General features: G+C 43.1%; 2 protein-coding genes across 4 annotated transcripts; both read right to left on the bottom strand.

The window, feature by feature from the left end:
* Window positions 1-68,064: 68,064 nt before the first annotated feature.
* Window positions 68,065-159,428, bottom strand: LOC121536690 (receptor activity-modifying protein 1-like). Its single transcript, XM_041844130.2, has 3 exons — window positions 158,874-159,428; window positions 93,403-93,538; window positions 68,065-69,067 (listed from the first exon to the last, which is right to left on the bottom strand). The coding sequence occupies exons 1-3, from the start codon at window positions 158,929-158,931 to the stop codon at window positions 68,812-68,814; spliced, it is 450 nt and encodes a 149-aa protein (XP_041700064.1). The 5' UTR covers window positions 158,932-159,428; the 3' UTR covers window positions 68,065-68,811.
* Window positions 159,429-160,064: 636 nt separating this feature from the next.
* Window positions 160,065-221,585, bottom strand: LOC121536691 (band 4.1-like protein 5). Of its 3 annotated transcripts, XM_041844131.2 has the most exons (26): window positions 221,315-221,585; window positions 220,692-220,894; window positions 216,441-216,545; window positions 215,689-215,731; window positions 215,382-215,460; window positions 215,197-215,241; window positions 214,667-214,719; window positions 212,438-212,558; window positions 203,741-203,828; window positions 203,454-203,542; window positions 203,239-203,329; window positions 198,781-198,950; window positions 197,328-197,434; window positions 195,484-195,502; window positions 192,715-192,751; window positions 192,370-192,497; window positions 183,477-183,637; window positions 183,063-183,154; window positions 181,979-182,113; window positions 181,671-181,735; window positions 180,787-180,900; window positions 163,637-163,718; window positions 163,410-163,502; window positions 163,137-163,205; window positions 162,790-162,929; window positions 160,065-162,106 (listed from the first exon to the last, which is right to left on the bottom strand). In XM_041844131.2, exons 2-26 carry the CDS (start codon window positions 220,869-220,871, stop codon window positions 162,040-162,042), a joined length of 2,373 nt encoding a protein of 790 aa, XP_041700065.1. In that variant the 5' UTR covers window positions 220,872-220,894; window positions 221,315-221,585; the 3' UTR covers window positions 160,065-162,039. The 3 variants fall into 3 exon arrangements, with proteins under 3 accessions (XP_041700065.1, XP_041700067.1, XP_041700066.1); XM_041844133.2 differs by lacking the exon at window positions 162,790-162,929; XM_041844132.1 differs by lacking the exon at window positions 160,065-162,106 and having other exon boundaries at window positions 162,786-162,929.
* Window positions 221,586-224,545: the final 2,960 nt, after the last annotated feature.

Here is a 224,545-nt window from a genome sequence, read left to right as displayed (position 1 = left end):
GAGAGACTGTAGACTGCAGTACCTATGGAGCCAGATGCTCGTGGTCAAAAGTTTTGAGAATGACACAAATACTAATTTTCACAAAGTCTGCTGCCTCAGTTTTGATGATGGCAATTTGCATATACTCCAGAATGTCATGAAGAGTGATCAGATGAATTGCTACTAATTGCAAAGTCCCTCTGTGCCATGAAAATGAACTTAATCCCAAAAACCATTTCCACTGCATTTCAGCCCTGCCACAAAAGGACCAGCTGACATCATGTCAGTGATTCTCTCATTAACACAGGTGAGAGTGTTGACGAGGACAAGGCTGGAGATCACTCTGTCATGCTGATTGAGTTAGAATAACAGACTGGAAGCTTTAAAAGGAGGGTGGTGCTTGAAATCATTGTTTGTCCTCTGTTAACCATGGTTACCTGCAAGGAAACACGTGCCGTCATCATTGCTTTGCACAAAAATTGCTTCACAGGCAAGGATATTGCTGCAATAAGATTGCACCTAAATCAACCATTTATCGGATCATCAAGAACTTCAATTGTTGTGAAGAAGGCATCAGGGTGCCCAAGAAAGTCCAGCAAGCGCCAGGACCGTCTCCTTAAGTTGATTCAGCTGCGGAATCGGGGCACCACCAGTGCAGCGCTTGCTCAGGAATGGCAGCAGGCAAGTGTGAGTGCATCTGCACGCACAGTGAGGTGAATACTTTTGGAGGACAGCCTGGTGTCAAGAAGTGCAGCAAAGAAGCCACTTCTCTCCAGGAAAAACATCAGGGACAGACTGATATTCTGCAAAAGGTACAGGGTTTGGACTGCTGAGGACTGGGGTAAAGTCATTTTCTCTGATGAATCCCCTTTCCGATTGTTTGGGGCATCCGGAAAAGCACCTTGTCCGGAGAAGACAAGGTGAGCGCTACCATCAGTCCTGTGTCATGCCAACAGTAAAGCATCCTGAGACCATTCATGTGTGGGGTTGCTTCTCAGCCAAGGGAGTGGGCTCACTCACAATTTTGCCTAAGAACACAGCCATGAATAAAGAATGGTACCAACACATCCCCCGAGAGCAACTTCTCCCAACCATCCAAGAACAATGCCTTTTCCAGCATGATGGAGCACCTTGCCATAAGGCAAAAGTGATAACTAAGTGGCTTGGGGAACAAAACATAGACATTTTGGGTCCATGGCCAGGAAACTCCCCAGACCTTAATCCTGCAAATATTGACTCTTTGCATAAACTTAATGTAATTGTCAATAAAAGCCTTTGACACTTATGGAATGCTTGTAATTATACTTCAGTATACAATAGTAACATCTGACAAAAATATCTCTTAACACTGAAGCAGCGAACTTTGTGAAGACTCAAAACTTTTGACCACGACTGTAGTCTTTGCCACCCAAAATATTTCTTTTTTATAGAATATTTTTATATTTATTTAATCACTCAAAATCTTGCCAAAGCCTATTCTGTAGGAGGGGTTAATATGAATTTAAAATAATTTCATGCGATTTATATGAATTGAGTCATTAATATATGGACTTTGAAATGAACAAGGGAGAGGTTAAACATAGGCTAAATCTGGCATAAGCTTATTCCCACACTTCACAATAACTCTGTTGCAGTGGTCTTAGGTAGTCTCCGTATAGGCTATTCCCTCCATTGCGACACTGCTGCCCAGTTGAAGAGCTTGTGATCTCCATGCAGCACCACAGCACCATGCGCCTTCGGAAAAGCACCCCTCAGCCTCAGAAGATGCCCTTCTGGAGGTATGCAGTCATAGTCATTATACCCCTGCTAGACAAATAAAGTGCAGAGCAAAGTATTTGAACCATTCATTAATCCTTCATTCAGTTCAGTCAGTCAGTATGTCATCCATTCAGTCATTTGTCTGAGTTGCAATAGGAGCTAAATCAAAGAGAACATAAGTCTTATCCATTTGTTTATTGAAATCTATGTGTATTCAAAATGATCTAAGTTCTCCAAAATTCTAAAGCCTATCATTTTAATAATTCAATGTTTAATTTAGGCCTTTCCAAATAAGAAATAGGCCTTCAACCTGTATGCATTGCATGTTGGGTACTGGTGTCTTGTGGAATAATTTTAGAACTCTGTGTGTGTTTTATAACTGTTTTTATTATAGCGCTCCCTTTGAAAAGAGACCCTAGCTCACAGGCCTCTAAATATAGCCTCTAAATAATTTTTTTACTAAATAGTTGAAGAAGCACGTGCAGTGGCTGATGGGGAAAACATATCTGGCAATAAGAATAGGCTATAGATAGTCTTGACCATTTGAGACCCCTTGGCTATTTCGCTCAGGACAGGTTATAGTCAAGACTTAATCAATATTTTGTTCTGTCTCATTTATTGATATGGCTATAACCTCTGTGTGATGGGGTTGTGCAACGCAAATGGCTATAACAAGCCTTCATACAACCTCTGTGTGATGGGGTTGTGCAACGCAAATGGCTATAACAAGCCTTCATACAACCTCTGTGTGATGGGGTTGTGCAACGCAAATGGCTATAACAAGCCTTCATACGGAGTGGAATTCAGTAACACAACAGTCAAAATTCCTAATATAAGGCCTACAGTCCATGTTCCCAAATACTGGAAAAAGTGTGATTCATTAGGTTACATGATCACCACAATAGCCCCACACGGCTATAAAAAATATCAATTATGCAATTATATGGCCATTAAATAACACACAACAGCATGGCATATTTAGATAGTGGAATAGGCCTAGCCTAAATCATATTTACTTTCTATTTTGCAGCTCAAGCGGTTATTCTAGACAAGGCTCTTCTGTGTCTTTGTCATTCTCACACAAGTCATTTACTGAAGGCCCAAGCCTATACTACGTCATCTACTGGTATAACGTCGATATTGAATGCAGTTCTAAAACCAGCACTAGACTTTTATTTTGGAAATGAAACTGGAAGCTGCAAAGCAACTCTAACGTCTGGGCTAGAGTTGCTTGATTGACTAGCTACGTTCGGTTAATGTCCTTTGCAGATGACAAAAGTTTGTACGCATAAAAAAGATCTGTAACCGAGTAAAGGGAGACGTAAAGTAAGAATTGAACATGTAAATGTTAATTCATAGTCGTAACATAGGGTTTTTATGTTTACAGATCTATTTTAATGTTTACGTTTCATGTTTCACACATGGCTTTTTTTACGATCCTAACATTTTACATATGGATTTTCTTACGATCCTAATGATACGTACGTTCAACCTTTTGGCAGGTATCTGGCTCCATAAGTACCGCCCCACACTTTCTTCTAAAAAGGGGGAGAAGGCTGTGCTGAGGCAGGAGGCATGCAGGTACAGAGCAGTCAGGAAGAAGGCCATCTTACCTTATTCTGTCACACCCTGCTGTACTGTCTTATACAGTGGATCGAAGCTTCTTCCTCTCCCTATGAAAGATTCCTCTCATTGCTACTGCCTTCCTAACGGGTATACACCCAGAACTATTCACCCACACACTTTTGCTTCCTCTGCACGTAGCCTGTACCTTCTTTAGCACACTCTACAACCTTGAGGACAGTTTTAATTTAGGAAAAGTGCTGATTCCGTCAAATTTTTCTGGCCCCTTTGTTCACGGCCATCTGAAAGAGATGTTATAAATTTTGTGTAGAACAGAGCCAAAATGTTTGTGTCTCCAAATCTTTGTCTCCGGACTGTCTCCACACTCACTGACGGACTTGCTTACTGACTGACGTTTGGCAACATGCCTCCCTACCTGTCTGTGTAGAGGGCCTGAATGAAGGTTCCTCTGGACTGCTGACAGTGGGTAGTCTCAGGGGACCCACTGTGACTGTCATGGTCGGTAGATTAGGTTTGCTAGTTGTTACTCCCACACACACCCAACTGCCTTAAGGCTTCCACATGCTTTGATTCGGCTGGCGCTTAGCCAAACTTGGCTAGGCGAACCGAACGAGTGTGTTCACATACACCCTTAAAAGACCATCACTTGAAAAATGAGAAATATCATCAATAGTACTGTTTGTCCATCTTGAGACGCTGTAGAATTAATTCTGTCATTAATTCTGCAATTTTTTCAAAAGAGGTCTTAGTCTTGCAATTTTACATCTAACTAAGATGTTTGGTGCAGAATTTCTCAAGTGAAAGATTTGCATGAAAACGACTCGTCTATCGTTGAATGATAAACACTTAATTGAAGAATCCCTACTGTTGACCCGTCACTGACATAGGGGCGTAGATTTCGGTTTCCGAACTTCGGCTTGCCTCAACCAGTGATGCCAATTTAGCAATTTTGTTGCTAGATTTAACAACTTTTCAGACTACCCTGGCAACTTTTTTTTTAAACACCACCTAGCAACAAATGTAGCTACTTTTAAAAATGTATTTGGAACTTTTAGCAACCTTTGAAAAGTGACTCAAACGCTAAAATACACGCATTTTCCCTCTAAATGACACAAAACCGATTTTCTCTGTCACACACTCAGTCACAACACACGTGCCTGGCTGCAAAAGTGCATTGTGAGTGACGTCAGCAGCAGGCGCTCAGCTCGTGCACAGGCAGCAGCAGGCCAGCCAAGCAGCACAACAACCTGGAGAGAGATGCCTAGCGCACACATCATTATTTTAGTTATGTTGCTTGTTCAATAAGATAGCATATACAGTTGAAGTCGGAAGTTTACATACACCTTAGCCAAACACATTTAAACTCAGTTTTTCACAATTCCTGACATTTAATCCTAGTAAAAATGTGCCTGTCTTAGGTCAGTTAGGATCACCACTTGATTTTAAGAATGTGCAATGTCAGAATAAAAGTAGAGAGTATGATTTATTTCAGCTTTTTTTTCTTTCATCACATTCCCAGTGGGTCAGAAGTTTACATACACTCAATTAGTATTTGGTAGCATTGCCTTTAAATTGTTTAACTTGGGTCAAACGTTTCGGGTAGCCTCCCACAAGCTTCCCACAATAAGTTGGGTGAATTTTGGCCCATTCCTCCTAACAGAGATGGTGTAACTGAGTCAGGTTTGTAGACCTCCTTACTCGCACACACTTTTCAGTTCTGCCCACAAATGTTCTATAGGATTGAGGTCAGGGCTTTGTGATGGCCACTCCAATACCTTGACTTTGTTGTCCTTTAGCCATTTTGTCACAACTTTGGAAGTATGCTTGGAGTTATTGTCCATTTGGAAGACCCATTTGCGGCCAAGCTTTAACTTCCTGACTGATGTCTTGAGATGTTGCTTCAATATATCCACATAATTTTCCTTCCTCATGATGCCATCTATTTTGTGAAGTGCACCAGTCCCTCCTGCAGCAAAGCACCCACACAGCATGATGCTGCCACCCCCATGCTTCAATGTTGGGATGGTGTTCTTCGGCTTGCAAGACACCCCCTTTTTCCTCCAAACATAACGATGGGCAAACAGTTCTATTTTTGTTTCATCAGACCAGAGGAAATTTCTCCAGAAAGTACGATCTTTGTCCCCATGTGCAGTTGCAAACCGTAGTCTGGCTTTTTTATGGCGGTTTTGGAGCAGTGGCTTCTTCCTTGCTGAGCGGCCTTTCAGGTTATGTCGATATAGGACTAGTTTTACTGTGGATATAGATACTTTTGTACCTGTTTCCTCCATTATCTTCACAAGGTCCTTTGCTGTTGTTCTGGGATTGATTTGCACATTTCGCACCGAAGTACGTTATTCTCTAGGAGACAGAACACGTCTCCTTCCTGAGCGGTATGATGGCTGCGTGGTCCCATGGTGTTTATACTTGCGTACTATTGTTTGTACAGATGGACGTGGTACCGTCAGGCATTTGGAAATTGCTCCCAAGGATGAACCAGACTTGTGGAGATCTACAATTTGTTTTCTGAGGTCTTGGCTGATTTCTTTTGATTTTCCCATGATGTCAAGCAAAGAGGCACTGAGTTTGAAGGTAGGCCTTGAAATACATCCACAGGTACACCTCCAATTGACTCAAATGATGTCAATTAGCCTATCAGAAGCTTCTAGAGCCATGACATCATTTTCTGGAATTTTCCAAGCTGTTTAAAGGCTCAGTCAACTTAGTGTATGTAAACTTCTGACCCACTGGAATTGTGATACAGTGAATTATAAGTGAAATAATCTGTCTGTAAACAATTGTTGGAAAAATTACTTGTGTCATGCACAAAGTAGATGTCCTAACCGACTTGCCAAAACTATAGTTTGTTAACAAGAAATGTGTGCAGTGGTTGAAAAACGAGTTTTAAGTGTATGTAATCTTCCGACTTCAACTGTAGATACTTTTGTACCTGTGACCTCCAGCATCCTTACAAGGTCCTTTGCTGCTCTCCTGGGATTCATATGCACTTTTCGCACCAAAATACGTTCTTCTCTAGGAGACAGAACGTGTCTCCTTCCTGCGCGGTTGTCACGACTTCCTCCGAAGCTGCCGCCTCTCCTGGTTCGGGCAGGCTTCAGCGTTCGTCGTCACCGGCCTTCTAGCCACTGCCGCTCCTCATCTCATCATTCCATTTGTTTTGTCTTGTTTATTATACACACCTGGTTCATATCCCCTCATTAGTACTTGTATAATTATCCCTCTGCCCTCTTGTCCTGGTGTGTGATTCTGTGATGGGTGTTTTGAAGGAGTCAGGCGCAGGAGGGTAAATCACAGAATACAGAATTGATTCCGGAACACAGAATCACACACCCGCCATGGAGTCAGCAGGAGAGGAGCGCATGCCTGGAGTCGTGGCACTGGTCCAGGAGTATTCGACGATGCTAGCCAGCTTGGGAGAAGCGATGGATCAGGTTCTCCAGGTCGTCCAACGCCTGGAGAGGAGAGGACCCGATCTGTCGGGACTAGCTGGGCGACCGGATCCAGCCACCCACACCCCAGCACCCAGAGTGATCCATATATCCCGACCACGGGATTTCGACGGGACAGCTGCTCTCTGCCAGGGATTCCTCCTCCAACTGGAGCTTTACTATTCCAGCATCAGCCCGGCCCCATCGTAGAATGAGAAGGTGGAGGCGGCAGGCAGGGCACTCTCGCGTCACCCCAGGTATCGACCACCAACACTTGTTCAGAGCCCTCTGCTGTGCACTCTACCCTACCCATCCACTTTCCTGATTACATTGTAGTTCCCCAGAGTAAGGCGCTGGTCGATTCAGGCGCAGCTGGGAACTTTATGGACAGGTCATTTTCACACAGTCTAGGCATTACATTGGTTCCCCTATCCATTCCACTCCCCATCAGAGCACTTGACAGTCGACCATTAGGGTCTGGGTTCGTTAGGGAGGTTACAGCACCAGTCACTATGGTTACACACAAGACTCATCGCGAGCAAGTCACTTTTTTTTTATGATTGAGTCTCCTGCTTCCATGTTGTGTTAGGTATTCCCTGGTTAGCACTCCACAACCCCACCTTTTCATGGCCGCAGAGGGTTCTCACGGGGTGGTCGCAGGAGTGTCAGGGTAGGTGTCTCGGTGTTTCCATTGGTGCAACCACGGTGGAAAGTCCAGACAGTACCTCCACCGTGCGCATTCCCCCGAATACCTCGATTTGGCGCATGCGTGGTACTCCCACACACAGAGGTGTCCTGAAAGAAACCGTCAGGAGGATGCCTCTCAAAAATGTATCAACCCACTTACTGTACAAGTCCTCATTTAAATAATCCATGTTCCATATTCATAGTACTGCCTTTGGGTCCTTGAAAAGCACTGATATAAATTCTATGTAGCATTAGTCTATTTCCATAATATGCTTTTATATCAAAATATGAATCTCTAGTAAAGTAATAGGCATTACAAAGCAGAGTGGAGAGATTCGATTTATTCGATTTTTATTCTGATTCCCCTAATAAATGTATTCTCTTTTAGCTTGTGATTCAAATCCAGGCTCTTAGCACTGAGAATTAAAGGTCCAATGCAGCTGTTTTTATCTCAATATCAAATCATTTCTGGGTAACAATTAAGTAACTTAAAGTGATTGTTTTAAATGTAAATTGTCAAAAAGAAACAAAATGTATTTAGTTATTGTCAGAGAGGTTTGGAACTCTGTCTTATTGTTCTATTAACTAATGTACCGCCTGGTGATGTCACCAGGCAGTCCAAAACTTGATCCCACCAAAACAGGCTGAAATTTCAGGCGGTCCTTTCAAATAGCTCTTACACTAAAAGGGCATTTCCATAATTTCACTGTATTATTCCAACCTCGCAGGAAAATCATGTTTTTGGCTGCACTGAGCCTTTAAAGATGTGCTCATATACACAATTATGTTGTTTATTGATTGGGCCAGTTCACTTCGGTGGGTGTTAAATTGCTGTACAGCAATTGTGATGATAATGAAAAGTGAAGGTCTTATGCAAACAAAGCAAAAAACGTTTGTGTTAAACTGGGAGAGCATGGTATCTGAACAGTCAGTCAGTCATGCCTATACCCATACAAACCTAACTCCCTCACTCAGTCACCCACTCTCCCGTTTCTAAAAACAGTACCATGAAGAGTGTAGTATGATGAGTCATCAGTCAAATCTAAGGGTGGCCATCATCATCAACCACCACATCCAAACCCAGCACTAATGACCAACCACAGTCTGTCTGCAGTGCAGTGCACAGTGTGTTTTGTCACATTATCTGCTTTCAAAATAGATTTTCACCCATTTCACAAAGTGGAAGCCATGAAAGCAATGATGTCCCCACTCACACCCGTGGGCACATATTTGACCTGGTCATCACTGACTCCACCCTCATCAAAAGCATTCAGGTCTATGACCTCGATGTGTCTGACCACACTGGACTTGACATTCTTTCCCCTTCTAACCAAGTCCAAGCATCGCATGTGTTTCCGGAACTGGAAAAACAGACCCAGCCTGTCAGAGGACATATTGAACCTGTCTCCTACAGCTTGTTTTGTCAGTGGATGAAACTGTGAAGTTTTACAACCAATACCTGAGCAGTGCGCCTGACCTCCATGCCATAAGAACACAGGACGTCGCATTCGCTCGCTCAGCTCCCTGGTTTACTCCCGAACTAAGAAATGAAATCCACTGACGCATCCTGGACCGGCGTCTACAAACGGACCTTTCAAGAGCACCAAAGGGCCTATTCCAAGGCCCTGAACGAGGCACGGTAGACATTCCGGGAAACTCAAAGCACCTGTTTTCCACCATAAACCATCTTTTGAAACCACAGTCCCAGTTGCCCATCGAGACAACGGAAGAGCAGTTTAACAGCTTCATTTACTTTTTTTAAACAAAGGTCAGCAACATAAGGTCTCTCATCTCCAGCTCTACTACTCTCTCCTCCCACCCTTGACCCTCCACCAACGCCACCTCGGTCTCTCGCCTGCTTCCTTGAAGTCACCCAGGGAGGTATTGAGAAAACTATCTCCATAATGAAAACCTCCTGTACCTTGGATCCTATTCCAACAGCCCTGCTCAAATTATGCACCCCTGCATAACCCATATTGTTAACCACTCCCTCCAATCTGGCAGTGTCCCACCTGCATTTAAGACCGCTGTCATCAGCCCCCTTCTGAAGAAGCCCACCCTGTACCTGGAAGTGCTGGCCAATTACAGGCCAATATCCAACCTCTCCTTCCTCTCCAAGGTGTTGGAAAAAGTGGTTGCTGTACAGCTCCAGGCCTATCTCAATCATAACAACCTATTACATTTTGAGAAGTTCCAGTCAGGTTTCTGGCCGGCCCACAGCACTGAAATGGTCCTAATCAGGGTCACCAACAACCTGCTGATGGCGGCTGATGCAGGCGCCCCCTGTCTCCTGATCAGCGTTTGACACAGTTGACCACCCCATCCTCCTGGAACGCCTCCAGGACACCATCGGACTGTCAGGACCAGCTCTGAGCTGGTTCCACTCCTACCTCTCTGACAGGACTGAGTATTTGTCGCTAGGTGTTTCCAGGTACTGGACCCACCATGTCACCTGCGGTGTCCCACAAGGATCTGTTCTTGGACCCATCCTGTTCGTCCTGTACATGCTCCCTCTCGGTCGTGTCATCAGCTGGCATGGAATGTCATTCCACTGCTATACTGATGACACACAACTGTATGTAGAAACTGCCCCAAGTCCCTCTGATGCATGTGCCTGTCTGAACTGCATGTGCCTGCCTTGAGGAGATAAGGGCATGGATGAAGCATAACTTCCTTCAACTGAACCTCAGCTTAACTGAGTCCCTAAGCCCCCACCAGGTCCAGCACTCACCAATAATAACACACCTCACCATTGCAGGACAGAACATCCCTCTCTCCCACTCAGTTTCCAATCTGCGTGTAAAGCTTGATTCCTCCCTGACCTTTGACAGCCACGTCAAACAACTGTGTAAAGCGTCATTCTATCACCTCAAGAACATTGCCAAACTCCGTCCCACTTTATCTCCTCGAGGCTGGACTACTGCAACGCACTCTTCATCGGGATCCCTGGCAGCAGTCTCCAGAAGCTCCGGTACATCCAGAACAGCTGCTGCAGGACCCTGATGAGAGTGCGGCAACACCATCACATCACCCACATCCTGGCATCGCTGCACTGGATCCCCGTCTCATTCCGGATTGAATTCAAAACCCTCCTACTGACTTTCCAGCCCCTCCTTATCTCAAAGAACTGCTCTCCCGCCATAACCCCACCCACACCCTCAGGTCAAGCCTGCTCCTTCACCACCCCTGGACCAAGCGCCGCTCCTTGGGGGATCGGGCTTTAAGCTCGACCGCCCCCCAGCCTCCGGAATGCCCTCCCGGACCACCTGAAGGCACCACAGACTCTGGGCTCCTTTAAATCGGACTTTTCTCTTTAGGAAGGCTTTCTGTTGATAGCTGTGCTCTGTGGTGTCATTGTCCCTTGTAGCGTCAGTTGGGTTCTTTGTGTCAGTTGCCCTGTCTAGTTGTGTCAATTTTATTTCTATTTGGTTTTTGTTTATTTTATGCACTTTGAGATTATTGTAAATAATTATGTAATTGTCCCTTTAAACATCCTAAGATCAACATCCCCATAGTGTTCACATTTCTCTCATGTAAATGTTGTAGCTACATAGAAAGATTCAACAATTTATTTGGGAAATATCCAGTGTTTTCTTCATTACCATGCTGATTTCAAGATGTATTGGATTTATTTGTATCTGTTAAATTCATTGAATACATGTTGTTTAGTATATTTACTACATTTAGTATGTTTTTTTTTTCTTTCTCTGTGAAGTAATTTCATTTCAAGTTGTGATTTGGTTTATGTAGATACAACATTTCAATGTTGTTAACAAACAGTAACCAGAAATCTGATCTAATTTGGATATTTATACTGAGTTTGCAGCAAACAGAAGGTTCGCCACAAGTTTCCCAGAATTGTTTGCCAGAAGTTCACAGCTTGCCGCAAATTTGCTGCAAATTGGCCAAAGGTTTGCCACAACTGCTTGCCCAGAAGCCTGTTTTTTTGGTAAGGGTATGTTATGAAATGTTCTGTATGCCTCTGTAAAAACACACTCAATTATTCCCAGTCACGCAGTAGCCATGGTTTTACAGGGAACACAGATCTTCAGGAGCTAGCTGTGTAAACTGTTTTTACTGAGAACACTCAGGTCATGAGTGGAGACAGTATGCTATACAATGTCAAGGGCAAACAAGGAACTTTTTATGAGGCACACACAATGCCTTATAGGTGCATTTATAATGTTGAATGATGCACTTATAATGCATTAGAACACTTAGTATAAGCTGTTCGCCGGAGACACTGTACCATGTCAAGGGCAAACAAGGAGCTTCCATAATCCATCTACCCTTATTTTACCTAATGATCATCATAGACTTTTATAGCCATTGAAGGACATATAGTAACAACAGGACTCAGGCCAGGAGGTGGACTTCACACCTGAGTCTTTTGACGTCCATCCTGACCAAATGGAGGAAAGAGTTCTCCCTCCCAGCATCACAGATTGACCTGGAGATCCCAGCATCATTCATAGCGCAGGGAAAGGAAAGGAGACACTGTTCCTCTCACATCACCGCCTGGACCGCCACCACTGGGAAGTGCTGAGCAGGTGTAGTGTGATAGGGTGAGACGGCAGAGATCGGTACGTCCCTCCGTGACCTCCCCTGACCCCCAGTCATCCGACAGCAGTCAGGAAACACAGCCTATAAATCACTGTGGGATTATGTAGTGAAGTGTGTGTGGATAGTGAGAAAAGTTTAGTAAGACCTATGATTGAGTGTAGTCTGGCACAGGGGTGCGAAGGTGAATGGAAAGGCGCTGGAGCAACAAACCGCCCTTGCTGTCTCTGCCTGGACAGTTCCCGTCTCTCCATTGGGATTCTCTGCCTCTGACCCTATTATGGGGGCTGAGTCACTGGCTTACTGGTGCTTTCCATGCCGTCCCTAGGAGGGGTGCGTCACTTGAGTGGGTTGTAGGGGTGTAACGATCCATCTACTACATCGATGTATCGATTTATATTCCTATGATCCAACTACATCGATCTGTGCTCGGCGAGTTGGCCTTTTGGACAACATATATCAATCTAACATCGTTTTAAAATGTAATAAATCGATTGTATCGATACTAGGAAATAACCCATTGGATTTAAGCACGTCAGACTTTATATGGATGTTTTTTCTTAGCACTTTTAATGATAAAGGCTTTAAACATTACTCGATTCAGTCTGCCTATCCGTGACGTCATCGCCCGCGCCAGCAGCAGCGCAAAGGCGCAAAGACAACAAAACATAGCATGGCGGACGACAGAGGAGAAGCCGACGAGCGAGAAATTATCAAGCCACCATTGCGGTCCTTACAAGAAACAGTAATCTAGGAAACTTCACCTGCACTGTCCAGTATCCAGGTATTTATTTCAGTCACACTGGTTGAATTTTTGGCTAAAAGGTTACTGAATCGATTTCAAGTCACTGAATCGTTTCGGATCGTATCGTTCTAAATGAACCAATATCGTCCTTGAATCGTATCGACAACCACGAATCATGATACAAATCGAATCGTTGTTAAAACGAATCGTTACACCCCTAGTGGGTTGAGTCACTGATGTGATCTTCCTGTCCGGTTTGTCGCCCCCTCGGGCTCGTGCAGTGGAGGAGATCTTCGTGGACTATACTCAGCCTTGTCTCAGGGTAGTAGGTTGGTGGTCTGTTGATATCCCTCTGGTGGTGTGGGGGCTGTGCTTTGGCAAAGTGGGTGGGGTTATATCCTGCCTGGTTGGCCTTGTCCGGGGGTATCGTCGGACAGGGCTACAGTGTCTCCCGACCCCCCCCTGTCTCAGCCTCCAGTATCTATGCTGCAATAGTCTATGTGCCGGGGGGCTAGGGTCAGTCTGTTATATCTGGTGTTATTCTCCTGTCTTATCCGGTGTCCTGTGTGAATTTAAGTATGCTCCCTCTAATTATCTCTCTCTCCCTCTCCCCTCTTGGAGGACCTGAGCCCTAGGACCATGCCTCAGGACTACCTGGCCTGATGACTCCTTGCTGTCCCCAGTCCACCTGGTCGTGCTGCTGCTCCAGTTTCAACTCTTCTGCCTGCGGCTATGGAACCCTGACCTGTTCACCAGACGTGCTACCTTGTCCCAGATCTGCTGTTTTCAACTCTCTCTCTCTACCGCACCTGCTATTTCAACCTCTAAATGCCCGGCTATGAAAAGCCAAGTGACATTTACTCCTGATGTACTGACCTGTTGCAACCTCTACAACCACTGTGATTATTATTTGACCCTGCTGGTCATTCTATGAACGTTTGAACATCTTGGAGAAAAATCTGTCCTTAATGGCCATGTACTGTTATAATCTCCACCCGGCACAGACAGAAGGGGACTGGACACCCCTCAGAGCCTGGTTCCTCTCTAGGTTTCTTCCTAGGTTCCTGCCTTTCTAGGGAGTTTTTCCTAGCCACCGTGCTTCTCCATCTGCATTGTTTTGGGTTTTAGGCTGGGTTTCTGTATAGCACTTTGTGACATCTGCTGATGTAAAAAGGGCTTTATAAATACATTTGATTGATTGATTGATTTAGCGAGAGCTCCTGCTGGCTATTTCTGTTCGTGTTCTAACCCCTGTTACAGCCTCACCCCGGATAAAATAACCCTTGGAACACTTTACTAGTCTGTACTGAGCTACTGTATGGGTCAGTGTCCAACTCTACAATGAAGGAAAAAAGTATTTGATCCCCTGCTGATTTTGTACGTTTGCCCACTGACAAAGACATGATCAGTCTATAATGTTAATGGTAGGTTTATTTGAACAGTGAGAGACAGAATAACAACAACAAAATCCAGAAAAACGCATGTAAAAAATGTTATAAATTGATTTGCATTTTAATGAGGGAAATAAGTATTTGACCCCTCTGCAAAACATGACTTAGTACTTGGTGGCAAAACCCTTGTTGGCAATCACAGAGGTCAGACGTTTTTTGTAGTTGACCACCAGGTTTGCACACATCTCAGGAGGGATTTTGTCCCACTCCTCTTTGCAGATCTTCTCCAAGTCATTAAGGTTTCGAGGCTGACGTTTGGCAACTCGAACCTTCAGCTCCCTCCACAGATTTTCTATGGGATTAAGGTCTGGAGACTGGCTAGGCCACTCCAGGACCTTAATGTGCTTCTTCTTGAGCCACTCCTTTGTTGCCTTGGCCGTGTGTTTTGGGTCATTGTCATGCTGGAATACCCATCCACGACCCATTTTCAATGCCCTGGCTGAGGGAAGGAAGTTCTCACCCAAGATTTGACGGTACATGGCCCCGTCCATCGTCCCTTTGATGCGGTGAAGTTGTCCTCTCCCCTTAGCAGTTCATTGGCAAACTTCAGACGGGCCTGTATATGTGCTTTCTTGAGCAGGAGGACCTTGCGGGCGCTGCAGGATTTCAGTCCTTCACGGCGTAGTGTGCTACCAATTGTTTTCTTGGTGACTATGGTCCCAGCTGCCTTGAGATCATTGACAAGATCCTCCCGTGTAGTTCTGGGCTGATTCCTCACCGTTCTCATGATCATTGCAACTCCACGAGGTGAGATCTTGCATGGAGCCCCAGGCCGAGGGAGATTGACAGTTCTTTTGTGTTTCTTCCATTTGCGAATAATCGCACCAACTGTTGTCACCTTCTCACCAAGCTGCTTGGCGATGGTCTTGTAGCCCATTCCAGCCTTGTGTAAGTCTACAATCTTGTCCCTGACATCCTTGGAGAGCTCTTTGGTCTTGGCCATGGTGGAGAGTTTGGAATCTGATTGATTGATTGCTTCTGTGGACAGGTGTCTTTTATACAGGTAACAAGCTGATATTAGGAGCACTCCCTTTAAGAGTGTGCTTCTAATCTCGGCTCGTTACCTGTATAAAAGACACCTGGGAGCCAGAAATCTTTCTGATTGAGAGGTGGTCAAATACTTATTTCCCTCAAATGCAAATCAATGTATAACATTTTTTACATGCGTGTTTCTGGATTTTTTTGTTGTTATTCTGTCTCTCACTGTTCAAATAAACCTACCATTAAAATTATAGACTTATCATTTCTTTGTCAGTGGGAAAACGTACAAAATCAGCAAGGGATCAAATACTTTTTTCCCTCACTGTATATGAGTTCCTGTTACTTTACCCTTTGATATCAATGCTTAGCTGTCTTTGGATATGGGTCACTGAAGCAATTTGCAGTGAATGTTTTTTTATTTATTTCATGGTTAATCTGTGCATGAAAGTATAAGTAATGACTGGGCAATAGGGCTCAGTTTCTAAAAACAGTACAGTGAAGTGTAGTATGATGACTCATCATCAGTCAAATCTGTGGATAACCATCATCATCAACCACCACATCCAATCCCAGAACTAACGACCAACCACAGTCTGTCTGCAGTGCGCAATGTGTTATGTCACATCATTATATACTTAAAAAATTAGATTTTCACTAATTTCACATAGTTGAAGCCATGTAAAACAGGGATAATTGTCTTTACTGCAGTGGAGGCTCCTCAGAGTAGGAAGTGGAGGACCATCCTCCTCAGTAAAAATTGTGAAACACTAAAAAAGTGATCATTTTTTGATAAAACTATTCTAAATATATTCATATGTCACCAAATAATTGATTAAAACACACTGTTTTGCAATGACGGTCTATAGTAACTTCAACAGCACTCTCTGGGGCAGCACCATGGTGTAGCCGGAGGACAGCTAGCTTCTGTCCTCTGGGTACATTGACTTCAATACAAAACCTAGGAGGCTCGTAGGCCTCACCCCCTTCCATAAACCTACATGGTAAGTATGACCACTTGACATAGATTAAGTAGATTAATCAAATCTGACATTGTTGTCAATTTCTGATCAATCTTGCATGCTTTCTCAATCAGCTGTAACTGTATGTGCACTCGTAAATCAGGTCCTTTCTTGAGTTGGGCTCTGGGATATAACAACCGTTGAGTATCTGATTTTATGGTGGATTGTGGAGGAGGGGGGGTGAGTGTGTTGGAGTATGTGAGTATATGCGTGTGTGTTTGTCCGGCATCTGTTGTGGGGGGTGGGGATGTTGGGGGGTGGTATGGGATGGACCACGGTAATTATTTGCTAGGATAATAATTGCTTGTCAATAAATTAAATGTAATACAATGGCAATCCGGGTTATATGTTAAAATCCTACGTATGAACTGCCGACATTATTACACATATTCATTGATAATGATAGAAAATAAGATATGCAAGATATTTGAATAGATACAGTGGGGGAAAAAAGTATTTAGTCAGCCACCAATTGTGCAAGTTCTCCCACTTAAAAAGATGAGAGAGGCCTGTAATTTTCATCATAGGTACACGTCAACTATGACAGACAAAATGAGAAAAAAAATTCTCCATAAAATCACATTGTAGGATTTGTAATGAATTTATTTGCAAATTATGGTGGAAAATAAGTATTTCGTCAATAACAAAAGTTTCTCAATACTTTGTTATATACCCTTTGTTGGCAATGACACAGGTCAAATGTTTTCTGTAAGTCTTCACAAGGTTTTCACACACTGTTGCTGGAATTTTGGCCCATTCCTCCATGCAAATCTCCTCTAGAGTAGTGATGTTTTGGGGCTGTCGCTGGGCAACACGGACTTTCAACTCCCTCCAAAGATTTTCTATGGGGTTGAGATCTGGAGACTGGCTAGGCCACTCCAGGACCTTGAAATGCTTCTTACGAAGCCACTCCTTCGTTGCCCGGGCGGTGTGTTTGGGATCATTGTCATGCTGAAAGACCCAGCCACGTTTCATCTTCAATGCCCTTGCTGATGGAAGGAGGTTTTCACTCAAAATCTCACGATACATGGCCCCATTCGTTCTTTCCTTTACACGGATCAGTCGTCCTGGTCCCTTTGCAGAAAAACAGCCCCAAAGCATGATGTTTCCACCCCCATGCTTCACATTAGGTATGCTGTTCTTTGGATGCAATTCAGCATTCTTTGTCCTCCAAACACGACGAGTTGAGTTTTTACCAAAAAGTTCTATTTTGGTTTCATCTGACCATATGACATTCTCCCAATCCTCTTCTGGATCATCCAAATGCACTCTAGCAAACTTCAGACGGGCCTGGACATGTACTGGCTTAAGCAGGGGGACACGTCTGGCACTGCAGGATTTGAGTCCCTGGCGGCGTAGTGTGTTACTGATGGTAGGCTTTGTTACTTTGGTCCCAGATCTCTGCAGGTCATTCACTAGGTCCCCCCGTGTGGTTCTGGGATTTTTGCTCACCGTTCTTGTGATCATTTTGACCCCACGGGGTGAGATCTTGCGTGGAGCCCCAGATCGAGGGAGATTATCAGTGGTCTTGTATGTCTTCCATTTCCTAATAATTGCTCCCACAGTTGATTTCGTCAAACCAAGCTGGTTACCTATTGCAGATTCAGTCTTCCCAGCCTGGTGCAGGTCTACAATTTTGTTTCTGGTGTCCTTTGACAGCTCTTTGGTCTTGGCCATAGTGGAGTTTGGAGTGTGACTGTTTGAGGTTGTGGACAGGTGTCTTTTATACTGATAACAAGTTCAAACAGGTGCCATTAATACAGGTAACGAGTGGAGGACAGAGGAGCCTCTTAAAGAAGAAGTTACAGGTCTGTGAGAGCCAGAAATCTTGCTTGTTTGTAGGTGACCAAATACTTATTTTCCACCATAATTTGCAAATAAATTCATAAAAAATCCTACAATGTGATTTTCTGGATTTTTTTTCCTCAATTTGTCTGTCATAGTTGACGTGTACCTATGAGGAAAATTACAGGCCTCTCTCATCTTTTTAAGTGGGAGAACTTGCACAATTGGTGGCTGGCTAAATACTTTTTTCCCCCACTGTATATATTTTTAAATAGTTATATATAGAGGTGACAGCATTGGAAATGCTTTCGGTGGCTAATCTGCTTCTGTTTTGTGCGTGGCACTGTGTGCTGTTTTCGATGGATGGGTCCTGGCCTCTCGGGGCCCTAGGGATCCGGAGGGATGTGGGTGGGATGCCGATCACTGGGATGACGGCTCAACTTGGGATGGGGAGGGGCTTTAGTGGAGAACAATTGAAGGGATACTTAGTAGCAATGCAAATATCATGGTACAGCTATATGGACACTCAATCATTTTTATGGTAAATTTACAAACATATATAATGATAAATAGACTTGAAACTTGTATCTCATTATGGTGTATGATGAAATTAGCCAGTTATAATTGTAATGGCTTAGCTGATAATAACAAAAGAAGAACAATATTTACATGGCTCAAAGAGAAGGAATATAATATATATTGTTTACAGGAAACTCATTCAACAATTCTAGATGAAGTTGTGTGGAAAAAGGAATGGGGGAGTGAAATATACTTCTCCCATGGGCAATTTCGATCCGAATGTGCAAATTGTCCAAATAGATACGCAAGGTAGATGGATTATTTTAAATATGTTATTGGACAATAAACAGATATGGCTCATTAACATTTACGGACCAAATAATGATGATCCACACTTCTTTGACAATATATATAATAAATTATCAACCCTGCAAGCAATTCAAGACAATATTATTATGGTGGGGGATTATAATACTGTTTTAAATAGCTCAATGGACCGTAAAGGAAATCACACCACAAACAATCACCCACATGCTCTTAAGGAAATCGTGAATGTCATGGATACATTAGAACTAGTAGATATATGGAGGCTTAAATATCCTGATCTAGTGAGATATACATGGCGGAGACTCAATCAAGCTAGTCATCTTGACTTCTTTCTTATCTCATTCTCGTTGGCACCAAAAGTTTAAAAAGTGTTGATAGGGGACAGAATGCGGTCAGACCATCATATAATTGGCATATACATTACTCTTACTGAATTTCCACGTGGGCAAGGATATTGGAAATTTAATCAAAGCCTATTGGATGATAATTTATTTTTAACTAGGACAAAGGAATTTATAACTGACTTTTTCCGACATAACATAGGTACAGCAAATCCCCTTATTGTATGGGACACCTTTAAATGTGCCTTTAGAGGCCATGCAATTCAGTACTCATCTCGAAAACAAAAGAAATTTAGGTCAAAAGAGTTTATACTAACAAAGGAAATAGAAAGTCTAACAGAACAGATAGATGGCAATAAAAACTGTAACATAGAGGCTCAGAATAAATTAGAGGAAAAACAAAAAGAAATGGAGAAACTTACTCAAGAAAGATCAAGTGTAATATATTATAGAAATAAAGCAAACAGGATGGAATATGGGGAAAAATGCACCAAATTCTTTTTTAATCTTCAACATAGGAATGCTACCAAAAATAATTGAATGAAATTGGTTACAATTGACGGAGTAACCCACGATTCATCAAATGATATTCTGAAGAAGGAAATAAGGTACTTTAAGCATATGTTTTCGTTTCAGTCGCCTCCATCTCCTCTAACTGAAGCTAATTGTAGAGATTTTTTTCTATTGATAATGTAAAATTAACAGCCAAACAGAAAGACTCATGTGAAGGTGAAATTACAGAGGAGGAACTTCTGGATGCAATTAAAGACTTTAAGTCTGGAAAAACTCCAGGGTTGGATGGCATACCAGTCGAAGTATACCAAACCTATTTTGATAAACTAAGAGGACCGCTATTAGCATGTTTTAACCACTCCTATGTAAATGGTAGATTATCTGACACTCAAGAAGAAGGTCTGATCTCATTATTACTGAAACAGGATACAAGTGGAAAATATAAAGATCCAGTCCATTTTAAAAATTGGAGGCCCCTTACACTTCAGTGTTGTGATGCAAAAATTCTAGCAAAATGTATAGCGCATAGAATTAAAAAGGTATTGTCGGATATTATTCATTCTAATCAGACAGGTTTTTTACAAGGAAGATACATTGGAGATAATAAAAGGCAAGTATTGGAAACAATAGAACATTATGGAAAATCGGAGAATCCAGGCCTGCTATTCATAGCAGACTTCGAAAAGGCATTTGATAAAGTACGACTGGGGTTTATATATAAATGCCTGGAGCATTTCAATTTTGGTGAATCTCTTATAAATTGGGTCAAAATCATGTATAGTAACCCTAGATGTAAAATAGTAAATAATGGCTATTTCTCAGAAAGTTTTAAACTGTCAAGAGGAGTGAAACAAGGTTGTCCACTATCGGCATATCTATTTATTGTGGCCATCGAGATATTAGCTATTAAAATCAGATCCAACAATAATATCAGAGGATTAGAAATCCAGGGCTTAAAAACAAAGGTGTCATTGTACGCTGATGATTCATGTTTTCTTTTAAATCCACAACTAGAATCACTCCACAGCCTCATAGAGGATCTAGATACATTTTCTAACCTCTCTGGATTACAACCAAATTATGACAAATGTACTATATTACGTATTGGATCAATAGAAAATACAATTTTTACATTGCCATGTAGTTTACCAATAAAATGGTCTGATGGTGATGTGGATATACTCAGAATACATATCCCAAAGGAAATAAATGATCTCACTTCAATAAATTATAATAGAAAGTTAACAAAAATAGATAAGATCTTGCAACCATGGAAAGGTGGGTGCCTGTCAATTTGTGGAAAAATCACCCTGATTAACTCTTTAGTATTATCCCAGTTTACCTATTTGCTTATGGTCTTGCCTACGCCTAGCGAACAGTTTTTTAAATTATATGAGAAAAAAATATTCCATTTTATTTGGAACGGCAAGCCAGACAAAATTAAACGGGCCTATTTATATAATGAATATGAATTCGGAGGACAGAAATGATTAAATATTAAAGCATTAGACCTATCACTAAAAGCTTCAGTCATACAAAAGTTATACTTAAATCCAAACTGGTTCTCTAGCAAATTAGTAAGATTGTCTCACCCAATGTTCAAGAATGGCCTTTTCCCCTTTATTCAGATTACAACCACTCACTTTCAGTTATTTGAAAAGGAAATCATCTCCCAGATATCACTATTTCTAAAACAAGCCATAGAAAGTTGGTTGCAATTTCAATTTAATCCTCCAGAAACGACAGAACAAATAATGCAACAAATATTGTGGTTACAATTTTTGTGGTGGCAAATTTTGTTGACTTTTTGTTGAAGAACCCTCTCTGGGGTACATGCGAATTAAAACCGAGGTTCGACCTCTGCCTGAGATCAGTTTCATGAAAAAGGATGAAAAACTGAGGGCGTTCAATACCAATTGGTATCAAAAGTATAGCTGGTTAACAGGGAGCCTTTCATCAAGCCGCCTGTATTGCTGGCCTTGCCTGCTTTTTTGGAAAGTCTGAGCCTTGGGCGAAAGAGGGGTACAGTGACCTGAAGAACATCGATCGTTCAGCTAAACGACAAAACAAAAGCAGGGAGCATATAAATGCCCACATCAGATTCAAGCTTCTGGGAAAAAGCCGCATTGATCATGACGAAGGTCTGCAAATTCAAACTGCGCATCACAACGAAAGGGAAAGCTCCTCTAACAAGTGCAACGACAAGGAGCTTGCAGCGGTATTTGCACGTTACGATGCTTGCTGAATTTATGGAACTTTCTACTGTCTTTTCTGGGATGTCGAAATCAATTCAGAATGATTTGATAGCTTCCAACGCATCATCCATTAAAAGTTTGATTAAAGAGAGTTTGACGCAGCGCTTTTTTTCGTGCGCGCTCAAGTAGGCTTTCCACTTTCCTTCGGTATTTATTTAGCAAAGATGATAACACATAATCACTCCGGACAGACACAAGTTAAAACTCATTACATAAATGTTGCAGAAGCCTAGGCTACACCTAAACATTCGAGATTTGACATGTTGTATGGGATGAAAACGAGACTATTTTTCAGTCTCATCAACTGTAGGCTACTAATAAGAGCATATGCATACAGCCTATGTGCGCTGTCCATTTGGTCAGGGTAACTAATTGGTAACGTTATGTATTTATAGTCCATTTTTGTGTCAGGAGAAAATGTGAATGTGATCAAATTTGGTTTATATTCAAAATTGGGCTGACTAGGCTGTCTATACGTTTTCAATCCAAAATAATTAACTGGAAATAATCAACATAATAGTGATGACACATTTTTTATAAGGCCTACAGTTGCATAGGCCTGCATGATGCAAACATGCATAAAGCAAGCTCAGCCCTGTGAGTTCTATTGTCTATCAGTTGTTTTCTCTGTGTCTGGGTAGAGGAAATCCCCCTTCTAATCTAGTCTAAATATAATTCATATGAACAAGTATAAGGTTGCTGCAGTTTGACAGGGTTCTCAGTTTTTGTGACCTGATTAGGAACAACTGGTCCCATCATAGCCCTTATAAAACCTTTTTGCAACTGATTAATCACTGTCATACCTTATAGGCTCCAGAGTTTTCCTGGTTAGGTTAACAGATAAGGAAAAACTCTGGTCCCCAGGGGGAAAAAGTTGCCCCCCCCCCCCCACTCTGGGACCTATGGTGCCACCAGTCTGTTCAGTTATCGTCAGGTATGTGGATGATCAGGGCTTTATTCAGATAGTCCAGGTAGCGATGATTAGCTGTTCAGGAGTCTTTAATCCAAAGAGACATGGACAAACGTGATGTTCAAACCTACGATGGTGCAGCTGTAATGGAATGTATCTGCTATTTGTATTTCCAGCTAAGTCCTCTCCTGTTCCCTGATTTAAGAAGTGACCACTCCACTACCATTGTCAACTCTCTCCTGACATGGACTGAAGCCACGTCTCATGTGCCCGCTCATCCACTGGCACATTGAATGTTTCCTCTCCAAGCACTGTGAGTACCGCTATCAATTTTCTCTCATTACTGTATGTAGAGTCAATCACATACACAAACACATTCACATTATTACACATCAATGATTTTACTCCTTGCTTGGACTAACTCATTCTTAGCTCTTTTGTCTAACTGAGTAGTGTGTTGTGTTATTGTTTGTCTTCCCAGTCAAATCCTGTCCTGCACTGAAGTCAAACCTCTGAAAACCTCAACTCATGCCTCATACCCTCATTCAATCACTGCTGTGATCCCTTCCCAACACTGTAAGTAGCCCTCTCATTCCCATTCCCCATAATATTGTACTATAAATGTCTTTATTAAATGCTTTAGGTTAAAATAATTACTCTTTGACGATTTTTGAAATACACTTTGACGTCTCCATGTGTTCCGCGCCTCAATTTTTCAAGTCTCCAGCCTCAACTGCTTGACTGATAATCTACCCACAAACACAGATACTGGAACGTCACATATAGTCATTTTTTCACAGCAGGAGCAGAACAACGATTCCCTTCTTTCAAATACGGATGTGATGATATGTGTCAAATCGTATTGTTTCAGTTAGAGGTGTTTTGAATGATTGATTTGTTTACACTTCTTGGTGGTTGAGTTAACTGCCTCAGCAATCACAGGAGTTTGTTTTCTTTCTGTGAGAGGTGGGAGGTCGGGTAGGTGGCGAGGGTGTGTGTGTCAGGAGCGGAGAAAGTGTGCCTGCCATACCATGTCAAGGGCAAACAAGGAGCTTTCTATGAGGCACACACATAATGCCTTATAGGTGCATTTATAATGCCAAATGCTATAAGCTGTCCACCGGAGACACTGTACCATGTCAAGGGCAGACACGGAGCTTCCATAATTAATCTCACGTTATGTTACCTATGTTCATCATAGACTCTTATTATTCTGATTCCACTAATAAATGTAATCCCTTTTAGCTTGTGATTCAAATGCAGGCTCTTAGCATTGAGTATTAAAGAGGTGCTCATATATGCCATTATGTTGTTGTTTATTGATTGTGTCAGTTCACTTCGGTGGGTGTTAAATTGCTGTACAGCAATTGTGATGAAAATGAGAAGTGAAGGTCTTATGCAAACAAAGCAAAACACTCTCCACGTTGTGTTAAACTGGGAGAGCATGGTATCTGATCAGTCAGTCAGCCTGCCAGAAAGTGTTTTTCATTGTGCCTAATGCCTATACCCATAATAATATATACCATTTAGCAGACGCTTTTATCCAAAGAGACTTAGTCATGTGTGCATACATTTTACATATGAGTGGTCCTGGGAATCAAACCCACTACCCTGGCGTTACAAGTGCCATGCTCTACCAACTGAGCTACAAAGGACGGTAGAAACCCATCTCCCTCACTCACTCCCTCACTGTCCCGTTTCTAAAAACCGTACAGTGAAGAGTGTAGTATGATCAGTCAAATATGTGGGTGCACTCTTAGAATAAAAAGTGCTGTCTAGAACCTTAAAGGGTTCTTCGGCTGTCCCCATAGGAGAACCCTTTGAAGAACCCTTTTTGGCTGCAGGTAGAACCTATTTGGGTTCCATGTACACTGTAAAACCATGAAACGTGACACGTTTATAACCTTAAAGTCAGTGTTTAAAACTTAAACATTAGCCATTTAGATTTGTCATTAAGTGTTCTCATCCTAAACACAAGCGTTTAGAATGCAAGATTAAACATGATAGTCAGCTTTTTCCAGTCCAACCAGGAGAACACCTATATCTCCTAAGTGTTCAGATTTTAAACACTATTGTTTACTTCCCCATTGTCCTGTTTAGAATGCATTTAGTCTTTAGAAATTGATGTGACTTTCCATGCCTTTTATTAAGATCAGTGTTAGGAATGTCTTTCACCTTACCTACGTTTCAGCACAATTGAACAGGTCATTTGATTAAATAAATATTTTAAATCGGCTGGTGTTGTTGTTACTCGACTGTGTTGAGTTCATTTCCGTTACCTCTCTGAGTGAAAAAGATGTGGGAGCGGCCTCATCATATTTCCCAGCATGCTGTGTGCATGTTGATTTTTAGAATAGTTTGTTTTGATATATAAATATGCAAATACTGCTTTACACCCTACAGTGTTAAAACAACACCCCCAGTGTTTAGTGTTTAAAACCTAAACGCCTTGTGCTGAATAAACATGTTCATGTGTTTAAAAGGTTTTACAGTGAGTAAACATGTTCTGGTATTTATAATCTAAACATTGTGATGCATTTTCATTGAAATTCTAAATGCCTTGACACGTTTAAAAAGTGTTACAGAAAAGTGTTTAGTTATGTGTTCTGATCTTAAACACTTGGATTTACCCTTTTTGGTTCCAGGAAGAACCCTTTGGGGTTCCATGTAGAACCCAGCCTGGAGCCAAAACGGTTTCTACCTGGAACCAAAAAGGGTTCTCCTATGGGGACAGCCGAAGAACTGCTTTGTAGCCATCATCAACCACCACATCCAAACCCAGCACTAACAAACAACCACAGTCTGTCTGCAGTGCAGTACAAATGGATTATCACCCATTTCACAAAGTGGAAGCCATGAAAAACATAGGCTGACGTTTATTGTCATGAGTCTTGTCCTAGAGGCAGGACTGAGTGATTTCCCCTTAGTAAAAATTAGCTATATTGTAAAAATTTATGAAAACAAAAATTAGCTTGTTGGTCTTCATTTAGGGTTAGGCATTAATGTTAGCAGTGTGGTTAAGGTTAGGTTTAGGTTTAAAATCAGATTTTATGACTGTGGCTGTGCCAGCTAGTGACCACTCTGCAGAGCTGCCTCCAGGGCAAGATTCATGACAGAAAATGCTAACTTGCATGAAAAACTGAAGAATCGTCTTTTATGATAATCTACCCGCACACACAAACCCAGATACGGGATGGCAGAGGTAGTCAGTAATTTTTTCAGAGCAGGAGCAGAACAACGATTCCCTCCTTTAAAATATGGCTATAAGGTGAATGCACCAATTTGTAAGTCGCTCTGGATAAGAGCGTCTGCTAAATGACGTAAATGTAAATGTAAATATACTTCTACTCTAATGGGTTCTTGTTCCAAGGGCCTGGCAGATTGTATTGTTTCAGTTAGAGGCGTTTTGAATGATTGATTGATTTGTTTACACTTCTTGGCGGTTGAGTTAAGTACTTCACCAATCACAGGGTTTTGTTTTGTTTATGTGAGAGGTGGGGGGTCGGGTAGGGGGCCAGGGTGTTTGTGTGTGAGGGGGGGGGGGTGGGGGCATTCAGATATGAGAATGCTAAATCTGTTTGTGTTTTTAGGTATGCTCTCCAGTAGGAGAGGTTAGGGGCGTTGTGAGCATACCATCCAGCTAGACAAAGGTATGGTAGAACGATTAGTTACCGGAGTGTAACTCCAGTTCTATGAGTGGAGCGGGGCCCCATAGGGGAGCTCTGCTCCTAATGGTTTACCCTCTGCCCTAAGGCAGCAGCAGCCTGAGACAAAATTATGCACACACCTACAGCCAATAGGAGTACAGGTGTCCCTATAAGAGGGGGTGCCTCCCCTCAATCAGCCTCCCGATATATTTTTCTTCAGCGAGACTAGAGAGGGTCGGCAGGGCCTTAAGTCCTATGGGGCTCCGCTCCACTCATAGAACTGGAGTTACACTCCGGTAACTAATCGTTCTATATCGTGGAGCTCCGCCCCATAGCGTAGCGCTCCAAAATGTACTCCCTGCCGAGCCTAACACTTCCCATCGAAACGAGAAAGTCAAGCCTAGCAATGGCTGCAACCGAGTCCCGCAGTACTGCAACTAAAAACCCCTACGGGCGTCACAATATACCGCGTCATCGGTTAAAAAACCCGCCCCACCTAGTCCAATGGCAATGCCAATGACTAGTGGGCAGATCACCAGAATAGAAGCCATACTAATCTGTACTAGCAGATAGATGTGCCTCAATATCCTGTGAAAACACTACCGACCACTAATGGAATGACATCAAGTGTCACTCTACATTATGAACGCGGTAGACCGCCTCACTCACTCGATGGAATCCCAGAGATTAGTGGGCAGGAACAAAAACATGAGTCATACTAACTGAACAAGCAGATAGATGACCTCATATTCTGTTAATCAACGCATGCCTCTACTGTACTGATCCTGTCAGTCAGGATTCATGTCACAAAATATGTTTTCTTATCCAAAGCGGACCTGATGGAAACCCAGTCCATAGTCCTGCTTTTCCCTCTCTTCCTAGCTCCAGATCTCCCTTCAGCTATGCTGAGTACAGACCGAGCCAAAGAGTTAGAAAACACATCTGTCAAAAACACGTCTTCCTAACCAAAGCGGACCTGATGGAAACCTGTGTCCACAGTCCTGCTTCTTCTCTCTTTCTTGCTCAAGATCTCCCTTCAGCCACGGTGAGTACAGATCGAGCCAGAGAATTAGAAGACATATCTAAGAGATAGAAACGGATAAATGGAGACGGCGTCGACCAGGATGCTGCTCTACAGATATCCTCTACTCCTGTTCCTCTAAAAAGGGCAGTAGAAGCCGCTACTCCACGAGTGGAGTGAGCTCTGATACCCTGAGGCAATTGCCGCCCTGCTACCTCATAAGCTGTCTCAATGCCTTCACAAAGCCAGTGAGACAGCCTCTGTTTTGAAAGTGGTCTACCTAGTGCAGCCGCACCGTGACACACAAACAACTGAGGCGATGACCTAATCGCTGCTGTGCGCTCGACGTAACACGCCAAAGCGCGTACCGGGCACAGGCGATGGAGCTTCTCACTCCTCTCTCTATGAGGAGGAGGAGAAAAAGCCCACAGCTCCACGGTCTGTGACCTATATGAACTCTTAATAACCTTAGGCACAAATGCCGGGTTAGGACGTAACACTGCTCTGCTCAGGTCACCATTGATGGCCAGGCAGTCAGGTCTCGTCGAAAGAGCACACAAATCACTGACCCGCTTAGCTGTAGTCAAAGCGAGCAACAGTGCTGTCTTTATAGACAGCATCTTGAGGGGTATTTGATTCAATGGCTCGAACGGCGACTTACATAGCGCTTCGAGTACCAAAGCCAAATCCCACTGAGGAAGCGTGACTCTAGGTGTTGGCCTAAGTCGCCGCGTTCCTAATAGGAAGCATTTCACTAGAGGGTGACTAAAGACATTGTCTCTGCCAAAACCCTCATGACAAGCTGAAATCGCTGCTGCAAACACTCTAATCGTGGCAGGCGATTTTTGCTTATCAAACATGAGCTGCAGAAAAGAGAGAATACTCTCCACCTGACAGCTCATGGGGTCCACACCTTGTGTGACACACCATCGTGAAAACACGTTCCGTCTACTGGCATACATCTTAGAATTGGAACTGGCACGTGAACCCTGTATGGTCCTGATCACTGCATCAGATAACCCACGGCGCTCTAGCCTGTCCCTCTCAGCAGCCAGGCCTTCAGTGGTTGGCCGATTATGGGCAATTTCCCTATCGTGCCAGCCGCCTGAGACAACGCGTCCCGTCGATGTGGAATTGGCCAAGGTGGCGCAATCAACATCTGACTCATCTCCGCAAACCACGGAGCCCCCGGGCGATCGGGCGCTATCAGTATCACTGACAGCCCCCTGACCTCACCCTGGCTAGCAGTGGGAGAATGCAGGACAGCGGAGGGAATGCATACAGGAGAACTCTCGGCCACGGTTGGTGCGCAAAGGCGTCCCTTCCCAGTGGCGGTTCGTCCTGTTCCCTCAGAGAGAACCACAGAGGACATTGCGCGTTCACGCGTGACGCGAATAGGTCCACCTCGGCTCTCCCGAATTGTTCCCAAATCTGGAGAACAATGTCTGGATGCAGACACCACTCGTCGTCTCGAGGACCCCCTCTTGACATGAGGTCTGCTCCTACGTTCAAGTAGCCCGGAATGTGTGCTGCTCTCAATGAGTGAAGGTGCTCGTGAGCCCACAGCCACAATTCCTCTGCTGCCCGATGGAGAGCAGGAGACCTGACTCCACCCTGGCGATTTATGTGGGCTACTGTGGTCCGGTTGTCTGACCAGACCAGCACATCGCGACCCCGAAGGGTAGACGCGAAGTGGGTCAGAACCAGTCGAACCGTTTCCAACTCTAGGAGGTTGATGTGACGACCTGATTGAGGCCACACACCTCCTATCGCTTGTGTCTGACATGTCCCTCCCCATCCCGTCAGGGACGCATCCGTGAATACTGGGATGTGAGAGGACACCTTTCCTATCGGGACTCCGTGCGTGAGAACGCGCGAGTTTCTCCAATAGTTTAGGTCTGCACTGAGCGAGAAGGGAACCACCACCAACCGATGACGTTGACGCAATGGGTCTAGTCTTAGTTGGGCGAACCATCGCTGCGTCCTGCGCATGTGCAGGAGTCCAAGCGGAACCACAGAGTGGGCTGACGACATGAGACCCAAAAGTGACATGATCGACAGCGCCGTCACCGTGTGATTCGGACGACACTTCCTTAGGGCTAGCAACAAGGCTACCCTTCGGGGGTCCGAAATTCGAGCCCTCATCCTCACAGCGTCTAGCTGTATCCCCAGGTAGACAATCTGATGAGTGGGCCAGGGCGCGCTCTTTTTCCAATTCACAGCGAACCCCAGACTTGTGAGATGCATCACTGTCTGTGTTGTGTGAGTGATCGCCAGCTCTGCTGACGGGCGAGAACCAGTAGGTCGTCCAGGTAGGCTAGTAGCCGTATTCCCTGACGACGCAACAGTTCCAATGCCGCCTCCACACACTTGGAAAATGTGCGAGGTGCCAGGGCGTACCCAAATGGCATCCTCGTGTATTCGTACGCCACCCCTTGAAAGGCGAACCGCAGAAACTTCCTGTGACGCGGCTGAACCGGCACATGAAAGTACGCGTCCTTTAGGTCTATGCTCGTACAAAAGTCCCCTCTCTGGACACATTCCAGCAGACGTTTTGTCGTTAGCATTCGGAAGGGCCGTTTGGTTATGCTCTCGTTGAGAATGCGTAAATCCAAAATCGGCCTCACTCCCCGTCTTTTTGGGCACTAGGAAATAAGGCGAATATAGCCCTTTGTTCCTTTGCTCCCCGGGAACTACTGTCACCGCCTCCTTCGCCAAAAGTTCCGTAATCTCTGTCATCAGAGCGGCCACTTTGTCTGGCGTTTTCATCACCGTCTCCACCACTCCCCTGAACGGGGGTGGGGTCCGGTGGAATTGGAGAGCATAACCCTTCTGCAATGTCTGTTCTAGCCAGCGTGAGAGGGTGCAGCTTCTTCGCCACTGCCAGCAATGCAGAGAAAGTGGCTGGGCGCGAAGCTGTGGTGCATCCAGTAGGAAGGACCTGTATTCCTCTATGGCCCTTACCGCCACTGTTCCCCAACATTGAAGTGGTGGAACAGCCCAAGGTGGGCCTCCCGTGAAAGGGAGAGGAAATGCGTTCTGAGAAAGAAAGAGGAGTAGGGACATCGGTTAAACCCGTAACCGTCGTATTCCTGCCCTCCTTGAACGCATCGCGGGTCTGAATTGCGCTGACCGAGGCCACAGCCTGCGGCAGGGCACCATCCCCAGCAAGCGATTGCGTCATCTTAGGTGACTGCAATTCGCTATCAGAGCCTCTTCACTACAGTACTCCTAGAAGTCTGTAGTATGAGGTCTCTATGAGGTAAAACAAGGCGGCGCCTTGATACCTTCTTAACTTTCACCTTCTGTGTGTGTTCAACTCTGCACCCCTGGTGGGTTGATTCACGCTCAGTGTGGTGAGTACTGGCTCGTTCTGTCAGGGGAGCTGATACTTTGGTTATACCCATAACGCTAGTAATCCTGCCCTCCGTGAACGTAGCATGGGTCTGAATCGCATTAACAGAGACCTTGGACTGCGATAATGCGCCGTCCCCAGATAGCTGCTGTGTTACAATGCCTGTGGGCGCCGATACTCTGGGCACCTTGGTGACCGCGGTAATCGGGCCCTCCGTGAACGCAGCATGGGTCTGGCTCGTACTAGTGGAGACCTTAGTCTGTGCTAGTGCGCCATCCCCAAATAGCGGCTGCATCCTCATGTCAGAATCTGACCGGGACTGCTGCCTTCTATGTAAAGCACTTCTTATACGTGAAGTGTGATGTGACGACCTGATTGAGGTCTTCTGGATACCTACTCTTAGTGCCTGTTCAGCAACGCACCCTCGGTTGGCTGAACGGCTCTTAGAGAGGTAAGGAAGAGAGGGTGAGATTTGAACGCTCTCGGACGTATTATGGAAAAGAGGCTCTTTTTTGACAAAGTCAGGTGGAGCCAACTCTTTATTAAACACATCAACAAAAGCATTTACATCAGCACCCGTCCCTTCAACCGAAGGGTGGGGGGGAACAGTGGGCACGTTCGACACCATCGATGCGTCCTCCATCCTCTCCCCCGCGTCCCGTCACGTACGCCTCCTCTTGCCTCCCTTGGAGGGCCAGGTCGGCGTCCTCGTCACCTCCCTCGCTGGCTGTAGTGGGGCTACCGTAGCTGCTGGGAGGGCCGAGCCCGCTCCCTTGCTGCTCGTGGCCGCCGGATGACGCCGATTACGCCGCCTCGTCGTAGACCCCGGTCTACTTAGAGGGGCGGAGGTAGATGGCCTTTGGGGAGGAGGGGGGCCGAGTCGTCCTGCCAATGGCAGGTGCTTGGCCAACTGCTTCTTCTCCTCCTCCAACTTCGAAAAACGCTCCGTCGCCTCTTTGACTGCGACCCCAAAGAGGCCGCGCCAGAGAGGGGGGCGTTCAAGAGAGACGTCCTGTCTGCCTCTTTCATGGAAGTCAAAGACAACCAGAGGTGTCGTTCCCCGACCACCGAAGTGGCCATGGATCTCCCCGCGCAGACTGCGGACGCCTGTGTAAGGTGGAGTATGGCGCCAGAAATTCTGGACGCCTCCTCCACCTCCTCCGGTGCCATCTCTGTCTTACCCGTGGTTAAACGGGACAGAGAGGCCGCCAAGAGGGCAATGTTGTTAGCTGCTGCTACAGCTTGGGCTCCCAACCCAAAAGACTTCTCTAACAGCGACGCTGTGAGTCGGTCCTTCTGGGATGGCAACGTGGCCTTCTTGGAAGAGGGCCAAGGGCTCGAACCCGGTACGAGATACGCCGCCATGGCGCTCTCTAACCTGGGGATTCCCTGACCCTGAAGTCTTCCTTCCACTCTCGTGAATGGGAGATACGCTTTTACAGGCGAACGCGCCGCTAAAGGTGCCTCCCACGAGCCTCCAACGTACCTAGCCAAAGAAGGCATGGCAGGAGCCACTGGCTCTGCCGCCTTCCTTGGCCTGGAATAAGGACCGCCCTCCATCATATCAACCTCCGGTGCGGAGGGAAGAGGGGGCAGCTTTATTGCCGTTGAGCAGCTCTCTCAATGAGACCCGGAAAATCCGCTCTCAGAGAGGCTGCAGCGAAAGAGAGAGCTTCTGATCTCTCAGAGCTCGTATCCCCTTCGCTATAGGGACTACAAGCCCTCTCGCTCTCCAAAGGAAAGGGGGGCATGAAAGTATGAGGGACGGGGTCCGACTGTTCCATTGGAATGCCAGACCCCTCCTCAAAATCCCTATCTTCCCCCGAGTCTGCGCCGTCGGACGACGCCTGTGAAGCAGAGGCTAGTATCGACAACACATCCTCAAGGGGGATGTCCTCCCTGAAAAACGCCCAACGCTGCTTCCTCTCCTTTAAAGAAAGGAGGGCGCAGGAGGCGCAATTCGGGGGACTACAGACGCCTTCCTTGGCATGCTGGGATCCCAAACACACGAAACATAAGTCGTGGTGGTCACCGGCCGCCATGGAAGTGCATCTGCACTGAGCTCTGAAAAGAGCTTTTGGGGGTGGAAAATCTCCCGGTGTGCTCATTTAGACGACGTTGATGACTGGAATATCAACGGCGTTTTCGTCCTGAGTCTTCGTGCTTCGTCTCTTCTTGGCTCTTCAGTCTAGTCATCCAGTCGCTGAAGAAAAAGGGAGGCTGATTGAGGGGAGGCACCCCCTCTTATAGGGACACCTGTACTCCTATTGGCTGTAGGTGTGTGCATAATTTTGTCTCAGGCTGCTGCTGCCTTAGGGCAGAGGGTAAACCATTAGGAGCAGAGCTCCCCTATGGGGCGGAGCTCCACGATATAGAACAGCTTCTGACTCCCTCTCTAATCTTCTCTTTATTCTGTTGGTGTTTGGTCTCTATCTCTGTCTGTTTGGTGTGTAATGACCCAGTAGGCGTATGGGCCAGCTTCTAGTTGCACAGCTGTCTCCCTGCCTTAACGCCTCCATCACTCAACACTGGTGTCTGCTTCAATCATGGATCTGTTCTGTTTGGAGCTTAAACAGCATTGCTTTGTTTTTAACCAAATGATTTACCTATTTAAGGCAGTGGTAATTGAAAGTGGTAATGTTCAAGTCTTTATGTAGCATTGTCTCTGTAGTCTTTGATTCTCTTTTTCTCTTTTCATGTTCCTAATTTTCTTAGAGCAGAGTTTTTGGGTAGGGCAAGGTTATGATCACAGGTTAACCTTTCAGCCAGAAAATGCCTCAATAAAAGGTGATGCATTTACCCCCTGTAAGTTTAAGCCCTTGGTTCTCGATATCTACTAAGCTAACATATGGAATTGTTCTAAGATAGTCATACCATGGATCATTTAGCTATTAAATATGGCATTTTTGGACCCTTGTAGTTATAAAAAAATAAAAAAGATTTAATAACATATTGCATTTGGCTTTTACTGCTATAGCCCATAGAAACGCATTGAATAACATATTCATGAATGGCAAAACAGACGGTCAAAAAATAAATAATAAGGAATAAGGTTTTGAAGTGTCTGTCCTATATCTAGGAGATATAAAAAACTCAGGGATGATACATTTTTCAGACCCAGATTTAGTCACTTTGGTTATGGCACTTTTCACATCCTATTCACTTTTGTGCCAAAAGTTTCTCAATCCTTTTTATATACCCTTTGTTGGCAATGACACAGGTCAAACGTTTTCTGTAAGTCTTCACAAGGTTTTCACACACTGTTGCTGGTATTTTGGCACATTCCTCCATGCAGATCTCCTCTAGAGCAGTGATGTTTTGGGGCTGTCGCTGAGCAACACGGACCTTCAACTCCCTCCAAAGATTTTCTATGGGGTTGAGATCTGGAGACTGGCTAGGCCACTCCAGGACCTTGAAATGCTTCTTACGAAGCCACTCCTTCGTTGCCCGGGCGGTGTGTTTGGGATCATTGTCATGCTGAAAGACCCAGCCACGTTTCATCTTCAATGCCCTTGCTGATGGAAGGAGGTTTTCACTCAAAATCTCACGATACATGGCCCCATTCATTCTTTCCTTTACACGGATCAGTCGTCCTGGTCCCTTTGCAGAAAAACAGCCCCAAAGCATGATGTTTCCACCCCCATGCTTCACATTAGGTATGCTGTTCTTTGGATGCAACTCAGCATTCTTTGTCCTCCAAACACGACGAGTTGAGTTTTTACCAAAAAGTTCTATTTTGGTTTCATCTGACCATATGACATTCTCCCAATCCTCTTCTGGATCATCCAAATGTACTCTAGCAAACTTCAGACGGGCCTGGACATGTACTGGCTTAAGCAGGGGGACACGTCTGGCACTGCAGGATTTGAGTCCCTGGCGGCGTAGTGTGTTACTGATGGTAGGCTTTGTTACTTTGGTCCCAGATCTCTGCAGGTCATTCACTAGGTCCCCCCGTGTGGTTCTGGGATTTTTGCTCACCGTTCTTGTGATCATTTTGACCCCACGGGGTGAGATCTTGCGTGGAGCCCCAGATCGAGGGAGATTATCAGTGGTCTTGTATCTCTTCCATTTCCTAATAATTGCTCCCACAGTTGATTTCTTCAAACCAAGCTGGTTACCTATTGCAGATTCAGTCTTCCCAGCCTGGTGCAGGTCTACAATTTTGTTTCTGGTGTCCTTTGACAGCTCTTTGGTCTTGGCCATAGTGGAGTTTGGAGTGTGACTGTTTGAGGTTGTGGACAGGTGTCTTTTATACTGATAACAAGTTCAAACAGGTGCCATTAATACAGGTAACGAGTGGAGGACAGAGGAGCCTCTTAAAGAAGAAGTTACAGGTCTGTGAGAGCCAGAAATCTTGCTTGTTTGTAGGTGACCAAATACTTATTTTCCACCATAATTTGCAAATAAATTCATTAAAAATCCTACAATGTGATTTTCTGGATTTTTTTTCCTCATTTTGTCTGTCATAGTTGACGTGTACCTATGATGAAAATTACAGGCCTCTCTCATCTTTTTAAGTGGGAGAACTTGCACAATTGGTGGCTGACTAAATACTTTTTTCCCCCAACATGAGCTGGTTAAAAATATCTGGTTAAAAAAGGAGGAGGGGGGGGGGGTTGTAATTCCTTATATTAAGCAAATCAAACAGCTGCTTTTTTTATTTATTTTTTCACAGATAGCCAGGGGCACACTCCAACACATTACAAATTAAGCATAAGTGTGTGAATTTGACAATTTCCCTGTCCTAAGCATTCAAAATGTAATTAGTATTTTTGGGTGTCAGGGAAAATGTATGGAGTAAAAAGTACATTATTTTCTTTAGGAATGTAGTCAAGTCAAAGTAAAAGTTGTCAAAATATATAAATAGTAAAGTAAAGTACAGATACCCCCAAAAACAACTTCAGTAGTACTTTTACACCAGAGGCTCATATCCAGAGCAACTTATAGGAGCAATTAGGGTTAAGTGCCTTGCTCACGTAGTCAGCTCGGGGATTCAAACCAGCAAGGTAGCTTAGTGGGTAAGAGCGTTGTGCCAGTAACCGAAAGGTCGCTGGTTCTAATCCCCGAGCCGACTAGGTGAAAAATCTGTCGATGTGCCCTTAAGCAAGGCACTTAACCCTAATTGCTCCTGTAAGTCGCTCTAGATAAGAGCGTCTGCTAAATGACTAGTAGTAGGTTTCAGTTACTGGCCTAACGCTCTTAACCGCTAGGCTACCTGCCGCCCATTGGGGAATTATGTAGTGAAGTGTTTGTGTGTGTGCAAGCGTGTGTGCAAGCGTGGGTGCGTGCGTGGATAGTGAGAAAAGGTTAGCGAGAGCTCCTGCTGGCTATTTCTGTTCGTGTTCTAACCCCTGTTACAGCCTCACCCCGGATAAAATAACCCTTGGAACACTTTACTAGTCTGTACTGAGCTGCTGTATGGGTCAGTGTCCAACTCTATAGGAGTTCCTGTTACTTTACCCTTTGATATCAATGCTTAGCTGTCTTTGGAAATGGGTCACTGAAGCAATTTGCAGTGAATGTTATATTTTGTTCATGGTTAATCTGTGCATGAAAGTATAAGTAATGACTAGGCAATAGGGCTAGTACATGTTGTACATGGTTCATGATGCAGGGGTTATGTTCCTTATAGAGAACTTAACCTACTACAGTCTAGACAGACATAAAGGCATTTACATGTTATTGCATGCCGTGTATCATGCACTGCTGCCTGCTGTGTACAATGTGTTATTGCTCAGCCAAACTTTACTGGCATTGAATGTTGACATTGTGATTTGCTAGCTCGTGCAGCAACCGACCGGACGCTTCGCTTCACCCAATCTCCAGTCAGGCAGTCACTTAGATTATCTCTCTTCATCTCATCAAAACCACCCACATGTAGGGAAAGGGAGAGAGAGAGTTGTGTAGAGCGGTCCTCTCGTTGGGAAAATAAACCCACACATGTATTCCACATGTGGGAGGTATTGTGGAGAGATTAGACTTCCTACAAACAAACAGCTCCTGGCGATGCCAATTTAAACTGAAGAAATAGAGCAAGGGATTGGGTAGAGGAAACAATGTGGCGGTTAAATGGACACTGAAACACTTGAATGGCATCTTTCTCCCTGTACCGAGGAGGTGTTGTAGAGTGCTGGGCTTAATTAGGTGTAGGTTACAATGGCAAGGCCCCAAGGTTACATAGCGTGACACTAGCCACTAGGATATCCGTGAGATAAGAGAAGGGACTTACAGTTTGAAAGGATCATATTAGGAAAGATGAGAGGAGCTCTGTTGGTCTGAGGAATTGTTGGAGTCTGGATGTAGCAGTATACAAGAGCATTTGGATGTGTGGGGTCACTAGAACTAGATAGATCAAAGAGAATACCTGAGTGTGCTTTAGGTACTCCAGAAGCAGCCCACTGACCGTGTATGTGCGTGTATGTGAGAGATACTATGTATGCTTTGTACTGACAGAGAACAGAGGGTGATGGACACCTCTGGCCTACAGGATCAGGGTTAGACATAGAGGTTAATACTGTTGTAGTCTGTAGAGAGCACCACTGACTTCTCTTCCATGTCTAACATTATATTACTATATTACTCTTCCTTCTGCCTCCGTACTCCTGCTGATTTGTCTTGAAAGCACGCACACACACACACACACACACACACACACACACACGCATGCATGCACACACACAAGTCTAGAAGTAATATCCACTCTTCAGTGTCTGTCATTGTCCTGGTGCCAACGACAAGGTAATTCCTCAAGGGTTGATTAGGGTGAACACACACAGAAACACACACACAGAAACACACACACACACACAAACAAACACACGCACACACACACCTCAAGATCACTCCTCAGAGGGTTAGTTGGGATGAAGTCTGTCTCATAGAGAGGGTCATTATGGACTCCACATTCCACTTAGAACTGATGAAGAGGCAACTTGTAGTCTCTCCCCCACTCAACACTGTGGTAGCGGATAAAGAAGGAGACGCATGCATGCACTCACAGCACACATACAGTTGCGACCCAAATTATTAGCACCCTTGATAAAGAATATATACAATAAAGAATAGAAATACTGAGCTATATTATATTGTATGCTGAAATTTAAAAAATAGATATATTATTTTAGACTTATACAAAACATCTAAAAAAAGATAGGTGTCAAAATAATTGGCACCCCTAACGATTCTTATAAATACAATTAAACAAAATTGAATCTGCAATAACATTCTACTTTTTAAGTTAATCTCAGTTTAAGGAACTGTATTGTGGCCTTTCATGGCTTCCTGTTTCACTAGGGTATAAAAATGAGGTAATCCATTTTTCATCCATCACCATTGGGAAAGGCAAAGACCTCATGGTCACACTTTATTTGGATAGTCCGGATTGTCCATTCGTAGATGCTCTACAGATGGTCATACTATCCACAAACTATCTGTTGATAAGCAGCTGCTTGCTAAGGTTACGGTTAGGGTTATGTTTAAAATAAGGGTTCGAGACAATTTATGCTTGATCCCAAAATGTGGTCGGAGATTCCGTATGGAGGGTGTGATGCAATTACTGAGCCTCCGAAGGCACGCAGAGGCCAAATTGAGCTCCGTACCACATCACTGTGCGCCTACAAAATGTGTTTGGACTGAGCGGAGTGGGAGCTGCCCTCCCGTAGGTGTGGGAGCTGCCCTCCCGTAGGTGTGGGAGGGCCAAGAGACTAGAGGTGGCAGAACGGAGTGCTGGGGTTGGAGTGTAGAGTTCTTTTGCACTCTGGGAGGGGGACACCGTGGAGTTGTCAACCTTGATGGAGAGTTGTCAACCGTGATGGAGTGGGCAGCTCCGTCTTGTTGAGGCTGAGCGTGAGGTGGTGGGCCAACATCCAAGCTGAGATATCTGCCAGGCACGCAGAGATGCGTGTCGCCACCTGGGTGTCAGAAGGGGGAAGGAGAAAAGTAGTTGAGTGTCATCCACATAGCAATGATAGGACCATGTGAGGATATGACAGAGCCGAGTGACTTGGTGTACAGAGAGAAGCCCTCGGGGATACCAGTAGTGAGAGTACTTGGTGCTGACACAGATTCTCTCCATGTCACCTTGTAGGAGCGCCCTGCCAGGTAGGATGCAATCCAAGAGTGTGCAGAGCCTGAGACGCCCAACCCTGAGAGGGTGGAGAGGAGGATCTGATGATTCACGATGTCAAAGGCAGCGGATAGATCTAGGAGGATGAGAACAGAGGAGAGCGAGTCGGCTTTGGCAGTGCAGAGTGCCACCGTGACACAGAGAAGAGCAGTCTCAGTTAAGTGACCCGTCTTCAAGCCTGACTGGTTAGGGTCAAGAAGATCATTCTGAGAGAGATAGCGAAAGAGTTGGTCAGAGACAGCACGCTCAAGTGTTTTGGAAAGAAAAGAAAGAAGGGATACCGGTCTGTAGTTTTAGACTTCAGAGGAGTCAAGTGTTGGTTTCTGGAGGAGGGGAGCAACCTCAGGCCGTTTTGAAGTCAAAGGGGACTCAGCCAGTGGTCAGGGATGAGTTGATGAGGGATGTGAGGAATGGGAGAAGGTCTCCAGAGATGGTCTGGAGAAGAGAGGAGGAGATGGGGTCGAGCGGGCAGGTTGTCGGGCGGCCAGACCTCACTAGTTCCAGGATTTCATCTGGAGTGAGAGGGGAGAAAGAGGTCAAGGCGTAGGGTAGTTCTGTGTGAGTGGACCAGTGGACTCAATAGGTGAATGAGAAGCGGATGTCGTCAACCTTCTTTTCAAAGTGGTTGACAAAGTCGTCCACAGAGAGGGAGGGGTGGAGGATTAAGGAGGGAGGAGAAGGTGGAAAATAGATTCCTAGGGTTAGAGGCAGAAGCTTGAAATTTAGAGTGAATGAAAGTGGCTTTAGCAGCGGATAGAGGAAGAGAAGGAGGGAGTGAACAGATGATAGGTCCTCCGGAAGTTTAGTTTTCCTCAATTTTCATTCAGCTGCCCGCAGCCCTGTTCTGTAAGCTCGCAGTGAGTCACTCAGCCACTGAGCAGGAGGGGGAGGGCGAAAACGTAGTCAGATGAAGAGTGAGCAGCTGGAGTAGTAGTGTTCTCTGGGGTGATCCATGTCTCCGTCAGGGCCAAAAAGTCAAGGGACTGAATGGCAGCATAGGCTGAGATGAGCTCGGCGTTCTTGACTGCAGATCGGCCGTTCCGAACGCTGCCAGAGACCAGGAATTCCACATGGGTTGTGCGTGCAGGGTACACTATATCAGAAGGGTTGCAGCCAAGGTGTCTGTAAAGCCTACATGGAGAGGAGCAAACAGGTATAGAAAACACACACATAGTTGCCAAATCTACAAAAGAGCAAAATGAGATCATCTGAAAATAACTAGGTAAGATACTAAAGTGAGAGAGTGGTGTGGAGCCTTCCTCTCTTTCCTTCCTCGAATAACTCGGCAGAACAACTCGGCAGAACTGTCTTTGTTTTGGTGACGGTCTTAGTTTTGCAACGAAACCGCCGCTGACACGTCCACCGCTTACAGCTGCCATTGAGAAAACGGGACACTGAGGTAATTGCTAATTGCCTTGCAAAGGTGAATAGCACACCTCCCGGTACCAATTGCTGATTGCCTAGGAGAGGAGAAACCACTCCCCCTCCAATACAGCCACTGATTACAAAAACAACAACAGTCACAAATTGCCCTGCCCCTTAATCCTGGTTGATGTGTAAACAATAATCTGCAAGTTATGAGCAGTCAGCAGTTCACACACTAAGTAGGCTACTGGGAAGACAGGCAGCACTTAAAGTAGATGGCCCTATCCAGCAAAAAGACAGTTCTAGACAACAACAGATAAATACGAAAATTATACTTATCACTCCTGGAGATATCAGGCGTCCTCTACCTATCGAATGAAGCACACTGAGATGGAGCCTGAGAAGCTGGTTATATACTCAGAAAAGAGGTGAAACCATCAATACACCCAGTCACTACAAAGATACAGGCGTCCTTCCTAACTCAGTTGCACTAGTGGAAGGAAACCGTTCAGATATTTCACCATGAGGCCACTGCAAAAAAATTGGCTAAGAAATTAACTTTACGTCCTGAATACAAAGCATTATGTTTGGGGCAAGTCCAACACAACACATCACCGAGTACCACTCTTCATATTTTCAAGCATGGTGCTGGCTACATCATGTTATGGGTATGCTTGTCATTGGCAAGGACTAGGGAGTTTTTTAGGATAAAAATAAACGGAATAGAGCTAAGCACGGGCAAAGTCCTAGAGGAAAACCTTGTTCAGTCTGCTTTCCAACAGACACTGGGGAGACAAATTCACCTTTCAGCAGAACAATAACCTGAAACACAAGGACAAATATACACTGGAGTTGCTTACCAAGAAGACACTGAATGTTCCTGAGTGGCCTAGATACAGTGTTGACTTAAATTGGCTTGACAATGTATGGCTGTCTAGTAATGATCAACAACCAACTTGACAGAGCTTGAATACTTTTTTAAAGAATAATGTGCAAATGTTGTACAATCCAGGTGTGCAAAGCTCTTAGAGACTTACTCAGAAATACTCACAGTTGCTGCCAAAGGTGATTCTAACATGTATTGACTCAGAGATGTGAATACTTATGTTAATGAGATATTTCTGTATTTAATTTTCAATAAATGTGCTAAAATTTCTAAAAACATGTTTTCACTTTGTCATTATGGGGTATTCTGTAGAGATGGGTGAGAAAAAAAATCGATTTCATATATTTTTAATTCAGACTGTAACACATCAAAATGTGGAATAAGTCAAGGTTTATGAATACTTTCTGAAGGCACTGTATAGAATGAAGCACTGAACAGTGGTAAACTTGCCTGGAAGAGGACCCATGTGTATCTTGTCCCCATGCACAGTGAGGAAGATGGTTCGGGAGGCAAAGAAAAGACCAAGGCCCACAGTTGGAGAATTACAGAACTTACAGGTCGCATCCTGGGGTCACCAAGTCTCCAAATCTACAATTAGACGACACCTCCATGCCAATGGGCTATTTGGAAGGGTTGCCATAAAAAAGCCTTTATTGAGAGCAACCAACAAATGTGAACTCCTGGAGTTTGCTAAACGGCATTGGCACTTGGATTGGAACTGGGTGCTATGGTCAGATGACATGAAAATAGAGCTCTGGCCACGCACACCAGTGGTGGTTTTGGCCTCGAACGAAGGATGCATAAGCAGAAAAGAACCTCGTACTTATTGTAAAATATGGTGGTGGATCTTTGCTATTATGGGGCTGTTTGGCTTCCACTGGTACTGGGGCCATTGTTAAGGTCAATGGCATCAGAAACTAGGATATTTAGTCACAAACCTGGTTGCCTCTGCCAGGAGGCTGAAACTTGGCCATAAGTGGATCTTCCAGCAAGACAATGACTCAAAGCACACATAACAAATAAACAAAGAAATGGTTTATTGACCACAAAAACAACATTTTGCAATAGCCATCTCAGTCTCCGGACTTGAACCCCATTGAAAAAGGCGCAGACCGAAGGATATCAAGGATCTGGAAAGATTCTGTATTAAGGAATCCCCTTCAATGTGTTCTTCAGTCTCATAAACCATTTTAGAAAGTGTCGTTATCCGGTGCAAATAATTTTGACACTTACCTTTTATTTATTTGTTTGTATTACTTGTTAAACAAAATATTTTTCCCTTGAGCAATTGTATTAATATAAAATTCAAATTTTTTTAGCATACAATATAGCTCAGTATTTGTATTATTTATTTTATACAGTATTTTTTGCTAATCTTTATCAAGGGTGCCAATAACTTTGTTGTGACTGTACATTTACAGTGCCTTCAGAAAGTATTCACACCCCTTGACTCTTTCCACATTTTGTTGTCTTACAGCCTGAATTTAAAATTGATTACATTTTGATTTTTTTTGTCACTGGCCTACACACAACACCCCATAATGTCAAAGTAGAATTATGTTTATAGAAATGTTTATAAATTAATGAAAAATGAAAAGTTGAAATGTCTTGAGTCAATAAGTATTCAGCCACTTTGTTATGGCAAGCCAAACTAAATACGTTCAGGAGTAAACAGTTGCTTAACAAGTCACATAATAAGTTGCATGGACTGCAGTAATAGTGTTTAACATGATTTTTGAATGACTACCTCATCTCTGTACCCCACACATACAATTATCTGTAAGGTCCCTCAGTCGAGCAGTACATTTCAAACACTGATTTAACCACCAAGACCAGGGAGGTTTTACAATACCTCGCAAAGAAGGTAGCTAAAAAAAGAAAAAGCAGATATTGAATATCCCTTTGAGCATGGTGAACTTATTCATTACACTTTGGGTGGTGTATCAATACACCCAGTCACTACAACGATACAGGTGTCCTTCCTAACTCAGTTGCCGGAGAGGAAGGAAACCGCTCAGGGATTTCACCATGAGGCCAATGTTGACTTTAAAACAGTTATAGAGTTGAATGGCTGTGACAGGAGAAAACTGAGGATGGATCAACAACATTGTACAGTTGAAGTCGAAAGTTTACATACACTTAGGTTGGAGTCATTAAAACTCATTTTTCAATCCACAAATGTCTTGTTAACGAACTATAGTTTTGGCAAGTCGGTTAGGACATCTACTTTGTGCATGACACAAGTCATTTTTCCAAAGATTGTTTACAGACAGATTATTCCAGAAAATGATGTCATGGCTTTAGAAGCTTCTGATAGGCTAATTGACATAATTTGAGTCAATTGGAGGTGTACCTGTGGATGTATTTCAAGGCCTACCTTCAAACTCAGTGCCTCTATGCTTGACATCATGGGAAAATCTAAAGAAATGAGCCAAGACCTACAAGTCTGGTTCATCCTTGGGAGCAATTTCCAAATGCCTGAAGGTACCCCGTTCATCTGTACAAACAATAGCACGCAAGTATAAACACCATGGGACGACGCAGCCGTCATATCGCTCAGGAAGGAGACGCGTTCTGTGGTCTGATGAAACAAAAATAGAACTGTTTGACCATAATGACCATCGTTATGTTTGGAGGAAAAAGGGGAAAGCTTGCAAGCCGAAGAACACCATCCCAACCGTGAAGCACGTTGGTGGCAGTATCATGCTGTGGGGGTGCTTTGCTGCAGGAGGGACTGGTGCACTTCACAAAATAGATGGCATCATGAGGAAGGAAAATTATGTGGATATATTGAAGCAACATCTCAAGACATCAGTCAGGAAGTTAAAGCTTGGTCGCAAATGGGTCTTCCAAATGGACAATGACCCCAAGCATACTTCCAAAGTTATGGCAAAATGGCTTAAGAACAACAAAGTCAAGGTATTGGAGTGGCCATCACAAAGCCCTGACCTCAATCCTATAGAACATTTGTGGGCAGAACTGAAAAAGCGTGTGCGAGCAAGGAGGCCTACAAACCTGACTCAGTTACACCAGCTCTGTCAGAAGGCTACCCGAAACGTTTAACCCAAGTTAAACAATTTAAAGGCAATGCTACCAAATACTAATTGAGTGCATGTAAACTTCTGACCCACTGGGAATGTGATGAAAGAAATAAAAGCTGAAATAAATAATTCTCTCTACTATTATTCTGACATTTCACATTCTTAAAATAAAGTGGTGATCCTAACTGACCTACGACAGGGAATATTTACTAGGATTAAATGTCAGGAATTGTGAAAAACTGAGTTTAAATGTATTTGGCTAAGGTGTATGCAAACTTCCGACTTCAACTGTAGTTACTCCACAATACTAAACTAATTGAAAGAGTGAAAAGATAGAAGCCTGTACAGAATAAAAATATTCCAAAACTTGCATCTTGTTTGCAACAAGGCACTAAAGTTCAGCCTGCTTTCCACCAGACACTGGGAGATGAATTCACCTTTCAGAAGGACAATAACCTAAAACACGAGGCCAAATCTACACTGGAGTTGCTTACCAAGAAGACAGTGATTGTTCCTGAGTTACAGTTTGGACTTACATCTACTTGAAAATCTATGGCAAGACATGAAAATGGTTGTCTTGCAATGATCAACAACCAATTTGACAGAGCTTGAATAATTTTGAAAAGAATAATGGACAAATGTTGCACAATCCAGGTGTGGAAAGCTCTTAAAGACACCCAGAAAGACTCACAGCTGTAATTGCTGCCAAAGGTGTTTCTACAAAGTATTGACTCAGGGGTGTGAATACTTATGTAAAATATACTTCTGTATTTCATTTTCAAAAATGTCTAAAAACATGTTTTCACTTTGTCATTATGGGTTATTGCGTGTACATGGGAGAAAAAATTAATATTTAATCCATTTTGAATTCACGCTGTAACAAAATGTGGAATAAGTCACGGGGTATAAATACTTTCTGAAGGCACTGTACATACACTTCAATATTCTCTTTCTTTCTTTTTTTCCCTTTCCCTCTCGCTCTCTTTCTTTCGCTCTCTCTCATTCACACTCACTTTGAAAAGTATCAAAGGTATTATTTCAAACAAAAATCATAATTTAATCATTAATATTCATATACTGTACCTTCCCTCAGTTTGTCTTTATCACCCCATTGTTTTCTATATCAGACAATCCCCATTCACAAAGAAACGATGGAATGCTGAAATTATTATAACTGCTCTGAAACAACAGGTGATTCAGAAGTGAAATGTGACAATGAATATGCCTACAGTAGTACTTTGAAAGTACATCCTCTTCAATGAATATGAATGTCTATGACTGTCTGCATCCCAAATGGTACGCTATTCCCTAAATAGTGCACTACTTGTTTGCACTACTTTTGATCCCTGGTTAAAGTACTGCACTGTAAAAGGAATAGGGTGCCATTTGGGATGCAAAATTGAGTGTCTTGTGATATCAGCAGTCTCAGCCTCTGCCTTGTGAATCTGGGCCACTGAACATAGCTGCAAGGCCTGATCCAAATGTGCTCAATTGAAAAATGTAATTTGTGCTCATCCTCTGCTAGCTAATCTGAGCTGTCTGTGTGAGGGATAGATTATATTACTGGAGACAAAGATGATGCTCCTCGCTTCCTCCAGGGCTTTGATCCATGCACTCTTTTATCCAAAGGGTTTACTTTAATTTTATTGACCCGTTTCAGTTTTTTTTATCACTTTTTAATATGCTAGTTATTATTGGATATTGTTATAGATATTAATATTGAAGATATTAGAATGAATTCAGGTCAAACTACATCTTTCACCATTTTATATTTATGTTTTCTGACAACATTCATCCCATGATGATGAGATATGTTGTGGACTATGAGTGTTATGTCAAATATTCAGACTAACTGACCTTTTCCTTTGGTTGCAAGTCTGATTATTAAACAGCTGCATTTCCAGTCTGCAATTACCCTTTTGAAGTCATCAGCTAAGGTCAGGTCTTGGTTCAGTTCTTACTGATTTCTAATGCATCAAAGTGATTAATTACACTGTCATTGTGAGTTCTGCTCTCCTCCACTCCTCATCTTTCTCTCTCTGTCTCTCGCTATTTTTCTCTCTCTCTCTCTCTCTCTCTCTCTCTCTCTCTCTCTCTCTCTCTCTCTCTCTCTCTCTCTCTCTCTCTCTCTCTCTCTCTCTCTCTCTCTCTCTCTCTCTCTCTCTCTCTCTCTCTCTCTCTCTGTCTCTCTCTCTCTCTCTGTCTCTCTCTCTCTGTCTCTCTGTGGAACTGGCTCTTTGGCAATTAATACGTTGCTGGGTCCCCTCCAGAATCTCTCATGTCAGTCTACCCCAAAAATAACACAACTGCTGTGTGATTGCAATTAGGCCTGTGCCACTTCACTGACTAACGACTCCTTGAATCATTAGCAAGGAGATTAGGGATTATATTTTCTGTCCTTTTATTAATGATTCTGAATGTGTCTTTCATCTTTGTGATGTCTCTGACTGTAGTGTGTTTTGACTATTGAATACATGTTGTTTCTCACCATAGGCCAGTTACAGAGCGGTCGACATTTACGCAATTGTTACCCGGAGGAAAATGGGGGAGGGTCATGTTTTTTCAATTTCAGTCAGGGGGAGGGTTTAGTATTTTTTATTTAGTCCATGGGGAAGGTCATGTAATTTGTAATCTATTAAAGTGTATGAGAATTAGTTGTATTATATCTCTATGTGCGCCCGGTGCTGCCCCTCATCCCTGATTCTCTGCTGGGCGTGCAATATGAAGTGTGCCTAGTGTGGTCTCAATCAAATGATCCATAGCCTATACCTTCCCGAGTTTTTGTGCTGCTAGGATGGTGTACATAAAACTAGGCTACACTGCATTACACACTGCAATGGATAGGCTATCCCAATCATGAGCCCTGCCCTGCCTTTGCTGATGTAAACCCTTCTGTGCTGCATCAGCAATGGCTGTGCTGTGTACAAAACATTTTTTTTATTTGTCCAAAAAAGTATATATCTGTGCCTACTGATGTCCTGTTCAGTTTGAGAGGGAGAGCACGAAGATGAGAAGGGGAACCGGAGGTAAGCTTGCTACTGCTATAATTGATTTTAATAAAAACAATATGTTTCCTTGCCCATAATGAAGCTATTTATCAGAGTTATTGACCTCACAATAAGCCATATTTGAGTAATTTACATAACTTACATTACTATGAAGTGGCAGCCGCGAAGATGGACAGCACATGGGTGCTGAAAGTAGGCTAATTCAAGAAGGCCTAATTCATTTAAACAGTCTTCCTTTTAATTTGACTTTAGGCTACTTACAACGAGGGCTTTGTGTTTGAGCCTATTTCTTCATATTCAAGAAATAAGAATTAGGCCTACATGTTTGACAAATAAATATTTCAGTGTCAGTGAAGGACTTGGTGTGTTAAGTTAAAACCAGGGCTCGAATTAAGGGGGTGTGTGAGGGTATTTTGGCTTTTGTTAAAGAAAATGGCTAAAAGCATAGGCCCTTGTTGGCAAAGATTTTGAAAACAACAGCACTTGAACAACATGCCTATAAATTTCACATTTAGGCTGTATGAAATGAAATGTAAAAAAAAAGGATTACTTAGAATGAAAGAAAAATGAAAGAAAAATGCCTTGTTAGGCTATACAGTCATTCTAAAGTTCCTTTGAATTCACTTTTAGAAACATGAGCTTGGCCAGTCTTTGCAGTGAGCTATGCATTTCTAGTTTGTTAATTTAGCCTAGCAGATTCTCTGACATTCCCATGCCCTAATCACAGTCAACACAAATCCAATTTTTTAAATATAGAAGATGGACAACCATCTCTGCAGCACTCCACCAATCAGGCCTTTATGGTAGTGGCCAGACTGAAGCCACTTCTCAGTAAAATGCACATGACAGCCCGCTTGGAGTTTGCCAAAAGGCACCTAAAGGACTCTCAGACCATGAGAAAAAAGATTATCTGGTCTGATGAAACCAAGATTGAACTCTTTGGCCTGGATGCCAAGCGTCACGTCTGGAGGAAACTTAGCACCATCCCTACTGTGAAGCATGGTGGTGGCAGCATCATGCTGTGGGGATGTTTTTCATCGGCAGGGACAGGGAGACTAGTCAGGATTGAGGGAAAGATGAACAGAGCAAAGTACAGAGAGATCCTTTATGAAAACCTGCTCCAGAGTGCTCAGAACCTCATACTGGGGGTGAAGGTTCACCTTCCAACAGGACAACGACCCTAATCACACAGCCAAGACAACGCAGGAGTGGCTTCGGGACAAGTCTCCAAATGTCCTTGAGTGGCCCAGCCAGAGCCCGGACTTGAACCTGATCGAACATCTCTGGAGAGACCTGAAAATAGCTGTGCAGCGACGCTCCCCATCCAACCTGATAGAGCATTGAGAGAATGGGAGAAACTCCCCAAATACAGGTGTGCCAAGCTTGTAGAGTCATACCCAAGAAGACTCTAGGCTGTAATCGCTGCCAAAGGTGCTTCAACAAAGTACAGAGTAAAGGGTCTGAATACTTATGTAAATGTGGTATTTCAGTGGGGTTTTTTTTTTTATACATTTGCAAAAATGTCTAAAAACCTATTTTGGCTTTGTCATTATGGGGCATTGTGTGTAGATTGATGGGGAGAAAAAAACTAATTAATGCATTTTAGAATACGGCTGTAATGTAACAAAGTGGAAAAGGTCAAGGGGTCTGAATACTTTCCAAATGCACTGTATGTGTATCGCTGTTGCTAAAACAACAAGATCAGTTTTACACTGCTACATAGTGTGTTTATACAGTAGCAGATATGGCCATTATAGATCCAACATGCTTGGGCCTCCTGGTATAAGAGAAGTCAGCCTTGGATCTGCCATACTGTACCAGTCCTGATAAGTCCAACAGGAGTTACTATAGATAACCAACTGGACGTCTGATACAGAGAGCATGTTGAAGCGTGAATGGTCAAACACTGTCTCCCCTGAGGTGTGTATTGACACAGAATCATGCAGTTGTGATTAGCATGGGCAATATTGTCCATTAATTATAAGGTTTTGTATTGTGGTAGTGTGGACATGGGCAGGGTTGGGGAATAATGGATTACATAAGGATTACAAAAAAAGAACTGTAATTAGCAGCAAAAATATTGTAATCAGATTACAGATACTTTTGAAAAACTAGATAATTAGGCCTACTTCTAGCATTACTTTTAAATTCATAAATGATGTTTGTGAAAATAATATTTGACACATTTCTGAAAAAAGGTCAAAGTTTTAGTGAGCAAGTCTGACCACATGTCAGAGACCACTATGATGACAGAGACACCAAATGTATTAATGTGTCACAGGAAAAGAGCATGAATAGGCTTTTGTAGGCTACAGTCCATGCTATGTTTTACAATGGTGCGACTGCTGTCGGCATCCAAATATTATCCAACTTGAATAAATGCTTGGAGGTAGAGGGCTGCATTCGCATCCCGCTGGACCTGCTGGTCCGACAGAGATAATTGTGGTGCGGTCAGCATTTCAATGCTGCAGTTGGGAGGCAGCGGTCAGATCAGACAACTTTGGGATGCAAATATTTTTGTTGTCCTACAGATTATTTGGAAATGTCTTTGTATGCGTTAGCCTACCTATTGTATTAAAAGCACATCTTTGTCACATTATTCACACACTCAGAATTCGCTACTTCAAGTTAAGTAGACTACCTCTTCTCTCCTAGTTGGGCGTGCTAGATCAAGCACACCGAATAGGCCTATATTGTGGTCTCAATGAAATAGACTAGGCTGCCTATGCATGTGCGGAGAAGCACAGGGCAGTTATCTTTACAAGGAAATGCACTTCCTAAATGATTAGGCTATTTCTACAGTCGTGGTCAAAAGTTTTGAGAATGACACAAATACTAATTTTCACAAAGTCTGCTGCCTCAGTTTTGATGATGGCAATTTGCATATACTCCAGAATGTCATGAAGAGTGATCAGATAAATTGCAATTAATTGCAAAGTCCCTCTTTGCCATGAAAATGAACTTAATCCCCCAAAAACATTTCCACTGCATTTCAGCCCTGCCACAAAAGGACCAGCTACCATCATGTCAGTGATTCTCTCGTTAACACAAGTGAGAGTGTTGACGAGGACAAGGCTGGAGATCACTCTGTCATGCTGATTGAGTTAGAATAACAGACTGGAAGCTTTAAAAGGAGGGCGGTGCTTGAAATCATTGTTCTTCCTCTGTTAACCATGGTTACCTGCAAGGAAACATGTGCCGTCATCATTGCTTTGCACAAAAAGGGCTTCACAGGCAAGGATATTGCTGCTAGTAAGATTGCACCTAAATCAACCATTTATCGGATCATCAAGAACTTCAAGGAGAGAGGTTTGATTGTTTTGAAGAAGGCGTCAGGGCGCCCAAGAAAGTCCAGCAAGCGCCAAGACCGTCTCCTAAAGTTGATTCAGCTGCGGGATCGGGGCACCACCAGCGCAGAGCTTGCTCAGGAATAGCAGCAGGCAGGTGTGAGTGCATCTGCACGCACAGTGAGGCGAAGACTTTTGGAGGATGGCCTGGTGTCAAGAAGGGCAGCAAAGAAGCCACTTCTCTCCAGGAAAAACATCAGGGACAGACTGATATTCTGAAAATGTACAGGGATTGGACTGCTGAGGACTGGGGTAAAGTCATTTTCTCTGATGAATCCCCTTTCCGATTGTTTGGGGCATCCGGAAAACACCTTGTCCGGAGAAGACAAGGTGAGCGCTACCATCAGTCCTGTGTCATGCCAACAGTAAAGCATCCTGAGACCATTCATGTGTGGGGTTGCTTCTCAGCCAAGGGAGTGGGCTCACTCACAATTTTGCCTAAGAACGCAAAAGCTTTTTGGTCTAAACTTCTCCCAACCATCCAAGAACAGTTTGGTGACGACCAATGCCTTTTCCAGCATGATGGAGCACCTTGTCATAAGGCAAAAGTGATAACTAAGTGGCCCGGGTAACAAAACATCAACATTTTGGGTCCATGGCCAGGAAACTCCCCAGACCTTAATCCCATTGAGAACTTGTGGTCGATCCTCAAGAGGCGAGTGGACAAACAAAAACCCACAAATTCTGACAAACTCCAAGCATTGATTATGCAAGAATGGGCTGCCATCAGTCAGGATGTGGCCCAGAAGTTAATTGACAGCATGCCAGGGCAGATTGCAGAGGTCTTGAAAAAGAAGAGTCAATACTGCAAATATTGACTCTTTGCATAAACTTAATGTAATTGTCAATAAAAGCCTTTGACACTTATGGAATGCTTGTAATTATACTTCAGTATACCATAGTAACATCTGACAAAAATATCTCATAACACTGAAGCAGCAAACTTTGTGAAGACCAATATTTGTGTCATTCTCAAAACCTTTGACCACGACTGTACATTGCCTAGAATAAGTAAATATTGATCACCCATATTTGTCTCCATCTGAAAATCGTCCCACTACTAACAACCAATTTATGCCTAATCCGAAAATGTGGTCGAAGGTGCCTTATGGATGGTGTGACGCAATTGCAGTGCCTCTGGAGGCACGCAGAGGCCAAATTGAGCTCCATACCGCATCACTGTGCGCCTCTCAAATTCCTCTCAAATTTTGTAGTGCGGAGTGCTCTGTATAGCTCCACATTGACATGATTTGTTGTCGGTAGGTGAGGGTAGGATGTCCCTATATAAACGCAAACACACTTCCTTGACAACTTCCTTCACAACAGCTCTGCGCTGTTCGGCAAAGCGCAAGAAGTATGAATGCTCTGACTTCTGCAGAGGCCATAACACTGTAAATGCTGCAAGGCCAATGCAGATGTCGGATTGACCATGAAGCGCCGTTAAAAGGTAGGCTACAAAACATAGCTCAAGAGTCTATCCAACTCAGCTGTCTTCAAACTATGTCTAGCCTATTCGCTGATATAGCCCAGTAATACCTATCAATACCTTGCAAAAGTATTCATCCCCCTTGGTATTTTTCCTATTTTGTTGCATTACAACCTGTAATTTAAATAGATTTTTATTTGGATTTCATGTAATGGACATACACAAAATAGTCCAAATTGGTGAAGTGAAATAAAAAAAATAACTTGTTTCAAATAATTCTACAAAATAAATAACGGAAAATTGGTGCGTGCATATGTATTCACCCCCTTTGCGATGAAGCCCCTAAATAAGATCTGGTGCAAGTCCACCTGTGTGCAATCTAAGTGTCACATGATCTGTCACATGATCTCAGTACACAGTGGGGAGAACAAGTATTTGATACACTGCCGATTTTGCAGGTTTTCCTACTTACAAAGCATGTAGAGGTCTGTAATTTTTTATCATAGGTACACTTCAACCGTGAGAGACGGAATCTAAAACAAAAATCCAGAAAATCACATTGTATGATTTTTAAGTAATTAATTTGCATTTTATTGCATTACATAAGTATTTGATACATCAGAAAAGCAGAACTTAATATTTGGTACAGAAACCTTTATTTGCAATTACAGAGATCATACGTTTCCTGTAGGTCTTGGCCAGGTTTGCACACACTGCAGCAGGGATGTTGGCCCACTCCTCCATACAGACCTTCTCCAGATCCTTCAGGTTTCGGGGCTGTCGCTGGGCAATACGGACTTTCAGCTCCCTCCAAAGATTTTCTATTGAGTTCAGGTCTGGAGACTGGCTAGGCCACTCCAGGACCTTGAGATGCTCTTACGGAGCCACTCCTTAGTTGCCCTGGCTGTGTGTTTCGGGTCGTTGTCATGCTGGAAGACCCAGCCACGACCCATCTTCAATGCTCTTACTGAGGGAAGGAGGTTGTTGGCCAAGATCTCGCGATACATGGCCCCATCCATCCTCCCCTCAATACGGTGCAGTCGTCCTGTCCCCTTTGCAGAAAAGCATCCCCAAAGAATTATGTTTCCACCTCCATGCTTCACAGTTGGGATGGTGTTCTTGGGGTTGTACTCATCCTTCTTCTTCCTCCAAACACGGCGAGTGGAGTTTAGACCAAAAAGCTATATTTTTGTCTCATCAGACCACATGACCTTCTCCCATTCCTCCTCTGGATCATCCAGATGGTCATTGGCAAACTTCAGATGGGCCTGGACATGCGCTGGCTTGAGCAGGGGGACCTTGCGTGCGCTGCAGGATTTTAATCCATGACGGCGTAGTGTGTTACTAATGGTTTTCTTTGAGACTGTGGTCCCAGCTCTCTTCAGGTCATTGACCAGGTCCTGCCGTGTAGTTCTGGGCTGATCCCTCACCTTCCTCATGATCATTGATGCCCCATGAGGTGAGATCTTGCATGGAGCCCCAGACCGAGGGTGATTGACCGTCATCTTGAACTTCTTCCATTTTCTAATAATTGCACCAGCAGTTGTTGCCTTCTCACCAAGCTGCTTGCCTATTGTCCTGTAGCCCATCCCAGCCTTGTGCATGTCTACAATTTTATCCCTGATGTCCTTACACAGCTCTCTGGTCTTGGCCATTGTGGAGAGGTTGGAGTCTGTTTGATTGAGTGTGTGGACAGGTGTCTTTTATACAGGTAACGAGTTCAAACAGGTGCAGTTAATACAGGTAATGAGTGGAGAACAGGAGGGCTTCTTAAAGAAAACTAACAGGTCTGTGAGAGCCAGAATTCTTACTGGTTGGTAGGTGATCAAATACTTATGTCATGCAATAAAATGCAAATAAATTACTTAAAATTCATACAATGTGATTTTCTGGATTTTTGTTTTAGATTCCGTCTCTCACAGTTGAAGTGTACCTATGATAAAAATTACAGACCTCTACATGCTATGTAAGTAGGAAAACCTGCAAAATTCAAATCAAATCAAATCAAATTTTATTGGTCACATGCGCCGAATACAACAGGTGCAGACATTACAGTGAAATGCTTACTTACAGCCCTTAACCAACAGTGCATTTATTTTAAACAAAAAAAGTAAGAATAAAACAACAACAAAAAAAGTGTTGAGAAAAAAAGAGCAGAAGTAAAATAAAGTGACAGTAGGGAGGCTATATATACAGTAAAATAAAGTGACAGTAGGGAGGCTATATATACAGGGGGGTACCGTTGCAGAGTCAATGTGCGGGGGCACCGGCTAGTTGAGGTAGTTGAGGTAATATGTACATGTGGGTAGAGTTAAAGTGACTATGCATAAATACTTAACAGAGTAGCAGCAGCGTAAAAAGGATGGGGTGGGGGGCAGTGCAAATAGTCCGGGTAGCCATGATTAGCTGTTCAGGAGTCTTATGGCTTGGGGGTAGAAGCTGTTGAGAAGTCTTTTGGACCTAGACTTGGCACTCCGGTACCGCTTGCCGTGCGGTAGCAGAGAGAACAGTCTATGACTAGGGTGGCTGGAGTCTTTGACAATTTTGAGGGCCTTCCTCTGACACCGCCTGGTATAGAGGTCCTGAATGGCAGGGAGCTTTGCCCCAGTGATGTACTGGGCCGTACGCACTACCCTCTGTAGTGCCTTGCGGTCAGAGGCCAAGCAGTTGCCATACCAGGCGGTGATGCAACCAGTCAGGATGCTCTCGATGGTGCAGCTGTAGAATTTTTTGAGGATCTGAGGACCCATGCCAAATCTTTTTAGTCTCCTGAGGGGGAATAGGCTTTGTCGTGCCCTCTTCACGACTGTCTTGGTGTGTTTGGACCATGATAGTTCGTTGGTGATGTGGACACCAAGGAACTTGAAGTTCTCAACCTGTTCCACTACAGCCCCGTCGATGAGAATGGGGGCGTGCTCAGTCCTCTTTTTTTTCCTGTAGTCCACAATCATCTCCTTTGTCTTGGTCACGTTGAGGGAGAGCACCACACGGCCAGATCTCTGACCTCCTCCCTATAGGCTGTCTCATCGTTGTCGGTGATCAGGCCTACCACTGTTGTGTCGTCGGCAAACTTAATGATGGTGTTGGAGTCGTGCCTGGCCATGCAGTCATGGGTGAACAGAGAGTACAGGAGGGGGACTGAGCACGCACCCCTGAGGGGGCCCCCGTGTTGAGGATCAGTGTGGCAGATGTGTTGTTACCTACCCTTACCACCTGGGGCGGCCCGTCAGGAAGTCCAGGATCCATTTGCAGAGGGAGGTGTTTAGTCCCAGGATCCTTAGCTTAGTGATGAGCTTAGAGGGCACTATGGTGTTGAATGCTGAGCTGTAGTCAATGAATAGCATTCTCACGTAGGTGTTCCTCTTGTCCAGGTGGGAAAGGGCAGTGTGGAGTGCGATAGAGATTGCATCATCTGTGGATCTGTTGGGGCGGTATGCAAATTGGAGTGGGTCTAGGGTTTCTGGGATTATGCTGTTGATGTGAGCCATGACCAGTCTTTCAAAGCACTTCATGGCTACAGACGTCAGTGCTACGGGTCGGTAGTCATTTAGGCAGGTTATCTTAGAGTTCTTGGGCACGGGGACTATGGTGGTCTGCTTGAAACATGTTGGTATTACAGACTCAGTCAGGGACATGTTGAAAATGTCAGTGAAGACACTTGCCAGTTGGTCAGCACATGCTCGGAGTACACGTCCTGGTAATCCGTCTGGCCCTGCGGCCTTGTGAATGTTGACCTGCTTAAAAGTCTTACTCACATCGGCTACGGAGACCGTGATCACATAGTCATCCGGAACAGCTGGTGCTCTCATGCATGCTTCAGTGTTGCTTGCCTCGAGCGAGCATAGAATTGGTTTAGCTCGTCTGGTAGGCTTGTGTCACTGGGCAGCTGCGGCTGTGCTTCCCTTTGTAGTCTGTAATAGTTTTCAAGCCCTGCCACATCCGACGAGCGTCAGAGCCAGTGTAGTATGATTCAATCTTAGACCTGTATTGACTCTTTGCCTGTTTGATGGTTCGTCGGAGGTCATAGCGGGATTTCTTATAAGCGTCCGGGTTAGAGTCCCGTTCCTTGAAAGCGGCAGCTCTACCCTTTAGCTCAGTGTGGATGTTTCCTGTAATCCATGGCTTCTGGTTGGGGTATGTACGTACGGTCATTGTGGGGACGACATCATCGATGCACTTATTGATGAAGCCAGTGACTGATGTGGTGTACTCCTCAATGCTGTCTGAAGAATCGGCAGTGTATCAAATACTTGTTCTCCCCACTGTATATACACCTGTTCTGAAAGGCCTGCAACACCACTAAGCAAGGGGCACCACCAAGCAAGCAGCACCATGAAGACCAAGGAGCTCTCCAAACAGGTCAGGGACAAAGTTGTGGAGAAGTACAGATCAGGGTTGGGTTATAAAAAAATATCTGAAACTTTGAACATCCCACGGAGCTTGGTATCTGTCCATACGACCACTTTAAGCCTTACACTCCATAGAGCTGGGCTTTACGGAAGAGTGGCAAGAAAAAAGCCATTGCTTTAAGAAAAAAATAAGCAAACACGTTTGGTGTTCGCCAAAAGCCATGTGGGAGACTCCCCAAACGTATGGAAGAAGGTACTCTGGTCAGATGAGACTAAAATGGAGCTATTTGGCCATCAAGGAAAACGCTATGTCTGGCGCAAACCAGAAACGGATCCTTTGTTCGTACCCACCAGGGCAATTGAACTTTTCCCAGAGGCTATTCCAAGACGCCGCCGGCAGAAAATAGGTATTCGGAGGGACTTCTTGTCCGACTTAGGAGGTGTGCACACCATCCACCGCTTCCGAGTATTTTACTCGCTAATGTTCAGTTCCTGGACAATAATGTAAACGAGCTCAGGGCGAGGATCTCCTTCCAGAGAGACATCAGGGACTGTAACATACTCTGTTTCACGGAGTCATGGCTCTCTCCGAATATACTGTTCCCGTCCATACAGCCAGCTAGGTTCTCAGTACATCGCGCAGACAGGAATAAAGAACTCTCCGGGAAGAAGAAAGGCGTTGGTGTATGTTTCATGATTAACTACTCATGGTGTGATTGTGATAATGTACAGGAACTCAGGTCCTTTTGTTCACCCAACCTAGAATATCTCACAATCAAATGTCGACCGTATTACCTCCCAAGAGAATTCTCTTCAGTTATAGTCACAGCCATGTATATTCCCCCTCAAGCCGATACCACAACGGCCCTCAAGGAACTACACAGGACTTTGTGGAAACTAGAAACCATATATCCTGAGGTCGCATTTTCATTTTAGCTGGGGATTTTAATAAAGCAAATTTGAGGAAAACGCTACCGAAGTTCTATCAACACATTACTCGTGCTACAAAAACTCTCGACCATTGTTACTCTCCCTTCTGGGATGGCTACAAGCCCCTTCCCCGCCCTCCCTTCGGTAAATCAGATCATGACTCCATTCTGCTCCTCCCTCCCAATAGGCAGAAGCTCAAACAGGAAGTACCCGTGCTAAGGTCTATTGAACGCTGGTCTGAGAATAACATTGACGTGTACACAGACACGGTGACTGAGTTAATCGGGAAGTGTATAGAAGATATTGTTCCCACTGTGACTATTAAAACCTACCCAAACCAAAAACCGTGGATAGATGACTGCATTTGCACAAAACTGAAAGCGCGAACCATTTACATTACAGTCATTTAGCAGACGCTCTTATCCAGAGCGACTTACAGTTAGTGAATACATATATATATATTTTTTCATATTGATCCCCCGTGGGAATTGAACCCACAACCCTGGCGTTGCAAACGCCATGCTCTATCAACTGAGCTACATCCCTGCCGGCCATTCCCTCCCCTACCCTGGACAACGCTAGGCCAGTTGTGCGCTGCCCATGAGTCTCCCGGTCACGGCCGGCTGCGACAGAGCCTGGGTTCAAACCAGGATCTCTAGTGGCACAGCTAGCACTGCGATGCAGTGCCTTAGACCACTGCGCCACTCAGGAGACTGAGAACCAACGCATTTATCCATAGCAAGGTGACTGGGAATATGGTTGAATACAAACAATGTAATTATTCCCTCCGTAAGGCAATCAAACAGGCAAAACGTCAGTACAGAGACGCAATTCAACGGCTCAGACGCGAGACGTATGTGGCAGGGTCTACAGACAATCACGGATTACAAAGGGAAAACCAGCCACGTCGCAGACACTGACGTCTTGCTCCCTGAGAAGCTAAACACCTTTGCCCGCTTTGAGGATAACACAGTGCCACCGACGCGGTCCGCTTCAAAGGCCTGTGGGCTCTTGTTCTCCGTGGCCGACGTGAGTAAAACATTTAAGCGTGTTATCCCTCGCAAGGCTGCCGGCTCAGACGATATCCCTAGCCGCGTCCTCAGCGCATGCGCAGACCAGCTGGCTGGAGTGTTTACAGACATATTAAATCTCTCCCTATTCCAGTCTGCTGTCCCCACATGCTTCAAGATGGCCACCATTGTTCCTGTACCCAAGAAAGCAAAGGTAACTGAACTAAATGACTATCGCCCCGTAGCACTCACTTCTGTCATCATGAAGTGCTTTGAGAAACTAGTTAAAGATCATATCACCTCCACCTTACCTGACACTCTAGAGAAGGTGAAAAGCTTCAAGTTCCTCGGCGTACACATTTCTGACAATCTGAAATAGTCCACCCACACAGAAAGTGTGGTGAAGAAGGCGCAACAGCAGCTTGGCCCCTAAGACCCCCCTGTATATATAGCCTCCCTACAGTTATTTTATTTTACTTCTGCTCTTTTTTTCTCAACACTTTTTTTGTTGTTGTTTTATTTAAAAAAATAAATGCACTGTTGGTTAAGGGCTGTAAGTAAGCATTTCACTGTAATGTCTGCACCTGTTGTATTCGGCGCATGTGACCAATACAATTTGATTTGATTTGATTTGAAGACCCTCACAAACTTTTACAGATGTACAATTGAGAGCATCCTGTCAGGCTGTATCAGCGCCTGGTACGGCAACTGCACCGCCCGCAATCTCAGCGCTCTGCAGAGGGTGGCACACTGCCTGCCCTCCAGGATACCTACAGCACCCAATGTCACAAGAAGGCCAAAAAGATCATCAAGGACACCCGAGCCACGGCCTGTTCACCCCGCTATCATCCAGAAGGCAAGGTCAGTACAGGTGTATCAAAGCTGGGACCGAGAGACTGAAAAGCAGCTTCTATCTCAAGGCCATCAGACTGTTAAATAGCCATCACTAGTCGGCTACCACTCAACCTTGCACCTTAGAGGCTGCTGCCCTATGTACATAGACATGGAATCACTGGTCACTTTAAATGGAACACAACTCACTTTAATAATGTTTACATACTGTTTTACTCATTTCATATGTATATACTGTATTCTACTGTATTTTAGTCAATGCCACTCAGACATTGCTTGTCGTAATATATATATATTTCTTAATTCCATTATTTTACTTTTAGATTTGTGTGTATTAATAATAATAATAATATGCCATTTAACAGATGCTTTTATCCAAAGCGACTTACAGTCATGCGTGCATACATTTTTTTTTTGTGTGTATGGGTGGTCCCGGGGATCGAACCCACTACCTTAGCGTTACAAGCGCTAGGAACACAAGCATTTCGCTACACCTGCAATAACATCTGCTAAATATGTGTATGTGACCAATAAAGTTTGATTGATTGATTGAGTTTAATTTAAGAGGGGCTTTTATTGGTCAATCTAATTCGTGCCAATCCATAGGCCTAACGGGCACGTGCTCAAACACGCGCACTTTAGATAGATTTAAACAGCTGCAAATTATCGAAGTCCCTAACAAAAGCGTAAACAATGGGCCTATAGCAAATGCAGCAAATGGAATACATTTTTTACATGCAAATAGCACTTTTCGGTAGTGCTCAAAACATGACATTCCGAAAGCAGCATTTATTTTTCAATTAGAAGCAATGAGCCCAATCAGTCCTCCATGACAACAAAATCATAAACAACAGAGTAGGCTAATTAGTCCTTAGTTTTTGGGTTATACTCAAGTAAAACTATTTGGTTAATCTATATGTCCATATTTCTGAGTACTATTCTTTAAGATCAAGGGGTATTAAATTAATTGGAATCTGACAGACTCAGTTTTTTTTTTAATGTAAAGATATCCTAGTAGAAAGCAATGGGTTAGAATAATCCTACATAACCAACCCATAAAGTAAAATGCAACATCCATTTATGACCAGCTATGTCAATTCTAACATTGATTTATCCTGCAATAGATGTTGTTCAATTGGTCATATTTATTTTTGTCTGCTTCTAATGCCTCTTAAGCAGATTGACGTATTTTGGGATGAGTCTTGTCCTTGAGGCAGAACTGAGCGATTTCCGCTAGATGGGCCAGCTGCAAAGTCAAAATTGAAAATCCCCAAAATATTTTTGGTGTTAATTTAAGGTTTGGGTTAGGTTTAGGTTTCAAATCTGATTTTATGACTTTGTGGCTGTGCCAGCCACTAACCTGCACCTCTTAAGGGGAAAGTAATCTAAAAGTAACTGAAAGTCATCTGATTACGTTACTGAGTTTGGGTAATCCAAAAGTTACGTTACTGATTACATTGTTGGACAGGTAACTAGTAACTGTAACGGATTACATTTAGAAAGTAACTTACCCAACCCTGGACATAGGCTACCATCATATGTTCCATTGTCCACCTATCCTTTCATAATGATTTCGTAATCGGTTCAGTGTGAGCGCTCTAACGACAGTAGCTGGTGTGTGGCGTTATGATATTATGACTTTATCCCTCTGGCTAACACAACAAGGAAGACCTGTCAAGTTGTGATGTTTCTTTAGAGAGTAGGGCACTAGGCCGTGGCAAAGTGGATAACATGTCTGTAATATCATTTACAGATGTCTGTCTTTCATCACATTATATCAGTTTATTCTCAGTGTTAAGTCTGTGTGGCAAAATCCAATTTATCTCCGTCTCCCGTTGGGGCTGTGGCATATTTCTGTCATGAACAAACTTTCACTGAGTTGTTCCTGTGAGGGAACAGAAATGTCATACAAAAAATATCCAAAAAAGTTTATCAAAACACAGCAAACTAGTTTTTTCTATTTAACCCACAATGGTATATTGTGTATGTGTGTGTGTTTATTTTGTGTCTACAGTATGCATTGGAGCATGCATGAAAGTGTGTGTGTCAGTGCCATCTCAGCTTTTACAGCCACAGTGAGCAGCACTTTCATTAGGATTGTCTCACGGTCTCTACGGCTGTTCTGCTCTGTTCTGTCCCATAGTGCCCTCTCTTCCTCTCTGGGGGTGGTGTCTGTTCTGCCCCGAGCACAGTCAGGCTCTGCCTGATGAAACTCTAAGGGAGAGATTAAGAGAGAGACAAGGGAGAGGAGAGAAATAGAGAGAGAGAGAGAGAAATAGAGAGAGAGAGAGAGAGAGAGAGAGAGAGAGAGAGAGAGAGAGAGAGAGAGAGAGAGAGAGACATTCTGCCTACATTCTGCCTACATTCTGTAAATGTAATTACATGTACACTACCAACCTCAATCCCAACCCACAGGCTTTCCCATAGTCCTTTCCTCAAGATTTCTTTGTTTTATTGATTTGCTGGTAATTATCATGTCATCACATCAGTTGTAAATTACATAAAATATGCATGAGAATCTGCAACTTTTAATACAGCTAAGGTATGACCCTAACAAGCCCTATCCTTATCTACAACACATGTCGAAGCGCAGAGCATTGCAGAATGGAGAACCAATGCTTGTGCATCTGACTAAGAGAAGATAGGGCCTTTTATTTGTATGGAGATACTTAAGTCATATTGGCTTATTTTCTATTTACTATATTGTGCTGAATGCAACTGTTTTAAAGAGTGAGAAGTAAACTTTTATCTGCAGATTATGCTCTAGGATTTTAATAGTGTTCCTCTGTAGCTCAGCTGGTAGAGCACGGCGCTTGTAACACCAGGGTAGTGGGTTCAATCCCCGGGACCACCCATACGTTTAAAAAAAATTATGCGCACATGACTGTAAGTTGCTTTGGATAAAAGCGTCTGCTAAATGGCATATTATTATATTATTAATAGCCTGTCTCAGATATTTATCTATTTTTAAAAGGTGCTGATGTCTTCAGCCCCAAACAAAGACAGAAATATGTAGGAAACGTTTTGTTCTCAATTCAGTAAGACGGTTTATAATTGGGAGAGTGACCTCATTAAAACACCATTAAATTATAATTAGATAAACATTCCCTCCATATTTTATGCCTTAAAGACTGAATTGACCAGTAGTCTCATTGGACTAAGATTCCCAGTACCAGGCAGTTATCCTTCAGGTGGTCTTTTACCCCGTTTCCCGGAGTACACTATGTTCTACATGCGAGCCTGACAAGACTCATAATGAAGGGGAGGGTTTTGAATACGGGAGCTGAGCAGAGGACCAAAAAGGTTATTAAATCTCTTAAAGCAATCAAGGTGCTTTGAAGTCTGTGTGGAAAGGTCGCTGAGATCAGAGAGAGAGTATTGCCCTGTGAAGAGGAGTAAACTGGTAGCTTTGGGGGCTTTGGGAGCCCAGGTCTTGTAGACGGCAAAACCAGGTCTCAGCCATAGTAATATAAAGGCAATTTGAAAAGCAGCCGGACACATAGACGCTTTGCCTCTCAGTACTAATAAGATAAAGAGTCCATCAGAAAATTCCATAAGCAGGATGCTCTGCTCTTAAAGGCAATGTCTCTATCGGGTGATGACGCCATTAGCCTTGCTTAGGACCCAATAAAGGGACCAATCTTCAACACTACTGTTACACAGACATGACAGTGTGTCAGTAACTTACTAAACAATCTTCTAACCTTATGCCTTGTGTGACTACGCAGACAAGAGTCATCACACCAAACCACTGTTAAGAGATTCTCCGATACTTTTGTATACTTTTTAGCCAGTAATTCTGAAAATATCACTCATGAGCCAAAATTGCATACTGCGTCACCTATGTGCAGATATGTGGACCACATCATTGCTTTCTCTATCGCTCTGCTGTGTGTGCATCTTGCGAGCTGTCACTCAAATGGCGAGGAGCTGAAGCTCATTGGCTAGAACTGGAATTGCTAGGGGGCTGGCCCACGTGGAGGAGGAAAATGTAGGCAAAATGGCTCCGCACAGCTTCCATAAAACCGTTGCCTTCAAACTAGGGATTTCATGGCTAATTGAGGTAAAAAAGTAATTCTGCTCACAGATTATGCATGTACAGTGCATTCGGAAAGTATTCAGACCCCTTGACTTTTTCCACATTTTGTTACGTTACAGCCTTATTCTAAAATGGATAAATAAAAATAAATCCTCATCAATCTACACACAATACCCCATAATGACAAAGCAAAAACTGGTTTTTAGAAAATGTTATTCAATATTAAACAAATAAATACCTTATTTACATAAGCATTCAGACCCTTTGACCCTTTGCTGTGCGACTCGAAATTGAGCTCAGGTGCATCCTGTTTCCATTGATCATCCTTGAGATGTATCTACAACTAGATTGGAGTCCACCTGTGGTAAATTCAATGAGGTAAAAAATTCACCTGTGGTAAAAAAATGTCTGCAGCATTGAAAGTCCCCAAGAACACAGTGGCCTCCATCATTGTTAAGTGGAAGAAGTTTGGAACCACCAAGACTCTTCCTAGAGCTGGCCGCCTGGCCAAACTGAGCAATCGGGGGAGAAGGGCCTTGGTCAGGGAGGTAACCAAGAACCCAATAGTCGCTCTGAGAGAGCTTCAGAGTTCCTCTGTGGAGATGGGACAACCATCTCTGCAGTACTCCACCAATCAGGCCTTTATGGTAGAGTGGCCAGACAGAAGCCACTCCTCAGTAAAAGGCACATGACAGCCCACTTGTAGTTTGCCAAAAGGCACCTAAAGACTCTCAGACCATGTGAAACAAGATTCTCTGGTCTGATGAAACCGAGATTGAACTCTTTGGCCTGAATGCCAAGCGTCATTTCTGGAGGAAAGCTGGCACCATCCCTACAGTGAAGCATGTTGGTGGCAGCACCATGCTGTGGGGATGTTTTTCAGCGGCAGGGACTGGGAGACTAGTCAGGATTGAGGGAAAGATGAACAGAGCAAAGTACAGAGAGATCCTTTATGAAAACCTGCTCCAGGGCGCTCAGGACCTCAAACTGGAGCGAAGGTTCACCTTCCACCAGGACAATGACCCTAAGCACACAGCCAAGACAACGCAGGAGTGGCTTCAGGACAAGTCTCTGAATGTCCTTGAGTGGCCCAGCCAGAGCCCGGACTTGAACCTGATCGAACATCTCTGGAGAGACCTGAAAATAGCTGTGCAGCGACGGTCATCTCCAACCTGACAGAGCTTGAAAGGATCTGCAGAGAAGAATGGGGGAAACGCTCCAAATACAGATGTGCCAAGCTTGTGGCGTCATACCCAAGAAGACTCGAGGCTGTAATCGTAGCCAAAGGTGCTTCAACAAAGTACTGAGTAGAAGGTCTGAATACTTATGTAAATGTGATATGTCCATTTTTTTATTTGTATACATTTGCAAAAATGTCTAAAAACCTGGTTAAGGAAAACTGTGATAAATAAAAAAGTATATCAGTTTCACTTAAGGACCAAAGGATTGACAGCAGTCTCATATACAGTGGGGAAAAAAAGTATTTAGTCAGCCACCAATTGTGCAAGTTCTCCCACTTAAAAAGATGAGAGAGGCCTGTAATTTTCATCATAGGTACACGTCAACTATGACAGACAAATTGAGATTTTTTTTCTCCAGAAAATCACATTGTAGGATTTTTTATGAATTTATTGCAAATTATGGTGGAAAATAAGTATTTGGTCACCTACAAACAAGCAAGATTTCTGGCTCTCACAGACCTGTAACTTCTTCTTTAAGAGGCTCCTCTGTCCTCCACTCGTTACCTGTATTAATGGCACCTGTTTGAACTTGTTATCAGTATAAAAGACACCTGTCCACAACCTCAAACAGTCACACTCCAAACTCCACTATGGCCAAGACCAAAGAGCTGTCAAAGGACACCAGAAACAAAATTGTAGACCTGCACCAGGCTGGGAAGACTGAATCTGCAATAGGTAAGCAGCTTGGTTTGAAGAAATCAACTGTGGGAGCAATTATTAGGAAATGGAAGACATACAAGACCACTGATAATCTCCCTCGATCTGGGGCTCCACACAAGATCTCACCCTGTGGGGTCAAAATGATCACAAGAACGGTGAGCAAAAATGCCAGAACCACACGGGGGGACCTAGTGAATGACCTGCATAGAGCTGGGACCAAAGTAACAAAGCCTACCATCAGTAACACACTACGCCGCCAGGGACTCAAATCCTGCAGTGCAAGACGTGTCCCCCTGCTTAAGCCAGTACATGTCCAGGCCCGTCTGAAGTTTGCTAGAGTGCATTTGGATGATCCAGAAGAGGATTGGGAGAATGTCATATGGTCAGATGAAACCAAAATAGAACCTTTTGGTAAAAACTCAACTCGTCGTGTTTGGAGGACAAAGAATGCTGAGTTGCTTCCAAAGAACACCATACCTACTGTGAAGCATGGGGGTGGAAACATCATGCTTTGGGGCTGTTTTTCTGCAAAGGGACCAGGACGACTGATCCGTGTAAAGGAAAGAATGAATGGGGCCATGTATCGTGAGATTTTGAGTGAAAACCTCCTTCCATCAGCAAGGGCATTGAAGATGAAACGTGGCTGGGTCTTTCAGCATGACAATGATCCCAAACACACCGCCCGGGCAACGAAGAAGTGGCTTCGTAAGAAGCATTTCAAGGTCCTGGAGTGGCCTAGCCAGTCTCCAGATCTCAACCCCATAGAACATCTTTGGAGGGAGTTGAAAGTCCGTGTTGCCCAGCGACAGCCCCAAAACATCACTGCTCTAGAGGAGATCTGCATGGGGGAATGGGCCAAAATACCAGCAACAGTGTGTGAAAACCTTGTGAAGACTTACAGAAAACGTTTGACCTGTGTCATTGCCAACAAAGGGTATATAACAAAGTATTGAGAAACTTTTGTTATTGACCAAATACTTATTTTCCACCATAATTTGCAAATAAATTCATTAAAAATCCTACAATGTGATTTTCTGGATTTCTTTTTCTCATTTTGTCTGTCATAGTTGACGTGTACCTATGATGAAAATTACAGGCCTCTCTCATATTTTTAAGTGGGAGAACTTGCACAATTGGTGGCTGACTAAATACTTTTTTTCCCCACTGTAGATTGCAAAATAGTTGGGAAGAGATCTTTGACGTACCGATCCCATGGCATAGTGTTTATGAACTGACACGCAAAACAACACCGGATTCAAAAATTAGAATCTTTCAATTAAAATTATTATATAAAATTCTTGCTACCAATAGAATGTTATTTATATGGGGGATACAATCTTCCCAGCTCTGCAGATTTTGCTGTGAAGAGATAGAATCATTAGATCATTTGTTTTGGTTCTGTCCATTTGTAGCTTGTTTTTGGACACAGGTCCAGGAATGGCTAAAGGATTGCAATATTTACCTGGAACTAACCTTGCAGATAGCATTACTGGGTGATCTGAAAAGTCATAGTCAATCAATCAATAATATAATAATACTTTTAGCAAAAATGTTTATTTTTAATTCACAATCTGTAGAAGCAATGAGAATAGAAAGGTTCAGAACTTTTGTAAAACATCACAGTATGGTTGAAATATATATGGCAAATAGAAATCCTATATGGATGGTGTTAAGAGATAGATGGGAGGTATTGAATAGAGTTGAAGGATGGGACTAATAACAAATAACAACAAATAATAACAAAGATAGCTAATAATGTAAGCATACTGTGTCCATAATAAGTATATAGGTTGTATGTTGGGAGCTTTTGGGAAAGAGCACAGTTAGAAAGATATGGCATTTAGAAGCAAACCGGATGGACATCATGAAAATGATCGGAGAGGTTGAGAGTAGAAGAAGTTCAGGAGCAAAAAAATAAATAAATATGTATATATATATATATATATATATATGTGTGTGTATATATGTATATATAGATATATATATAGATATAGAATTATTGTAAAATTAACTCTGTCCATAAGGTGTAGATAGTAAGTATAGACCGGAAGTAGAGGCCTGGGCGTTGTTGTTCACTAATTTACTCCAAGTAGGGAAAGGATGGTGGGGTTGAAAAGTAATAAAGGGGAATATATATATATAAAAAATATAAAAAAACATGGGGGATTGGAAGTGATGCAGACAATTACATTGATAGAAGATACAATCTATCTGCAATATTAAGCTGATCCATCCCCCCGAAAAAATAAAAATAATAATAAAAATTAAAAAAATTAAATAAAAAAATAATAAAAAAAACCTGTTTTTGCTTTTTCATTATGGGGTATTGTGTGTAGATCGATGAGGAAAAAAAATATTTAATACATTTTAGAATAAGGCTGTAACGCTACAAAATGTGGAAAAGGTAAAGGGGTCTGAATACTTTCTGAATGCACTGTATGAACTACACATTGACACAACCAGCCCAAAGCGAGAGCTTGAAAAAATACTTACTAGTCGCCAAAGTTCCGGAGCATGTCCTTACAAAGCAACTGATTCACAATGTCACGTCTTTGTTTTTAATCCAAGTTTGTTGTACACAGTCAACATTTACATGGGGGAGGTGGGGGTGGGGGGTGGGGGGGGTGATATTTCCTGCCCTGTATCAACCAATCATAGTGACAATAGTGGTAGGTGGATCGTTTGTCCAGATCTGCAATAGGCTAACTAGCAATCATACCACACATAAAATAATTCTTTTTTTATTATCTTTTTTTTATGACACCAAAGTTGGGGTTTAACCCCACCCCCAATCATCATTTGCACAGTATGCTGTACCTCAGTCTCACATACATCAGTCATTTTTTATCACCTCTTTTTCATATTCACTTTCGATTCATGGCTCATTTTATTTTTTATATTCTTTTGATAACTGACAGCATTTTGGCACAATGCCAAAGTAAGGACTTGAAGGGTGAGTGTAGAAATGTCTTGGCAGTTATGAACAGGAACAGGGACAGGGACAGGTGCAGGGACAGGGACAGGGACAGGGACAGGTGCAGGGACAGGGGATATTGGATCCAGACAGTGTTTATGAGGTGAGTACAGAGTGCACAGACATCATCCATAAAGCAGAGAGATGATAGGAAGATGCTATTTATCAACCAATCGGTGACTGACTGTCAAAAGTCCACTTCAGGAGCTGTGCCAAAGTGTCCCAACTCACTGCACAGGAAATGACCTCATGCCCAGGAAGTCCTTCAAACCAATCAGACACCATCTGTCCTTCATGGAAAACAGCTTGTGATGCTCCACCTAGATTGGATTTGCAGATAAAAGGTAATGAAAGCAGGCACTCCATTTTTAAACCAGTCCTCCTGCAGGGTATAATCAGTGTAGTTCTATGAATCCTCATCTTGTAGTCTGTGTCCTTTCCTATATCCTGTGGCTGTAGCTCAGTGTCATCTCCAACAGAGTGACAGTACCATAGATGGTCTATAATGTTGACCTTGATACAGGCTTTGATAGTCCTCCCAGTCCCTTGCCTGGTCCATGATGTCTGTTCTGTAGAAGCAGCAGCGTTATGTATACCTGTCTCTGTCATGGGTGGAGGGGGCCTCTAGACCTCTTCTGCCCTGGCTGGGGGCCTGGAGGTTGGGGCTGGCCCCGGTTACACAATGCCTTCGCTGCGTTTGCTCCTCCACACCACTAGGGCAGTCATGAGCAGCGTGACAAGGATGGGCACCACAATGAATGGCCCAAGGATACGGTTGGGTGGATCACGCAGCTGCCGTCCCGACAGAGAGCAGTCGTGGAAGTACTGCTTGTGGATGCGGATGAAGAACTCGTCCACCTGCCGGTTGGGCCAGAAACAGTCCATCTTCAGGGCGATCAGGTAGGTGCAGTTGGTGAGCTCACCGTAAGGTCTGTATGGAGAGACAAAGAGAGAGAAGGAGGTCAAATCAAACAAATGGGGACAAGGTTCATACTGTTGGGCGGCAGGTAGCCTAGCAGTTAAGAGTGTTGGGCCGGTAACCAAAAGGTTGCTGGTTTGAATCCCTGAGCCGACTAGGTGAAAAATCTGTTGATGTGCCCTTGAGCAAGGCACTTATAATAATAGCTCCTGTAAGTCGCTCTGGATAAGAGCATCTGCTAAAATGTAAAAAAAATATATGTATATCATAATGAGGGTAAATAATAGCCTACATATTTGAATAGACATGTAGGAAGGTTAGGGGCTCCAAAGTGTGTGTTCTAAATGCACATGATGTAGGGTTAGGGTTACGGGTTAGGGAAAATAAGATTTTGAATGGAAATTCATTTTTGGTCCCCACGAGGATGGAAGAACATAACGTGTGTGTGTGCCCCTTCACCCAATCTGTATAGCCCTGCCATGATTGAGAGTAATGATCCATGGTAATGACAGAGGGTCCACCCCATACATAAAAAAAACTCTCAAAAATGCACACACACGCTCCCCTCCTCCTGACAGGTCTCTGATTGAAGGGCCCCCTCTCCCCCCTCTCCTCGGAACATGCCCTCCACATGCCCTATTATTTATACCCACATCCTCCCTGGCATGGAATGTCTGGCATAGTTAGGACCTTTTTATAATCCCCAGGTTTCCTTACACAACCAATGGGTCCTACTATGCTCCCTCCAACCCACTTTAGCCCCCTGCCTTGCTCCCACCAACCACCCAGTCCCAGCTAGCACTTTCCCCCAGTGGGAGAGTGATACATGGGGTAAAAGGCAGACTATTTATATCCATGCTATCCTACTACATTATATCCATGCATGCTAATCATCTTCAGATGCACAGCTGGTGGAAACACTATCATCAATATCATATGACCTCTATTTAACCAGGTAGGTTATTGAGATGAGAATACTTTATATTTTGCAATAATGACTTGGCAAAAAGTGTACAACAGTACAGTGGCAGCAGACATATGGACAGGAATAAACAATATCTAGGCACAAATGAATTCATTAATTTAATAAAATTGGAACAGCATGACAAAAGTAGAGAGGGGCAGCGGGGAGACGAGAGCGAGAGAGAGAGAGGTACATAGACAGTGAAGGAACGTGGGGGAGAGAGAGGTATGGTTGAGAGACAGGAAGGAGTGTAAAATTAGATCCCCTACAGGGAATAGAAATATGAGCAAGCCCCTATTCTCTCCTCTGACATTTATCCATGACAAGCGTACGACCATGGCCAATGTTATTACTCCAGATTAACCATTATTTACGTGACAGAATTGATTACCTTTATATTACCGCTGCTTTATTGAAATGGGATGCTTACCAAAGTCCCGTCATCTGCAACATTTAATCATCGGAGGAAATGGATCGTTCCTAGACAGTCCCTTTTCTCTCCCTGTACGTTCTCCCAAAACATCTCTGGTACAGTATATTTCCTCCTAAGGGCCTGCTGACTGGAATCTATTCAGTACTGAGAACTAAGAACTGTATAGCAGCCAATATATGGCACAATGTCAAGAGCTCCACTACAGTGCCGACAGAAAGTATTCATACCCCTTGACTTATTCCACATTTTGTTGTGTTACAGCCTGAATTCAAAATGGATAAAACAAATGTCACACCCATCTACACATAATATCCCACAATGGCAAAGTGAAAACGTGTTTTTAGAAATGTTGGCAAATAATTTACAAATGAAATACAGAAATATCTTATCTACATAAGTATTCACACCCGTGAGTCAATACTTTGTAGAAGCACCTTTGGCAGCGATTACAGCTTTGAGTCATCTTGGGTATTTCTGTATTAGCTTTGCACATCTGGATTTGGGGATTTTCTCAAGCTTTGTTAAGTTAGATGGAGAGCGGCGGTGAACAGCAATCTTCAAGTATTTCTACTGATTCAAGTCTGGGCTTTGGATGGGCCACTCAAGGACTTTCACATTCTTCTTCTGAAGCCATTCCAGTGTTGCTTTGGCTGTATGGTTGGGGTCATTGTCCTATTGGAACATAAATCTTGGCCCCGGTCTAAGGCCGTTTGCACTCTGAAGCAGGTTCTCATCAAGGATTTACCTGTATTTGGCTCCATTTGTTGTTTGTTCTATCCTTACCAGTCTCCCAGTCCCTGCCGCTGAAAAGCATCCCCAAAGCATGATGCTGCCACCACCATGTTTCACGGTAGGGATGGTGTTAGACTGGTGATGAGCTGTACCTGGTTTTCTCAATTTTTGTCTCATCAGACCACAGAATCTTTTATCTCAGAATCGTTCATGTGCCTTTTGGCAAACTCTAGGCGTGCTGTCATGTGCCTTTTACTCAGGAGTGGCTTCCGTCTGGCCACTCTCCCATAAAGCCCAGATTGGTAAAATGCTGTAGAGCAGGGTTCCCGAGGGTGGTTTTATTTGTCACCCCAAGTTTTCTGAGCAATATATATATATATATATATATATATATATATATATATACACTGCTCAAAAAAATAAAGGGAACACTAAAATAACACAACCTAGATCTCAATGAATGAAATAATCTTATTAAATACTTTTTTCTTTACATAGTTGAATGTGCTGACAACAAAATCACACAAAAATTATCAATGGAAATCAAATGTATCAACCCATGGAGGTCTGGATTTGGAGTCACCCTCAAAATTAACGTGGAAAACCACACTACAGGCTGATCCAACTTAGATGTAATGTCCTTAAAACAAGTCAAAATTAGGCTCAGTAGTGTGTGTGGCCTCCACGTGCCTGTATGACCTCCCTACAATGCCTGGGCATGCTCCTGATGAGGTGGCAGATGGTCTCCTGAGGGATCTCCTCCCAGACCTGGACTAAAGCATCCGCCAACTCCTGGACAGTCTGTGGTGCAACGTGGCGTTGGTGGATGGAGCGAGACATGATACGTAAAAATGTATGCACACATGACTGTAAGTCGCTTTGGATAAAAGCGTCTGCTAAATGGCTTATTATATTATATTATATGTCCCAGATGTGCTCAATTGGATTCAGGTCTGGGGAACGGGCGGGCCAGTCCATAGCATCAATGCCTTCCTCTTGCAGGAACTGCTGACACACTCCAGCCACATGAGGTCTAGCATTGTCTTGCATTAGGAGGAACCCAGGGCCAACCGCACCAGCATATGGTCTCACAAGGGGTCTGAGGATCTCATCTCGGTACCTAATGGCAGTCAGGCTACCTCTGGCGAGCACATGGAGGGCTGTGCGGCCCCCCAAAGAAATGCCACCCCACACCATGACTGACCCACCGCCAAACCGGTCATGCTGGAGGATGTTGCAGGCAGCAGAACGTTCTCCACGGCGTCTCCAGACTCTGTCACGTCTGTCACATGTGCTCAGTGTGAACCTGCTTTCATCTGTGAAGAGCATAGGGCGCCAGTGGCGAATTTGCCAATCTTGGTGTTCTCTGGCAAATGCCAAACGTCCTGCACGGTGTTGGGCTGTAAGCACACCCCCACCTGTGGACGTCGGGCCCTCATACCACCCTCATGGAGTCTGTTTCTGACCGTTTGAGCAGACACATGCACATTTGTGGCCTGCTGGAGGTCATTTTGCAGGGCTCTGGCAGTGCTCCTCCTGCTCCTCCTTGCACAAAGGCGGAGGTAGCGGTCCTGCTGCTGGGTTGTTGCCCTCCTACGGCCTCCTCCACGTCTCCTGATGTACTGACCTGTCTCCTGGTAGCGCCTCCATGCTCTGGACACTACGCTGACAGACACAGCAAACCTTCTTGCCACAGCTCGCATTGATGTGCCATCCTGGATGAGCAACACTACCTGAGCCACTTGTGTGGGTTGTAGACTCCGTCTCATGCTACCACTAGAGTGAAAGCACCGCCAGCATTCAAAAGTGACCAAAACATCAGCCAGGAAGCATAGGAACTGAGAAGTGGTCTGTGGTCACCACCTGCAGAACCACTCCTTTATTGGGGGTGTCTTGCTAATTGCCTATAATTTCCACCTGTTGTCTATTCCATTTGCACAACAGCATATGAAATGTATTGTCAATCAGTGTTGCTTCCTAAGTGGACAGTTTGATTTCACAGAAGTGTGATTGACTTGGAGTTACATTGTGTTGTTTAAGTGTTCCCTTAATTTTTTTGAGAAGTGTATATATATATATATAGTACCAGTCAAATGTTTGGACACACCTACTCATCCAAGGGTTTTTCTTTATTTGTACTATTTTTTTTTACATTGTAGAATAATAGTGAAGACATCAAAACTATGAAATAACACATATGGAATCATGTAGTAACCAAAAAAGTGTTAAACGAATCAAAATATATTTTATATTTGAGATTCTTCAAATAGCCACCCTTTGCCATGATGACAGCTTTGCACACTTTTGACATTCTCTCAACCAGCTTCACCTGGAATGCTTTTCCAACAGTCTTGCTGTGGTAGCCATGCTGGTTAAGTGTGCCTTGAATTCTAAATAAATCACAGACAGTGTCACCAGCAAAGCACCCCCACACCATAACACCTCCTCCTCCATGCTTTACAGTTGGAAATAACATGCAGAGATCATCCGTTCACCCACACCACGTCTCACAAAGACATGGCGGTTGGAACCAAAAATCTCAAATTTGGACTCCAGAACAAAGGACACATTTCCACCGGTCTAATGTAAATTGCTCGTGTTTCTTGGCCCAAGCAAGTCTCTTCTTATTATTGGTGTCCTTTAGTAGTGGTTTCTTTGCAGCAATTCGACCATGAAGGCCTGATTCACACAGTCTCCTCTGAACAGTTGATGTTGAGATGTGTATGTTACTTGAACTCTGTGAAGCATTTATTTGGGCTGCAATTTCTGAGGCTGGTAACTTATCCTCTGCAGAAGAGGTAACTCTGGGTCTTCCATTCCTGTGGCGGTCCTCATGAGAGCCAGTTTCATCATAGCACTTTATGGTTTTTGCGACTGCACTTGAAGAAACTTTCAAAGTTCTTGACATTTTCCGTATTGACTGACCTTCATGTCTTAAAGTAATGATGGACTGTCATTTCTCTTTGCTTATTTGAGCTGTTCTTGCCATTATATGGACTTGGTCTTTTACCAAATAGGGCTATCCTCTGTATACCCCCTACCTTGTCACAACATAACTGATTGGCTCAAAAACATTAAGAAGGAAAGAAATTCCACAAATTAACTTTTAAGAAGGCATACCTTTTAATTGAAATGCATTCCAGGTGACTACCTCATGAAGCTGGTTGAGAGAATGCAAAGAGTGTGCAAAGCTGTCATCAAGGCGAAGGGTGGCTATTTGAAGAATCTCAAATATAAAATATAATTTGATTTGTTTAACACTTTTTTGGTTACTATATGATTCCATATGTGTTATTTCATAGTTTTGATGTCTTCACTATTATTCTACAATGTAGAAAATAGTAAAAAGAAAGAAAGAACACCTACTCATTCAAGGGTTCATGTGTATATATATATATTTCTGTTTCCTTAGTTGAACATAAGACTGTAAAACACCAGGAAATCAGCTCCAAATTATTTTAATTTTGGAAATCTGTTCCCACATATTCCCACGCATAAGAGAGACATGTGACCGTATAACAAATATACGTTTTGAAATTATTATGTTTTAGTCAAAAATTATATCTGTTTGTGCTGCTTGCGGTCCATTTGCAGTCTACAAATTATTTCTAATTATGTTCCGGCCCCCCGACCATTCGGCCCACGGCTGAATCTAGTTGATGATCCCTGCTGCAGAGACTGTTGGCAGGTTCTCCCATCTCAGCCAATAAACTTTGTAGTTCTGTCAGAGAGGTCATTGGGTTCTTGATCACCTTCCTGACCAAGGTCCTTCTTGCCCGGTTGCTCAATTTGGTCGGACGGCCAGCTCTAGGCAGAGTCTGGGTAGTTCCATATTTTTTCCATTTCCCATTTCCCACTGTGCTCTTGGAAACTTTCAGCACTCTAGAAATTGTTTTATACCCTTCCCCAGATATATGCCTCATCACAATTCTATCTCTGAGATCTACGGACAGTTCCTTGGACTTCATGGTATAGTTGCTGCTCTGACATGCACTGTCAACTGTGGGACCTTATATAGACAGGTGTGTTTCTTTCTAAATCATGTCCAAAGAATTGAATTGGTCACAGGTGGACTCCAATGAAGTTGTAGGACAATCAAAGGGAATTGGATGCATCATTGCAAAGGAGTGTGAATACTTATGTAAATGAGATATTTCTGTATTTCATTTTCAATACATTTCTAGGAATATGTTTTCACTTTGTCATTATGGGGTATTGTGTGTGTATGGGTGAGAAATTCAATCCATTTTGAATTCAGTCTGTAACACAACAAAATGTGGAATAAGTCAAGGGGTATGAAAACTTTCTGAAGGCGCTCTAACTTGGTCCGAGGTAATTTGTAATTTCTCTTGTCAGTATTAACTTATCTTGTCTCAACACATACACACACCACTAAAACATGCTTGTACAGTACAGTAACTGTAATCGTATCTGTACGTGGCGTACCTTTGCATGACCTTATGTAAAGTATTTCGACACTGGCTCCTCTAATACAGTTTAGTTATGTGACCTGTGTTACAATAACCTGCTGAGCTATGTGGAGGTTTGCAAATGGAATATGTGTGGTAGAATGTTGGTCTGTATAGTTGGAACAGTGGCTAGTGTTATTCCCCTTTTATTATTTCTACGGATCCCCGTCCTTCCTGCTCTTCCAGGAAACATGTTGGTGTAAATACTCCCTCCTCTCTCACATACTGTCATCTTTAATGTCCATTTTCCATACTGCAACATGAGAGGCATTGGAAGCTGTTGACAGACAGACGGAAAGACACACATACAGATGGTTTGACAGTTTGACACACAGACAGGCGCTCACACACACACACACACACACACACACCATGTATCCACGCAACAAGATTCACACTCCAAAGCTGTACCTAGTGTTCACATTGCTTGCTATAAACGGTTAGCTAACATTTCACTACCTCTGCTCCGATCACCCAGTTCCCGTTCCATGACAAAAATAATGGCACCTTGCATTTAGTGGGTTATAAACCAATAGGTCTAAAGTCCCCTGACCTTCCTTGATGTAGCTTACATAACAGCTACAGGCTTTTCTTCAGAACCTGACACAGGCTAGCTGCCCACTTGAAATGGCATGACACCACATTTAAAAAGGGCACGAGGGCAACCCTATGTAAGTCATATCAATGGGCGAGTGGCTCTGTGACATTTACTGAAGTCCCTGCTCTGGACAATGTCTTGAGAGCTGCTTCTCATCTCCCTATCAGCCCTCCTGACCTCCTGACATAGCTACTGTATATGGTTACAGATTTAATCAGCAGTGTAAAGGTTGAGACTCTGAGATACAGTGGGGGGAAAAAGTATTTAGTCAGCCACCAATTGTGCAAGTTCTCCCATTTAAAAAGATGAGAGAGGCCTGTAATTTTCATCATAGGTACACGTCAACTATGACAGACAAATTGAGGAAAGATAATCCAAAAAATCACATTGTAGGATTTTTAATGAATTTATTTGCAAATTATGGTGAAAAATAAGTATTTGGTCACCTACAAACAAGCAAGATTTTGGCTCTCACAGACCTGTAACTTCTTCTTTAAGAGGCTCCTCTGTCCTCCACTCGTTACCTGTATTAATGGCACCGGTTTGAACTTGTTATCAGTATAAAAGACACCTGTCCACAACCTCAAACAGTCACACTCCAAACTCCACTATGGCCAAGACCAAAGAGCTGTCAAAGGACACCAGAAACAAAATTGTAGACCTGCACCAGGCTGGGAAGACTGAATCTGCAATAGGTAAGCAGCTTGGTTTGAAGAAATCAACTGTGGGAGCAATTATTAGGAAATGGAAGACATACAAGACCACTGATAATCTCCCTCGATCTGGGGCTCCACGCAAGATCTCACCCCGTGGGGTCAAAATGATCACAAGAACGGTGTGAGCAAAAATCCCAGAACCACACGGGGGGACCTAGTGAATGACCTGCAGAGAGCTGGGACCAAAGTAACAAAGCCTACCATCAGTAACACACTACGCCGCCAGGGACTCAAATCCTGCAGTGCCAGACGTGTCCCCCTGCTTAAGCCAGTACATGTCCAGGCCCGTCTGAAGTTTGCTAGAGTGCATTTGGATGATCCAGAAGAGGATTGGGAGAATGTCATATGGTCAGATGAAACCAAAATATAACTTTTTGGTAAAAACTCAACTCGTCGTGTTTGGAGGACAAAGAATGCTGAGTTCCATCCAAAGAACACCATACCTACTGTGAAGCATGGGGGTGGAAACATCATGCTTTGGGGCTGTTTTTCTGCAAAGGGACCAGGACGACTGATCCGTGTAAAGGAAAGAATGAATGGGGCCATGTATCGTGAGATTTTGAGTGAAAACCTCCTTCCATCATCAAGGGCATTGAAGATGAAACGTGGCTGGGTCTTTCAGCATGACAATGATCCCAAACACACCGCCCGGGCAACGAAGGAGTGGCTTCGTAAGAAGCATTTCAAGGTCCTGGAGTGGCCTAGCCAGTCTCCAGATCTCAACCCCATAGAAAATCTTTGGAGGGAGTTGAAAGTCCGTGTTGCCCAGCGACAGCCCCAAAACATCACTGCTCTAGAGGAGATCTGCATGGAGGAATGGGCCAAAATACCAGCAACAGTGTGTGAAAACCTTGTGAAGACTTACAGAAAACGTTTGACCTGTGTCATTGCCAACAAAGGGTATATAACAAAGTATTGAGAAACTTTTGTTATTGACCAAATACTTATTTTCCACCATAATTTGCAAATAAATTCATTAAAAATCCTACAATGTGATTTTCTGGATTTCTTTTTCTCATTTTGTCTGTCATAGTTGACGTGTACCTATGATGAAAATTACAGGCCTCTCTCATCTTTTTAAGTGGGAGAACTTGCACAATTGGTGGCTGACTAAATACTTTATTTCCCCACTGTATGCCAGACTGTCTCTCTGCCAATTCATCATTCAAGATTTTTACTAAACAGACATCCATAAGATAGTCATTACAGATATTTGGAGTGCCGTATCTGACTCTGCCTGTTGCTACTTGCTATTGAAAACGGAATGTTGAATGATTGAAAGAGATGTCTTTCAACTCCTGAGATCACTTGTTTCCTGCACCTGTTATGTCATTCCATGACATCACATACATTTTCCAAATAAATTACTTTGAAACCGTTGTTTCTGTAACAGAGAACGAGACAAAGAGATGTGTTCTGGTAATTGTCGAGATAGAGGAAGAGCCCAGTTTGTTTAGGGTTTGTTTGCTCCACTGACTGGAAACACAATGGGAATAAATACCTCTCCTATCTTTTTGAAAGATAAGCTTGAAATGGGCATGGTCAAATAGACTCAACAACCAAAGAAACATATCTAAGTTTAGCTTTCTAAAATGAACCAGAAAATCAATAGTTATCTGTTTTTTTAAATCAAAGTTAGCTGGCTAACTCATTGATCCTGTGTTGTTGTCAGACCCTGATCTGTTTCACCTGTCTTTGTGATTGTCTACACCCCCCTTCAGGTGTCGCCCATCTTCCCCATTATCCCCAGTGTATTTATACCTGTTCTCTGTTCGTCTGTTGCCAGTTTGTTTTGTTTCGTCAAGCCTACCAGTGGTTTTCCCCTTGCTCATGTCTTTCTCTAGTACCTGTTTTCTAGTTTTCCCGATTTTGACCATTCTGCCTGCCCTGACCCTGAGCCTGCCTGTCGTTCTGTACCTTGTTACACCACCCTGGATTATTGACCTCTGCCTGCCCTGACCCTGAGACTGCCTGTCATTCTTTACCTTTTGGACTCTGATCTGGATTACTGACCGCTGCCTGCCCTTGACCTGTTGTTTTTCTGCCCGCTGTTTTTGTAATAAACTTTTGTTACTTCAACACTGTCTGCATCTGGGTCTTCTCCTGAAACGTGATAGTTGTAGTATACCCCTCTGGTGCATTGTATTGTATTTACAAAACAATAAACAATGACAGAAATTCTCCTGATGCCTCTGTTTTTTTGTTTGGATGGGAAAAAAATAGATGTTCTTATTTCCTGATATAAAAACGAAGACTAGGATATTTTGGAGAGTATTTATAACCAGCCTTTGTTGTGTTTGTCATCATGGTTCACTGTGTCATTAAATTTGTTTGGGATATTCATATTTCTGTTATGAATGATCAGGCTATTGTGCTGCTAGGCAGATCCTGCAATAAACATAGGGGATATTGAAGAATGCTGACGTGTAGTCAGATCCATGTAATGCAATTTCTATTCTCACATCAGTGGAAAGATATTATCCCTAGTGAGTTTGTTTACTGCAGAGAAGAAGACATGGGTCAAGGGGATCCTGAAAGGTAACAGTAAGACATTACATTTTACTATCTGTATTATTGAGATTTTCTATTGAATCTTTTTTTGTGTGTGTGTTTCACTTAGAGCAGGCTGATCATGTTAGTTTTGTTAGAAATATAACAACAAAGATTAGTTTACGTAGGGCTGGATTCAATCCGTATAAGTATCGTGGAAGATCCGTGTGAAAATGTAAAGGTCATTTCCGATTGAGCCGATATATGCAGTGCTTTCCCTGAATACAGTCTCCGTGACCGTGGGAACATTGCCTTTAATTGTCAATCGCTTTATAAAGCGGATCTTCAGTGCAACATGTTGCTACGGATCTCCCAACATTACGCAATATTTAGTTTCTAGGTTTCCAAGATTACGTTTGCTTGGTGAGATACGCTACTAACTAACCTTTTCAACAGTCGTTTTTCACCTTGAAACATGCCAAAGCTGACTTTGTAAGTCTCAGCTGTTAGCGTAGCTGTTGAAACGGAGTCAAGACAACACAGTGACTAGTTTAGATTCCCTGTGACCAGTTTATGTTCTCCTGTGTCTAAAGCAGGGAGGTCCAGGATATGCTCCAGCTCTCTCCATTCAGATGGACATGAGGTGGGAAAATCCTCCGGCACATTTTCCCTCCATAAGTCACCAGATTGAATTACAGGAGGGTTTAACACCACTAAATATAACTGGGTGGAGGGACAAGGAGGGATAGGGACTAACGTCAACACAGAGAGGGATGTGACTGTAGCTTAGCAGCAAGATACTTCCACTTACTCTCAACTAGAAATAGGGGACAACTCCTTATACATGCAACTCAGTACTGTTTGCAGGTCAATAGTTTTTCCATGTTCATTTTCTTTTATCTAACATCTGCATGAACTTCTTCATTTCTGAAGTGTTCTTTCCTGAGCGTTTGTTTGAGTCTACATCGTACCAACTGTACAGAGAAGTCAGAGGAGACAGAGATATCATCTAGACCTGGTGTTTGATGTACTTCTGATATGCACATGGACATTGTCTTGCTAAGGGGAAATCTTTTACAACCGGTTTTTCACAACCCTGCATTTTGTATTGAAGGAAGCATCTGTGTTATTGAAGTACTTTGAGTGCAGTCTTTCAACTGGAACTGTGTGATGACAAGAGAGTCTTCTCCCATCAAAGCCACCTCTCAAAGCACTTTATTTGATTCAGCATCTAAACTGAAATGGATTTCTGTCACCCCTCACCACAAAGTTTGCCACACTCCTCTCTTTTGAGGCAGCAGCACAGAGAATGCCAAATTACTTCTCCTCCTCGTCTTCTTTGCAAACCGCAGCATCCCAAACAGGCCACTCTGTCAAACTCTTTCATCAAGTTAGCTGCCTGTATCTCTGTAGCAGTTTATGGGAGAAACAGTACCCTGACTTTGTCCCTCTCTTGTCTATGTGTGGAGCAGCAGCAGCTAACCCACCTCTCTAGTTCTACTAGAGCTCTGTACAAAAGTTGTGCAACTTTAATCTCTAGTTCTTAAATTATAGAGTTACAGAGTTCAACAGTTCGATAGTTCTACAGCCAGCTCCACTGTCTTCTGTACTTCTAATATCTATAAGTACTATATGTTCATAGAACAGTTCTGCTGCCCTGCGGAAGCTCTACACATGTTCTGCATTCATTGCAGTTCTTCATCTCTGCTCTGTTCTGGTCAGAGCCTGGTCTGCATAGCAATGAACACTCCTGCAGCTGCTTAGTGCCAGCTCTTCAAAGATACTACTGTATATGGTCACATTGTCATAGATTCAAGTGAATTATGCCAAATACTTCTTCCTATGAAATGAGTTACTGTAATGCCAATGGAATTATTCAGATATTCAGAAATACAAGTACTTTTTAGAATAAATATATCCTTTGACAGTATGAGTTAGATATAAGGGAATATTCTCTGTTAGTACTCTCAGTCTAAGCAGGAGGTGCTGCTGATGCTCCCTCATTCCTACACTCTTAGAAAAAAGTGTTCCAAAAGGGTTCTTCGGCTATCCCCATAGGAGAATCCTTTTTGGTTCAAGGTAGAACCCTTTTTGGTTCCAGGGAGAACCCTTTTGGGTTCCATGTAGAACCCTCTGTAAAAAGGGCTCTATATGGAACCCAAGAGGGTTCTACCTGGAACCAAAAGGGTTCAACCTGAAACCCAAAAGGGTTCTTCAAATGGTTCTTCTATGGTAACAGCCGAAGAACCGTTTTAGGTTCTAGATCACACCATTTTTTCTAAGAGTGTAGTGAATTATACAGGGAGAAACTCAGAGGGTCTTGAGCATTTGGCATCTCTCTTTCATTTTCAACTCACCACAACAGTCAGCAATCAGCAAAGTGATTCAAGGAGGTAGGTAGTGCACGACAAGCCTATTGTTATTGAAGATGACTCGTAGTGTTGAATTGTTCTCTCTGTCTGTCTGTTCACCCTTCTGTCTCTCTGTCTGTGTGCTCAAAGTCTTTAATGTCACCGTGGGTCATCAGATAATATAGATGAAGGGAGGTTGAGGAGGAGGGAAGTGGAGCTGTGTGTGTGTGTGTGGGGGGGGGGGATTATGTTTTTAGAAGCTCCCCACGACGGTCGGAAGCGTTTCACTTGGAGAGGTACACATGGAAACAATCCCAGCAGCACTTGGGCCCTCTTTTTAGGCGGCGGCGGCATACGATACATATCGTATGCCTTTGGAAAGTATTCAAACCCCTTTACTTTCTCCACATGTTGTTACATTACAGCCTTATTCTAAAATGAATTAAATAAAACAAATCCTCAAATCTACACACAATACCCAATAATGACGAAGCGAAAACAGGTTTTTAGAAACTTTTGCAAATATATAAAAAATAAAAAACAGAAATACCTTATTTACATAAGTATTTAGACCCTTTGCTATGAGACTGGAAATTGAGCTCAGGTGCATCCTGTTTCCATTGATCATCCTTGAGATGTTTCTACAACCTGATTGGAGTCCACCTGTGGTAAATTCAATTGATTGGACATGATTTAGAAAGGCACACACCTGTCTATATAAGGTCCCACAGTTGACAGTGCATGTCAGAGCAAAAACCAAGCCATGACGTCAAAGGAATTGTCTGTAGAGCTCCGAGACAGGATTGTGTTGAGGCACAGATCTGGGGAAGAGTACCTAAACATTTCTGCAGCATTGAAGGTCTCCAAGAACACAGCGGCCTCCATCGTTCTTAAATGGAAGACGTTTGGATCCACCAAGACTCTTCCTAGAGCTGGCCGCCCGGCCAAACTGCACAATCGGGGGAGAAGGGCCTTGGTCAGGGAGGTGACCAAGAAACTGATTGTCACTCTAACAGAGCTCTAGAGTTCCTCTGTGGAGATGGGAGAACCTTCTAGAAGGACAACCATCTCTGCAGTACTCCACCAATCAGGCCTTTAAGGTAGAGTGGACAGACGGAAACCACTCCTCAGTAAAAGGCACATGACAGGCCACTTGGAGTTTGCCAAAAGGCATCTAAAGACTCTCAGACCACAAGAAACAAGATTCTCTGGTCCGATGAAACCAAGATTGAACTCTTTGGCCTGAATGCCAAGCGTCACATCTGGAGGAAACCTGGCACCATCGCTACGGTGAAGCATGGTGGTGGCAGCATCATGCTGTGGGATTGTTCTTCAGCGGCAGGGACTGGGAGACTAGTCAGGATCGAGGCAAAGATGAACGGAGAAAAGTACAGAGAGATCCTTGATGAAAACCTGCTCCAGTGCGCTCAAGACCTCAGACTGGGGTGAAGGTTCACCTTCCAACAGGACAACGACCCTAAGCACAAAGCCAAGACAATGCAGGAGTGGCTTTGGGACGAGTCTGAATGTCCTTGAGTGGCCCAGCCAGAGCCCGGACTTGAACCCGATCTAACATCTCTGGAGAGACCTGAAAATAACTGTGCAGCAATGCTCCCCATCCAACCTGACAGAGCTTGAGAGGATCTGCAGAGAAGAATGGGAGAAACTCCCCAAGTACAGGTGTGCCAAGCTTGTAGCGTCATACCCAAGAAGACTCAAGGCTGTAATTGCTGCCAAAGGTGCTTCAACAAAGTACTGAGTAAAGGGTCTGAATACTTATGTAAATGTGATATATATAAATTAGCAAAAATATATAAAAACCTGTTTTTGCTATGTCATTATGGGGTATTGTGTGTAGATTAAGGAGGGAAAAAAACAATATACAGTGGCATGCGAAAGTATTCACCCCCCTTGGCATTTTCCCTATTTTGTTGCCTTACAACCTGGAATTAAAATTGATTTGTATAATTTGATTTACACAACATGCCTACCACTTTGAAGATGCAAAATATATTTTTTTGTGAAACAAACAAGAAATTAGACAAAAAAACTAAAAACTTGAGCGTGCATAACTATTCACCCCCCCCAAAGTCAATACTTTGTAGAGCCACCTTTTGCAGCAATTACAGCTGCAAGTCTCTTGGGGTATGTCTCTATAAGCTTGGCACATCTAGCCACTGGGACTTTTGCCCATTCTTCAAGGCAAAACTGCTCCAGCTCCTTCAAGTTGGATGGGTTCCGCTGGGTTATAGCAATCTTTAAGTCATACCACAGATTCTCAATTGGATTGAGGTCTGGGCTTTGACTAGGCCATTCCAAGACATTTAAATGTTTCCCCTTAAACCACTCAAGTGTTGCTTTAGCGGTATGCTTAGGGTCATTGTCCTACTGGAAGGTGAACCTCCGTCCCAGACTCAAATCTCTGGAAGACTGAAACAGGTTTCCCTCAAGAATTTCCCTGTATTTAGCGCCATCCATCATTCCTTCAAATCTGACCAGTTTCCCAGTCCCTGCTGATGAAAAACATCCGCACAGCATGATGCTGCCACCACCGTGCTTCACTGTGGGGAAGGTGTTCTCGGGGTGATGAGAGGTGCTGGGTTTGCGCCAGACATAGCGTTTTCCTTTATGTCCAAAAAGCTCAATTTTAGTCTCATCTGACCTGAGTACCTTCTTCTATATGTTTGGGGAGTCCTCCACATGCCTTTTGGCGATAACCAAACGTGTTTGCTTATTTTTTTCTTTAAGCAATGTCTTTTTTCTGGCCACTCTTCCATAAAGCCCAGCTCTGTGGAGTGTACGGCTGAAAGTGGTCCTATGGACAGATACTCCAATCTCCACTGTGGAGCTTTGCAGCTCCTTCAGGGTTATCTTTGGTCTCTTTGTTGCCTCTCTGATTAACGCCCTCCTTGCGTGGTCCGTGAGTTTTGGTGGGCGGCCCTCTCTTGGCAGGTTTGTTGTGGTGCCATATTCTTTCCATTTTTGAATAATGGATTTAATGGTGCTCCGTGAGATGTACAAAGTTTCTGATATTTTTTTATAACCCAACCCTGATCTGTACTTCGCCACAACTTTGCCCCTGACCTGTTTGGAGTGCTCCTTGGTCTTCATGATGCCGCTTGCTTGGTGGTGCCCCTTGCTTAGTGGTGTTGCAGACTCTGGGGACTTTCAGAACAGGTGTATATATACTGAGATCATGTGACAGATCATGTGACACTTAGATTGCACACAGGTGGACTTTATTTACCTAATTATGTGACTTCTGAAGGTAATTGGTTGCACCAGATCTTATTTAGGGACTTCATAGCAAAGGGGGTCAATACAGATGCACACACCACTTTTTTTTAGAATTTTTTGAAACAAGTTATTTCTTTCGTTTCACTTCACCAATTTGGACTATTTTGTGTATGTTCATTACATGAAATCCAAATTAAAATCAATTAAAATTAATGTTGTAATGCAACAAAATAGGAAAAACGGCAAGGGCGATGAATACTTTTGCAAGGCACTTTAATACATTTTTAATAAGGCTGTAACCTAACAAAATGTGGAAAAGGTCAAGGGGTCTGAATACTTTCCGAAGGCACTGTATGATTATTATGGCACTTGATAGGACTTTTTTCCAGGCATTGTAAATATCTGTTGATCTGTGCGGACCTGTTGAACCTGTGTATCTCAAACATGCACATTTTGTATAGACTAAGCTAAAAACCTGTGCTTGATTGAAAGATGTTAAACTTTTTCAGTGGTTAGGTACTGTATGTCAAGTTTGTTGCCAATGTTGCCAGAATAGAGTCGATTAGATATTTCTTTCTTGTCTGTTTTTCACAAATATTTGAATATAAGAAAATGCACTGTGATAGGAAGAACATAACATCATACATACAAATTCATGAAAAAGCAAGACAAATTACAGTTTATGGACTTTTACCCCCCAATAACTTACCTTCCACACAGTTGCATTATTTTCCAGAGAACACATAGAGCCACAAGTTGATTATCCATTTTATACCAAGGCTAGAAATGAACACATGTGCCACTAGAAATGTGTTCAACATCCACTGAAGTAGCTAGCAAGTTTACTAGATAGCAACAGTAGTTGCCTTGGTAACCAAACAGACTTGCTAGTTTAGCTAACCAAATCATCAGTCCAAGCTTGCTATTATGAAAATCGAATTCAACAATGTTTCAATTCGACTTTTACTTTCAAGAGCAGCTCAAACATAAAACATGTAAGAATGACCCATAGCCATTGAATTCTACCATGCAAATATACTGTGCGTTATAGGGAATTATATAACGGATGGGTCTAATCCTGAATGCTGATTGGTTAAAAGCGCATCCCAGCATCCCTGTCTATTCCACAAGTTACAGTGGGGAAAAAAAGTATTTAGTCAGCCACCAATTGTGCAAGTTCTCCCACTTAAAAAGATGAGAGAGGCCTGTAATTTTCATCATAGGTACACGTCAACTATGACAGACAAATTGAGAAAAAAAATTCCAGAAAATCACATTGTAGGATTTTTAATGAATTTATTAGCAAATTATGGTGGAAAATAAGTATTTGGTCAATAACAAAAGTTTCTCAATACTTTGTTATATACCCTTTGTTGGCAATGACACAGGTCAAACGTTTTCTGTAAGTCTTCACAAGGTTTTCACACACTGTTGCTGGTATTTTGGCCCATTCCCCCATGCAGATCTCCTCTAGAGCAGTGATGTTTTGGGGCTGTCGCTGGGCAACACGGACTTTCAACTCCCTCCAAAGATTTTCTATGGGGTTGAGATCTGGAGACTGGCTAGGCCACTCCAGGACCTTGAAATGCTTCTTACGAAGCCACTCCTTCGTTGCCCGGGCGGTGTGTTTGGGATCATTGTCATGCTGAAAGACCAAGCCACGTTTCATGTTCAATGCCCTTGCTGATGGAAGGAGGTTTTCACTCAAAATCTCACGATACATGGCCCCATTCATTCTTTCCTTTACACGGATCAGTCGTCCTGGTCCCTTTGCAGAAAAACAGCCCCAAAGCATGATGTTTCCACCCACATGCTTCACAGTAGGTATGGTGTTCTTTGAATGCAACTCAGCATTCATTGTCCTCCAAACACAACGAGTTGAGTTTTTACCAAAAAGTTATATTTTGGTTTTATCTGACCATATGACATTCTCCCAATCCTCTTCTGGATCATCCAAATGCACTCTAGCAAACTTCAGACGGGCCTAGACATGTACTGGCTTAAGCAGGGGGACACGTCTGGCACTGCAGGATTTGAGTCCCTTGCGGCGTAGTGTGTTACTGATGGTAGGCTTTGTTACTTTGGTCCCAGCTCTCTGCAGGTCATTCACTAGGTCCCCCCGTGTGGTTCTGGGGTTTTTGCTCACCGTTCTTGTGATCATTTTGACCCCACGGGGTGAGATCTTGCGTGGAGCCCCAGATCGAGGGAGATTATCAGTGGTCTTGTATGTCTTCCATTTCCTAATAATTGCTCCCACAGTTGATTTCTTCAAACCAAGCTGCTTACCTATTGCAGATTCAGTCTTCCCAGCCTGGTGCAGGTCTACAATTTTGTTTCTTGTGTCCTTTGACAGCTCTTTGGTCTTGGCCATAGTGGAGTTTGGAGTGTGACTGTTTGAGGTTGTGGACAGGTGTCTTTTATACTGATAACAAGTTCAAACAGGTGCCATTAATACAGGTAACGAGTGGAGGACAGAGGAGCCTCTTAAAGAAGAAGTTACAGGTCTGTGAGAGCCAGATATCTTGCTTGTTTGTAGGTGACCAAATACCTATTTTCCACCATAATTTGCAAATCAATTCATTAAAAATCCTACAATGCGATTTTCTGGAATTTTTTTTCTCAATTTGTCTGTCATAGTTGACGTGTACCTATGATGAAAATTACAGGCCTCTATCATCTTTTTAAGTGGGAGAACTTGCACAATTGGTGGCTGACTAAATACTTTTTTTCCCCACTGTACCACCGGCTAAATCTATGACGTTAAAATGCCTATTTACTCTGTTCCATCTGACTGCGCAATTCCCTGTCTCATCAGCCCAGCCAGGCAATTTATAAACTTGATCTTCACTACAAAAAGCATCTAGACATTATCTCACATTTCTTTTAGACTAACATTTAGTTTTCAACAGCAGAGATTTGTATAAACCTTGCTGTCTGTCTCTCCGACATTTGCAACATTGTTTCAATATTCAAATTCGATCTCCAGCTGTCCCATAGTAATGAACTTGTCAGCAGTCAGGATGAGACAGACAGGCAGACAGTGTTTCTCAGCTAGTCGAAATCATGAATCAGCTGGCATAATTTTTATGGATATATACAAGGAAATGTCAATTGAAAAAAGCTCAAACTAAACGAAGTGCAGCTAGTTTGCGGTCTTTCCAGCTTAAGTTTGAAGTGATTGTGTTAGCTGTGTTGTTGGCTAGCTCTTCTGAACATCAGTGTCCTGATGAATTAGCAGATTTTCAATGGCAGGCGAAATCGCGCCTCATTAGCTCCTTGTTGTGGATGTATCCAAATAAATGTCACTAAAAAACTGCTTAAACAAATTCAAATGCAGCTTTGCTGTTATTCTGGCTGTAAATTATCTGTAGTTGGCTAGCTAGCAAACAAGGGATACGAATGTTGCCAGCCAGTATGGCAATGGAACATTAAGAATGAATGACTAGATACAGAAACAAAAGACTGAACGACTGGGTAGAACGACCAGCCGGCTTGGGTAGCAACCCTAGATATACTGTATGTCGGGACTATGTCTTGTGGAAGGATGAAATAGTGTGAATAAATTCATCAAAATAATGTTTTTAATGAAAATATGTCAATCATTATTTGAATATGTTGGTAACCCGTTGTATAAAAGTGATAATGCCCTTGAAGCCGGTGTTTGGAGGATATATTGGCACTTCGTCTCGGCCTAACAACACCCGTGCCAATATATCCTCCAAACACCGGCTTCTCGGGCATTATCTCTTAAATAATGCACGCTCTAGAATGCCCTTCAAGCCAATCAGAAACGAGTATTCAACAATGCCATGGTATAAAGGTTTAAAAATGATTCCCTCAACTGTCACAAAATGAAATCAAGTCACGAGTCATGACTCAACAAACATAAAAAAAACTGTGCCTCCTGACCAGAGTACTAAGTCGTGTTGACCCATTGCTGAAAGAAGAATAATTTATATTGCGTCCCTTAACATACTGTTCCATTAGCCAGATCAGAGAGACATCAAAACAGAGAACACTTATCAACCAAAAACAGGGGAATCAAAGCTGAGCCTTCAGATCCGGCCGGAGACGCTCCACCAGCCAAACTAATCTTTCCTGAGCAACTCTGACTGATTTCAACTAAAGGCAGGCAGGGGATGTGGAGACAGACAAGACAAGTCTCTGATATCCCTGGCAATAGCATCCGACTTTACCTTTTCCCTGAACGAAGATCCAGTGGGAACATTAGGTCCCAAGGTGAACATTCTGGCTATTGATCAGGAGAGCACAGAGAAAGAGCTGCTTGGATTAAGAGCTGCAAATTGCACCCTATTCCCTATATAGTGCATATGGGCCCTGGTCAAAAGCAGTGCACTAAATAGGGAATAAGGTGCCATTTGGGACAGAGACAAAGAGAATAAACCACCTGGCCGCCTTATTTTAGAGCAGTAGGCTAACTCTCTGGCTAGCAGCCATCTGGAGAGCTGTGTAAAAACACAATTTAATTCCTCTGATTACAGTGTAATTAGCGATGCAATCATAGGGGTTCAAGAACCTCAGTTATTTCCAAACAACTGAGCTCATAAGATTTGGCGCCGATATGATGAAGCTTATTGGCCAGTAAACTCATACAGGCATATCTACATCATGAATGATTCCCAAACAGGCATGACAGACAACCACAGCTTTCAACAGACTGATCACAGAGAGTTGATCATAAACTATATAGAACATGAACTTGGAGCTGAATGGAGAGAGTGAGAAGGAAAGGGAAGAGTGGATCAAGGAAAATAGCAAATTTTGTTAGTTAGATAGTTCGTCAGTCAGTCCGTCTGTCTGTCCGTCTGCCCGTTCGTTAGTTAGTTACATTATAGCGTTCTTTGACCCAACATGAAGGTCCCCTCATTCTCAGATGGCCATAGAACACATCCTCTACCTCAGGAACAAAGATCAAACTTTCATATCAAGGGAGGCTGGGTGAAGATAACAAATACACTACTTCAGCTATTTGCGGGTCCTGTAACACACAGCAAATTTAGGAAATGTTTTAAGTGTGACACAGAGCCTGGGTGCTTAACGCTGTCCTATCCTCATCTCTCTCTCTCTACATCATGTCAACCACCCTGGTGCTATGGTCCTGGGTTTTTTTGTGTGTGATTTAACAGCTGAGGGAGATTGTTTAGCCTATTGGTCATCATAGCGTGCTTAGAGGGAGAGGGAGAGAGGGAGATGCAATCTGCCGAGAGAAGACAGAGTGGAGTTTACAGAGCTCAGGCCTGGGGCAGGTGATGTGGCCCCATGCAGTTTGCACGCGAAGGGACCTTTGGAGCAGTGCAGCTCTACGCTAGCTACTAGACTCTGCAGAGTGCATGATGTATTCTACACTGTGGCCAGCAGGTTGTCTCTATAATGATGCTAGTGGAGTGGTGTGCAGCCTTCTGCTAGATGTGTTTTTCTGTGATAGAGAATGGGTTTCTGTATTGTTGGGACTGAGACTGCAGAAACACTACAACATTGAAAAGGAGCCCATCTTGCCTGCTCACTGTACTCTCACAATAAGTGAAGTTCTGTGTCTGAGGCTCAATCGTCAAGTCACATTGGTGCAGGTTTGCTAAGGTGGGTTTGACAGTCTATGCTGAGTCACCAGTGCTAACTAAACCTGCTAGGCAGTCCTCTCAGAACAGTGATGGGTTGACTGTCCTGAAAACAATGCTAACAGTGCAGTGTGTATTATGGAGGAGCTGAGGCAGCCAGGGGGCTATGCATACTTTAATGAGTCCTTTCACGGCTGAGAGACCAAGTGGGACTGGAGCCCAAGCCAAGCATAACCACCTCACCTCAAAGGACCACACACAGACAGGCCAGGCATGACACGCTAACTATTAATTTATACTAGCCCTGTTTGTTCTCACTGTTGATGAGCGGAGAATGTATAAAATAGTTTGGAAAGAATCCTATCTGGGAATCGGTTCATAGCTGTACAGGCTTTGTGACTTGTTGCTTTCCCTATTGCTTTTGCCAGTCTGAGCATAACAGGGAGTGCCAGACCTATGTTAAAAGACCCATGACAATGTTTTTACATATCTAATAAATTCTGTAAAATACTGTATTACGTTACTGTATGGGACGTGTAAGGTCATAAAATTAGGTCAGTATATGCCTGTCAAAGTGTGATGAAATTGAATCACATTTTTACAACAAAGATATATCATCACTAAGGAGGCTGTGCCTTTCACCCTGCACTCTTGTGTTTGTTCTACTGCAGTGTTGGTAACGCTAACATGATACAACAATAACATGCCATCACTGTCTAGGTCAACTCTGGTGTAGGGGGGTGGACGCGCACACACAGTACATACACATGCTGCGAAACAGAACAAACTTTTAATTATGTCTGCATTGAAAGACAGGAATGAAAGTGTCTGTGAGCTCACAATACTATAAGCAAAGAGACTCAATATGTTGGTTTGAAAATGAGAGGCATTGACAGGGGTCATTTCTCCCTGGGTACATCAGAACACACACCAGGGGGTCTTCGTTGCCCTGAGGAACAACCTGTGTTTAAAACAGCAACCAACAGCCCCTCACTGACACTGCCTGTCTGCCCGACTCCCTGTCTGACTCCCTGCCTGCCTGTCTGACTCCCTGCCTGCCTGTCTGACTACCTGCCTGCCTGTCTGACTACCTGCCTGCCTGTCTGACTCCATGCCTGCCTGTCTGACTCCCTGCCTGCCTGTCTGACTCCCTGCCTGCCTGTCTGACTCCCTGCCTGCCTGCTTGAATGACATAAACACTCTCACCGGCTGTGTGCATGAAAACACTGGCCTGACATACACAAATACTCTTACTGGCTGCTAGAAAACATATACAAATACTGCTTGAAACTGGTTTATTCCCTTACCCAGTGTGGGTTTATCTCCCCCTCTAAGCATGAACCTGACTAGATTTGACTAAAATAATAAATATAAAAGGGCCTGCCAAGATGTGATATAGACAGTGAAAGGTTACTGTAGCCCTTACTGCATCTTGATCAGGAGACTGCTCCCCATGGTTCCTGTGGTGAACACTGGGTGGTCTGCCTTGCCTTACGACAGACACTGGTACTGTTCTGGTGTGTATGTCCAAGACAAGTAACTGAACTGGGGATGTTGCTGAGCTGTTCTGCATTAGATACTCTCTGAGCTGCATATCCCCAGAGCACTGTATCAGTGCAGCCATTCACAAAGAATTTAGAAAAATAAACACCTTTACAGATAATTCCCCTGATGAGAAATCAACATTTCCAGCCTCAATGACGGAGGGATGATGTGAAGGAGAGACGGATAGAGGGAGAGAAATAGGGAAGAGTAATTTTTATGTAAGTACACAGACGGGAGGGGGACAGGTGACTGTTCTGTCAATGACAAGAGAGGGCTGAGTGTCCTGGCCCTGCTCTGACAGCTGGGACGCCAGTGTCACCCTCCAGAAGGCTCCGCTTGACAAATCCAGACTAACATTACAGCCAGAGAGGAAAAACCCCAGCCATGGGGGCAGACAAACAGGCAACAAACAACCTGTCAACCCAGCATTCCTGGTTCATGGTGGGAGGACACTAGACTGGACTGATGACCACCGTAGTGGTGTATACTAGCATAGTATGTGGTACCCCAGTAAATAGGGAATAGGGTGCCATTTGGACACAGACCCAGTCTCCATTTAAGATGCTACTCCTAGAGTTAACAGCCCGCCTTAAGTCATTCAGATCCTCCCGAAAACGTTCAACCATATGAGCCTAAAGAAGAAGCTGACCTTCCCTGAACTTGCCATTTATGACTAAAATATGAACTGGCTGCGCTTATTACATTTGGATTCATTTTGGTCACCCTCCAAGAGTTTAATGATATGCAAATAAGATGCCAAGAGAGGGTGGTAAGTTGAAAAGGTGAAAACCTATCGCCAGCATATTCAAATTGCAAGTATTGTCAGGCCAAAGGTTGTGCACATACTAATTAAATAAACGTTACATATCCCTATTACCTCCCTCCCAGTAGAGGAGTGACTGTAATGTTAATGACATGGAGGTGCTACAACACATAGAATGCTATACAGATGTAGGATCTTAATTTGAGCCAGTTTGCTAGAGCAGCAACAGGAAATGTGAATTATTATGAAATTATAATTAATGGACATTTTTGTTGGGGTTGATACATTTTTCGTAAGGGAAAACCAAGTCTACTTCAGAAGCCTTTTTAAACAGAAAATACACTACAAGTTTTACATTTCCTGCAACAGGGTGATCAAATGAAGATCCTACATCTGTAGAATATAAGAATACTTCATAGGTGCTACATAGAATACTACTAAGATACTACATTAGTGCTACATAGAATACTCACTCCACTGTATCCTCCCAGCTGCACCAGTGATGCTGGTCAAGTTCCTCCATGTCCAGTCTGAATTTCCCCAGGCAGAACTCCTCGATGGCGTACTCATAGGTCCCGCCACAAGCCATCACCGACACAGACTGGCACGCTGGGGAGTAGAGAGAGGAAAGGGTCAGAACAGCATAACACACTGAGGGAACAGAGAGAGAGAGGATAGAGGGTTAGAACAGAGATGTAGTGTAGAGACTCAGATAAATGTCTTGTTTTTTTACCTTTATCTACATGGTAGTCTCACACCATAGACTTACATCTCAATAGCCACATGGTACACCTTATCGGTCTGAGCCAGTGTAGCTCTCATTCACAGATGTTTCATATTGATGAGCAGAGGTATGGGGATCTATCAGTTATATATTAAATAGAGGACACTGCTTAACATTTTATCTCTGAGATCCAACAGAGCTCTGGAAAGATCTCACCTGACACAGTGCTGACAGGTTAAAACCTCATACCCGTAGATGCTGTAGAAAGCTTCAGAGCTCTGGCTTTGAGAGGCTTTCTAAGTGCGGTCTACACTACACCATGTGGTAGCAGTTTCTCACTGTTTGACAAGGCTTGCTGGACTGGGAGATTGCTTTAAACTGTTAAAAGGGCACAAACACACTCTCAACTCCAAGGAGCAGAGCATCACTGCCCCAGGGCTCAGAGCTGGGAAAAGCACTCTGTGTTAGAGATATCTCTGTAATAGGGGAGGAATTTACAAATTGGCCAGTTCAGGGTCAGCCCAAACTGAACCTCTGAGAGGAGTAGAAACAAAGGGAGGAATCATAGGGCAAAAAGTTGGCTTCTGGCTAAAAAGATTAATTAGGTCTCTCAAGTACTCCTTCATGGCATACTGTTAGCTGGCCAGTTCACACAAGATTTGGTCTGGGTTCCGGGATTAGGTCACAAGTGGTTCCTAAGAAAATCTACTGTTAAAATAGTATTGATATTTTAGAATACTTCAAAAGAACACTGTTATTGTCAGCAGAGAATGTTTAAAAATCTCCTACTTCTACAGACTTCTTCTTCTGTTGCTGAACTTTAGTAGTTCAAGTATTACCACCAAACCTCCACAGAAAGACACCAAGCTATTTTACGACTTTTACTACATGACACAGTGGCTTGCGAAAGTATTCACCCCCCTTGGCATTTTTCCTATTTTGTTGCCTTACAACCTGGAATTAAAATTGATTTTTGGGGGGTTTGTATAATTTAAGTCATACCACAGATTCTCAATTGGATTGAGGTCTGGGCTTTGACTAGGCCATTCCAAGGCATTTAAATGTTTCCCCTTAAACCACTCAAGTGTTGCTTTAGCAGTATGCTTAGGGTCATTGTCCTGCTGGAAGGTGAACCTCCGTCCCAGTCTCAAATCTCTGGAAGACTGAAACAGGTTTCCCTCAAGAATTTCCCTGTATTTAGCGCCATCCATCATTCCTTCAATTCTGACCAGTTTCCCAGTCCCTGCCGATGATAAACATCCCCACAGCATGATGCTGCCACCACTGTGCTTCACCTTGGGGATGGTGTTCTCGGGGTGATGAGAGGTGTTGGGTTTGCGCCAGACATAGCATTTTCCTTGATGGCCAAAAAGCTCATCTGACCAGAGTACCTTCTTCCATATGTTTGGGGAGTCTCCCACATTACTTTTGTCGAACACCAAACTTGTTTGCTTATTTTTTTCTTTAAGCAATGGCTTTTTTCTGGCCACTCTTCCATAAAGCCCAGCTCTGTGGAGTGTACAGCTTAAAGTGGTCCTATGGATAGATACTCCAATTTCCGCTGTGGAGCTTTGCAGCTCCTTCAGGGTTATCTTTGGTCTCTTTGTTGCCTCTCTGATTAATGCCCTCCTTGCCTGGTCCGTGAGTTTTGGTGGGTGGCCCTCTCTTGGCAGGTTTGTTGTGGTGCCATATTCTTTCCTTTTTTGAATAATGGATTTAATGGTGCGCCGTGGGATGTTCAAAGTTTCTGATATTTTTTTATAACCCAACCCTGATCTGTACTTCTCCACAACTTTGTCCCTGACCTGTTTGGAGAGCTCCTTGGTCTTCATGGTGCCGCTTGCTTGGTGGTGCCCCTTGCTTAGTGGTGTTGCAGACTCTGGGGCCTTTCAGAACAGGTGTATACAGTTGAAGTCTGAAGTTTACATACACCTTAGCCAAATACATTTAAACTCAGTTTTTCACAATTCCTGACATTTAATCCTAGTAAAAATTCCCTGTCTTAGGTCAGTTAGGATCACCACTTTATTTTAAGAATGTGAAATGTCAAAATAATAGTCGAGAGACTGATTTATTTCAGCTTTTATTTCTTTCATCACATTCCCAGTGGGTCAGAAGTTTACATACAGTGGGGAAAAAAAGTATTTAGTCAGCCACCAATTGTGCAAGTTCTCCCATTTAAAAAGATGAGAGAGGCCTGTAATTTTCATCATAGGTACACGTCAACTATGACAGACAAATTGAGAAAAAAAAATCCAGAAAATCACATTGTAGGATTTTTAATGAATTTATTTGCAAATTATGGTGGAAAATAAGTATTTGGTCAACTACAAACAAGCAAGATTTCTGGCTCTCACAGACCTGTAACTTCTTCTTTAAGAGGCTCCTCTGTCCTCCACTCGTTACCTGTATTAATGGCACCTGTTTGAACTTGTTATCAGTATAAAAGACACCTGTCCACAATCTCAAACAATCACACTCCAAACTCCACTATGGCCAAGACCAAAGAGCTGTCAAGGGACACCAGAAACAAAATTGTAGACCCTCACCAGGCTGGCAAGACTGAATCTGCAATAGGTAAGCAGCTTGGTTAGAAGAAATCAACTGTGGGAGCAATTATTAGGAAATGGAAGACATACAAGACCACTGATAATCTCCCTCGATCTGGGGCTCCACGCAAGATCTCACCCGTGGGGTCAAAATGATCACAAGAAAGGTGAGCAAAAATCCCAGAACCACACAGGGGGACCTAGTGAATGACCTGCAGAGAGCTGGGACCAAAGTAACAAAGCCTACCATCAGTAACACACTACGCCGCCAGGGACTCAAATCCTGCAGTGCGAGACGTGCCCCCCTGCTTAAGCCAGTACATGTCCAGGCCCGTCTGAAGTTTGCTAGAGTGCATTTGGATGATCCAGAAGAGGATTGGGAGAATGTCATATGGTCAGATGAAACCAAAATATTACTTTTTGGTAAAAACTCATTTCGTCGTGTTTGGAGGACAAAGAATGCTGAGTTGCATCCAAAGAACACCATACCTACTGTGAAGCATGGGGGTGGAAACATCATGCTTTGGGGCTGTTTTTCTGCAAAGGGACCAGGACGACTGATCCGTGTAAAGGAAAGAATGAATGGGGCCATGTATCGTGAGATTTTGAGTGAAAACCTCCTTCCATCAGCAAGGGCATTGAAGATGAAACGTGGCTGGGTCTTTCAGCATGACAATGATCCCAAACACACCGCCCGGGCAATGAAGGAGTGGCTTCGTAAGAAGCATTTCAAGGTCCTGGAGTGGCCTACCCAGTCTCCAGATCTCAACCCCATAGAAAATCTTTGGAGGGAGTTGAAAGTCCGTGTTGCCCAGCGACAGCCCCAAAACATCACTGCTCTTGAGGAGATCTGCATGGAGGAATGGGTCAAAATACCAGCAACAGTGTGTGAAAACCTTGTGAAGACTTACAGAAAACGTTTGACCTGTGTCATTGCCAACAAAGGATATATAACAAAGTATTGAGAAACTTTTGTTATTGACCAAATACTTATTTTCCACCATAATTTGCAAATAAATTCATTAAAAATCCTACAATGTGAACTTCTGGAATTTTTTTTCAAATTTTGTCTGTCATAGTTGACGTGTACCTATGATGAAAATTACAGGCCTCTCTCATCTTTTTAAGTGGGAGAACTTGCACAATTGGTGGCTGACTAAATACTTTTTTCCCCACTGTACACTCAATTAGTATTTGGTAGCATTGCCTTTAAATTGTTTAACTTGGGTCAAACGTTTCGGGTAGCCATCCACAAGCTTCCCACAATAAGTTGGGTGAATTTTGGCCCATTCCTCCTGACAGAGCTGGTTTAATTGAGTCAGGTTTGTAGGCCTCCTTGCTCGCAAACACTTTTTCAGTTCTGCCCACACATTTTCTATAGGCTTGAGGTCAGGGCTTTGTGATGGCCACTCCAATACCTTGACTTTGTTGTCCTTAAGCCATTTTGCCACTTTGGAAGTATGCTTGGGGTCATTGTCCATTTGGAAGACCCATTTGCGACCAAGCTTTAACTTTCTGACTGATGTCTTGAGATGTTGCTTCAATATATCCACATAATTTTCCTTCGTCATGATGCCATCTATTTTGTGAAGTGCCTCGGTCCCTCCTGCAGCAAAGCACCCCCATAGCATGATGCTGCCACCCCCGTGCTTCACGGTTGGGATGGTGTTCTTCGGCTTGCAAGCCACCCCCCCCCCCTTTCCTCCAAACATAACGATGGTCATTATGGCCAAATGTCCTCTTTGTTTGAGCTCACTCAGTTCTGCTGACTCAATCTTTAGTCTGGGGGAACATTTTCAGCCTTAACATTTTACATTTCAATTTTAGTCATTTAGCAGACACACTTATCCAGAGCAACTTACAGTTAGTGCATTAGTCTTAAGATAGCTAGGTGGGACAACCATATATCACAGACATAACCCCACGTTTCCATCCACAGTTTTTATGCGAGTAAAGTTATACCTTTTTTTTTTTTTTTCGCAACAGCTGTGATGGAAACAGGAATTTTCGGTCAAATTGTATAAATGCTGATAATTAGTTCAACATGGTGGGATCTTTTTGTGTAAGTAAAATTAATTATGCAAATATTGATATAATAACCATCATATCGAGTCACGCTGTGATATGTTGTGTGGTCCTCCCACTGACTCGGGAAACCATGCAGTTTATTAGGCTACAGATGAAATAAGTTAGGATGACCTTCACAGGGTGGTGAAAGTGCAAGGTGATCTTGATGCTCCTTTACAATAAATATTTAGGGTCTGATTCTGGCGACATGCTGATCGGTGCTTGACTGCCGTTTGACAAATACAAATATTATTGCTCTTATCCATAATAATCTCATCATGTAGACTAGCCTACCCGCACTGTATCTGCGAGCTGTTGGTTAGAGCGCATGTGCCAAGACCAGAGTAGACACATTTGCTATTTAACGCAAAATGCGATGGAAACACATTGAACTTTAGATTTTTATTCGGTACATGAAAACTTTAGCGAATGAGTACTTTTTGTGTTCACTACAATGCATACAAACTTATTCCTTTAAATTCCTGCAGCTAATGGTGAAAAGCATTGACAGAAGCTGGGGGTACAGAGAGCAGAGTGCCGAGATGGTATAGCATAGTCTGTACAGAAGAAAGAAAGGAAAGAAAAAGAAAAAGTGGAGAGAGAGAACAATAGACTTATCTAATTAACTCTGACAGAATGGGCTTACCTTTTCAAATGACTGTTGACGGTTTGACTCGCCAGCCAACGCTATTATTTCATATTTTTATTCTCTCTCTATCTCTTCTTCCCTCCCTCCCTCCCTCCCTCCCTCCCTGTCTCTAGCTACAGTGCCTTCAGAAAGTTTTCATACCCCTTGACTTATTCCACATTTTGTTGTGTTACAGACTGAATTCAAAATGGATTAAATAGATTTTTTTACCCACCCATCTACACACAATACCCCATAATGACAAAGTGAACTCACTGAATGGATGTTCTAGGAAGAACAGTGTTCTATAGATGTAGGATCTTAATTTGATCCAGTTTTCTACAGCAGGAAAATAATTCTGCAGCAACATACAATTTGCATTATTTTGTGGATTATAATTAATGGCAATTTTTTCAGGGTTGATGCATTTTTTGTTAGGGCAAATCAAGTCTGGCATTTGTAAGTGGAAATGACAAACTTTAGAAGCCTTTTTAAACCTCAAATACACTACAGGTTTGCATTTCCTGCTGTGCAGAAAAATTATCAGAAACAAAGGAGTGATCAAATTAAGATCCTACATCTGTAAGAACACATATAACATCTGTCTGTGGAAGGCATGGTCATGAGAGAGACAAAAGGTCTTCCTTCTTCACCTCTCGACTATTAAGATGAACAGAAAGATGTCTCAACATGGTTTGTTCTTTTATATAGGAACCTGCCAGCAGCTAATTTACACTGTAGTGTGCTGTAAGACTCAGAAGGCGGTGAATACGGAGTGTGTTAAGTCTGTATCTGGCTACAAATATAACATCTCCTCCATCCTCTTCCTCTGACCCAGGCCTTTTGATTTCTTCAAAGCGTATTGCTTATTCAAAGGCTTCAGTATGCGCACCGCATATAGAGACTCCAGAATTTATCAAAACTATCACATCATTGAGTGCTTCGCTTCTTGCCTTTTATCGGTGTTGGTGCTTTGCCAAGAGAGGATGCATGCCTACGAAAATAAAATTTTAACAGGAAAATATTTTTCTCATAAGAAATCCAAGCTGAGATATGTGAGAGACTTGATGAGAGATTGGAGAAAGAAGAAACGGAGGAGCAACGAAGCAAAGAACATCTGATTCACCCATACACAAAATATTAGAGTAGAAAGAAATGTCTTATCATAGCCAACGTTTATTTCTAGTCAGTGTCTTCAAGGAAAATGTCCTGTGCTGTTTTCAATTTGGTGGCAGATAAGCTTCATACATAAACATTCATTCACAATCAAATCGTTCTGTCCACAATCAACCCCTCTGTCCAATTTGGTTGCCTTTACTAATTGAGGAAGATGACAAGCATTGTTGAAATACAAACATTTGGTGGATGTTGGCAAAGCACAAACTTAGATTGTCAAGTGAATTCTGCCTGCCTTTCAGCAGCTTGGAAACACATGAACATATATCACTGGAAATAAACTCCTGTACTAAGAGAAGGGGAAAAGTCAGAGCACTTAACACATTTTCAGTGAACATTCTCTGTATATTAGTAGTTCAACTTCCAATGTCCACAGCTGTGTAGATAAAGGAGAGCTCTCAGGAGGAGACCAAGGCAAAGTTGTCTGACTGTCAGTGTGTCCCTTCTACATCACCCTGAGGCTGCCCAGGGAGAATGGGACATGGACATTGCACTAAGGAGCACAGAGACCCAGGTGCTTAGAATGTGCAACCTGAACCTGAAGAGGAGAGCCCAGCTGCGTCTCAAATGGCACCCTATTCCCTATATAGTGCAATACTTTTGGGCGCTGATCAAAAGTAGTGCACTATATACAGTGAGGGAATGCACAATCCCTCCATCAGTGCTCAGACTGTCTGCAATAGGCTGAGAGAGGCTGGACTGAGGGCTTGTAGGCCTGTTGAAAGGCAGGTCCTCACCAGACATCACCGGCAACAATGTCGCCTATGGGCACAAACCCACCGTCGCTGGACCAGACAGGACTGGCAAAAAGTGCTCTTCACTGACGAGTCGCGGTATTGTCTCACCAGGGGTGATGGTCGGATTCGCGTTTATCATCGAAGGAATGAGCGTTACACCTAGGCCTGTACTCTGGAGTGGGATCGATTTGGAGTTGGAGGGTCCGTCATGGTCTGGGGCGGTGTGTCACAGCATCATCGGACTGAGCTTGTTGTCATTGCTGGCAATCTCAACGCTGTGCGTTACAGGGAAGACATCCTCCTCCCTCATGTGGTACCCTTCCTGCAGGCTCATCCTGACATAACCCTCCAGCATGACAATGCCACCAGCCATACTGCTCGTTCTGTGCGTGATTTCCTGCAAGACAGGAATGTCAATGTTCTGCCATAGCCAGCGAAGAGCCCGGATCTCAATCCCATTGAGCACATCTGGGACCTGTTGGATCGGAGGTTGAGGGCTAGGGCCATTCCCCCCAGAAATGTCAGGGAACTTGCAGGTTCCTTGGTGGAAGAGCAAGAACTGGCAAATCTGGTGCAGTCCATGAGGAGGAGATGCACTGCAGTACTTAATGCAGCTGGTGGCCACACCAGATACTGACTGTTACTTTAGATTTTGACCCCCCCCCCCTTTGTTCAGGGACACATTATTAAATTTCTGTTAGTCACATGTCTGTGGAACTTGTTCAGTTTATGTCTCAGTTGTTGAATCTTGTTATGTTCATACAAATATTTACACATGTTAAGTTTGCTGAAAATAAACGCAGTTGACAGTGAGAGGACGTTTCTTTTTTTGCTGAGTTTATAATACTTGACCCCTCCCAGGACCATACAATTACCCAATTGGCAATTACACCCAATAAAATGGAAAAGGCAATTTCCACATCCATTGTTACATTGGTACATTCGTCTTAATCAAATGAAGTGAAATCAAAATCAAATCGAATTTTATTTGTCACATGCGCCAAATAAAACTGGTGTAGACTTTATTTACCATGAAATGCTTGCTTACGAGTTTACAAATAATAAAGTAGTAACACAAGAGGAATAAAATAAAATACACAAGAATGGAGCTATATACAGGGAGTACCAGTACCAGATCAACGTGCAGAGGTACGAGGTATTTGAAGTACATGCAGTTTCAGTGGCGGCTCCTGAAAAAATTCTCAGGAGGGGCAATTTTTCTGATGATTTAGGTGACCTACACACATTTTAAAAAAGATATGTCCAGCAACAACATGAAGACAGGGGCAGCATATAAGTCAATACCAGAAGCATTTATTGACTGATCTGGGGAGATGGATTCCAGTTTCTGTGACAGATTATAAATAATCTCTGATGCCTTTGTTATATTAGCTTTTGGTTGAATGTACTGTCGTAGTAAATATATAATGTTATAGCTTGGTCTGACTAAAATCTTGTGCATGACCCATTTTGTGTTGGGCGTTTGTTTTCAATCAATGCTGTTCCTATCCTATAACAATGGACAAAAGAGTCCTATCTTGTCAGCCTTGTCAGCAGGTGGCCAAGGACAACACCCACGCCATAGGTCTCTCAGTTCTTCCAACTCACGAGTTCTTGCTCTGAGGACACACACACACACACACACACACACACACACATCATCACTGATAACACACACACACACACACATCATCACTGTTAAACACACACACAAACACACACAAAAATCCCCTCTCTTTAGGCTGAACATTTGAAGACAGAGAACCCGACTCAGAGCCAATGCAACAGTGGAGGGGACCTCGCCCAACTCATCAGGACCAATCAGAAGATCAGAACTACTAGATTCAACCTACATCATTTATTGTATAAAATGTCTGCACACAATGTTTTCGGGGCTCTCTTCAGATAGTTCCCTAAGAGTTTGACGAACGGGTCCGTGCACGCGATTCCAGATATCTTTACCTCTGAATAAACTGCCTTTATTATACCATATCCACCCTGTCCAAAGTCTCTACTTGGTCTCAGTTCTCCAGTAAACTTGTGATTATCAACAGTACACAACGGTAACAAACAATTGGGGGAACTCACGGGGCAGATAGTAAGGTCGCAGTGACACAGAAAGCAGTTCAATGTCGGGGGGTACAGAGTCGCTCTCTTACCAGGATCGCGGTCCGCTCTGACCAGGGTGAAGCCGGCCGGCTCCACTTCTCTGTCCGGGACTCTGTCATCCAGCCAAGTCTCCCAGCTGTATTGGATTCCGCTGCCAGCAGCGTTTTCATTATTTAGTCCGTTCGTAGCGGGTATGTACACGATCAACAAGATCAGTCCAAAACCCACCACTGTAAAAATCCATGGTTGGCAGAATGTTTGTAAACTAAGTCTACAAATTAAAAACATAAAATAACGCCACACTGCAGGTCGCAACAGAGACGCTGCTAGCTGCTATTTTCTTAGTTACGTTCATGGTTACGTCACGTATGACGAAAGCTGTAAGTGCAAGCCCACAGACACCCATAGAGAATGTATTGAAAGCTTTGAAATTTGAAAAAATAGATTTTACATGACAGGCTATGAGAGACTTCTGGGCGATTTTCAACCTGACTGAAATCGCCCCAAAAACGGGCGGGGCCATTTGAAGCACGACTTTAGCCTGATTTGACATTTAGTGGCAGTCAGATCAGATTAGAACACTGATAACTAGTACTGTTGCCGTGATATAATTGATTAGAAAAAAATCCCTTCCTTTTCCCGTTTGGCAGTGCGTCGCCCATATCGCCCTATTGAACAGGCCGTCCCTGTGCAGTTTGTACATGAAGGCAGGGTAAACTGACTAAGCATCAGGATAGATAATAATAAGAGTAAAATAAAGAACAGTGTAGAAGAAGCAAATTATGAGTGTAAAATTGTGAGTGTGTGAATGTTTAATGTGTATGTATATGTGTTTGTGTTGTGTCGGTATGCGTGTGTGTGCTTTGTGTGTGTGTATGTGCATATGTATTGTATGTGAATGTTTGTGGGTATCGTGTGCGAGTGTCAATGTAGTGTGTGTGAGTGAGTGTGTATATGGTGTGTATATACAGTGCATTCGGAAAGTATTCAGACCCCTTGACTTTTTCTACATTTTGTTATGATACAGCCTTATTCTAAAATTGATTAAATTGTTTTTTTCCCTCATCAATCTACATACAATATCCCATAATGACAAAGCAAAAACAGGTGTTTAGAAATGTCACATTTACATAAGTATTCAGACCCTTTACTCAGTACTTTGTTGAAGCACCTTTGGCAGCGATTCCTGCCTCGAGTCTTCTTGGGTATGACGCTACAAGCTTGTCACACCTGTATTTGGGGAGTTTCTCCCATTCTTCTCTGCAGATCCTCTCAAACTGTGTCAGGTCGGAAGGGGAGTGTCGCTGCACAGCTATTTTCAGGTCTCTCCAGAGATGTTCAATCGGGTTCAAGTCTGGGCTCTGGCTGGGCCACTTAAGGACATTCAGAGTCTTGTCCCAAAGCCACTCCTGCGTTGTTTTGGCTGTGTGCTTAGGGTCGTTGTCCTGTTGGAAGATGTGCTATATCGCCCCTGTTATAATGATTTGTGATACAAGATTCATTAATGTATGTAAAACTCATAAGATGTATGTGAGGGAGAGAGGACAAGGACACGCCATGTGTTATAGAGGTCACTGGTGAGGGACAGAAGGTCTGCGTGCCAAGATAGATTGGGGGCCACTTGTGCTAATCTTAGAAGGTGTATGTGATGGAATGGCCTGTCTAGGGTGACAATACCAAGTATGGGGATGCTATTGTGGTAGATGAGTGACACTCAATGATGGTTGGCAGATGTTGGAAGAAGCAGCTCGGAGTGCATTATATAAACTGAGAGATTTTGTATGGAAGTCATTCATATAGCAGGAGGCTACGTCCGTACCGCCTGTCATTGAATCCATTATTGTAACCATTAAATAATGACTGAATCAACTCTCCATCTGTGTCCCATATTCTCTTACATACTGAACCTCTCGATACTAGAAACTCATCATAACAGATTGACGTCTAAACGAACAGGATGCAGTTTACAGCCGTACTAACAGGTAAGCAGACTGTCATTTTTTTGATTATGTCAAATTCAGCTTAACTGTGGTAAAGCTGAGCTGTAACAAACGTTTAAAATTCAATTTTTTTTATGGGAACAGATGAGTGGTATTCGAGTACGTAAATAGATGTAAGGAGAAATATCAAATTACACAATGACATGGTGCTATGATTCGAAACAGGGTGTGTTAAGAGTAATGAGTACAAAGACAAAAGAGAATACAGGAGTGGGTGTAGGACTTAAAGAGATGTGTAGTATCATCATGGAATAAGTCATGAAATAAGTGATAAGATAGGTTCAAGTCCTAAGTGAGAGAGATATATTAGATGTGAAGAGGTTCAAGGCCTCAACCATTGAAGGTTCAAGTCCTTGGTTGAAGGTTCAAGTTGGAGGTTCAAGTCCTTGGTTGAAGGTTAATGTTGAAGTTTCAAGTCCTTGGTTGAAAGTTCAAGTCCTTGGTAAAAAGATGACATTGTAATGTGAAAAGTTGTGAGGTTCAAGTCCTCAGCAAGCTTAGGAAAATTAGTATTTTGTTGAAGGTTCAAGTCCTTGTTTGAAGGTTAAAGTCCTTGGTAGAAAGACAACATTATAATGTGAAAAGTTGTGAGGTTCAAGTCATCAGCAAGCTTAGGGATGAAGATTAAAGTCCTTGGTAGAAGGTTACAGTTAAAATAAGACATCATTGATTAAGCGCACTATAGAGGAAAAGTATAACTTAAGGAGGTTCAATCCTCTAAGAGGTAGAGCACTTTGGTGAAGAGAGAATTAGTCCTGTGTGAATTACTCAAAATGGTCAGGAGAGGAGAGAGAGTGAACAATAACTCATACTGTATGAAGAATCAGAGCAGATACAATTAAGCATGTTGAATCATGGCACCAATGGCAAAATAGGCAAACAACATTTTAATAAAGATCAAGTTGGGGATTTGATTCAAGTATTTGATTACTAATATTGCATGAACTAATAGAAGTAATGAATGGCCAGCTTAGTAGACCGGTATCTGGAAAAACAGTCACCATTGAGAGTAAAGCAGAGCTTCATTTACCTCAAAGAGAGAGAAAGGAAATGACGAAATTATTACAGGCAAATCCGCATTTAGAACAAGTCTCTTGTAAAAGTAGTGAAAATCAGACAATGTGCAAATGGATGTAAATTAAATTAGGGTTTTTCTATGTGGAACCATATCTTAGTGATAGGTCAGCATGGACAGATAATGACTATCCTCAAGACGGTAGTTTTAAAAGGGATAAATTACAAGTAGCGCAAAAGTATATGATTGATAATACAGCCATAAGCAACCCAAAATGGGATTAAAATCATATGAAAGAGTAGTATAAAGCATGGAATTTAATGAGTGCACAATGGCTGGTAAATATAATTAGGAAGGAGGAAAAGTAAGTTAAGACATTACGTAATTTGGTAATGGAGCAACATAATCTACCTTATGAAAAGAGTCAGTCCACATGGGCTATTCCTAAAATCAGGTCAACATACATGCTTCCTATAGCTAAAACAGATAACTTTGAGGTCAGACTGTGGCGCGAGGAATGCAGGGCATTGTGGTTACAAAGGTTTGGTAGAGCTTTTGAAACGACAGAAAGAAAGTTTAGAGGTCATACAGGACGAATAAACATTGAAAAAATTAGATCTACTAGAGAGTGTGTGGGAAATGAATATAACATGATATTTACAATAATCAAACAAAACCAAAATGTCGATTTAAACAATAGATTAGCAAATTAAATTATGAATTTTTCGTTGAAGCAAGGGAACGATAATAATCGAGGGAGATAGAGAGGGGGAAATTGGACTCCTGCCCAACCGCACCCTAATTCCCAGAATAAACCTAGAGAGGAGAAGCTGGGTGATATATTCAACAAGATTGAAGGTGTCCTTTAAGTAAACAGAAAGTCCAGTGTATCAGAATTAGTGGAACTACGCAAATTGATCATATATCTGTCACGCCCTGGCTCTGGGGACACTGTTATGTTGAGCCAGGGTGTGTAATTCTATGTTTGTATTTCTATGTTGGCCTGAGTGACTCCCAATCAGAGGCAACGAGTGTCAGCTGGTTGTCTCTGATTGGGAGCCATATTTAACTGTCTGTCTTTCACTTTGTGTTTGTGGTTTCTTGTTCCGTGTTGGTTGGTGTATGTAACCAGGGACGTCACGGTTTCGTTTTGTTGTTTTGATCGTGTGATCATTTATCAAATAAAGAAGATGTTTGCCTTCAACGCTGCGCCTTGGTCCTCCTCCTTAGACGAGCGTGACAGAAGAAACCACCAAGATGTGACCAAGCAGCGTGTCCAGGAGCCATCGCCAGGGAGATCTCTAACAGATCTCCTTCGCCTCCTCGACTGGGTCAAGCCGGATGAGGAGGAGAGGGGCTTGACATTGTGGCAGAAGGGCGAACGGCTGGCGAGGGACATGGAGACCTTGGCCACGGGTAGGAGTGAAGCCCAGAAAATTTTTAGGGGGGGGCTAACGCCGTGGACGACGGGCCAGCAGGAGACCGCGGCAGAGCGGCCCAGCGGATTGGCAGAGGAGGCCGCCAGGTTACGGGGGCCACTGGTCGAAGAGGGGGTGGAAGATGTAGAGGCACGGCGAGAGGTACTGGCGTGTGTTGCCAGTCCGGTCCGGCCTGTTCCTGATCCCCACGTAGGGCCAGTGGTGTGTGTTCCCAGTACGGTCCGGCCTGTTCCTGCCACTGCACCAAGTCTACGGTGCGCATCGCCAGCTCGGCCCGGCCCATTCCTGCTCCCCGCACCAAGTCAGTGGTGCGTTTCGTCAGCCCTGTCCGGCCCGTTCCTGCTCTCCGCACCAAGTCTGTGGTGCGCGTCGCCAGCCCAGTCCGGCCCATTTCTGCTCCCCGCACCAAGTCTGTGGTGCGTTTCGTCAGCCCTGTCCGGCCCGTTCCTGCTCTCCGCACCAAGTCTGTGGTGCGCGTCGCCAGCCCTGTCCGGCCCGTTCCTGCTCCCCGCACCAAGTCAGTGGTGCGCGTCGTCAGCCCGGCACGGCCCGTTCCTGCTCCCCGCACCAAGTCAGTGGTGAGCTTCGTCAGCCCGGTCCGGCCCGCTCCTGCTCCCCGCACCAAGTCAGTGGTGCGTTTCGTCAGCCCGGCTCGGCCCGCTCCTGCTCCCCACACCAAGCCAGTGGTGTGCGTCGTCAGTCCGGCACGGCCCGTGCCTGTTCCACCGGTGGCGGGTCCGGCACCGGTCAGGTGCTGCGTCACGCGGAGCTAGAGCAATCCCGCTCCACCAGTGTTCAGTTCAGCTCTGGTCAGCAGGGCCAGACCGGACCAGGGGTACTTTGGGGGGTTAGAGAAGGAGTGGGGATCATGCCCGGAGCCGGATCCGCCGCCTAGGCGGAGTGCCCACCCGGTCCCTCCCCTGTGGTACTTAGTTGGCGCGGTCGGAGCTAAGCCCTTTAGGGGGGGGTACTGTCACGCCCTGGCTCTGGGGACACTGTTATGTTGAGCCAGGGTGTGTAATTCTATGTTTGTATTTCTATGTTGGCCTGAGTGACTCCCAATCAGAGGCAACGAGTGTCAGCTGGTTGTCTCTGATTGGGAGCCATATTTAACTGTCTGTCTTTCACTTTGTGTTTGTGGTTTCTTGTTCCGTGTTGGTTGGTGTATGTAACCAGGGACGTCACGGTTTTGTTTTGTTGTTTTGATCGTGTGATCATTTATCAAATAAAGAAGATGTTTGCCTTCAACACTGCGCCTTGGTCCTCCTCCTTAGACGAGCGTGACAATATCTCTCCCATTACAAATTGATTTGGAGGATATTAATGATCAACATTCATTTATAGTAAGCGCTACAACTACTATGGCATTCATGGGAAGAGACCTTTTAAGTAAACTCGATGCAACCGAGGTATATGGAACAACAGGCTATTTTATGAACAAAAAACAGAAAGTAATTTTAATTTGAAAAGGTGCATAATAAATTATATGAATGTGTATGATAGGTTGATATAAGTTTGGATAATAAGCTTTGATATAACATTATATTGTGGTTCCGTACATCAATGCCCATCATATAATATCAAGGAGTGGTATGGAGAACGTGAGGTTATTCTAGAGTGTAGGGGAAAAGTATATGTTTTAAGGGGAGGCTTGACTTTGAAGGGGTTTCCTGAAGGTTAGAGAACCGGTGAGGATCCAATGACAGGAAGGTCAGTGTCCTTGAAACTACAGTCTGTTTTTTTGGTTCCGCTGGGAGTATGTTTGAAGAAGTTGATTTGTGTTGAGTGAGGATCGTTAATAAAACACGAAGGGATTGTTTGATGTGAGTACCTAGACGTTTCTAACGTTCTATATGGAGTTTGTGACGATGTGAAAATAGGATGAAGTTTATGTGTGTAATCGATTACTCGAGAAGTGAGAAAATCATAATTAGAGTGCTATGTATGTATTAACTTGCTCACCCAGACGTAGACGTACGTCATGGGTGGGAAATAATGAATACGGGTTTTCTAAATTTGTACCGTTGTTAGATCCTTTGATAGAGATAAGGTTTAAGAAATTAACTGCCGATAAGGAGTGGAAGTTATAGACGTAACTTACTTGAATGACGAGTAATGGTGTTTCGAGGGTGACTATTTTTAATGTGTGCAGAGGGTACCTGGTTCAAGCCCATGTAGGGAAGGAAGCAAAACTGTTACATTGATGCTATTGACCTAGATCACTGGGTGAATTGATAAGATTATACGAAAGAGATTGTCCTACCAACCCATTGTGGCATAGGATAACATAGTAATTAAAGTGGCATACCTGGGAATAGATGTTTTGTTTGTTTTGACTATTTGTCATCTGCTAAAGTACCATTAGCTAGAAAGACAGCGGTAGAGGATAAAAGAGATTGTAGAGGGTTTTCTGTGTTAAAAAGAAAGTAGGTTAATTGGAAGATGAGAAATGTTGCATTGGATTGTTTAAGTAGACTGGTATTAAAATAATTATTTATAGTAAGGTCAATTAAAATATTGTATTATGTAGTAGTGGTTTGTGGATATAATTTACTAATGCCATGATTTTGAAATTGGGTGAAAGAGAGTCGGGCTGGCTGTGCTATATCAGGATGTAAAGGACGCAGAGGGTAATGTGGAGCAGACATCTAGATAGTTGAATAGGGAACGTTCTTTGACAATTTGTAATTATTATTATTACATTCTATAGTTTGTTTAAACACCAGTGAGTTATGCAGACAGTTAATTAATTCTAATAACGATTATCTGTTTCTGGTACTGTCACACCCTGGCTCTGGGGACTCTATATGTTGAGCCAGGGTGTGTAGATTCATTGTGTTTGTGTGCTGAGTTTGAGTGTCTAGTTATTGTATTTCTATGTTGGCCAGAGTGGCTCCCAATCAGAGGCAACGAGTGTCAGCTGTTGCGGGTTGTCTCTGATTGGGAGCCATATTTAAACTGTCTGTTTTCCCTTTGTGTTTGTGGGATCTTGTTCCGTTTTGGTTTGTTGCCGTGTCGGTTGTGTTATACCGAGGACGTCACGTTTTCGTTTTGTTGTTTTGTTCGTGCATTCATTAAATAAATAAATATGTTTGCAACTAACGCTGCGCATTGGTCTACTCCATACGACGATCGTGACAGGTACGTTGAACAATGGGAGATGGAAGTCCCCTACAGTATATGTTAAGGGAAAGTAGGAGACAACGTCTCAAACACATTTTTTAATAGATGCCTGGGATAAGATATCACGGCTTCCTTACGCAGAGTAATTGAATATATTGGCGAATGAATAAAATATGAGGGGTGACAGGAACAATATAAGGGGAAACAGATATTTCCTATGTTGTTGATCAAGTAATGATACTAGGATAATTTGATATGGGATCAAAAGGGGTTGAATAATCATTGTGAGAATTACAGAGGATGAAGTCTGAAGGGTAATCAATTAAACATACTCATTGTAAACTCAGAGACATTTGAGTGGTTTTCATCTTTTGAGAGATTGTATGTCATCTTCTTCTGGAGTAGTTATGAGGAATTAGATTAAAACAAACGATTATTGATGTGAGATAGGACAGGGTATATATGCATCATGTTTTTGGGGTGTAATTTATCTTTTTGGATTGCTGATTATAATTTAACGTTAACGAAATGTATACTTTCTCTTCCAGGAAAATGGGGATTTCCTTATCTCTCATTGGGATATTTCCTAAGTCTATGGGCTAGGGGGAGCAGTTAGTAAAATTAGGCAGTTTTATAATTAGGTCGTAAAAGGGAGTTACCTAATTAAGTCAGGCCTGGCTATTTTTGTTTGTTGTTTTCCAATTGGGTTTTTCAAATAACCACACACAACCCACCTATTACAATGGTAATATAGGGTTGTTATTTTGAATTTAGGGGGTTTTAACGGGTCAAAGATGATAAGCCTTAAAGGAGCACAAACACTGAGCTTTATGACGTTTTTTTCTTTTATGAGTACGTTTCGGGTAAACACATGATTTCTTTTGAGAATAAATGTCCTGAGGACTTACTGTATGCTTGGGATACATAACATTTATGAAATGTTTTGACTGTTGTTACTGATTAGTTTATACTATAAAATGGAACATTTCTTTGAAGGGTTTGAATGACCTCTGAACTCTGTCCTGACTTTCTAGTGTGATTTGATCACCCACACTGGAAAGCCTAGAGGCATGGGATTAGGATTTTAAGGTAATTTATTATACCGAGTTGAGGAACATTTATAATACTGATAATTATGAAGAAGTTTATAATTTGGCAATAGTCTTATATATATATATATGATTCGGACGATGACAAGGACAGAGAGAGAGCGCTATCCCTGAATGAGGGATACCTGTCACTAGTCAGTGTTACTATTATTGAATTACCTTATGGGATACAATTAAGTTAAGGTATTATCAAAGGTTGTCATTTTAATTTCATTTATTATTTTGGTTTAACAATGTTGTTGTTTTGTTTTTGAACGCATGAATCACGATGTGAGTCATGTGTCCACAGGGGGGAAGTACTGATCGCATGAGGATTTTGGGTAAATATGCTAATTGTATTAAGAATATGAGCAGCAGTAATTAATGTGTTATGGGTTAGACTACATTTTTTAGGTGAAAGTGTATTTGTGGTATAAGGCAGTATGTAGAGGAAGCCTGTCTATGAAACTAGTGACCTATACAGTGGGGAAAAAAAGTATTTAGTCAGCCACCAATTGTGCAAGTTCTCCCACTTAAAAAGATAAGAGAGGGCTGTAATTTTCATCATAGGTACATGTCAACTATGACAGACAAAATGAGAAAAGAAATTCCAGAAAATCACATTGTAGGATTTATAATGAATTTATTTGCAAATTATGGTGGAAAATAAGTATTTGGTCAATAACAAAGGTTTCTCAATACTTAGTTATATACCCTTTGTTGGCGATGACACAGGTCAAACGTTTTCTGTAAGTCTTCACAAGGTTTTCACACACTGTTGCTGGTATTTTGGCCCATTCCTCCATGCAGATCTCCTCTAGAGCAGTGATGTTTTGGGGCTGTCGATGGGCAACACGGACTTTCAACTCCCTCCAAAGATTTTCTATGGGGTTGAGATCTGGAGACTGGCTAGGCCACTCCAGGACCTTGAAATGCTTCTTACGAAGCCACTCCTTCGTTGCCCGGGCGGTGCGTTTGGGATCATTGTCATGCTGAAAGACCCAGCCAGGTTTCATCTTCAATGCCCTTGCTGATGGAAGGAGGTTTTCACTCAAAATCTCACGATACATCGCCCCATTCATTCTTTCCTTTACACGGATCAGTCGTCCTGGCAGACAAACAGCCCCAAAGCATGATGTTTCCACCCCCATGCTTCACAGTAGGTATGGTGTTCTTTGGATGCAACTCAGCATTCTTTGTCCTCCAAACACGACGAGTTGAGTTTTTACCAAAAAGTTATATTTTGGTTTCATCTGACCATATGACATTCTCCCAATCCTCTTCTGGATCATCCAAATGCACTCTAGCAAACTTCAGATGGGCCTGGACATGTACTGGCTTAAGCAGGGGGACACGTCTGGCACTGCAGGATTTGAGTCCCTGGCGGCATAGCGTGTTACTGATGGTAGGCTTTGTTACTTTGGTCCCAGCTCTCTGCAGGTCATTCACTAGGTCCCCCCGTGTGGTTCTGGGATTTTTGCTCACCGTTCTTGTGATCATTTTGACCCACAGGGTGAGATCTTGCGTGGAGCCCCAGATCGAGGGAGATTATCAGTGGTCTTGTATGTCTTCCATTTCCTAATAATTGCTCCCACAGTTGATTTCTTCAAACCAAGCTGCTTACCTATTGCAGATTCAGTCTTTCCAGCCTGGTGCAGGTCTACAATTTTGTTTCTGGTGTTCTTTGACAGCTCTTTGGTCTTGGCCATAGTTGAGTTTGAAGTGTGACTGTTTGAGGTTGTGGACAGGTGTCTTTTATACTGGTAACAAGTTCAAACAGGTGCCATTAATACAGGTAACGAGTGGAGGACAGAGGAGCCTCTTAAAGAAGAAGTTACAGGTCTGTGAGAGCCAGAAATCTTGCTTGTTTGTAGGTGACCAAATACTTATTTTCCACCATAATTTGCAAATAAATTCATAAAAAATCCTACAATGTGATTTTCTTGATTTTATTTTATCATTTGGTCTGTCATAGTTGACGTTTACCTATGATGAAAATTACAGCCCTCTCTCATCTTTTTAAGTGGGAGAACTTGCACAATTGGTGGCTGACTAAATACTTTTTTTCCCCACTGTAACAAGCTGCAAGGATGTGCACTTCCTAATATCAAGGTTTCTACTGACTGATATGAAGACAGGATATAGTAGCATATGGTGTCTCACCTAACAATGTTGCTAAGACTTTCTTCCAAAGGGTGAAGGCTTCTCTGCCAAACCTAGCAGGAGAATCTGGGCATTGTATGCACCTGGGAGACTGGCGGTAAAGGATTAAAGTAGTCAGAGATGGACAAAACCTAGGTGGGGAGGTCAGTACTAGGTGTTGCTGGCTATCTCGATGGAGGGGAAAGTAGCAGAGAGAGATACCTGCATCTATTTGTCCCACTGTAGGAGTATTCCAAATCAGAGGAGGAAGATGGCATCGCCACTGCGGAGCATTGTTTTCTTTTGTGTCTGTGTGTCTTTGCAGCAGGGACTCTCAACTTCCCTATTGGTACGCTGCAAGAAGGACACACTCCACAGAGCGATGTTGATAAATGGAGAAGGACTCTGCATGATCCAAGACCATAGTGAAGGAAGAAGGGTCAGATCTAAAAGGAGCATACATCGTCACCCAGTCTACACCAACGGATGTATGGATAGAGGGGAGATTGATCTGGTATCATCTAAACCAATGCAACAGAGTACTAAGAGGAAACCAACGACCTAGAGATGAGGGAGATGAGGATGCAGGAGCTGACAAGGATCAGGTGATGGGAAACGATTATAAGGGGATGCTACTGATGAGCTACGGGTGATGGCTGATTCTCTGGGTGGAGGGACGGACCTACAAGAACATCCAAGAACTTCAAGATCTTCCAGAATTTCAAGAATCGACTGTCACATCATTAATTTCTCTGTATTTGGAGGGTTTACCTAACAGAAATTGGGAAGTATATTAGAAATTGGTATTAAGAATAATTGGTAAAACATAATAATTTGTCATATAGTCAATGCTTATATGGTTTCTTGGATTAGAAATGAAATTTTTACATTTACATCATTTAGCAGACCAACTAAACTGTTATGTTCTGTCTTCTAGTGAGGTAAATACAGATGGTGTATTGACGCATAGCATGGATAATTTGGTCTAGAATGGTGTGAACCTATAAAAAGAAACAATCTCTGAACCGGCTGAAGATGAACATAAGAGGCGTTGAAGACGTTCCTATACAGCACCACTTCTACCTGCAACCGGTGTACAACAGCCAATCGAAGCTATCAACTGATTTTCTCATGTTTTTATATCGAGAGAGTGTGACAGGAGTCCACTGTTGCAAACGCCATGCTCTACCAACTGAGTAAGTGTACATTGTGACAGTTGTAATGGGTGATAAAGTTGAGGGTTTTAACTTTGATTGATAAGGGCCAAGTGAATCAATAAGAATTGTCATTCTAAATTTGGTTGAGTTAAGTAATTTGGTTTTGGTTATAATGCATAAGATGACTGAGTGATTTAAGTAAATCATTAGTATATATTAGTAACTAACTATTTTCAGCATGAGGGGAATTGCTTGTACAATTGAGATAACTGTCTTATATAGATTTTATGGTTAAAACAGCGATAGATTATGGTAATGTATTAGGATACTCTTATATGATGTATTTTGAGTAGACATTTTTGAATCTTACTGTTTGAAACATGTAAGTTAATGTAAGGATTATGACGGATATCATGAACATGTTGATTATTAAGTTACCGTATTCACATATTAGTCACTATATACATTTGAAGTGTTGGGTGGTATTGATATGGATGTTTAGAGTGGTACATATCTCTGTTGCTAGGCAAGAACGTAATTGGTTCCTATCATGGGGTTTTGATATTTGTGACATAGGAATGTTTATTATATTTCCATTTGATCTGACCTTTGGTTGAATTACTCAATCCTAACTAGTTCAAGGCTGTACTGATTTAACAGGGACTGAAAACAAAGTGTTATCCTTTATCTCTATATCAGGCATATTAGGGGAACAGAGTCAGGGTTGAACAGAGTTGAATATTGTAACTATTAACAGTTTTGGGTTTTCAAGCAATTGGGTCTGAAATGTCACTCATGGGACACTATGCAATTGATAATCGCATAGCATTGGATGCTATTATAGTAGATAAAGGGGGAATGTATGTGATTATAGGGGGAGAATCAGGTTGTACATAATTGCCATCAGAATAGGAAGGTCTTGGGAATTTAACTAAAGCTATGAGAAATATTAGAGACATACAGGAAGGTATTAAGAGTACGAATAGAGATGCAAAGATTGTGGGGAAATATGGTAATTTAAACGCTGTTGGTGTCTTTTCATGGTTTTTAGTGATAATTCAATAGGAACATGGATGGCAAGACTGAAGTTATTTTATTGGGATATATTCATTTGAATATATTATAATTTCCATGCAACTTACAAATTGTCATGAATCAATGTATTTTCTGGGATGATGTCAGGAGGTTAGGAATTCATTTGTATGTTTTGTTTGTATGGTTCAATTAATGTTATATTAATGGAATTCTTCTTGCAATAACAAAAAGAAAGAAAATTAGGGATTGTTATAATGACTTGTGATACAAGATTCATTAATGTCTGTAAAACTCATAAGATGTATGTGAGGGAGAGAGGACAAGGACACGCCATGTGTTATAGAGGTCACTGGTGATGGACAGAAGGTCTGCGTGCCAAGATAGATTGGGGGCCACTTGTGCTAATCTTAGAAGGTATATGTGATAGAATGGCCTGTCTAGGGTGACAATACCAAGTATGGGGATGCTATTGTGGTAGATGAGTGACACTCAATGATGGTTGGCAGATGTTGGAAGAAGCAGCTCGGAGAGCATTATATAAACTGAGAGATTTTATAGGGAAGTCATTCAGATGGCAGGAGGCTACGTCCGTACCGCCTGTCATTGAATACATTATTGTACCCATTAAATAATGACTGAATCAACTCTCCATCTGTGTCCCATATTCTCTTACATACTGAACCTCTCGATACCAGAAACTCATCATAACAGCCCCAGTCTGAGATCTTGAGCACTCTGGAGCAGGTTTTCATCAAGGAGCTCTCTGTACTTTGCTCCGTTCATCTTTCCCTCGATCCTGACTAGTCTCCCAGTCCCTGCCGCTGAAAAACATCCCCACAGCATGATGCTGCCACCACCATGCTTCACCGTAGGGATGGTGCCAGGTTTCCTCCAGACGTGACGCTTGGCATTCAGGCCAAAGAGTTCAATCTTGGTTTCATCAGACCAGAGAATCTTGTTTCTCATGGTCTGAGAGTCCTTTAGGTGCCTTTTGGCAAACTCCAAGTGGGCTGTCATGTGCCTTTTACTGAGGAGCGGCTTCTGCCTGGCCATGAAGGCCTGATTGGTGGAGTTCTGCAGAGATGGTTGTCCTTCTGGTAGGTTCTCCCATCTCCACAGAGGAACTCTGGAGCTCTGTCAGAGTGACCATCGGGTTCTTGGTCACCTCCCTGACCAAGGCCCTTCTCCCCCGATTGCTCAGTTTGGCCGGGCGGCCAGCTCTAGGAATAGTCTTGGTGGTTCCAAACTTCTTCCATTTAAGAATTATGTAGGCCATTGTGTTTCTTGGGACCTTCAATGCTGCATAAATGTTTTGGTACCCTTCCCCAGATCTCTGCCTCGACACAATCCTGTCCTTTTTGCCACAGGTGGACTCCAATCAAGTTGTAGAAACATCTCAAGGATGATAAATGGAAACAGGATGCACCTGAGCTCAATTTCGAGTCTCATAGCAAAGGGTCTGAATACTTATGTAAATAAGGTATTTCTATTTGTTCTATTTGCAAAGATTTATAAAAACCTGATTTCGATTTGTCATTATTGGGTATTATGTGTAGATTGATGAGGAAAACGTTTAATTGAATCCATTTTAGAATAAGGCTGTCATGTAACAAAATGTTGAAAAAGTCAAGGGGTCTGAATACTCCTCATTCTTATACCAATAAGAACTGCTTTACTTCCAAACAGACAGATGGGTCTCATGGCAACACCACTTCTGACTAAGAATGTATTTTTACATCCTTAGAATTGAATGAAGCCAGTCATAGACATTGAATAAGAGCAAGAGTAAGAGGGAGAGTATCTCTGGCTTGCTTCAAAATGAACATTTGATCCCTAAAACTCTTCCTATTAGTAGGCCAACATCTATCATTCATCAGGACTGCAGTGTGTGGGATGCACATGAAATCATGCATTTTTACCTCTCTCTCTCTCTTTCAGTGCTCTCTCAGCTCTCTCTCAGCGCTCTTTAACAGTTGCATAAAGCACACAAACAAGCCAGTGAATTTAAATAGGGCAGAAAGCCTGTACAGTACACAGGGCTTAAATGTACAGTATAGGATATCCACTGGTGCAAAGGGAGACACGCTTTAAATGTCCACTGTGTTTGGATGGAGAGATACTGTCACACCAGACAAGTACCATGTTTAGAATGAGTTTAAATGTGTTTACAGTGTTTAAAACATTTACATGAACGGACACTTCACACAGTCACAAGTGTCCTATAGGATATAGAACCACTATAACTGCTTCCCCTATGAACAAGCTATTTCTCATTAGCAACCCAGCAGAACCAGACTAACTCAGACCAAAATAACCCAGAGAGATGCCTTGCAGAGCATCATTATCTCATATAATTGTTTTATTCAAAACCTGTTGTTTATAGAACGGACTGGTTATCTGTTCACCTTCATTTATTCTGGACTGTCCAAATTCCTTATTTAGGCATAAAATAGATTCAAACTCATTACTGCATCACACAAACTGAGTATAGTATATGGTTCACAATTCCATTGGTCTATTTCTACTAAATACAATCATGAGAAATGGTAAAGTGGTTATGTTCAGTGAGTTGAGATTTGAGGGAAAAGCCTGTCGCTTTGAGTCAATAAGAACACAAGCATTTCCATCTATATCTCAACCTTCACAGAAATTAATTGGTCCTAGATCAAATCACACATCAAGGATGTTTTACCCATTACATTCAGCAACAAGCCACCACAATTGCTATGAGGGAAAAAGAGTTATATGCATAGCAAAATGTGCCCTGATTCATCAAGATACCATCAAATTGGTTTTTGTCACCTTGACAAGCAATCGTGCTCTGGGGAAAGTAACAACCAAATAATTGGTGGAAGAACTGCCTCCGGTGTTGGATGTCCCCATCACCACCACCTCCCCACCCCGTCCTTTGTGTGCTAGAGCAAATAGAGTCTGTCAGACACAGATAGTGTAATATTGTTTCAGCACAGCTCTATGGCCATAGGGTGAACAATTTAGATATACTAATCTCAACATTACATAATGCATAGATGCAGAAAAAAATATTTTGACATATAATTTAATTAGGAATCCTCTGGGGGAAAAACAGTAGTCTGACTGACAGAACTGACAGCCCTGAAGCTGTCGGCCTTCTTTCCAGCTTCAAATTCACTCTGGTACTACTCCGCCACAAGCTTTAGGCATGCTCTGCCTAGAATATTTCATTTCCATTATCACTATTCTTTTAATTAGGCCTATTCAGTTGTAATTATTTAGCCTACCACACTCACAGTAGCCTACATCTAGTTTACACATGTAAAAGCTTCGTTAAATAAAATAATATTCGTGGGAATATAGCCATAATATAAAGAAGAGAAAGGAAAATGGAATTCGAAAAGCCTAAAATTAAAAAATACATTGAGATGAAGCCGTCCAATAATTCCAGCATCCAAACTGCATGTATATTTGCTCTATTTGATGAATGGAAATAGACATCTGTTACAAAACACCAAAAAGTGTGCCTAATGCCATTGATTAGGCCTATATGAACACATTTACCTTTTTTGTAGCATGAAAAGTCGGGACACCTGAAATGGGGCTGAAACTGTCCCGGGAAAAATGGGATGGTCACCCTAACACACATGGTCAACTTTCTAGAATAGGCTGCAATGTGTATTACCATGAACTTCAAAGAAGCCTACCGGTAGCCAGTGATGTAGTGGTAAAAAAGATTGGTGGTTAAACTCTGTCGCAGTAAAAAAAACGTAGCTCTCCCTATACAATGCATTTTTCTGAAAAAGGTGGGTAAACAGCGTTTACTTGCGTTTACCCTCCACTAGGCCTACACCACTTGCCGGTAGCCTACCCTCTCAGCCAAGGCAATTTTACACACATGAATATATGCAGAACAGGTAGCCTACATTTCAGGTGTCCTGACATTCTAATATGAGCTGAATCAAAACATGTCTTACACCCTAATTCAGAGTTGTCCATAATTCATGAGTTAACGCTTGGAGTCTTCACAGATCGTGTGACATAAAACACTACCTTTCTTTCCTTACATTAGTTACACTATTAAGCATTTAACAATTGATTTAAAACATTGAACTTAAACCTTGTACGAATCATGGATCTTGGAGATCTCGTAAAATGCAATGTTAGTGCAACTATGCCTACGTAACATTTATGTATGTTTCGCCATGAAAACAGTTCTCATGGGCACACAAATCCAAAATAATGTAGTCCTATGCCATTGCAAAATCGAATGCTTCTAACCGGACGTTAAAAACTCTTCTAACCGAAAGAGTCACCTTATAGGCCTACTGTCATTAAAGTATAGCCTACTTGTTGGATGGATTGGATGTGCATTGGTGTCTAGCTGTAGGCTAGTTGTCTAGGGATATTGTCAACCATGTTCAGGAAATAAAACAAATATTGATAGAAAATAATAAAGCTACATAAATGGTCTACTATTTCTGCCAACGGATGGCACAGCAAACACAAGTACCCGCGCTCACCTGAAAACCAATACAATGAGCGCTCTAAACAGCTGACTGACAAAAGCAAACAATGATAAATCAACGGATAAATCTAATGCATTGGAATAAAGGCTATTTTTTATCAAGGACGCATGGCAAACAAATGGTACGAAGGAAAATCTATGCGTAAAGGAGCTCAGCTGAGGCACCTTGCCGTTCAATGGATGGCTGACCACAAATACAAAAGCGCAGGCCTAGGCTATAGCTAGCCTATATCAAATACGTTTCTTCTTTCTTTGGACAAGAAAAAAATTGCCTTTTATAAACACATTTTATGCAATTCTACTACACTTTATATGACTGGAGACATTAGCAGAATCTTTTTTAATACGACAAATTACAGGGTAGCCTACTTTGCTGACACTGACAAACAGATCAATAAAAATGACGTTGTCCATATAATAGGCCTATGAGAAGGGGAGCCACAAATAGAATATGACGTCCATCTAAAATGGAGGAGGACATTTTTAAGTGGCACTGACCCAACAATGATAAGGTGTGAATATGCACAGTGCGCACTCACCGGGGATATGGCCGATGCTCTCCACTGGTGCCAATAAGATAGGCTATACTGTTGTTTGCTTAATTAAGTTCAGAATTTGGATAACTAAAAGACAGATTAGTCTTTTCATTGTATTCTCTTTACAGCAATAGCCATTTGCTTTCCAAACTATGTTTTCCCGCGATTGTATTTTGAAATATTGCGAAATGCCTGGCTGGGTCTCTCTACTTTTCACTGACAGTCACAACTTATCAATCATCTATTTGGTATTTGCTGTGCGAGCTGCCCAAATTGCTCATGCTGCCTTTCCTTCCGACTGTAGGCAATGCGATTTAAAACAATCCACAATTATTACTTTTTTAAGAAGCTAATGATCCTCTGTGGCCAAATCATGCTTTAGTAGCCTATTTTGAATTATTGTATTTACTTCTGTATAGACAGGATTAGGCTAATTAGGCTATATAATTTAGGCAAATATTTCAATTTACTTTAGGGAAAGCTTCCCCTAACCTTATGGACACGCCACCTATGTGTAGTGGGTTAAGGTGATATCCTAAGGGGATTGCTTAGACCGCACAGGCTCTGGCAGAAAAGTAGCCTGTGAGCTCTTTAACAGTAGCTTAAACGTACAGTTAAAGTATCCATCACCAATAAATGAATGAACTTCAGAAAAAATAGGCTGATTTATGCTGTGAACAACATGCTTTTATTAGCCTACCAGAATCGCCTACCAAAAGAGGTTCGTGATAGGCCTTCAATTAAAAGGTTTAACTTGTTATAGCCTACAGTTCACAATAACAGGAAAAAATAAATGTATTCACCAAAACAAAATGAAGAGATAGCAAACTTTCATGATGACACTTCGTTTAATCATTGAAGTGTTGGCTAATGGTTTACTGAAACATAAGGAAGCTATCCGATTTTCAATAGCACCGATGAGAAATACCTAATTTGATGATAAGGGTGAACCATGCATAATGGATGGATTTGGCAGACGGGTTGCAAAATATATCCTCCCATTGCGGGGATCAACTTGCTGTGGCATGCAGTTTTATAGCCTCATGCAGTAGTAGCAGTTATAATAATAATAATAACAATAATAAACTATTACTACGTTACTATTCTGCGCAGGCTGACGCTGACCGATTAGGCTATTTTAAATACTTCAAGCTATAGTCAAAAGCCACCTACTGTGCAAAAAGATTTGGAGGTGCGCACAGATTATTTGGACAATAATGTTGTGTGGAGTCGTTTTTATTAGCGGGAAGAAGTTGAACTATTGTCTAATTGTGTCTTTGGTAAACAAAAGTGACACAATACATAGGGGCATATTTATCAATCAGGGCATTTGAAGCCGAGCAGAGATCTTCATGCCTTCTGCCAAACCTAATCTGAAATCGCAAATAAGATATGTCCTGTCCCTTTTGGGATTTAGATAATTAAACAGTAATTTAGGGACTGCAGATTACTGGCGAGTAGCTGTTTTTATACACCAATAATCTGTGTTTTCTTTTGGTGATATCACCATTGTGCATGCCCTTGATGACAGTCTGTTCGATTACAGCCAAAACCTGTTTTGTGGGGTTAGTAGTGAGTCTCTTATAGAACTTCTGATCAATCAGTTACTTACATTTACATTTACATTTACGTCATTTAGCAGACGCTCTTATCCAGAGCGACTTACAAATTGGTGCATTCACCCTATAGCCAGTGGGATAACCACTTTACAATTGTTATTTATTTATTTATTTATTTTATTTTTTGGGGGGGTAGAAGGATTACTTTATCCTATCCCAGGTATTCCTTAAAGAGGTTGGGTTTCAAATGTCTCCGGAAGGTGGTGAGTGACTCCGCTGTCCTGGCGTCGTGAGGGAGCTTGTTCCACCATTGGGGTGCCAGAGCAGCGAACAGTTTTGACTGGGCTGAGCGGGAACTATGCTTCCGCAGAGGAAGGGGAGCCAGCAGGCCAGAGGTGGATGAACGCAATGCCCTCGTTTGGGTGTAGGGACTGATCAGAGCCTGAAGGTACGGAGGTGCCGTTCCCCTCACAGCTCCATAGGCAAGCACCATGGTCTTCAGTCTTATAGACAGTGTAGTCATGTACAGTAACAGCGCCTCCCTTGTCTGCTGGGAGGATGACTATAGATGTGTCATTCTGGAGATTTAAGGGGTTGTTTCTCAGAGCGGGTAAAGTTATTCCTGACATTTTCTATTGCCTCTAGCTTGGATATGTCTTTACGCACCAGTCTGTAGTACTGTTCGTATCCACAACTAAGTCAATAAGCCCAGGTGGAATGAACGTAGATGGAGCCCTAAACACACTTTTCGTGTGGACAGCGGGGTTGCAATCTCTAAAGAACAGTTTCAGATGCAATATGCATTTGAATTAGTAGTCGAAACACGTTGCAGTTTGTGCGTCCTGATATTCAGGCTGATTTGCTCCTATATGTATTATTTTGTATATATTTTCTGTAAATCGTTCACTAATGTTTATTGCACCATACTGGCAGTCTACTTGTTTTCTTTCTCTAAATCCCCCCCAAAATAGCACAATAGACACATAAAAAAATCTGCTCAATTAGCTCTGCTACTCGCTCCACACTTGCCCACTTACATGCTCTGGTATTCAAAAGCAGCCATGCTTTAGGCTATCAAAGAACTGTCAAATCATATCAATGGATGGAATCAGTGAATGAATGGTTGCAGCAACCAGTACATGATCTGACAAGCTGCATAACAAATTAGGCCTAATTAGACAAAATAACAATTATCTTGTTTGAACGACTTAGTATCTTGTTAAAACGACTTAGTATTTTGTTTGAACAACTTAGTATCACGTTTGAACGACTTAGTTAAAAAAAGTATTCAAACGCAATACTAAGTCATTCAAACAAGATACTAAGTCTTCAAACGCGATACTAAGCCATTCAAATGAGATACTAAGTCATTTGAATGAGATACTAAGTCGTTCAAACAAGGTAATTCCAAGAGTCAAATGGCAAACGTATGACTGTTTGAGAGCTGCCATTTATATGCAAGAAAATACATTCTAATCAGTTTAAATTGGTTTTACATTTTATAGGCCTGCCGTTTTGAAGAGGTCATAAAAACTGCACAATGACAAAGTTAATGACCCCATAAACACCTATATTTCTCTCTCTCTCGCTCTCTCTCTCTCTCTCTCTCTCTCTCTCTCTCTCTCTCTCTCTCTCTCTCTCTCTCTCTCTCTCTCTCTCTCTCTCTCTCTCACACACACACACACACACACACACACACACACACACACACACACACACACACACACACACACACACACACTCACAGACAGACACACCACAAATTAGATCTCTGTGATGTCTACCCTATGTGTTATGGTAATTACTGTGGCACTGATCTATCACCTCTCTGTGCATTGCTGATGATAGATCACTGACATCCATTACACCTTCCACATCCCCATTAGGCCTGCAGCAGCCAGCAATTAAACACAGACTGCCTGTCCCTCTCTCTCTCTCTCTCTCTCTCTCTCTCTCTCTCTCTCTCTCTCTCTCGCGCCATTCTAATTGCGCACAATTTGTTGGGGGATAGACAATGGACACACGACTAACCACACATGCAACCCATACACAGCCTCTACAAAGCTTCTGTGTCCATTTCAGAGAAGTGAGCAGGTAGCCTATATAATAATGTTGTGACTACTTCAACATTTTACTGTGACACTTGGAAATGATTAGATTCATAACTCATACAGCATCAGGCAAATGTAATTGTTTCAACACAGCAGTGGCAGACGTTTGACTGAAAAAAAGCCTGCAGCTACTCTCTTTCTGCTGTACACAATAGATTAAGATTCAGAGTAAAAAATAAAAGAGCTATCAGAGTCTGAGATTTCACTTCCTGGTTGCATCATGCTACAATACATGATGAGTACAGAGAGACAGACCGAGAGATGGGGTTGTTCCCACCACTGGATGAGACACCTCACGACAGAGACACAACAGAGAGAGACACAGAGGAGAAGGAGAGGTGGATGACGGTGGAAGAATACAATTACACAATGTCCCTAGCTGCCAGGAGCCCTCTCTGTGCTCTCTTTATTTGATACGAGCTGTCAACAGAAACTTTTGCAACATTCACACAGACACATATATTCATAAACTTTGGAGTCCGGCCAGAAATTAGGCTTTCATTTTCAGTGCATTTCTATGGTCTCTACATGAATACACCTACACATTAATTAAGGTGACACTACGATTTGCTCACACAAGGGGCTTTTGAGGGGTGGGTGCCAGATCAATTCAAGGTAGAGTGACTCACAAAGCTTTGTCGAAAATTCAGCTCGCTGTGCGTGGTGGACAGAATACTGAATTACCCTGACTGACAGAACATTTGAACACATGTTTCCTGCCTAGTACAACCCAAAGAGAAATAAATACACCTCTATTGTTGCCATGTCCAGCTGTCTGTCTTAACACTTAGGGGCAATAGACTAGAGCAGCTTTTCCCAACTCCGGTCCCGGAGAAAAACACCTGAAGGGCTTGATGATTAGTTGACAAGTTGAATCAGGTGTGCTTTTCCGGGGCCACAACATTTTACATTTTTACATTTTAGTCATTTAGCAGACGCTCTTATCCAGAGCGACTTACAGTTAGTGAATACATATTTCTTTATACTGGCCCCCCGTGGGAATCAAACCCACAACCCTGGCGTTGCAAACGCCATGCTCTATCAACTGAGCTACATCCCTGCCAGCCATTCCCTCCCCTACCCTGGACGACGCTGGGCCAATTGTGCGCAGCCCATGAGTCTCCCGGTCGCGGCCGGCTGCGACAGAGCCTGGATTCGAACCAGGATCTCTAGTGGCACAGTTAGCACTGCGATGCAGTGCCTTAGACCACTGCGCCACTCACAACCAAAATATGTACTGTTGCGAGTACTTGAGGAACGGAGTTGGTAAACACTAGACTAGAGACCAGTCAAGTGGATCAGATTTCTCTCTCTGGGCTTTGAGAAGGATCTCTTTTCTCACCCCTACATAGTTACTGGAGAAGAGAGTAGACAGAGGTGCAGAAAATAGATAATGCTAGGCTACACAAAGTAAGTCAGGCTACAGCTCAATCTCACCAGGGTGAAGTACACTTACTTGAGACACTGCAGACTGTAAAAAGGGAGTAGCACTAGCCAGAGGTGCAGTGATGAGATAAGGATAGGGGTGCATCCAAAATGGCACCCTAATGCCTACATTTTGGGGCCCTGGGGAAAAAGTAGTGAGCTGTATAGGGAATAGGGTGCCATTTTGTGTAATGGACTGGGTCCACTGGCCACCCTGGCAACCATCAAGAATGATCCTCTCTTAGCACAGTGTTAAGAAGCAGCGTTGGGCACATTCAGCTCCACACACACACGCATGCAAGCAGCTCGCTGATCCAGAGAGAGAGAGAGAAAGATAAACTTTGTGACAAACAGAGATACACTACATAGCCAAAAGTCTTTATGGACCTCGCTTTGTGCACATGGGCATTGTCATGCTGAAACAGGAAAGGGCCTTCCCCAAAGTTGGAAGCACAGAATCGTCTAGAATGTCATTGTATTGTCGTGTATTGAGATTATGACGTTGTTAATGTTTTAAGTGGAACCAGAGAGGACGTTAATTTTAGTATCTAGAGGGAATGTTTTAGGTTAACGCCACATACAACAGACAGGAAGTGTGTTGTAGACAGGGGAGACTGGTGATTGGCCAGAAGAGGGAGCATCTTTTTGCATTGTTTATAAGTAGGGGCTAAACGAAGAAGAAGGCAGAGCGGCCATTCTGAGGCGTCGCCCTCCGGGTGGGCATGTCACCTGTAACTTCTGCTGAAAGCTTGTGATCTGAATAAACCTTATGATCAAAGTTCAGTATGAGCGGACTCCTTTGTTTATCAGCAATAATTGCCACCATTCACCCGATACGACAAATGGCGCCCAACGTGGGGCTGGTCTGCATCTCCCCTTTGTTTCATTCAGCCGCCAGGCTAACTCGCTTTGAAGCCATGGCCAGACAAGGGTGAGTTTTTCTTACCGCTTTGGAGCTTGTTAGATTGGATACTGCTTGTGTACACTGGAGAAATGTACCATACGACCGTGCCTCGTGTGGCGTTATTGCTGATAACTGGGGGTCTGGCTAATCATTATCAATTGTTGCACTGGTAGACAGGGCAAAAGGGGGGAGAGTAGGCTTGGAATTTTAGAGCAATCGATGGTAGAGATTAAGGCAGATATTGGCAGAATGAAGTCAGGAATACGTATGCAATTAGAGCATTGTGAATCTGTTAAAGACCTCGAAACGAGGCGACTCTTTAGGAGTGGGCCATAAAATCCTTGCATCGCGCTAGGGTGGTGTCAGGTTGGTTCTGGGAACCATGAGGTGGACGGGTTATATGTATGTTATGCTCATCTTATAGTCGACGAAGTATTCGTTTGGGGTAACCGCTCATATGATTATCCAGAACTTACGGCAGCATAAAGTTAGCAGGGGATATATGGACAATGATTTAGGCACAATGCAGGTTACTTAGGGCGTGGTAGGCCGCAGTTAGCTAAAGGCTAAGGCTAATGTTAATGCTAAATGCTGGATTGGGTTTCATGCTACATGGTACATAGCGGCTAATGCTGAATGCTAATGCTAATTGTGTTGCGTGCTACATGCTAACGTGTCCTTAGAGGTCCTATTGCGATAGGATAAGCCTCTTAAAATATGTCTGTGTGTGTGGAATTTAAAGTTCTACGCAAATGTGAGCTCTGTTATGTGTAATTGTGTGAGTATAAGGTATAAAATAGTGAAGCTGTAGCGTAATGCTATCGTTCTATTGTCTGGGAATCGTATCATTGAATGCATTTGCGCATGCGTTTAATTTTATGACACTACACTACAAAACGTGGGAGTTGTAGTTTATGGTACGAGATTATGAGACGTTGGGTTCCGGTACTAAAAAACTACAAAACGTTGTTTACTAAAACTACAAAACGGGATTGTGGGTAACGTGTCATATTTCTGGGGGGCTGCGTGCTGCAGGAATAGACACAGACGAGGGAACAAAGAGGAGAGATTTTAACGCGAATCTTATAGTTTAAAGCGGCTGGTGTTTGAACATGAAACTATTTGTTGAGATGTAGTGAATTTATAAATTAGATATATGGTGACGGAGTATAATGAATTAAATTAAATGACGGATTAAAATAAAATAAAAATGTTATTGATCTATTTAGTCCTGAGTTGATTCTTAGAGCGAATGTGAACGAAGGAATATTGAATATAATTGAAATAACTCAGTGATTGCAGTAACTACTAAAATCTTTTTCTGTGTCTCTGTTCTTCTGTCATATGAGAGGAGCAATAGGACGATACGACAGGAGAGAGAGAGAGAAAGAGAGGGGGTGCTGACGTAGCGTCACGTGACGCGGCAGAGGATCAAGTCAAAAAGGGTTTGAGACTGGTCTGGTTACAAAATCTTCTTTGATGTTATGACAATTTCACATAGGCTTGGCAAACTGATTCATTAAAAATTGCATTTTGGAGGCTATGTGCATCACGGGGGTTGATTGGAGTTGTGTTGGGAATCAAGGACTGACATTATTCTGTAAATGTAAGATAATTAGGTGCTTATAGAGCAAGGGGTTATAGAGCAAGGGGTTACAGGCTTTGTTTATGGGTATTGTAGTCTGAAGTTGACTACTTGCATTTGATGGGTAGTGGTAAGATAGCCACCACTAATTGATAAATTGGTGACATAGGATATAGGAATAAAAATAGGTTTTAATTATTCATGATTTTTTTTTGGGGGGGGTTGTTTAGGTTTATATTAATAATTAAAGGGGGGAAGCCATAGGCTATATAGTCTAAAAATAAAATAATTCACGATAAAGGAATATAAAAGGGTTGTTACAATGGGGAGAAAGGACAGCAAGGCTATGAAAGTGATTACACTGGTTGATATGGGAAAAATAGTAATCCTTTAACTAAAGTATTGTTAGGTTATCCGGCAAGTGAAACAAAAGTTGCCCTTCATTCTCAAACAAAAACTGATAAAAGATTCCAGCGATAAGATAAACAAAGCTATAGAGATAAGGCTAAGGGAAGTAGAGCTTAGGGATGTTTATCCTCAGCTTCCGGTGATCATCCAGGAGGGTGATTGTTGCATCAGAGATGAAGATAATAATAGATAGAGGACAAGCAGAAACGACAATGAAGATGAATCCAAAACTCCAGAAGGAAGAAAATGAGATGTCTGAAAGAGAAAAGTGAGGTTAAGGAAGAAGATGATGAAGATCAGAGTGATTGAGAAGAGATCATGGGTGGATATGACTCTGTGATCAGAAGGAAGTTGGCAAGAGAGGAAAGAAGGATACTAGAGATTTGAGCTCTGATGGAAGTTGAAGGAAGAAGGATACAAGAGATTCGAGTTCAGATGAAGACAGCGAGAAAGAGGAGACTGAAGGTGCTGTGTATTCAAAAGGAGTTTATCCTACAAGGACTGGCACAGAAGAAATAGAAGGAGATATAGACCGATGCTTATCATGCCTGGATAAAGCGACTAGTTTAGAAGAAGTAACACAACTGGATGAACAACTCAAGAAGAGAAGATACAGAAGGAGAAAACCTGCTGAGAAAATAATCCCAAGAATTGGAGGAGAAGAATAATACATTGAGGTCAAGGAAAGGCCAATAGTAAGAAGATGATGGAAGATGATATTTCGAGGACCGAACTTAGAATATAAGCTTTTGAAGAATCCTGATATGTCAACAGCAAGAAAGAACAGGATCAAGAAACTCTCAGAAAACTCAATCATACAACTGGTGGAGAAGAGAAGCTTTGGTTATGAAGAATCAGAGTGAACCAAATCAACAATCACTGTTACAGCTTCAACTGAACAATATCAAATGCAATTGTACCAGCCAAGGGGGGTACCAGGTGTTCCATATCCACAGCCAGTTTCTGGACAGACACAGAATTGGAGAGGAAGAGGATGAGAAGAAATAGAAGGAGGAGGAAGATTTCAGCTACACTTCCAGCAACTTTCAGAAGACTGTTATAATTATGGACAGGTTGGTTACTTTACCTGTGAGTGCAACAAGTCAGGAGGAAACAACAGAGAACATTTTTAAGGAAGATACAGGGGCCAGTCAAGATCACCTGTTCTCCAGGTGAACCCTAAAGATTCTAGAGTGCCTAGAAGATACGAAGGGGGGTGTCAGCTGGTAGCACCAATTAGGAAGAAAATATCTAACAATTGAAGTAAAAACCGAGGACTATGAGAAATAATGGTGAATAGGGGAGAAACTTATCTGTGTTGAGCCTAAAGAGGTTAAACATCTCACTATGTAAAATTAACTAATTAGGATAGGGATTTGAGGTAGTAAAACAGTTAATTACTCTTAGGGAACCAATTGAGCTATGCTATAAGAACTCAAAGAGAAATTAAAATAGACATACTAATATTAGAACATATACCTATTGCAGTGTTGGGAAGAGATGCATGGTGTAAATTGAACTGTACAATAGGATGTACACTAAACGGCTGTCTGGTAGAAGATTTAAAAAGTAAGGTTTTTGGGAATCATATTTGCTTAAAAAGATAATATCATAGGAAGGATGATAATCTATTAGACTGCCTGTTAGACAATCTGTCTGGAAAATAAAGTTAAAAGGGGTGACTGTTATTCTGGGTTACATTCTTACACCAAGAGATTTCAGGCTAGGCTAAAAGGTGTTTAGTCGTTTGCCAAGTCTGTGTGTAAAGAAGTCAGAAGCATGTGGGGACTTCCCCAATCACATATCCTAAAAATTGGTGGTAAAGGGATTTTGTGAATAAATCAGTGGGAAAAGGTTTTTAAAGGTTAGGAGAAAAGATTAGATTAAAAAGTTAGGAGAACTAGGTTGAAGGAACTCTAAGACAGTAAGCTAAGTTTCAAAGTTAGTAGTAAGAGAGAGAACAATGGTGAAGGACACTTTAGAGTAGGAAGATCAAGGTAATTATAGGTGTATTATTATAATCAAAAGTTTGAAAGTTAGGACTGAGAGTTGGGAAAAAGTGACACTAGTGGTGATAGATGGAAGTACAAGCAAAGAGTTCAAAGCTTTGGGGAAACTAGATGAAGTAACTAAGGACATTAACACTTCAGTCTATTAAAACAACAGTGAGAAGCAATTTAACTCTTTCAACATTGATAGTTATTAAAGCCATAAATATATCGAATTTGATTATAAGGGAGCCAATGGCTTCAGCACCAATTTTAGAGGAAAAATACTTATTAGGGTTAGGATAGGGACGTTCCTCCCACATGGAGAGATAATTATGGAGAAGAAGTATACTTATCTAGTGCAAGCATTAGAATATGTTCCGGTTAAGAATTATTGGTTAAAAGGCTATGTAATTCATAAAGTAACGCTTATGATGGAAGATTTGAAATCTGTTGAAGTTTCACAGTCACCAAAGGAGTTCAGGAAGTATATTATTACAGTAGACACTCCAACAGTAGATAATACACATAGGATATCGGCAACTTTCGCACTAGAAATAGTTAAGAGTGTTGATACATCAACTAAATCAACTACTTTAATGGTAACTTTGGAAGGGATTAATGATACGATGGCAATAACAAATGTGGGAAGTATGACACCGACAACAACTTTTCTGAAATTAAAGGGGGTAGCAAGAAGGACTCAGGGGTTTATGTTATGGATGGAGAGTGCTGTCAATGATAGTACGAATAGGGTTAAAATAGGAGAACAGATAGTAGTGGAGAGAATATAGATTCATCATGGAGGTACAGGATGAGGTCTTTGATTTTGATGATAGACAAGGAGAGGTATCTGATCAGTACCGCTCGTTAGGGAAGAGAGAAACTAAATGCATGTAGTTTGATTCTTCTGTTGTGAAAATTAAAGATAGCAGGTAGGAATCTTTGGTTCCAGTAACTCATTCTGTAATATCAGTGAGGAATCTTGAGGGTCCATGTCTGTTGAGAATTCCAGTCAAACATGTTAGAGACGGTCGCTCGACCTCTATCAAGTATGTGTCAATCTTATGCTTTGTCATGACTGTGGTATCAGCAACAATCAGTAACCGATAAAATAATGTCGTTGTCAAAACATTTGTTTAAGCCTAGGGTTAGGTGGTATTGGGTTAAGTGAATTAACTTGTGTGCATTTGTTAGATGGGAAGTAAAATCAGGTAACAGCAAGCCCTGAAACATTGGAGGTGTAACCATTGAGGGCTAAAAGTTGTTTTTGTTCTAATAAAACATATGATATAAGGGGTATGTTTATGGGAATATCAGATTGTGATGATTATATGATGACTTTGGATAAGCACGAACATAAGGTTAGAGAGGACAAATATAATGTAACTTTTTATGTACCAGTTAGTAAGAAGAGCAGGACTTTGATGGTTAAAAGATTAGCTTTTGCCTGACAATGTGACTATTGGGAATTTTAGAGATATTTTGAGGGTTTGTGGTGATAAAGCATATATATTCTTACCCTATTGATCGACAGGATGTTGTTACATGTCAACGTTGAAGCTTCCATATGAGGTTTCTACCATTAAAAGAGGGGTAGCACCGAACACAGATCAGGTTTGAAATTGGATGAAAAGAGACATGCGACATGTCATAGTCTTCAAGCCTATCATTGAAGGATAAAGTTAAGGGAGAAGGGAGGACTTTTTCCATGGTATGGTGTAACATTTGGGAAGATCCTATTGATAATGTTAGTTATACTTTGAGTCCAGATAGTTAAGATATTATCACTAGGGTTATATATGCATTGAAGAATATAAGGGATGCATTTGGTATATCTGAAGGAGCTGGAAGTCAGCGAAGACTTGGTTGCAAGATCAGGTAGGCCCAGTAGGGGCAGTGATGGTTCAGATTCTAGTTGCAGCTTTGATAACACTGTGTGTGATGTTTGTAATTTGTTACTGACCTTTGAAAAAGCTATGATATTGAGATAGGTTGGAGAGTGATGCCTGGAGACAACACTCAGATGCCGGTGTTGACTGTTCCTGATCTGGATGAAGATGGACAAGTAGAACTGGATGGATAAATATCCTTTTTGATGTTTTGATCATTTTTCAAAAAAAAAATGCAATATTAGGGTGATTTTGGTATGATTTTATGAATCAAAGGGGGGAAGTGTATGAATGAATAATTATCCTAGTTCATTATTCTATCATTAATGTGATTCATACATCATTTATACATCATTTCTATATTCTTAGTTGATATTGATGTTCAATTTGAAAGTGTTGTTTTGCAAAAGATACTGTTTGGTCTTTTCTTTTTCTTCCAGAAGCATTTGGGGGAACATATGGAGATTGAAATACTCAAACAAGGACAATATGAAGGGACAATATGAAAGGACAATGACTGGAGGAGATGAAACAAGAAAGGTGTGGAGAGATTCCGATTCCATCATCAACAATCCATTGGAAGTCGAGACTACGGGGAGATGAAGTGTAGTGGACTACATTCCAGTGTCTGCAATGAAATATAGACATATTTGCATGTATAATACATAATTTGTGTCATACTCTTACGTATTAATTTTTGTAGAAGGATATTTGATGTTATTGAATACATGTGAGGATCTTAGATGTTTTTGTTTATTTCGTGAATGCTTAGGGACAGGGAGTCTAGGCAGGGAGAGGTCCACTGTAGGGTCCAATGGGTTGACCAGCCTTAGAGTGGATATTTTTTGGATAGGATTTTGTTTGCAGGGGCTTACATGTGTATTTAATTGCATCATAGTTTCAAATGCATTTACATGGTTTATGAGTTTATCTGGAGTACCGAGGTGGTTGCCTGGGGCAGAGGGACCGTGAGAGAATTTTACTGTCTTGATTGATGGATGGATTTGGAACGAAGGTTGCCGGACAGTTTTTCGCTCTTACACTCCATAAAGATTTGTTCATATTTCATAGTAATGTATTCACACTTCATAAACAGTTATTCATATTTCATAGAAAGGTATTTACACTCTAGAGAAGAATGTTTTCGGTTTAATGTTAAAGATACTCAATAAGATAAATTGTCACTTGTCATAATCCTATTCTGTTTGTTTTCGAGACTTTTAGTTCGTCTCGAAGGGGGGAAATGTCGTGTATTGAGATTATGACGTTGTTAATGTTTTAAGTGGAACCAGAGAGGACGTACATTTTAGTATCAAGAGGGAATTTTTTAGGGTAACGCCACATACAACAGACAGGAAGTGTGTTGTAGACAGGGGAGACTGGTGATTGGCCAGAAGAGGGAGCATCTTTTTGCATTGTTTATAAGTAGGGGCTAAACGAAGAAGAAGGCAGAGCGGCCATTCTGAGGCGTCGCTCTCCGAGTGGGCATGTCACCTGTAACTTATGCTGAAAGCTTGTGATCTGAATAAACCTTATGATCAAAGTTCAGTATGAGCGGACTCCTTTGTTTATCAGCAATAATTGCCACCATTCACCCGATACGACAGTATTCTGTAGCATTAAGATTTCCCTTCACTGGAACTAGGGTCACTAGCTCGAACCATGAAAAACAGCCCCAGACCATTATTCCTCCTCCACCAAACTTTACAGTTGGCACTATGCATTCGGGCATGTAGCGTTCTCCTGGCATCTGCCAAACCCAGATTCGAACATCGGACTGCCAGATGGTGAAGCGTTATTCATCACTCCAGAGAACGTGTTTCCAATGCTCCAGAGTCCATATATATACACTGAGCATACAAAACATTAGGAACACCTGCTCTTTCCATGACATAGACTGACCAGGTGAATCCAGGTGAAAGCTATGGTCCCTTATTGATGTCACTTGTTAAATCCACTCCAATCAGTGTATATGAAAGGGAGGAGACAGGTTAAAGAAGGATTTTTAAGCTTTAAGACAATTGAGACATGGATTGTGTATGTGTGACATTCAGAGGGTGAATGGGCAAGTCAAAAGATTTAAGTGCCTTTGAACGGACTATGGTAGTAGTTGCCAGGCGCACCGGTTTGAGTGCGTCAAGAACTGCACCGCTGCTGGGTTTTTCATGCTCAACTGTTTCTCATGTGTATCAAGAATGGTCCACCACCCAAAGCACATCCAGCCAACTTGACACAACTGTGGGAAGCATTGGAGTCAACATGGGCCACATCAAGAGAGCGAGATAGAGCGAGAGAGAGAGAGAGAGCGAGAGAGAGAGAAAGAGAGAGAGGCCAAACCACACGACATTAGACACTTTATGGAACACAAAGCCTTCACTATTTCATCCTGGAATATCCAAGGCCTGAGGTCATCTGCCTTTGGGCTAAAGAGCAGGAACCTGGACTTCACCAAATAAATCAGAAATACAGACATTGTCATCCTACAAGAAACATGGTATAGAGGAGACAGACCCACTGGTTGCCCTCTAGGTTACAGAGAGCTGGTAGTCCCATCCACCAAACTACCAGGTGTGAAACAGGGAAGGGACTCAGGGGGTGTGCTAATTTGGTATAGAGCAGACCTAACTCATCTATTCAATTAATCAAAACAGGAAGATTTTACATTTGGCTAGAAGTTCAAAAGGAAATTATCTCAACAGAGAAAAATGTCCTCCTGTGTGCTACCTATATCACCCCACTAGAATCACCATACTTTAATGAAGAGCTTCTCCATCCTGGAGGGGGAAATCAATCATTTCCAGACCCAGGGACAGGTACTAGTCTGTGGTGACCTAAATGCCAGAACTGGACAAGAACCTGACAACCTCAGCACACAGGGGGACAAACACCTACCTGGAGGTGACAGCATTCCCTTCCCCATATGCCCCCCTAGGCACAACTACGACAACATAACCAACAAAAACAGTTAACAACTCCTGCAGCTCTGTCGCACGCTGGGTATGTACATAGTCAATGTTAGGCTTCGAGGGGACTCCTATGGTAGGTACACCTATAGCTCATCTCTTGGCAGTAGTAATGTAGACTACTTTATCACTGACCTCAACCCAGAGTCTCTCAGAGCGTTCACAGTCAGCCCACTGACACCCCTATCAGACCACAGCAAAATCACAGTCTACTTGAACAGAGCAATACTCAATCATGAGGCATCAAAGCCAAAGGAACTGAATAATATTAAGAAATGCTATAGCTGGAAGGAAAGTAGTGTCGAAACCTACCAAAAAACAATTAGGCAACAACAAATTAAATCCCCTTTAGACAACTTCCTGGACAAAACGTTCCACTGTAATAGTGAAAGTGTAAACTTGGCAGTAGAAAACCTAAACAGTATATTTTACCTCTCAGCTTCCCTATCAAATCTAAAAAATCTCTAACAGAAAACCGAAGAAAAGTAACAACAATGACAAATGGTTTGATTAAGAATGCAAAAACCTAAGAAAGAAATTGAGAAACCTATCTAACCAAAAACATAGAGACCCAGAAAACCTGAGCCTACGCCTTCACTATGGTGAATCACTAAAACAATACAGAAATACACTATGGAAAAAGAAGGAACAGCATGTCAGAAATCAGCTCAATGTAATTGAAGAATCCATAGACTCTAACCACTTCTGGGAAAATTGGAAAACACTAAACAAACAACAACACGAAGAGACATCTATCCAAAACTGAGATGAATGGGTAAACCACTTCTCCAATCTTTTTGGAGATAACAAAGAACAAACAGCAGAAAAATATACATGATCAAATGCAAATCTTAGAATCAACTACTAAAGACTACCAGAACCCACTGGATTCTCCAATTACATTGAATGAACTACAGGACAAAATACAAACCCTCCAACCCAAAAAGGCCTGTGGTGTTGATGGTATCCTCAATGAAATGATAAAATATACAGACCACAAATTCCAATTGGCTATACTTAAACTCTTTAACATAATCCTTAGCTCTGGCATCTTCCCCAATATTTGGAACCAAGGACTGATCACCCTATTTGACCCCAATAACTACCGTGGGATATGCGTCAACAGCAACCTTGGGAAAATCCTCTGCATTATCATTAACAACAGACTAGTTCATTTCCTCAGTGAAAACAACATACTGAGCAAATGTCAAATTGGCTTTTTACCAAATTACCTTACGACAGACCATGTATTCACCCTGCACACCCTAACTGACAAACAAACAAACCAAAACAAAGTCTTCTCATGCTTTGTTGATTTCAAAAAAGCTTTTGACTCAATTTGGCATGAGGGTCTGCTCTACAAATTGATGGAAAGTGGGGTTGGGGGAAAAACATACAACATTATAAAATCCATGTATACAAACGACAAGTGTGCGGTTAAAATTGGCAAAAAACACACACATTTCTTTCCACAGGGCCGTGGGGTGAGACAGGGATGCAGTTTAAGCCCCACCCTCTTCAACATATATATCAACGAATTGGCGAGGGCACTAGAACAGTCTGCAGCACCCGGCCTCACCCTACTAGAATCTGAAGTCAAATGTCTACTGTTTGCTGATGATCTGGTGCTTCTGTCACCAACCAAAGAGGGCATACAGCAGCACCTAGATCTTCTGCACAGATTCTGTCAGACCTGGGCCCTGACAGGAAATCTCAGTAAGACAAAATAATGGTGTTCCCGAAAAAGGTCCAGTTGCCAGGACCACAAATACAAATTCCATCTAGACACCGTTGCCCTAGAGCACACAAAAAACTATACATACCTCGGCCTAAACATCAGCGCCACAGGTAACTTCCACAAAGCTGTGAACGATCTGAGAGACAAGGCAAGAAGGGCCTTCTATGCCATCAAAAGGAACATAAAATTCGACATACCAATTAGGATCTGGCAAAAAATACTTGAATCAGTTATAGTACCCATTGCCCTTTATGGTTGTGAGGTCTGGGGTCCGCTCACCAACCAAGAATTCACTAAATGGGACAAACACCAAATTGAGACTCTGCATGCAGAATTCTGCAAAAATATCCTCTGTGTAAAATGGAAAACACCAAATAATGCATGCAAAGCAGAATTAGGCCGATACCCGCTAATGATCCAAATCCAGACAAGAGCTGTTAAATTATATAACCACTTAAAAGGAAGCGATTCCCAAACAAAGCCATCACCTATAGAGAGATGAACTTGGAGAAGAGTCCCCTAAGTAAGCTGGTCCTGGGGCTCTGTTCACAAACACAAACAGACCCCACAGAGCCCCAGTACAACAACACAATTAGACCCAACTAAATCATAAGAAAACAAAAAGAGAATTACTTGACACATTGGAAAGAATTAACAAAAAAACAGAGCAAACTAGAATGCTATTTCACCCTAAACAGAGAGTACACAGTGGCAGAATAACTGATCACTGTGACTGACCCAAACTTAAGGAAAGCTTTGACTATGTCCAGACTCAGTGAGCATAGCCTTGCTATTGAGAAAGGCCGCCGTAGGCAGACCTGGCTCTCAAGAGAAGACAGGCTATGTGCACACTGCCCACAAAATGAGGTGGAAACTGAGCTGCACTTCCTAACCTCCTGCCAAATGTATGACAATATTAGAGACACATATTTCCCTCAGATTACAGAGACCCACAAAGAATTAGAAAACAAACCCAATTTTGATAAACTCCCTTATCTACTGGGTGAAATACCACAGTGTGCCATCACAGCAACAAGATTTGTGACCTGTTGCCACAAGAAAAGGGCAACCAGTGAAGAACAAACACCATTGTAAATACAACCCATATTTATGTTTATTTATTTTCCCATTTGTACTTTAACTATTTGCACATTGTTACAACACTGTATATAGGCATAATATGACATTTTAAATGTCTTTATTCTTTTGGAACTTCTGTGTGTAACGTTTACTGTTAATATTTATTGTTTATTTAACTTTTGTGTACTATCTACTTCACTTGCTTTGGCAATGTTAACATACGTTTCCCATGCCAATAAAGCCCTTAAATTGAATTGAATAGAGAGAGAGAGAGACAGTGCCTTCAGAAAGTATTCACACCTCTTTACTTTTTCTATATTTCAATGTGTTACATCTTGAATTTAAAATGGATTAAGTAGCGATTTTTTTTGTCACTGGCCTACACACAATACCCCATAATGTTAAATTTTTACAAATTAATTAAAAATGAAAAGCTGAAATGTCTTGAGTCAATAAGTAATCAACCCCTTTGTTATGGCAACCCTAGGTAAGTTCAGGAGTACAAAAAGGTGCTTCTACAAAGTATTGACTCAGGGGTCTGAATACTTATGTAAATGAGATATTTCTGTATTTCATTTTCAATAAATTAGCAAACACTTCTAAAAACAATGTTTTCACTTTGTCATTATGGGGTATTGTGTGTAGATGGGTGAGAGAAAAAAATATTTAATCAATTTTTTAATTCAGGCTGTAACACAACAAAATGTGGAATAAGTCAAGGGGTATGAATACTTTCTGAAGGCACTGTATGTATATACAGTACCAGTCAGAAGTTTGGACACACCTACTCATTCCAGGAATTTTCTTTATTTTTACTATTTTCTACATTGTAGAATAATAGTGAAGACATCAAAACTATGAAATAACACATATGGAATCATGTAGTAGCCAAAAATGTGTTAAACAACTCAAAATATATTTTATATTTGAGATTCTTCAAAGTAGCCACCCTTTGCCTTGATGACAGCTTTACACAGTCTTGGCATTCTCTCATTTTACATTTTTGTCATTTAGCAGACGCTCTTATCCAGAGCAATTTACAGTTAGTGAGTGCATACATTTTCATACTGGCCCCCCGTGGGAAACGAACCCACAACCCTGGCGTTGCAAGCGCCGTGCTCTACCAACTGAGCTACAGGGGACTCTCAACCAGCTTCATGAGGTAGTCACCTGGAATGCATTTCAATTAACAGGTGTGCCTTGTTAAAAGTTAATTTGTGGAATTTCTTTCCATCTTAATGTGTTTGAGCCAATCAGTTGTGTTGTGACAAGGTAGGGGTGGTATACAGAAGATAGCCCTACTTGGTAAAAGACCAAGTCCATATTATAGCAAGAACAGCTCAAATAAGCAAAGAGAATCGACAATCCATCATTACTTTAAGACATGAAGGTAAATAAATCTGGAAAACATCAAGAACTTTGAAAGTCACGTCTGGTTTGCGCTTAGTGGGACTATAATTTGTTTTTCAACAGGACAATGTCCCAACACACCTTCAGGCTGTGTAACGGCTATTTGGCCAAGAAGGAGAGTGATGGAGTGCTGCATCAGATGACCTAGCCTCCACAATCACCCGACCTCAACCCAATTGAGAGGGTTTGGGATGAGTTGGACTGCAGAGTGAAGGAAAAGCAGCCAACAAGTGCTCAGCATATGTGGGAACTCCTTCAAGACTGTTGGAAAAGCATTCCAGGTGAAGCTGGTTGAGAGAATGCCAAGTGTGTGCAAAGCTGTCATCAAGGCAAAGGGTGGCTACTTTGAAGAATCTAAAATATAAAATGTATTTTGATTTGTTTAACCCCTTTTTGGTTACATATGTGTTATTTCATAGTTTTGATGTCTTCACTATTATTCTACAATGTAGAAAATAATAAAAAATAAAGAAAACCCTTGAATGAGTAGGTGTGCCAAACTTTTGACTGGTACTGTATAAATATATATATATATATATATATATATATATATATATAGAGAGAGAGAGAGAGAGAGAGAGAGAGAGAGAGAGAGAGAGTGCACACTGCCCACAAAATGAGGTGGAAACTGAGCTGCACTTCCTAACCTCCTGCCAAATGTATGACCATATTAGAGACACATATTTCCCTCAGATTACAGCGATCCACAAAGAATTCGAAAACAAACCCAATTTTGATAAACTCCCTTATCTACTGGGTGAAAAACCACAGTGTGCCATCACAGCTGCAAGATTTGTGACCTGTTGCCACAAGAAAAGGGCAACCAGTGAAGAACAAACACCATTGTAAATACAACCCATATTTATGTTTATTTATTTTCCCATTTGTACTTTAACTATTTGCACATTGTTACAACACTGTATATATACATAATATGACATTTGAAATGTCTTTATTCTTTTGAAACTTATGAGTGTAATGTTTACTGTTAATATTTATTGTTTATTTCACTTTTGTTTACTATCTACTTCACTTGCTTTGGCAATGTTAACACACGTTTCCCATGCCAATAAAGCCCTTAAATTGAAATTGAAATTGAATTGAGAGAGAGAGAGAGAGAGAGAGAGAGAGAGAGAGAGAGAGAGAGAGAGAGAGAGAGAGAGAGAGAGAGAGAGAGAGAGAGAGAGAGAGAGAGAGAGAGAGAGAGAGAGATGAATCCTGCCTCTCCTTGTTTTCTGTCCTCAATAAATTAACGCTGTGCTGCAGCAGCGCTGGGCCGACATGAGACTGGGTGAGCCCAGATCTGCATAATGAATAATTAGCTAAGGCAGGGAGCTGCCAGCCAGGAACCAGCCCACTGAACTATGCTCTGCTGTGTCCCAAATGGCACCCTATTCCCTATAGTGCACTACTTTTGAACAGGGCCCATAAAATATTCATAAAATATTCACCAGCCACTAAGCTTCCACCTGTCCCTTAAAGCAGCTAAACGATAGCCCCATCCTGAATCTTTCAGGAGTTCCATTGAGCCTTCAGTGAACAGGTTTTCGTTTTTGCTTTTCATGGCTACCTGTTGTACTCAGCCATTGAGACAGGTGCCACTGGTGTTTGCTTATGGCTCACTCATTCATTGTGGTATTTTATCGTCATAAACTGCTCTTCACTCAAATGTTAACTCAGTGAGAATACTACAAAGACAGTCATAACCTTCATGTGCCAAGATACTCAACATTACATAAATTATAACAATCTAGGGAAAAAAACTGTCCTGAGCAATCTGGTAAAAGCAGAACAAAACCACAAATTGACAGAAATATGTGTGTCCGTGTGTGCGTGCCTCTAAGCATACTTTTGTGAGCTGTGTGCAATCTCTTAATACGTAGCATGCAGCTCCCTTGGATCAGAGAGCAAGCGGTACCCAATGAGTTGACCAGCTAAGTGCTTGAAGCAGTGCTGCTATGTGCACACACAGGGGGCTTCAGAGAGATTTGAAGCATGGCTTCAATGGGAAACAGCCAAGCAGCCAGGCTCCACAAATACACTTCATTACCTTTAAGGCCCAGATATGTGGCTGGCTGCTCACTGAATGAATGGCCTCTGAAAGTATTGTCCTGACTCTCTCTCCCAGCCAGCTGTGACCAGTAGTTAAACTGTGGAGAGATGTAGCTTGCGTCCCTATTCCCTATGTAGTGCACTGGTCAAAAGTAGTGCACTATAATGGGAATATAGAGCCATTTAGGCTGCAGCAATACTGTATCTAAATACGGAGGTGGTGATGGAAGAGAGCAGTCTCTTTTCCTTACTTCTCTACCTGGGGGACTTTGGGTCACTAATGAGAAGCCATTGGCTGTCTCTGTCTGCAGCTAACAGTGCTGCTGTGCCTTTTGTTATGTAAGGTTAAATGTGATTTATAAGACAGGCATTAAAGCCAATGGGCTGTAAAATTGAAAGTGAAATAAATAATGCTGCTGTTTCTAAGTTTTGTGGGGCCCCAAAAACAGAGTTAAAACTTAAAACATGGGCCTATCGATATGTAAGAATGACCTTACAAAGAGTTGTAGATATTGTAGTTATTAAAGAGAAAGGCAGGTACAGTGAGGGAAAAAAGTATTTGATCCCCTGCTGATTTTGTACGTTTGCCCACTGACAAAGAAATGATCAGTCTATAATTTTAATGGTAGGTTTATTTGAACAGTGAGAGACAGAATAACAACAAAAAAATCCAGAAAAACGCATGTCAAAAATGTTATAAAATGATTTGCATTTTAATGAGGGAAATAAGTATTTGACCCCCTCTCAATCAGAAAGATTTCTGGCTCCCAGGTGTCTTTTATACAGGTAACGAGCTGAGATTAGGAGCACACTCTTAAAGGGAGTGCTCCTAATCTCAGTTTGTTACCTGTATAAAAGACACCTGTCCACAGAAGCAATCAATCAATCAGATTCCAAACTCTCCACCATGGCCAAGAACAAAGAGCTCTCCAAGGATGTCAGGGACAAGATTGTAGACCTACACAAGACTGGAATGGGCTACAAGACCATCACCAAGCAGCTTGGTGAGAAGGTGACAACAGTTGGTGCGATTATTAGCAAATGGAAGAAACACAAAAGAACTGTCAATCTCCCTCGGCCTGGGGCTCCATGCAAGATCTCACCTGGTGGAGTTGCAATGATCATGAGAACGGTGAGGAATCAGCCCAGAACTACACGGGAGGATCTTGTCAATGATCTCAAGGCAGCTGGGACCATAGTCACCAAGAAAACAATTGGTAACACACTACGCCGTGAAGGACTGAAATCTTGCAGCGCCTGCAAGGTCCCCCTGCTCAAGAAAGCACATATACAGGCCCGTCAGAAGTTTGCCAATGAACATCTGAATGATTCAGAGGAGAACTGGGTGGAATTGTTGTGGTCAGATGAGACCAAAATCGAGCTCTTTGGCATCAACTCAACTCGCCGTGTTTGGAGGAGGAGGAATGGCACACCGTCAAACATGGAGGTGGAAACATTATGCTTTGGAAACATTATGCTTCACCGCATCAAAGGGACGATGGACGGGGCCACGTACCGTCAAATCTTGGTTGAGAACCTCCTTCCCTCAGCCAGGGCATTGAAAATGGGTCATGGATGGATATTCCAGCATGACAATGACCCAAAACACACGGCCAAGGCAACAAAGGAGTGGCTCAAGAAGAAGCACACTAAGGTCCTGGAGTGGCCTAGCCAGTCTCCAGGCCTTAATCCCATAGAAAATATGTGGAGGGAGCTGAAGGTTCGAGTTGCCAAACGTCAGGCTCGAAACCATAATGACTTGGAGAAGATCTGCAAAGAGGAGTGGGACAAAATCCCTCCTGAGATGTGTGCAAACCTGGTGGCCAACTACAAGAAACGTCTGACCTCTGTGATTGCCAACAAGGGTTTTGCCACCAAGTACTAAGTCATGTTTTGTAGAGGGGTCAAATACTTATTTCCCTCATTAAAATGCAAATCAATTTATAACATTTTTGACATGCGTTTTTCTGGATTTTTTGTTGTTGTTATTCTGTCTCTCACTGTTCAAATAAACCTACCATTAAAATTATAGACTGATCATGTCTTTGTCAGTGGGCAAATGTACAAAATCAGCAGGGGATCAAATACTTTTTTCCCTCATTGTATTTATCATGTTACACTTGAGCACAACTACACAAAAGAAGGCATGGTTTTATTTCTGATCTCTCCACACCTAGTGTAGGTTATGCTAGATGAATCCAATCAGTCCAATGACAAGTGGGTGGACCTGTCTCACGAGTCCAACTGGATATGAGAACAAAGCAAAGCTGACAACTGTGAAGTCATAAACAAGCAAAACATCAATCTCCACTTGTTCATCCTGCCTACCTCGGTCCCGCCTCCACCATTTCTTATTATTCTCTCCTGTTAAGAGGAATTCTCTTCGCCAAACAGGGAGATTTATTCAGATTCTTGCACGTCATCTGATTCCTTCTCCCAGGAATAGTGAAGTATGCTTTGTTGGAGAGGGGCAAAGTGTGTCCAAAACAAATGTAAAGAACCCCACACTAGTGAAGACAGAAGACCGACTTAAACTGTATGTCTATGTGTGTTAGGGAGAGGGCCAGAGAGAGTAGTGGGGAGGCCACTTGCTTCTCCTGTGAGGGTAATAAATCTATGAGAGGCTCAATGGTGACTGCCACACAAAGCCAGCTCTGAATGGGAGGAGAGGAACACTTGACATTTCTCTCCCTGCTGTCGTCATCCCCATGGGGTCGTGGTTTTATTCCCTACCAGCGGTAGACCATCGCTCTGTCTCCTAAGCTACTTAGCTTCACCTCCCTCTTCCTTCTCCTTCTCCTCCTCTAATTTTCCTACCCCCTCCTCCTCCGCTCCAAGTCAATACCTCAGCCTTGTCAGCACCTCTGATTGAACGCTTGATAAACTCCCTCTCAGTGGTCATGTAATGATGAAAAACATGGTTCAAAGGTATGTTCCAAAGAAACAGAACTGAGAAATAACAGGAGAGATGGCTTTGCAACATGACAACATGCATATAAACTTAATTCAGTTTGAGATTTTAGTCCTTGCCAGAGCATAACCTCATATGGGAAAGAAATGCTGGTGTGCTTCATGGGGAGGATGCAGCATAATCTGGGTTTAAAGATGCATTATAGTGTTTATTATTTTAAGTGTTTGCGTCACCCAAGAATGCTACTTCTAATCCAGCACCGGCCCTCACAGTCACTCATTATTCAGGAGCAGGAGCCCTTTTGTGATTTCTACATTTTACATTTTTTATTAGAAGCACACTGCAGCTAAGCTATAAGCATGGATCAACCCCAGTTCAGGAGGGATATCACAAACTATAAAAACATACTGCTAACTTCCCTTTTTAAATGAGAGTGGAATTCCACCCTCCTCAAAAACAAACTGCTAACTTACTTTTTTAAAGGAGAGTGGAATTCCACCCTCAGGTATTTTTTAAAAGCTTTATTTAGACAACAGGGAAATAGATGATAGAGACCGAGACAGGCCATTTAAATGCTATTTGAGCTCGTTTTGAATGGGATTTTCTTGTGATGTTCAGCCAGGGCTCTGAGTACAGTAGTGTGTGGACACAGCATTTAGCACAAAAGGTCATGGGTATTGACTGAGGTTCTGTAATGAACAAAACACAAGGGGGAATGTTTTGGCATGACACGTTCCCATTTCTGCGCTCTCAGTTTTGAGAGTTTAAATGAGACTCGTAGTGTGTGGACACAGCATTTAGCACAAAAGGTCATGGGTATTGATTGAGGTTCTGTAATGAACAAAACACAAGGGGGGAATGTTTTGGCATGACACTTTCCCATTTCTATGCTCTCAGTTTTGAGAGTTTAAATGAGACTTGTGAGACAGCCTCATTTAAAGGTAGGAGCTGTGGTATGGGTCATATCACACAGTGGCCTACTGCAGTTGACAAGGGCGATTGTTTTCCTTGTCCCTGCCGGAGACGCTGGCTATGAGGGAGCATATCGACGAGGCACTCGTCGAGGGTCACATCCATCCCCCTACCTTACCCGCGGGCGCGGGCTTCTTCTTCATGGGGAAAAAGTACGGTGGGCAGCGGCCGTGCATTGATTACCGGGCGCTCAACGACATCACGTTAAGAACTGCTACCCACTCCCCCTGATGACGACAGCATTCGAGTCATTGCAGGGAGCCCGGGTCTTCACCAAGCTGGACTTACGTAATGCCTACAACCTGGTGAGGATTCGGGAGGGGGACGAGTGGAAGACGGCTTCTAATACAGCCAGTGGGCATTACGAGTACCAAGTCATGACGTTCGGTCTAGCCAACGCACCTGCGGTGTTCCAGGCGTTGGTCAATGACGTGCTCCGGGACCTCCTCGACTACAGCGTCTTCGTGTATTTGGATGACATCCTAATATTTTCGAAGGACATGAGTGAACACCAGCAGCACGTTCGGCAGGTCCTCCATGCCTTCTTCATCACCAGCTCTACGTCAAGGCGGAGAAGTGTGTGTTCCACACAGAGACAGTCTCCTTCCTGGGGTTCATCGTCACCCAGGGGGACCTACGGATGGACGCAGCCAAGGTCAGCGCGGTATTGGATTGGCCCCAACCCTCATCCCTCAAGCAACTACAATGGGTTTTAGGGTTCGCTCATTTTTATAGCCGATTTATTTGCAATTTTAGCTCCCTAGCCGCTCCCCTGACAGCCCTCAACCCAGATGAGCGTACGTTCCTTCGCCTGGACCCCGGAAGCGGGGAACGCATTTGATGCGGTTAAGCGGCGCTTTAAATCGGCCACGGTCCTCGGGCATCCTGATCCGTCCCTGCCGTTCATTGTGGAGGTGGATGCTTCAGACGTTACGGTGGGAGCAATCCTGTCCCAGCGGTTCCTCACGGACGGTAAGACTCACCCCTGCACGTTTTTCTCCCATCGGCTGTCCCCGGCGGAGCGGAATTATGACATGGGGAACCGTGAGCTGCTAGCGGTCAAGCTCGCCCTGAGGGAGTGGAGGCATTGGGTAGAGAGGGCCGCCCATTCATTCGTCGTATGGACTGACCACAAGAACTTAGCCTACATTCAGGGGGCCAAGAGGCTCAACTCGCGCCAGGCCAGGTGGGCGTTTTTCTTCACCATGATCCGGTTCACCATCTCAGCTCCGACCCCTGCCTATCCACAAGTGCCCCTGATCCCACATCTCGCTGGATTTAATTTCCGCCCTATCCCCCTCTGATGGATACACAGTCATCCTGGTCGTTGTGGACCGGTTTTCGAAGGCTGTCCACTTCATTCCCCTTCCCAAACTCCCGTCGGCCCGGGAGACGGCTAAGTTGGTGGTGCAGCACGTTTTACGGGTCCATGGCCTTCCCCAAGATGTGGTGTCGGCTCTGGGCCCTCAGTTCGCCTCCAGGTTCTGGAAGGTGTTCGCCACCTGCCTCGGCGCCTCCGTCAGCTTGTCTTCCGGCTTCCATCCCCAGTCGAACGGGCAGACGGAGCGCGTAAACCAGGATCTGGAGGGGGTGCTGAGGTGCTACGCGTCCAGCAACCCAGCTACGTGGAGACAGCAACTGGCGTGGGCGGAGTATGCCCACAACACCCTTCTCTGCTCGTCCACCGGCCTGTCCCCCTTCCAGTGCCAATACGGGTACCAACCCCCCCTATTCCCCAAGCAAGAGGAGGAGGTGGTCCCGTCGGTCCAGGCCCACATCAGTCGCTGTCGCCGCACCTGGAGGCAGGTACGGGCGGCGCTTAAGCGGACCTCGGGTTAGGACTCAACATCAGGCCAACCGCAGGCGTCGCCCGGCCCCGGTCTTTCGCCCGGGACAGAGGGTGTGGCTCTCCACGTGGGATCTAACTCCGCGTGGAGTCCAGGAACCTGTCCCCCAGGTTCGTCGTAGTAGTATTTCATATTTTTGGCTGTCGGATGGTTTTTGGAGACTTATTTGCGGCGCCTATTTTTGTGTGATAAGTTCGTTATTTTGTATTTTGGCTTCGGGACCACCAGTAAAGATCCTTGTTTCTCTGCCTACTGCCTACTGTATATCCTGCGCCGCACCTGGGTCACACCTCACCCCAACCCTTACATTTGGTACTTCCCTTATGCACTACGCTTTTCGTGTGCTAACTTTTACTATATCACAGGTCAGTATAGTCTACCAGTCTAACTGTCTACCCTGCCCAGGTCAGTATAGTCTACCAGTCTAACTGTCTACCCTGCCCAGGTCAGTATAGTCTACCAGTCTAACTGTCTACCCTGCCCAGGTCAGTATAGTCTACCAGTCTAACTGTCTATCCTGCCCAGGTCAATAGTCTACCAGTCTAACTGTCTATCCTGCCCTCCATCCACCATTCATAGTGACAATAGTGGTAGGTGGATCGTTTGTCCATATCTGCAATAGACTAACTAGCAATCATACCACACGTGAAAGCATTCAAAGCTGCATCAATTTCCAATATGAATCCACAAGAACGTTGCGCATGAAAGAACAGCGAAGACATGAGATGCGCTCAAAAAGCTCCCCTATTGATCTTGTTTAGGGACAATACAATTATCCTACCTGCACTAGCCTAGAACACCACAATGCAATGAGTAATTGCATTATTATTTTCAAGTGAGTACAAAATTATACTCTAGGCAGCAGTGAAAATGTTATTTGAATAATGACGCAAAAGCCCTGTGATTTGAATGTTTAATTCCATTTGGATCAGTTGTGGGTCTACTCTCGACAGTTTATAAGGTCTAGACAGGCACAGTAGCAGGCCAGTCTGGCTGTATTTTTACTTCTGATACTGAATGTGCTGTCTGTTTCAGATCCTCCTTCTCCCAAGTCGTCCTATAATAGTGTGGCCACATATGCTCCTGGCAGGCCCAGTTATTCAGGAAAGCTTAATGCAAGTTCGGCCTCCTCTCCAATCTGAGCGGCTATTCCTTGCGAACCTAGAACCTAATGCTTCAATATAGCCTAAATATTTGTCTTGTAACTTTTTAAATGCATTACTTTTTATATGCGGCATAAACACAACCAGCTAGCATATGGAATTGTTTTAAGATGGTCATACAATGGATCATTAAGCTTTTTTATTTTGAATTTTATGTATAAAATAATATATAAAAATATTGAATTTGGCCTTTACTACTATAGCCCATAGAAACACATTGAATAACACATTCATAAATGGCAAAAAAGAAAGTAAAAAAAAATCATAAGGAATTCGTTTTTGAAGTGTCCTATATCTAGGAGATATAAGAAAGCTCAGGAAATATTTTTTGGGGACACATATTTAACCCCTTTTTTGTTGGCACAAAACTAACGCCATACTTCCATTCATTTGTATGGGTTAACTTCAGACAAGTCCTTTTGAGAGTCATAATGGGTCTTTCTATAATGGGGTCATATTAGTTAATAGGCCATAACGTTCGGACGCTACAGACGTTTTCGTGAGAAGACCGATTTTCGGTATGTCTCCTGGTCTGACAAACAGCGATATAGCTCGCCACTTTCCACCGCAGATGTGGAAGGCCGACACAACCCATGCAAAAATAAACAGATCTCTAGCTTAAACTGACGATTTTAATGGGGATTTTTTATTATGTTAATTAGATTGACGCACGGGTGCGTCACTAGACTTCTTGTATTTTTTATTTGGTACATGAAAATGTTACTGCAAAAGCTATTTTTATGTGCACAAAGTATTTATGCTCAGACTTATCTGCAACAAGTCAATTAGATGGAAACAACACTGATGGGAAAATGCGCATATTGTTTTTATGCAGATTTTAGAATATTACATGAACATCGGTCGTCAATTGGATGGAAACCTAACTGTAGACACCCTAAAGACTCTGGCAAGTGCGCTAGTCCAGTTTCATTTTGATTATGCGTGCACATCATGGTTCACCAGCAGCCCTAAACATCTAAAGAATAAGCTACACTCTTAGAAAAAAAGGTGCTATCTAGAACCTTAAAGGGTTCTTCGGCTGTCCCCATAGGATAACCTTTTGAAGAACCATTTGATGCAGGTAGAACCCTTTTGGTTCCAGGTAGAACCCTTTTGGGTTCCATGTAGAACCATTTCTACAGAGGGTTCTACATAGAACCCGAAAGGGTTCTACCTGGAACCAAAAAGGCCTCTACCTGGAACCAAAAAGGGTTATCCTATGGGGACAGCTGAAGAACCCATTTGGAACCCTTTTTTCTAAGTGTACAGACCAACCAAAACAAGCTTGTAAGAATTGTACTTAAACTCCCCCTCATACTCATCTGGAGGTCAAGCATTCTAAGCAGCTAGGCTGGCTATCTGTGGAAAAAAATTGTAGTATTACTTCAACTTGGTCTGGTCCACAGAATTATCACGGACTCAGCCCCCAGGTTGATATCCAACTATTTTTCATTTGTTAGAGATGTCCACCAGTATAATACCAGAGCCAGAGACTCTAATATTCACAGTTTTAAATATGAGTCTATCTGATAAGAACACATTTTTATATACCTGCGCTGTATTATTATTATTATTATTATTATTTTTTTTATTTTATTTTTTATAATATGTTTATTATTTTCCAATAAAAATAAAGTAAAAGAGACAGCAATACAAACAATGACATTCATTGTACTGTTGGATGGGATGGCCAGTTTAGAGGACAAAACAAAAGTTAACTCACACATACACAAAATAAAACAAAATCCTATTAGGTGGTACGTGTATAAGAAGACAGCATATAGTCATTACAAGCAGTGTAGTTCAGCCAAAAATAAATATTGAGTGGAGTACAGCACAGAGTAGCAGCAGATCGTCAGCCCAGTTATGAAGCGGGACTAGACCATTTATCCAGTATCGGCTGCCATATTTTGTAAAACAATGGACTTCTATTGGAGGTGTTGTATCGAATCTTTTCCATATGGATTACATTCCCTAAATCCCGTAACCACATTTCAAAGGTAGGTACAGTCTCCAATTTCCAAAATTGCAATATGAGCCTTTTGGCTAATAGAGTACAAAGAGAGACAGCTTTCCCCTCCTGGTTATTCCCATCAACTGTACCAAACAGAGCGATCAATGGGTCTGGGGCTAGAACTCTATCAAAGGCCTTAGATAAGTAATCAAAAATGAGAGCCCAGTAAGCCTGTAATTTAGGGCATGTCCAGAATAAGTGGGACAACGTCCCCTCCTCCTGCTTGCACCTCTCACACAGTGGTGAGGTGTCCGGGAATATTTTATGCAGTTTTACTTTTGAGTAGTGTAACCTGTGTATCACCTTAAACTGTACAAGGTTGTGTCTGGCATTCACTGAACTGTGGTTTATATTCCTGAGAGCTTCTATCCAGTCCTCATTTGAGATTTCTGAACCAAGTTCTTGTTCCCAAGCCCTTTTAATGGTGTCTGTGGATACCTCTATGTGGGCCTGTAGCACATCATACAGTCTGGAGACCGACCCTTTTGAATGGGGTTTGACAAGGATCAAGCTATCTAATGTAGGACTATTTGGCTTCATGCCATACTGTGGGATGTGTGTCCTTAAGAAATTCCTGATTTGGAGGTATCTGAAAAAATGTGTTGTTGGCATGTTGAACTTTGCCTGTAGTTGTTGAAATGAAGCTAACTGACCATCTATGTATAGATTACCAATTGTTGTGAGCCCCTTCTCCCTCCACTGTGAAAACACCACATCATCCATTGCAGGGTGGAAAGCATGATTCCGGCTAATCGGGCTGTCTATGTACACAGTGGGTATGTTAAGAAAATCCCTAATCTGTTTCCAGATCCTAAGAGTATGACAAATGACTGGATTGGAGTCATAAGTGGCTTTTTTCACATATGATGGGCTATTAACAAGTGCAGGGAGTGAGGAACGTTGACAGGAGGCCTGCTCAATCAAAAGCCATGAAGGCATATCCTTCCGTCTCATCTCAGGTAAACTTTCCCTCCAGAAAGACACAATGTTCAGATTAGCAGCCCAATAATACAGTTTGAAGTGAGGAAGGCCAAAGCCCCCCTCTATCTTGTACTTGCATAAATGCTTCTTTGCAATTCTGGCTGCCTTGTTATCCCATAAAAATGGAGTTACTATTGAATCCAGTTTCTTAAAATAGCTTTGTGGTATGAAATTGGGTAGACATTGGAAGAGGTAAAGAAACCTGGGTAGGACAACCATTTTAATAGCGTTTATACGACCAACCAAGGAAATAGGCAGAGTTTTCCAGAAATCTATATTTTGTTTAAGCTGATATATTTTCATGTCCCAATTCACTTTCAATAGCTGGTCAAGGTCTCTTGTCACTACAATGCCAAGGCTTGTGAACTTGTCCCTCACTGTTCTAAGCGGGGTAGATTGCAGAAATTGCATATCCACAGGCCGTGATATTGGCATCATCTCACTTTTTTGCCAGTTTATCTTGTAGCCAGAGAAGGAGCCGAATGTGTTTATCAAGTTAAGTAATGGTGGAATAGAGCGTTTTAGGCTTGGACAAAAACAAAAGAACATCGTCTGCATATAGGGAAATTTTGTGCTGTGTGTCTTTTATTTTAACAGAAGCTATATCGGCACATGCCCGAATGCACGTAGCAAGGGGTTCCATGGCTATAGCGAAGAGAGCAGGCGAAATAGGGCACCCCTGTCGGCACCCCTTGAACAGGCGGAATGACTCGACATTTCCTGATTGGTCACCACGGACGCCATTGGGTGTGCATAAATAATTCTTATCCAATTAATAAATTCCTTTCCAAATCCGAAATGCTCCAGAACCGACATCATATACTTCCACTCAATCTGATCAAACGCCTTCTCTGCATCAAGAGCTATTACCACTGCCTCAACTTTATGATCATGATACATTACGTTGAAAAGGCGTCTCAAATTGTAGTATATATGTCGGCCCGGGATAAAACCTGTCTGGTCAGGGTGTATGATGTCGGAAATATATTTTTTCAATCGGTTTGCCAATATCTTTGTCAACACCTTGTTTTCTATGGGGGAGTAACGACACGGGGCGATACGACGACATCTCCATGGAATCTCTATCTTTTTTCAAGATCAGGGCTATTGTAGCCTCATACAGTGTTTGCGGGAGTTTGGTATTTTCTTTGGATTGTTGGAAACATTCGCAGCATAAGTGGAGATAGACTAGCGCAGTACTTCTTATAGAATTCTATTACATATCCATCGGGCCCAGGGGGCCTTGCTGTTTGGAAATTGTGCTATCGCTGTGTTAATTTCATCTAAGGTTATCCCTGCATCGAGTGCGGCAGCTGCCCCCTGTCTAGTTTAGGAAGTTCACAATCAGCGAGAAAGCGTTCCATAGTTTGTGGATCAGTAGCATCGCATTTTGATTGGTATAGCTCTGAGTAAAACTGTGCAAAGCATTTATTAATGTCCTGCGGATCTGTTACTATTTTACCCTTCTTGTCTTTTATTTTGTGAATAGCTCTAGATGCTTGTACATGCCTTAGCTGTCTTGCTAATAATTTATGTGGTTTGTCCCCCAGTTCAAAATAACTTTGTTGCGTTCTAGCAAGTAAAGAGCCCACCCGTTTCGAAAGGATGGTATTGTATTCATACTTTAACTTTGTGATCTTCTCAAGGACTGTATACGAGGAATTTGTCCTAAAAACGTTCTCCTGTTCCCCTAACTCTCTTTCAATTTCTCTCAGCCTAGTATTGGCACGTTTCTTCCTCTCTGATGTATAAGAAATAATGTAACCTCTAATCACAGCCTTTAGAGATTCCCAAAGGGTGGAGTCGTCAACATCCCCCGTGTCGTTAGTACTGAGGAAAAGGCAATCTGCTCCTCCAAATACTGACAAAAAGCCTCATCTTTCAACAGGTATGCGTCTAAGCGCCACGGTCGCCGACCTGTCGACATATTGTCGAGTTTCAGCACCATGGACAGAGGAGAGTGGTCCGTAATTAGAATGGGGTGATAGGTAACCGACTCAGCTGCTGAGATTAGTTTGGAGTCCAACAAAAAATAGTCAATTCTGGAATATGATTTATGAACTGATGAGAAGAAAGAATAATCCCTGTCTGTTGGGTGCGTCAGTCTCCAAATATCGACAATGTTAAGGTTTGTCATCAATGTATTTAGACAGACACTGGCATTTGATTGTTGAAGTGACCTTGATAGCTGTTTATCTAAAAGAGGGTCTAACGTACAGTTAAAGTCACCTCCAACAATAACACTTGTATCCGAGATATTTGGTATGGCCTTAAATACCCTTTGAAAAAATAATGGATCATCGAAGTTGGGTCCATATAAATTGACCAAGGTTATTGGTTTTGAATTCAGTGTACCAGCCACAATAATATACCGACCATTAGGATCTGAAATCGAGGTTGAGTAAACAAAAGGAATGTTTTTCCTTATCAGGATTGCTACCCCTCTCGCTTTTGCATCAAAGTTAGACTGGTATATCTGACCGATCCAGCCGACTCGTAGCTTGGCCTGCGCGGGGCGTTTAATATGAGTTTCTTGAAGAAGCACTATGTCAGCACCCAGTGATTTAAGATGAGAAAAAACCTTAGCTCGTTTCACGACATGCCCTAATCCATTACAGTTCCAGCTGACTATCTTTATTCCACCTGGTCTACTCTGTGCTCGGTCACTATGTGGCATTTCTTATTTTAAAGCAAATTGCTGCTGTCATACAAAACCCAGAAGAAAAACGTCCCGCCGTACGGGAGCTTGTCATGCCACCTGTACTAATAAACGTGAACATAAAACACAGACCCCAACCCCCCTCCCGTCCCTTTACTGAGTGACTTCCCCAAACGAAGCACTCCTTGGCTAACACACAAACGTTAGGGTGTCTAGACATAAAGCTTGAACTAACTTCGTCGTCTATAGATGCTCCGCATATAAACTAATATTAAGTAACACTTAACTTAACTCTCATGTTAGGGGGTGAGTGGCGCTAAAACATGACATGCCAAACAATGCTATATTAGCCACAACATCTCACCTATCCTATAAGTCCCAATTTCTGATCTTCTGATCGAAAAGACATAGGCCGGAAATTCAATTCACACACATTCCTGGCCTGTATTTGGCCATTTAGCCTGCTGGCACAGCCGTTCTGTATCCTCAGCCGGGAGCTTGCTTGTCAAGAACAGATCTGCCTCTTTTGCGTTGTCAAACGTACGTGTTGATCCCTCGACTGTCACCTTAAACCGGGCTGGGAAGAGGAATCCATATCGGATGTTGGCCGCCCTGCATTTGTTGCGTACCTCATCATACTCTTTCCGTTGGTTCCTCACCTCCAAGGTAAGATCTGGGTAGAAAGACACCCTGGCTCCGTTGTAGTTAAGGCGGAACTTTTGACTAGCCAGCTTGATGATGAGATCCCTGGTGTGGGGATAGTGCAGCCTTACAATGAATGGCCTTGGTGGCCCGCCCTTGGCCGGCTTCGTTGCCTGTGCTCTGTGTGCGCGGTCGATCAGGATGGCCGTTTTGAAGTGTTCACTCCCCAGCAATGCCGGTATCAGCTCCGAGACAAATTCAGTGGGTTTCCCTTTCTCCGTGTCCTCCTGGATCCCACATATTCGGATGTTCTGGCGTCTTGAATGCGACTCGAGCATTTCCAGTCGGGCCTTCAGGGTTTTGTTGTCATTTTTGAACGTTGCGCACTGTTTCTCTATGTCCTGTAGCCTGGCCTCGTGATCGATTGTCGTCTGCTCAACCTCGTGCACCCTTCCCTTAGTTGCCTTCACAGTTTCGGCCAAAGTCCCAATACTCTTTGAGATATCAGCCAACCTTGTGTCCACCTTCTTGCTTAGTGCGTTTATGGCAGCCAGTATGTCACTTTGAGTAGGATCTGTGGGGAACTCTTGGAAGCTAGCCTCTTCAGCTAGCTCCTCGTGGGTCGGCGACGTTGAAATTGGTTCGTTGTCTATCTCATTCCAATTATCTTGTTTAGCGCCCCCTTTTTTGTTGCCTTTTCCCTTTGTCATATTTGTTTGAAGTTATAGGTTGTGAGAGGTTAAGATAAATATTAATTTGTTTCAAAATTGAGCGGAGCTCTAGCAATGCACGTCTACTCCATAGCACGCTCTCTAGCGCCCCCCTCTACCTGCGCTGTTAAGTGGAACACACTAACACAGCAACTCAAAGCTATAACAACCATAACCACTTTAAAAATAATGTCAAAAGCTGGCTAAGGTGTGAACAGTATAACCTTTTTTTGTCTATATCTCTGAACTGTGTCTATATCTATGTAATTGTATAGGTATTTATGTAAAACAAAATAGGGACCTGAATGGAAATAAATCCCCGACTTTATTGCTCAATCCTGGTAGCTTTTTAAAATCTTTGTACTAAAATCTATGTATAGTTGTTTTTAACTGTCAGATAAAATTAATCAAACAATCCAAACTGTGCAGTGGGTATTTGATGAATGGAAGGAGACATCTGTTACCAAACGCCCCCAAGTTGAATGACATTCGGAGATTGCCAAACCATTGATACTGGGTATGCCTACAAGGTAGGGAGGGATGCATTCTTTTTTTGGTTGAGATTGACATAGTCTATTTAATGTGTTGTTGAAAACACAAACCATGATATTGAAGCTCCTGAAGTCGGTATGATTTGTTTATTGGTTGTGTGGTGCATTGGCACAGAAACCTGTTGGTGGAAAATTCGTTGCATATATTTTATATAATTATAAATATGGCATCAAAATGTTGAACATCTGATTTTCCACAGCTGATCATTGTCTGCAGCCGGCTCAGATCGTAGTGTAGGCCTAATGAAACAGGCAGGGAGAGTGAGCTCGTCGGTGAACCCTCAACCTTCTGGCCCGTAGCCCTGCGTGGCATTAACTGTGCCACAAAAGCAAGCTGAATAGAAACAAATCGATTTCCACATTTATAAACACAGGGTCACTACAGATATTGTTATTTGTGGTCGTAAACATCATTTTGAGTTAATTCAGCACAAGGGGAGGGTCATATGAAAATATTTTTTACATTGGGGGGCATTTAGTTTTTATGACACTTTGAGTTGGACCCTTAGGTGTGCACAGACAGCAGCACACCTAGTCAGACTTCAGCCCTCAGCACAGCAGGCTGGTTAAGATAAGTGTGCACAATTTCTCTACAGCAGGAGGGCCCCATGCATTATTAAAACATTAGATAATTGACCCGTGTGGATAGGTCTGTTTTGAGCACCTCCAACTTGCTGTTACACTCTAAAAATTAGGGATTCAACAAGGGTTCTTCTAAGATCCTCAAAGTTCTTTGAATAACCTTAGGGTTCTTGGCACTGAAAATGGCCCCCAAAAGGTTCTTCCAAGAACACCACAGGAGGTGGGGTTCATCGAGGTACCTCCTTAGTTGGTGGGGGTTCTTGCAGGAACCTAACTGCCCAACTGAAACATTTGGATTTGAAAGGACAGCAGGTGCAGGCACTTAACTAAATGTTTTAAGATCTCCTCAATTGAAGGTAAGGTTTGTCCCTTGTATGATCTAAATGTATATTATTTTATGATAATACCATCTATCTTTTCACATTTGTGCAAATCTTTCTAAAACAGAAAATTGACATAATTCAATGGATATCAATCAACAAAGAGGTAACAATATGTATGCTATAAGAATATGTTCAAGGCTAGCTGTATTGGGTGCAGATGAATGAACTGCTCACTTTTGTGTCTGTGTCTGCAGGTATACAGACGAGGAGGCATACAAAGGTATGTCAATTGGTATTGGTATGTTATGTAGATCACATGTACCATCCTCCTCCCTTACCTCTTCAATGAAAATCCCATAGGCCTCTTCATTATGGACTTGGTATGTGTATGAAAACCATTATCAAAACAGTTTTTTCCATTCACATTTACCACAAAAACCAAGATATGAATACTGTTGTGTGCATGTTTTGTTAAACATCTGTATAATTACTATTTTTTGGATTCACAGACTTCACCCTCCCTACACCTCTGATGAATATAACAGGAAACCTCTTCGATCACCATATACTGCAAAATCATTATGACTATGGATACGAAGAACATCAGCACATTAACATCAACATGCCAACATCAACATGCCAGAGGATATTACCATTGGACTTGGGGCTCTGCTGGGAGTTTACCTTATATTTTGATTTTTAAATTCTGCTTTGCCACTAAAATCATAATAAACACTGACAACTAAAATATTGTGTTATTGTTAGGCGTATTACTACTACTACTACTAATAATAGGGGAGGGGGGAGTCTTTCAAAATTAACCCCAAAAGGTTCTTCAAAATATTATTTGAGGATCCATTAAAACCCTTTTAAAGGGTTCTTCGAAGAACTTATAGGGGTTCCCCCACAGTTTCAATATGAAGATCTCCTAAAGGATCCTCCATGAACCTTTACTTTTTAGAGTGTAAGTCAAAATGTTGTCCTATTCAAAGACATGCAATTTTGACAAGCCGTAAACCTAAGTTTCTTGTCTGGATCATCCTCCTTTCACGAAATGTTATGCAAATACACATATGATATTTTATAATTAGGCTTCATGAGAATTACTTTCCATATAAGTCAACCATATGGCATCAGACAAGCAAATGTAGGCCTGCTCGTTAGAATGAATCTATTATTTCGCATGTTTCTATTATTCTTGAATATAAGATAATCTATTTTTGAATAATATTATTCGGTTGCATCTATTGTTACCCCACCTGGAAAGGGTTATTTCAATACTTTATGATAATCACTTTTGCAGTTTCTATCGCATGTTTTGGTCATCATTCATAAATGATATCCCATTCATGTCAGGCCATCAGCTGTAGAAAAGGAACAAACGCCTTGAGAGGGATGTAGGGATAGCGATGGCCTGCGCTACGCTTGTGCGTCTCTCCAAAACTCACCTACAACCAGCCAAAGTAACACCTGTTTCGACAACACTGGAGTGGTATCCGATGCCATGGTCTTCCTTCAAAACTGTTGTCCAATGCTAGAAGTTGGAAAAGCGTTAAGATGTGTAAAACAGCCGATTAAGCCTCACAATTGTCCTCCCTAATGTTCCACTTTAAGATCGAGACGACCCTGTCAAAGAACCATTGGGTAGTAATCCATAAGTATTTGACTCGTTCCTTTTAGCCAACTATAAAAGGCAGCTCAACTGTCGTCACGGTCACTATCACCTTGCGCAAAAAAACTCCGGAGACGTACACATGGTTCGGGTCGTCAGGAGTTCCCTTTCCGAACCTATCCGGTCAGTTGTCTTTAAGAAATAGATTCGTTTTCATTGAAATGAATGCAGCTACCATCGCGGCTGGACAAGTCAAAGATTACACAGTCCATTAGACGAGTTCAAAAACCTTGCGCAAGATCAGTGTTCACTACGAGGTACTTGGCAACTCCAACCAACCATGCGCGAACGAGAAGCACTGAGCCAGAACAGAGCCTGCGCCTCCAGTGAACTGCTGGGTCTCGAGCGTAAATTCTCTTGACAGGACACCAACAGAGAGTGTGAGTGAGAGAGCCACGGGAGCCTAAGCAGAATGCAGGCTATTCTGGGGATAAGGCAGTGGGCGACTATTGTTGGAACGACTTCATTATTATGCTCAGTACTGTATAGAAAAAAACAAAGTGATCAAATGGTACCTTTTATGCATTCAAAATGAACATGTAAAAGAAAGTGATCAGTATCAGCCTGGCGTGGTTGTTGACCTGATACTATATTAGACAACACAAGTACTACATAAACGGTACTTGGTATCAATCTACACTTTAGCCTACATGTTAAGAAATAGGCCTTGCCTTCACATGACAAAATTACAATTATTAAATATATATTTTTAAAGACCAATCCCATGGGTCAAATGCATTGTGGGGTTAAACCAGAGCACTTAATAACAGACAGGGTTGATCATAAAGCTTGATGAAGCTGCAGTCCAACATCACCTAATGTTGCCATCTAGTGTTAGAATGTTAACACAGAATTACAGCTCCTGCAGTACCAAGAAATATATCCAATTGATGCTGATGGACATATGATTCACATTTCTTTCACTTGTAGTAGTAGAGACCCAGATATATTAAAATGGAATAATTCAAACTTTTTACATTTTTATTATACTTTTTTACTTGAAGAATTTACTACATTGTACAAAATTGCTACTGGCATAATAGTCTACATATCCTTCAAGAGTAATGATGATCAATGTACATACATGATACAAATTGGTGTGGTGACAATATCTAGAGCAGTTTTTACATCTAAAATACACTTAAATACAGTGTGAATAAGGGTGCTCTTAAAAAAAGAGGAATAAATTAACGTAAGAGCTACAGCAAAATTGCACTTACATGGTGAAGTATAATTTCTAACAGCAGAGATTTTTTTTATATAGTTAACTAAGAAAAGTTTCATCTCAGATAGAGCCTAAAAAAAACTACACTGTTCTTGCCAGGCAAATCAGTTTAGATAATTCATGATACAGCAAATAGAGAGAAAGAGAGAATATTACAAAGCTTAGCTGAGTGGTTCTTTTAAGTATTCCAGCGAAAACTTAATCAAGAAGAAACCATCAATATTTTATCTGGAACTTCACAAAAAATAAAATAAATGTGATGTTTAACACTTTTCCATTGAGATGGGTGTTGTTCATAGCTCACAGTTCACTTGTTCTAATTAGCAGTATTTAAAATAATTACTTCTGCTTTTACCTCTACTGCACAGTCTCACAAAATAGCTACTTCTGATCTACCGCCCACAGAGGCAACATATAAAATGTCTGATATCTGAAATACATTTTCTTATGGGAGTCAATAATACAGTTGACTGACTCATTCGTACCACCAGAGATCCTAGATGTGATCGGCTAAGTCTGGAGAAGAACCAATGGAGCGCCGGTTTGTGATAGGCCTATTTCCCGTGTCAGCCTATGAGAGTCATTGATGACCACAGCCAGAAACGGTGTCAAGATTACATGATGAGAAATGACCATCACATACAGTATACAGTGGGCTCACAGTAACTAACATGAAAAACAAAAGTACAGTATAGGCCTTGACACAGCAGTAATAGTAGAAGTATTAGTAGTATTTCCTTATTGTATAAAGATACACAAATCAGAATTTCACAGTCAGCTAGCTAAATAAGGCAAGTCGTAGCTACAGTGTTTTTATATGGATACAGAATAATGTTTTAGATATGACTTGTTCATGGCTCAATTCATTCCTGCATGCTACAGCTTGCCGTTGTCATCCTCAGATGATTTGAGTCATAAATCTGGATAAAAAAATTCTAGTGAAAGCCAGGTCCTAACTGAACACTAAATGCTGGCGCTTGATCAATTCAACTCACTTAAAAATGCAAAGGGAAAAAAAGAACAGGACAAATCGTAAAATGTCATTAGATAGTAATTGCCTATCCTATAAAAGAGTCCAGGTCCAGTGCTCCAATTTAATCCAGTGGTTTGAGGTACAGAGATGAGGCTAGGTTCTTTGAGACAGTGGTTCTTCCTCCAGGTAGGCAGCCTCAGGTTGACAGATCATCTACCTGAATGGGCTGTGTGGAGATGGTGTGCTGAACACAGGAATGTACCCAATGCCAAAGGATGTCAAATAATTGTCTCAAAGAGTCCAGTCAGACATAGTCATCTTTGCTTTGTCCTTTGATGTCCTCCTCATTAGCTCTTAGCATTTATTGCAGTCCCTTCCTGCTTTAAAACATATCTAAAAGAACTGTGTGTGCACTGTGTAGATAATTAGGAATGCTTATGAGAGGACCAGTGACACACAATTGTAGTACTAAAATTCTGAAGAAAAAAAAGAGAATAAATACTTCTCCAAACTGGAATGTAGTGAGAGAAGGAAATCCAATAATCCAATCTCATGATTGCAGCTGGTTTGGGAATGCCATAGGAGTTGCTGGTTGTCACTAGGGCAGGAACTTTCCCCAGTTTTGGAAATGCAGTAAAATATGAATCTTGTGTTCAGGGTGGGAAGTAGCCCCCTAGTTTGGGAATCCCAGGAATAGGACATACTTGTTGTGAGCAGGGTATAAGCTAGAACCCCGGTTTCCTCTCAGAGCTCAGTGGTCAACAGACCCTTGGGCTTTGTGCAGTCCTTCTTGGGTGGCTGGGCCGCAATGCTGGTGAGAGGAGAACACAACAAAATGAAAAGCCTGGTCCTCCTACCTTTCAGTGTGCACAACATACGGTAATGTATAATAGTAATATTCTAGTAGAACAGTAATATTGTATTGCTAACCAGTATAATGTGATGCAAGAGAACACAATGTAATGAGAAACCAAAATGAGAACGTGCATATCCATCATCCTATGCATATTGTTTCAGGAGACCTGTCTGCAGCAGAAATCATACCATTTACTTGATGCGAGCGCTGCTTTTATGTAATTGTAAAATGAGAAACCCTACTAATGAGAAAGCCTACTACCTTCTAGAGTTCACAACATTAACCCTAACTAACAGATTTTATTCAGCAGTATAACCAAACTGTACAACTTCTGCAGAGATGTAGTGTAAAATGAAAAATCGAGCTCCAGCCTACACCATGCTATTATTACAAGATATGGAAGCTCATCAGGAACATAGTTAAGTCAATGGGGATGTTAATCACTACAAGCTTCAATTAATAACAAGAAGGGGAATTATATGGTCTACTCTCTACACAACATACTAAACATAGCATATGACATGGTGCCAAAAGCACATAGCAACTAAGACTTGCTACCATGACCACAATGGCCAGATGAGATGATCAAAAGAGCAGTAGGTCAAGGCAGTGATGATGATGTGTCATGACTGATTTACCTTGTGGCAATCACATTGTGAGTTTGAGAGAAGAGATGGGGGTGCAGAGCTGGGGCAAGAGCCCCCCCTTCAGGTTGGAGAGGGGTGGCAGTCTTTGCAGAAGGGTCAAGGAGGCCGTTAGTAAAGATGGCAGTGGGCGGCTGCATTAGAATGGGAGGAGAAGGAAAGTGGACTGGGTCAGTCTCTACATGATGTAACTACATGAGGGATGAACTATGGACAGACTGACATAGACTGTCTAGAGACAGACTAAAAGAGACTTAGGCCCAGAGGAGAGTCCATCATGGACAAACAGGCAGACTAAAGACAGACAGGAGCACTAAAGCCCAGAGGACACCAGTACTCACTGCAGCAGCAGGGACGATCCAGCGAGGTGATATCATGGGCTTAGGTTGCACTGGTGGTGGTGGTGGTAACTACAAGAGATTCACGTTCAAGAGTTACACTCAAAGCATCACATCTGTCAACATACTGCAGGCCTATTGTGATAGACATTTTAAGTCTAGGACACTGGTTTATTATTAAGCCTTGACTGTTGTGGACAACAGCATTCAGCTACAGTAGCTAAAACACGAGACAGTCAGGGTTATTTTATGGCAGATGGGGGTCTAGAGACTTACTACTGGGGTTGGGTCTGAGAAATCTATCAGGTTATCGCTCAGCGGGGCCAGCAGCGGCGGCAGGGTGGGCATCTCCAGCTCCTCAGGTTTGGCCTGCGTAGCGACAAGCCAACAGCTTACACATACACACAAATGGCATACAATTCTTTCTGTGCATTCAGATGTATTTTGCTATATGCAATGCAAGCGAGAAACTGGTAAAGAAAAACACAGCTTAAATTGGATACCTTTGCTGTCAGTCCTTCATTAAATATTTCAGCAGCCATCATGGGTGCTAACGGCATGAGATCCTCAGCCAACATCTCAACACTGAAGAGAACAGAGGGACAAGACAGAGGACAGATGGATAAGAGTTTCTTTCATTCCTTTGGGGTCTGATGAGGTCCTGAAACATTGCAAGGCTATCATGCACATTATCAATGGAAACAATACTGACATGTGCTTAATTTGCTAAGACATGGATGTAACGATTCACCAATACACATCGGTCCCCGATTAAAATCTTTAAGATAGCAGTGCATCGGTCCGTGGACCCCAAACCGATCAAAATGTAGCATGCATCTGTCAGAAAAAATAGATTCAAAACGTTACGAATCACGATTCACAATTTTTTTTGCTCATATTACTTTCTTTCTACTTTCTGAAAATACATCTCATCTTTTGTGAGAACTGATGCGTCCTCTCCTTCAGTGTCGAACTAAGCATGCAACTGTGTTGACAGTCATTGATCTATACGTAATTTTGCATGCCGAACAACACCAGGCAATCAGTAGCCTACTCTAACAGCTTGACGCGCTGACCAACACGAGCTTGGTGGCCTGTTCCTGATCTTGCACGGCACATTCAACATTCAAATACTAAAATGGTTTTCGTGATATTAGGCTTTATTAGTAGAGTGACAACCTGTAATTTGCTAGGATATTGTTATCTATCTGCTGTTGAAAATTGTGTTTACCGGAATAAAAGTAAGCTACTGGAGACAACTCATCTGGCTATACCTGCTGAACGGGGCTTACAATTGATTTTGTGATTGTTCAGGTTCACCATCAGCAATAGTTTTGGTAGTTTTGCTTTAAATAGTCAGTGTATATGGTCATATGTAGATATACAGGGTCAAGTTACTAATTTCATAACGAGGACAGCAATCACATCCAAACGGTCAATACCATTCGATTTTGAGATGGGTGTGAAATCCAAAATTGTGCTATATATTCATTGGCTATGTCTAGAGTTGCAAAAGGAGGGTATATAACTGGAAACGTTCAAGGTTTACCAGTAAACTATCAGAATTTTGGTAACTTTCAAGGTTTATTTGTAAGTTTATAAAATGACATCTAGTGTCCTTTGGGTACTACAGATTATCACAGGCGTCTAATTATCTCTTGTCCTCTGTGTGGCCTTAACACATGTAAAATATATGAAATAATTAAATAACATGATTTAAAATAAAACAGAATGCCAAAGTTGTAAAACATAAATAAAAAACATCTTAGTGAATACCATTGGTAATTAATATGAGGGTTTCAGCATAAAATATCCTTATATATAAAAATATAAACACACACACACACACATACAGTGGTGTGAAAAAGTGTTTGCCCCATGTGGGTTTGGATTTAGTTTCCCCTTAATAATAACAACCTTCTTTTCAAAACTGCATTTTGTGTTTACTTGTGTTATCTTTGACTAATATTTAAATTTGTTTGATGATCTGAAACATTTAAGTGTGACAAACATGCAAACAAATAAGAAATCAGGAAGGGGTCAAACACTTTCACACCACTGTATATATAAAACACACACACACATATATATATATATATATACACACAGTGGGGGAAAAAAGTATTTAGTCAGCCACCAATTGTGCAAGTTCTCCCACTTAAAAAGATGAGAGGCCTGTAATTGTCATCATAGGTACACGTCAACTATGACAGACAAATTGAGATTTGTTTTCTCCAGAAAATCACATTGTAGGATTTTTAATGAATTTATTTGCAAATTATGGTGGAAAATAAGTATTTGGTCACCTACAAACAAGCAAGATTTCTGGCTCTCACAGACCTGTAACTTCTTCTTTAAGAGGCTCCTCTGTCCTCCACTCGTTACCTGTATTAATGGCACCTGTTTGAACTTGTTATCAGTATAAAAGACCTGTCCACAACCTCAAACAGTCACACTCCAAACTCCACTATGGCCAAGACCAAAGAGCTGTCAAAGGACACCAGAAACAAAATTGTAGACCTGCACCAGGCTGGGAAGACTGAATCTGCAATAGGTAAGCAGCTTGGTTTGAAGAAATCAACTGTGGGAGCAATTATTAGGAAATGGAAGACATACAAGACCACTGATAATCTCCCTCGATCTGGGGCTCCACGCAAGATCTCACCCCGTGGGGTCAAAATGATCACAAGAACGGTGAGCAAAAATCCCAGAACCACACGGGGGGACATAGTGAATGACCTGCAGAGAGCTGGGACCAAAGTAACAAAGCCTACCATCAGTAACACACTACGCCGCCAGGGACTCAAGTCCTGCAGTGCAAGACGTGTCCCCCTGCTTAAGCCAGTACATGTCCAGGCCCGTCTGAAGGGGTGGAAACATCATGCTTTGGGGCTGTTTTTCCGCAAAGGGACCAGGACGACTGATCCGTGTAAAGGAAAGAATGAATGGGGCCATGTATCATGAGATTTTGAGTGAAAACCTCCTTCCATCAGCAAGGGCATTGAAGATGAAACGTGGCTGGGTCTTTCAGCATGACAATGATCCCAAACACACCGCCCGGGCAACGAAGGAGTGGCTTCGTAAGAAGCATTTCAAGGTCCTGGAGTGGCCTAGCCAGTCTCCAGATCTCAACCCCATAGAAAATCTTTGGAGGGAGTTGAAGGTCCGTGTTGCTCAGCGACAGCCCCAAAACATCACTGCTCTAGAGGAGATCTGCATGGAGGAATGGGCCAAAATACCAGCAACAGTGTGTGAAAACCTTGTGAAGACTTACAGAAAACGTTTGACCTGTGTCATTGCCAACAAAGGGTATATAACAAAGTATTGAGAAACTTTTGTTATTGAACAAATACTTATTTTCCACCATAATTTGCAAATAAATTCATTAAAAATCCTACAATGTGATTTTCTGGATTTTTTTTCCTCATTTTGTCTGTCATAGTTGACGTGTACCTATTATGAAAATTACAGGCCTCTCTCATCTTTTTAAGTGGGAGAACTTGCACAATTGGTGGATGACTAAATACTTTTTCCCCCCACTGTATATACACACACATATATACACACATACATACATATATACAGTGGGGAGAACAAGTATTTGATACACTGCCGATTTTGCAGGTTTTCCTACTTACAAAGCATGTAGAGGTCTGTAATTTTTATCATAGGTACACTTCAACTGTGAGAGACGGAATCTAAAACAAAAATCCAGAAAATCACATTGTATGATTTTTAAGTAATTAATTTGCATTTTATTGCATGACATAAGTATTTGATACATCAGAAAAGCAGAACTTAATATTTGGTACAGAAACCTTTGTTTGCAATTACAGAGACCATACGTTTCCTGTAGGTCTTGACCAGGTTTGCACACACTGCAGCAGGGATGTTGGCCCACTCCTCCATACAGACCTTCTCCAGATCCTTCAGGTTTCAGCTCCCTCCAAAGACTTTCAGCTCCCTCCAAAGATTTTCTATTGGGTTCAGGTCTGGAGACTGGCTAGGCCACTCCAGGACCTTGAGATGCTTCTTACGGAGCCACTCCTTAGTTGCCCTGGCTGTGTGTTTCGGGTCATTGTCATGCTGGAAGACCCAGCCACGACCCATCTTCAATGCTCTCACTGAGGGAAGGAGGTTGTTGGCCAAGATCTCGCGATACATGGCCCCATCCATCCTCCCCTCAATACGGTGCAGTCGTCCTGTCCCCTTTGCAGAAAAGCATCTCCAAAGAATGATGTTTCCACCTCCATGCTTCACGGTTGGGATGGTGTTCTTGGGGTTGTACTCATCCTTCTTCTTCCTCCAAACATGGCGAGTGGAGTTTAGACCTAAAAGCTCTATTTTTGTCTCATCAGACCACATGACCTTCTCCCATTCCTCCTCTGGATCATCCAGATGGTCATTGGCAAACTTCAGACGGGCCTGGACATGCGCTGGCTTGAGCAGGGGGACCGTGCGTGCGCTGCAGGACTTTAATCCATGACGGCGTAGTGTGTTACTAATGGTTTTCATTGAGACTGTGGTCCCAGCTCTCTTCAGGTCATTGACCAGGTCCTGCCGTGTAGTTCTGGGCTGATCCCTCACCTTCCTCATGATCATTGATGCCCCACGAGGTGAGATCTTGCATGGAGCCCCAGACCGAGGATGATTGACCGTCATCTTGAACTTCTTCAATGTTCCAATAATTGCGCCAACAGTTGTTGCCTTCTCACCAAGCTGCTTGCCTATTGTCCTGTAGCCCATCCCAGCCTTGTGCAGGTCTACAATTTTATCCCTGATGTCCTTACACAGCTCTCTGGTCTTGGCCATTGTGGAGAGGTTGGAGTCTGTTTGATTGAGTGTTTGGACAGGTGTATTTTATACAGGTAACGAGTTCAAACAGGTGCAGTTAATACAGGTAATGAGTGGAGAACAGGAGGGCTTCTTAAAGAAAAACTAACAGGTCTGTGAGAGCTGGAATTCTTACTGGTTGGTAGGTGATCAAATACTTATGTCATGCAATAAAATGCAAATGAATTACTTAAAAATCATACAATGTGATTTTCTGGATTTTTGTTTTAGATTCCGTCTCTCACAGTTGAAGTGTACCTATGATAAAAATTACAGACCTCTACATGCTTTGTAAGTAGGAAAACCTGCAAAATCGGCAGTGTATCAAATACTTGTTCTCCCCACTGTACATACACACATACACACACAGCTACGGAAATAATTAAGAGACCACTGCAAAATTATCAGTTTCTCTGGTTTTACTATTTACAGGTATTTGTTTGGGTAAAAGTAACATTTTTGTTTTATTCTATAAACTACTGACATTTCTCCCAAATTCCCCCAAAAAATATTGTCATTTAGAGCATTTATTTGCAGAAAATGACAACTGGTCAAACCTCGAATAATGCAAAGAAAATAAGTTCATGTTCATTTTTAAACAACACAATAGTAATGTTTTAACTTAGGAAGAGTTCAGAAATCAATATTTGGTGGAATAACCCTGATTTTCAATCACAGCTTTCATGCGTCTTGGCATGCTCTCCACCAGTCTTTCACATTGATGTTGGGTGACTTTATGCCACTACTGGGGCAAAATTTCAAGCAGCTCAGCTTTGTTTAATGGCTGGTGACCATCCATCTTCCTCTTGATCACATTCCAGAAGTTTTCAATGGGGTTCAGTTCTGGAGATTAGGCTGGCCATGACAGGGTCTTGATATGGTGGTCCTCCATCCACACCTTGATTGACCTGGCTGTGTGGCATGGCGCATTGTCCTGCTGGAAAAACCAATCCTCAGAGTTGGGGAACAATGTCAGAGCAAAAGGAAGCAAGTTTTCTTCCAGGACAACCTTGTACGTGGCTTGATTCATGCCTCTTTCACAAAGACAAATCTGCCTGATTCCAGCCTTGCTGAAGCACCCCCAGATTATCACCGATCCTCCACCAAATTTCACAGTGGGTGCGAGACACTGTCGCTTGTAGGCCTCTCCAGGTCTCCGTCTAACCATTAGACGACCAGGTGTTGGGCAAAGCTGAAAATTGGACTCATCAGAGAAGATGACCTTACTCCAGTCCTCTACGGTCCAATCCTTATGGTCTTTTGCAAACCTCAGCCTGGCTCTTCTATGCTTCTCATTGATGAAGGGCTTTTTTCTGGCTTTGCATGACTTCAGCCCTGCCCCTAGGAGCCTGTTTCGAACCGTCCTCGCCATGCACTTCACCCTAGCTGCCGTTTGCCATTCTTTGTGTAGGTCACTTGATGTCATTCTACGGTTGTTGAGTGACATTCAAATGAGTTGGCGGTCATCCCGGTCAGTAGAGAGTCGTTTTTGCCCTCTGCCGGTCTGTAGCATTGTTGTCCACAATGTCTGCTGCTTGACCTTGTTTTTATGAACCACCAGTAAAGCCAGAATTGAACCCTTCTTTTCCTCACTCAACACTTTCCTTTTCAACTTTTTTGGCATGGTCAATAGTTATTTTTTGATTCATATTACTTTTGAGGTACTATTAGCACTGTTTTTGCCATCCAGCTGGTCCTATTGCAAGAGGATAGTGATGACCACAGCAGTGGTTTTTATACTTTTCCTCGTTAAATAAGATTTGGTTCATGTGATCACCTAATCAGTACCTAATTCTGTAGAATGAGGTGTGCCTGTGTTGGAATTGAACAGACACTGGAATGGAATGGCTGTCATACATGTACAGTGAGGGAAAAAAGTATTTGATCCCCTGCTGATTTTGTACGTACGCCCACTGACAAAGAAATGATCAGTCTATAATTGTTATAATTTTATTTGAACAGTGAGAGACAGAATAACAACAAAAAAATCCAGAAAAACGCATGTCAAAAATGTTATAAATTGATTTGCATTTTAATGAGGGAAATAAGTATTTGACCCCCTCTCAATCAGAAAGATTTCTGGCTCCCAGGTGTCTTTTATACAGGTAACGAGCTGAGATTAGGAGCACACTTTTAAAGGGAGTGCTCCTAATCTCAGCTTGTTACCTGTATAAAAGACCTGTCCACAGAAGCAATCAATCAATCAGATTCCAAACTCTCCACCATGGCCAAGACCAAAGAGCTCTCCAAGGATGTCAGGGACAAGATTGTAGACCTATACAAGGCTGGAATGGGCTACAAGACCATCGCCAAGCAGCTTGGTGAGAAGGTGACAACAGTTGGTGCGATTATTCGCAAATGGAAGAAACACAAAAGAACTGTCAATCTCCCTCGGCATGGGGCTTCATGCAAGATCTCACCTCATGGAGTTGCAATGATCATGAGAACAGTGAGGAATTAGCCCAGAACTACACGGGAGGATCTTGTCAATGATCTCAAGGCAGCTGGGACCATAGTCCCCAAGAAAACAATTGGTAACACACTACGCAGTGAAGGACTGAAATCCTGCAGCGCCCGCAAGGTCCCCCTGCTCAAGAAAGCACATATACACGGCCGTCTGAAGTTTGCCAATGAACATCTGAATGATTCAGAGGAGAACTGGGTGAAAGTGTTGTGGTCAGATGAGACCAAAATTTAGTTCTTTGGCATCAACTCAACTCGCCGTGTTTTTACAGGAGGAGGAATGCTGCCTATGACCCCAAGAACACCATCCCCACCGTCAAACATGGAGGTGGAAACATTATGCTTTGGGGGTGTTTTTCTGCTAAGGGGACAGGACAACTTCATCACATCAAAGGGACGATGGACGGGGCCATGTACCATCAAATCTTGGGTGAGAACCTCCTTCCCTCAGCCAGGGCATTGAAAATGGGTCGTGGATGGGTATTCCAGCATGACAATGACCCAAAACACGCGGCCAAGGCAACAAAGGAGTGGCTCAAGAAGAAGCACATTAAGGTCCTGGAGTGGCCTAGCCAGTCTCCAGACCTTAATCCCATAGAAAATCTGTGGAGGGGATGAAGGTTCGAGTTGCCAAACGTCAGCCTCGAAACCTTAATGACTTGGAGAAGATCTGCAAAGAGGAGTGGGACAAAATCCCTCCTGAGATGTGTGCAAACCTGGTGGCCAACTACAAGAAACGTGTGATTGCCAACAAGGGTTTTGCCACCAAGTGCTAAGTCATGTTTTGCAGAGGGGTCAAATACTTATTTCCCTCATTAAAATGCAAATCAATTTATAACATTTTTGACATGCTTTTTTATGGATTTTTTTGTTGTTATTCTGTCTCTCACTGTTCAAATAAACCTACCATTAAAATTATAGACTGATCATTTCTTTGTCAGTGGGCAAACGTACAAAATCAGCAGGGGATCAAATACTTTTTTCCCTCACTGTGTATGTATGTATGTATGTATGTATGTATATATATATATATATATATACACACATACATACACACATATAGAGTGGGGAGAACAAGTATTTGATACACTGCCGATTTTGCAGGTTTTCCTACTTACAAAGCATGTATAGGTCTGTAATTTTTATCCTAGGTACACTTCAACGGTGAGAGACGGAATCTACAACAAAAATCCAGAAAATCACATTGTATGATTTTTAAGTAATGAATTAGCATTTTATTGCATGACATAAGTATTTGATCACCTACCAACCAGTGAGAATTCCGGCTCTCACAGACCTCTTAGTTTTTCTTTAAGAAGCCCTCCTGTTCTCCACTCATTACCTGTATTAACTGCACCTGTTTGAACTCGTTACCTGTATAAAAGACACCTGTCCACACACTCAATCAAACAGACTCCAACCTCTCCACAATGGCCAAGACCAGAGTGCTGTGTAAGGACATCAGGGATACAATTGTAGACCTGCACAAGGCTGGGATGGGCTACAGGACAATAGGCAAGCAGCTTGGTGAGAAGGCAACAACTGTTGGTGCAATTATTAGAAAATGGAAGAAGTTCAAGATGACGGTCAATCACCCTCGGTCTGGGGCTCCATAAAAAATCTCACCTCGTGGGGCATCAATGATCACGAGGAAGGTGAGGGATCAGCCCAGAACTACAGGGCAGGACCTGGTCAATGACCTGAAGAGAGCTGGGACCACAGTCTCAAAGAAAACCATTAGTAACACACTACGCCTTCATGGATTAAAATCCTGCAGCGCACGCAAGGTCCCCCTGCTCAAGCCAGCGCATGTCCAGGCCCGTCTGAAGTTTGCCAATGACCATCTGGATGATCCAGAGGAGGAATGGGAGAAGGTCATGTGGTCTGATGAGACAAAAATAGAGCTTTTTGGTCTAAACTCCACTCGCCGTGTTTGGAGGAAGAAGAAGGATGAGTACAACCCCAAGAACACCATCCCAACCGTGAAGCATGGAGGTGGAAACATCATTCTTTGGGGATGCATTTCTGCAAAGGGGACAGGACGACTGCACCGTATTGAGGGGATGATGGATGGGGCCATGTATCGCGAGATCTTGGCCAACAACCTCCTTCCCTCAGTAAGAGCATTGAAGATGGGTCATGGCTGGGTCTTCCAGCATGACAACGACCCGAAACACAAAGCCAGGGCAACTAAAGAGTGGCTCAGTAAGAAGCATCTCAAGGTCCTGGAGTGGCCTAGCCAGTCTCCAGACCTGAACCCAATAGAACATCTTTGGAGGGAGCTGAACGTCCGTATTGCCCAGCGACATCCCCAAAACCTGAAGGATCTGGAGAAGGTCTGTATGGAGGAGTGGGCCAAAATCCCTGCTGCAGTGTGTGCAAACCTGGTCAAGACCTACAGGAAACGTATGATCTCTGTAATTGCAAACAAAGGTTTCTGTACCAAATATTAAGTTCTGCTTTTCTGATGTATCAAATACTTATGTCATGCAATAAAATGTAAATTAATTACTTAAAAATCATACAATGTGATTTTCTGGATTTTTAGATTCCGTCTCTCACAGTTGAAGTGTACCTATGATAAAAATTACAGACCTCTACATGCTTTGTAAGTAGGAAAACCTGCAAAATCGGCAGTGTATCAAATACTTGTTCTCCCCACTGTGTGTGTGTATATATATATATAACTCAGCAAAAAAAGAAACGTCCTCTCACTGTCAACTGCGTTTATTTTCAGCAAACTTAACATGTGTAAATATTTGTATGAACATAACAAGATTCAACAACTGAGACATAAACTGAACAAGTTCCACAGACATGTGACTAACAGAAATTTAATAATGTGTCCCTGAACAAAGGGGGGGTCAAAATCTAAAGTAACAGTCAGTATCTGGTGTGGCCACCAGCTGCATTAAGTACTGCAGTGCATCTCCTCCTCATGGACTGCACCAGATTTGCCAGTTCATGCTTTGAGATGTTACCCCACTCTTCCATCAAGGCACCTGCAAGTTCCCGGACATTTCTGGGGGGAATGGCCCTAGCCCTCAACCTCCGATCCAACAGGTCCCAGACGTGTTCAATGGGATTGAGATCCGGCTCTTCGCTGGCCATGGCAAAACACTGACATTCCCGTCTTGCAGGAAATCATGCACAGAACGAGCAGTATGGCTTGTGGTATTGTCATGCTGGAGGGTCATGTCAGGATGAGCCTGCAGGAAGGGTACCACATGAGGGAGGAGGATGTCTTTCCTGTAACGCACAGTGTTGAGATTGCCTGCAATGACAACAAGCTCAGTCCAATTATGCTATGACACACCGCTCCAGACCATGACGGACCCTCCACCTCCAAATCGATCCCGCTCCAGAGCACAGGCCTCGGTGTAATGCTCATTCCTTCAACGATAAACGCGAATCCAACCATCCCCCCGGTGAGACAAAACCGCGACTTGTCAGTGAAGACCACTTTTTGCCAGTCCTGTCTGGTTGAGCGACGGTGGGTTTGTGCCCATAGGTGACGTTGTTGCCGGTGATGTCTGGTGAGGACCTGCCTTACAACAGGCCTACAAGCCCTCAGTCCAGCCTCCCTCAGCCTATTGCGGAAAGTCTGCGCACTGATTGAGGGATTGTTCGTTCCTGGTGTAACTCGGGCAGTTGTTGTAGCCATCCTGTACCTGTCCCGCATGTTCAGATGTACCAATCCTGTGCAGGTGTTGTTACACTACCAGTCAAAAGTTTGGACACCTACTCATTCAAGGGTTTTTCTTTATTTGTAAAAAAATTTACATTGTAGAATAATAGTGAAGACATCAAAACTATGAAATAACACATATGGAATCATGTAGGAACCAAAAAAAGTGTTAAACAAATCAAAATATATTTTATATTTGAGATTCTTCAAATAGCCACCCTTTGCCTTGACAGCTTTGCACACTATTGGCATTCTCTCAACCAGCTTCACCTGGAATGCATTTCAATGAACAAGTGCCTTCTAAAAAGTTAATTTGTGGAATTTATTTCCTTCTTAATGCGTTTGAGTCAATCAGTTGTGTTGTGACAAGGTAGGGGGGGTATACAGAAGATAGTCCTATTTGGTAAAAGACCAAGTCCATATTATGGCAAGAACAGCTCAAATAAGCAGAGAGAAATGTGAGGGTCAGTCAATACGGAAAATTAAGAACTTTGAACGTTTCTTCAAGTGCAGTCGCAAAAACCATCAAGCGCTATGATGAAACTGGCCCTCATGAGGACTGCCACAGGAATGGAAGACCCAGAGTTACCTCTGCTGCAGAGGATAGGTTCATTAGGAGTTACCAGCCTCAGAAATTGCAGACCAAATAAATGCTTCACAGAGTTCAAGTAACAGACACATCTCAACATCAACTGTTCAGAGGGGACTGTGTGAATCAGGCCTTCATGGTCGAATTGCTGCAAAGAAACCACTACTAAAGGACACCAATAAGAACAGATCTGCTTGGGCCAAGAAACACGAGCAATGGACATTAGACCGATCGACATTTTTCCTTTGGTCTAGAGTCCAAATGTGAGATTTTTGGTTCAAACCGGCGTGTCTTTGTGAGACGCGGTGTGGGTGAACGGATGATCTCCGCATGTGTAGTTCCCACCGTAAAGCATGGAGGAGGTGATGTTATGGTGTGGGGGTGCTTTGCTGGTGACATTGTTTGTGATTTATTTAGAATTCAAGGCACACTTAACCAGCATGGCTACCACAGCATTCTGCAGCGATACGCCATCCCATCTGGTTTGGGCTTAGTGGGACTATCATTTGTTTTTCAACAGGACAATGACCCAACACACCTCCTGTGTAAGGTCTATTTTACCAAGAAGGAGAGTGATGGAGTGCTGCATCAGATGACCTGGCCTCCACAATCCCCCGCCCTCAACCCAATTGAGATGGTTTGGGATGAGTCGGACGGCAGAGTGAAGGAAAGGCAGCCAACAAGTGTTCAGCATATGTGGGAACTCCTTCAAGACTGTTGGAAAAGCATTCCAGGTGAAGCTGGTTGAGAAAATGCCAAAAGTGTGCAAAGCTGTTATCAAGGCAAAGGGTGGCTACTTTGAAGAATCTAAAATATATAATACACACTATTTGGTTACTACATGATTCCATGTGTGTTATTTAATAGTTTTGATGTATTCACTATTATTCTACAATGTAAAAAATAGTAAAAATAAAGAAAAACCCTTGAATGAGTAGGTGTGTCCAAACTTTTGACTGGTACTGTGTGTGAGATTATATATATATATATATATATACACACACACATACATACATACATACATACATACACACACACACACAGTGGGGAGAACAAGTATTTGATACACTGTCGATTTTGCAGGTTTTCCTACTTACACAGCATGTAGAGGTCTATAATTTGTATCATAGGTACACTTCAACTGTGAGAGACGGAATCTAAAACAAAAATCCAGAAAATCACATTATGATTTTTAAGTAATTCATTTGCATTTTATTGCATGACAAGTATTTGATACATCAGAAAAGCAGAGCTTAATATTTGGTACAGAAACCTTTGTTTGCAATTACAGAGATCATACGTTTCCTGTAGGTCTTGACCAGGTTTGCACACACTGCAGCAGGGATTTTGGCCCACTCTTCCATACAGACCTTCTCCAGATCCTTCAGGTTTCGGGGCTGTCGCTGGGCAATACGGACTTTCAGCTCCCTCCAAATATGTTTTATTGGGTTCAGGTCTGGAGACTGGCTAGGCCACTCCAGGACCTTGAGATGCTTCTTACGGAGCCACTCCTTAGTTGCCCTGGCTGTGTGTTTTGGGTCGTTGTCATGCTGGAAGACCCAGCCACGACCCATATTCAATGCTCTTACTGAGGGAAGGAGGTTGTTGGCCAAGATCTCGCGATACATGGCCCCATCCATCATCCCCTCAATACGGTGCAGTCGTCCTGTCCCCTTTGCAGAAAAGCATCGCCAAAGAATGATGTTTCCACCTCCATGCTTCATGGTTGGGATGGTGTTCTTGGGGTTGTACTCATCCTTCTTCTTCCTCCAAACACGGCAAGTGGAGTTTAGACCAAAAAGCTCTATTTTTGTCTCATCAGACCACATGACCTTCTCCCATTCCTCCTCTGGATCATCCAGATGGTCATTGGCAAACTTCAGACGGGCCTGGACATGCGCTGGCTTGAGCAGGGGGACCTTGCGTGCGCTGCAGGATTTTAATCCATGATGGCGTAGTGTGTTACTAATGGTTTTCTTTGAGACTGTGGTCCCAGCTCTCTTCAGGTCATTGACCAGGTCCTGCCGTGTAGTTCTGGGCTGATCCCTCACCTTCCTCATGATCATTGATGCCCCACGAGGTGAGATCTTGCATGGAGCCCCAGACCGAGGGTGATTGACCGTATTCTTGAACTTCTTCCATTTTCTAATAATTGCGCCAACAGTTGTTGCCTTCTCACCAAGCTGCTTGCCTATTGTCCTGTAGCCCATCCCAGCCTTGTGCAGGTCTACAATTTTATCCCTGATGTCCTTACACAGCTCTCTGGTCTTGGCCATTGTGGAGAGGTTGGAGTCTGTTTGATTGAGTGTGTGGACAGGTGTCTTTTATACAGGTAACGGGTTCAAACAGGTGCAGTTAATACAGGTAATGAGTGGAGAACAGGAGGGCTTCTTAAAGAAAAACTAACAGGTCTGTGAGAGGTCGGAATTCTTACTGGTTGGTAGGTGATCAAATACTTATGTCATGCAATAAAATGCAAATTAATTACTTAAAAATCATACAATGTGATTTTCTGGATTTTTGTTTTAGATTCCGTCTCTCACAGTTGAAGTGTACCTATGATAAAAATTACAGACCTCTACATGCTTTGTAAGAAGGAAAACCTGCAAAATCGGCAATGTATCAAATACTTGTTTTCCCCACTGTGTGTGTGTGTGTGTGTGTGTGTGTGTGTGTGTGTACATATATATATATATATATATACACACACAGTGAGGGAAAAAAGTATTTGACCTCTCTGCAAAACATGACTTAGTACTTGGTGGCAAAACCCTTGTTGGCAATCACAGAGGTCAGACATTTCTTGTACCTAGGCCACTCCAGGACTTTAATGTGCTTCTTCTTGAGCCACTCCTTTGTTGCCTTGGCCGTGTGTTTTGGGTCATTGTCTTGCTGGAATACCCATCCACAACCCATTTTCAATGCCCAGGCTGAGGGAAGGAGGTTCACACCCAAGATTTGACGGTACATGGCCCCGTCCATCGTCCCTTTGATGTGGTGAAGTTGTCCTGTCCCCTTAGCAGAAAAACACCCCCAAAGCATAATGTTTCCACCTCCATGTTTGACGGTGGGGATGGTGTTCTTGGGGTCATAGGCAGCATTCCTCCTCCTCCAAACACGGCGAGTTGAGTTGATGCCAAAGAGCTCGATTTTGGTCTCATCTGACCACAACACTTTCACCCAGTTCTCCTCTGAATCATTCAGATGTTCATTGGCAAACTTCAGACGGGCCTGTATACGTGCTTTCTATAGCAGGGGGACCTTGCGGGCGCTGCAGGATTTCAGTCCTTCACGGCGTAGTGTGTTACCAATTGTTTTCTTGGTGACTATGGTCCCAGCTGCCTTTAGATCATTGACAAGATCCTCCCGTGTAGTTCTGGGCTGATTCCTCACCGTTCTCATGATCATTGCAACTCCACGAGGTGAGATCTTGCATGGAGCCCCAGGCCAAGGGAGATTGACAGTTATTTTGTGTTTCTTCCATTTGCGAATAATCGCACCAACTGTTGTCACCTTCTCACCAAGCTGCTTGGCTATGGTCTTGTAGCCCATTCCAGCCTTGTGTAGGTCTACAATCTTGTCCCTGACATCCTTGGAGAGCTCTTTGGTCTTGGCCATGGTGGAGAGTTTGGAATCTGATTGATTGATTGCTTCTGTGGACAGGTGTCTTTTATACAGGTAACAAGCTGAGATTAGGAGCACTCCCTTTAAGAGTGTGCTCCTAATCTCAGCTCATTACCTGTATAAAAGACACCTGGGAGCCAGAAATCTTTCTGATTGATTGTTGTTATATTCTGTCTCTCACTGTTCAAATAAACCTACCATTAAAATTATAGACTGATCATTTCTTTGTCAGTGGGCAAACGTACAAAATCAGCAGGGATCAAATACTTTTTTCCCTCACTGTATGTATGTATGTATGTATGTATGTATGTATGTATGTATGTAGTATATATATATATATATAGTACACATTTATTTTACTGTTAATATCTATTTGTTGTCAATGTTTTGGCATCAAACTGGTGGCAGTTGTGAAAAAAGTTAATAGTTGGAAGAGTTGCAGAGTTAATTGAAAATAATGCCATTGTTGATTAAATGCTTTATTCATTAATTACCAGTAGGCTATTTTCTCTTTAACCATATGGTCTATCTACTAGAAACTCATGGACAGGTATACAACATTTATACTATATTTTAAAGTTATTCAAGTTACCATAGATTGCCATAAATTAATTACCAAAATGATAATTCCAGTAACTTTGGAAACGTACTGCTAGTTTTGCAGCCCCAGCTATGTCATAGCCAATTTGTAAATTATAAATATTGATACATTACTAGCTCAAACACTTAACCCCCTAGAGTCGATTTGTCCGCGCCCCTGCGCAAATCTAATAAACATTATAAAAAGATCCCCATTCAAATCTGTCAGTTTAAACTGCATTGGATGCATCTCAATCCACCTCATCCGTCGATGTCGCACTTCCGCATCTGCGGTGAAAGGTAACAGAGCTAGAGCGGTGTTTGTCAGACCATCATGAGACATCCTGAAAATCGAACGGTTTGGCCTACAAAATATTATGACCCCTTCATGGAAAGATGACTCTCACGAACACGATGGTTTCATACTGAAACGTATCGGATCCCATGTATCTAGATACATATCGAATCGTCTTGAAAAGTATCTAACTGTAAGTCGCTCTGGATAAGAGCGTCTGCTAAATGACTAAAATGTAGATGTAAAAGGGAAAGTATAGATCTAAAATATATGTATCCAGGCAGAATTGAGTCATGTGACATGGGCACACGCATGACTCATATGCTCCACCAGATAGCAGCAGAGAGCTGTGTAGAAACAAGGGCTTTTGTCTTGAGTACTGCGACATATAGCCTAATAGCTTACCACCGTGTTTCCCAACTCCAGTCCTCGAGTACTCTTAAAAACTACTAGAAACTAAGTAGTAACATACAGTATATATCATCAAATGATTCTCTCAGATGGAGCTGTAACCCTGAGTGCATGAGGCTGCCTCGTGGTACCCTATGGCCGGGAAAACACGGGACAGGTGGCCCCGTCTAATCTGGGTGTGGCCCACTCCCTCCCTCCGTCTCACACGCATACACCATTTTAACACACACACACACACACACACACACACACACACGAGCGCGCATGCACACACAGGGAGATTAGCATCCCATAGGCACCGTCAAAGGCACTTCAAGAAGAATTAAGCAAGAACACAAAAAAAACAATAGAAAAAAACATTCAAAAGGCAGGCCTGATCCTTTTCATAAGTTCATGGTTCCAGTAATGCCTGGCAAAAACCAAACTCTGCATTCCACAGTAAGCACATCATACCAAAGGTCAAGCATGGTGGTGGTGGTGTGATGGTTTGGGGATGCTTTGCTGCCTCAGGACCTGGACGACTTGCCTTAATAGAAGGAACCATGAATTCTGCTCTGTATCAGAGAATTCTACAGGAGAATGTCAGACCATCCGTCTGTGAGCTGAAGCTGAAGCGCAGCTGGGTCATGCAGCAAGACAATGATCCAAAACACACAATCAAGTCTACATGAAAATTGCTAAAAAGCAACAAATTGGAAGTTTTGGAATGGCCTAGTCAAAGTCCAGACCTAATCTCAATTGAGATGATGTGGCAGGACTTGAAACGAGCAGTTCATGCTTGAAAACCCACACGTCACTGAGTTAAAGCAGTTCTGCATGGAAGAGTGGGCCAAAATTCCTCCACAGCGACGTGAGAGACTGATCAACAATTTGGTTGGAGTCATTGCAGCTAAAGGTGGCACAACCAGTTATTGAGTGTAAGGGGGCAATTACTTTTTCACACAGGGGAATTGGGTGTTGCATAACTTTGTTTATGAAATAAATGAAATCAAAATGTAATTGTTGTGTTATTTGTTCACTTATGTTCCCTTTATCTAATATTAGGTTTTGGTTGAAGATCTGATAACATTCAGTATCACAAAAATATGTAAAAGTAGAGAAAATTAGAAAGGGGGCAAATACTTTTTCATAGCACTGTAGTGAGTGTGAGGTCTTTATTTTCCAGTCTCACCTTGCCCCAGCATTGGTCAGCAGTGTGGGTTTGAGCAGGTCCCATGACTCCTGTCTCTCAGGACGTCCAGTCAGAGACGAGTTGCTGCCCATACGCCCACTACGCACCTTCAGCCTGGGACAGACGAGCAGCGGACATTTAGAGAGATCTACACCACACCAAAACTCAGCCTAGACATTCACTGTTTGTAGAGGCTAATTGAGATTTTCAATGAGTCACAGTTTCAGTTTGGTGAGTCACACTGTACTATATTACACAAGTTGCATCAATTCTTGTTGTTGTGCACATTGTTTGCTTTGAGCTCTTTCAAAACAAATCTTTACCTCTATGCAAGAACCACTACTGTCTATCAACCGCAAGAGTCCAGCCCCACAGACAAGTGGTCAGCCCCTGGGAATGAGCTGTTGATTCAGGGAGTGATGTCATAACATAATTATGTTAAGAGTCCTCATTAATATTCTAGCCGTTAATGGCCTTGAACGGCAGGGAGGTTGTGATTGGCTGAGGCTGGCTGTGGAGTGTTGGGGTGGCTCAGGGAGATGAGACAGCGGAGGCTTGGTGACATTTTAGCCATTTAGCAGACTCTCTTATCCAGCGCGACTAGGGTTAAGGACCTTGCTCAAGGGCACAGATGTTTTTTCCCCTAGTCGGATTGGGGATTCGAACCAGTGACCTTTTGGTTACTGACCTAACGCCCTTAACTGCTAGGCTACCTGCCGACCATCATTCCTAGATGGGGGTTTCCTTTGTCATCAAATACTGTATAATAAAGCCTGGTCGTCCAATGCTCTTAATGCACGAGGGGGAGCGAAAGACTGCACATTTCTGTGTGAAGGGTAGAGACTAGGAACACAACCATAGTGTCTTTCTGTGACCTCACTCACCTGGCTGCTGCTTCCTGTAGGTTGGTGTTCTTGTCCCCGATCACAACGTGCTCCTCCAGTGATCCCTAAAGCATACAGCACAGAACATCAGTACATTGAGTAGAGGTCTAGAAGAATCAATATGCCTGATTGCATGTCTTTCAAACATAAAATTGCAGCTGTATCAAAATTCCAAGTAATCCAAGGGTTTACAGTACTCATACAACACATCCTCATCTACATCTAAGAATTCAAAGCATCCCTATGCAATTTCTATGTTGAACCAAGATCATTTCTGAGTGTCCACTGACAGAGTGCTAGTGAAGTACCTTGAGGGCAGCCTCTGCCTGAGCTTTAAGGATGTTGCTCTTCAGGTCATCTGGGGGGCGCAATGGAGCGAGCACAGGGCTGCTGCTGCTACCCACACTGTTCAGACACTTCTCTGTGAGCTTCACCACGTCCTCCTTGTGGGGGGGAACACACGCACACAAACGTGCAGACAGACACACGGACGGACAACGAGACAGACGGACACAAACACGCGCCACACACACACACACACACACACACACAGACGGACATGGACATGGATGAGTTAGGCTACATTATTTGTCATTCACTTCCTGGAAAGATTGTAGTTAGGTGGTCTCCTTTGCCCTCCACCACTATCAAGAGAAATAAACATAGTAAAATTACAGAAGAGAGGTCTGATAGGCTGAGAGGAGGCGGGAGATTGGAGCTTCACATCTTGTCTGGCCTCCCACATTCGGGCGGCAACTATTTCAGAAAATGTTTATTTGCGACGCATAGTCGAAAACTAGTACCTAAAACTAGCCATACCCTTCTAATATACACAGATGCACACATGAGGAAGTGTCACACTTTAGTAACCATTGTCAAATTACCAATAACTTTTATGAGCAGTCAGATACACTGTGCCCCCCTTGCCATACAATGGCTCGCCACCCCAGCCCATACCCTGCTGGGGTGCTCCCTGTCTGCCATTGTTTCCATACATTAGCCTGTCATAGTTACCTACTGTTTGCCTCAGCATATGGAACCCATTAGGGTCCCTGAGAACTAGTGGCAAACCCCCTGCCCTTACATACAAAATAAAATATCATCCCACATTTGCTTTTGACAAACTGTCCCACTCCCACCAGAGACTGTCCATGCAGCTCTCTGCTCCCGTTCCCATATGTTATAATGCAGCGCTGCTCGCGTGAGTGACACTAACCAGGCTTTTTCCCCTTTAGAGTGTGGTGTGTCTGTGTTCCTGGTAGTGTGAGTGCATGTGTCTGAGAGTGTACCCAGTATGCATGTCTCTGCGTATTTGAGCACAGAGGGCATGTAGAATCTATCCGCCCTTTCATTTTGTCTTTCTCTCTCCCTCACCCAGCACAGTGCACTGACCTGGTTGTTCATGTTGAGGTTGACGTTAGCTCTGGAAGGGACAGGGAGCGGGGCACTGTCTAGTTCCAGCTGCTTCAGCCGCGCTGCCGCCTCTGTGGGAGAAACACAGACAAGTCTTTACTCGCAGCACATACACCAACACCAATCCTGGTGGAGCACACAGAGAAAATCTAACTATTGAATACATTTCATAGTTCCATTTCAATAACATTGGAGAAAAAATTTGACCGTTTTTGGTGTACTCAGCCTCCCATTACAAAATATGCCTTTGTTCTTCTTAACATTATACAACCTTACCAAATAACTTAATTTGCAAGGGGGAGTACTTTTTATGGAGGTTGTTACTACTACGGTTATCTACAGTAAGCCTAGTATTTGCATGACTGTTGTCTGTGTGTGTGTGTGTAAGCTCACCGGCAAGAGAGACGGTGTCGTCTGCTGTGAGGCTGGGGGCGGAGGCTGCCATGCTTGGCCCCGCCTCCTCAGGCAGACCTGTTGTCACCATGGGAACAGGTGTCTGGATGACATCATCGATGCATGTCTCCAGCAGATCAGCTACGAGGGGCAGCGGCATGCTGCAGGGGGGAGAGGAGGGCAGGACATGAGGACAGACAGAGGCACACACTGATACACCAACATGTAGGGTCAGGAAAAACCCAGGGCCTTAACATGAGTATGACTTACCTGAACACTCTGGAAGACAAAGACTGAAGAGTTTGCCATACTGACAGTGCATGAGGCTCAGCACCATGCAGGAGTCAACCTGGCTCCAACTCAGGTAAACATGGATGAAAGAAATGCCCCCATATCCATAACTACGATTGTAACTCAAGTTGCTTTATCAGCCCTCAAGTTAGCGCAAGTAAGAATACACTGTATGGGAATGACGAAATAGCTTGTTCCCTCCATCAGAGGGCCTGGAAGTGTGACCTGGTGAAAGCTGAGAAGAATATTACCACACATACTGCCTTAAGACCTGTAGACCAGACACACCAGGCATCATGTTAGATGACATGGGCCTCATCCATACAAACTCCACGTCGGGAGAACGATGGTCTTAGAAAAATCTCTCTCTCACACACACACAGACAGTTTGGGAGGGAAAGGGAGACAGGCAAGAGAATGGAGTTGGAGAGGGAGGGAGGGAGAGAGGGGTAGAGGGAGTAGACAGTGGGGGAGGTGTACTAGCTAGTGAGACACATTCCATAAGTGACTGCAGTGAGATTACAGGCTGTAAGAAGCTTTGATACAACTGGTTTCAGTTTTCACAGAGGAGACACCTTCCCTCATGGTAAAGAACATGCTGCCTGCAGCTAATAATTAGCCCACAGGGACCAGTGTGACAGCATGGCCATATTTCAGCCACAAACAGCACTTGCTGCCTCTAGAAAAATAATAAATAAGCATAATAATAACTGAGTGCAGACCCTCTACACTGAAACCATAAACAACTGCCTACTCACAAGTGGAGTTCTTTTTTATTGCTGTTCATTATCAAAAGGTCTCAAAGTACGATACAGAGACAATATTTGGTCACATGACTTAATGTAAACAGGAAGCTAATTTAAAATAAAAAATCATCTTCATTGGTAGAGCTGTGCAAGTACCAGTAGTGTCAACATTTACAAATAATAGAGAACATTCAAATTAACCAGCTAGGAACTAACAGTACACTGTTATAAGTTTTTAATTCCATTTTCTATCTGTATTCATAATTTGTGGATTAATTCAACATAGAAAAGGCAAGATTTAGACATTAGAAACGTGCAGATCCATAAAACATACCAACATAGATAAAAATCAACACTCATAAAACGTGGGTTGAATCAAATCTTTGGATGATTAAGACTAGACACAGACAGCAGACAGTCATATGAAATATAACAGATAAAACCAACTGCTTGGGGCAGTGAAGGCCAAAAAGGAACATTTAATAACCCTGGATAATATAAAGTCATTCTTCAGAGAGATAGATGTCTGTCTATAATGGAACAGAACAGTGGTCCAGTGAGTTCAGGCTCTCTCTCGCTCTCCTCTTGGCTCCTGTCAACAGGCTGGTTATTGTCAATCTTTCTTTCCCTCGGTACCATCTTGCCAGCCCTGGAAAGTTTCACTGGGGAGGGGTGTGGGGGGTGGCATGGCAGTTTCAGTGGTTGACTGAGGAGGAGGTATACGGGGGAGTGAACAAGTCTAGGTAGTGTGACGTCACCTGAGCTCAGAGCCACAGAGCTCTGTCTCTGTCTGGTCGGTCTCTTGTTGAAGATTAGGCTAGTGAGACAGGGGAAGGGTTGTGATAAGGTCCAGTGGTGTCCGCCAACCCACCTCCAGGAGGAGAAGGAGAGGGTCAGCATTGGGTGGTGAGAGGGGGGAGTGGCCTGGACAGAAAGGTGAAGGAAAAGAGAGGAGGAGGAGGTATGGCACAGTTAACACAAGATGGGAGGAATGTAGAAGTCAAAAAGAGGAGTGTGTGGAAGAGAGGGAGTGGCAGAGCAGATAAGGAGAGAGAGGAAATATAGCAGAATGTACAGAATAGGACTTAACCTGCCTGTATTAGGTGTTCAGTGACTATCTGTTGTGTGTGACTATTCTTTCTGCAAACTATGTGATGAAGTACAAGAGAGAGGTGAACTGGATGTCCTGAAGCTAGCCTTCCCTTACATGATAGTTTTACGATAGCATTGAGAAAGAGTTTGAGATTGTTTCCAATTACACTGTCACCATTGCTGTTGAAAAGGCTGAAATGAACCTATTGAGTGATGGAAAGACCCTACATCAGCTCCTTCACTACATACATTATATTGACATATCACTCCATTATGTTCTCTATGACACATGAATAATCTTGACATTCTTCAGTGTGTTTTACTAACATAACTATGTCAGTGGAATGGAAGCACTGCATATCAAATCACAGATTATAGGCAGACAGGAAACATCTCTACCAATGTGGGAGCGTTTCTCATACTTATGCATGCCGCTTAACAAGCACTTCAGTCAACTCAAAAGGAGAAATAGTACATTCTTAATACCCATAAATTAGGCTAACCTCTCTTTAGAGAAGAGATGGGATTAAAAAGCTAAATAAATGCATGCCAGTGCTGCTTTACTAATCATGCATATGTTAGTTAGGGGTTTGAATTCTTAATATGATATGTTTCCAGTACTTCTATAGAAGGTGGATGATGAGGTGTGTATTATTGAGTGGGAAACAGAGGTCAAAGAGGTGGTAACAGGAAAACAGATGGGGACTCAGATGAAGATGACATTACACATCAAACAGAGACATGTTGGACAGTTTGACAGCAAATAAACTAAACCAGGCTTAAGCAAACGTGGAGCTACGGTAGCTAGCTAGCTATAAATGTGCTTTTTGTGTTGCATGCTGAAGCGGTTGTCATGCGTTGGTTAGGTTAGTGGAAAAGCAGGCAGATGAGTGAGTGGGAGTGTGTTCGGTCGAGGTTAATGCAGGTGAATTGAGGGTGAGAGAAGATGAAGGGAGAAAAGGGTTGATTGAGGTTAGTATGTAGAATCAACCACCGGTTGGGGTGGGGAGGGGGGTGTAACCTAATGACCAATTCATTGCAACTCCTATGCTTCTGTAAGATTCCATTTCTTAGGGCTTGAAAATGAACACAGGCCTTACCTACATCTTATTACTCACTTATGTGAATGCTCAACAACTGAAACCGCAACCAATGACGTTATCTTGAATATCTTCCAAAGTAAAGCCAGGACCGCTAAGCAGTCAGCACAGAACCTAAGGAATGTATCTAGCAGGTCTACTTAATTGCCAGTAACTGAACAAACAAATTCATGAATCATTGCAAGAGATTATCAAATTAAAGGAAGGAACAAAACCAAAAACCCCTGAAAAACACACAGTAACAAATTAACTATTCAGTGAGCCTGACCTCTGAAACCCCTTTCAGTAAACAAATTAGTCATGATACTAGTCCTTAAAGGCTGTGCTCTGGTCCTGGTCTGTGTGTCAGCTCCACATGATCAGATGCAGAGCTCCAGCCAAATCCCTGCCTCATTTATCAATGTGAATTCCCCACCTACCACTGTGCTATGGCCACAGCTGCTATTAGGACACAGTAAGTAGAAGCTATAGCCTACCAGTAAATAATTTCACTGACTGATCTAAATCCTTCAATTCTACTACATAGTCTCCATTAAAAGTGTTTCTGAATCTCCTTACAGTAAAATTCCCTTGAAAACCTTGCTTTACTCAGAGGTATAACATGCTACATGTACATACACTGAGTGTACAAAACATTAAGAACACCTTCCTAATATTGAGAAGCACCCCCTTTTGTCCTCAGAACAGCCTCAATTCGTCGGGGCATGGACTCTACAAGGTGTCGCAAGCGTTCCACAGGGATGCTGGCCTATGTTGACTCCAATGCTTCCCACAGTTGTGTCAAGTTGGCTGGATGTCCTTTGGGTGGTGGACCATTCTTGTTACACACGGGAAACTGTTGAGTGTGAAAAACCCAGCAGCGTTGCAGTTCTTGGCACAAACCGCTGCGCCTGGCACCTACTACCATAACCCGTTCAAAGGCACGTAAATCTTTTGTCTTGCCAATTCACCCTCTGAATGGCACACATCCACAATCCATGTCTCAATTGTCTCTAGGCTTAAAATTCCGTATTTAACACATCTCCTCCTCCCCTTCATCTACACTGATTGAAGTGGATTTAACAAGTGACATCAATAAGGGATCATAGCTTTCACCTGGATTCACCTGGTCAGTCTCATGGAAAAAGCAGGTGTTGTTAATGTTTTGTACACTCAGTGTATTGCTCTAGCCTTACAACAAAGGGATTCATTATTAGATCAAACATCGTTCAATGGTCCCCAGGTTATTGCGGAGAAAGTGTGTGAGACTAAACCCTGCCGTCCTCAGTAGCATAGATAAGATACATGCATGTATACAGAACTGATGTTAGACCTGCTAGTTACCACTGACGGTGAATTAGATCACAGGAGGATTTCAGTTGCCACCACCTGATCTGATCGCCTCAGCGCCTATGAAGTGATTCTGAAGACATCTCCTGGCCTTCAGTAAACTTCCATTAAATTCTAATCGCCTGTTTACACCGAGCGCTTCAGGCTTGTTTGGTCGGAGTCATGAAATATGCACCAAGTGTGAATTAAGTTTTTATAGGCCGGGGCTGACATTTTTATCTTTCCTCAGTCGTTGCTATATTCAAATCTTAGACTTATTTCTGTGGCAGAGCACAATACACCGGCAACAACTAGGCTAAAGTACTGCATTAACAACGTAATGAAGTCTATATACACAAAAGTATGTGGAAACCCCTTTAAATTAGGTGATTCGGCTATTTCAGCCACACCCGTTGCTGACAGGTGTATCAAATCGAGCACACAGCCATGCAATCTCCATAGACAAACATTGGCAGGAGAATGGCCTTACTGAAGAGCTCAGTGACTTACAACATGGCACCGTCATAGGATAGCACCTTTCCAACAAGTCAGTTCGTCAAATTTCTGCCCTGCTAGAGATTCCCCGGTCAACAGTAAGTGCTATTATTGTGAAGTGGAAATGTCTAGGAGCAACAATGGCTCAACCGTGAAGTGGTAGGCCACACAAGCTCACAGAACGGGACCACCGAGTGCTGAAACGCATAAAAAATAGTCTGTCCTCGGTTGCAACACTCACTACAGAGTTCCAAACTGCCCCCGGAATAAACGTCAGCACAAGAACTGTTCGTCGGGAGCTTCATGAAATAGGTTTCCATGGCCGAGCAGCCACACACAAGCCTAAGATCACCATGCACAATGCCAAGCGTCGGCTGGAGTGGTGTAAAGCTTGCCGCCATTGGACTGTGGAGCAGTGGAAACGCGTTCTCTGGAGTGATTAATCACGCTTCACCATCTGGCAGTCCGACGGATGAATCTGGGTTTGGCGGATGCCAGGAAAACCCTATCTGCCCGAATGCATAGTTCCAACTGTAAAGTTTGGTGGAGGAGGAATAATGGTCTGGGGCTGTTTTTCATGGTTCAGGCTAGGCCCCTTAGTTCCAGTGAAGGGAAATCTTAACGCTACAGCATACAATTACATTCTAGACGATTCTGTGCTTCCAACTTTGTGGCAACAGTTTAGGGAAGGCCCTTTCCTGTTTCAGCATGACAATGCCCCCGTGCACAAAGCGAGGTCCATACAGAAACGGTTTGTTGAGATCAGTGTGGAAGAACTTGACTGGCCTGCACACAGCCCTGACCTCAACCCCATTGAACACCTTTGGGATTAATTGAAACACCGACTGCAAGCCAGGCCTAATCGCCCAACATCAGCGTCCAACCTCACTAATGCTCGTGGCTGAATGGAAGGAAGTCCCCGCAGCAATGTCAGGTATTGAGGCAAAATTAAATTTCACTTACAAAGGGGGAGGAGGAGAAGTGTACAGTATCATTAGTAGATCACAACAAGTGGTGGTCATGGAAAGAGACCAAAGGTCACTAGAGTATTGGCATAGCTGTGATGACATCTACACTGATTGGGTTGGTATTGAAGGAGGATCAATGCACAGAGAGCAAGCATTACCATGGATGGAAGATTATTTGTTTACCGCAGGAGAGACAGTCACCAGTCCTGAATCACAGGACCCAGAAGGCCCAGAGAAATTGATTGGTTAAAGCAAATCTACAGATAACTTGGAGGGTACATACCTTGCCTTTAGAAAAGGCCTGTTTGGTTTCAGTACATCATCATACTAGAACAAAAAGGTAGAGCTTTAAAATGGGGATTTAACGTAAAAGAGAACAGCTTCAAAGTCAACCAAATACAGGAAACAGACATATTTCAGGAAGTTAAAGCAGACCCCCTTTCGTTGCGCAGTAATCCTCTGGGGATAAAGTTTAGAAGAGGAGAAGAGAGGGGGTTGAGGAAAGGGATGAGGTATTTCTTAGAAGAGCAAGAGTTTGTTGTTGCCAAGCCAGCGGGGGCCATGGCCAGCAGCAATGCAGCAGTAGCAGGACTACCACCACTAGCCATCTGCTCAGTGTCAGAGCACACTGCCAAACATGCACCCCCTTCACATTCTAGTCACTCACTGTACCCCATCCTCACAGACAAACACACACAGACAAAACCACCACCACCCTACTTCCTGAGAGCTCCAGGATGTGCATAGTGCAGCAAGGGTCATGTTCATTAGGGCATGCAATGGGAAACGTTCCAAAACATTTTTCAAGGGAAAACAAAAATGTGTGTTTCTTATTGAACAAGTCCAGGTAGTCCCACTCCTGTTGCAGTCCAATTTCTTCCAATTGTTGCCTAATGAACACGGCCCAGGTATCCCGTCTGGTCACTAGCTGTCCCAGAGCAGAGCAGGCACTAGGCAGAGCCTCCATGTGCATACCAAATGGCACCCTATTCCCTCTACTTTTGACTACTTTTGGGAGTGCAGGTAGCATAGTGGTTAGAGCATTGGGCCAGTAACCGAAAGGTCGCTGGTTCGAATACCTGAGCCGGCAAGGTGAAAAACCTATTGATGTGACCTTGAGCAAGGCACTTAACCCTAATTTTCTCCAGATGCACCATACTACTATGGCTGACCCTGTATAACAAAATTTCACTGCAACTTTCCGGTGTACAGTGCCTTCGGAAAGTATTCAGACCCCTTGATTTTTCCCACTTTGTTACGTTACAGCCTTATTCTAAAATTGATTAAATAAAAAAAGTATTTCAGCAATCTACACACAATACCCCATAATGACAAAGCGAAAAACTGGTTTTTAGAAATGTATTACAAATAAAAACTGAAATACCTTATTTACATAAGTATTCAGACCCTTTGCTATGTGGATGTCTCTACAACTTGATTGGAGTCCACCTGTGGTAAATTCAAATTGGACATGATTTGAAAAAGGTACACACCTGTCTATATAAAGGTCCCAAAGTTGACAGTGCATGTCAGAGCAAAAACCAAGCCATGAGGTCGAAGGAATTGTCCGTAGAGCTCCGAGACAGGATAGTGTCGAGGCACAGATCTGGGGAAAAAATGTCTGCAGCATTGAAGGTCCCGAAGAACACAGTGGCCTCCATCATTCTTAAATGGAAGAAGTTTGGAACCACTCTTCCTAGAGCTGGCCGCACGGCCAAACTGAGCAATCAGGGGAGAAGGGCCTTGGTCAGGGAGGTGACCAAGAACCCAATGGTCACCTTGACAGTGCTCCAGAGTTCCTCTGTGGAGATGGGAGAACCTTCCAGAAGGACAACCATCTCTGCAGCACTCCACCAATCAGGCCTTTATGGTAGAGTGGCCAGATGGAAGCCACTCCTCAGTAAAAGACACATGACAGCCCGCTTGGAGTTTGCCAAAAGGCACCTAAAGACTCTCAGACCATGAGAAACCAAGATTGAACTCTATTGCCTGAATGCCAAGCGTCACGTCTGGAGGAAACCTGGCACCATCCCTACGGTGAAGCATGGTGGTGGCAGCATCAAGCTGTGGGGCTGTTTTTCAGTGGCAGGGACTGGGAGACTAGTCAGGATCGAGGGAAAGATGAACGGAGCAAAGTACAGAGAGATACTTGATGAAAACCTGCTACAGAGCGCACAGGACAGCATACTGGGGTGAAGGTTCACCTTCCAACAGGACAACGACCCTAAGCACACAGCCAAGACAACGCATGAGTGGCTTTGGGACAAGTCTCTGAATGTCCTTGAGTGGCCCAGCCAGAGCCCGGACTTGAACCCGATTGAACATCTCTGGAGAGACCTGAAAATAGCTGTGCAGCGACACTCCCCATCCAACCTGATAGCGCTTGAGAGGATCTGCAGAGAAGAATGGGAGAAACTCCCCAAATACAGGTATAGCAAGCTTGTAGCGTCATACCCAAGAAGACTCAATGCTGTAATTGCTGCCAAAGGTGCTTCAACAAAGTACTGAGTAAAGGGTCTGAATACTTATGTAAATGTGATATTTCAGTTTAATATTTTTAATAAATAAGCAAAAATGTCTAAAAACCTGTTTTTGCTTTGTCATTATGGGGTATTGTGTGTAGATTGATGAGGGAAAAATACAATATAATCAATTTTAGAATAAGGCTGTAACGTAACAAAATGTGTAAAAAGTCAAGGGGTCTAAATACTTTCCGAAGGCATTGTATGTGACAATAAAAAAATGGGCCCTGATGAAAAGTAGTGCACTATATAGGAATAGGGTGTGATTTGGGATGCAGGCTCTGTGTCAACCACCCAGTACCAAGTTACAGCAGGATGGACAGATTAGGCAGCTTAACGCTCTTATTGCATTAGAACAGCGAGCGGCTCACCTCCTCTTCTCTGATTGGCCACCGCCAGGACTCCTGGGGAGGGTTTCGATTTCCATGGGGCTACTGGTGGAGGCTGAGGGAGCAGGGCTGACCACGGGAAGAGACCAGGGGCTTCTGATGTGGAGGGGCTGGGGGAGACACAGAGGGGCAGGGGTTAGGACACTGGACCATGGGTGGGAGTCCAAAGACCGGTTTCCCAGACACAGATTATGCCTCGTTCTAGTATAAAAAATAGAGATTCTCCATAGAAAGTGCTACCTAGTCCAATACCAGGCTTAATGTGTCTGGGAAACCAGCTCTTTGCCACTAGTGTCTGTCCAGTTCAAGAAGAGGAGCGCAACATACCTTAGCGTCTTTGTTGGGGTTCACTCCATTGTTTTGACTGGTAAAGAGAGGAGAGGTGGGAGAGGAGAGAGAGCATTAAAATCAACAGTCAATGGACATTTTTTTTAACAGTTTGACCCTTTGACCTTTCAGCCTTAAGAGCTTATGTTGATATAACCCTGAAGCAAATCACATTTCACACTTTCCTTTCACTATAAGGCTGCTATGGAGGACCCATGCTTTTGGCATGCAATGTCACAGAGTGCTATGCCTTTGATTAATCACTCGTTGCCATGACAATCCACTTGAAGTGAGCATTATCAATCCCAGTCATGACATCATTGCGAATTAACTAACTATTACGTAATTGTCACATGATATAACCCTGATGCATGATAACATGAACATGACGAATGGTGAGAAGAGGATGTCAGGCTTATTGTATTCTATAATTAGGCCTACCCCTTCCCTCCATGACATTCGCCATTACTCATTCCCAAGTTTCTTTTAGGGGTAGATCAACTAACATTGCAGATAGATTGTGGCTTCTATCAATGTAATTGTCTGCGTCATTTCCAATCCCCCATATATTTGTTATTTGCGTAAATATATATTATTTTAAATATATTCTCCTTGATTATTTTCCCCTAACCCTACCACCACTCCCTAATTGGAGTAAACACTTAGGCTTCTACTTCCAGCTTATACATATACAGCGCATTCGGAAAGTTCAGACCCTTGACTTTTTCCAGATTTTGTTACGTTACAGCCTTATTCTAAAATTGATTAAATTGTTTAGTTTTTTCTCTCCCAATCTACACACAATACCCCATAATGACAAAGCAAAAAAAGGTTTATAGAAATGTTTGCATATTTATTTAAAAACTGAAATCTCATTTTCATAAGTATTCAGACCCTTTACTCAGTACTTTGTTGAAGCACCTTTGGCAGCGATTACAACCTCAAGTCTTCTTGGGTATGACACTACAAGCTTAGTACACCTATATTTGGGGAGCTCTCCCATTCTTCTCTGCAGATCCTCTCAAGCTCTGTCAAGTTGGATGGGGAGTGTCGCTGCACAGCTATTTTCAGGTCTCTCCAGAGATGTTCAATCGGGTTCAAGTCTGGGCTCTGGCTGGGCCACTCAAGGACATTCAGAGACTTGTCCCGAAACCACTCCTGAGTTGTCTTGGCTATGTGCTTAAGATCGTTGTCCTGTTGGAAGGTGAACCTTCGACCCAGTCTGAGGTCTGGAGCAGGTTTTCATCAAGGATCTCTCTGTACTTTGCTCCGTTCATCTTTCCCTCGATCCTGACTAGTCTCCCAGTCCCTGCCGCTGAAAAACATCCCCACAGCATGATGCTACCGTCACCATGCTTCACCGTAGGGATGGTGCCAGGTTTCCTCCAGATGTGACGCTTGGCATTCAGGCCAAAGAGTTCAATCTTGGTTTCATCAGACCAGAGAATTTTGTTTCTCATGATCGGAGAGTCTTTAGGTGCCTTTTGGCAAACTCCAAGCGGGCTGTCATGTGCATTTTACTGAGGAGTGGCTTCCGTCTGGCCACTCTACCATAAAGGCCTGATTGGTGGAGTGCTGCAGAGATGGTTGTCCTTCTGGAAGGTTCTCCCATTTCCACAGAGGAACTCTATCAGAGTGACCATCAGGTTCTTGGTCACCCTTCTCCCTCGATTGCTCAGTTTGGCCGGGAGGCCAGCTCTAGGAAGAGTTTTGGTGGTTCCAAACTTCTTACATTTAAGAATGATGGAGGCCACTGTGTTCTTGGAGACCTTCAATGCTGCAGAATTTTTTTGTACCCTTCCCCAGATCTGTGCCTCGACACAATCCTGTCTCGGAGCTCTAGACAATTCCTTTGACCTCATGGCTTGGTTTTTGCTCTGACATGCACTGTCAACTGTGGGACCTTATATAGACAGGTGTGTGCTTTTCCAAATCATGTCCAATCAATTGAATTTACCACAGGTGGACTCCAATCAAGTTGTAGAAACATCTCAAGGATGATCAATGGAAACAGGATGCACCTGATCTCAATTTCGAGTCCCATAGCAAAGGGTCTGAATACTTATGTAAATAAGGTATTTCAGTTTTGTATTTTTTTATAAATTTGCAAACATTTCTGAAAACCTGTTTTTTCGCTTTGTCATTATGGGGCATTGTGTGTAGATTGATGAGGAAAAACATTAATTTAATCAATTTTAGAATAAGGCTGTAACGTAACAAAATGTGGAAAAAGTCAAGGGGTCTGAATACTTTCCGAAGGCACTGTATACATTTCATTCCCAAAGTTTTATTGCTGTTGCTATGTAAAAAGGTCACTACCTGAAAGAGCACAGAAGCACACACACAAATAACTCTTTGGAAGAAAACATAACGCACACTGATCACAGACAGTGTACAGAGAGCAATAACTTATTGTGGCAGACAGCACAGTGAGGACTGTGAGAACTCTGTGTGGTTGTGATGATAACCAGTACTCTCCTCCCCAGCACACAGGAGAGATAAAGACCCCCAACGGAAGGCAAGCCTGGAGGAGGTTACACACCAGAGGGGTACAGACTGTGTGTGACGAACTCTGATATAGTTTGTGTGCGCGCACGTCTCTCACTGTGTGTGTGTGTGTGTCATGTTTATCACACTGAGATGAGTCAAGTCTTACACACAACGACAGAGGAGAGATATTCATAATAAACAGCTAGAGGAAGAGATTACTCATGGATCACTAATCAGTGCCCATTCCAAACATTCAGTTCTGAAAAAATGTTTACTTACTCTTGGGGCTTGTTGGCTCCTGGGAAATAATACAAGAAAGAACATCAAAGTGAGTCAGGTATGATGTATAAGGGTCTTTCTATAAATAATGAGGCCAATGTGTGACACTGGGATAAAAATGTAATAATGCTTTGAAACAAAAATACAAACCATTTTGTGAATATGCAAATTGAATATATGCAAATTGCCCTCTACCTATACAACATAGGCCTAGGAACATGCACCCTTTAAGCAGGGTTCATGCAGACATTGGCAAGTCAAATTCAAGGACTTTCAGAGACATTTTCAAGCACTTAATTGTAATTTTCAAGGACCTCAATGTTATACAATTGTATAATTTATATAATTATACATATAGGGCCTCATATAGAACCTCCCCCCTTAAGCAAAAAGTGAGAAAAAAGTAGGCCAATAACATTAAGAATAATTAGGTTTTTTGGCCTTGCCAATGCATTGATATTCATTATTACATTCTAAAATATCTGAAAATAATGTGGACATTGCCTGAATAAATAGATTGGATGCACTGTGATGTTTCTGTAGCCAATGTGGCCGACGCAGGCACACATAATAAAGCCATTAGTAACGGTAGCATTCATCTCACCGTCACTGTTTTTATCATGAGAAAGTGACAAAAAACTATATTTGTATGGAAAGCCAAGTTGAAGCCAACATTAAATATTATCGTCCTCATAATAACCGCACGTGGTTTTATCTGAACACCCTTCAACTGAAGTGGCGGGAAAAAACCGAAAGTGGCCACATCTCTCACAAAAACTGATCATAAATAAATTCACTGATAATTATAAGGGAGCAGGAGAACTTATAAATTGGCTACAATAATTACAAGGACTTTCCAAGCAGTCCTGAGCTCCAAATTCAAGTAAGCTACTTCAAGGCCCTTTTTTTTTTTAAATTGCAGGTGTAACATGGAAAACATGTATTTGTCATGTTATTTCATTACTAGATCATATTGTGAATAAGCCCACTAGGTAATGTAATTTGTTGTCATTATATCCAGAACTCATTGCAGACAACAGATGATCAACATTAATTGGCTAGGGATATTAGATCCAACATGGATCCAGGCACAACTGTCTTCGTAACGAATGAGACACAAAAATATTTTGGACATTCCTCACTTAAACCAGTGCTATCACAAAATCTGTTTGTCACTTGACAGTCATTCGGAAAAATTGCTGGAACCCAAATGCGCATCCAACAAGTATCATGCATAATTATTGAAGAACCAAGTTAATGCCAGGATCTAGGTTAAGTATTAAGGTAAGGCGACTCTTTCAGTTAGAAGCATTCGATTTTGCAATCGCATATATCATTTTGGATTTGTGTGCCCATGAAAACTGTTTCCACACCGTAACATAAGGAGACACGTACTTACGCTGTAATTCTGAGATCTCTATACAAAAAAACTGTCCGACAACTATATCCAGGATTCTAACAAGGTCAATGTCTAATTTAACTGATGAATGCTTAATATATGGTATAACGACAACTTACACTGCCATAAATGCAAGGACAGAAAAGTACATGTTTTATGTCACACAATTTTGGACAAATCCATCCAGACACCAACTATGATAAAGGGTTAAACATAGGCTTTAAATCAACTCGTGAATTGTATTGAATTGTATTGAATCCCCTTATATATTAATGTAATGACATTAAGAAATTGGTTGATTATTATAAATGCCTTATCAACAGCTGTAACAAGTTGTCCAGTGTAGGAAATCCTCACTGGTACCCTAGTTTATAGAAAGACCCATAAGACCCATAAGCGATATATTACACTGTGTGTGTACTGTATAAATTGTGTATCCACCCACCCCGGTTCATCATGGTCCTCCTGGAGTAGCGTCTGCTGGGCCTCCTCTCAAACGATGCAGACCTCCTGGCTTTGTTGCCCTTGGTGGTCTGGTACTCAGTCTTCCCACTGGGGATAACAGGGTCATATTCGTTAGTACACACCGTAGCAAAATGGTTTACAACGGGAAATGTAAACAAGCATTTATTATTAGACAAGTTCAGGTAGTCCCCTCCCCATTTCTGCCCTTTTTATTCGGTTTCGTTCCTAGTGAATACAACCCAGAACAACACACAGGAAGGAGGAGGGGGAATGAGAGTGAAACCAACCAACCCACCACCAGGCAGGGGACAGTCAGGCAGTGAGTGCCCAGTGAAGACTGAAAACAGGCAGAGATAGGGAGGTTCAGACTGCCAGGACTGATTCAGATAATGACTGGAACTTGTGGAATCTGTTGGGGCTCAGATTCCACAAAGGGAAACTGTTTTAGTTAATTACTTAAACATATTGAAAATCCTTAGCTAGATCCAGCTGAAGAGAAAGCTTGTATTCAAACAGAGACAGACACCCTGAAAAGCTGTTGTTAAAATGAAAAGAGCTAGCGAGCCTTGGAAATGGACCACATGTAATTGTAATGGTTGTAATGAGAAAAAGAGGGTAAGAGTGTCTGACCTGGAGTCAGGTTCAGTTTGTGGAAGAGACTTCAGATAGAGAAACAAATAAAAGAGAGACTACATGAAAACACAAAGGCACAGGCAGCAAGTGATCAGATTCCTTAAAAATCGCTGAGAATGGTTTAGGTTGAGCCCAGAGTTTTGACTGGTCAGGCCACATGGTCAGGATGGAAACACACCTGGCAATATGGACTATAGCCAAGTGGTAGAGTGGAGCAGACAGAGAAGCAGTGTTGTTGTAACCACCGCTTGGGTACTCCAGAGAAAAGATAAACAGAGGGTGTACCAGTGCAGTGTGCCGTTACTTGTCCCCTCCCATCCTTCACCCCCAGCCCTCCCTCATACCCCCAGGGTGGCATTCAGTGCTCAACCCCTCGACAAGGTGTTGGGATATGGGACTGACCCCTGCTGAACTCTGTAACCATCCAACTAGAAATACCCCACCTTGAAACAACAAGGCCCCAGAGAGAGCCTGCAGCTGCTGTTTCAGCAGTCCGAAGTTTACACTGCAGCAGGACAACTTATTATTACACAACGGGCCAAGTTGAATGTTGGAAGTTTAGCCAGTTTCACTAGGCACAGTCAGCTTAACGAGCGCATATGGTGGGTTGAGTCCTATTACAATTATAATCTGTGGATTTGTCTTATGTGCAAATTGTTGGAATTTTAATAAGCTGATGAAACATGCATTATAAAAATGAACTGGGGATTGAATTGTGTGGAGACTTGTGTAGTGTGGAGTGAATACTGTTAGTAGTATGCTAAGCAGAGTGTAGTGTACATATGCTGTTCAATAGCTACCTGTAGCGGAAGCGTGATCCCATGCGTATGAACCCGGAGCGTGCTGAGCCCTTCTGGACGGGGCCGCGGAGCCGGAAGAAGGCGTGGTGTTCCACAGCACACTTCCACAGGTGCTTACAGGCCTTGGGGTGGTCCATACGGAACACAAACGTGTGCTCCTGCTCTTTACCCTGAGACGGAGAGAGAGAAAGAGAGAGAGAGACAGACAGGAACATAGCATTAGCATAACTTTTCTATCAGTGTCACAGCAAGAGGAGACCGGGAGACAGAGGAAACGCATTGACATGAAGCAGTGGTAGGACTAGACAGTGGGATAATACATGCATGTTATAACTAACTAGGGCCTAATGTTTTTCCAGAATAAAAACTGGCCATAGGACAGCATATGCTGGCCAGGAAAAATATGTCTGGTTGTAGACATGTTTTAACTGGTCGGTTATGGATTCAGACAAGCTCATTGAACACAAATGTATTTTGCAATAAGAACGGGTTAGTACAGTATGTCTCCTTGGATGAACTTGACAATATAAAACAACCCTATTCCCTGTGATTCCAACCTTCATTTGAGTCAGTGCATGGCCAGGCAGAGAAGAAGCTGCTTGCCCTGCAGTTTCCAATAACTTGCTCATGAATGCAATTTTCCGTCAGGCCTCGACGAGGCAAATTAAATCCCTTCTCGTGTCCTAATCAGTTATGCCAGCGTAGCAACTTTCTCAGCAGTGCTCTGTCCTTCTGCTAGCCAGCCCTATTCAGTGCTCTGTCCTTCTGCTAGCCAGCCCTATTCAGTGCTCTGTCCTGCTGCTAGCCAGCCCTATTCAGTGCTCTGTCCTGCTGCTAGCCAGCCCTATTCAGTGCTCTGTCCTGCTGCTAGCCAGCCCTATTCAGTGCTCTGTCCTGCTGCTAGCCAGCCCTATTCAGTGCTCTGTCCTGCTGCTAGCCAGCCCTATTCAGTGCTCTACTAACACTGCTTCATTAATTCAGACACAGGAACAGGGTACAGAGGATTAAGACGTGAAAACAAAGACCTCGGGAGATGAGAACCAGAATACCTTTGAGAGAGAGAAAGTGCAGTCCAGTGTCGGACACACACAGGATGTGCATAGGCTTAGCACACACACACACACACAGACATGCACACACACAGACATGCACACACACAGACCCCCACACACACAGACCCCCACACATCCTCCATAGACATGCACACACATCAGAGATTAGTGAAATGTCCCAAAGTAAAGACACTGGCCACATTCCGATGGTGCAACACATTCCAAGTGGTCACCTGTCAGAATGGCTGAGCAGCAGTCCCCATCAACTACTAGTCATGATTTGAACTAGTCTACTGTCCCATTCCAACACTGTCTGTCTAGCCTTTCCTCTCTATCTGAGGGGATTCCATCTACATACTGTACATGTTGCAACACTATAGCATAGTACGAGTCACATCCATGTAATGTGTATTGTAGGATTCCTTTGACTACTGCTTCAAATAAACCTCATTCAGTTCTTTCCCAAATCATTTGGGTTTGAGGTACAGCGTATAACTGCATCCACACAACAAATGACTTTAGATGTCTGAAAACATCTTGACAAGGTGAAGTATCTTTGACCATGGAGAGAACTCTCACTCCCAGGTGTTCAGCAGTGTGTAGGTGACAGACAGAAAGACAACCAGTGCCAAAGCCTTGTTAGCCTGTCTAGTGCCGGCCCAGCCAGGCGGGGGGTGTTTCCATGTTAACAGCTCTACAGCCTGGTTTAATGGAGTGCTAGGAGCTGCTGTAAGGGCTGTGGATGCCACAGATGCCTGAGGGAAAGAGCTTACGCTTTAATTAACTATCCCTGGAGATGAGCCAGCCCAGCCAGGCAGCCTCGGAGATAGACAAAACATATCGTCCTAGAGGTGTGTGGAAATTCAAGGATATTCCTCTGCTTCAGAACTGACCTAGGCTATACTAATCCCCATACACGCACACACATACCCTCACAGCTACGCAAACGTCCTAGTTCAGAGCACACATTAGCAGTCCTGCAGACAATGTTTCTTTTCTAAATGCCCTCCTCACACAGCTCTCCTTAGCTGCTAATGAGCACATCCTGATTCCTGGGTAGAGGCAGACAGCCAGCTGATTGCAAAAGTCTACACTACATGGGCTGCTTCAGCTATTGCCTGCCTACCTCCCTCTGTCTCCCTCCTTACCCATATGTCTGTCTGCCTCCCTCCCTGCCTGCCTGCCTCCCTCCCTGCCAGTCTGCATCCTGCCAGTCTGTCTGCCTCCCTCCCTCCCTGCCTGCCAGTCTGCCTCCCTCCCTGCCTGCCAGTCTGCCTCCCTCCCTCCCTCCCTCCCTGCCTGCCAGCCTCCCTCCCTCCCTCCCTCCCTCCCTCCCTCCCTCCCTCCCTCCCTGCCTCCTCCCTGCCTGCCAGTCTGCCTCCCTCCCTGCCTGCCAGTCTGCCTCCCTCCCTCCCTGCCTGCCAGTCTGCCTCCCTCCCTGCCTGCCAGTCTGCCTCCCTCCCTCCCTCCCTCCCTCCCTCCCTGCCTGCCAGTCTGCCTCCCTCCCTGCCTGCCAGTCTGCCTCCCTCCCTCCCTCCCTGCCTGCCAGTCTGCCTCCCTCCCTCCCTCCCTCCCTCCCTGCCTGCCCGCCTACCTCCCTGCCTGCCCGCCCGCCTGTCTCCCTGCATGCCCGCCCGCCTGTCTCCCTGCATGCCCGCCCGCCTGCCTCCCTCCCTGCCAGTCTGCCTCCCTGCATGCCCGCCCGCCTGTCTCCCTGCATGCCCGCCCGCCTGTCTCCCTGCATGCCCGCCCGCCTGTCTATCTGCATGCCCGCCCGCCTGTCTCCCTGCCTGCCCGCCCGCCTGTCTCCCTGCATGCCCGCCCGCCTGTCTCCCTGCATGCCCGCCCGCCTGTCTCCCTGCCTGCCCGCCCGCCTGTCTCCCTGCCTGCCCGCCCGCCTGTCTCCCTGCATGCCCGCCCGCCTGTCTCCCTGCATGCCCGCCCGCCTGTCTCCCTGCCTGCCCGCCCGCCTGTCTCCCCGCATGCCCGCCTGTCTCCCCGCATGCCCGCCTACCTCCTTGCATGCCCACCTACCTCCTTGCATGCCCACCTACCTCCTTGCATGCCCACCTACCTCCTTGCATGCCCGCCTACCTCCCTGCCTGCCCGCCCGCCTGTCTCCCTGCATGCCCGCCCGCCTGTCTCCCTGCATGCCCGCCCGCCTGCCTCCCTCCCTGCCCGTCTGCCTCCCTGCATGCCCGCCCGCCTGTCTCCCTGCATGCCCGCCCGCCTGTCTCCCTGCATGCCCGCCCGCCTGTCTCCCTGCATGCCCGCCCGCCTGTCTCCCTGCCTGCCCGCCCGCCTGTCTCCCTGCATGCCCGCCCGCCTGTCTCCCTGCATGCCCGCCCGCCTGTCTCCCTGCCTGCCCGCCCGCCTGCCTCCCTGCCTGCCCGCCCGCCTGTCTCCCTGCATGCCCGCCCGCCTGTCTCCCTGCATGCCCGCCCGCCTGTCTCCCTGCCTGCCCGCCCGCCTGTCTCCCCGCATGCCCGCCTGTCTCCCCGCATGCCCGCCTACCTCCTTGCATGCCCACCTACCTCCTTGCATGCCCACCTACCTCCTTGCATGCCCACCTACCTCCTTGCATGCCCACCTACCTCCTTGCATGCCCACCTACCTCCTTGACTGTATCCCTGCTACAGGTGAAACTAAGTACATTCCATGTAGGACTGGCCCACCCCACCACAGCACATTGTTATAAAAGCAGCTTTGTACAGCTCTGCTCTAGCCTCCGGTGGTGTACTATAATAAGGGGTTTTCATTTTCATTTCAATACAAAGCCGTTTTATTGGACTGGAACAAAGTAACTGCCTTTACTGACATGATCTGGTCAGAACAGAACAGAAACAGGGTCAGAGAGTATAGGCTACACATTTCAAATAGCGCTACCACAATATAAAGAGCATGAGTAATCAACTATCCGTTGACTGAAAACTGAATGACAGAGTCTATTTACTGAAAATTATATCTATGACTAAGTAACAAGTGACCTTAGGACCATTCATGATGAGACTGGAAAACTGCAGGGATATCTCCGCAATGACGGGAGCTTGTACAGAAAAGTACAGGGGCGTTGGGTTGTATTGAAAAGCAGTGGGAGAAAATGGACCGCATTTCAACACCAGCCACTATAATTCACTAAGGTAGCACAACAGAACAGCATGATGGAAGAGAAAGAGTGATGCAGCATGATAAACAGAACAGGATATGGATGGATAGGTCAGATTCAGACCCAGGCGGAACAAACAATCCCCAGCTACACTAGGGCCCTCAGAGCAGAGAGACTGAGTCTGAGTGGGTGGATAAGTGTATGGGAAGAGGGCCCAGTAGTAAAGAGTCGGAGGTAAGAGTAGGGACCATGGCTACCCCCACTGTGTGTGTTTGTGGCAGAGGAGGGTTGGTTCATTACCTCTTCTGTCTCCTGAGCCTCTTCTCCGTCATCCTCAACCACCACCAGGGTCAGTGTGCTCTTCTTAAAGTCTAGACGGGTGATCTTGGGCCTGAGACACACACATGGAAAAACACAATTATAGGGACAGTTAAACAAGAGATAGTGATCAACACCCACTAGTTCTTGAACTAGTAGAGACACAGGTAGAGATCAAGTATGGCCAATGGTCTTACCAGAAGAACAGGCCTATCTTGGTCTCTCCCTCAAACACCAGCACTCCGGTGGGGGTCAGTCCTAGCTGGTAGTCATTACCATCTCGAGCCTGGAGGGACAGTAGACACCCATTCAGCGCAGTGTCACCGTTTATGTTACTCACCATCCTTAATCTCCACTAGCGTTTTGTTTTCATACCAGTACAGCCCTGTATAACACGAGAGCAAGAGGCATAGAGAGAGAGAGACAGAAAAGAGACAGAGAGTGCGAGAGAGAGCTGGAGAGACTCCCATTCTGTTGTCCTCACCTTCACCATGTGCATGTCCACCCCGTACATCTCCAGCCACTTGGCCTTGTTCAGGTAGTTAATCTCTGCCTGCGATGGCATCTGGCCCCTGGGACAGAGCAGAAGGAGAAGAGGCAGAATACTGGGTTAAACAGGGGATGAGGTGTGTGTGAGATAAGGTCACATACAAAGAATGTTGACTCTTGAGATTAACCACGACTGTTGATTATAAATCATATAGGTGACATTAAAATCTCAACCATGACGAAGTCATACATCACAGGTAGCTCATGCATGTGTTCCAGGTTAAAGAGCAAGCACTGTCAAGATTTAGCATCTGTTACATCAAGGTAACCTCAGGGTAACCACCGGTCAAGACCGGCCCACACTGACACATGCTTTAAAATCAATAAAAACTAATAACTGCACCTAACCCTATCTGAGAATACCCCAGCCACAGTACATCAAGGGTGATCAAATAATATAGGTGCCCTATAGCCGGTGGATGACCTATGCTCCCCAAGGAAAGGTCATTAAGTGAGTAGCTTAAGTAGCCTAACCCTATAGGCAGCCAAATACAGGACAAACTCCTGGCTGTAACCAGTGCCTTCGGAAAGTATTCAGACCCCTTGACTTTTTCCACATTTTGTTACGTTACAGCCTTATTCTAAAATGGATTAAATAAAACCATTTCCTCAGCAATCTACACATACTACCCCATAATGACAAAGCGAAAACAGATTTTTAGAAATGTTTGCAAATGTATTAAAAACAAAAAACTGAAATACCTTATTTACATAAGTATTCAGACCCTTTGCTGTGAGACTCGAAATTGAGCTCAGGTGCATCCTGTTTCCATTGATCATCCTTGAGATGTTTCTACAACTTGATTGGAGTCAATTGATTGGACATGATTGTCTATATAAGGTCCCACAGTTGACAGTGCATGTCAGAGCAAAAACCAAGCTATGACGGCGAAGGAATTGTCCGTAGAGCGCCGAGACAGGATTGTGTCGAGGCACAGATCTGGGGAAGGGTACCAAAACATTTCTGCAGCGTTGAAGGTCCCCAAGAACACAGTGGCCTCCATCATTCTTAAATGGAAGAAATTTGGAACCACCAAGACTCTTCCTAGAGCTGGCCGCCCGGCCAAACTGAGCAATCGGGGGAGAAGGACCTTGCTCAGGGAGGTGACCAAGAACCCGACGGTCACTCTGACAGAGCTTCCTCTGTAGAGATGAACTTTCCAGAAGGACAACCATCTCTGCAGCACTCCACCAATCAGGCCTTTATGGTAGAGTGGCCAGACGGAAGCCACTCCTCAGTAAAAGGCACATGACAGCCCGCTTGGAGTTTGCCAAAAGGCACCTAAAGGACTCTCAGACCATGAGAAACATGACTGAACTCTTTGGCCTGAATGCCAAGTGTCACGTCTGGAAGTAACCTGGCACCATCCCTACGGTGAAGCACAGTGGAGGCAGCGTCATGCTGTGGGGATGTTTTTCAGCGGCAGGGACTGGGAGACTAGTCAGGATCGAGGGAAAGATGAACGGAGCAAAGTACAGAGAGCTCCTTGATGAAAACCTGCTCCAGAGTGCTCAGGATCTCAGACTGGGGCGAAGGTTCACCTTCCAACAGGACAACAACCCTAAGCACACAGCCAAAACAACGCAGGAGTGGCTTTTTGACAAGTCTCTGAATGTCCTTGAGTGGCCCAGCCAGAGCCCAGACTTGAACCCGATCGAACATCTCTGGAGAGACCTGAAAATAGCTGTGCAGCGACACTCCCCATCCAACCTGACAGAGCTTGAGAGGATCTGCAGAGAAGAATGGGAGAAGCTCCCCAAATACAGGTGTGCCAAGCTTGTAGCATCATACACAAGAAGACTCAAGGCTGTAATCGCTGCCAAAGGTGCTTCAACAAAGTACTGAGTAAAGGGTCTGAATAATTATGTAAATGTGATATTTCCGTTTTTTTTTTATAAATTAGCAAAAGATTCTAAAAACCTGTTTTTGCTTTGTCATTATGGGGTACTGTGTGTAGATTGATTAGTACAATTTTTTTTAAAAAATCAATTTTAGAATAAGGCTGGAACCTAACAGAAACTGAGACTTGACTTGGACTCTAGATGAGAGACTCGTGAACAATGCAAGTCAGTACTGGGATACGTTTCTGTTGTTCATTCTGTCAGAAAACATGGAACAGGTGGCATTATAACACAGAGAAAGTAGTTTAATACAGAGGGCTGAAAAGCGTTCTAGAACATCTGCGTCATTTGTACGTCACTGTAGTACTTCAGCTAAACAATAATCAGCAACAATGTCATCAGGTGGTGAGGCTTTCGTTTTTACATTTGGTTACAAGAACCTGCAGTATAATGCCAGTGGCAAAAAACGAAATGCTGTTTGCAAAACTTGTGGCCTTAACATTAAAGATGCTGGCGCAACTACATCTAACTTCATCCGACATTTGAAAACTCACCGGTCAGTTAGGTTAGCTAGCTAACAACGTTACAATGTGGTTAGACTAATAATAGCCTGTTTAGCAGATGCCAGCTTGATATAGCTAGCTTTCTTATGTGTCATCTTTTAGCTAACTGGAAATGTATTACTGTAGAATATTTCTTGAAAGGTTAAGAAGCGAGTTGTCAGATAGCTAGGCCTACTTGTTAGCAGAGATGATTTAGTTACATCTCGGCGATATGCAAATCACTCTGAGATTTAATATACTTTCTGTTGTAGCCTGGTCCTAGGAAGTAATTTAGTATAAAACAAGTGTTCAAAGCATGCAACTTCTTGGACATTTCTGCTGAAAAATCCAATAGACCATATATATTTGTTTGTGTCCTTGTACTTCCATCTCAAGTCAGCAACAACTATCCATCATGTTGTTCATCTGTAGGTTCACTGAAAGGTGGCCAGCGCAGGGACAGAAGGACAAAGCAGCATTGACTCATTCTTGACCACCACAGGTGTCCATGTGTACAGCCAGGGCCATCCCAGGCTGAAGGCCATAACAGAGGCTATACTGCAAGACCTGATCATTTCCTGCTACCTGCCTATGTCCTTAGTGGACAACCCTCACTTTAGGCATTTCATGTCAGTGGTAGATGACAAATATAGACCAGTAAGTAGGCCCACGTTGACCAGGTGCCTGCATGACTGAACAAAGAGGCTACAATCAAAAGTGTGCTAGAGAAGATAGAATCAGTGTCTGTCACTGTAGATACAGTGGGGGAAAAAAGTATTTAGTCAGCCACCAATTGTGCATGTTCTCCCACTTAAAAAGATGAGAGAGGCCTGTAATTTTCATCATAGGTACACGTCAACTATGACAGACAAATTGAGAAGAAAAAAAATCCAGAAAATCACTGTAGGATTTTTAATGAATTTATTTGCAAATTATGGTGGAAAATAAGTATTTGGTCACCTACAAACAAGCAAGATTTCTGGCTCTCACAGACCTGTAACTTCTTCTTTAAGAGGCTCCTCTGTCCTCCACTCGTTACCTGTATTAATGGCACCTGTTTGAACTTGTTATCAGTATAAAAGACACCTGTCCACAACCTCAAACAGTCACACTCCAAACTCCACTATGGCCAAGACCAAAGAGCTGTCAAAGGACACCAGAAACAAAATTGTAGACCTGTACCAGGCTTGGAAGACTGAATCTGCAATAGGTAAGCAGCTTGGTTTGAAGAAATCAACTGTGGGAGCAATTATTAGGAAATGGAAGACATACAAGACCACTGATAATCTCCCTCGATCTGGGGCTCCACGCAAGATCTCACCCCGTGGGGTCAAAATGATCACAAGAACGGTGAGCAAAAATCCCAGAACCACACGGGGGGACCTAGTGAATGACCTGCAGAGAGCTGCGACCAAAGTAACAAAGCCTACCATCAGTAACACACTACGCCGCCAGGGACTCAAATCCTGCAGTGCCAGACGTGTCCCCCTGCTTAAGCCAGTACATGTCCAGGCCCGTCTGAAGTTTGCTAGAGTGCATTTGGATGATCCCGAAGAGGATTGGGAGAATGTCATATGAAACCAAAATAGAACTTTTTGGTAAAAACTCAACTCGTCGTGTTTGGAGGACAAAGAATGCTGAGTTGCATCCAAAGAACACCATACCTACTGTGAAGCATGGGGGTGGAAACATCATGCTTTGGGGCTGTTTTTCTGCAAAGGGACCAGGACGACTGATCCATGTAAAGGAAAGAATGAATGGGGCCATGTATCGTGAGATTTTGAGTGAAAACCTCCTTCCATCAGCAAGGGCATTGAAGATGAAACGTGGCTGGGTCTTTCAGCATGACAATGATCCCAAACACACCGCCCGGGCAACGAAGGAGTGGCTTCGTAAGAAGCATTTCAAGGTCCTGGAGTGGCCTAGCCAGTCTCCAGATCTCAACCCCATAGAAAATCTTTGGAGGGAGTTGAAAGTCCGTGTTGCCCAGCGACAGCCCCAAAACATCACTGCTCTAGAGGCGATCTGCATGGAGGAATGGGCCAAAATACCAGCAACAGTGTGTGAAAACCTTGTGAAGACTTACAGAAAACGTTTGACCTGTGTCATTGCCAACAAAGGGTATATAACAAAGTATTGAGAAACTTATGTTATTGACCAAATACTTATTTTCCACCATAATTTGCAAATAAATTCACTAAAAATCATACAATGTGATTTTCTGGAAAAAAAATTCTCATTTTGTCTGTCATAGTTGACGTGTACCTATGATAAATTACAGGCCTCTCTCATCTTTTTAAGTGGGAGAACTTGCACAATTGGTGGCTGACTAAATACATTTTTTCCCCACTGTATATGGACTGACAGGACCATGTGGGGCTTCATGGGAGTAACGGCCCATTACATGGCCATGGAAGAGAAGAAAACGCCCAGACTGGAGTCTGTTGAGCTGTGATAGATTCACAGGGTCACACACTGGGGAAAGAATCAGTGATAATTTTGGCTTAAAACATAAATGAGATTATATCATATGTGATAATGCTGCAAATATTAAAAAAGGCTTTCACAGTTTGTTTCCCCAAAGCAAGCAATGATCATGATGACGTGGATAACCCCAGCCTACAGGAAGAATTTGGTGAAGAGTACAATGCTGATGTTGAAGCTATCCAAACCAACTGCAGGCAACAGCACTTACACTGCTTTGCCCATTCATTACAACTGGTGATTAGAGATGGACTAAAGGAAACAGAAATCATAAACAGAGTGATGGCTAAGGTCACTAAACTTTGCAGCTTACTACATACTACCTGTGGTCTGAAAGAAGCATTTGAAGCTGAGTTCGGAGCCAATCGTAGTATCCCTGCTGCTGTGTCTACCAGATGGAATTCCATCCTCCGGCTTGTTAAAGCAGTCACCAATCTGAATCAACAAAGCCTCAGTACTCTACTTGAGGCCCAAGGACACAAGGAGCTCTGCTTATCACCAAGGGAATGGAGCCAGCTATTGGAGCTAGTGGACATTTTGGACCCTTTTGTCCAGGCCACCGACCTTACTCAGGGGGAGAAAGTGGTGACTCTCAGTGCTGCCCTTCCTTGTGTACTGTCACTCAACTATCATCTACAAAGTATACTGAGCACAAGTCGTCACCTAGTCAGTCTAGTAAAAGCACTGCAGCAGTCACTCAAACGCCGATTCCATGGGGTGTTTGTGCATGTCAGAATGGAGCACTCGGATGAACAAGCAACAAAACTTCCATTTGGTGACAATGTATACATAATGGCTGCACTGCTGGACCCATCTTTCTGCCTGTTCTGGCTTGATCATGATGTTCTCATACCACATGAAGATAAAGCTGAATTGAAGGAGAGTCTGATTGGTAGGTACAATGCATTGCAACGTTTTCTATGTCACTTGCATTCAAATAATAATGCTTTTGTTTCCCATGTATAATGTACAGTCATGGTCAAAAGTTGAGAATGACACATTCATTTTCACAAAGTCTGCTGCCTCAGTTTTTATGATGGCAATTTGCATATACTCCAGAATGTTATGAAGAGTGATCAGATGAATTGCAATGATTTGCAAAGTCCCTCTTTGCCATGAAAATGAACTTAATCCCCAAAAAACATTACCACTGCATTTCAGCCCTGCCACAAAAGGACCAGCTGACATCATGTCAATGACTCTCTTGTTAACATAGGTGAGAGTGTTGACGAGGACAAGGCTGGAGATCACTGTCATGCTGATTGAGTTACAATAACAGACTGGAAGCTTTAAAAGGAGGGTGGTGCTTGAAATCATTGTTCTTCCTCTGTTAACCATGGTTACCTGCAAGGAAACACGTGCGGTCATCATTGCTTTGAACAAAAAGGGTTTCACAGGCAAGGATATTGCTGCTAGTAAGATTGCACCTAAATCAACCATTTATCAGATCATCAAGAACTTCAAGGAGAGAGGTTCAATTGTTGTGAAGAAGGCTTCAGGGCGCCCAAGAAAGTCCAGCAAGCGCCAGGACCGTCTCCTAAAGTTGATTCAGCAGCGGATTCGGGGCACCACCAGTGCAGAGCTTGCTCAGGAATGGCAGCAGGCAGGTGTGAGTGCATCTGCACGCACAGTGAGGCGAATACTTTTGGAGGATGGCCTGGTGTCAAGAAGGGCAGCGAGGAAGCCACTTCTCTCCAGGAAAAACATCAGGGACAAACTGATATTCTGCAAAAGGTACAGGGATTGGACTGTGGAGGACTGGGATAAAGTCATTTTCTCTGATGAATCCCCTTTCCGATTGTTTGTGGCATCCAGAAAAAAGCTTGTCCGGAGAAGACAAGGTGAGCGCTACCATCAGTCCGGTCTCATGCCAACAGTAAAGCATCCTGAGACCATTCATGTGTGGGGTTGCTTCTCAGCCAAGGGAGTGGGCTCACTCACAATTTTGCCTAAGAACACAGCCATGAATAAAGAATGGTACCAATACATACTCCGAGAGCAACTTCTCCCAACCATCCAAGAACAGTTTGGTGACGAACAATGCCTTTTCCAGCATGATGGAGCACCTTGCCATAAGGCAAAAGTGATAACTAAGTGGCTCGGGGAACAAAACATCGACATTTTGGGTCCATGGCCAGGACACTCCCCAGACCTTAATTCCATTGAGAACTTGTGGTCGATCCTCAAGAGGCGGGTGGACAAACAAAAACCCACAAATTCTGACAAACTCCAAGCATTGATTATGCAAGAATGGGCTGCCATCAGTCAGGATGTGGCCCAGAAGTTAATTGACAGCATGCCAGGGCGGATTGCAGAGGTCTTGAAAAAGAAGGGTCAACACTGCAAATATTGACTCTTTGCATAAATGTAATGTAATTGTCAATAAAAGCCTTTGACACTTATGGAATGCTTGTAATTATACTTCAGTATACCGTAGTAACATCTGACAAAAATATCTAAAAACACTGAAGCAGCAAACTTTGTGAAGACCAATACTTGTGTCATTCTCAAAACTTTTGACCACGAAAATTGTTATATTCTTGATCATATACATCATTTTATGAATTTATTTCAGACCTTGTTTTGGCTGAGGCACAGAAAGTCACCGTTACGGAGAGCAGTAGTGGAGAAGAAGAACAACCACCTGCCAAAACCTCCAGACTGTTCTCTGGCTACCGCAACAAGATCAGCAAGAAGAAAGGAGACATAAAGTCATCTGTCAGAGCAGAGATTATTCGCTACATTCAAGTATCTTCTGATGAAAATGAAGTTGATTGTTTGGATTTTGGGAGAATCCATGCAAAAGACTTTAAGGCTCAAGCAGGTAGCAATGACCGTGTTGGCTGTGCCTGCCACCAGTGCCCCAGTGGAGAGAGTGTTTAGTCATGGAGGCCTCATCATGTCAGGCTCACTAACTTGATCTGAAATGTAACCTGTCTGCAACAGAAATGTTCTTTGTCTTAGGGCACAGGACGTAATTTGCAACTTGTTACAGGAAATTGTATTTCTGTTAAGTGTCCAGGTCAGTAAGTATATTTTAGGGATCGTTTGAAAAATAGGACACTTTAGTAGTGCAGTTATTCAACAGTTGTCTGTCATTTTGGTTTACATTCATACATCCCTCACCTACAGATTTTCTGTTTGTGTGACAGAATGAAGTGAAATATAGACCATGTCTGCCACAAACTACCATGCACTTTTAAATGTTATGTTTTCTTTTTTTCATATTCGGTACAATTACTTTTATTAATGTAAACTGTCTACATTTTAAAAGGAAATATATTTTGATTTAAATAGTGCCTGATGTGCTTACTTTCATACAAGTATGGACTAATGAACAAGGGAGTCTCTTCAAATAATTTACAAGGTTTATAGACCTAACCCACATCAGGCAGAAAGCCATTGCCAAAAGGTCCTCTGTAGCTCAATTGGTAGAGCATGGCGCTTGTAACGCCAGGGTAGTGGGTTCGATCCCCGGGACCACCCATACGTAAAAATGTATGCACACATGACTGTAAGTCGCTTTGGATAAAAGCGTCTGCTAAATGGCATATTATTATTATTATTATTATTATAAAAGACTTGACTTGGATTTTACCTCAAAGACTTGTGAACATCTCTGCTGTATAATATGGACTATACAACCTCTAGACATCGGTAACACTTTTCAATACCTTACCATTAACACATGCCTTATAAATAGCCTATTAATGGTGACATCATAAATTGTTACTGAGACATTTGCTGTGATATCAATGTCTTACCTGCACTCCTTCCAGGTGTTGAAGATGGCCAGCTCCATGGCCTCAGTCTGCTCTGGCATGAAGCGGAACTCAGACACTAGGTCCAGAGCATGCTCGGCAGGGTCACAGTCTCCCAGCTCAGCTGGAACACAGGTTACATACTGAGTACTTTAACCCTAACTCAGACACTAGGTCCAGAGCATGCTCGGCAGGGTTAGTCTCCCAGCTCAGCTGGAACACAGGTTACATACTGAGTACTTTAACCCTAACTCAGACACTAGGTCCAGAGCATGCTCCGCAGGGTTAGTCTCCCAGCTCAGCTGGAACACAGGTTACATACTGAGTACTTTAACCCTAACTCAGACACTAGGTCCAGAGCATGCTCGGCAGGGGTTAGTCTCCCAGCTCAGCTGGAACACAGGTTACATACTGAGTACTTTAACCCTAACTCAGACACTAGGTCCAGAGCATGCTCCGCAGGGTTAGTCTCCCAGCTCAGCTGGAACACAGGTTACATACTGAGTACTTTAACCCTAACTCAGACACTAGGTCCAGAGCATGCTCGGCAGGGTTAGTCTCCCAGCTCAGCTGGAACACAGGTTACATACTGAGTACTTTAACCCTAACTCAGACACTAGGTCCAGAGCATGCTCCGCAGGGTTAGTCTCCCAGCTCAGCTGGAACACAGGTTACATACTGAGTACTTTAACCCTAACTCAGACACTAGGTCCAGAGCATGCTCGGCAGGGTTAGTCTCCCAGCTCAGCTGGAACACAGGTTACATACGGAGTACTTTAACCCTAACTCAGACACTAGGTCCAGAGCATGCTCCGCAGGGTTAGTCTCCCAGCTCAGCTGGAACACAACCGTAGACATGAGTTCTCTGAATCACTCTAGAAGGTTGATTAAGGCATGCTATCTGGGGTCTGGGCTTGTTTTGCAATGAGAGTAATGCTAATGAGAAGCTGTATATATTCTTCTATCCCCATCATTTTGGTCACTGATTTAGGATTTATATATGACCTGTTAGCTATTAATGACATTTGTAATTTTGAATAATTCCTTTAAAGTTGCCCCCTTCAACATTAAAAGACATCCAAATCACATTTAAGTGGAGCAACAGACCTCCAATGACGCCTCACTCTTTCCTTACATAGCATCATGGAGATAACCGTGTCTGACTCTGCAGGCAGGGGGATAAATAGGGCAGCAGTATGTTATCTGGGTAATGGAGGTGAGGAGAGGCTCTTTGTTATCAGTGATGTGCTCCAGCTCTGTGCTGCTGCAGACCAAGGCAGAGTAGTGATGCATCACAGAGCTCAGCGTGGGGCTAAGGTTCAGGGGGGCGGGGCCATGACAGGGATGGATGTTTCTAACAGGGCAGAGAAGGGAATGCCTTACCTCCTCCTGGTCATTGGTCAACAAATCAAATTCAGTGTGGGAAATATGGACAGACATCCAGCCTAGCTGCCAAAAAGAGTGGAGTCTAGCTACCGACCGGACATTCAGTTGGTGTTACATTGAAACCTGAGGCTTTGACCAACTGCTTGAGTGTCCATTATTTGACTTGCTACGCCATTTAGCAGAACAGAATACAGTCTGAAATCCTGATATCTATTCTACCTAAAATTCATAAGACAAACCGTGAGTTTTGTTTGGGAAGGGCCATTCGGAGTTCTGGCTAAAAAGAGTGAGTTTGGAGAAAAAAAAAGTGGTTTTGCTGTATGTCAAAGGGTCTGTGTTGGAGCTGTGGATGATTTTCATGCGAACTCAGAGGGGAGGTAGAGAGACCGAGAGAGAGGGAGTGAGAGAGCGGGACGAGGGAGAGGGCTGGATTAGGGGGCCTTTGCAAAGAGCTGGGCTCTAATGAGCTTGCATTTACCCCACAGAGGAGCTGGAAGAGAGGGAGGGAGAGGGGGGGCTCACTTCCATTAAGAACAACCCTGGAGGGCCCATTTACAGATGGAACACTGAGCAAGGACTGCAGCCCCAGCATTTGTGCCAACTCCTTTGGACAGTGCGGCAGTAGCACACACATTCTTGAAGAGAGGGTAGCGATAAGCCCAAACTATATTTTATTACCATGAATACTCCACCATGTTAACATGCTCTGAAAGGCTACTGTGGCGCTATGGTCTCTTCCTGCTGACAGCAAAGATTCCACCCCCTCAGAAAACTGCAACTCAGTGGTTCTCATTCAAGAAGAGTTATGACAACCACACAAAGACATTGGGCCATCGTTGTTCTTACCTTGCAATGAGAAGGCCGCCAGTTCCACTGCTGTGTCGAAAGGACATTCTAACCTGTGAGACAAGGAGGAGAGTGTTCATTAGAAAACAATGCTGCTGTCTGAGTGCTGTTGCTTTCAACAAGGTACAGTACACACTAGGCAAGGATATAGCAGCCTGTTTCTAACAGCCTGTTTCTCTCTCCAGAGCTAACACACAACAACCCTGTGTTATTGGATAGCCAGACAGACAACATGAACACTAATCCCTATGTAGTGAAAATGTATACCAATATTCACAATCTATTAATCAATGTAAATAGTTTCGTTAAAACATCACGTGTAATCCACTACTGCAGGTAAGCCTCTTAGCATCTGTATCATGATGCAACAGAACATATATAACTAACATGTAATGTATCTAATGATGTACTTGGCCTATAGACATCAGCGATGTTAAACATATTGAAGCACATGAAGTCTACACTAATCTAATATACTGTATATCTAATATAGGAAGAGCAAAACAGTCTGAATGAGGAGGGTTACTTACTTGCCACTGAGGATATCTTGTTTTAGTTGTAATACAAATAGATACCTGCGGGAATAAAAGGGTCATTTGTTTATAAAAAGTCCAGATAAATGTCCACAATAAATACAATGTTCATCAACATAAATCATGTTATAAAAACAATAGATGATTATTGAATAGTAATAACAAGACAACAATAAGATGACCTGGTCAACTCCTCATGCAGGTTGTTGGGTTCTGAGGAGTAGAATTTGACCCTCATGTGAAGGCAGTATGGGGGTCCGACTGCACAGAGAGATAGATGAGGAACGGAAGAAAATAAAGGTTTGAAATGAGAATGGCACTAATGAAATCAATCTGTTTCTGGCTGTTCCATCAACACACCCATCTGTTAATAGTTTATCCATTATACATCTCTACAGCTCTAGGTCTACATTGGTACAGAAAATAGGCAATAGAAGGTATATAGCTTGTGTATCTCCAGTGATTGCGAGGTAAAGAACATATACTTACTTTTGACTTGTTTTTTTATGCTTTTTGTAACGTCAAGCCAATGCTGCAAAAGAGATGAGAAAATAACAACATATTTCAATGACAGGAAAGAATCAACTATCTAGGCTCAAGGGCATTCACGTCATTGGAAAGGCCAACAACGAATTAATTTGACAGCAGCCTCACTTAGGATATCACACACAGTTTGATTGTGTCACTAGAAAGTGAATTTCTGATTTCTAACTCTTGTCTGGGAGTTGGGAGTCTGTGAGGCATGAACAATGTAGGAGGGAGGGGCGGGGGTTTAGGAGTGAGTGTGTGAGTAGAGGGGTGGGGGGGGTGATGCTCATGCTGATGAGGGAACGGAAGGTCTCTGCCACAGCCCTCTTTCACACTTCTCTCCCCCACATTCCTCTCTCCAGCTCTCCCTCCCTACTACCTCTCTCACTCCTATCCCTCCTTCCATGCCCTTCACACCATATCAGCTTGCCCTGGCTGCTGGGTCTGTGAACTTAAAAATTACTTTCTGCAAAGAACTGTACTTGAACTTTCCATAAGAACAGCCCTACATTAGAAAACCCAGATAGTACGTAAACTGCACACACTGTTATTCAAATCACTATTCCAGAGAAGAGCAATTCAAGTTGAGTGAATAAATCTAACCATAACAAACCCCTTCTTAATTCCTAATCAGAATAAGGTTGGGTGGGTGGTAATAAAAGTATGTCTGTCTCTAGGACCGTCTGCCACTCCGTCTGCCACTCTGGTCTTACCGGTACTTGTGCAGAGTCCATGAAGCGCAGTCCGAAGTAGTCCTTCTCTATGATGTCCAGATGGTACATGATCTGGTCAAACAGCTCCTCACCCTTGGCTTTTTTCTGACAGGACAGGAGAGATGTCAGAGGTCACATCACACACACAGTCAATTGTCTGGAAGCAATGGCATCAATCATTCAACAGACTAGGTCTACACTTTTCACTGTGTTCTCTTTAGCATCTTAATAATTGTTTAATATTTCAAATATTTGTAAACTGTTGCTCAATGTTATTTATTATGGTCAAAACAAAACAAGTGGAATGAGCAATTGTAGTGAAGTTTCACTAAGTCACCACTGGTGGAAAAGGGAAAATATAGATCTGTTTTAGGTGTTTGTGTATTTTTCCCTGACACTACATTCCCCAGACACAGTGTTGATTTCATTGCCTCTATAACTGATTAGAAAACAAACAAAAAAAGAGACAAGAGCTAAGTAGAACACATTATTTTGCTGGCTTCACCTACTTTAAAATCAGGCACATTGCCACATGTATTAGTCTAGTCTTGCCCTTCTGTTCTGGTGAGCAGTTTGAACTCTATGATTCAGTGTTTCCTGCAGTCAGTCTGACAGGTCGTACCAGTCTCTAGTCTGCACTGCTCAGACGGGGTGCTAGCTGCCCAACTCCTGTAGCCTGCTGCTGTACTAGCTAGTTCAGTACTCTGCATACTTCAAAACAGCAGGAAGAATGGCAGCACTGGGGTCGCCATGGCAACTTGTTAGTAGGCCGCAGCACAGCGAGTCAGCGTGACCCCAGTCAGTCTTTACTCTCTGCCGAGCAGCCTGACTGACTACACACACGATACACAGCCTGTAGCCTGACTACACAGTACAGCCTGTAGCCTGACTACACAGTACAGCCTGTAGCCTGACTACACAGTACAGCCTGTAGCCTGACTACACAGTACAGCCTGTAGCCTGACTACACAGTACAGCCTGTAGCCTGACTACACAGTACAGCCTGTAGCCTGACTACACAGTACAGCCTGTAGCCTGACTACACAGTACAGCCTGTAGCCTGACTACACAGTACAGCCTGTAGCCTGACTACACAGTACAGCCTGTAGCCTGACTACACAGTACAGCCTGTAGCCTGACTACACAGTACAGCCTGTAGCCTGACTACACAGTACAGCCTGTAGCCTGACTACACAGTACAGCCTGTAGCCTGACTACACAGTACAGCCTGTAGCCTGACTACACAGTACAGCCTGTAGCCGTGTAGAGAAGTCTCAGCTAATGAGTGATCCACAGGCCAGCCTACGAAAACAAAACGCTCCCACTCCCTTTGTCCTGCCTCACATCACCAGAGAGCAGAGTGAGACATGGCAAAAACAAAAGCTGTGGTTGATCAGTCACTCCACTGGGCTGAATGACTGCGCTAATTTGTGTTCAAGGTGACTGAATGATCAAAGCTTATAGAAGGGGTGAAAATGACCCTTGCAGTGGCTGGGAGAGTTCACTGCCATTCTGCTCAAATGGGGAGCTTTGCCTCGAGTTTCTCAGATGAATAAAAGCAACGTCAGATTTCAAGTCCACCAACAATGGAAACTCAAAACAGGAAAGATGTAGGTTAAGCATAAAAAGTTACCACATCCAGTAAAGTCTGCAACAGCATTGCTGAAACCTAACAAGCATATTACTGGTTGTGACACTGCTGTGTGCACATAGATAAAGCACACAGTGAAACACACAATACCCTTCAGGGGAACAAACATTGACATGAGCAGTGAGGACACAGGCCTGCACTGCCATGCTCTGGTCCAGTATGTTATACAGGGGGAGAGGTCGTGATGGGTAGAGAGGAGAGGATGCTGCCATTGAACAGTCCTCAGTCCCCAGTGTTAATCCAAGCCTGCCGGACGCTCACACAGGCCCCATAGAGTTGGCATAGCTCACAAAGCGCCCCTGCGGCCAGGAGAATGGACACAAAGGAGCCATTGTGCGCTCCAGTGAACCCCAGGCCTCGCTGTCGCATTGTTCACCAGAGGTTTCCAGCCTGCCCAACCAACTATCTGCCTTTGGAGGCACAGTTACATTCCTAAGGCTGCTCCCCGCATGCAAGTCAGAGGAGTGCCACTGAGGGGAGGACTGAGGAAGAAATATGGCAGCCTTCCTCCTTCTTCCCACCCATAGTTTTAAAAGCTTGAGGCTCCCTTATTCAGACTGGACTGAGTCCTGGAACTGGTGGTGTCAGAGGAGAGACGGTTATTCCTAGGTTATTTACAGTGCTGTCTGCGTCAAAAGGGATAGCTGCTGCTTCAGAGGAGTAACCCTAGGAAACCCTTTGCGCTGACTTACCAAGCACTCAACCATCTTGGTAAGAGCAATAAACATGCTACGCCACACTCTTTCTTCAAGAGTCATTCTGGACAGTTTACTGACTAGCACTAAACCCGACTCATCATTAATCAAAATAAATAGGCCTCACCAAAGGCCTAGCCTGGTTAGGTAATGACTATCCACAGCTCGAGTCAGCTAAGGCCCCCACAGTATCTTTACAGTAAAAAGGAGACTACTGTACTATTACTGAAATAAGTCCAAGATGTTATGTTTCATCAATCCAAACCCAGCATCTTGTACTAGCCCTATTTGTCAACATGTTTATTCACTCTGTTCAATCCCACTATTCCAGCTAGTCCCGAGTGTGGCTGCTGAACAGTAGCAACATGCATGTCAGAGATCACACAAAATATCTAAACAAAAGGGACAGACCATTAGGCCCGAAGACCATTAGGCCCAAAGCTGTCTCAGAAGAACAAAGAAAACATAAGGCCTTGATAATCAAAATCAGTCAGTGAGTTATTGCCTGGGGAGCCCATTGGCAGCCTAAACAATGACAGTTTTATGCAACCCAGCAGTTCTGCTTTGTAACACTTAATCAAAGCCACCAAGTGAATAAACGGTCATCAGACTATATCAATTAGCCTAGAACTCATACATAGCAGAGCTATAGATCCAGACATACAGGTAGCCTAACATTTTCTCAATGTTCCTTTCAAATGTATTTTCACATGACTATGACAAAGCTATTAGAAAACTGCACACAGTCTCATGTCCTGAACTCCACAAACTCGTCAGACATAAACATGGATGGCTTATCCCATGTTGTAATAGCTCTCCACCAGCATTGCAATCAGAGGCATTGCAAAAAAACAGAATCAACTATTGGAGAAGCTCTGTAACAATAGACCTATAGCATTTACAGTGGAATACCAGAGTGGGAATACATTTACATTTTAGTCATTTAGCAGACGCTCTTATCCAGAGCGACTTACAGTTAGTGAGTGCATACATTATTTTTCATACTATTTTTCATACCCCCGTGGGAATCGAACCCACAACCCTGGCATTGCAAACGCCATGCTCTACCAACTGAGCTACATCCCTGCCGGCCATTCCCTCCCCTACCCTAGACGACGCTGGGCCAATTGTGCGCCGCCTCCCGGTCACGGCCGGCTACGACAGAGCCTGGAATCGAACCAGGATCTCTAGTGGCACAGCTAGCACTGCGATGCAGTGCCTTAGACCACTGCGCCACTCGGGAGAATACCAGAGTGGGATCAGACGATCACGTATTCAACTGGTTTGACAGCTGGAATGCCTTAGAAATTCCAACCCTGAGAAATCAGAGGACATTGTGGGACAAGAGCAAGTCTTCCCATTTGAGAAGAGTATCTCCACTCACTTGGCTCCTGGCAGTGGGTGGGTCATGTGACCAGGTGTGCTGTAGAGGGATCATGGAATTACAGGTGATCAGCAGCACTCAACACAACAACACACTGTCCTATACATAAACACACTGGCACGCACCTCTCATGTGGCCTAGTCACACCTCAGTGAGCCAAGACCTGACGGTGACTCTCTCAGTAAATCATTAACAGCACAGCGAGAGGAGGGCAACTAGCTACCACCCCCACAACATGATCAGGATCTCGGAGCAATTGAGGGAGCTGGTCAGCAAGTACTATACAGCAGAACCTTATACACGGCAATCAACCAACACAGACACACAGAGCGAGAGCATCTGCCATGCCAAAAATGCTCCTACTCTGTCTTCCTTCTTTTGAAATAACTTTTGATGACCCAATACCCACCTGTTACTTTCTCATGAGGCATGCCTTGACATCAGTTGAACCTCGAACAGCAGGTTAGATTCAGAATCTTTCCCACTGTGTTATGTGTAAAGTTTGTAGTGTAAAGTCTCACCGGTAGGTCCACACTGACGTCAGTGCCGTCCAGCAGTGACACACGGCAGGTGATGACGGACTTGGCCTCCCCTGCAGCAGGGATGTGTGTGGTGGCCCGCTGGGCCTCTCTCAGCCGGGCCTTCTCAGCATGCTTACGGATGGACCGCCGGCCCAGCGTCCGGCGGAGGAAACTCAGCATGGTGGTGGCCTAGTGAACACTACCTGCTCATGTGAGAGGAAGGATTAGTGATACAATCTGTTGTGTTCCTCAATCAGAGGGCTGTGATGTTAAAACAATCTGTTAAATACTGTACTGTGACAGAAGCCACATTAGTATGCAAATCAAAATGGTGTGACTTATCACTGCTAGTTAGCAGACTATGCTACTAGTTAGCTAGTTCTGCGGTACCAGATGGTTGGTTATGCTAGTTAACTTGCTGGTTAGCTAGCTAACTAGTAACGTTAACTAACCAATTAGTAGTCAGCTAGAAGTTTTGCCCGAATAAATACTGTATTAATTTCTATCTTAGTTAAATTTCATACGTTTCATTACAGCATGAACTATTGAAGAATAACTCGACAAATTGTATTTGACTAGCCCCATCATGAACAAGAGCAACAGGTTTAGCAATCTAACGTTACCTCTTGTGAAACGACGCTTTACTGAAGCAACAGATGAAAGAAATCCGGCGACATACACTTGCTGCTGTTGTCGCGGATGGCCACTTGTAGATCCGAAAGGAATAGCTACTCACGAAAGACTTGCCTAAAGTAACAACCAATCCACTTGCATGGTTCACTTTTACAAAATGAAAACTAATACGTTTCCATGGTTGTTAAGTCTTCTACTGTATTTCCTACTCGATCGATACTCTAACGGGATAATTTTCACAAGTCCCAAGAAAAGAGGGAGGCAAGATTTCCCTCAGGAACTGACGTCATAATAAATCCAAAACAAACTGCTATTTGCATTTAAAGGGACATTAGGGTGTTGAGTGCAGTCATTGGTTGACTGCATAGAAATTGAATTATATTTCTATTGTTGGGCGTTTCTATAGTAGTGATCATGAGATTACAATGTAGCTAATCATGAACCGCATTACAAATACATCTACCCAAGTTTGTATTATCATATTGTATCATATTATGCCGATCTTATGAGGACTGGACAAACCAGTAGATACTTTCTAGAGAGTCAGTACATTCGGTCATAGATTATTCCTCAATTGTACATTTTTAAACTGCATCATGGTAGTCAGTGGAAAAAGTATTTCAATCAGACCAAATATCTACTGTATGAACTACTGTATCCTCTCCGTTTAGCAACAGCGCCACTAACTGGTCATGTTGATAGCTTCCGTCTGGTCTTCATGATAAATAATAATAATATGCCATTTAGCAGACGCTTTTATCCAAAGCGACTTACAGTCATGCGTGCATACATTTTTTTTGTGTATGGGTGGTCCCGGGGATCGAACCCACTACCTTGGCGTTACAAGCGCCGTGCTCTACCAGCTGAGCTACAGAGGACCAATGATGATGTCATTATAGTTCTCCTGCCATGGATATCCATTGATTGATAGGGATGATACCAGTCTGACCAGACTGTACCTGTGCACTTCATTCCAACATGCTTGATACTTAAAGAGAGCCTCGTAGACTCCATGCAAACAATCAAATCTGTCTAATTCAGGCTGTTGGAACTTGGGAGGTTGATTACATACAAGCAGAAATGCTATGCTTTCAGGCTTCTTACATTTATGCTACTTTCTAAATAATTGTATGCATCAGTCACATTTCTGAAATGTAGAATTTGGAATACAGGTACACTACCGTTCAAAAGTTTGGGGTCACTTAAAAATGGCCTTGATTTCAAAAGAAGACATTGTTAATGTTGTAAATGGCTATTGTAGCTGGAAACGGCAGATTTTTAATGGAATATCTACAGTTGAAGTCAGAAGTTTACATGCACTTAGGTTGGAGTCATTAAAAGTCGTTTTTCAACCACTCCACACATTTCTTGTTAACAAACTATAGTTTAGTTTTGGCAAGTCGGTTAGGACATCTACTTTGTGCATGACAAGTAATTTTTCCAAAAATTGTTTACAGACAGATTATTTCACTTATAATTAACTATCACAATTCCAGTGGGTCAGAAGTTTACATACAGTGAGGGAAAAAAGTATTTGATCCCCTGCTGATTTTGTACGTTTGCCCACTGAAAGAAATGATCAGTCTATAATTTTATTGGTAGGTTTATTTGAACAGTGAGAGACAGGATAACAACAAAAAAATCCAGCATGTAAAAAATGTTAAATTGATTTGCATTTTAATGAGGGAAATAAGTATTTGACTCCCTCTCAATCAGAAAGATTTCTGGCTCCCAGGTGTCTTTTATACAGGTAACGAGCTGAGATTAGGAGCACACTCTTAAAGGGAGTGCTCCTAATCTCAGTTTGTTACCTGTATAAAAGACACCTGTCCACAGAAGCAATCAATCAATCAGATTCCAAACTCTCCACCATGGCCAAGAACAAAGAGCTCTCCAAGGATGTCAGGGACAAGATTGTAGACCTAGACAAGGCTGGAATGGGCTACAAGACCATCGCCAAGCGGCTTGGTGAGAAGGTGACAACAGTTGGTGCGATTATTCGCAAATGGAAGAAACACAAAAGAACTGTCAATCTCCCTCGGCCTGGGGCTCCATGCAAGATCTCACCTGGTGGAGTTGCAATGATCATGAGAACGGTGAGGAATCAGCCCAGAACTACACAGGAGGATCTTGATCTCAAGGCAGCTGGGACCATAGTCACCAAGAAAACAATTGGTAACACACTACGCCGTGAAGGACTGAAATCCTGCAGCGCCCGCAAGGTCCCCCTGCTCAAGAAAGCACATATACAGGCCCGTCTGAAGTTTGCCAATGAACATCTGAATGATTCAGAGGAGAACTGGGTGAAAGTGTTGTGGTCAGATGAGACCAAAATCGAGCTCTTTGGCATCAACTCAACTCGCCATGTTTGGAGGAGGAGGAATGCTGCCTATGACCCCAAGAACACCATCCCCACCGTCAAACATGGAGGTGGAAACATTATGCTTTGGGGGTGTTTTTCTGCTAAGGGGACAGGACAACTTCACCGCATCAAAGGGACGATGGACGGGGCCATGTACCGTCAAATCTGTCTCTCACTGTTCAAATAAACCTACCATTAAAATGATAGACTGATCATTTCTTTGTCAGTGGGCAAACGTACAAAATCAGCAGGGGATCAAATACTTTTTTCCCTCACTGTACACTAAGTTGAATGTGTCTTTAAACAGCTTGGAAAATTTCAGAAAATTATGTCATGGCTTTAGAAGCTTCTGATAGGCTAATTGACATCATGAGTCAATTGGAGGTGTCCCTGTGGATGTATTTCAAGGCCTACCTTCAAACTCAGTACCTCTTTGCTTGACATCATGGGAAAATCAAAAGAAATCTGCCAAGACCTCAGAAAAAGAAATTGTAGACCTCCACAAGTCTGGTTCATCCTTGGGAGCAATTTCCAAACGCCTGAAGGTACCACGTTCATCTGTACAAACAATAGTACGCAAGTATAAACACCATGGGACCACGCAGCCGTCATACCGCTCAGGAACGAGATGCGTTCTGTCTCCTAGAGATGAACGTACTTTGGTGCGAAAAGTGCAAATAAATCCCAGAACAACAGCAAAGGACCTTGTGAAGATGCTGGAGGAAACAGGTACAAAAGTATCTATATCCACAGTAAAACGAGTCCTACATCGACATAACCTGAATGGCCACTCAGCAAGGAAGAAACCACTGCTCTAAAACCGCCATAAAGCCAGACTACGGTTTGCAACTGCACATGG

Source organism: Coregonus clupeaformis, chromosome 23, assembly GCF_020615455.1.
Source record: "Coregonus clupeaformis isolate EN_2021a chromosome 23, ASM2061545v1, whole genome shotgun sequence".
In the NCBI taxonomy this organism is placed as follows: Eukaryota; Metazoa; Chordata; class Actinopteri; order Salmoniformes; family Salmonidae; genus Coregonus; species Coregonus clupeaformis.
This window is presented reverse-complemented; position numbering and strand designations above follow the sequence as displayed.

What these genes read in the sequence shown, in the direction of transcription:
- LOC121536690 (XM_041844130.2), bottom strand. Translation starts at nt 158,931, where the DNA reads ATGGCATCGGATACCACTCCAGTGTTGTCGAAACAGGTGTTACTTTGG. An exon ending in GTTACTTTGGCTGGTTGTAG is followed by an intron (nt 93,539 to 158,873) that starts GTGAGTTTTGGA and finishes TCTACTCCCCAG; the next exon opens with CGTGCCAGTCTGTGTCGGTG. An exon ending in AGCTGGGAGGATACAGTGGA is followed by an intron (nt 69,068 to 93,402) that starts GTGAGTATTCTA and finishes CTCTCCATACAG; the next exon opens with ACCTTACGGTGAGCTCACCA.
- LOC121536691 (XM_041844131.2), bottom strand. Translation starts at nt 220,871, where the DNA reads ATGCTGAGTTTCCTCCGCCGGACGCTGGGCCGGCGGTCCATCCGTAAG. An exon ending in AACACCTGGAAGGAGTGCAG is followed by an intron (nt 203,829 to 212,437) that starts GTAAGACATTGA and finishes GCTCTGTCCCAG; the next exon opens with GGGCCAGATGCCATCGCAGG. An exon ending in CTGACCAATGCTGGGGCAAG is followed by an intron (nt 163,719 to 180,786) that starts GTGAGACTGGAA and finishes TGTTCTCTTCAG; the next exon opens with TGTTGAGATGTTGGCTGAGG.